The sequence below is a fragment of the Hemicordylus capensis genome, chromosome 2, assembly GCF_027244095.1.
Source record: "Hemicordylus capensis ecotype Gifberg chromosome 2, rHemCap1.1.pri, whole genome shotgun sequence".
In the NCBI taxonomy this organism is placed as follows: Eukaryota; Metazoa; Chordata; class Lepidosauria; order Squamata; family Cordylidae; genus Hemicordylus; species Hemicordylus capensis.
The window spans coordinates 162,130,280-162,341,061 of record NC_069658.1 but is presented as its reverse complement, the minus strand read 5'-3'; the positions used below and the strand labels follow the sequence as shown (position 1 = coordinate 162,341,061).

General features: G+C 45.1%; 4 protein-coding genes and 1 long non-coding RNA gene across 20 annotated transcripts; 3 read left to right on the top strand and 2 right to left on the bottom strand.

Annotated features, from left to right (window-relative positions):
* The first annotated feature begins 11,248 nt into the window (after positions 1–11,248).
* MAN1A2 (mannosidase alpha class 1A member 2) lies at positions 11,249–112,631 on the top strand. 3 transcript variants are annotated; one of them, XM_053290929.1, is made up of 13 exons: positions 11,249–12,311; positions 36,298–36,553; positions 41,620–41,716; positions 64,623–64,741; positions 69,321–69,401; positions 84,665–84,759; positions 85,249–85,372; positions 86,799–86,892; positions 90,624–90,739; positions 98,988–99,207; positions 100,835–101,007; positions 105,071–105,186; positions 106,044–112,631. In XM_053290929.1, exons 1-13 carry the CDS (start codon positions 12,001–12,003, stop codon positions 106,174–106,176), a joined length of 1,935 nt encoding a protein of 644 aa, XP_053146904.1. In that variant the 5' UTR covers positions 11,249–12,000; the 3' UTR covers positions 106,177–112,631. The 3 variants fall into 3 exon arrangements, with proteins under 3 accessions (XP_053146904.1, XP_053146906.1, XP_053146905.1); XM_053290931.1 differs by lacking the exon at positions 36,298–36,553 and having other exon boundaries at positions 12,198–12,311; XM_053290930.1 differs by lacking the exons at positions 11,249–12,311; positions 36,298–36,553 and adding an exon at positions 39,579–39,723.
* On the bottom strand, positions 52,322–54,376 carry LOC128342875 (signal peptide peptidase-like 2B). Its single transcript, XM_053290932.1, has one exon. The coding sequence runs from the start codon at positions 54,231–54,233 to the stop codon at positions 52,461–52,463; it is 1,773 nt and encodes a 590-aa protein (XP_053146907.1). The 5' UTR covers positions 54,234–54,376; the 3' UTR covers positions 52,322–52,460.
* Positions 112,632–113,999: 1,368 nt separating the features above from the next.
* On the top strand, positions 114,000–137,566 carry ZNF697 (zinc finger protein 697). 9 transcript variants are annotated; one of them, XR_008315219.1, is made up of 6 exons: positions 114,000–114,138; positions 116,188–116,255; positions 119,022–119,109; positions 126,558–126,657; positions 136,895–136,967; positions 137,357–137,566. XR_008315219.1 is itself a non-coding variant. In XM_053290939.1 (6 exons), exon 6 carries the CDS (start codon positions 133,841–133,843, stop codon positions 134,624–134,626), a length of 786 nt encoding a protein of 261 aa, XP_053146914.1. In that variant the 5' UTR covers positions 114,000–114,138; positions 116,188–116,255; positions 119,022–119,109; positions 126,558–126,657; positions 127,244–127,358; positions 133,779–133,840; the 3' UTR covers positions 134,627–135,363. The 9 variants fall into 9 exon arrangements, 7 of the variants coding, with proteins under 7 accessions (XP_053146914.1, XP_053146910.1, XP_053146908.1 ...); XM_053290939.1 differs by lacking the exons at positions 136,895–136,967; positions 137,357–137,566 and adding exons at positions 127,244–127,358; positions 133,779–135,363; XM_053290935.1 differs by lacking the exons at positions 136,895–136,967; positions 137,357–137,566 and adding exons at positions 121,379–121,477; positions 133,779–135,363.
* A 34,183-nt stretch (positions 137,567–171,749) lies between these two features.
* On the top strand, positions 171,750–174,187 carry LOC128342391 (uncharacterized). The gene is made up of 3 exons (XR_008314950.1): positions 171,750–172,090; positions 172,202–172,272; positions 174,118–174,187. It is a non-coding gene; the product is annotated as an uncharacterized LOC128342391 (long non-coding RNA).
* A 9,525-nt stretch (positions 174,188–183,712) lies between these two features.
* LOC128345684 (3 beta-hydroxysteroid dehydrogenase/Delta 5-->4-isomerase type 1-like) lies at positions 183,713–202,976 on the bottom strand. 6 transcript variants are annotated; one of them, XM_053298007.1, is made up of 4 exons: positions 202,938–202,976; positions 199,444–199,639; positions 188,176–188,340; positions 183,713–184,687 (listed from the first exon to the last, which is right to left on the bottom strand). In XM_053298007.1, the coding sequence occupies exons 2-4, from the start codon at positions 199,595–199,597 to the stop codon at positions 183,873–183,875; spliced, it is 1,134 nt and encodes a 377-aa protein (XP_053153982.1). In that variant the 5' UTR covers positions 199,598–199,639; positions 202,938–202,976; the 3' UTR covers positions 183,713–183,872. The 6 variants fall into 6 exon arrangements, with proteins under 6 accessions (XP_053153982.1, XP_053153980.1, XP_053153979.1 ...); XM_053298005.1 differs by lacking the exon at positions 202,938–202,976 and adding an exon at positions 199,899–200,030; XM_053298004.1 differs by lacking the exon at positions 202,938–202,976 and adding an exon at positions 199,899–200,004 and having other exon boundaries at positions 199,444–199,645.
* Positions 202,977–210,782: the final 7,806 nt, after the last annotated feature.

Below are 210,782 nucleotides of genomic sequence, written 5' to 3'. Positions count from 1 at the left end.
GGTTTGCTAATATGCACTGCTGGACTTGGAATGGGAGGGGGGCTTATGCTGCTTGAAAGACCATCACTGTGATTGCCTGAGTGTTTGGCTGCTACTCCATGCTCCATGTTTATATTTGTGAATATAACAGATATCACAAAAATGCCATAGGACTCCATGCCTTTGGAGCTGCCAAGAAGACTTGGGGTAGCAGACTTTGGTAGAGAATGCTGTCCTGAAGGCCCAGTTGAGGACCTTCTGCATAGCCTAAACAGGAGATGAGCCCCAAGACCCTGCCCCCCACTTACCCTACCTCGTTGCGGATGGAGTATTTGAAGGCAAGGCACTTTTTGCACCCACTACTAGCCATAACATCTGTGGTATGGGTTTGTTTTTGTTTTTTTTGGGGTTTAAAGTATATCTTTCCTTTTGCTAGATGAGATAAATCTCCGCCTCCAGAATATTATCAGTGTTCTCTAAACTATCCCCCCCCTCCAAATCTTTAATAGCACCTCTGTTGACTGGAATTGCAGTTACATGTCACTGCTTAGCAACAAGCCTTCCAGGGAAGGACTTTAATGTAAGTAATTCAAACATTTCTAATTCAAATGCAATTTAATGTAATTCAATGTAATTTATTGTAGGTAAATTAATTCAAACATTTCAATGAAGAAACGGGGTGCTGGATCTCAGGGTGGAGATTCTGAATCTCAGAAAATCCAATGTACTGGAAAGCATTATTGTGCAACCAGGGGGGAAAAGAATGTCCTAGCTTTCTACGCATGCGTACAGAAAGCACCTTAGGGATAATGACTGAGGGAAGGAAGGCCTGTAAAGGGAGGGAGCTTTCAAAATCTACCCCCATGTGGACAGAAAAAAGCAGGAAATAAAAGAACTGTAGCTGTAGATGCCCAAGAATGAATGACTGCAACTATCAGTTCTTGTCATAATTCACTGAAGGTCCTGCAAAACAAGTGTCACCCCTCCCCCCTTTCATGAGCATATTATGGAGTAAAACTGGTTCAGAATACCAAAGAAAGGGCTTTCCCCATGAAAACCTTCATTAATTTGTGGAACTCACTGCTACAAGGTGCGGCTTTCAGAGCTTGGAAGAAATGTATTATTTGTGAGCATAAAAATGTATTGAAATATATTAAAGATATATTAAGGGGTGTCCAATGCAGAAACAGGTGTGGGGGTGCTCTGGGCTCCTTGGAAGAAGAGCGGGATGTTGACATAACAATGAACAAATTCCCTTATAGATTAGAAGATCATGATATCATGGAAGAAGAAGGAAAGTGGAGCTGAAGGACAGAAGAGACGGAAGTTGGAGGTGGAGGAAGCCAAGAAGTCGAGCAAGTTCTTCATGCCCTTCTTTGCAAAGCCCGGAACAAGTAGTCTGACAACACATTCCATGGAGTCACTTGCACCTGCTACAATGTTTTTGGAATCCGAAGGTGGATCAAGTACAAATCCGCCACAAGCAGAGGAGGAGGAAGTCAAGTCAGATGAATTCGAGTGTGACAAGATTAGGCTGCCACAGAGAACGTGGACATGACAGGAAGGGAAGGTGGTAGTGATGTTGAGTTTATTGATGAGATTGAACCCGACAACACTAAACCTCTTGAACTGGATAGTGCCAAAGAACCTCAAACTGTTATGCCGGAAGTGACTGAACAGCGTAACATTGGACTTCTGAAGTTTGACAAGGATACTGAAAAAGCAATTCTTCCTGATGCATTGAGAACAGAAATACTAAAGCTGGGTTTGAAGTATTTCCAGAACAGTGAGGGGCCTTTCCTACCAACAAATAACTGCTCAATGAACAAAACTTGGTTCAGAAGATTGGGAAGTGGCCGTGGTGAGGAGGTGGCTGGCACGTGTCCGGTCTATCCCCCTACTAAAAAGTCTTCATTTTTTTTCTGTTGTCTTCTCTATTCCCGGTCAGACCATCAATCCTCATTGGAGCAGGAAAGTGGATTCAACCACTGGAAAGCTCCTGAAAGGATTAGTGTTCATGAAAATGCCAAGGAACATCAGGAGTGCTTCACACAGTTGAAAGAAATGTAGCTGGAAAGAGAGGAGTTGTTGACACGGCACTTTGGTCACAGATTGACAAGGAGAAGCAGAGGTGGCAGGATATCTTGACGAGAATCCTTCACTGCATCAAATACCTTGCAACTCACAACCTGGCTTTGCGAAGACACAGGGAGTCACTTCAGCTAGACAATGATGACTCCAATATAGGAAATTTCCTTGGCTTAGTGAAACTACTGGCTGTCTTTTACCCTGTCATGAAAGAACACCTCACTCATGTGGAAAGTCATCTTGGATCCACCTCTTATCTTTCACCGGGAGTCCAGAATGAATTCATCCACATGATGGCATCCACTGTTCGCCAGAATCTACTGAGAAGCATTCGTAAAGCCAAATACTATGGTCTCATGTTCGACTCGACTCCTGACCAGGCACACCATGAGTAGATGTCAGAAGTAGTGAGGTACATGGAAGTTGATTTTGAGAGGAAAACAGTCCATGTTAGAGAGTCCTTCCTTGGTTTTATAAGCCGGAAGGATGCTGAGAGCTTGGTTGAAGACATCTTGAAACAATTAGAGAAGGACGAAATGGAGCTACAAGATTGTCAGTCACAGTGCTATGACAACGCTGCTGTGATGGCTGGACACAGAAGTGGTGTTTGTCAAAGAATAAGTGAGAAAAACAACCTGACTCTGTTTGTGAATTGCGATAATCACTCACTCAATTTGGTGGGTGTACATGCAGCTAAACAGGATGCAATGATGGTAACATTTTTTGGAACCATTGAAGCTATTTACGTGTTTTTTTCTCTCTCAACACAGTGGTGGGAAAAACTAAAAAATGCTGTGCCTGTGGTTGTTAAGTCGGAGTCCAAAACCAGGTGGAGTTCAAGGACAGAAGAAGTGAAGCCCATCAACAAGTACCTTGAGGAGATACTTCAAGTTCTTCAGGACATGATAGACAATGAAGACAAGACCAGTGAAACAAGAAGTGATGGAAGGCAGCTGTACAACTGCATGTTGATTTACGATTTTCTGACTTTGCTAGGATTTTGGAACAAAGTACTCATTCTAATTGACCGTGTTCAAAAGAGGCTTCCACGATGCTGCCCTGGATTTGAAAGCCCTCCAAGATCATTTTGATGATGAAAGAGAAGTGTTGGTCAGTGAGCCACTTGAAGTAGGGCTTAGTCTCTGTCAAGAATGGAATGTTGAATTTGAAAGATGTCAGAGATGAAAGAAAAGAATGGCTGATGAGAAATCAAGAGACGCAGGGTTAACAGCTAAAAAGGAAATGGAAAGAGTCATGAAGGGAACACTCGACCTTCTTCACAGAGAAATGGACGAAAGGTTCACTCGTTTGCATGACACTGATGCCAAATTTGGGTTCCTTCTCGATATCGAGGGACTGTGTTATGGTGCCGACAGAAACTACCTAAAGAAGAACTGCAAAAATTTTGGCAAATTGTACAGCTCTGATGTTGATGATGGACAGCAGCTATGTGAAGAAATTTTGGATTGCAGACTGTTGCTATCAAGGTGGATCAACATGAAAATATCAAGAACTGAAGAGCTTCTCGAATTTATTGTTCAGTATGGAGATCAGAGCGTCTTCCCCAATCTTCACATTGCTATTCAGATAATGCTAACCATTGCAGTTTCCATTGCCAGCTGTGACAGATCATTCAGCAAGTTAAAACCAATACTTTCATATTTGAGAGCCTCCATGGGTCAAGGCAGACTCTGTGACCTTGCTCTACTGACGGAGTGAAGAAAATGGAGAAAACGGACTTTGATCACATCATAGACCAATTTGCATCAGTGAAAGCAAGGAAGGTGCAGCTGTAATTTTCATGTAGTGCCATAATTTGTAAATTAAAAGATTTGTTCATTAACGAGCTTGACTTGTATTTTTGAGCTGATATTATGGTAAAGTTATCTGAAAGATGGGTGTCAGATGTTTGGACAGTGGGGTGGGATTTGAGTGCTTGCCCTAGGTGCTATTTTCCCTAGATACGCTGCAAAGATAACCCTCATGCTGGCATGGTATGTTTTTAAAAATCAGTTATTTCTTAGCTCAGTGCAATGATTCTAAGATCATTTTTCATCCCACAGTACTTTGACATGGTCTGTGATGGGGGCTTCAATGGTGGTCTGCTTACTTGGATATGGCAGGGATGGACAGGAGTGGGAGAGCCTCTGGATGAGGCAAGAAGAGTGGGTTCCTGAAGCACTGGCACGGAGGCATCCCGAGGCAGGGCATGACTGGAAGGCCGAACAAGATCTTGCCAAGGCTGGGCAGCCTCTTGCAAGAGCACAGTGAGCTCTTTGAGGCTGCCAACACTTGCAGAGCCCCTTAGAGCATATTAGGGCAACACTGAGGAGAAGAAGGGTGTAGAGCAGGCCTGCTCAACTTAGGCCCTCCAGCTGTTTTTGAACTACAACTCCCATAATCCCCAGGCACAGTGGCCAATAGCCAGGGATTATGGGAGTTGTAGGCCAACATCTGCAGGTGGGCCGAAGTTGAGCAGCCCTGGTGTAGAGGAAATGCAGGAGCTCTTGGAGAGATGTCCAGTTAATGAGGAGAGATCTGGAGGAAGAGAATATGAATGTTTGATCTCAGTCTCCCCTGGGGCAGACCTTTCATGAGGGGTGTCCCAGGAGAAGCCCGCCAGGAGCCCCTCACCTGTCTGAGTGCCCACTGCTCCCACCCTCGCAGAGCCTCCACTGCAGTTGAATGCTGTGGAGGTGGCAAGCAAGAAGGAGGGTGGGTGGGCAGGCGAGCCATGGGAGCACACGCTTGCCCTCCTTGATGCCTCTGCCTTTACCCACCACTTTTGTGGTAAGTGAAGGTGGCAGTGAGGAGGGAGGGCGGGTAATGGGAAACACCCACCTGCTCTCCTCACTATTGCCTCCTCCTCCTCCATCCACTACTTTTGCAGAGAGCTGGCCTGGCCGTGATTGCAGCGGGTGGAGGAGGCAAGGAAGGTGGGCAAGTGGGCAAGTGTTCCTGTCAGCTACATGATCACCCTCCACCTTGCCGCCATTTTTATCCACACTGCTTTGCTTTAGATTGGGGGAAATTGTAATAAAATGTTGTCCTAATGGTATTTCTCTCCATAGCCTATTTCTAAGTTGTATAAAATCATGCTGATAAATATTGTTAAGGATTATCAAGAGAAGGAAGACTTTTTTTCTTTGTTAGTGTACCTGTAAGAGAGCAAAAGGGCTCCGGTATCAGATACAAACCACAACTCTCAAGATAAATTTGCATCTGTGTGTGTGTGTGTGTGTGTGTGTGTGTGTGTGTGTGTGTGTGTGTGAGAGAGAGAGAGAGAGAGAGAGAGAGAGAGAGAGAGAGAGAGAGAGAGTGTGTATATGTGATTTAAACAACATAATTTCTAAAGATAAGAAATCCAACAATTTTAGTTGCAGTCAGGAAAGTTGATCCAAGAGATGGGGAATCCTCCAAAATATAGTTTTGGGAGGCAGAGTCAGCTGCTGATGGAAGGGAATGGAGTGGGACTAGCTTAAATTCAGTTATGTTCAGTGGAGTTTAGTCATGAATGACTTAAACTGGATGTTGCTAACCTTTAAACAAAACAACTGCAAGTCCCTGTCAATCATCCCAATGCCTCTGCACTCATTCGCCAGAACAGCAGAAGGTGAGGTCAGGGTTCTGTCTTACTGAGTAATTGTCCAGAATATTGTGTGCACGTTGTCACTTATTTCTTCATAAATAAAGGAGTTAGAGACTTGACTTTTTTTTTAAAGAAAAGATGAAAGGTCAGGGAAAGTGCCTGAAGTATCTCTCATGAGAGATGCCATGGCTGCAACCTTGCACAACTCTGTCCTTGCAATACACAAGACATCAGCCAAGTGGTGGTTTGTTTGTTTGTTTGTTTGTTTGTTTAAGCTTTTGGATTCTTGTGTTAAGATAGTCCATTAACAGCTACTGGATTTCAAGTTTATCTTCCTACCCGGACCTCTAAGCACAGAAAATTAGCAAGGCAGGCCTCACCACTGTAGGATTTGCAACATTAGTTGTTGACCTGCAGAGGGCCACCCCTGCTAATTTTTTGTACTTCTGTTGTAGAGCCCCTACCAGGACTAAAGCCTCTGGTCACAGTGAGACTTAGGTCTGAATAAGCATACACAGGAGCGTGCTGTAGGCCAGTGGTAGCCGATCTTTTGGGCAAGTGTGATCAAGTATGACATGGTGCCATTCTATTGTGTAGGCTCACTACTGAGGTGATGTGAGGAGGTTGCTCCAGGCACTGATGACCCTCCAGTGACTCACTGTCTCTCTCATCCACCCTGCGCCCACTGCTCCTCAACGTTTCCTGGGCTGCACATATGTACGAAAGGGCCCAACAAGAACTTACCACTATATAACAGCCTAAGAACTTAAATTTTAAAAATATGCATGGCGCATTAAAAACTATCTAATTTATAAATGGTGGAAGTATGCAATAACTCCAAATACCATGAAGTAAAAGATAATATAATGTCTGTTCTTGAAATTATGTGTATTATATATTTTTTAGCATTTTGTGTATTTTGTTATGAGCCTGTGGAGAGAGGAAGAGTGGGCATTTCTGAATGAAGTTATCCAGAAGTTATAAATATGCATGTTTTACTCTTGTCTGTATTGTGGGATGGCATTGGTAGATTATGTTTAGGCAGTATTTATTTATTTATTTATTTATTTATCTAGCACATTTTAATACCACCCTAACCCAAGGTCTCAGGGAGGTTCACAATAAACAAATACTAAAAACAATTTAAAACAAATAATAAACAATCAAAAGTTTAAAAAGTTAAAAAGCTAAAAAGCTAAAAGGCTTGGGTAAAAAGATAAGTCTTTAGACCCTTTTTAAAAGCCACTAGAGATGGGGAGACTCTTATTCCCTCGGGAAGTGTGTTCCAAAGTCTCGGGGTGACAACAGAGAAGGCCCGTCCCCGGGTGGCCACCAAACGACATGAAGGTAGCCACAGATGAGCCTCCCCTGATGAACGTAGTGGACGATGGGGATCATGCAGAAGAAGACGCTCTCTTACGTACCGTGGGCCTAAGCTGTTTAGGGTTTTATAGGTTACTAGTTAATTTTGGCCCGTTGAACAACGGGCCCTAGTAACGACTCTCCTGTCCCCCCGCTGCCATTCCCCCTCCCTCCCTCATTAAGGGCCAAATCGGCCCAGCCACTTGCCTCCGCAGCTTCTGCCGCCGACCAACCGCCCGCCCACCCAGCTGCCGATACCTCCTTGCTCCCGGAACACGTCCTCCGCTTGATCCGCTGCTCGATTAACAGAAGGAGAGAGGTGCTCGCATGCAGAGCTCCACTCTCTTTAAAGTCTCTTCCCGAACTGGCGGTTTGCGCGGCAAGGACGCAAAGCGCCAGTTCGGGAAGAGACTTTAAAGAGAGTGGAGCTCTGCATGCGAGCACCTCTCTCCTTCTGTTAATCGAGCAGCGGATCAAGCGGAGGACGTGTTCCGGGAGCAAGGAGGTATCGGCAGCTGGGTGGGCGGGCGGTTGGTCGGCGGCGGAAGCTGCGGTGGCAAGTGGCTGGGCCGATTTGGCCCTTAATGGGGGGGGGTCAGCTGGGAGGGAGGGTCGGCGGCGTCGGCTGCGGGTGCCTTTTAAAAAATATTTAAGTGGCCTCCGCTCTGCCCCCGGCCTCAGTCTCTTTTGGCTGAGGCAGCGGCTCCGCCGCTGCCTCGCCCAGTTTACCCCGGCGCCGGTTTTCCGGCTTCTTCGGGGCGGCTGCTTCTGGCCGCCCAAGATGGCTGCCGGGTGCCGGCGAGCGTGTCTCCCTTGCCCTGTTCTGCGCCTGCGCTTCGCGCAGGCGCAGAACAGGCCAGGGAGGCACGAACACACGCCTTGGTGTCCGTCCACGGACGGACACCAAGGCTTTTATTAGAGAGGATAACCAGCACTTTGTATTTTGCCTGGAAACTTATCAGCAGCCAGTGCAACTCCTGTAATATAGGAGTAATATGGTCTCTTCGAGATGACCCGGAGACCAACCTGGCTGCCGCATTTTGTACTAATTGTAGTTTCCGGACTACGTACAAAGGCAGCCCCACATAGAGCGCATTGCAGTAATCAAGTCTGGAGGTTACCAGCAAATGTACTACTGTTTTGAGATCATGAACCTCAAGAAACGGACTCAGCTGGCGTATCAACCAAAGCTGATAGAAAGCGCTTCTGGCCACTTCCTCAACCTGGGGAACCAGGGAGAGGTGTGGATCCAGAAGCACTCCCAGACTGCGTACCTGTTCCTTCTGAGGAAGTGTGACCCCATCTAGAACAGGTAGATCAATATCGCTTCCTGAGTGACACAATAAGTACCTCCGTCTTGTCTGGATTCAGTCTCAGTTTGTTATCCCTCATCCATCCCATTACTGCTTCCAAGCAGGCATTCAGGGAGGATATGCCTTCTCCTGATGATGTTGACATGGAGAAACAGATTTGGGTGTCATCAGCATACTGATAACACCCAGCACCAAATCTCCGGATGATCTCTCCCAATGGTTTCATGTAGATATTAAAAAGCATTGGAGACAGTATGGAGCCCCGAGGGACCCCATATAAAAACTCAGATTTTGAAGAGCAACAGTCTCCAAGCGACATAATCTAGAATCTGCCAGAAAGGAAGCAGCGGAACCACTGCAAAGCAGTGCCTCCCACCCCCAACACTCTCAGACGTTCTAGAAGGATACTATGGTCGATAGTATCGAAAGCCGCCGAGAGATCCAAAAGGACCAACAGAGTCACACTTCCTCTGTCCATTCCCAATTGGAGATCATCCATCAGGCCGACCAAGGCAGTTTCCATCCCATAGCCCACCCGATAACCAGTTAGAAATGGGTCTAGATAGTCAGTTTCCTCCAAGACTGCCTGGAGCTGAGAGGCCACCACCCTCTCAATCACCTTGCCCAACCATGGGAGGTTGGAGACAGGCCTGTAGCTATTAAACTTCGAGGAGTCCAAGGCAGGCTTCTTAAGAATAGGTCTAATAATTGCCTCCTTTAAACAAGGAGGCATCCTGCCCTCCCTCAGAGAGGTATTTATAATTGCCACCAGGCTCTCCACAACAACCCCCTTGCCAGATAGTATAAGCCACATTGGGCATGGATCAAGCAGACAGGTGGTAGGACGCACGGTTCCGAGCAGCTTGTCCACATCCTCAGGAGTCACAAACTGAAATTGATCGAGTCTAACCACACAAGAGGAGTTGCTGGATACAGTAGCTGATCCTACTGATTTGAAAAGATCAGTAGCTGATCTTTTCATATATATTTATTCAGGTTATGTATTATCTTTTATAGAGCAAGTTTGAAATTTTTTAAATTGCAGAACAAACATCTGGCTCCACAGGGGAGCATAGATGCTACTTGGGGAACTGCAACAATGCCTTTATAATAATGCCATGGAAGAAAGCCCATTATACTGTTGTCCCTCGCCAACCGTTAGGGTTCCGTTCCTGGAAACCCTTGCAGTTGGCAAATTTGTGGTAGGAGAGACATTGAGAGTAATGAGAAACAGGGGGCTTGGGGAATTGTGATCAGGAAAACACCTTAAACTGAAGAAAAAATAGACCAAATCCCCCTGACCCTCGGAAATGACCCCCTGAAATGACCCCTCAAATCCCAAAAAATCACCCACCCACCCCCAACCCTGTGAATTAATCCCAACCCCCCCAAAATCACCCCTGACCCCCAGAATGACCCCTGGCCCCAAAAATCCCCCCCCAACTGCCCACATTTTTGAAAAAAGGCCCCAAATGGCGAATACTCAGGTCACAATTGGTGAAGATGGTGATAGTTTCCCATTCACGGAAACGCAAATCTGTGATTGGGACCGCAATAGGTGAGGGATGCCTGTAGGCTGAAACATGTTAGGCTATGGTAGAAAAGGAAGGACATTCCCTATCGATGGCCTGCAATTGTTGTCAACGCCCCATAAGATACAGAATTCACATCTTCATCTGATTTAAGGGCAACTGGATCCTCCTTTTATTCAGATTGGACTTCCAGATACTTAGAATGTTGACTTATGGAGGACTGATTTGCAAGTTGTACAGTATATTAATTTTGGGGTTATCAGCAGAAAGGCTGATTGCTAATTCTCACTTTACAAATTTGTTGCTCTACATTTGTATCCTATTGTTATGTGCTTTTGCACTTTTATATACATTGTCCACATTAATGTGTTAGAAGAGAGTGTTTATTAAATATTTATCTTTATATTACCTTTTTACTTCATGGAATTGGAGGTATTGCAAACTTCCACCATTTATAAATTAGATAGTTTTTAATGCTCCATGCATATTTTTTAAATTTAAGTTTGTAGGTTGTTATATGATGGTGGGTTCTTGTTGGATCCTTTCATACATCAGTGTTTCTGCACATATGTACCAGCCACCACCACACTTACTCTCCTTCCTACCTGCCACGTCACACATTCTGCTTGTTCAAAAGGCAGTGTTTGGGAAAGTGAGAGCATCCAGATGTGATCAGAAAGGCTTCTTGCCATCACCACTCTTTGCTTTTTGAACGGGCAGTGGGTGGGGCATGGCCAGGAGGGAGTATGGCAGTGGCAACACCATGAGTTAGGCAGTATTTGTGCTATTTTCAAAGGCTTGCAAGGGTTGGATAGGGGCCACTGGATCTGACTCTTGCAAACCTTTGGAGTGTGGGAGAGGATGAGGTTGCCAGCAGCCCCGCCTCCTCTTTCTGTGCCCTTGCAAAGGCAAGTGTCAGATCAGGAGGTTCTAATCCGACCTCTGCAAACCTTTGCAAGGTATGCGGTGGCGACGAAGGACTGCTGGTCTGAGCTTCAGGAGACCTGGTCGGTCGTTGTAGGAACAACGCGTTCTAGGTTTGCCAGTTTCAAGTTAGCTGTATTTCCTGTTGTCTACACATTAACTCAAAAACGCATTTTGAGTCTCGAGTCAGAAATTCTGTGTAGACAACAGAAAATACAGCTGTCTAGAAATTGGCAAACCTAGGCTCGTTACTTGAGAATTTCCTTTTTTAAAATAAAAGTCCCCCTCCCCGCTCCAACAAGATTTCCTTCCATCTCAGAGTCTCACCGTGTCGATCACATTCCAAACCTGATCATAGAGCTAAGGAAGGAGGAGGAGGCCTCTCCCTCCGCTTGGCTCTATGGCTGCTCCCTCCGAGCGAAGCGTCTCCTTCCGTTTCCCAGGCGTGCGCAGGCGCACGGGGGCGCAATTCGCTCTTCAGGATACTCGAGTCGGTTATCGCTTGGCCCGGTGTTTATTGGCAAGCGGCGGGGAGGAGGAGGAGGAGGGGGAGAGAGAAAGAGGGGGAAAGGCTGAGGGAGGAGCTGCCGCTGCCCGGTTGGGGGGAAGAAGCCGCCGCTGCCTGTGGAACCAGGTGCCTGCCCAGCCCCCGGGTACCGCCCGCCACAAGCCACCCGCCCTGCCAGCCGGATCATGGGGGCCGGCCGGTGACTGCGCTTCCCTGCCGCGCGGTAAAGATACTCTGAGGCAATCCCCGGGCCAGGCGTGTGGTGGCGGGGACGGGCTGAGTCGGGCTCCCTCCTCCTCCTCCTCCGCGTGAAGCAGAGCTTAAGCTGCCCGCCGCCTCCTCCGCCAGGCTCGGCCCCGCCAAAATCCCTTCCCGGCCAGGTGCGCCTCTCCTCCCCGCCCCCTCAGGAGCAGAAATCGCAGTGCTGCTGCTGCTGCTGCTGCTCCCCGCCCTGCTCCCCGGATGAGCGTGACCGGCCCGGATCCGCCACAGGCCGTCAGGGTTGGGGGTCTCCCACCCCGGAGGAAGCCGCTCTGATGACGGCTTTCCTGCGTGGAGCCAGGCGGCCCTCCTGAAGACACGTCAACAGCCGCAACTGCTCTCGGGCTTGATCAAGAAGGGACGGCGGCGGCGGCGGCGGCGGCTGCTTCTCTCCCCTCTTCCTCTCCCCTCCCCGCCACCCCACCTCTCTTCCCCGGCGGCAAGATGACCACCCCGGCTCTGCTGCCTCTTTCTGGGCGCCGGATCCCGCCTCGCAACTTGGGTCCTTCGTCCTCCTTCCCCCACCACAGAGCTACCTTGAGACTCTCTGAGAAATTCATCCTGCTGCTGATTCTCAGTGCCTTCATCACTTTATGTTTTGGGGCCTTCTTCTTCTTGCCGGACTCTTCAAAACACAAACGTTTCGACCTGGGCTTGGAGGATGTCTTGATTCCTCACGTGGACACTAGCAAAGGGGGGAAGAACGCGGGCAGCTACTTGATCCATGGACAAGGGCATGACCAGCACAGGCACAGGTAGGTTTGCCACCGAAAATCTGGACCATGTGCATGTGGAGTGTATTTCAGTTTTTGTGAAGGAAACTTGGCACTATACCTTACTGTGAAATGACTGCATTGTTGGCATTCAAGCCACATCTAGGGGTCTCCAGAGGGAGCTATGACTGATGTAGGGGTCTTCAGAGAGAGCTTAGAAATGTGGAGTTTCATTAGTGAACTATGAGTTGTCAAATGCCTGATGTGTTAATATGCCATCTTGCTTGCTTCTTCCTCTGCCATCCCCAACAATGAGCCAACTGAAGGTAAGCCTTCAGTTTGGGCTTCCAGAAACTAAGTGCATATTAGCCATGTACCATTCTGTGCTGTAGCACAAGGAATGCCCTAGGGGAAAGGCAAACCTTTTTGTTTCTGGGACATGTCTTTGATGAGTGGTGGGAACTTCATATAGTACCCAGTTCCTGGGCTGATCCAGGGATGCCATGACTGTGTTCACCCAGTGTCTTGAGGCTGTAAGGGTTTGGATGGGCAAAAACAAGTTCAGGCTTAATCCCTCCCAAACAGAGCTGCTCAGTTCTCAATCTGGCCAGGTTTTGGTTTCGAGCGTCTTCCTTGATGGGGTCGTGGCCAGGGGAGCCTTTGGCCAGCTTCGTCTGGTGCTCAAACTGAGGCCATACTTTGACCGGCAGGCCCTGGCAACCGTGACTCATGCCCTTGTTACCTCTCGGTTGGACTATTGCAATGCACTCTACCTGGGGCTGACTTTGAAGATGACTCGGAAGCTTCAGCCGGCCTAAAATGCTGTGGCCCAGCTGCTTATGGGCAGCGGAAAATATGACCATGTCTCACCTTTGTTGTGATCATTACCTTGGCTGCCAGTTCGCTTCCGGGTCCAATTCAAAGTGCTGGTGATCACCTATAAAACTCTTCAGGGTTTGGCACCTGTGTATCTTCAGGACTGCCTCTCCCGTCCAATTTTGACCCGCCCTTTGAGGTCGTCTTAGGTGGGCCTTCTCAGAGTTCTGGGCCCAGAGGAGGTATGTTGGGCCTGGGCTCGTGGGAGGGCCTTTTCTGTTGTAACCCCCTCCTGATGGAATACCCTGTCTCCTGAGATTTGTAATGTCACCTCCCTTCTGTCCTTCAAGAAGCTTTTGAAAACTTATCTATTTTGCCAGGCTTTTCATTTTTAATGTGTTTTTCCTCCTCCCCCCCTTGTTTTCACTGTTGTTTTAATGTATGTAAGCCGCCTTGAGTCTATGGAAGTCAGGTGATCAATAAATTTGCTAAAAAATAAATAAAATAAATATTGGTCCACTTCTTGCCCTTATTAGATATGTAGGTCCAGTGGGAACTGGAATGGACTGACATCCCCACCCACCCCCACCCCCGGCCTGGACTGTGTCTGATTCTCTACATCACCAAGTATCCTGGAGAAAAGAATGTAATAAGTACTCAAGACAGAAATGTGTCTCTTTGCTTGGGTTACTCTGTAAAGCTCCATACATGTTGATAGTACTATGTACATCTTATAATGCACTCTATAAGTATTCAAACTTAGCTATGAGCGAATTTGGGGCAGGATCCAGACTAAGCTAGTAATGGTTAACTTCTAATTTCTAATTGAAATTAATGGTGCTTAAGGTAGTCCTGTCTAACTTGTCTCACTTATTTAAATGGGGTTTGATCATGACTGACTTGCATCCTGCCCTTGGTGTACACTTCCTATGAAACACTGACTCCTAGCAAATGAAAATGAAAAGTTATATTTATTAAAAGGTTTTTTTTTAAACAACCCTATCCAATGGGTATGGAACAGGAAAAAAGAGGGGGAGGAACACAAGTACTGCAGTTCTTCTGTAGGAGCAAGGAGATTTTACATTATTAATTTAAATGTGTTGGGCATTGAACCAATCAATTGGTAAACATGTCAAACAATGGTCAAGTTGTAGTGATCAGACTCCCCTCCCCCCTAAAGAGTTAACAGGAAGTGAACCCTGTCTTGACTGACAGGCTGGTGAACTCCAGGGCTCAGCACACCAGGTGGGTGGGACCTAGAAAGCTGTTGCGAGGAAGAAGGAAGTTTCTTTGTTAGAAAAGAAGCTAGGCTGGAGGTGCTCAGTCAAGGACATGTGGCCATGGAGGCTGGCGGCAGGAGAAAGACTCTGCAGATCCTTTAAAGATAGGAGGGCAGGAAGCATGAATTCTCATCTGGAGTTTGGTGAGTTTAAGGAAAGGAAGCCTGGGCTTTGGCTTTGGAGAGATTAATTTAGGGAAAGGTTTATTTAGTTAGACTTTGCATTAGAAACTTATATTTCTTTGGTGTGTGTACTTTTGCATATTCTAGATACTGTTTTATTATAGTTTACCTGCAGTGTAATTGAAATAAGAAACACTAGCCTACGCCCATCCTACCTAGGGCTTTGCAAAAGACTCTATAAACATTTAAGCATGCATTAAGAGAACCTATTTTTGTAACCTACTAAGTCTTTTTAACTGCATTTGAAAGCTGAGAAAACCTCAGATGGAAGCAGTCAGTAGTAATTGAATAAAACTTCTTTTTAGTTATCTTCTTTATACAAGCCTCTTTGAGTTGGTTTTTAACACAGGAAAACGGGGGGACTGAAGGGGGAGCTCTCTGGTGCAAACACAAATGTTCAGCAGAGTTTTTCCTGGGATTTCACCCCAAGCACAGGGAGGTTCAAGCTCTGTTGATAAGAGGGTTGGTGGTGGCAGCATTTTGAACCAACTGATAATACATAAGAGTTTTCAGAGAAGCCTAGCCAGGCAACTCAAGCAGGGATGATTCAGCCTTCCTTTTCCCTCACGTGAGCTTGCTCTGAGACAAAGGCTTTAATCTGCTACACAACTATTTTAAAGTACAGTATTAGATTTATTAGAACAAGAACATACAGGTTTGATTCTTAAGTGAATTACAGTAACAGACTAGTTGTTTAGAAACAATGAAATTACAAATAATTATTCACTGTGATTTTTAAAGGGCCTAAAATTTCTAGTCATGGTAAAGATAAAGTGTGCCGTTGAGTTGGTGTTGATTCCTTGATTTAAAAAGTGCAGGTCTTGCCTGCAGGCTTATAGTTTAGTAGGCATGATACAGAAAGGAAAACACAGAAGTAGAAACAAACTGTACATTCTTATATTAAGTAAATTTTATAATGAGCAGGTGGAATGGCCGCTGACGAGGGGGGAGGACAGAGGAGCCAAACTGGAGTTGGTCCCAGCTGAGCCAGTGTTCATTGGGGATGTGTACGAACTGGTTCGTGCACTCCTGGGAGTTGGGGAGGCCTTTAAGGGGCAGGGAGGGTGCCCTTACCTGCCCCACCACTTTCCCCCTGCCGGCGCTCTCCCCAAAATCATTGCCACAGGGCTGCAGCGTACCTCCTTGCAGCCCCGGTCACCGTCAAACCAGAAGTAGCCATGTACAAACATGTCGGCCACTTCCGGTGTGATGGTGACTGGGGCTGTAGGGAGGTACGCTGCAGCCCCGCGGTAATGATTTTGAGGAGAGCACTGGTGGGGGAAAAGCAATGGGGAAGATAAGGGCACCCTTCCTGCCCCTTAAAGGCCCCCCCTGCTTCTGAACTGGCTCAAACGCTGGACCTCCAAACCGGTTCGGCACTCCAGAAAAGGAGCACTGAGCCTGATTGTGCACATCCCTAATGTTAGTGAGCTTTTCTGTTTTGCCTCTCCCTCTATTTCAGACAGGTGGAATAACTAGTGGTGTGCATGGAACCGGCACCTGCTGGTTCAAAGTGGGGGGATTCCTTTAAGGATGGGGGAGGGTGCTCGTGCCCCTCCCGCCGCATCTCCCCCGCTGGCGCTGCCTTTAAAAATGGTCTGGTGGGGCAGCAGCATACCTCCTTGCTGCCCCGGTGCCTCCTTGGACCAGAAGTTGCCGCTGTGCATGTACATGTCATGATATGTGCGTGCAAGTATGCATGACGTGTGCACATGCAGTGGCAACTTCCAGTCTAAGGAGGCACCGGGGCAGCACGGAGGTACGCTGCCGCCCCGCTGGACCGTTTTAAAAGGCAGCGCCAGCAGGGGGGATGCAACGGGAGGGGTAAGAGCACCCTTCCCCGTCCTTAAAGAGCCCCCCCCCATTTTCAAACCGGTTCTGTGTACATCCCTAGGAATAACACCAAACAATGATAGGTAATGTTAATGTGCACAATTCATTGAACACTTCTTTTAGCTGTCACTATTTTTAGTGGACCAGCCCCCTCACAGGAGCTTTACACAGCAGGTGGCTAGATTAGATCACATGGAGAGCACATGGAGAATCAGGACTGCCTGATTCCTGCAGCAAGCAAGGTGGAGTGATGGCCTGTTCTTAGTAGTGGCTTTTGCTACTGGTGACTTCATGTGCTCTTGCCATTGGTTGGTTGTTGTTTTTTTTGGAGATATCACAGCAAGGGACTAGTAGGAGAAGCTTTGCTATGCTGCTAGCCCCTCACTGCCCCTCACTGCTGCAGGACTAGGGAGCAGGCAACCCTCTCTCTTGCCCTCACTGACAAAACCATACACCATAAGGAAATAGAACAGATAAGTTGCCCTCAAACACAGTGGTATTCTTGTCAAATATTCAGTGAAGCCAATATTTGACTGCAGTCAAATAATAGGCAGTGAATTAATAGTATCTGACTGGTCAGTTGACTGGATGTCGGTGCTAGTTGGGTATATCATGTGCTACAATAAATGCCTCAACATAATTTTGAGACTTTGCTTCTTGCTCCTCTCTGTTTTTCCTAAGATATATGGAATACTGAAAGCAAAGACTCATAATGAAAATCAGTTTGCTACCGCACAGTAAGGAATTCAAGGTACCTAATATAATTTGAAAAATTACTAGCAAGGTCCTAATTTATTTCTTATAAATATTTTTACACACTTTTTCTTCATTCTAAATTTGAGCTGTCAAGTTGGTGTCGACTCCTGGCAATCACAGAGTCCTGTGGTTGTCTTTGGTAGAATACAGGAGGGGTTTACCATTGTCATCTCCCGCACAGTATGAGATGATGCTTTCAGGATCTTTCTATATTGCTGCTGCCCGATAGAGGTGTTTCCCATAGTTTGGGAAACATACCAGCGGGGATTTGAACCGGCAACCTCTTGCTCACTAGGCAAGTTATTTCCCTGTTGCGTCTAGCTTACAGCAAAAGAATGAAAGTTAATACATTAAATACATTAGTTATTGAAACAACAAATTATAACCATGTACCTAATTTTAAAAGACTGCAAAATCAGTACACAAAACCAGCAAAACATGGTGCCCTCCACCAGGTCTTCAAAGCCGTGAATGGATAGATGGGCCTTGTAGCAGGGTGAAAGATTATCTGTAGCTTGATATGAGAATATCTTTGAAAGTCATATTCACTCTGAGTAGGGATGTGCACAGAACTGGGTGGGGGAGACTCGAAGGCATGGAACCGGGCGGGGGAGGCTCAAAGGCGGGGGGGTGCACTTCCCCCTCCTGCCGCTCTTCCCCCGCTGGCGCTCCGTTTTTAGTTAGTCCATGAGGTGGCAGTGTACCTCCCTGCCACTTGTTTGCCCCCGTTTACTGGATATACCCAGAAGTATCTGCTGCGCCTGTGTGGGTGTGCACTCATGGGTGCGTCAGAAATTTCCAGGTATACCCAGTAAACAGGGCAGAAGGGAGGTATGCTGCCGCCCCATGGACTGACTAATAACAGAGTGCCAGCGGGGGAAGAGCGGTGGGAGAGGTAAGTGCACCCTCCCCCGCCCTTAAAGTAGCACCCCCTGCCTTCGAACCGGCGGAACCACTCGCTGTTCAAACTGGTTCAGAGGCCCATAAAAGGCCTCCAAACCAGTTCTGTGCACATCGCTAGCTCTGAGTAGCACCCAGATTAATTGTGCAGGCATGATAGTACTCATGGAAGCCATTTTCCTTGCTCTTCTCCTTCCTATAGCCTTTTGAGCCCCTTTCCCAAGCTATTTCCAAGAGTTGAGGGACCCTTGGCAATTATGTGAGATGTGGAGCAGGTGGCTACAGAAGGAGGAAGGAATTCTCAGGAAACGAAGTAGAGGCACCTTCTACAAGGTGTCTCCACTTGATTTTCAGAGGTCCCTCCCTTCCCTTGGGGCCACTTGTGCTGCATGCTGTACCATTGCTGAGGGTCCCTTGGCCCCGAGGAATGGCATTTTTATGGCTCAGGGTTGCAAGGAAGAGAAAATGTTGGGAAAAATAGCTTGTGTTTCTCTCTCTCTCTCTCTCTCTCTCTCTCAAAAATTACAATGATGTCCAAATAACTATTTCACTTGTTCCTTTCACGCTGTGCTTTCCCTGGTTGCATTTGCATGAATAAAGGTAAATCACATTACGAACTCCTATAATTAGTGACTGTTGTTGAGGAGTAAGTACCCAATTTCTATGCTGTTATGTGCTAGCATTCATGAATTGACAGAGACACATAGAATAATAGAATTTGAGTTGGGAAGGAACCTGGAATGGTCTATTCATACTCTTGCTTAGTACAGAAAACTGTTACAGCATCACTGATAGATGGCTATTCAGCCTCTGTTTGAAATCATCTAGCAAAGGAGAGCCCACCAATGCACAAGGCAGACGATTCCATTGTCAAACAGCTCTTACAGTTAGGAAATTATTCCTGATATCTAGCCTGAAATCTGCTTCTTTGTAGTTTCAACCCATTGGTTCTAGTCCTGTCCTTGGGTGGAACAAAGACAAGTCTGCTCCTTCTTCTGTGATAGTCCTTCAGATATTTGAAGATTGTTGTTATATTCCTCCCCCATCTTAATCTTGTCTTTTTCAGGCTAAATATACTCGACCCCTTTACCTGTTCTTCATAGGACTTGGTTTCCAGACCCGTCAGCATCTTTGTTACCTGCCTTTGAATGCATTCCAGCTTATCAAAGCCATTTTTAAAATACGTGGGGCCCTTCATTCATCCATTCAAAATGGGGCCCCCAGAATTAGACACAGTATTAGACTCTGAGCCTGTTTATCTCTCTATATAATTCTGGTAGATGGTCCATGCACGACGTGTTCCATTGCGAAGCAGAGAGAGTTCTAAAGCAAGTGGATTGGCTGAGCCTGCGGCTGGGTGGAGGCTGGCACAGCAAGCAGATTGGCTGTGCGAGCCTCCAAGGACGGTGGGGTGAGGAGGAGGTGGCGGTGGTGGGCCCTTGCAGTGGAGGTGACGGGTGGGTAAAAATGGCGGGGGGGGGGAGGGAGCCTGGTGGGGAGAGAAAGTGCCGCCGGGGGGCGGGGAGGGAAAGCTGCCAATGGCGAGAGGAGGATAGGGACCTCTGGAATGACGGGGAATGGACTGGGGCGGAAGGGAGTGGGGAAGTGGCGTGGAATGGACAGGGAATAGAGAGGGGTGGAAGTGGTGGGGAATGGACTGGTGCGGAAGGGAGGGGGGAAGCAGCAGGGAGAGACTAGTGGCACAGATGCTATGTGCCGGGTCTGCTAGTTTATTTTCATTTCTCTATGTAAACCGCTTTGGGAACTTTTGTTGAAAAGCAGTATATAAATATTCATTGCAGTAGTAGTAGTAGTATTCCGAGAGAATCGTACCCAATAATCCATATTCTCCAGCACAGAATATAGTAAAGTCAATACTTCTCATTATCTGGACACAATAATTCTGTTAAGGCACACATTCAAAGAGGCGTGCATACTTCTGGCTGTATCTTGGCTTGCTCTCTGGTTGAGAACATAATTGCATTCTTCAGTTTGTAGAAACTTGAACATTTTGTCTCATTAATAGTATTGGATTAGTATAATTCAGAGTTCAAATGTTTAACATGCATTCATTAGAAAATTGTATGATATAGTATACAGTATACTTCTGATCATACTAATGTTAGATGGTTCAATGGAAAGTTTATTAAAGTATCTAGTTATTGGGATTCCAAGATCTAGTCTGACTTGAACTGGGAGGAGGGAGGGAGGGAGAATACTTCAGAATATCTCCCTCAACTCCTTTTCCAGTCAATCTACTCTTTGTAACAGCTTATGGGTCATGTTTAGCCATTTGGTCTGAAACAATCAACTTCTTTTTGCATTGCTCTCATTTTCTAGAACATAGACTATTATTTACATACCACTTTTAAACAAAAAAAAAGTTATCAGTGTGGTTTATATAGAAGAATAAGATGATCTCCTTTCTCCAAACCATAAGGGAGACCCAGGATTAGCCACAGGAGGGGTGGTGTGGTTGATTAGGGTCAGTTGCTCTTCTCTTGCTAAATATAAGGAGAATCAGCATTTTGACTGGAGTCTCTTAGCTCAGTTAGCAGGGGACTAGTCTTGTTACATATTCCTTATCCTCTGGGAGTGAAATCTGGCTATGGCAACAATTCAAACCAGAATGTGTACTGATTAGAATAGTGTAATTTCAAAAGTTGGGCTGAAATGCACTGGTGAATCCCCAGTATGTTGGCAGTGGGTACCACGGATAGTGCAGCTCAAGGTGCTAAGGGCAACAAGTTTGATGTCATTGGATGTTACAACTAATTAAAAAGGTAAATGAACTATCAGTTAATTGTGATGATTTGTTTGTCAACTCAAAACTGAACTGATTTTGTCTTTTGTTTATATTTTAAATAAACAATATAAGTTCATTATATGAAGTAATGAGATTTTCATGTTCACAGCACATGTTTTGTGTCCTTTTCAATAGGATTGAGTAGTTCTAAAGCCTGTGGGATAAGCAGGAAGCTGAGATCCATCATGCCAAGTTTCTGATGAGTTTTAAATCCCCTTTAAATCAGGTTTATCAGGGGAATCTTTGTTCCCTGAACTGTCAGTGTCAATTTTCTAATCACAGATGTGGTTCTTTATTTTGTGATTGCCACTGAAGTGTCCTATTTGGGCCAAAAATATGTTGCTGTAGCACTGTGAAGTGTAGAGTTCATTATTGCTGCAGTTTCCTAAATTAGATTAAAAAAAACTCTGGTGCATGCAACCGTGTAGTACTTCTACATTTACTACACACTTGAGTAATTCAGAGCGGGTCCCAACTTCCCATTTGTGCCTGCTCTGTCTGTTGCAGTCACCTAGCCCTAATGCTTCCATGTGCCTCTGCACACCTCAGTGCTTTCCCTCTTTCCCTTTCAGCCTCCTGTGCCCAACTGGCTGCTTGCCCTGCATCTCCTCCCTTTGTTTTACTGATGCTCCTAGGATTGGTAGTCCCCTGGAGAACAAATAGTCCGATTGAGATGGCACTGAAAATATATGGCCAAACTGGGAATAGTTTCCCTCACTTATCCCTTCTCCCCTTGTGTATATATACTGGGTGTGGATTGTTATCCTCCTTGTTATGCCAAGATGGCTCAATTACAGAGTTGCCCATAAACCAGGGAGTCGCACATTTTGGATATCCTTGGTATTTTACCAAAATTTGCTTGTTGCTACTGAATCTGTTCCTCCCTGATTTTGAGAAGTGGGGTGGGCTCTTGTCTCTGACAACGGGCTAGAGGCATTTGAAGCAATCAGGTCTCCAGTTGGTGGCTCACCCCTGATCTGTCACTTATCTTCAAGCAGCAAGACTGCTTCCTGTTCCCAAGTGCCTTCCGAGCCCAGCCTGAAGTCAGAGATGAGTTCAACCCTCCCCCCACACCCCCACAACTCTCACTTTGGACTGGGGCAGACACTTGCCATTATAAAATATATGCTTGGTGATCACAAATACACTCTATTATCAAGTTGCTCTCCTTTTCTTGGCTTTGAGTCTCCATTTTGGACAAGTGAAACTGTTACATTTTCTTTGAATCTAGGAGCCAACCCAAAAATTTAGAAGCCAGAAAATGGAAACTTGACCAAGTTACTGAACTTAGTGATGGCATTGTTTGTGTGTGGGAAGGATAAAAGGGCTTCGTTTTATCTCCTTTAGAAGCAGCATACATAGAGAAACGAGACTGACTAGGACAAATACATATTTTATGAAATAACTTTTCTATTCGCCATGGTTGGATTTCTCGGCACCATGCCTCCCTGGTGCCTGAGATTTATCAAGCCCTGGCACAGGCAGAAGTTTTGAAGTTGCCAGCCTGGGAAAGCGCTTGGTACTCTTGCATTTCTAGTGAAGGCAATTGGTGGCCAGGCAAGTAAATGAGGTCCTAGGACAAAGGAGAGTCTGAATGGATAATCCAGATCTCACTCTAATGCAATCCGACACTGACTAAACTGGCACGCCCAGAGCCTCATCTCCTTTGTATCTCAACCAGATTGTACTTCCTCACCTACTCTGCTCTTATTTTAGAAAATACACACACATATTTTCTGCCTTTTGTGATCTGAGCACTTACCCCATACCTTTGTTTTGACCACTATAATTGCCCTGGACCCCAGAGTTTAGTGTGCTACTAGTTGTGAGCTTGCTAGCAGACACTCTGCCCTAGACTGCCCTAGGGATGTGCATGGAAATGGCAGGGGCTGTTTTGAAGGTGGGGAAGGGTGCACTTGCCCCTCCCTCCGCTTTCCCTCCACTGGCGCTGGGTTTGTAAAGACTCAGTTGGGGCGACAGCATAGCTTTCTGCCGCCCTGCTCTCTCCTTGGCCACTTCAGGGACGGGGCGGCAGGGAGGTATGCTGCCGCCCTGATGGAGTCTTTACAAACCCAGTGCCAGTGGGGGGGGGAGCGGAGGGAGGGGTAAGTGCACCCTCCCCTACCTTTAAAGTTGTCCCACCCCCGCCTTCGAGCTTCTGAACCACTCGGTGTTGGAACCTGTTTGGAGGCCCATAAAAGGGCCCCCGAACAGGTTTGTGCACATCCCTAACCTGCCCTGGAGCTCCTAGCTGAGTGTTTGCACCCCCCTCCGCACCCCCTGCACCCCAAACTGGTTCATGGCACACCCTGTGCCCAGCCAAGCACCCAGACACAATTGGAACTCTTGGATTAGATGCTAGCCTGCCAGTCTAGGAAGCTCCCCAACCAGTTCCCCAGTCCAGTGACAGACTTAAACGCCCAGAGACGTAAGTTTTGGGCAGTATAAAAATATGTTAAATAAATAAATAAACGTGGAAGCTGTATCTTCAGTCAAGAGCCATCCCTCCCCCTTTTAGATGTCATTGTTTTCAGCAGAACATGGTTCTTCTTTTCTTCCCTCCACCTCAACTTTCACTTTCGCTTTGCTCACAGTAGCCTGACTGATCATTCCCTGATCTCCCTCCCTTCACTGAAACTGTCTTCAGATCTATTTTTTCACCCCCACTCATGTAAAAATCTCATGTAAAAACAACGTGGTTGAAATTAAATCTCATCACAAACCTGCTATACCAACATGGTCTCCTAAAAATGAATTAATGACTCTCTCACACATTGAGTTACCTATCAAACATGAACATTCATTTCAGTTCCGTCTCATGAAAATACCTTTAGTCTGCCCATCAGTGTTCAGCAACTACCAGCTCTTGCTTTTGGAAATTTCTGGGCTTTCAGTATCTTTTTATAAGCAGACTAAAGTCACATTTGCAAAGACAAAGGCTGTATATTAGGGGGGTTGTTTTGTGGTGTGACTCAGCCAAGGCAGAGGAGTGAAGGCAGAGACACAATATAGGAACGGAGGTGGAGTAGAAAAGCAGTGGAAAGAAAAAAGGCAAGCATTATTTAGTACACAGCTTCCTATATTGCCTCACACTTTGCCACAGAAAAACAAGCCCAATTCACACTTGTGTGTAGGTGCACATGCAAACGCCTTAGATGGAATACTGGTGTCTAGTGTACCAAAGGTACAGCAACACACTTTATATCTGTGACATGTTTTTGAGGGGCTTTTACCCTTTAAAATGGATGCAGTTACAGTCATTCACACACAAGCATGTACGAATGCACAGACCATCTGTACAGTCGTACAACATAATTTATAAATAAGGACAGAACTGCTATTGCTTCTGAGCATAAGAAACAGCCTATCTGCAAATATTTTGAAGAAATAACATCCCTGGGTAAAAAGTAAGTAGTGCAGCAAGGAGAGGCAAGGCAACCTGACACAGGTAATGAGTAAAAGTATCAATTACATTAAGTACATATTATGAACTTTCCTAAATTAGTAAAATTCAAGTTATCTAAAAAATTACATGAAGTATATCCTCCTTTATTTTATAAATGCTCTATTGAATTGTAAATTCACCTGTTTTAGTGATCATATATTTGCACCACCAACAAATATATAAAGATTCATCAATGGGATTTATATCTGACTTAATTTAAGGTTTTCTTTTGGTGATTTAAATACATTTGCCCCACTTTAAATAAACTTTATTTTTGTTTTGAAAAGTGCTAACCTCTTGCCTAGGTTGGTGCTCTGCACTACTTTGTAGTGATGCTTCATTATTTGTATCTGATCCAAAAGTACACACACTGGCTCATTAACTAGCAATAAATTTGGGTTCAGCTAGATAGCTGCCTGCTTCCCCAGCTGGTCAGAGTTGGCTGCCTGGAGGTGGAGGCTCCAGCACCATAGAAACTGTAACTATGATTTGGAGTGATATATGAATTTGCCAAGCTAGAGTTGGAACAGTCCATGACTTAGGCCTTTGGTTTGGTGACTGATCACAAGCCACAGTTCAGCTTCCTTACCTATGGTTTGGTGTGAATTAAGCCTTAGTGCATATCTACCCCTTCATCAAAATGTATGAGCAGAGTTCTGCAATTTTGGCATGCACATTATCACCAAATTGTGGTTGCTTATGAAGGAAGCCCCCTCACCTCCTGTTGCTACTTGAGTAGAAGCATGAAGTGCTGAGATGTCCATTTGGCAGTTTCTTGGCCAACACTCTGAGCATCACAACTAAACAGCAGCCAGGCATACCCACTGTCTTCTGCTGCTGCTTTTGAGCAGGATGGAAGGCGTGAGGTGTGTGTGCTTGGCTCAGACACTCCAGGTGCCACAGCTGAGTATTGGTCAAGTGTGTCTGTCATGCCTTTTTTTCTAATCAAGAGCAGAATAGAAAGATGTGGGCAGTGTTTCCTCTAAGGCAGGGGTGGGGAACCTTGGCCCTCCAGCTGTTTTTGAATTACAACTCCCACCATCCCCAGCCACAATAATTGGAATTTATTCCATTCTATTCCTGGTGCCGAAGGAGAACTGCTCATGGAGGGCGGTCCTAGACCATAAGCGGCTAAACTGCTACATTAGGAAAAGACTGTCCAGGATGGAATCCCACCGCACCATCAAGGAAGTGATTTGCAACCGGGAGTTCCTAGCCTCCATAGACCTTTTGGAGCCGCATCTGCATGTCCTCATCCACCTGTCCCACCGCAGATACCTCCGTTTTCACATCCATGACTGGCATTATCAGTACAAGGTGATGCCGTTTGGCCTGTCCTCTGCTCCAAGGGTATTCACCAAGATCATGTTAACCCTAATGGCCCGGATGTGTGAGGAAGCACTCCACGTGCACCTATATTTGTACAATCTGCTCGTCTGCTCTTCATCTTCATACAAGTTCACCAGGACATACGACAAACCCTACATCTTCTGACGTTGCATGGATTCGTGGTCAACAGACAAAAGAGCCACTTGGTTCCCTCTCAATCTCTACAACACCTGGGAGCCCTCCTCGACATTGTCCAGGGCATGATCTTATTGACAACAGACCGCAGAAACAAGATCGTAGCACTGATTCACACTTCTGGCACAGATACTAGGATCCATGATATCCTGCCTGGTGTGCACCCCCTGGGCACATTGACACTCTCGCGCCCTCCAATGGCTATTTCTTCCCTTCCAGAACCTCATTGCGACCAGAACACACAGATCGATGGTACTCACCATGGAGGTTCTTCACTCCCTATGCTGGTGGGTGTCACCGGCTATCCTATGAGGTCTGCCCCTAGTCCCTCCAAACAGGATCATTGTCACCATGGATGCAAGCCTCACGGGATGGGGAGCACATTGCCTCCAACAACCTGCCCATGGTGTTTGGTCAAGCAGAGAGACCTCAATGAGCATCAACTTGCTTGAATTAAGAGCTATTCATCTCTCCCTCAGACACTTCCTTCACCTGATACAGAGCCAACATGTGCTAGTTTGCACAGACAATGTAGCCACAAAGGCATACATCGCGAATCAGGGCGGCACCAGATCCCATCCCATGATGGAGGAGCCCACTCGACTGTTAACCTGGGCGGAGAAGCATCTTGCCTCAATCACGAGTATCTCAGTGGGACAACCAGACTGACAGTGGACTGGCTCAGCTGTCGGAACATAGATCCGGCAGAATGGTCCCTCCACACCGAAGTCTTCCATCAGATCATGACGGCATTTGGTCCACCACTCGTAGACCTCTTTGCCTCCACAACCAGTCACCAACTCCCCAGGTTCTACACAAGGTTCCACTGAAGTTGATCATAGAAAAAGTGAACCTAATTCTCATCGCTCCTCACGGGCCAAGGAGACTGTAGTTTGTGGACCTAGTCTCACTATCCTCCAGGACACCATGGCCTCTTCCACGTCATCCAGATCTTCTGTCCCAGGGCCTTGTACTACACCTGGATCCAGACTGGCTCCAACTATGTGCCTGGAAATTCAGTCCGCTTACCTGAAAAGGGCTGGATACACAGTGGCTGTGCAGGATACCATACTAGCATCAAGGAGGCTCTCAACTACCATGATCTACCAAGCCACTTGGTCTGCTTTCTTCAGATGGGCGTGCAGGAAACACTTCTCCCCGCTCACCATGGGGATTCCCAAAGTTCTGACTTTCCTCCAGGAGGGCATAGGGATGGGACTCCGTCCCAACACACTTCGCAGACAGGTTTCAGCACTGGCGTTGGTCCTGGAACTGATGTCGCATGGATCCTCCATGCTACGCCCTCACCTCAGACGATTCCTGAAGGGGGCCACCAACCTCGCACCCCTGCCGATTCACAGGTTTCCATCCTGAGATCTCAGCAAGGTCCTAAATGCTCTCACGAGACAACCCTTCAAACCCCTCAGATCACCACCTCTGAACATCCTTTCCTACAAGGTGCTCTTGCTTGTGGCCATCACGTTGGCATGCAGGATATCTGAATTGGGAGCCCTATCAGCAAGCAAGGAGCTTTGCTCCTTCAACGATGAAGCAGTTATACTGCGCTTTGACCCTCCATTTATCCCAAAGATCAACACCATCTTTCACAGGTCCCAGGAGGTGGTTCTCCCTTCATTCTGCCCAAATCCTACACATCCTAAGGAGAAACTATGGCACACTCTGGATGTATGCAGGGCACTTTGAATTTACCTGAAGCTTACCAAACCTTATCGCAATTTGGACACCCTATTCATCTCCTTTCATCCTAACTCACTAGGTCACAAAGTTTCCAAGACTACCCTAGCTAAGTGGATCAAAGCAACTGTCTGCCTGGCATACAAGACACTGCACCTACCAGTTCCTGCGGGCATCACGGTGCACTCCACTTGCAGTGTCAGAACGTCAGCCACTTTCTCAGCTAACGCTCCACTTCAGGTCATCTGTAAAGCCGCTACCTGGTCCTCCATCTCTCCATTTATCAAATACTATAAGGTCTCATCCTTCCATTCTGATCAGGTGGCCATGGCTCACGCAGTCCTACAGCAGGTTGTCTAACTGTCCGCTCTTCCCTCCCTGTCTCTTTCTACTGCTTGGGCATGTCCCACTCTTCAGGATGAACTCAGACAAACTGCAGAAAAAGAAACAGTGGTCTTACCTGTGAAGGGTTCTTTTTCACAGTGTCTGAGTTCATCCGCCCCTCCCGCGGATGCTCCATACCTCCATGGGACTCGGGCGCAGTTGTGGGTGGCGGTGACTCCCGGGGTAACAGTAACCTCTCCCTCTAGCTCATGTTTTTCTCATTTTTCAGCTAGGCAGCTCTTCCTGTCTGCCTATCTCTAGTCTTTCTCTTTCTGTCCTCCTAGTACCTCTAACTTTTCCTTTGACGCTCCTGTGATTACCTGGCTCAACAGTCTGGAACTGGGGTTTTGGGTGCCTTCTACCTAACTACCAGATATAACCACAGTTTTTAAAATCTACTTCCTGTCTCCTGAGGCATGCTTTGGAACACAACCCACTCTTCAAGTTGAACTCAGATGCTGGGAAAAAGAACCCTTCACAGGTAAGACCAATGTTTCTTTTTAATGTCCATTCTGCAAATTTTAGATCGTGCACAGGATTAATCTGGAAGGCCCCACTCTGAATTCACGTGTGCGCACACTGCCTTGATACTGCCGCCCAGAACAAAACTCATTCTGTAGAGATGAAAACATTATTGGGAACACTGGATGTGGGGTTTGCTTATTTTGGTCCTGTGCAGCCAAAGCTTTCCAGGCAGTACAGTGGCTCACTCTTCCTCTCAACATAAGGGGCACAGATTGCCCACTGCTATTTCTCCAGAGATCGGAGGAAGTCTGGGGTTTGTCATGCTCAGCAGATGGTGGCGGCATAGTTGCCGTGCTGAGCTTAGTGAACAAAATTGTGAAAACCTCTGTGTGTGGGGGGTTGGGGACGACAACTGCCCATTAGTTGGTTTTCTTTTCTTTTTTACAGCAGAGAGTCAAGGGGAGCCAAGGCCAATTATGGCTCCCCATAGTGTGTTTCAGCTGAATGCAAGTGTTACATTATTAATGGGTATCCACTTCTCATGTACAAGAGAAGAGACCTTAAAGTGGCTTCTTGTCATCTGTATTTCACAGTACACTGTTGCAAGTTAGTAGTTTTGCTCCTGATCATCCTAGGTTAAAAAAAAAAAAGATTTGTGATGGTATGCATCAGCCAGCATGGTGTAGTGGTTAGAGTGTTGGACTAGGATCAGGGAGACCCGAGTTCAAATCCCCATTCAGCCATGATACTTGCTGAGTGACCCTGAGTCAGTCACTTCTCTCTCGGCCTAATCTACTTCACAGGGTTGTTGTGTGGATAAATATAACCATGAATACTACTCTGGGCTCCTTGGAGGAAGAGCGGGATACAAGTGTAATAAAATATATAAATGTTATGAGATAATCTGAGAACAGTTCAGGTTTTTCAGAGAAGGTTGCAAGACGTAAGAACAAGTTGAACAATGCATTATTGATAACAGACCACAGGGGTTGCAGCTTAGTTCTCATATGACTTCTAATCATGCTGTAATTTGCTGGTGGCAAGCCTTTCCGACTCTGACTGGGTTCAAGCATCATATTGAATCATGGTTTGTGCTAACCGTAGTTAAGAGACAGAGATGTTGGTTTCCTGCAAAATGTTGTATAGGAAAAATGCCTGGAAATTTTTCTGATGTAATTTTTTCTTCATTTGCATAAAAATTAAACTGTTTCTTCAGAAAATTTTCCTCTGCAGATTTTTCTGATGTCCTAAAGAGATAGTGATATTAGACTGTATGTCATTGTACAGCCCTCAAGGAATATTTTGCTGATGCATGATGGGCTTCAGAGGGGAGGGGACATTGGCACAAATTGCCTCTTCCTCCCACTCAAGCGACAGCACAGTGGTAGTCTGGAACTAGCATTGCTGCATATGCTCAGTGTTAATCTGAAATTAACCAGCCCATTCATTTTTAGAAATGGAAAGTTTTCCATGGGAAAATTAAGTATGAGGAAATGTTCCTCAGAAGAATTTCCACCTCACATGTCTTAAGAACCCATGCCATAATTTGTGCCTCCAGAAGCATAACAGGGAAACTGATTTAGAGCCTCTTTTCTGCTCTTCTTTTCTGCGCAGGACTTCTTAAGTTCACTTCCATCTCCATGGTGCAGCAGCCTCTTGAGTGACTCCTGTTTCTATAGTGCAGTTGTCCTCTTGAGGGCAAGAGCTCTGACTAGTTTATCAGTGGTCTGTGAATGCAAACATGGAGGCAAACTATGGGTTGCAAACAGCTTGCATTTGTGCTTTCAGATCCTGGTTTGTGAGCAGGCTTGGGCTAAGTTGTTAAAGCAAACTATGCTTTAGCTAAACCAACCATGGCTTCAAGTTACTTCTGAACCCAGCCCCTGTGTTGCAAGCATTTCAAAATACTATGTAGGCAGACCCTGCAGCTACTAGTGACAAGAACATGTTTTTAAAATGGTGCATGAAACCCACCTAGGTCAGGTCACAACATGTGTGGCACCCCACAATCGGAGTAGGTCATCTGACTGACCCTAATGGGTATTTCACAAGTTGTCCAACTGCAGTGTTGTCTAACAAGTGAAGAGTGTGAAAGCTCTTCCGTGATGAATGAAGAAAGAAATAATGTCTTGCAAGGTATTGTTTCTAGTATGTTTATTTCTAGCCTTTAGAAAATAGTCAGTTTATAGTCTCAAATGGTAATTTGATTGCCATGAAATAAGACCTTGTAGAAGGTTATATTTAATTTTGAGGTTTCAGAAACATATCCTCGGAATGCTTGTCATGTGGATCAAGTTGATTCCATCTAATTCCTGCTTGATACCAAAATGGGAGATTTTTATTATTTCAGGATGCTAAAGCATATATAAGATTCCTGTAAAAGCTTGTGCTGGAAAAGTAAGCAGACTTATTTAAGACTGAATGTAGGAGAGCTCATATTACTACTTGGATTATTATTATTATTTTTAAAATAATGCACTGTTTAACCGATTGGAGAGTCAAGCTTGTCTTTCATACACAACAGGGTTGTCTAAAGTATCCTTTTGCACTTTGACTGGCATGCTTGATAGTGAACCTATGTGGCAATATTTCTTTTGCTAAGGGGAGTTTAAATCTGGGATTGCCCTATGGGAATGAGGCAGCAAGTGTGTAGACTGGAATAATTGTTGGAGGACACTGCAATATGTAAAATTTACTGTGCTGTTTAAAGGAGTGTGCCACAAGCTGTTATGAAAGTATTGCACTATCAATGTAACACTAACTGTGGTTCAAGATGAGATTAATATACAAACTATATCCTGCTAAAGTAAAGTTGTGCTGTTGAGTTGGTGTCAACTCCTGTCGACCACAGAGCCATGTGGTTGTCATTGGTAGAATACAGGAGGGGTTTACGATTGCCATCTCCCACGTAGTTTGAGATTATGCCTTTCAGCATTTTCCTATATTGCTGTTGCCCAATATAGGTGTTTCCCATAGTCTGGGAAACATAGCAGCTGGGATTCGTACGAGCAACCTCTTGCTCCCTAGGCAAGTTACTTCCCTGCTGCGCCATTATCTTGCTAGGTCTGACTAAAAGTGTTCTGTGTGTGGAATGAGTTTTGTTTTGGGCAGCGGTGTGTGCATATGTGCATTCAGAGTGGGACCTTCTGTTTAAACTTGAGTGTGATATAAAAGTAACTGAATGGACGTCAAAATATGTGTGAGCACACGCATGCCTTAGAGGGAACACTGGTCGAGAGATGGAGCACAAAGCCTTCATTAAATCTTAACTCTGCATGTATATATGGAGTGGGTTTCTTGTCAATTGTAGCGCCTTCTCTTTCTGACATCTGAACTCAGAATTTGAGATTTTGTTGCTGCCTAATCATAGAAGCCTCTTGTATAAAGCAAAAGACCATTGTTATATTAAACCCTGTATTTCTACTTCTTCTGTCCTTGGAATAGGTAAGAAGGTAAAGTAGTTAGTATATATAAAGGTTTCAAACTAGCTAATTGTATTAATTTATCTTCAAAAATATGTTTTAATCTTATTTAAAATAGATGTTAGATGAAGAGCTTAAGTAGACCTGCATCTGAACGGAAAACTGGATTAAACTATCTTGTCCCTGGGCCATTGTTTGAAAATCTCTTGACTTTGAGAATTATGTTTATTTGCCATTATATTGTCTTGGTCTTGAAATTGTGTACAAGAGTAACTATAAAGGGCAATGTTCTATATCTTTTATTCTGGTGGCAGATTAGTCATCTTTTCTAGTGCTTTGAAATATGTGATTTTTCTGAACAGTGAGAATTCCAGTGCAGTTTTGGAGCTTGTGTTGTGCAAATACGTGTTGGCACATAGGAATAGTGGGCTTGATCCCAAAGTGCCCTTCCACTCCTGGACTTGGCCTTTACCAAAGTTGTCTTCACTGAGATCATCCGGAGAGTTTCATCTACAGTTGCCACCGGCTGGTCTGGTGACTACAAGGGGCAGGCCTTCTCTGTTGCTGTCCTGAGACTGGATGCACTCCCTGCTGAAATAAGAGCCTTTCTGACAATATTTTAAAAGTCTCTAAAGACATGTTTATTCACAAAAGCTTTTTAAATAGACTTGTGGTTCCAAATTGTGTTAAGGTTTTAATTTCTGTGTTATGTTGCTTTAAACCACCCAGAGATGGAAGTTTGGGGTGGTGTACAAATAATGAATGAAATAATGTGAACCAATGGGGATCCTAATTTTTTCATCTCTGTGCGGAATGAGTTTTGTTCTGTGTGCACACCTGCATTCAGAGTGGGACCTTCCTTATTCAAACTGAGCGGGATCTAAAATGAACTGACCGGACATCCAAAAACTTGTGAGTGCACGTACATCTTAAAGGGAACAGTGATGTGAACCACTTTGCTCTATGTCAAACTCATGACCCACTCATGACTTTGCCCTATGTTCTGTGGCCAGAATTGGAAACCACCCTTTGATGTGAGTTTTCAGTTATGGTTTGGAAGCAAACTGTGGTTTCTACAAACCATATTTCTCCCCACCACCTCCTGATTTGGCTGTAATGGAAAATGGCCATTTCTTTGAACCAAGAGAGGGAATTGGAGTGTTCAAGGGGAGGAAGGAGTGTATGAGGATGAAGCTCAGACCCCAATGCTTGGCCATTATATGTGAACCAAGCTGTAGTGGGGATGGAGGCAAGTAAACTGGACAAAAGGTGAGCATTTGTCATATGGCAACTTGCCGTGATAAGCTGGTTATCTGTATTGTCCTGATGGATGGTTAGGAGAATCTAACCATTCTCTGGATTTCCGATCAGGCGCAGAAGTGTGATTTTTTTTTTTAAATGTTTTACCCCTTAGCAGGACAGTATGGACAACCAGCTCATCAAATTGTTCTATCCACAAAATAGTAAGTTGCTACTTGGTAAGTGGTCACCCCGAATTATGATTGGATGTGTTTCTTTGTTGCAAATTGTTGAATGGATTGCCAGGCAGTGAGTCCATAAATAGTGTGTAAATTAGTGAGTAATTAAAAGTAATAACTGTGAATTGGTAAATTAAATTATTCTGTGTATCAGCTGGGCATTGTGACAGGGTAAGATCTTCTGTTTTGAAAACTAGAATATACATTGCCACAGGAATGCTACCAAAAATGGCATCCCTGTGGTGAGTTCTTCCTTCTCAGTATAACATGTAGAATGACTAACCACACAGATGGATGCCATCCTGTGGAGTCGCCCCATCTTCAGTCCATGTTTGAGGCATGATCCACTCAAGATGGAATCCTATGTTGACCATGAAATTGCAGGCCTGTCAAATAATGTCAAATACACTATAATTCCACACAGCATGTCCAAAATCCTTGTAGAAAAGCCAAACTCCTGCCTATCGGGTTTGGTTCTGAATCCAGCTCACTCTCCCATACAGTTAGCTAGCAAGGTTTTAGCTTTTTAGAAAAGCAATACACACAGCCTCAGCTGTGAAAGGAAGCACCAGCACCTCATCCCTCCAGTGGCTGTTGCTGGTGTCTATTTTATGTTTCTTTTTTAGATTGTGAGCCCTTTGAGGACAGGGAGCCATTTTATTTATTTATATCTATGTAAACGGCTTTGGGAACTTTTGTTGAAAATTGGTGTATAAATATTTGTTGTCTTTTGTATATAAGTATTCATCATAAATAAAGATACAGATTCAATATTGACACTAGTTGGGGCGGTATAAAAGTGTAATAAATAAATAAATAAATGGATCTCAAATCTCTCTCTTGTCCCATATCTCATACATATATCCTAATGGGGCATTCTTACTCATTGTGTATATTCAATTTTCTAAAGCTGTGGCTCAGAATAAAGACATCCTCTCCTCTTGTCATTTAGTCCCTTTTTTGCTTCTTAAATTTTTGTTAGATTTTACAATAACTTTAACATTCAATTACATTCATTTCCTAACTCTACACATAGATAAATATTGACTTCCAGCTCACCTATCTGCACAGTTCACAATAACTACACATATAAGCCATTGCTATAATAATTCAAAATATACAAACTGCATTCGATACTGCTCAATTTTCATTTAGTCCCTATTGACTCTCAATGTTTATACACCGTTGTACCGGGAGACTTCCATTAGAGTAATCACAGCTGTAAATTGTAAGCTAGAATTCCATTGAACATACTAATTCTAAAACGTCTTACCCTAAAGTTAAAAAGCACATATTTTACTTTCTAACCATTGTATGTTTGTCATTAGCATCTCAATAGGGATCAAATATATAATAAATATACAAATACATAATCTAGTTATCCACATTATATACCTCATAATACAATAATATAATAAAACAGTATTCAAAAATCTTTGTCTATAAATAGTAACAATGGCCAGAAAAAATAAATCAGCATCCGGTCCACCTCCACATTCGACGCAAAGGGGGTCAATGTTTTGAGTGTGGTTCTAGAACCACACTCAGAAAGAACTAGTGTGGTTCTGATGTGTGGATGCTTTTCTTATTACCCTAATTCAGAGGAGACCTGCTTCCCTGGATCTCCTTCTCTGGATTGGAAACTGTGGACCTGAGTGGAAGTGCATTCAGCTGTGGATGTCAGTCCACACTATATTACTTTCAGTGGGATGCATATCTGGTTTTGCATTTCCATCCATATTCTGGTGTAACTAGCAATGCTTCGCTCAGGGTCATCCTTGGGGCGGGGAGTGAATCAAGGCAGCCACCCCCAGCCCCACGCCTTCCTGTTCCCTGCATGTGCCATTGCCCAAGCAGTACCTCAGGCTGCAGCATGGGCCCATTAAAGGCAGCCATGCAACTGAGAGGCACTCATGTACCTTTGAAATGACAATGATCAGTGCCCCCCGCCCCCCATACACACACAAACATCACAGCTAGAGTGCATGCAGGTGGATCTGTCACCTATTTGTTCCCCTGCAAATCTAGCCTCTTTTGTGAGAAAAAGGCACATTTACCAATTTGGACACCAATCTAGACTCAACGTCCCCCCCCCCCCAGCAATAGGGCAACATAAGTATAACAACATTGAAGGGGTGAGAGAAACCAGCGGGGGCCTCCCCCTTTTCTCCAACTAGGACCAGTCCAATTGGACATATTTAGTTCAGAGTTCTTCAAGATCATCAATACAATTATTTGCGATTGGGGGAAGGCCAGACTTCACTAAGAAACCTCCTTCACTTTCCTTAACCACCCCCCCCCCCCCAACTAGAAGGTGCTAGGGATGGGAGCACGCACGCATGCACATATGCCCTGCACCCTTCTAACTATGGCCCTAGCTTCACTACATCCAACTGGAGCTGTATTGGGGCCTGAGAGTTTTACTGCTGGATATCTTAAAGATTATTGGTGTTTCCTCTTAATCATATCTTTGTTGTGAGAGTAACTTGCAACACCTAAATCAGAAGACTTAAGTATATCTAACATTCTTGAGATTGCATTAATAGCCTAGTTAATCTCTTTAAATCCTTTCCAAGATTGTCATTCTTTGGGCTGGTGGACACACACATGGTGTGTGAATGAACCATTGCAGATTAAATGCCACAGATAAATATTTTGTACAGCCTCATATTAACTGAAAAACAATGGTTTTAAAATGGAATTGGTTAACACGGTGAATGATTACGTGATCAAAAATAGTGAGATTTTGTGTGTCTGTGTGAAAAGGCTCCTTGAATAATTGAAATTTCTCTACTCCAAAGTCAACCACTTCTTACAATTTTTAATGGGAATTTACTTGAGCCTTCAAATACAAAGAGATGTATTGTTGGTAGATATTTAGCTGGTCATTTTCAGTTGCAATTGGAATAGTAAATATATTTCTGCATAAAAGCAGGTTAAGTTCAGCTCCTGCTAATAAAATCCCCTCTCCAATGTTTTCCAGAATCAGGGCTTTAATTTCCTTTGAGAAATTAGCATTCTTACTACTCTTTGTTTCTTTAGGGAAGAAGAGGAACGTTTGAGACATAAAATCCGTGCAGACCATGAAAAAGCTCTGGAGGAAGCAAAAGAGAAACTGCAGAAACCACGGGAAGAAATCAAAGCAGAAATTCAGACTGAGAAGAACAAAATTATTCAGGGCTTGAAGAACAAAAGCAGCAAGCCTCTACCACCAGTCCCTGTGCCAAATCTTGTTGGAATAAACAGTGGTGACCCCGTAGACCCAGATATCAGAGAAAAAAGAGACAAAATTAAAGAGGTAATGGGTTCATCTGATGGTTACCTAGCTGTGTTTCTTGCTCTTAGGATTATTTTTTTGTAAAACTCTGAGGCCATATGGTTAATGGCAGCTAAGACCATCACCTGCTGATTTCCTCCCTGCCTCTTGTTTTTGGAATCTTTGACCATTCCGTGGCTACAAAGCATATGAGCTTTCTGCTTCTGGGAGAAAAGTTCGGGCTCCTCCAATATTAACATTTTTGGGCTTACCAACATTTTTTGGATCCTTCCCAATACCCCCATATGCCACCCCCACCCCCAAACAGGAGCTTGCGGGGCCTTGGTGTCATCCACACACACTGTTAGCAGTCAGCAATATATTAATAGATTTACAGAGCTGTTGTGGTGTAGTTATTTGAGTGTTGGACTTGGACTGGGGAGACCAAATCCCCATTCAGCCATGGAGCTCACTGAATGATCTCGGGCTAACTGCAGTCCCTAAGTCTGACTTACCTTGGAATAAGGACCGAATAGCAATGTAATAAATACAATAGAGCTTTGTAGTTAGAAGAAAAGAGATTCTTCCACACTTATAACTTTGAATTGGCCAACTGTGGATCTACTGTCGATGAACACATCAGTTGATCATCTTGTAAAATAATAACCCACTAAACTGGTAATTCTGTGCTTGAGAGACCTTTCTTCAGATGTTGCATTACATTTTGTATTTTCGCCTCACCCATGTCCCAGAGAGGTGCTGGGGGTAGAGCTGAGATACAAACTAGAAATGTAGAATGAAGCCTTGAATGTCGCAACATCATCTATCTTAATCTTGAAAGCAAATATTGTGAACATTGCATTAAAATATACTTTGCACCCTAGGTGAAGAGTGCATTCTGCACCACCCACTGTGGTTAGTTCTTCAGTGTTGCCAGGTTGTGTTACTTATGCAGGATTGCACCTAATAGTGTAACAGGTCCTCCTGCTGTCCCCAGGCTTTCCCCAGTTTTCATGCTTATGAAAACGGCCCAGAACTACTTCTAAATAATTTGCTGCTTTGCTGCCAGTGCTCTACTGCTCTGTCCTGGGATGCAGCTGAACTCTCCCAATATGTACACTCAAACAGCAAGCTACCAAGCTTGGTACTCTTTCAGTTAGGCACTCCTGGCGACTGCCCAGCTTACCTGCCCCAAGCTTGATTCTGCTCCCCTTCAAAATGGTGTGAGGTTGAGCTGGTATTGAAAATTGAGTGCACTTCAATTTGAATTCTCATAATTCAACAGTTATTGTGTTACAAAACTGAATGCTGAATGGTCATCTTAAACCAAGGGCTCCATTTCACTTGGCCAGTTCTAATTGATTGTGATGGCGCTTGTAGAAAGAAAACCCTGAAAATTGAGATTTTCTGACTTGTTATCAGTTTCTGGCTTGCATCAAAGTAGCTAGTGCTACATGCAGACCATATGTTGCTCACCTCAGTTGCAGAGCACCAGCCTGATTTATATAATGTCTTATGCTTCAAAAGCTAGAGCTATATGGCAATCTGTTGTTCTGAAATAAAGGAAATATTTGTCATTGGGTGAAAACATAAATGAGAAGTTGTTACCCAACGCTGCCAGAACCAGAGAGGAATCTACAGAGATCTGTTTTGGCTAATTATGTTCAAAATACATCTCAAGGTTGGGATGTGCTCGAAATGCGACTTGACTTCCATGTGATTTGGCAACCGTGATGACCATGCAAATGGCTGCAGCACATACGAGGAGGCCACGTGTGTGCTGTTGCCACGCGGCGGCAGCTGGGGGAGAGTTCCGCTAGTGTGCACTGATAGCTGGGCAGAGCGTTGCGAGTATGACAGTGGTGGCAAGTGGAGGAGGACCATGGACGTGCTGTTCTCCATGTTAAAGTGGCTGTGGAAGCTTTAAAGGGAATGTGCCACGATTCAGAAGCCAAATTACACTTCAACGCTTCTCTATCTCAAGTACATGTAGAAAGAAATGTACTCTCTTAGATCTATCAATCAGGTATGTTTTTCTGAAGCGGTTTAATGCTGCAGGCTATCTCAGAATGTTGACTGAAGATATGCTAGCCTTGAAAGTGCTTTCACGCTTGAAAAATCAATATATCCTAGGGCTGGTTTTATAATGCAATGTAATCAGTAAATGAGATGATGGTAGGTGGATGGGTTTCTAAGTTGCATCTGTTTCTTTTACAGCAATCTGACATTTTTCTCCAATCTTTTGTGATGTTACACAATATGAAGTTGGCCTTGCGAGCTCCCTTAAGGAGTGAAACAGAGCTTTTTGTAACATATAGTGAAAATATTAAAATATGGTGTTAAAATTGTGTTCATGATGCCAGTTTTAGTTTAGATCCCCTCTTTGATGTTTCTTCTAGGGCCAGAGTCAGATGATTTGGCTAGGGTCAGAGGCCTTTCAGTTGCCTGAGACTTTATCAACGTGCTTTTAACTATTCTCTGTGTGTATTTGCTACCTCAACAGTCTAATTTGGGCATTCAGCTTTGAGCGGAGTGTGTGTGTGTATTACAATTTGTGCCAAAGTCAGATGGTAAATGAGAAGTTGAAACAGCTGTGGGTGGATGTTAATTTTCTTAAAACTTGAATTTATGTGAGTGTTTCCTTGGCAAAATTTTTCTAGAAAAATGTGCTATGCACAGCTTCCTAAATAGGTTGTGAGCTGATTTGGCATGTTGTTTGACCAAATTGTTTGTTTTATTTAGTAAAAATAAACAAAATACCATATTACTTTCCCACGCTGTATCTCAAAGTTTTTCAAACAGCCAAGTAGTTGAACTGAAAAACCTGATTAGGGAGGAAGAAAATAAATGAAGACACTAATGTGGTTTAAATGTTATACTGAAACAATGTTGAAGCATTTTGTGGACTTTTAAAAAAAAAAAATTGAATACCCAGTGTTCTCTCCCATGCTTCCTAGGGATGATCAATTGAGAAATATTAATTATAACTATGAATTTGCCAAGGTTGCCTAATATTGGATTGGCACCCATTCACTGTTACTAATGAATTTTATGAAACGATGACTGTCATCCCAACTAGCATTGCAATAGTGCAGCAGAGTGGGTTCTTCTTCTGAAGTCTGTGTGTCGCCAAAAAAACATCCCTGAGGATCAGAGGGAAGGAGAGAATGGCAGAAATCATCCCTTTGCCCGCTCAAGGGGAGCAGCACATTGTAAGTCTGGAACTTACGTTGCTGCATGCATGCAGTGCTAGCCTGAATATCAGCCAATGGGTTTTTTTAGAAGTGCAAAATTTTCCGCGGAAAAATTAAGCATGGGAAAATTCTCTGTGGAAAAATTTCAGCCCCACATTTGTGCTTATGAATTATATGAAGTCAGAAATTATAGCAGAATTCTTTCTGACAGCTATGAGAACATGAGCCAAAATGACAAGCAAACAAATAGGAACATAGGAAGCTGCCATGTACTGACTCAGACCATTGGTCTATCTAGCTCAGTATTGTCTTCACAGACTGGCAGCGGCTTCTCCAAGGTTGCAGGCAGGAATCTCTCTCAGCCCTATCTTGGAGAAGCCAGGGAGGGTACTTGAAACCTTCTGCTCTTCATCCCCTGAGGGGAATATCTTGCAGTGCTGACACTTCTAGTCTCCCATTCATTTGCAACCAGGGCAGACCCTGCTTAGCTATGGGGACAAGTCATGCTTGCTACCACAAGACCAGCTCTCCTCTCCATGTAATCAATCTGGGTATCTTGGTGTATATACAGTTTTTCTGTATCTTGTATGTTTAGTTGCATATAGTATTTTTATATGAGAGTTTTCATTTTCATTTTTCCTTCAATATCATATAATACAACATTATTCTGTTTGAGGTCTTTTGACTGGCTTAATAAACTGTTTTTGATTTGAAATTGAAGAAAATTAGGTATATATTTTTGAGGACTGATTATAAAAAATGAAGTATGTCCATATTTAGAACTGACTTTCAAAAATTATTTTCACAAATGTTCTCATTTCTGTAAACTGAATAACTACTTCTGCCTATGTGAATATATTCGATTATCACCCACTTAGATTAACTATGCCTTTTATATTTTACATGCCTTAAACATTAAGCGATGTTTTAAAAGGAGTACAGGTAGACCTCACTATATACGGACCTGATGTGTGTTTTCGTGTATCTGTGGTTGGGTAATTACCACTCAATCTCAGCATACACAGGAAAAAGACTGCAGAAAAGGGCTTAATTTATGTACCTGCAGGTCGGTGGTGGCTAGAAATGTTCTCCGAGGCAAGTTTGTGGAAGAGAGACATTGTATGGCTCATTTGTTTAAAAAAACAAAAAGCCTTGGGATTTTTCATGGAATTCCTGAGACTTCAGGGGGTGGGGGGTTCCTTGGACTCCTAAAGGCCTGCAGAGTACAGGAGGGCACTTTATTTGGCCCGCTTTTGGGACACTCTTAAAAAAACAAAATTCTGGGAAGCTAAGCTCCGTTATCTCATGGACTCAATGCCTTATTGTCTGTGGTTTCATTACCTGACGCAATATGGGGGAATGGAACCCCTGTGGATAATGAGCTACAGCTGTATAGTAATTTATTTTGCTAGCACAGTAAGTTTTTTGCAACATTCATTTATGTATTTTATTGGAAACGCTTGTTTAAAATACTCGTTCCAAGAGATTGGCCGACAACAAGACTAATGTGTATGCTGAATAACATTTTGCACACACAATGGAGGAATGGTGATTCTCATCGATCCTGCCTTCTGTAGCTCTCTCTATGCTTCTTAAAATATGTCTCTGATGGTCCCACAGCCCTTGAAGACATTTTTTGCAGGAGGGTTTTTTTCCCTGCAACCATATGCAAAGGGGAAGGGGATTGGTGAAACTGCCCCTCCACAGTTGCTTACTCATGTTATTTGGCACACACAATGTTAGTCTAGCCATCTATCAGTTGAAAGAAAGGTCGTACTACCAGTTAATAGAGAATCCATTATTATGTTAGGATGATGGCCAAAGTAAATCTTTTAACTAAAGATATTGATAGATGATTTGTAGCATTGCTAATCTTTAACTGATTCCAGTTTGTATTTGTTTTCCATTCCTTAGATGATGAAACATGCCTGGAATAACTACCGGCAGTATGGATGGGGACATAATGAACTGAAACCAATTGCTAGGAAAGGACATTCCACCAACATATTTGGTAGGATATTAATTCAAAAAACTCTTCTTGCAAAGTTCACATAAACATCTTTTGCTTATACCGTTGTTGTATAGGTATGATTTAAAGTGAATTAGAGTATTGGCTGAGTTAAGGAACTGTTAACTAACAGTTTAAAGGGAGGCAGTGTGTTGGGGTGGGTGTGCATATTGGTCTAAATTGCTGTTCTTCATAGTGGTCCCTGTACCTCATACAGATGAGCTCTGCACCTGCACTGAGGCCCGTTTAGGATCCTTCCAAGCTATTTTCTCATTTTGATGGGAACTCTTAGTGCTTGATCATGAGGCTTCCTTGGGAGATAGTCAAGAGGAGCTCGGCAGTATCCGGTTTGGCAAATGCTATCCTTTAAGATAGGAGGCTGTAAATGCTTCGGATAAATCAGAGTAGAAACAGGTAAAGAGCAGACAGAAGGATTTGCTTGTTGGTCAAAGAGATCAAATGGCCATAAGAAAGATGGCACACGCTAAGTAAGAGATTCAGCGTTTAGGCGGCTATATGCCAGTGCCAAAAACCTCCGAGCCGAGATGGGTGAGCTGGAGTGCTTGGTTGCTAATGAAAACATAGATATAATGGGTGTAACAGAAACATGGTGGAACAATGAGAACTAATGGGACACTGTTATTCCTGGATATAAACTCTATAGAAAGGACAGGGAGGGGCAAATTGGAGTTAGAGCAGCACAGTTTGTTAAAGAAGGGATAGAATCTAACAAGCTAGAAGACCTAGGAAGACCGGAGTCCTGCACAGAAACTCTGTGGGTGACAATACAAGCCCTGAAGAGAAATGTGGTACTAGGGACATGCTATTACACATCCTCCTGATCAAAACGCTGACAGTGACTGGAAGTTGCAGAAGGAAATCAGGGAGGCGTTAAAGAGAGACATAACTGTAATAACGGGTGACTTCAATTACCCTCACACAGACTGGGTAAATTCACATTCAAGTAATGACAGAGGCCAGATTTCTAGATATGTTGGACAACTGTGCCCTTAACGGTTGGTCATGGAACCATCCAGAGAGAAGGTGACCTTGGACTTAATCCTGAGTAGTGCCCAGGACCTGGTGCAAGATGGCAGTGTCATGGAGCCTTTAGGGAACAGTGACCTTAGTGTGATCAAATTCAGCATATATGTGAAGAAAGAATCTCCAAGGAAGTCTAGCACAGACACTTTGAACTTCAGAAGAGGAAAATTCTCTAAAATGAAGAGTTTGGTGAAAAGAAAACAGAAATGGAAAATCAAGAGAGTCACTTCACTCCAGAATGCTTGGAGTTTATTTAAAACCACAATAATAGAAGCCCAGTTAGAATGTATACCAAAAATGAGGAAAGGTATCACCAAATCTAGAAGGATACCAGCATGGCTAACATGTAAAGTCAAAGAAGCTACGAAGGGGAAGAAGACTTCCTTCAAAAATTGTAAGGTCTGTTCAAATGAAGAGAACAGAAAGCAACACAAACCAGGGATGTGCACGAATTAGGTTTGGAAGGTCGGGGTGTGTGTGTTACCTTTTTAAGGAGCAGGGAGGGTCACACCACCCCCGCCGCAGACTGCAGAGAAGCTAAACAAGTTCTTTGCATCTGTCTTCATGGCAGAGCGTATACCTGTGCCTGAACCGAGCTTCTCAGGGACAGATGCTAAAGATCTGAGTCAGATAGAGGTGACAAGATATGACGTTCTAAACGGTCTGGAAAAATTAAAAATTAACAAATCGCCAGGTAGGATGAGGTATAAACAGAGGGCAGGTATAAATTGATAGTTCCCTAAATGGAGGTAAGTAAGAAGTGGGGTCCCCTGGGGATCTGTACCAGGACCATTGCTTTTTAATTTATTCATAAATAATCTAGAAGTTGGGTTAAGCAGCTAGGTAGCCAAATTTGCAGATGGCACCAAACAATTTAAGATAGTGAAATCCAAAACAGATTGCAAGGTGCTCCAAAAGGGGGTTTCCAAACTAAGGGAGTGGGTAACAAAATGGCAGATGCAGTTCAGTGTTAGCAAGTGTAAAGTGATGCATATTGGGGCAAAAACCACAACTTCACATATACACTAATGGAGTCTGAGCTGTAGGTGTCTGATCAGGAAAGAGATTTTGGAGTTGTGGTGGACAGCTCGTTGAAAGTGTCTACTTATTGTGTGGCAGCTGTGAAAAAAGCCAGTTGCATGCTAGGGATCATTAGGAAGGGGATTGAAAATAAAACTGCTAATAAGGTTAGGTAAAGTGTGCTGTCAAGTTGATTTCGACTCCTGGTGCCCACAGAGCCCTGTGGTTGTCTTTGTTAGAATACAGGAGGGGTTTACCATTGCTTCCTCCCTCACAGTATGAGATGATGCCTTTCAGCATCTTCCTATATCACTGCTGCCCAGTATAGTAGCATATTGTAATACAAATCCATGGCGTGGCCACATTTGGAATACTGTGGACAGTTCTGGTCACCATACCTCAAAAAGGACATTATAGAACTGGAGAAGCTGCAGAAGAGATGATCAGGGGCCTAGAGCAGTGTTTCTCAATGTTTTTGGAGTCATGGACCGGTACATTATTCATGCACAGTTTCCTGGACCAGCAGTTAGTAAGGGGGTTGTCCCCTCACCCCCAACCCCGCCCCTAGGCACCCCCCCAAAAAAACAATTTTGGGCAGCTGGCACTGGAGAGCTTCTAGTGGCCTTTGCCAGCACAAAACGGGGTTTGGGGGTGTGTGTGTGTGTGACTTTTTTTAGTGATGCCTCACAGACCAGTGCCCAATGCCTTGCGGACTGGTGCCAGTCCACGGACCGGTGGTTGAGAAACACTGGCCTAGAGCACCTTCCTTACTAGGTAAGATTACAGCACCTGGGGCTTTTTAGTTTAGAAAAAAGACTGCTGAGGGATGACATGACAGAGGTCTGTAAAATTATGCATAGTGTGGAGAGAGTGGAGAGATTTTTTTTCTCCCTTTCACATATCACTAGAACCAAGGGTCATCTCATGAAGTTGATTGCCAAGAAATTTAGGACCGACAAAAGGAAGTACACAACACATAATTAATCTATTGAATTCTCTGCCACAAGATTTGGTGATAGCCACCAGCCTGGATAGCGTCTGAGGGCTATAGGTCATCTCCAGCCTAGGAGGCAAGATACCTCTAGTCTAAATACCATTTGCAGAGGAGCAACAGCAGGAGATTGGGCATGCCCTCAGCTCTTGCCTGTGAACTCCTCAGAGGCATCTGGTGGGCTGCTGTGTGAAACAGGATGCTGGACTAGATTGGCCTTGGGCCTGATCCAGCAGAGCTGTTGTTAGGTTATCTATTTTCATTTATTTTTTAATTTTTTTACATTTGTATTCCGCTCTTCATCCAAGAAGCCCAGAGCGGTGTACATAGTTGAGTTTCTCCTCACAACAACCTACTGTGAAGTAGGTTAGGCTGAGAGAGAAGTGACTGGCCCAGAGTCACCCAGCAAGTATCATAGCTGAATGGGGATTTTGAACTCAGGATTCCCTGGTCCTAGTCCAGCACTCTAACTACTACACCATGCTGGCTCATCTCTCTTCCTGCCCTTTACCTCAGTTCTTTCCCCCTTGCTTCACATTGTTGGCTGGACGTGGAACCTTCTGAGCTGTACCCACACTTGATTTGGTACTCTCTTTCTTTCTCCCTTCTTATGTATAGTAAAAATGACTGGTGTCAGTTCTGAAGCAAGTGTGTGTGGGGGTGGGGTGGGGTGGGGTGGGGTGGGGTGGGGTGGGGTGGGGGTTCTCCCTGATATCACACGGAGCCTCAGAAAAGTAGTGTGACATCTTACTGCTTTCTACACAGAGTGCAAGTTACAGGTATTGAGCTCTCACTGCCCTGCCCAGCCCTGAGTTGAGGGAGGAAGTTGAGGACTCCCCCCCCCCCGAAGTGCTTGGCACTCCCAAAGCTCACCATGAGAAGACGTTCACAGGCAATTCCTCGAGGGGGAGGGGCAGAGTTGGCAGCAAACACACTTTTTGTCAATTTCTTGCCAAATCTGATAGAACTCTTGTTATGTGTCACAGATGTGCACCTTTGTGGTCTCTGTGCAATCTTCTATGCAGCACTGTGTATGTGGACACTGCCTTCCAAAACTCTAGTTAGGAGAAGAGGCACTTGTGCTTTTCCTTTGGTAGGAGCGTTGTCTTTGTACTTCAGGCCTGAAGTGATTGCCTGCTTGCTATGGTCTCTGTTGAGCAGGAGGAGGAGGAGCTTTCTGTACCAACCCCAGTATCTTGGCTGGTGGTGGTTGTATTTGTTGTTCTCGGCTTTTCTTTGTTGCATAGGGCAGTACAGTACATCCTCCTTTCCCCTCTCCCCTGGGCACAGTAGGTAGTGACTGGGAGCTCCTGAGACTCTGGCAGGAGCTCCTGTTGGGATACTAGGTGCAGTCAGGAAAGAACATCATGAGAAGGGTCCCTGCCAGGTTTGTCTGAGCATTAAGATAACATGGAAACTTTCTATGAGACAAAATGGGCAGAAGCGCTTCCTCTCCTAGCTCTAGAAGATCCTGTCTTGTAATCAACATTTCTGCAGTCCCGTGTGTGACCTGAACAATAATTCCAGGAAAATAAAACCTTGTTTTATGCTGAATTCGGCTTTCTTGTAAGCATTCGAAAGTTGTCAGCACAGCTCTAACACTGCACATTGTTGGGCTGCTGTATCTGCCATTGAAATGGAGCTAGCCTCTGTGACAGACAAAAAGAAGCAAAAATTCTTTCTCCACCTGCTGGTAGTCGCACAAGAATTTCATTAAACCTTTCCAAAGACAAACACAAAATGCAATCTGTATTGAAAAGTTTCTATTCTGTAAACTAATTACAGTTGCTAGTCCTACAGCAATTTAGTTATAAGAAAAGCAGCCATCCGAAGTACTTACTGCGCTCTTCAGTCTTTGACCCAATTAAAGTAGTTTTGAATGTCTGTGTCACCAGGGTCATTCATTCACGCTGGTTACACATACATTAATCTACTTTATAAAATCCGTATTGACTCTAGCAAAACATATCTGGCATTTAACAAGTCTTTATTGCAGGTCTTGTTGATTTGATAAGTATATTGTCTCATTCCCCCCCCCCAAAACGCAGCCATTTTTATTCTCACTTTGACAAGGAGATAACGGATGATCATTATAATCAAAGTCCACTAGTTATTCCTTGTAATAATTGAAAGCCAGATCTCCTCAGTTGAGGCTCACTGTTCAGATTAGAAATTGGTTCCATTTTGTTTTACTTCTGACAAGCTATTTGTGGTACACTGCCATGATTTCAATTGCAGCTCTTAAATGTCTAGCTAGCTGAAAGTAAAACAGAAGAATGTAACATTTTTGACAATAGTTTGCAGACACAGGAGCTACTGATTTATGCTAAAAGCACAATATAGCTTGCATTCAAAGATGCTTTGTACCTTGTAAAGAAATATATCTAAGCTTTTAGAACAGTAACTGGACCATTTTGTATTGCTATTTCCACAGAGGTAATGAGGGAAGAAGTGTGAGTGAGTTTTGTTTTCTCTATCTCCACTTCCGGATCTTGGTAAAAGGGGAGGTGTGCTGCTATTTTTGTATCAGGGGAATGCGCAACCCTCTGAGAAGGGTGAGTGCACATTTCTCTCTTCTCCTGTAGGACCCATTAGCAAGGCTGAGGAAGCCAACTTGCTATTTCTGTGGAAATCTCAAAATGAATTAAAAGGTGTCTAAGACTTCCTAAGATTCTGAGGCTGGCACAAACACACTTATGAGTGGGAATTTCCATCACAACTGTTCTTCACATATGTGCCCATTTAAATTATTTTGTGGACATGCAAACATAAGTTAAATCTCCTTTTTGGAAACTAGATTCAAAGAACTTGCATGGGGTCCCTCTTTTGCTCACTTAGTAAAATTCATTATGTATTTCCTAAAGTTAGGAGGCTTCAGAGAGCTGTTTCAGTCAGTCAACTAATGGCAAGTTATTCAAAATGTGCTCATTGCTAGGTAATGTTCATTGTCAGAATGAGTGGGATGCAGCTGTGGAAGAGCCTTTGTAGTCCAGAAACTTCAGAGTCCAAAACGCGACAGCCCGATTGGTCTCTGGGATAGTCTGGAGAGACCATATTATGCCTGTGCTTTAAGAGCTGCACTGGCTGCCAGCATGTGTCCTGGCAAAATATAAAGTGCTGTTTAAAACCCTGAATGGCTTAGGCTTGGGTTACCCGAGAGCTCCTGCCTTTGCAAGATCCTCGCTGCTTATTAAGATAATTAGGAGAGGTCCATCTTTGGGTGTCGCCAGTTCATCTAGTGGCAACTTAGGATCAGGCCTTCTCAGTAGCTGCCCCTAGGTTGTGGAACATGCTCCCTGTGGGTATAAGAGCATTATCATCCCTGGAGGCCTTCAAGAGAGCCATGAAGACACACCTCTTCTGTCTGGCTTTTAATAATATTTAAGTGGGTTTAATGGTTTTAAATGAGTTTTATGTTAATATCTTAAATGGTTTTATTTTTTATTGTGATTGGCCTTGAGCTCGCTCTTGTACTCTGTGTGTGTGTGTATTTGTAAAGTGTGTGTGTATTTTAAAAGGGAGAGAGTAGGGTAAAGGGAACTCCTGTGTGCATGTTAAGAGCAGTAGAAGAGCCCTGCTGAATCATACCAGAGGTCCATCAAGTCGCACATTCTCTTTGATAACCAACCGGATACCTATGGGAAGTCCACAAGCAGGGGCATGAGGGCAACAGTGCCTTTTGCAACTAATGTTTAGAGGTATACTGTTTCTAAATATTGAAGTTTCACATAGCCTTCATGACTAATGGCCAGGATAGACTTCTCTTCCATGAATAAACTTCTATGCTAATGACCACTACGACATTCTGTGGAAGCAAATTCGGTAAATTAAGTGTGTGTTGTGTGAAGAAGTGCTTTCCCTTTCTGTTCTGAATTCCTGCCAGTTAATTTCAGTGGATGATCCCAAGTTCATTTTACTTATTTATGTACCATATTTATGTACCACCTGATATATACATATCTAGGCAGTGTACACAATCCAAATTGCAATATAAAAATAAAAACAAACAAAAAATTTCCACAGGATAAAAACAATTAAACAGTTTAAAATTAATTTTAATTGAAAGCCTGAGAAAACAGGTGTCTTAAATGTCTTCTTAAAAGCAATAGAGATGGAGAAGCTCTTATTTTGACTGGGAGTGCATTCCAAAGTCCTGGGGCAGCCACAGAGAAGGCCCGTTCCCGAGTTGCTTCCAGGAGAGCTGGTGGCAACTGTAACCGGACCTCCACAGGTGATCTTAATAGGCAGCAGGGTTCATGACAAAGAAGGTGGACTCTTAAATAGCCTGGACCTAAGCTGTTCAGGGCTTTATATGTAATAACGAGCATTTTGTATTTCACTCTGAAACATATCGGCAGCCAGTGCAATTTTTTCAGAATCGGTGTTATATTCTCTCTTTGTGTTGTCCCAGAGACCAATCCGGCTGCTACATTCTGTGCCAGCTGTAGTTTTTTTACTATGTAGAAAGGCAGCCCCATGCAGAGTGCATTACTGCAGTCAAGCCTGGAGGTAACGAGCATATGTACTACTGCTTCTAAGGTCATTTACCTCCAGAAATGGGCGTAGCTGATGTATCGGCCAAAGCAGATAAAAAGTGCTCCTGGCCACTGCCTCAGCCTGAGAAACCAGAGAGTTTTGGATCCAGGAGTACTCCCAAGCTATGTACCTGATCTTTCAGGGGGAGTGTAACCTCATCAAGAACAGGCAGATTTAAACCATATCTCGGGTTTTGATCCCTCACATCAGTACCTCAGTCTTATTTGGATTCAACTTCAGTTTATTATCCCTCATCCAGTCCATTACTGCCTCCAGGCAGGCACTTAGGGAAGTTATGTCATTTCCTGATGAAGTTGATTTGGGTGTCATCGGCATATTGATAACACCCTGCACCAAATCTCCAGATGATCTCTCCCAGTGATTTCATGTAGATGCTAAAGAGCATTTGGGACAGTATGGAACTTTGTGGAACCCCATACAGTAACTCTTGCTTTGCAGAGCAACAGTCTCCAAGTGGCACCATATGGAATCTACCAAAGAGGTGGGGAGACGGAATCACTGTGGAACAGTGCCACCAAATCCCACCTCCCTCAGGCAACACAGAAGGATACCATGGTTGATGGTATACAAAGCAGCTGAGAGATCCAAAAGAATCAGCATAGTCACACTCTGTCGATCGCCAATTGGAGATCATCAGGCTGACCAAGGCCATCTTGACCCTAAAGGCCACCTGAAACCCAGTTTGAAATGGGTCTAGATAATCTGTTTTCTCCAGGACTGTCTGGAGGAACAGTATTCTGTTCTAGTTCTAGTATTTATGAAATGCAGATAAAAATGTGTCCATTTTATCCACATTGTGATAATTTTATAAAAATATTGTCATGTCCCTTTATTCTCGTTTTTTTCTCTAAAGAGCACCACCAGCTTAGCCTTTCACTGTAAGAAATGGATTTCCACCCTCCTGATCATTTTAGTCGCCCTTTTCTGTACCTCTTCCAGCTCTACAATGCCTTTTGAGATGGGTCAACCAGACCAGTTTGTGATATGCTGCTGAGTTTGCATGTGGTGCTGCTGTGGATGCTCACAAGAGAGATCTGCATCTGCTCTGTGCCTCTCTTGGAGTTCTGTACCACATGTACTTGTCTTGCAGTCTGTGATAGCAATGGACTACATTCCAGGGTTGTTATAAGCTGTTCTGTCTTAGCCCCCCACCCCTTTGCGGGGCAACAGGGGAAAAGAATGGAAGACTCGTAATGCTTTTCAAACCATTGGACATAGAAACATAGGCAGTTGCCATATACTGAGTCAGACCCTTGGTCCATCTCGCTCAGTATTGTCTACACAGACTGGCAGCAGCTTCTCCAAGATTGCAGGCAGGAATCTTTCTCAGCCCTATCTTGGATATGCCAGAGAAGGAACTTGGAGCCTAGATGCTCTTCCCAGAGTGGCTCCATCCCCTGAGGGGAATATCTTACAGCGCTCACACTTCTAGTCTCCCTTTCGTATGTAACCAGGGCAGACCCTGCTTAGCTAAGGGGACAAGTCATGCTTGCTACCACAAGACCAGCTCTCTTCCTGCTAGGACAAGCTAGGAAGATAAAAACAGGAGCTATTAAAATGGTGCACATACATGATTGCTGTAAAAATTACTGAGATAATATCTGTGAAATGCTTTCCACGCTTTAAAATACAGTATAAGTGCTAAGGGTTATTGAGCTGCAGTGAAACTAACTTTTGCTGTCTCTGCCTCATCCTCCCCAAGGGCTCATGTGATTCAGTGAACTTCCTGTGAAGCAAAGGACATTGTAGGTCTGAAAAAGCTCACCCCTTTCTTTTCCCTTCCTCATCCATGTGCCCAACCATGATGACACATATGCACACCCCAATGTCCATCTGGCCCCACTCGTGTCCTCTGTGTATCAGTATCGTCGTCATCCCCCACCCCCGCCAACCCCGCAATACAGCCCTTTGCTAGTAATGCATTCTATTATCTCTAAACAGAATGAAAAACACAATGAAAGCGTATAGGGACAGCTGAGGGTCAATGTGTCCTGCCCTAAGCATTAGTGTTTTCCCAACTTCATAGGATTGTTCTGAGAGGCCAAGGGGAAGCATGAGTGTAAGGAGGCTATAAGCAAAAATATGTGATACTATAGAACATGTTTACTGCTACATACATTGATTGATTGTTTGATTGCATTTCTGTACTACAGAATTATAAACATCTCAGGGTGGTTTCTGACAAAATAAATTAGTAAGTAATAATTAAAACAATTATCTTTCATCTAACCCATTATTGCCTGTGTGATTGCTTGGCAATTTAATTTAGTTGGCATTCTTTTGGTAAATGAGTGGATTTGTAAGTGCCTTAACTCTCTCCTTTTTAAAAATTAAAGTTTCTTTTTAACATAGAATACAAAAAAACAGGCGTAGGGTGCAACTTTACCATAAATAGGTCTTAAATGCAGCTGACTTTGCCTGCCCCAACCAGTTTGTGATGTGTTTTTCAAGAACTCTGTAGGCATAGCTCCTTGCCAGTTCCCCACTACTGTTCTGCTTTAGCTCCAATATGACTCATTTGGAAATGAGTGATTGCAGAGAACTGGCTTTTGTCTGTATATTAAAGGCCCATTATTAAGGTGAGTGCAGGTGGCATGTGGAGGCAGGGTGGGGTTGAAGATGGTGCTGATAGGTTTAGGACCTTGATAGCATATACACTCTACCCTTTCATGGGATCACTTTTGGTGAGGGCTAAGCAACCTAATGTCAGGGTGGAGGGCACTATCTCCAACAGTATTTCCAAATTCTGCACTTTGTTCCCCTCGCCTCCCATAGGAATTAATAACGGGCATTCTCATATATGAGAGAAAGTAAACTACTCATGGGCAGCATTTACTGGATGTGAACATGCTTTCTGTCCCTGGTGACTCCAGCCCCCAAGACTCAAGCCTTTGGCTAATTCTGGGTTCTTGGTCACATTTGAATGACATGGGAAGGATGAGAATTATATAGATGGATGGATGATGAACAGTGCATTCTAAATTACTGAATTTCATAAGGGATACAATGTTGTTCTATTTCCCAAATGAGATTTAATGGTCTTGAATTTGATCAACTTGAAGTGAACTGTTTGTTGCATAGGTTGTTCCCATGGTATGCACGTGATAAGTTGTTTCCTCTTCTGTCCCAGAATGACTATTCTTCTAGGGTCTCTTCTTTTTTGGAGTCGTCGTGTTGACTGGCTAGTTCATCATGACTTGGCATGTAGTTAAACATCTCCTCAGTATGTGTCTCCAGGTCAGATAACTCTTCTGTGAATGTGCTGGAACTGTTAAGTTCTTCTTGGTGGAATGTGATGTTGCTTATTTGTTTTCCCCTGCTTTGTTGACAGTGTTCTCCCTCTTCATTTTTTAATGTCTCTGAGTGATTGGTGACTCTTTGTGAAGGAGGATGAGGCAGGTTATCAGCAGAATCCACACCTGCCCAAAAAATAATCACCTCCTTGCGAGCAACAGCAACAGCAAGACTAGTGATGAGTATACAGGGCACTAAGTACAGGAGAGTCGATTGACTTGTCTGCAATAATGTTGCTGCTACAAAAGTCATCAAAAGACCATAGCTGTAGGCCAGAGTGGAAGCTAGAAAATAAACCCCTGACGAGTTGACTTGAATGTCAAATCTGTGGCAGTAGGTTACCAGGAAACCAGGAAGTACAATATCTCCAAGACCTACAGCAGTAAAAGAACTGCCATCTGGAAATGATGTTGAAGGTAATATTGGTACCTCTAACAGAAAGGGGATTGCTTCAGAATCGGAGGACCTAAATGCTGTTATGTCCGTGATGCTCCTTCCAGTTTTGGTTAGAAAAGGGGTGGCGAACAGACAAAGTACATCATAAAACAGATGAGCCAGCAGAAACAAGCTACAGTTCTTTAAGGTAGGTATGTGAACTGTTCTCAGAATGTAAATGCCAATAGAAATTCCTAAGATGTCTTGCAAAACCCAGCCCCACTCCTCATTTCTGCAGACTACCCAGACTACATTGACAGACATGCATAATACTACCAGAAGCAATGTTCTGATCTCTAGATCTTTCTGAAAATATGGAAAATGGATTACATGTTTTCCAAATGGGAGCTTTCTCACAATCGGAATCAAACAACCATATAGGCTGAAAGACGCATATAGAAAGAAAACGCTAATCATTGCATGCACCAAGTAATCATAGAAGAAGTAGAGAGCAAGAAGTATGAACGTGGCCATTACTGTGGAAGTACATGTGAAGTAGATGTTTGTGTCCATTGTTATCTCACCAAAATCTTCTTCTGTTTGGCTTTCAATATATTGTTGCTTTTTCTTCTCTGTGCTTCCTGCCCAGCAACTTCCTATCATGACTATAGCCATTGACATCAGATAGATGATCCCAGTTTTGTATAGCAGGTCCCTGATCAAGTTTTTGAACAGTAAGTAGAGAATGTCTACATCACTGAGCAGAATCCCTGGCACAGTGATCTCTTCACAGTGACCCCAGTTGTATCCAGATCTCCAGCTTCTTGTGGGATATGGCGCATCTCCACCAAGAGTCAAGAGCCCATGGGTTCTGTTTGTTTGATGGAGTCTGGCACTCTCAAAGAGATTGCAGTTTCCCTCCCTCACAGACACAATTCTTGTGCTGAATCCACCACCATCAGTGTAATCCTCCCCGAAGAATGTAGGAAGGCAACACATGGCTGCGTAAGTGATGTTCTGTGCTGATGGTTCAGTATTGAGCCAGTGAATGTTGGTTTTGTTCCACTCCTGATGGGATTTCATCCATTGTGAAGGGAAGAGAAAGCAGTAATCTCCTCCTTTTTCTGGACTGATTTGGATGACTCCAGGGTTCTGAGCAAGTGCTTGTGGAATAAAGAGCAGGAGCAAGCTGGTTAGCAACCATACCAGCTTCCTTGGCATTCTATAGTTGTCCTTCATCTTGACCAGGGACTGTAATCATGTGCTGTCTCCTCCCCTTCTTTTACGAGCGATTCTGTCCCCCTTTTTCTTACAGGAACAAAGCTTAGGCCCACGGGGCCCAAACTCTGCTTGCTACATGGCAAACATTTCCTGATAGCCTTACCTGCTCTCCAGGGATATAACCCCCAACCTTGTTTGTTACATAATAAACCTGGCTTCCTAACCATGGAGACAAGCCCCACCCCTGCCTGCTACATTTATGAGCTTAATCTTCTCGCAGAGATAATTTGGCTCTTGCTTTTTACATAGCAAGTTACTTCTAGTACTCAGCAAGGCTTGAACATAGTGATCTCTAGCCTCTGCTTCTAGCATATGGAAGCAGAATTGCCAGTTGGCAATGGGATATTATCACTACAGTTGTGACTTAAGGTTTTGTTTAATCCACTTATATTTTGTCTAAAGCAGTTACGTGAACATCTTACCTCATAAAGTAGTTGTTCTTACCTATAGAGTGAGTGTGTGTGTGTGTGTGTGTGTGTGTGTGTGTGAAATCAATTACCTTCTGTTTTGATAAAATAAAAATAGGGTTTGCAGAATGAAGACTAGGGAGAGGTGACCAGGAAGAATGCAAAATGGGGAGGGATGTATGTTGTGGGAGCATAGTGGATAATAAAGTCATCAAGCTGTCAGATATTTCTTCCACATCATAAACACAAATGGACTTGCAATTAGTCTCATTTGCCTGTGATAAATAAGAACTGTTCCCAGGCAACCAGTCAAGTTTCCATTTTTCTATCAAGCCTTAAAAAGGTTCAGCTTCTTTAAAGTTAGATTGGAGACAGCCACACACATGGTGTTCAGAATTACAGCCTTGTGTTACATATGGCTAAGTCTTGTGAGTCTTTTCTGGAATGGTGAAATAAACTGACCAGAATACTGCCTTTGAAATATATAGCCATAATCTACATAGGACTACAGTTTTGGAGACTGCAAACCAAGCTAACTTCATCTGCTTTCATTTACCATTTAACCTTTTTCTCGTTGTCCCATCTCTACCTCCTGCCCCCCCACCCCCCCGCACATTTTTTTCTGTGCCTGGAACAGCTACTTTGCTGCTTCTCTCCTTCCCGTGTCCTCCCTGCCAGTAATATTGGATGGATTGTGTTTGCTGATTGTATAGAGGAAGTGGGTTTTGAAAGCTGAATTACAATCGTATTGTATCAGTGCTCTAATGGTAAAGTCATGAGGCAAACTATTAACCACTACTTCAGCATTGGTTACTTTAATTTAAATTTATATATTGCATGGTTCCCCCTGCCTTACCTGTTTTATTCTGAAAATAACCCTGGGAGAAGAAAAGAAAAGAACCCTGCAGTGTAGGTTGTACTGAGAGTGATTTGTCCAAGGCTACTCAGTTATAGCAGAATGGCTATTTCACAGAATTTTAGAGTAGAAGAAGGGCTTTGGAGCATTCAGAGAAGAGAGAAAAAGTTAACTCTTGTGTAACTGCTCAAAGAAAGTTGGGTTTATCAAAAACAGTAATTTGAAAAGTGTAATGAAATCTAATCAAGTACAAAATTATTAAAATATTCCTGACCATGAGCTTCTATCTTCTATATATTTAATTTTCTTAAACGTACCCGTTGCTAATCCCATGTGTGGCAGCTCTTGTGAGAGTTTGCAAGCAGCTGCCTGGATAGCAACAGGGACGGGATGGGGGAGAAAATAGTGGGGAGTAGGAGGCGGTGGTGGGCTGGCCCAGCCACTGGGAGGATGCAGCTGCTGCCTGGAGTGGGCAGGTGGGCGGAGCTGGCGGGTTGGCTTTCTAGCCAGCCCGCCATCCAGAAAGCGTGGGGGGGGGGGAGTGAAGGGGGGGGAGAAGAAGTGGGCTTGTGTGCTTTTGCAAGAGCAGTTAGCAGTCCACTTGGCATTTGTGCAAAGCTGTGCAATTGCGTTGTTTGTGCATTTGGACATGACATAGCTACTGTCTATTCTTGGCTTCCACCAATGCACAACATGTTGGCCAATGTTTCTTTTCTGTTTCTGTTTGTGCAATTACCATAACATGACATGAAGAAAAATGCTATGATAATATTGCAAATCTCTTCTGAACGTAGTGATATAAGTGGGAAACATATCTTAAAACAGAATAGTTATCACACTGCTGGTAAAGTGTAACAAGTTTAACAATTAGTTAATTGTATCCCATTGAGCAACAGTTCTAACTAATGTAACATTAAATGTAACTGATGTAACAGTTCCAAGGTCAAAAAGAATATTAAGGAAAAATAAACTCTCATCAGAGAATTTGTTAAATCTGGAACCAGTTTACATGTGTAATCAGAATAGGTTTTCCTCCAAACATAATGTGAAAGCTGTTTTATCACTTATAGTTCATGTGATGACCCACTCTAAACAGTCTCATTGAGGTGTCATTTGGGTGGCCCAGTTACATGAAGAAAAAAAGGTCACCTTTTGCATTTACTGGCTCTAGAGCTGAAATCTGGAGGCAAGGATTTTTTGTCCTGGGTACAGTCTTGCTAAAACTAGCTGCCATCACACTAACATTAATGACATATTCAGCAGACATTTCTTCAGTAATACTGGAGAAATAATTATCTTCATATTGAACAACAACAGTGTTTCTGACAGAGCAGTTCTGCACTTTATACACTTCTGGTATTGTGGAACAGGGTTACTCCGTTACTACTTAAAATGGGATAATTACACTTCTGAAGTGCTGTGGCTTTGGAAATAATGGCCATAAGTCCTGTGAAAGTGCATTCATGCACTTCTAAATAGTAGCGAGCGAGCCCTGTTCCATAACAACATTGCTTTAGACTCCTGCAGCGGTGCGGGTGGTTCAGAACCAGCTGTGCTGTGTTGCACAACATGCTAGTCAGTGTTCAGAATATTGCAGTTTAGTTATAAATATAGTTCATAGTTTGGGAGAAATATCATATTAGTTTCATTTCATCAGAAGAGAACTATAAATAGGAACATAGGAAGCTGCCATATACTGAGTCAGACCATAGGTCCATCTTGCTCAGTATTGTCTACACAGACTGGCAGCGGCTTCTCCAAGGTGGCAGGCAGGAATCTCTCTCAGGAGAAGCCAGGGAAGGAACTTGGAGCCTAGATGCTCTTCCCAGAGTGTCTCCATCCCCTAAGAGGAATATCTTACAGTGCTCACACTTCTAGTCTCCCTTTCGTATGCAACCAGGGTGGATCCTGCTTAGCTTAAGGGGACAAGTCATACATGCTACCACAAGACCAGGTCTCTTCCCAAAATAGTTCTTGTGATTGACATAGGCCCAGGCCCAAGCTTTGATTAGCTGCTGTCTGAAACTTTTGAGAGTTAATTTAGGCTCCCCCTGCCCCCAGCAAATTATCATTAACAAGCCGACTCCGCACAGAACATTGGTGCGATATTTGGGGCTGGCGTTTCCCGCCTAGGCTGGTCTTCTCCCCCACCCCCAGCCTGCGGTTTCTGGCCGGCTTTAAAGCCGGCCCAATCCCTCCTTGGCTGTCTCCTCTTCCTGGCGGCCCATATGTGAGGAGGCGGCTGGGCCATATATGCATTTAAACTTCCTGCTTTCTCACTGCATTTAAAAGGACCATATGCACAACATTTGAAATTGCTGCCATGTCCTGTGATTATTCACATGATCCATACAACTAACCATTTTAAAACTTTTAACAGACCTACTCTTATGCCTGTGGTAAATTATAGACAAATTCTAGTATTATTTTTTTTGCCCCTCTGAGCAATTTCTGACATACAGCCTGTTTAAAACCTCTAGAAAAAGGAGAGCGTACCACTGCATGAGGCCAACTGTTCCACTGTTGACTAGCTTTCAGAGTTAGGAAATTCTTTGTAATGTTAGTCCAAATCTGCTTCCTTGGGACTTGAACCCATATCTTGTTCCTAGTCCCTCATAGTAACTCCTATATCGCACTGCCTTTTAGTCACTCTTTTTGTTTAGTGAGGTGATATGCTGAATTTTCATAATTGGGAGAGTTGCCATTTCAGGGGGTATCAAAATGTTTGAAGACTCTGCCTTCCACACTCTTGCCCATTTTTTCATATCTGTTGCCATTGTTCTTCTGATATGTCATTGCATTGGGAAGAAGCGGCTCTTCCCCATTGCCAAGGCAACTGGGCTGACACACACACCCCCACTGGGCTACGCATCCAAATGTGCATCCCATTGAAAGTAATGTAGGGTGAAGGAATTTCATTACATTTATAGCCTGCTTTATTTTCATTATGGAACTTAAGCAGGTGTACATGGGTTTGTTGGCAGTCAACCATCCAAGCACTGGCCAGATCTGGACCTGCTTATGTGGCTGCATCATATGTCCTCAGACCATGTCTTGGGACTTGTGCATCCAAATGTGGATGTTTTTCTGCATTGCTTTCAGTACGATGTGCATCCCAGTATGCGAGAGCATTAGTCTTGTTGTCGCAGCAATGGAGATGTGTTCCCTCTTTGTTCCATACTGGCTCCCTTATGAACAATTTCAAACTCTTTCACAAATGGGTGAGAAAAACTGCTGAAAGGATCGGGTTTGTTTAGTAGGTGGGGGAAAATGTTTGTCAAATGCACTCCCACCTGCATTTAGGCTCAGTGCAGAGATTGAGGGTAAAAGTGGGGACAGGAGAGGGTCACAGTCTTCATCAATCAGTTTGTTTGTTTAGCCATAACAAAGATATTTGACAGAGTCACAATCCTGAGGAGTTTGAATTTAGAGGAGGATTATACTAAAATTAATTAGTCTCAGAAGTGAGCCACTCTTCCTAATCTAAGAGAAGTAATAAGAAATTTTCATAATCAAAACAAAAGCAAAATATGTAAACAGTGTTGCCATGAAGTACACTGGGTGACTCTGGGCAGTCATGTATCTCTCAGCCTATCTCTCAGCCTAACCTAGGTATAAGTATAAAAGTATAAACATAACCATGTACACCACTCTGGGCTCCCTGAAGGAAGAGTGGGATATAAATGTAAATAAATAAAAATTACCCTCCATATTTTTAATTTTACATCAACAGTAATAAATCTCTAGTGTTAATCTGTTTCATGTGCTATGTCTTTTTCTACTTCTATCTACTGTATGTTCTTAAAACATTTTAAAGTAATGTACCTTGTTTCTTTACAAATATTGAGTAGTGAATATTGTGGTTGTATAGTTCTGACAATTATTTACACTTGTAGGACATATGCAGAATGCATGGGGCACCACAATTTTTGGGTTGCAGTGGATTTTTTAGTACCATAGTAAGACTCTCATGGGTTGAAAAACAGTGTTTGTGGTTAAAGAAAAAAGTGGGTGTGACATTGCCTAAAGACTCAATTCTGAGAGTATTTGTCATGATTTTAATGAGGGCAGCAACTTCTCTTGAACATTGGTTAGATGAGGTGAATGAAAGGGTTGCTGTTGAAATTGGATTGGTCATAATTGCTTGGAATTGTTGAAAAATAAAACAATCTCATATAAAGCACAGTTAAAGATAAGTGACTAATACAGCAAAATTGCAAATGAAATTTGAAGAAAGCAACCCCCCCCCCGGTCCCATGTGGAGGGCATAGGCGTTTATGTGGATGTACTCTATTATACAAGGAATGAATGGTGAACAAATGTTCTAATTGTTGATAATAAAACATTTCTTGTATTACCAGAATGGCATAGTCAAATCCCATGTAACCTTGATAATGTTGAAATGCTGCAGTCTCATATATGGGGTTGGGGGAGACAAAGATGACTAGATGTAGGGAGTGACCATATGAGAGAATCATTCTTTTCATGCACCTCTCGTATAACTTAAATGTTATTGGAATGGCAACCATGCAGCTGAAATAATATTTCATTATATAACTGAAAACTAGTTATTTAAATATAAACATTCTGTGCGATGATACTGGTTTTATTGTATTTGCTGCTGTTTTAATGTTGGGATTTCAATGGTATGATTTGATTATAGTGGCTGACATAGACTAAGTTACTCAATAGTTAATCTAAACGACTACTTAATTCAATACGGCTATTTAGGAGTAATTTCGTCTGGGTTTCAGCTACTGTATGTATTTCTCTTCTTTTGTAAACTACTTGGTTTTCTATACTAAAAGTGGTGTAGGTCTGCTTAAAACAAACTGGAGGGAAATCTGACTTTAATTTTTAAAAAATATACAGGTGAAACTCGGAAAATTAGAATATCGTGCAAAAGTCCATTAATTTCAGTAATGCAAATTAAAAGGTGAAACTGATATATGAGACAGACGCATTACATGCAAAGCGAGATAAGTCAAGCCTTAATTTGTTATAATTGTCATGATCATGGTGTACAGCTCATGAAAACCCCGAATCCACAATCCCAGAAAATTAGAATATTACATGGAACCAAGAAGACAAGGATTGAAGAATAGAACAATATCGGACCTCTGAAAAGTATACAGTGTACTGTGCTTGATTGGCCAGCAAACTCGCCTGACCTGACCCCATAGAGAATCTATGGGGCATTGCCAAGAGAAGGATGAGAGACATGAGACCAAACAATGCAGAAGAGCTGAAGGCCGCTAATGAAGCATCCTGGTCTTCCATAATACCTCATCAGTGCCACAGGCTGATAGCATCCATGCCACGCCGCATTGAGGCAGTAATTGCTGCAAAAGGGGCCCAAACCAAGTACTGAATACATATGCATGCTTATACTTTTCAGAGGTCCGATATTGTTCTATTCTACAATCCTTGTCTTCTTGGTTACATGATTTTAGAAAATAAACTCAGAGCTGGCATGGTATAATGGTGTATTGTATTTACACCAAAGAAACCTGGATTCAAATTCTTGTCAACTGTGATGCTCACTGGGTGAACTTGACCAGTCATTATCTCTCAGCCTAATTTTCACAGGATCCTTGTGATGGCTGACCTTATAAACCCTATAAACAACACCCTGAGGTCTGTGGAAGGAAGGAAGGAAGGAAGGAAGGAAACAAACAAATGTGATATATATATATATTTAAAGGATTTCCCTAATATGCAGTAAATTGGGAGTAGGCCACATGTGGCACTCCAGCTGTTGTTGAACTCAGACTCTCATGATCCCCAGCCACAATTTATTATGACTGGGTATGATGGGAGTTGCCGTTCAACAACTGGATCTCCTCTGATCTTCATTTGATTTATTCTTTAAGAAATTGAAAGTTTGCAAAGCATAGTTCCAGCTTAATAATAATAATAATAATAACAACAACAACAACAACCTAACCCCCCATTCCCATTGCCTTAATGCCCCATTATCCTCTGTTCCTTAATCTGTGGTTGTAGTGGAGAATGGAGCCCCTGTGGATAATGGGGTTCACCTGTATTGGAATTTTAAAAAATATTTTTAATGGTGGCTGGAAATGACCTCGGAGGTCATTTCCGGCCACCTCAACATGGCGGATATGTGGAGATTAACCCTTCCCCCCGTGTATTCTGAGGCCAGGTGTCAATTACCTGACTGCGGATACACAAAATCACTGATGTTGGGTCCGCAAATAGCGAGGTTTGCCTGTAAAATTTAAAACAAAACTTTTTTAAAAGCCTGGGTGTACAAAAAGTGGCATCTAAAAAAATATAGTGATGGTGCCAGGCGAGCCTTATTGGGGAGGCTTTTCCTTAAAACAGGGTGCCATTGCCAAAAAGGCCCTCTCCCTAGTAGCCACCTGCCTCACCTCATTTGGCAAGGGCACTCGGAGCAGGGCCTCTGAGGAAGTTCTTAAGGTCCGGTTAGGGACATAAAGGGAAAAGCACTCTTTCAAGTAACTTGGTCCCAAATCATCCAAAGATTAAAATTAGCACTTTGAATTGAGCCTGAAATGGACTGGGAGCTAGTTCAGCTTACGAAGCACTGGAGTGATATGATCAAAACTTCCAGTCCCAGTTAATAATCTTACAGCCTTATTTTAGAACAACTGCAGTTTCCAAACCATTTTCAAAGACAGTCTGACATATAACAATTGCAGTAATTTAAACTAGAGGTTAGCAGAGCATGGGTCACTGTGGCTAAACTATCTCCATCTAGGTAAGGCTGCAGCTGACATATCAGCCAAACCTGATAAAAGGCAGTAAGCACCTCCAGACTGTGAACCTGGTTCTTTAGGAGAAGTACAGCTCCATCACTGTGTTCGCTCTAAGATGTGCATGCACACACAAGTGTTGTTTTTTTTTAATGTCCGCTCAGTTAATTTTAGATTCCACTCGGGTTGGATCAGTAAGGCTCCATTCTGAATGCACACACACTTCCTTGATACTGCCACCCAGAACAAAACTCATTCCACACACAGATGAAAAAAATTTAGAGGGAACAATCACTCTCACAGATGGGTGAACCAACAGCCAGCAGTACTTCCATCTTGTTTGGTTTGAGTCTCAAATTTGTTTGCCCTCATCCAGTTCACTACTGTACTGAAGCACTGATTCAGGACAGTCACTGCTCCACCTGCATCTGATTAAAAAGGGAGATACAGTTGGCTGTCATCCACATATTGATGATACCTCAAGCCAAATCTCTGGATGACCTCTCCTAGCAGTTTCATTTACTGTTAAACAGCATGGGGGAAAGAACGGAACCTTGTGGAACCCCAAAGCACAGCGGTAAAAACCAACAATCCCCCAGCACCACCTTTTGCAAATATCCATGTAGGAGCAGAACCACCACTGAGCGGTACCTCCCACACTCACCCTGGACAGGCTATCCTGTCCAGGGTGAGTGTATTGAAATTCACAGTATTGAAATTCAGAGGACCAAAGGAATCAACAGGGTTGCACTTTCTCTGTCTTTCTCTTGCCAAAGGTCATCCCACAGGGTGACGAAGGCAGTTTCCGTTCTAAAACCAGGCCTGAAGCTCAATTGCACTGGAGCTAGATAATCAGTTTCCTCCAAAAGTGTCTGGAGTTGGTCAACCACTCATGCTTGAGCACCTTGCTCAGGAAGGAGATATTGGCTACAGGCCTATAGTTTTTAAGATTGTTTGCGCCAAGACTAGGTTTCTTAGGAGTGGTCGAATAATAACTTCCTTCAACAAAGCTGGAACTACCCTTTTCTCATTGAGGCATTTTCAACCTGCTGGACCCAGCTGAAAATCTCCTCCCTGCTAGATTTAATAAACCATGAAGGTCAAGTTTGCATGTGGTCAGCTGCACTTGACTAAACACTTTGTCAGCATCTTCAGGTACCAATAGTTGAAACGCATCCAACAAAACTGGGCCAGAGAGTACTTTGGAAACCTCCACCAAAGATACTGCATTAATTGCAGAGTCTAAATAATAATGAATGTGAGTGACTTTATCCTTCAAATGGTTGTGCAAATGCGTCACAGCATGCTGCTGAGGGTTCTGCCATATCTTCCCCTTGGCCAGATTTCAAGAAGCCGCCCCTCACAGTCACTACTTGGAAAAGCTCCAGTGGACAACACTGAGAGGATGCAGTGGTGGAGGGGGCAAAGTGTTTCTTTTCCTTCATTGCTGTCACAGACTTGATAATGAGCTCTAACTTGTGTTTGATCACTCACCTGAGCTTTCCTGCACTTGTGTTCCAGCTATGTCTTCATTTGCTTCATTGCCCTCAGCTCAGGTATATACCAAGGTGCTGCATGTGCTCTTCTTTGCAGGAGAGGGCACTTGGGAGTGATCATGTTAACCACTTGAGTTATCTCTCCATTTCAGAGAGCAACTAGGGCTTTAACAGGATTGCCAGCCATACCAGCTGGAAAATCCCCAAGAGCCCTCAGGAATCCCTTGGAATCTATTAGCTTCTGGGGTCAAGCCATTTTAATAGGTCCCCCACTCTTGCAGGAGGGGTATAGCCACTGAAAATCTAAACTTCAAAAGGAAGTGATCGAACCATGACAAGGGCATAGCAATAGCACTTACATTTATATACCGCTCTATAGCCGGAGCTCTCTAAGCAGTTTACAATGATTTAGCATATTGCCCCCAACATTCTGGGTACTCATTTTACCGACCTCGGAAGGATGGAAGGCTGAGTCAACCTTGAGCCCCTGGTCAGGATCGAACTTGTAACCTTCTGGTTACAGGGCGGCAGTTTTACCACTGCACCACCAGGGGCTCATAGATGACAAATCCCCCACTTTCAGAACACATCCTCCTGCTCAGTTGAGAGAACCAAATCTAGAGGGCATCACAATTCATGTGTTGGACCAGTAATGTGTTGGGACAGCCCCATGGTGTCTCTGAGGTCCTGGCTACCCCAGATAAGGCAGTCTCGACATGATTGGAAGTCATCCACAACAATCATTCTGGGAGTCTTACATGTAAACCAATGATGACAACAGAAGTAAAGATGCTGAATATAAGTGAAACAGTTGCTTATATAGGAAATCTAATTTTTTTTGCTTATAGGTAATTCACAGCTGGGTGCTACTATAGTAGATGCATTGGATACCCTCTACATTATGGGCCTCCATGATGAATTCAAAGATGGGCAAGAATGGATTGACAATCACCTTGATTTCAGTGTGGTGAGTGTAACTTTTTAATATGTTACTCGTTGATTTCATGTAAGGAGACACTATAAGGACAAGTCTGGTTATTCTCCTTGCCTTAATGTTTGAGGTTCAGTTCTGATTCAGAACAGGAAGCCCATTTCATAGGTTGGTCATGCTTCAAGTGCTCTTAGAAATTTACTCTTAAAACTTTTCAATCTTCTTCTTTGTAATCTCAGTGCCATTCACACCAATAAGTTTCTTTTTTGAACGTGCAGAGGCTCTGGAAGCATACTAGAGCTGGGGAAGGTTCCCTCCTTTGTTTGGAAAGGCAGTCTCAAGTCTTAAACAGAAGGGGAAAGGCTTCTCTCTATATGGCTTCCTGCCTTTAATTGAGAACCAAGGAGTGTGGCAGAAGAGCAGTGAGAGCTGAACATAGGACTGAGCTCTCTAGGCATCCTCTGCTCAGCTTTTCTTTTTTGCTAGCTCTTCACAGAAGGTTCCAAGTTCCCTCCCCGCATCTCCAGGATAGGGCTGAGAGCAATTCCTGCCTGCAACCTTGGAGAAGCCGCTTCCAGTCTGTGTAGACAATACTGAACGAGATGGACCTATGGTCTGACTCGGTATATGGCAGCTTCCTATGTACCAGTGCCACTCCTACTCAGTTGAGATTCCCCCTGGCAGTGCAATTTATCACCAAGAGAACCTTTACAAGGAGTTTTGTTTACTTCCCACAGTTTCTAGTTTCATGTTTGTTTCCTGGTCTGGTACTCAAATTGCCACCAAGCTCTCCTGCCAACAAGTTTATTGGGACAAAGGGGTATGGCCAAAAGGGAAAAACAACAACATCTGGTGCTGTCCACAGGGGTAGATGAGTTGGCAGTGCTGGTCAGCAGTGCTGGAGAAGATGACTGTGTATGGTAGAAGTCTGAAGGATGCATACCTTGGTTGTGCCTATTGGCAGAGGCTGACCAAAAGCTGTCCAAGGCTGCCTGAGAAAATCACTTCTCTTCCCAGGTCCCATCTCCTAAAAGGAATATCTTACAGTGCTCACATATAGTCTCCCATTCAAATGCAACCAGGCTTAGTGAAGTAGAAAATTCATGCTTGCTACCACAAGACCAGCAATTTTCACCATCTCCTTCCATACTTGAATTGGAGCAGAAAAGAAAAGAAAAGAAAAAGCCAGATTATACAGTTGCTCAGAATAAAGTATGCATGTGGAATATAAATGCAAAACCATCAAATTAGCAAAATTACACTTATTTTCATAATTGAGCATAGACTGTGAGTTTTCTTAGTGCAGAATGGCTACTCTTGTAAAATCTCTGCTGTATACACAGCCAATGGACCTTGTAGCTGTGGATGTTTTATTGCACCATCACTAAAAATAGAATTTAAAGCACAGTTTTTTACAAGACTGAATTTTGTTATGTATGTTGATTTATTAAGCAGCTAGTATTGTATCACAACAGCCATAGTACGTCTTGCAGTCTGTGCACGATGAGCAGAATGAGAAGGTTCTGCCCTGTTTGTTTCCCTTGCAAAGATGCCTTGTTGGCACAAAATTGGCAGGCATGTTTGCAACCCTTAGGATTGGGCAAAAAGTTTCCCTATTTTCTATCATCGTCTCTTCACTGAAAAAATTCTCTTATAAGCATGGTATCTGGTAAAGTTTTAAAATAATTTGGAGAGAAAAATGTACACACCATTTGCATACTTTAGTGTTTGTTTGTTTTTTAATGATGTGATTCCCTATCAAACTTTAGGCAGTGTTATCTCTCCAGTTCAGAGGCACTTATATTGCAATTATTGACTCAATTTTCAAATATTGCTCACCACAGTTTAGAATTCAAACCATCGTTTGAGCTTACAACAGTACAGCAAACTACAATTTAGAGCGGCTTGTTCACATCCATTCTCCATCTGCTCAGTACTTCTGTTTCTGTGGTGAAGGGAGCTCCAGAGTCCCTTCACACAGAGCAAATGTGTGACATTGGCTGCATTCGCACATAACAGCAAGCTGTGGGTAGCCAAACCTGAGGTTAATTTTTGTAACCATGAATCGCATTGCAGCCATTCGTCCAACTGTAGCCCGGCAACCTCCAGTTTCAGGGCAGGAGAGCCACTCCCTCTTCCTGATCTACCAAGGCCGCACCCCAGCAGGCTCCATAGCACTCTCATCACCAGATTGTGGGCAAGGTGTCAGAATGTCTGCAGGGTGTCAGCCATTGGCCACAGTCTTCAAGGGAGTATGCGCTAAGTGTGATCGTGTCTTTTCAGAATGGACTGCTTGACCTTGTCAGGAAAAGGGCATTTAAGCATTTCCCCTGACAGCAATTGCACTGCCACCTCAAAACAGTCCCACACAAGACAGTCCCACACAAGCACAATTACTGGCGCAAGGCAGATGGAGAGGGGTACTATTTTTCTGTTACTCCTGGAAGGGATCGTGATGACTTCCTTGGAGGAAATATGCGTATATATGGGAGGGCAAAGGATCCTGGGATGTGGTCCACTCTGATAAAGGATGCTGTGATGGCAGACCCGGGCAAAGCAGTCCAGGAGCACCCAAGCACACACTTTCCCTTGTGATGGTTTGCCGGCCAGGGATTAGTCCTCTTATGAAATAGCCAATCCACTGGGAAGGACCAGAGGTTCAGTGAGCTTTGGACCTCCGTCGGACTATGCTGTCATGAAGTAGGCCATCCAAATCAAGGGCCCCCTGCTTGTGTGGGGCCCCCGTTCTCTTTGGTATACTTGTACACCATGACCCCATCCTCTCTAGGCAACCCTTTCATACTCGTAAGGAGTAGTGACCGCTCCGGGTGGTAACAGCTGGGCAGACTAGGGAAATACCGGGACTAGGGGTAGATCTTTACTCTCATTCAAATTTCCTGGGTTTGGACTGGCGTTGTGGCATATGCAGATCAGCCGCCATAGAAAATCATGGGGGAGGGGAGCCCCACTTATCAGTGATCCCAGGAAAGTAGGGTGTCCATTACTGGCAAAACCAAAGATGAATATGTGCCAGTGGACAACTGGACAGGCAGAGGGACTGCTTGGACTGCTTCTTTGTGGCAGTCACCAGGATACAGGGAAAGGTATTGCCGTGGTACCCATCCACGTGGCTTGCTTGTGTCGAGCAACCTGGCTAGGTGGCATCTGCCAGCCGGCCTGCATGCGAGTCTACATGGGCTTTCACTCTCATGACAGAGTGTTCCACTCTGGAGCAGCATACGTTATCATACAGGAAGAATCTCTCCTGTGGCTGGAGGTGATACTGCCCCTGCTGGACAGTTCTTCTCATGAGTAGAACTGAATTTATTTATTATTTATTTATCATTTTATTATTTATTTAGAATTTATTTATTATTTATTTATCATATTTCTATACCGCCCGATACATATATCTCTAGGCGGTGTACAAAATTTAAATGCCAAAGATGCATCCTTTTTCTAACTTCATTGTACAAAAAATAGAGTGGAGCCATTCAAGAATTCTTGGGTGGGGCTGCCTTTTAAACCCACCCATGGGTATCGCTGCTTCGCCATATGTTGTCTTTGTAGCAATCTAATTGGGGTGCCTGGTTTATGGTGCCATTGCAACTGCATGTGCTTATGAACATATTTCTTTTTGGATTCATTTTAGGAGACCAAAACACATTGTGCTTTTCTTGCTGTCGCATCCCGTTTCTCTTCTGATTGTCATAGTGGGTAGCCAGAGACACAGTGGAAAGCGGGCATCCCCCAATGTGACTTTTCACTTTGACAGGCTTCGAAGCTTGGGCTGGGACAACGCGGCATCTTTGTTGCCGAGCAATGGCTTGAGTAGAGCAGAGACAGGGCGGGGCAAGTTCCTGGAGAGGTGGCCAGTGAGAAGCATGGCAGGCATGGAGTAGGTGTGTTCCTGGGTGGGTCTGGACTGCCCTCTTTGTGCTTTTGGTTCTAGAAACAGCATGAAACCCTGGTTATGACATTATCTGTGTTTGGACATAAAGCTGCTGTTTTCAGACCTCAAGTTAGAGCACTGAAAAACTACAAACCAAAGGTTCAAACTGGAGTTTTGCAAGGGAAATTGCAGATTGCTTTTGTTGCAAAACCATGGTTTCATGCATTTGGACATACACAAATTCCAACCCCCGCCGCATTCAATTCCGGTTTAGCATTAGGTGTGAATGCGGCTTATGGTTGATAATTCAGAACTCACATAAAGCCATAGAGTTTACAAAATATATCAAACCATAGTTAAGACATTGTAGCTGAGGTAAAGGTTAGGCCTTATGATGAGGCATGCACTAGACTCTTTCTGAAGCATGTTTCTTTCCCTATAACATGATGCTTCCTGCTCCTTGTAACTCCATTGCTGTCTTGCTTTTAGAAAAGAATTCTGGGTGTCTGACCTCTAATTTTACCAATCAGATGCTTTTCATAAGGGGTATGCTCTTAATTTATCTATATGTGCAGTAGATATTATTGATTCCAAAATCTCTCCTGCCCATCAGTCTATTAGAGTGAAGGTGGCATTTATTATAAGCTTGTTGTTAAACGTAAGTCACTGTGCTAGCATTGCATTTAAGGAATCCATCTTTCTCTCTCCCCCTCACCCCTCAAGAATGCAGAGGTATCTGTCTTCGAAGTCAACATTCGCTTCATTGGTGGCCTGCTTGCAGCTTATTACCTTTCAGGACAGGAGGTAAATGAATTATTATATATTTGTGGAAATGTGTGTAATTCATCACAGAAAACGCTTAAAGGGATCAGAAGTCTTGTTTTTGTTTTTTTCCTATTTCATAGCCTGTTGTGGTAAGTTATCATGAACTGAAGGCTGTAAACAGGGCTATGTGTTTTTAGAGATTCTGTGCAAGTGCAGAGAAGCTGCAGAACTTGCTACTGACCACAGAATTCGGCATTCTAACAATCATGTTATTAAAAGGGGGCATTAGTGGAGAGTGGGGATGGAGTCTTTAGCGCCATTGCCTCTCTCCATGCAGACAAAGACAATCTATGCCAACTAGCTTCCTGTGTATTTTCTCTAGATCAGAGGGGTCAAACTACAGCCCTCCAGCTGTTGTTGGCCTACAGCTTCTATCATCTCTGGCTACTGATCACTGTGACTGGGGATAATGGGAGCTATTGGCCAATAACAGATGGAGGGCTGCAGTGTGATACTCCTGGTCTGGGTTTCAAAATTCACCTTTTCTTGACATAGCATTATGGCTACGTGAATGCAGTTTTCAGTGATAGGGAGGTGGGTTTTAACAAATAGTATACACATGGAATCACTGGCACAGTCAGATGTGTTCAGTTCAATTTTATTACAGTCATTGACCAGAAAAGAGAACATAAAAAATACAAATAACAATATCAATATAACAAATATAAATAAAATAAAGGAATAAGATTATAATTAACAATGGTAAAATATCCAACTAAGGAGTATTCATAACCTCCAAACGTATCCTACCCACAATGTAACAAAATTTGGCAACCTTCCACAATCTGGCTATGTTCTGTTCAGCTAAAAGATGAGATAAACATAAATTATCATCCAAATCTGGATATAAGGCAAGTTCAGGGCAAATAAGCTCAAATCTAGCATCATTATAAAGCTGGCAGTGTAAAATAACATGGGCCGTACTATGTGAATCTTACAAAGCACATTATAGTTCAAAGGCCACACTCCCACAGAGCACACTAAACCTTCATTATTGAAGCCTTCATGTGAAGAGATTGTAAAGTGACTACCTGGAGAATCTATAGCTTTCCTTGGGTGATGCATCTCAGGTTCATGTGATCACTGATGTTGTTGAATGTGTGTGTAATGCCTGCAGCAAGAAATTGTTCAGGGGGAAGTGCTGTCAGTACTGTCAGTCCTGTCAAGGATGAGTGTATGAAAATAAGTAGATGATTCTTGCATCTTGTTTGGGTTCAGAATGCAGGAATCTTTATCGGCTATCACTTCTTGTCTGTTTAGGGGAGAAAGTATACTAAGTAGGGATGTGCAAACTAGTTTGAATTCGAACTGGTCTGGTTCGATGGTTCAAATTTGAACCGAACCAGCTATCAGGTTCAAGCTGCATGTCCGAATTTGAACCAAACTGGGGGGGTGGGGTTCGATTCAAACTGGTTTGAACTGGTTCAAACCAATTTGAACCTCCAAAAGTGGGTGGGGTGGTAGCTGGCACCCATGGGTACCTACGACCCAACCCCCAAAGCAATCGGACACTCGTACGATTTTTTAAAATGAATTTCTTTATTTTTTTCTCATAGGGTATAATGGGACTTGAACCAGCCCATTATTCTATATTGTGGAGCACCCATGGGTGCCAACAACCACCAAAATCCTGAAGCAATCAGACACTCTTACAATTTTTATGAATATTTGAAATATTTTAATGATTTTTCTCATAGGGTATAATCAGACTCGAACCAGCCCATTATCCCCTATTGTGGAGCACCTAGGGGCACAAATGTGGGGTGGGTGGTAGGCACCCAGGGGTGGTAACCACCCCTCCCCCCCCAACATGAAGTGATACATTTGCTGAAACCTCCATTCTTCCCTATGGAGAAAAAAGATGCGTAAACTTCAAAAATCACTTAAAAATCAGCCCTTTGCCCAATTCCTTTCAAATAATTCTGGTATTTTTCCTTGCCCTCCTTGGGAACTACCACACTCCGCTCTAGGCTGCCCCTTTCCCCCCAACGTGAAACTATACATTTTCTGGAATCCTCACTATTCCCTATGAGGAATTCAAAAATACTGTAAAAATTCATCAATAATCGGTGGAGTGTCTGATTGCCTTGGGGTTTTGTGGGCGATAGGCATCCCTGGGTTTGAACTTCTGGAGGTTCGAACCAGTTCGAATTTAAACTGAACCAGAGGGTTGAGCAAAACCAAAACCGAACCTCCCCCTCCCGGTTTGAACCCCATTCGAATTTGAATCGAACCAGGCAAACTGGTTTTGTGCACATCCCTAATACTAAGGGGCTGGTTAGAGAAAAAGTTATATTTTCCTATATGACCAGGCACCACATCTAAGGGCACTGCAGGGCTGGTTCCTGCAGTCTCAGTGACTATGGCCTTACAGTGCTACAATAGCTATATGTCTTGCTATCTCTATCTTTTGGAAGAATCTCGGAGCATCTTCATTATGATAATGGAGATCTGTCAATATTAGGGTGTTTTATGTGGACATGCTTGAAGATGTCCTGCTGCATATTGCCCAAGAAAGAAACTGGCAGTTAACACCTTTTAACCAAATGATCTGTAATCCTTTTTGCTTATGACCATTGCCAAGCAACAACTCCCAGATGCCAATATTTCCACTGGAACATCCTGAGGTGTATCACAGCTTCATGGATGGATACTTCTTATCCATGTGGCAACAGTCTTTTTGTACACAGACTTGTTGACTAATCAGATGGCATATCAAAGTTCAGCCTAAAATCTGGTGGAAATTTAGTCACAGCAGAACACAGGAGTGCCTTCGTGCATCAGATGAGAGAAATGGTGCAAGTCAACAGTTCAGATCTTATTTATCTATAGATGGCCTGATATATAGATCTCTGGGCGGTGTACACAGTCCAAATTACAATATAAAATAAAAACAAACAAAACAGTTTCATAGATTAAAAACAATCCACAGAGTAAAACAATTTCACAGAATAAAACAGTTTGAAATACATTTTAATTAAAAGCCTGGGAAAACAGGTGTGTCTTAAGGGTCTTTTAAAAAGCTATCCGATATAGTGAGGCTCTTATTTTGAAAAGGAATGCATTTCAAAGCCCTGGGCAGCCACAGAGAAGGTCTGGCCCTGAGTCGCCACCAGATGATCCAGTGACAACCATAACTGGACCTCCCCAGGTGACCTTAATAAGCGGCTGGGTTCATAATAGAGAAGGTGGTCTCTGAAATGGTCATTACCTATAAAGCCCTGAACGGCTTAGGAACAGGCTAACACCTTGTATTTCATTCGGAAACATATTGACAGCCAGTGAAATTCTTTCAGAATCGGTGTTATATGGTCCCTTGGGTTGTCCCAGAGACCAACCTGGCTACTGCATTCTGTACCAGTTGTAGTTTCCAGTCTACGTACGAAGTAAGCCCCATGTAGAGTGCATTACAGTAGTCTAGCCTGGAGGTTACCTGCATATGTACTACTGTGATAAAAAGCGCTCCTGGCCACTGCCTCAACCTGAGAAACCAGAGAGAGTTCTAGATCCAGGAGCACTCCCAAGCCATGTACCTGATCTTTCAGGGGGAGTGTAGTCCCATTGAGAACAGGCATTTCTAAACCATCTGTTGGGTTTTGACACACACACACCCCCGCACACACAATCAGTAACTCCATCTTATTTGGATTCAACTGCAGTTGGTTATCCCTCATCCTCATCTTAATGATTCAGAGCTGTGCAAACCAAGGTAAAAGCAATGCGAATGTAATGTCATCACTGGTGACATTCACTTCAGTAGGAGTAAAACGTAGTCCAACTCTTTTGGTGGGACACATGATCTGTTCTTATCCCCCCAGCAAAAGCTGCTCTTCAGGAAATAGCTAGTGACCTGATAAATGCTCATTCATTCATTCGATTTCTATACCACTTTTCCAAAAATGGCTCAGGGCGGTTTAAACAGAGAAATAAAAAATAAATAAGATGGATCCCTGTCCCCAAAGGGCTCACAATCTAAAAGAAACATAAGATAGACACCAGCAGCAGTCACTGGAGGTACTGTGCTGGGGGTGGAAGTAGAAGAGCAAAAATATGCCAGGTTCAGTACTGAGAAACTTGAGAGCAAGCCACTAAGGGACAGTTTTCATGAAAATGAAGGAACTTTCAGTAATATGTTAAAGAAAAAGGAGATGAAAAGCAATGGAAAGGTGATCGTGGGGCACTTTTTGGTGTCATTGGTGTTATAGAGCTGGAACTTTTCAATGTATCTCTCCCACCCACCCACCCCCCGCCGCCCAGACTGTAGGCCATCCTCAAACAGTGGGTTGTGTTTCAGGCATGCTCTAAGCAGACAGGAAGTAGCTGAATTTTACTTGCTTCTGTGCCACAGGGTGCCAGTTGCCAGTTCCGTTCCTGTCTTGTTAGAAGCAGCAACTTCACACAGAGAGCTAAGCTTTTTTTTCAGACAAGAGGCCTATTTGTCTCACTTCTTCCTGGCTTTCCACTCCCCCTCTTCACCCTCCCAGATTGTGTGAGGGTGGGAAGGGAGCCGTGCTAATTTGGACCTCATCCAAATATTTACAGATTCCTTTTTCAGTTTCCATTTGGCTAATCGGACAAATTCCTAACAGTTTGTCCCCCGCCCCTCCTTGGGTTTTCCTTTCTCCCTTAATGAATCTATCCCATACCAAGGACATGCTCCAAGGTTCCCTCTCGGAGGGCAAGGGCAAATTGCTACAAGAACACCCTGTGGAGTTTCCAATCTGACCCCGGTCGGCCTCCCTCTTAGGCTCTCTTCCCGTCCCATCCATTGCGGCGGAGACACCGGCAACATAACTCGTGCCAGGCAAGAAAACCATAAAGAAAAAGAAACACTTAAAAGACCAAATGAAGCCGAAAAAAACTAAAAAGAAGCCTGCATCACCATCCTCTCTGATGCTTAGTAAGCAGCTCTTGGTACAGGCAAGAAGAAGCCGCCGCAGCACCTACCCCCTACTCCGGAGGAGTACAGGGAGACACTGTGGGAGAACACCAACTTTGGAGGTCTTCGCCAGTCTTGGGAAGCAATGTGGAGCCCTGTCCTCTGGCCACACCGGTTCCAGCCATTCCTCTGCCCATAGCCCCTGAAGCTTTGGCATAGCTGCTCCCTTCCATACCAACGGAGCAGCCAGACCGCCAAAAGGAGCCCGCTCCAGGGCTGAGTGAGCTGCCTTCGCATGAGTCAACCCTGCTGCTCTCCAATAAGCTCCCATTTCCTAATCTGGAGCCAGCCAACCCGGACCCCACTGCACCATGAGACTCTGGCACCGGAGCCCAACGATCAGGTACCAGCTCTTCCTTCTTTGCCCGCTGACCCCATTCCCACTCTGGGTGGGGGAGGACTTCGCAATCTGCCACCTAGCAACCCACCAGCCCCTCCTGTAGGGTCCAATCCTGTTATTCCTCTGGATGTGGCAGATTGGCTAAAAGAGTTTATCATCAAACAGTGCCATTCCTTTTTACCTCAGAACCCTCCTCCTAACCCATAATCATCCCAGCTTCCTCAACCTGCTCCTCCCAGAACCCCAGGAGAAATAGGAACCTGTCTTCCTCTTCCCCGACTCCAGCCCCTGTTGGGACACTATTCCACCATAGGAAAGTGGCAGGTTCATTCGCCAGCACAGTGAAAGAGACAACCTAAGCAAAAGAGACAGCCTAAGTGAAAGAGACAGCCTTCATGCTCTCCGTCTCCTAATTCTTGGCCTGTACCCCCTAAATAGCCCACTCAACCTCTTCCCACAGAGGCGCCCAGATCTCCACCACTGTGCCCAGAATTCCCATTCAACATTTACACCCTGTGGCGCCTGTGGCACCGGTGTCATTGTCCTCTTCCTCATCTGAACATGGGTGCAACCCAGACATTCCAGGGAAAGAGGATGACGATCTTTCCAAAGAGGAGGCTCCTGAACAGACCTCTATTCCGCCCCACCCCCACCCCCTGCCTGTTTCCCCTGGCAGATTTTGAGGTTTTTCTTGCCAAAGCCAAGCACACCATCAAAGATGTGGCTATGGTGGATACCACCTAGGGCCTCTCTTCCATAGATCAGGAGGTGTTCCCAGTTTCTTCCACTCCCAAACTGGGTCTCCCCTTTCTATTTTATGTTTAAGGATGTAATGGTGGCAGAGTGGAAGGCCCCTGTGTCCTCTAGGTCCATAGGGGCCTGTCCAAGAAAGATGTACACTTTCCCACAGGAAATTCAATCTCTACTTGCTTTTCCATCTGTGGATATCCCAGTAGCACAAGTGGTTTCAAACTCGGTGTTCAACACTGAGAGACAAGAGCAGCTCAGGACCATGGAAGATAAGAAATGACAGCCTCCTCAAGAAAGCTCATGAGGCATCTACTACCATTATTGAAACAGCCACCGCCAACTCTTATCTTTGCATGGGCCTCCACCCTGTGGGCGAAGGAACTTGTCCAGCTGGTACTGCCGGAGAACGTTAAGCTGCGACAAGGCATTAATAAGATGGCAAAGGAGGTAGCATTTATGGCCGACTCCAATCTGGACTGTATCCTGCAGGCGTCCATAGCAATGGTGTCTGGAGTGGCAGTCAGATGATGTCTGTGGTTGATACAAAATCCAGGCTTGCACTTGCATCCTCCCCATTCTCTGGAAAGAAGCTCTTCAGGGAGTCTCTAGAACCCATCCTTGTTGAGACACACGATAAAAAGAAGGCCCTTCCTTCCTCTTGTAGAGATATGAGGTGACCCTTTAGCTCTTCCTCCCGGTCCTTTCACTACCCAAGGCTGGCCTACGGGGCTCCCGCAAGCCAGTCCAGAGACTTCTGCAACTCCTCTTTCAAGCCACAGGGCAGACAGTGAAACAGGGCCCCCACCTGCCCTCAGAACAACAAGCTGTTCAGCCCTACCAATCAGCCCTCCAGGAAACAATGACTCGGCCCTGGTCAGGGGCAGATTCCTTCTATTAGCCCTGGCCTGGTACCATATCACCCAAGACCAATGGGTGTTGTGTACTGTTTCAGAAGGTTACCCCATTGATTTCTCCTCACCCACCCACCCCCGCTCACCACTGCATAGTCACTCCAAAATCTCAAAATCCTCAGAAACACCTCAGAATGTTCAGCTGATGACCATCCATCCGAGTATACCTTCTGGGCTGATTCCAGATTTCCCACAATTGATTACATAGCAAACTCTTCATATTTACTAGCATATCTGGAGCAATTTAAAATTGCTAGCTGTCCGGATAGTGACCATCTCCCTGGAGATCTACAGCTGAATTTCTTTGGAAACCTTTTACTTGCAGAACCAATCCACTTTTCAGATTAATTGTTAGAAGTGTGATCCTCTTGTGTAAGATGGTCTGAAAGGTCAGAGGAACAAATTGCTGTAATGCTGAATTCTGAAAATCTTGTCCTTCTCTGTTAGCTTAGCTAAGATGGACAATAGCATCTTAGATCACTAAGTAAAATTGTCCAGGCAGTGCATACAGTGTTAACTTTTACCAAATCTCTGAAGGACCATGGGGCTACCTATTGCTCCAAGAGCTGGTTTGATATAGATTGCATTAATGCTAAAAGAGTGCTTATTAGTGAATATCAAACATATAGGGATTATCCGTCACTTTCCTCCCCCCAGAGCATCATACAACAGAAAAAGCAATACAAAAATGGCTGTTGAAAACCAAAAAGAGAGGCGCCATGAGACTGTCTTGGCAACAACTGATAGTATCAAGATCCAAAAATCCATCCCTGTTGTGGTATATGGTTGCCTCTCATCCACTGCGTGGGTTATCCCACTCTGGTTGTATGATACCTGCACCTATATGGGAGGAGTATTACCATATGTTGTGCAAGAGAGATGAAGCAGCTGTCACAAGCCTAGATCTGGATGTGAGTCAGTTGCCAGAATGGCTGTTCATAACTTGTACTGAAATAGAATCCTTGGCAAGGCAGCTTAAATCTGGCAAAGCCCCTGGTAATGACTACATAACTGCAGATGTAATTAGAGATAATTTGGCATGGTGGGCCCCGGACCTGGCCTCTCTCTTTTCTTTTATTGACAGGACTGCATGTGTCCCTAAGGACTGGGGAGTGGCAATAATAATCACAATCTATAAAAAGGATGAACGGAAGCTACCCCAAAACTATCAACCTATTAGTCTTCTAAGTATAGTGAGCAAGATGTATGCTTGGCACCTATATGAGCGTTTACTGGATTGGATGGATTCTGAAAATATCCTAGCAGAGGAGCAAATTGGCTTCACGCAGGTCGCTCTGTTATGGACCCTGCTTGTAATACTGCAACATTTGGTAGAAAAATACTTTTGCAAATCTCACTCTGCTCTATATGCAGGATTTGTTGTTTTTAGATCTGCTTTCGATCTGATCCCCAGAGAGAAACCTTGATGTAAGTTATCAGCAGACTGCCATTTACTATTTTTATGTTTAAACTACAGTATATGAAAATTCTCATGTAAGGGTGTATTGAAGTGCTCAGGGATATCTCACCAAGGAAATACCAACATTCAGGGGAGTCAGACAGGGATGTATCCTGGCTCCACTGCTATTTAATTTCTATATTAAATCTCTTGTTCCCCATTTAGGCAGTCCAGACCATCATCCACCAAAATTAGCAGACAAACATCTTGCCATACTTTTATATGCAGACGATGCCATCATCCTCCTGCAAACTCCAATAGGCCTCAGAAGAGCTTTGTGCTCTCTTGCTACCTATTGTGTTGAACAATCTTTAGAAATAAATTATAATAAAACTAAGATTTTGGTGTTTGCAAAGAGACCAAAGATTCAGAACTGGTCACTAAATGGGCATAGGTTAGAACAAGTTAAGTATTTCAAATATCTTGGTGTAATTTTCCAGGCTTCAGGAAGAAGTGCACATAGAGAATATGTAAAGCAGAATGCACACAAGAGCGCACAAGCAGTTCAGTCCTTCCACCGCTCTAGGGACGCCCAATTTATCCCCATTATTCAAGTACCCCAGTGTGTGACTAGTGCTGTACTTCATTTGGAAGCAGGACTGCTTAAAGTAGAGGCCAGAGCATGGATTAATATCTTTGAATTCTGGCTGAAGCTGGGTTTCCACCCTGTAGGTTTAGCACCACTTGTGCTAATGGATACCTACCACTGCAGGTGGAAAAGACAGTTGGAGGAAAGGCTACATCATTATGGTTTCTCTCCTTCTTCATTGATAACTCTGGGGTATGAAAATGCCAGGGTCAACCTTAGGCAAAGTATATATGATACGGAGTGTCAAATTGACCAGGGCTCTATTCCTGTTGGTGTCCATTTGGGCAACCAAGCTGACGTTTAACCCTGCTAGATATCTAAATTTGAAAACTATATCAAAATATCGCAGAGCGTATGCCATGCCTTGCAAACAGCAGTCTTGAAAGGGAGATACCAAAAAATCCCCTACAAAGAACATACTTGTCCCTGAAACTTGGGAGAGATTGAAACAATAGCACATGTGCACTCTTATTGTCAATTTTACTAAGATATATGGCATAAATATATAATTGCTTTTATTAGCTGTCATCCAGGTTGTACAGATTCTTTTTATCTCGATTACTTTTTAACTGACCAGAATGATTCAAGATCTTATAATATGGCTAAATTATGTTTAATAGCCAATAAAATTCACCAGGACCTCATTAAGAATAATTTCTAGTTGATCTATGTGTTTAACTACTGTATCATAACCATTTTGTTTTATTTTGTTGGACTTCTGTTTGTAAACTGTACTGGTCTGTCACTATAATAAAGTATTGAATTGAACCTCGGAATGTTCAAGCAGTGCTTCACCTCCTCCAGATCCAGATGATAGAATTAGTTCCATCAATTGAAGCATGCTCAGGCTTCTCTTCTCTTCTCTTCTTAGTTCCCATGAAGGACGGGTCCAGGATCTAAAGCATCTGAACAAATCTGTTAAAAAGAGAAAGTTCAGGATGGAATCGCTCTGAATCATCAAGGCAGCTGTGTGATGCAATGACTACCTGGCATCGATAGATCTTTTAGAAGTTTACTTTCACATACCTATACACCCAAGCCACAGGAAATTCCTTCGCTTCTGTTATGATGGCCAGCACTATCAACAGTCTCCCGTTTGGTCTGTCTTCCGCCCCATGGGTCTTTACAAAGATCTTGATCACACAAGTCGCTCACCTCCGCCTCTCAGGCATCCACCTACATCCCTATCTAGACGATGCCCTCATCTGTTCTCCTTCCCTCCTGAAGGCCCAGCAGGACCTCAGGAGTACTGTCCAGTGCCTCAGTCAGCATGGCTTTTTAATCAACTAGGCAAAGAGTCAGCTGCAGCTGACTCAAACCATTCAACATCTTGATAACATCCTCAACACCACTCAGGCCTTGGTCTCTCTTACCTCCCAGAGGAGGGAGAAACTCTACTCTCTAATCCATCCACTCCTTCACTGCTCATCCGCAGACCTGATGTTCCGGTCTCAAGTACTCAGGTCCATGATTGCCTGCCTGGAATGCTTCCCTTGGGCAAGGTGGTACTCCCCTTCAGTGGTTCATTCTCCCCCTTCAAGACACGATTAGGGCCCACACACACAAGATCATGCACATTTCACATAGAGTCAAACGCTCCCTCAGGTGGTGGCTATCTGAGGCGGTTGCCAAGGATCTACCCCTCTCAGACCCACACAGGATCACCATCACAACGGATGCCAGCCTGACAGACTGGGGGGCACACTGCTACAACCAATTTGCTAAAGGCTGCTGGTCCGCCAGGGAAGCACCTCCCAACATAAACTGGTTGGAACTTCGAGTGGCCAGCCTAGCACTCATCCATTTCTTCCTCTCATAGCAGGTCAACATGTACTCATATGCATGAACAATGTCACCGCAAAATCACACATCATCCATCAAGGCAGCACCAGATCCAAAACACTCATGAACGAAACCTATCACCTTTTTCAATGGGTGGAGCTTCACATAGTCTCCATTATGGTGGAATATCTCCAACATTCAAGTAGACTGCCTCAGTTGCCAAGCAGTAGACCCAGCATCTCTCTATCCGGATGTCTTTTGCTATCTTACCTTGGTCCTGAGGAACCTTCAGGTGGACCTTTTCGCCTCTCCACTCAACCATCACCTACCTCGCTTCTTCTCCTGTTTCCAGACCAAGGGGGCAGAAGGAACATATGCATTCACAGAAACTTGGCCCCCTGGACTCCTTTACGCTCCCCCCCCACCGAACAGCTATCATCCTCAAGGTGATCAAGATGCTTTCAGATAGGGCAGAAATAATCCTTGTATCCCCTCACTAGCCACGGCGCCCGTGGTTCTCAGACCTAGCCTTCCTGACCATGTGCCCTCCTTTCTTCCTGCCCCTGCGCCTAGACCTTCTATCCCAGGGACCAATTCTTCATCCCTATCCCAACTGGCTTCAATTCTGTGCCTGCAGGTTGAGCATGAATTCCTAGCCTGCAAGGGGTACTCTAAAGAAGTCTAGAATACTATCCTGGTCTCGTGCTGACCCTCAAACAGAATCTACCAGGCTGCTTGGGCAACCTTCTCCCATTTGGTGCGGAGGAAATGCATCAACCCCCTCAAGGCAGGAGTACCAGGAGTCCTGACATTCCTCCAAGCAGGCATCACACTAAAACTGAGGCCCAACACTTTGAGGCGCCAAGCCTTGGGCTTTGCTTCTGTCCTCCACCTGTCATCACATGGATTGATGAACCTTCATCCACATATTTCCAGGTTCCTTCATGGGGCATCAAATATAGCACCACCGCTTATCCACTGCTTCCCTTCTTGGAACCTAAATAAGGTTCTTAACGCCCTGACCAGAGCACACCCTTCAAACCCCTTGCATTGATGCCACTAAAAATCCTGTCCTACAAGGTTCTATTTCTAGTGGCCATTACTTCTGCCCGCAGGCTCTTCGAACTCACAGCCCTCTCAGCCCCAAAGGCGCTCTGTACCTTCTTACCAGATGCTGTAGTCCTTAAGGTTGACCCCACTTTTCTACCCAAAGTCAGCTCCACCTTTCATAGAGCCCAGGATATCATCCTCCCGTCATTCTGCCCCTCCCCAACTCACCCTAGAGAAAAGACCTGGCACACCCTGGATGTCGGTAGGACCCCGTGGATCTACCTTCGCCGCACCAGGTACTCCACCAATCGGATTCTTTGATCGTCGCCTTCCACCTGGCCTCACAGGGACCCAATGCATTCAAATTGGTCCTGGCTTCTTGGCTCCATTGGTGCATTGCCCTCATGTATGACTCCTCTAGCCTCCTGGTACCAGGCAACATCATGGGACATTCTACTTGTGGTGCTTCCACCTCGGCCGCCTTCTCCACCCAAACCCCTCTTGTGGACATCTGCAGAACGGCCACATGTTCTTCCTCTACTCCCTTCATTAAACACTATAAAATCTCCTCCTTCCTAACCTCACAGGCCGCCTTTGGCTGCATGGTCGTCCAACAGGTGATCGGACCTTGGAGAAGCCGCTGCCAGTCTGTGAAGACAATACTGAGCTAGATAGACCAATGGTCTGACTCAGTATATGGCAGTTTCCTATGTTCCTGTGAGGACATCCGATCCCTCCCAACAGACTCAGCTGGGGCATGTCCCACTGTTTGAGGATGGCCTATAATCTCTGGAGGAAAGGAACATTGGTTCTTATTGTGAAGGATTCTTTTCCCCAGGGATCATAGGCCATCTGGCCCTCCCTCAGATGTACATAGTTCGTTATATTCACATAGGGGATGAGGGTCCAACGTTTTTGGGTGGCCAGGGCTCCCAGGGCATATAGTTCTTAGAGATCCCTACCTTTGATTTTCCCTGACAAGGTTTTACTGTTATACTCTATGGTGGTGTTTCTCACAACTTGGGCTTCTCAGCCACTGTGCCTCTCTAGGTCCTCTCATTGTCTACTTGTTCTCTTCACAAATGATGTCACAGAACTGGTGATTGGTGCCCTCTGGTGCTGGAAGCAAGCAAAATTCAGCTACTTTCTGTCTGCTTTGAGCATGCCTGAAACATAGCCCACTGTTTGAGGATAGCCTATGATCCCTGGGGAAAAGCACCCTTCACAGTAAGAACCAATATTCCTTTCTCATCCTTTGGATCTTTTGCTGTTGACTCACAACCCCAGAGAGATCCCTTCAAAAGACCTGCAAATTTATTTTAGCCATGTGGTTGCAGGAAAAAAGTAACACTAGCTCCAGTAATGCCATAAAATTTTGCCCCTATGCTTGATAGAATTCAACATATTCAGTGGGTGAGGGGTGGTGAAGCCAACTTTGAAGTGGCCATGTCTGTGCTTTCCATTTCTCTGAGAGAAGGCAATAGGTAATCAAAGGACTGATGTTATATGAGAAGAGTCTAAGGTAAACAGTTTATATTGGAGCGGATTACATCTGTAAGATAGGCCCATAGTTGTTGCTTCCAGGTACTTAATATGGCTTTATGAATCCCCAGAAACTTGTTTCGCTGATCTGGAACAATGGACATAAAAACACATTGTCAACTAATGTTTCAGTAAAAGCACGTGCTTACAAACTGTGTCTTAAAATGAAGTGGATTAAAGAAACTGCTAGTGGCAAACCATTGGAGATAACTGAGTTCTGTTTTAGAAATGCAACTGCAGGTGCTTGACTACCTTAGTCCTTGATTTGTGTCCTGACTTAATAATAACTATTTTATAAGAGGTTTCTATAGAGAATCCTCTGGCACAAGGCTGAGAATTATGCAAGTCTGTTTTCTATCTCTAGGGTCCCAGAGCTTGCCAAAAATCGTAATGAGCCTTTGTTCCCTCGAGTGGTCAATGGTCAAAATATTAGGTCCTGACTCAGTCTAAATATGATGATCAGGGTATTAACTAGAGCAGGGCTGCTCAACTTCAGCCTTCCTGCAGATGTTGGCTTATAATTCCCATAATCCCTGGGTATTGGCCACTGTGTCTGGGGATTATGGGAGTTGTAGTCCAAAAACAGCTGGGGGGGCTTAAGTTGAGCAGGCCTGAACTAGAGCCTGTGATTTGATTGATTGATTAAGTGCCATCAAGTCGGTGTCGACTCCTAGCAACAACATAGTTAGATTCTCTCCAGGATTATCTATCTTCAACTTGGCCTTTAAGGTTTCTCAGTAGTACATTCATTGCTGTCGTAATTGAGTCCATCCACCTTGCTGCTGGTCGTCCTCTTTTTCTCTTTCCTTCAACTTTCCCCAGCAATATGGATTACTCAAGAGAGCTGGGTTTTCGCATAATGTATTCGAAATATGATAGTTTGAGCCTGGTCATTTGTGCCTTGAATGAAAACTCTGGATTGATTTGTTTTATGATCCATTTGTTTGTTTGTTTTCCTGGCTGTCCATGGTATCCTCAAAAGTCTTCTCCAGCACCAAAGTTTAAAAGTGTCAATACTCTATCTTCTTCAAAGTCCAGATTTTGCATCCATAGAGCCTGTAGAAGTTGATCACATTTCACCAGTGCTAAAGAGATGCACTGGCTATGAGCTTCTGAAGGACTGTCTGTTCCCATGTGAACCTGTTCATGTGTTTGGATCTTAGTTCTGGGTGACCCCATGGCCTCACCTTCAGAGGTGATTAGCTAACCCCTGCTAACTTGGCAAAGAGGCACCTTATAACATGGTGATTCTCTTTATTTAGTAGGGAGAGAATAACTGGCCCTATCCACCCCAGCACAGTACCTCCAGTGACTGTTGCCAGTGTCTATCCACTGTTGCCAGAACCTGAGGGGTATACTCGTGTGAAATAGGGGCCGTAACCCAGAATTTGGCTTTTTAAAAGTTTCTTTTTAGATTATGAGCCCTTTGGGGACAGGGATCCATTTTATTTATTTATTATTTTTCTGTGTAAACTGACCTGAGCCATTTTTGGAAGGGTGGTATAGACATTGAATAAATAAATATAAAATAAAATACCGGTAACTGGAACTTTAGTTCGCTACCATTTGTGCTGGCACCGAATTATGGAACACTATAATAAACAGAATTATGTTACTGTTTTGTATGTGCCCACTAAACACTTTTGCCCAGGCCTTTGGCAACCTCCACCCCACCAGCTCCCTCCTCGGCATGGGCTACATGCCAATTTTTTAAAATTTAATTTTTGAAACTCTGTCTTCATGTCCTTTTACTGGCTGCTGTGCCTATCTGTTGCTTTTGTTGCAAGCCATCTTGGGTGCCAGTATTGGTGGAATGGTGATATAGAAATGTTTTAAAATAAATAGTGCTTGATGACTTATCCTTCTTTTTTCTTTTGCAGGTATTCAAGATAAAAGCTGTACAGTTGGCAGGGAAACTTCTTCCTGCCTTCAATACACCTACTGGGATTCCTTGGGCAATGGTGAATCTGAAAAGGTATGTGACTTGGGAGGAAGAGCATACTGGAAGCCAAGAGTAGTACAAACACATGTTTGACCTTGCCTAGTAGGTTTGGATGGCTCACGGTTTGCTAAAGGCGTCTCTGCAAGATCAGTTTAACAAGCTTATACATGATTTACTGACTCTTTTCAGTCTTTTATAAGCTGTGCTGCCACGCTAACACTGTTTTGCAGCATTCTTGTTTATGGTGTTAAACATTTACTGTTTGTTCTTCCTCTTTGCTTTGTCTTCTTTTATTATAATTCCTCCCCACCAAAAATCTCTGGGTTGCATGAAAGTGTTAATAACTCTTAGCCCCAATACTTTGTGGCCTTGTTTTGATATTTGTCTTTAACAAAAAAATGTCCTGCTTTACCCTCTTCTTGTATGATATTGAGTAAGATTGATAGCAGACATTTGGGAATGTTGACACTTCATTCCCACCTCCACCCTCTGACACTTTCTAATTTATTTATTTCTTTTCAGTGGTGTAGGTCGCAACTGGGGCTGGGCTTCTGCTGGCAGCAGTATACTGTCTGAGTTTGGTACACTTCACATGGAATTTGTACACCTGAGCTACCTAACTGGCAACCCTGAATATTACGACAAGGTTAGTTTTGTGCTCTTTCTCGTATAATTTCTCGTTTCTCTGTTGTATTGTTTTTATGCCTGTTTTTATATGTATTTATACTTTTAGCATGATGTTTTTATTGTATGTTTTTAACTTTTGTAAACCGCCTTGGGGCTATCTTTTAACGAAAGGCGGTATAAAAATGCAACAATCAATCAATCAATCAATCAATCAATAGTTTCAAGATTTTTATTGACACTGATTATAGGTAATATGGAAATAATACATCATGTAAAATATAGACTTCCCAGAGATGTGGGGTAGAAAAAAATCTGTTTTGCAATTTTTTTCATATTCTATTTTTCTGTAGAAATTTTTTCCATTTCAAACAGTTCATTGATTGGCATTTAGACTAGCACTGTGTGTGTGCAGCAGTACAAATTCCAGACTACCATTGTGCTGCTGTTTGAGCGGGGGAAGAGGCAATTTTTGTTGGTTTCCCCTTCTGAATCCTGTGCTCAGCAAAATGTGTCCCTGAGGGTTACCCAATCCTCAGGGACATATTTTGCTGATGCACAGAGGGAAGGGAAGATTGGGCAAAATGTGTACCTGTTCAAGAATCAGTCAGTGCAGTGGTAGTCTGGAACTTGCACTACTGAATGCATGCAATGCTGAATGTTGGTCATTGTTCCATAAACTTCAGTAACAGTGAATAGATGTGAGTGCAATATTAGGCAAGTTTGGCCATTTCAGAGTTGTAATTAATGTTTTTCAGGTGATTATCCCTAGGAAGTGTGTGAGAGAGTACATATATATTTTATTAGCCTACTTTCTTTAAGGCAAGTAAGCTTATGAGATCACCTCGCATATTCTCTGAGTGAGTGAGAGAGAGAGAGAGAGAGAGATTCTCTGATATGTCCAAAGAACATTTATTTTAAAAAGTATTTTAAATGAAGATGAGTTTATTACCTATAATTCAAATGACTCAAAAGAACTCCCAGCCCTTCAAAATATGTAAAGGCACCTATTTAAACTTTGATTAATGATGGGAGACCTGGGGTAGCATCCACAGCAGTGCTTGAACGAGAGCATGTGTTCAAACCATTTTTCTTGCTCCCCTATTCTTTCCTGCAATCCCCTTGAGACCCCTAATGGGCTGTTACTGAGGGTTAAGGAGCCTGCTGTGGCACAGGTGGCTGGATTGGGACAGGCCATTAGGTCAGAAAGTTCCTGCTTGATTCCCAAAGATTGCCCCCCTTATCCCTGCAGGTACCCACACGACACTGTATGTCATTGCCAAAGATCCCTTGACCCTCAGGAACAGCGTGGGGTGGGGGAGGGGAGGGGAGGGTTAAGGAGGGGGCAGAGAAAATTGTTTGCTTTTTGCAAATGTAGCTGTGGGTGTTACCTCAATATGCATTTTGTATTGAGAGACAAGTTGTGATGACTTTTTTCTTTCATTTAGGTCATGCATATTCGTAAACTACTTCTAAAAATGGAGCGCCCTAATGGGCTTTATCCAAACTACTTGAATCCAAGGACTGGCCGCTGGGGTCAGCGTGAGTATTTCTTTTATTTATTTACACACATACACACACACACATACAAATTTACTATTGTTTATATTAAGGTGCTTGGGCTTTATTCAAAGGCCCAGTTCAATAATGGCAGCCAAATCATGGCTTGGCCGTTCTGAATGTGCTTCATTCCCACATGTTCCTTCCTTCATTTGTGCCCTCCAGTTTTCTCCCTCAGTTCATGAATGGTAATAGTTATAGTTTGCCTTGATGCCTGAATCCTCCTTCCTTGCTTCCTGGTTCATATAACTATGGTTTGCTGTGGCATCCAAAGAGGGAGAACCATAGTTTGCCCTCAAACCAGATTTAAAAACCGTGTTAACTGGTTTCCAATTCTGCAAACTAAAAACTCCAAAATATAGTTTATAGTAGGGATGCACACAAATTGCAATTTGAACAATGTTTCACAGCACATCCTCTGCACCTTTAAAACTAAGGAGAGTAGATCCATACCTGCTCCTCTGCCACTTGCCACTACTTCCTGTTTCAGCTATCATCCCCCCAGCTGTCATCACATGCCAGCAGCACTTCCCCCAGAAGCCCTCACACGAAGTCATGGTTAGCAACCATGCTGACCCACGCACATGGCCACTGCACATATGCGGAGGCCACTTGTGTGGTGGCGGCGTCATGCGGGGGCAGCTGAGGGAGAGCGCCACTGGTGCACCAAGATACCTGGGAGGAGCACCACTGATTCGGGAAGTGGTGTGGGACCGCTGAGGAGCAGGTATGAACTTGCTCTGCTCCTTTTTAAAAATGTGGGGATGTGCTGCAAATCATTGTTTGGATAGTGATTCATGCATATCCCTTGTTTACGGAGAGAAATTTACATAACAGAGGCTATCGCTCTAGCATAGAGCAAGGCATACTGCATGTTTGAATACTTGTGAAGGATGAACAAAAGTATCACATGTTTGCAGAAAGCTTTGAGTTGGGAGAGGAGTGACTTCCAGTAGATACCGAGTTCGTGTATCTATGCTTTACTCCCTATCCTGCATATATTTGAGCTACCTAAGTTATTAAAATTGTCGGTTGCAGAAAAATTAGGCTCCTGCAACAAGTCCAGTCAACAGTTCTCAGTTCTTCAGTGGTCTCTCTAAAGTAGCCATAGAAAAGAGGGCAAGGAATTCAGAGCATCCATTGAAGAACCCAGATTAGCCATGATCCCACAGTAGATAGTGGATTGTGCCTCCTAGTTGTGTGGCCTTTTGGAGAATATATTTGCTGGTGAATGTAAAGTGCCCAAATGGGAGGAATTTATTCCTCTTCCTCCCCATACCATTGAATTGGTTTGTAACTTTGGTGTGGCTTTTGCCTTTGCTGTTAGTGTCGCCGTGATCAGATCCTCTAGGTGCATCCTAAAGTAATTGCGTCATTTAATGCACCTTGGTCTCATTTGTTTGTTCTTGGTGAGCAGCTTTGTCATGCAAAGCCTAGGAGATTGTGTGGCCTACACTAATGTGTTTACGCTTCTATATGATTTATGTAACAGAGAGGATGTTCAACTGCAACTATAATGTTCATGATCTGTGGATTGTTATTTTCTTTAAGACTGTCAATATTATGGCTTAGTTGAAAAGAAATGAAAGTTTAAATAGAAAGACTAAGGTTTAAAAGGTCAAATTGGTTGAAGAAATGAAAGTTTAAATAGAAAGACTAAGGTTTAAAAGGTCAAATTGGTTGAAAAAGTGATATATAAATATTCATAGTAGTAGTAATTGGTAGTAAAGGCAGGTTTCAAAAAGAACCAACTGCATGCCAAAAAATACCTCCCTACCACCACCTGCAAACCCTGAAATGTTCAGAAAAGATAGGGAGGCTGGTGTCACAATCAGTGAGACCTGCTTTTGCCAATACTGCAGGGTCACAGACGATTGCTGCAGGAGCCCTGGGTGGCCGTATCGGCCGCCCAAATGATTGCTGCCTCTGTGATGGAGCCACAGGGGGCTGAGGGGAGCAGGGGCCAATTGGCCCCTGCAAGTTCCAGCATGCCCTGCACGAGCACACAGGGCATGCTGGTGAGACCCCCGGAGCAAGGAGATAGCTTTTCACCTCTCCTCCGGGGGTCTCCTCATGAGTAGCCGCAGAGCCGCACCACAGCTACTCTTGATCAGAAAGCCCGGGTTTGCAGAGCACTCAGTCCGCAAACCCGGGCTTTAGGGAGGGCTACTTGAGCTGGTTACCCGCTTGTAAACCAGCGGGCTCGCCTGCGAGCCCGGTGGTTTACACGATCAATAAAAATCAGGCTAGGCTCTCCTAGACCAATTTTTGTTGATCGTGAGAATAGCCCCACAGTGTACTTAACTTTTCTAACAGGTAACTTGAGTAACGTGGCCATAGTCCTAGAGAGCTCTCAGTGTAGATATTGTGGCTGAGTAAGATAACATGTGAATTAGACCATTGGTTCTTTTTACCCAGTACTGTATACTTTGACTGGGTCTCCACGTTTTAAGGTACGTGTATCCCCCCCCCCCCCAGCATGACTATTCATGAACCTTTTAGCTGGATCTTTCCCTTTGAGTTTGACAGCCCTACAGACCTGGCCTTTATCAAAGCAAACTTTCAAACAACCACAGACTCTGCTTACAATGTCCGGATCCTTCCTTTCTTACTGACAAAGGGAGGGGCACTGTGGGCAGATTCATATGATCCATTGTAAGTAAGGAGGGGTGGGGAATGGGCAAATATTGGAACCAGCAGTGATGCTCCTGGCAGGCGTGTCATGTGAACTCGCCTGAGTCCAGTTCCTGAGATTCTCCCCTTAACATTCTTCCAGTTCTGTAACCAAGATTTGAAGTAAGGCAAAAAATTGCCGGAGAATGTCGGGCGAGGATTTGGGAACTAGACTTGGGTAGGTTCTCATGACATACTCGACGGGAGTCTGCACTATCTATTCTGACATTTTCCTCCTCTTCCTTTCTTGTGGAGAATCGTGTGAAGCCTTTCTGTATCAGTGTACTAATGGCAGACATTGTACCCTTTAATCTGTGAACATCATCTGTATTTCCCTACCTAAGAAAAGAAGATTATTGTGAAGATACTCATTTAATATTATGAAGCACTCAAATGTTGTGGTAAATTGATCCATACAACTACCTTAAATAAGTTGTTGCTTCAGATAAGCTAGCTTTGATCTCAGAAGGTGCAATGGGCATTGAGGAACACATTATGTAGAAAAGGAAATCATTTCTCATTTTAGTGGTATGAGGATTTAATCTAAACATTTAATTGCAGATATTTGGCAATGTATAATTACTGAATTGTGATAAAACATAAAAAAGGCTGATTCTGTGTGTGAGAGAAGTGTATTCATTTGCATCATTTATTCACATCTTTGATCCTGGGTCCTGAGATGAAGCATTTTTATTTGTGTTATTAAAAAACAGGGAAATGTTCATTTAATCACTGTGTTGCAAAAACCAAAGATTTGCCAAATTAATTATGGTAGAAGGGCCTAGCTATCTCTGTCATTAATGCAAAATGGGATGCAGTCAACATACCAAATAGGTAAACCACCATGCTAGTGGCAGCAGGTTCCAAGGAACTGATATCTCCTATTAAAATTATTCTTGAGTTGATTAAAATATGTTTTAAACATTCATTGTTTTATCCAGGCAAAAGGTTTTGCCTTGGTGGTGTTGCATTTACATCACCTAATTTTATTCTCTCTCTCTCTCTCTCTCTCTCTCTCTCTCTCTCTCTCTCTCTTACAGATCACACATCTATGGGCGGTTTGGGAGACAGTTTCTATGAGTACTTGCTGAAAGCCTGGCTGATGTCAGATAAGATGGATGTGGAGGCAAGGAAAATGTATGATGATGCTATAGAGGTGATTACAATGCACTGGGTTTTCCCCCTCCTACATGTGTGTATACTCTCTCTTGCGCACACACATACTGATTCTAATTATATATATATATATATTTATTACAAACAGAGAAAATATTCAAGAAATAAGATATTGGTAGACGACAACCCAACAAATATTGTAACAATTATATATTGTTACAACAATATAATTATTGTAACAGTAATTATAAATAGAAATATTCTCCACCTGACATATAATATACTGTACAAATTAATATAATTTCCCAAAATTTTGAGAAATTGTATGAATAATGATTTCTACCTCATCACAAAGCATATTAATCTAAAGCACTATATTGACTTGTGTCGACATTGCGCTACTCATAAAGTTTATAAATGGTAACTAAGCATCTTGAAAAGTCTTTGTTTTTATTCTTCCTTCAAATGAATATGATGTTCTTCATCATTTCTGTGTAGTCACATGTATGGAAATGTACCTGTACAGTACCCTTGCTTGGAATCATCTAGAGCTTTGACGGCAACATCACCCCCTTGGCATCCCTATAGCCTAGCTCTGTCTGTCTTCCTTCAACTGATGCAGAAGTATCTTCTCTTGATTGCTTGTCTTGAGAAATATCTTCTCTTGATTGGAGACCTTCTCTCCTCTCAAGTGAGCTTTACGACCTCTTCTTTTCTCTTTCCATCTTATTTAGTTTGTATATTCTGTTATGCATTTCATTTCATCATGTGATTGTTGAAACAAGGAGCTGTTTATTGATGATGATGATGATTGCAACTGTGTAAGTTAAATTATAGAATCACAGAATTTTGATTTGGAAGGACCTTGGAAGTCTTCTGGTCCAACCCACCCACCCCACTCTCAGTGCAGGAAATTGCTACAGCATTCCCTACAAATTCATCCAACCTCTGTTTGAAGCCTTTAGTGAAGGAGAGCCCACCACGGTATAAGGCAGACTGTTACAGTGTTGAATTGTTCTTACGGTTAGAAAATTCCTCTTAATGTCTAGCTTCCTAAATCTGCTTCCTTGTAATGTCAACCCGCTTGTAATGTGAGCCAGCATAGCGTAGTGGTTAGTGTTGGACTAGGACTGGGAAGACCTGGGTAATCCCTATTCAACCATGAAACTCATTGGGTGACTCTGGGCCAGTCATGTATCTCTCAGCCTAACCCACCTCACAGGGTTGTTGTGAGGATAAAAATAACCATGTACACTGCTCTGAGCTCTTTGGAGGAAGAACGGGATAAAAATGTAAAAATAATAATAAAATAAATAAATAAATAAATAAATGGTTTTCATCCTGCCCTCTGGAACAACAGAAGATAAGCCCATTCCTCCTCCTATGTGAGAGCTTGTCAGATATTTGAAGACATCTATTATATCATATTTGCCCTTAATCTTCTCTTTTTTAATGCTCGGCTCCTTCAATCATTTCTCATAGGACTTGGTTTCCAGACCCTTCCTCTGAACCCATCCAGTATATCGGTACCCTTTTCAAAATGTAGTACCCAGAGCTGGACATGATATTTCAAGTGATGTCTGGCCAGAGCAGAAGTAATATTTCTCATTATTAATATTTTTCTAATGTTTCTCACTACCATTCAGACATTATGTGGAGCATTGGTTTGTTTCATGCAACCTTTGATTTGGATAGTGATCCGTTGCATTCATAAAGAATGGGTTCTGTGCCTGCGCAGGGACCTCGCGGACCGATTGACTAGCTCCTCGCGACGCCCCCAACTGCCCTGCACGCGATTGTGCTTACGTTAAACTAGGCAGTTGGGGCGTGTCTTCCTCAGTTTCTTTTAGACCGCCATTGCGAAACCCTACTCCTGCATTACATCTGAATTCATGCTCAGAATAAACTAGTTTTTTTTAAATTCTTCCCTCCAAGGACTGCCACTCACAATGACGCTAGCCCAGAGCAGCTACAAAACACAGCCACTCTAGGCTGCAAGAGTCTTACTGGTGCCACTTGAAACCTCCCTTTAATCTGGTAGCAACATCTTACACCATCTTTCCACTCTTGGCCTAGAGACAGTCACTGACAGAATTCACCTTTCCTCTGAAATCAGTGTCTTAGCAAAGACAGTTAAGGACTATTCTACTCTCATGTTGCTCTCAGCTAGGGCTATCATATTTTCAACTTGAAAAATGACACCCTTCCCACCATCTTCTCAAACAAAATAAAATAAAAAGTACAGACACCTGGTCTATTAATTGAAATGAATGGGGCAGCAACAGTAGACGTGGCTGCTGATGTGACAGAAGCCAGGTACACCAATCAACTCTAGTAAGCTAGCAGTGATGGTAGCTCTCGCCACTGTAGCACTGCGTGATTAGTCCACCTATTGCTTGGGGCATGGAGGTGCCCTGCCCCCTCCACATCCAGTAGACACAGGCCCTCCTGTGTGCAGTGGGTAGACCTGGCCTCCCATGCCAGGATGCAAAGGTGGCCAAGTCTACCCCCTGACTCTTTTTTTTTGGGGGGGGGGGTGGCTAGTAGACCTGGCTGCTAGCACAAAGGGGGCCAGTTCTGCCAGGTGGCTCACATGTGGAGGTGGGCAAATACCGGACAGATTGCCTTTCCCCAAGGATATTCTTCCTTTTCATGGAAATAAGGGCATGACCCAGGGAGATGAGGGTGTATGTTAGCCCAGCTCTCATCCCCACCAGAGGTGGAGTCCAGCAACAGCCTGTTCTCATAGCAACAGGCTGGACATTTCCGGTTGTGCTAAAATCAATTTCCCAACACAAGAGATAGATAAATAATAGTAGTAGTGATCTCTCTCTCCATTTTGTAAATCTTTTCTCTCCACCCCCCTCACCCTCCAGCTAGCCCAGTGGAATGCTTTGCTGCTCCCCTTCTATAAGGGGAGATTCATGTGAAGCATTTTGCAAGGGAATACTCCATAGATTCTTCATACAGCTCTGCAGGATTGCTGATGACAAAGCCGAAGAGAACACAGAAAAACCATTAATGAATGAGCGGTCTTCATTCCATAGGCCACCATGTAGGCTCTGCTCCCTAAATTGTGACTCCCCTTTCCCCAAAAAACTCTAACACACAACATTAGTCCTTCCCTAAAATTCCCCCTCCCAGATAATGTTGCATCCACAGAAAAGCTTCTTCTGTTTTTCTTACCACCATGTCCCTCTCCCCAACTCTCTCTTCTTGGTGTGTCCTGTCAGTCCATCTCCCCATTGCTCAGGTATGCAATTACTGTCAGGTTGTCCTCCACATTCTAACAGCACTCCCTATTGCCTGTTACTCCTTCACCATTTAAGTCAAGATCACTGATTCACAGTTAATCCCATTCTTCCATTATATCCCCCCTGCTTCTGGCTTCTTTCTGTGTGTCTCAGCTTTTCCAGTAGACATTAGCATTACTTTCTGCTAGTGTAAGAGTAGGTAGGAAATAGTTAATGGTGCTTGGTGCAAGATTACAGCTGAGAGGATTAGTGCTTTATCAGCTCCTTTGCCTTCTGTAGGGAGCAGAGAGCATCTGGAGAATTCTGAAAGCAGGTGGAAAGAGCTGCGGGAACTTGTTCCAAGCGAGTCTGTCCCTTTTATTGGAGGCCAAGATGGGGCAGGCTATAAACAAACCATGTTTAAGAAGCAAGCCAAGACTGGTGATCATCTACATTGCTGTTCTCTAATTCATCTGGTCCTAGAGATTTAAACTCATTTGAGGTAGCTAGGTGTGCTTTTACCATCTCTTGCCTATCTTGGGGTGCAATTCCCTTCTTCCTTTGTTAGTGAAGATGTTACGCGATATGGTCACACTTCCCTTGTGGGAGAGGATAGATACAAAATTGGAATTAAGCAGCTCTGCCTTCTCTAGGTAACCTGTTACTATTTCATCATCTTCACCGAGCAACAGACTTATAGCTTGCTTCACCTTTCTCCTGTTTCATACATATCCTCAAACCCCATTTTGTTGTTTCTGACATCCATGGGAATCTTGAGCTCATTCTGAGCTGTAGCTTTCCTGACAGCATCCCATCAAGGCCACTCCTTGATTACAAGTCCCTCCTTCCATTTCCTATTTTTGTCTGTTTTGTTTTATCATCTGTTTAGAGAGCTCTCTGTGCATTCGCAACAGTTGCTTGGATGTCTCCCATGTTTCTTACTCAAGTGAATTGTTTGCAATTACACTTTCAGTATGTTGCTTTTCGGAATCTCTCTTCCCTCTTTGACTGAATTCCAAGATGATGTGGTCACTTTCCCCTCAGGATTCCCCCCACTTTCACTTTTCATCAGCCAGTTCTTTCTTATTGGTAAGAATTAAGTCCAGGACAGTTGCCAGCATTGTTCCTTTCCCCACTTTTTGAAAATGAAGTCAGCAATGGAGGGCAAGAAGGTTTTGGACCTCCACCCCCGACACTTCCCATTAACAATTTTATTCATTTTCCCCCATGTTATAGCAAAGTAATTGCAACAAAAAAGTGGGGACATGGTGGGGCAGGGGAGAAGAAACACACAGAAAAGTGGGAAAGGGAAGGTGAGGATGAAAAGATTAACACAATAATTGATTTGAAATAAACAGAAAATTATGCAAATACTTCTAAATAGTCCTTCCAAATCCTGGTACAGGAGGACCTCGTTATTCGCAGGGGTTCCGTTCTCAGTTAGTGCCGTGGATATTGAAACTGTGAATAATGAAGCATTGGGGCAATGAAAATCCTTTGGTTAGGTTCCTGGATACGTCAAAAATTGCTAAAAACAGCCCTAAAAATAGCAAAAAAGTGCCCTACCGTGCTACACGGGTCCCCCTTGTTCCAGCAATGCCCCCCAAAAGCACTGAAATGTGGTTTTTTAAAGTGAAAAATAACTATTTGGGGACTCTTTTTTGGTCAAAATGAGCCTTAACATGGCTCCTGATCTCTCCCAAACACAAAATCAAATAAATAAATAAATTATAACTTCTATAAATCAACAAATAAATCAAATCAACAAATAAATCAAATCAACAAATAAATAAATGGCAGCTAGAAATGACCTCTGCGGTCATTTCTGGCTGCCTCATATGCGGATTTAACCCTTTTTTTTGCTGGTTTTTCCTTGCGTATACTGAGGTCGGATGCCAATTACCCGACTGCAGATACTCTAATCTGCAGGTGCCAGACCCACGATCAACGCAGTTATCCTGTAAGGGAGTCCTCTTTAAGCATACAGTGGTAGGTTGTCAGTTCAAAAGGTGCCAGACTAGAGATGTCTTCTATCCATTGATAAACTGGGGTGGGGAGGGGTGCTGAAATGATATTTCTAACACTGTAAATTATGGTCAAATTGGGTGAATATTGGAGACAAGTGCATGGGAGAACCATGATCTGCTAGCCCATATGAGGTTCCAGACATGTGGGTAAATAACCAAGAAGGATTGTTCTGTCACATTTAAAATTGGAATTCAAAACTAGGTTGATGCGGTCAATCACATCTTGTCAAAAGGGAGCTATTACATTGCAACTCCACATCATATGAATTAGGGAGCCCTCAGCAACACCACAGCGCCAACATAAGGGAGAAGCAGTGATATGTTTATGGGATAAGAATTCAGGTGTCCAATAGGTATAGAATATCAATTTTTGCTGGATAAGCCCTTCCACTTTTAGCAAAGCTGGTACAGATGGCCTTTGTTATGCGCGGGTGTTTTGTTGTCACCTATAGTCGCAAATATGGAAACTGCAAATAACAAAACCTTACCCCTATGGGAATCTAGGGGTTAGGTTCCTAACAAAAAAAGGGGAGGGCCAAAAAAGCAAGGGGGCGGAAATAAGAGGAGAAAATCATAGTACCTTTTTATCCAGGTGTCCAGCTCTCCAGCAATGCCCCTCTAAACCCTGAAAATGGCCAAATTGGGTGAATATTCACACACACACAAAGTTTTTAAAGAGTCACAAAACGGCTCTCTGCTGTAAAATGGCGGCCAGAAATGACACCGGAAGTCATTTCTGGCCACTCAAACCTGCAGATAGGTAAATTTCATATATTTTTCTACTTGTGGAGAAAGAAACGGGGTATCTAAGACCCAGCCATGAAGACACAAAACTGCAATCCACAGATAGCGAGGGCCATTTGTGTTCTAGCAGGTGTCAGAATAGCAAATTTCTGAGCAACCCCTACCCCGTTCTTCTTCTGCCTTTGACACAGAAGTTGTCAAAATAAAGCCCTTCTGGTTTTATTCTGGGTTCTGCACTTTTGTCTTCCTCTTCCCTTCCAGGAATCAGTTTAAAATCCTCTTGACAAATTTACTGATGCTCTTCCTTAAGATATTCTTCCCATTCCTCATGAAGTGCAAACCATCTATAGTTAGGAGTCGTTCATGCTGGTAGTGAAGGCTGTGGTTCAAGTTCCTGAACCTTCTGGACACCATCTTCATAACCAGCTGTTTGCTTCCAGGACTGTAGTTTCATTTCCTGTGCCACGAGAAGGATCAATGAAAACACCACTGGTTCTCACAACTCTTTCACTTTCCTACTCATTGCCTCATTGTCCCTTGAAATACATTCTCGTGTGTATCATGTGCTTCCATATGTTCACTCCTTTAGTTGGGATTTCTTCATTCTTGCTAGAGACTTGCTCCTTCTGTTGTCCTTCTTGGAGAGCATCTCACATCCTTTCAAGAAATGTCTCCTTTTCCTTGATAAATTATGGTGTAGCAAATGCACACCTCAAGCCTTTTCACCTTCCCTTAGCAGCAGGGCTAGTAATTTGCACTTGTAGCAGGTGTAGTTCATATTTTCTCCAGACAGGAAAGCAAACATAACACATTTTCTGCAAGTCATCACAACACTCACTGTCCATGTTGCTTGAATCTGTCTACAGATTCTATTAAAACTTATTCTGTCTCAAGTACTGTAGTCTATTGATCGTTGGTTCTCTGTTCTTAGCTCTTCTGCTGATTATTATTTTTCTGTCTTTATGCTTTAATCTTGTTATACCTCCATATGTTTCCTTTCACTGGCCTCTATTGTTTTGTGTAAACTACTTCTTTTAACTTGAGTCTCTTCGTGATCTTGCTTCATAGCTATCTGCATTGTTTCCTTTCTTCCTTCCTTCCACCCTTCCTTCCCCTTCTTTTGATCAGACACCATTAATTAAACCTCCACTTCCTTGTGCCATTTATGATCACTTTTTTCTCTTGTGGCTCCTTGTGTGAGCTCTCTCTATTCACTGGGCCTCTTCTCTATCTCACTTTGAAAAAATTATAAAATATTTGTGTGTTCTCTCTTGCATTTCCCTCTTGATGTACTATTTAACTTATTGGTTTTCCTTTTCCTAAATTGCTTCTTGTACTCTCTAACCCTCTCTTTGTAGTTACCTTTTTGTTTCCAACTTCCCTCTCTGAAAAAACAAATAAATAAATCTCTCAGAAATGTGGAGCCAGGGAAGAAACAACCTAAGGAAAAAACAGGCTGAAGTCTTTTACTGGCCATTGGCTGAGCTGCTACAATGTCATCAAAGCCAGAGCTCTGATATCCAAGCCCCCCAAATGTGTCCCACCACCACCATCTGATCTGCTTGTAGTTCAGCAGATAGCACGGTTAGCACAAACTATTCTCTGAATAGAAAGTTTGTGTGCTGTTGTCAGAACAGGGTTCTAAGAGGCTAGGAAGCGAAGCAGCAGTACTGTTGAATTGCTGGGTTGAAGGGGAGAGAATGTCCTCCTCTAATAGATGATCCCTTCATCTCTTGAGAAGAAAATTGTATCGAGACACTATATTTGTCTGTCTGTCTATCTGTCTATCTATCTATCCATACATCTATCCATACACACACACACACACACATACACCCCTTTCCAAACAAACCCTGATCCACCAGTGTGATAGTACTCTCTCTCTGGGAAAGGGGAAAGAGAAATGATGTGTTTCTCTAACTGAGCAGCCCACCCTGTGGGGAAGAGGACTAGATGTTTGGCTTCTATGCTACTTCTATGAGTAGGAACTGCCCAACGTTTTTCTGTCACTCACTTTCAGGGGTGGGGGGTGGGGAACAGCTGCTTACTTTATATTCTATTTGGAGGAATTTATTGTCTTCATCTATCATGATTATCCACTTGAATTGTTTTGTAAATATGTGGTTCTTTGATGTTTTGCAGGAGAGAAAAATCTTGCTTGAAAAATATTTTATTTTTTGAAATGAATATATAATCAGTTAAAAAGATGCACACAAATCTGTAATTTATGGTATGATGTTTTGACTATAACAAGTAATTGAAACTTGTCTAATTCCTCCTGTAGGCCATTGAGAAGCATCTTATCAGAAAGTCCAATGGAGGCCTAACGTTTATTGGGGAGTGGAAGAATGGGCATCTTGAGAGAAAGATGGGGCATCTCACATGCTTTGCTGGGGGAATGTTTGCACTTGGAGCAGATGGTTCCCGGGATGAGAAGGCTGGACACTACCTGCAACTTGGAGCTGAGATTGCACATACATGTCATGAATCATACGACAGGACAAGTAAGCCTTCTTACCTGTCTTAAGGCTTCTTTTTCTGAAGAATCTTTGCCCTTACCAATGGTAATAGAGTTGATTTGGAGCAGTGGAATACACCAAGAAAGTGGATAAGATAGCTTTGTAAGAGATGTGTTTTGATCATATGAATCTAATATCCGCATTTGAACAGAGAACATGGTGTGTTTAATTTGAAACTGTTTTTGTCAAGAGAGTGGCTTATGGTAGCCATGAATTGTGGGGGAAATAGAAAATGAGGCTATTAAATCCCACAATCAAGTCCTGTAACATTAGAAACCAGAATAGCAAGGCATTCTTATTGTCAGCTTTGCAGATGATCAAATTACCTCGGCGAGGTTCTTGTCCCTAAATTTAGATGTGCTCTTACACTAGCACGGGTTGATGCACTCCCCATGGCAGTATTAGAAGGTTGATTTAAAGGCATACTGCTTTCCTTGAGGCTTTGTCCGTGTGGCTCCGGAGCTATAAAAACCACTTCTCACATTATATTATATTGTAATTTTTACAGAGATATACGTCAAAGATTAATTTCTCCTTTGTAACGCCAGTGTTGAGATCACCTTTGGAATGGCAAAGTTTTGTTATATTATTTGTAAAAAGTGTGTGGATGTGCTGTAAACATTTTATTTACTGGTCAACGACCGAAATAAACAACTTCTTCTCTCTTCTCTGTCAGCTTTAAAGCATTGTTTCTGGGTGAGAAACAGAAAATGCTAAGTTTTTAACATCCCAATTTCATCATCCTTAAAAGTTGAAACTACCTATGCTCAAATATTTGTGTGGAACCATCAGTGGCTTCATTCTGCCTCTCTGTCTTGATAGAGGTGACAAAATCTAGGTGACCCAAAGTTGTGTTTTGCATTGTTGTGACTAGGAAAAATTGAGCCTACCTGTCTACAAACCTCCAGCCTCAGGGTAGTCTTGTTGAAGTCCGAGATGATTTCAAAACTGTCTCCTGATCTACTTGAGAGACACCTGGCAGAACTTGATAAACATAAGATTGCATGGTTCATTTTCTGACAAATATAAAAGCATTTGAAGAAGTCCTTTAGGGCTTGCCTTTTACATTTGCTGGTAGGAAGAGAAAGGTAGCTAGCTGTTCTCAAACTGGTTATGACTATAGGCCACCTCCAGTCCTCTGTGCCCCCTCTGTCCTGGTTGCTTTGGCAGTAAGTGAAGCTGGATCCACTCAGCCCCTTTCCCATCTCTGGGATTGTGGGGAAAAGGAACTGCCATATATAAAACTTATTGTAAGATTATCATCTTAACCGGAGTAGCCTAGACAATTTGAACATTTTTCCCCTCTTCAGTATTAATCTTGCAAAGAGCCATAAGTGCTCTGCCTAAAAACTGAGAGACTGGATAAGGGGTATAAAGCTTCTTGGGCAGAGAGTTCTTCTCTGTGTTCTTGGCAATCTTGTTAAAATATATCATATATGTGGAATTGTCCTCCTACACCTGTGTGCATGTTCATATTGCTTCCAGTGGGTTTTGATCTCCATCAGGCAACAAAAAGTATTGGCTATAATATTTGTGAACGTTAAAAAGAAACAAACATAGATTGATCTTCTGTTGAATTATAACACTTTTCTTTTCTCTTTTCTCTCTGTAGCATTAAAGCTGGGCCCTGAAGCTTTCAAATTTGATGGTGGTGTGGAAGCAGTGGCAGTCCGGCAAAATGAAAAGTATTATATTTTAAGACCAGAGGTGATAGAGACTTACTGGTATATGTGGCGATTCACACATGATCCCAAATATAGGCAGTGGGGCTGGGAGGCAACACAGGTAACTATTGACTGCTTTTATGTGTAATTGTCAACATGTTTACCAGCCGACTGCCTTTCTGTTCACATGTGAAGTATGATGGATATTATGTTGCTGGATAATTCCCTGCTTCACAGGTGAAATACAAGAAAAGGTAAGAAAATCAACTATACACCAAACAAAATGGCAGGGGAGAGGGCACGCCCTCAACTCCTGTCTGTGGCTTCCAGTGGCATCTGGTGGGCCACTGTGCGAAACAGGATGCTGGACTAGATGGGCCTTGGGCCTGATCCAGCAGGGCTGTTCTTGCGTACTTATGGAATAAAACATCAGAGTTTCATATTTGCTTCCGCACATTCATGTCCAGTGGAGTTGTCTAGGGCTGTGACGGGGTTAGTACAGGAGAACCCCATAATATGTGGGGGTTCCATTTCATGGCAGGGCAAATAGCGGGGCATTAGGGCAGTGGGAATTTGGTGGGGGGTTAGGGTCCTGAGGCAGTGAAAAATGGGACAAAAAGGACTGAAAGTGGAAAATGGAGGGGGTGCCCTACCATGCTCTGTGTTTCCTCAGCTGTCTAGCAATGCCCCCCCCAGTCTAAAATTGTGGTTGTCGTCCCCCCGTGAAAAATTGTGGTTTAAAACTCCCCACACACACACACAAAAATGACCAGTAAAAAGGCTCTTGTCCTCAAAATGGCAGGTGGAAATGGCCCCTGGAGGTAGATAGATAGATAGATAAACTTTATTATGATTGTAGATCAGACTATACAACAAAAAAATTACATAAGACTAGAGCGTATAATACAAACAATGTAGCAAAACCTAGCCACCTTGAAAGTGATCTCTTTACAAAAGTTAGATAACTAAAACTCCAAACAAAATTCATCGGAGTGACCCAGAAACCTCCCCAAAAGGGGAGTAATTAGTTTTAAATGGGCATCACTATAAAATCTACAATATGAAATAACATGAGGGGTACTTTTTACAGCACCCATTCCACAGGGGCAAATCCTTAAATTAAACGGAATCCCTTTATATCTACCATCCCTAACAGCCGTTGGAAGGGCGTTTAGACAGGCTGTATCCACTTGTAATTCTGTATTGGCAATACGCTGCCTAATAACCTGCCAGGTCTGATCATTGTCCTAATCTAAGAATTTCCTCATGGGAGAACCCAAATTGAAGAAGTTTATTTTTAACCAAGGTCTTCCACTTATAATTAGTCATCAAACATTACCAAATAAGCCAGGCCTACATTGGCAAAAACCAGTTTTAACCAAAACTTTATAATACAGGTCCAGTAACCCGATTCAACCCTAGCGAGACCTACTTCTCATTTGGTAAGAGAGTTGGGCACACAGGGGGAACTTGAAGAATAGCTCTAATAAATTTAGACTGTACAGCTTCCAGCGGGCCAAAATTACTAGGAGGCCCCAATTGGGCACCATAAAAAAATACGGGATAGACTTTAGCCACAAATAACTTGATTGCCGCTGGGATAAATGAGGCCCCTCTCGTAAAATTGAATGATTTTATTTTATTTGTAGAAATTTGAGCATTTTGTATGGACAAATTTAAGTGGGCGTTTCGCGAGCCAGAAGCGCCGGAGGTCATTTCTGCCTGTCCCCAACCCATGGATACACAGGTCTTAACCCTTTAATTGCTGAATCTTGTCATATATACCAAGGTCAGGTGGCAATTACCTTACTACAGATATGTGAAACTGCGGGTGCTGGGTCCGCTATTAGCGAGGTTTGCCTGCACATGCCCCCCTCCCCCTTGAATTTGAACATGGAACCTTCTGTTACGCACTGTGATGTCTTCAATCCCCACCCCACCCCCGCAAATAAAATCTCTAGGTCGAACTGGATTCCACATTTATTGCAGAGTCTACTGTGGAGGTGTTCAGCAACTCCTCTTCTAAGATTAGATTGGATCACCTTCAGTGTTTGATTCCTGAAGATGTGGAGAAACTATTTCAGATTGTACACATTACAACTTGTTCTCTTGACCCTTGTCCAACTTGCCATTTTTCATCTGGTAATCATATTATCAGAGGGGTCTAGTAAATATTATAAATTCTTCTCTGATAGAGGGCAGGATGCCTCCTTGTCTTAAGGAAGATGCTATTAGACTTCTTTTTTTTTAATTTAAAGAAACCTGCATTGGATCCCTCAGAGTTAGCTCATTACAGACCCATTTCCAATCTTTCATGGTTGAGCAAGGTGATTGAGTGGATGGTGGCCTCTCAGCTCTAGGCAGTTTTGGATGATACAGGTTATCTAGACTCATTTCAAACCGGCTTTTGAGCAGGCTATGGGAATGAGACTGCCCTGGTTGACCTGATGGATGATCTTAAATTGGCTGTTGACAGAGGGTGTGTGACTCTGCCGATCCCTTTGGATCTTTCGGCAGCTTTCCGAATGCATTTAGGGAATTAGGCAGGCATTTAGGGAATGGCATAACTTCCCTAAATGCCTGCCTGGAGGTGGAAATAGGCTGGGTGAGGGATAAATCTAAATAAGATGGAGGAATTGACTGTGGGGGGTCGGGACCCAAGAGATGGTTTAGATCTGCCTGTTCTGGATGGGGTTACAGTCCCACTGAACGATCAGGTACGTCGCTTGGGAATGCTCCTGAATCCAAAACGTTCTCTGGTTTCTCAGGTTGAGGCAGTGGCCAGGAGTGCTTTTTATCAGTTTTGCCTGATACGTCAGCTATGCCTATTTCTGGAGGTGAATGACCTTAAAACAGTGGTGCATATGCTGGTGACCTCCAGGCTTGACTCTACGTGGGGCTTCCTTTGTACGTAGTCTGGAAACTATATTTGGTACAAAATGCAACAGCCAGACTGGTATCTGGGACAATTCAAAGGGACCATATAACATCAGCTTTAAATGTACTGCACTGGCTGTTGATACGTTTCCAAGCAAAATACAAAGTGCTGGTTATTACTTATAAAACCCTCAATGGCTTGGGTCCCGGGTACTTAAGACAGCACCTTCTCTGTGATGAACCCTTTCGCCTATTAAGATCATCTGGAGAGATCCAGTTATGGTTGCCACTGGCTTGTTTGGTGGCCACTTGGGCCCAGGCCTTCTCTGTGCTTGCCTTGGAATATTCTCCCTGTCAAAATAAGAGCATCTCCTTCTCTTTGCTTTTAGGAAGACCCTCAAGAAACACCGTTTTCTCAGTCTTTTAAATTAAAATAATTTTAAACTGTTTTTATCCTATGAGATTGTTTTAACTTTTTATTCCGTGAAATTGTTTTAATTTTTTTAACTCTTTTTTATATTTCACTCAGTTTTATACTTGTTAAATTGCATATACTGCCTAGAGATGCAAATATCAGGAGATAGATAGATATATGATAGAGAAATATTGGTAAGCCGAATTTTGCAAAGGCTTTATCCCTGCTAGAAAATTACATTAGGATTAAAACAAACAAAAAAAAACCTTTTAAAAAAGCTTTTCCTCAAGTAATAAATTGAGCTATATTGGAGTGAAAGCATTCTGTACACTCATACATTTGAAGATTGGCCATTTTGTCTTGTGCTTTTTTCAGTGAAGGCTAGCTGAAACATATGTTAAGAACTCAAACACAGTCAGGAGAATCATGTGGCTCTGGATTTTACCACTTCAGAATGGAATCATCTGTCTGACTGATGCCCCATGTAAGAAACTCCCCATACACAGAAGACTAGTATGTCAAGGAGAGCCTAGCATGTGCAGGAGAAACTGATATTTGGAAAGACTCGTAGCACGCCTCATACAACAAACACTTCTCAGTAGTAATTGTTACAAGGAACAATGCAGCTGACCATATATATTGTCTCTGATATCAGAATCCTTTGTACCTTAAAAAGCCCACACACAAAAGTCCTGCACAAACGTTTTTGTGATAGAGGTTTAGGATTTGTGCTCCATATTTCTACTTGTCTGCTTAATCTGTTCCTACAAATGATTTGGCAGAATTATTACTGTGATGCAACTGAATGTGTGCCAGCTGAACATAGCTGACCTAATTATGAAGAACTGACTGGTTCTTTAATATATTTATTGTGTATTTTCCTGTCATACAGGCCATTGAGAAGTACTGCAGAGTGAGTGGTGGATTTTCTGGGGTCAAGGATGTCTACTCCTCAGCTCCTACATACGATGATGTACAGCAAAGCTTCTTTCTTGCTGAAACACTTAAGTAAGCAGACTTTTCTTCTTGATATCTGTCTAAGCAACCTTAGCGCAATGATGATTATGGAAGGATGCCTAATAGCTATAAGATTGTTGCTTTTAACATTTTGAGCCAACAAATGAGCTATTGAGGCAGAAGGGTCAATTGCTCTAAAATAGACAGTATCTAGCAGAGAAACACTCACTGGTATGTTGGCTCTAAACACAGATAAACTGATGGAAAGGCAACCTCTTACAATGAGACCATCGGAATCTAATATATCCTAGGAATCCTAGAAAGATCATATATAAGTACTAGTAAGTGACTAGGACAAAGTTGCAAACCTTCAGGATGAGTGGTTTTGTGATCCTAAATTTCTGCATTGTGTGGTGAAGCTTTAAATTAAATTAAATTAAATTAATTAATCTTTTCATTTTGGTCTCTGAAATCCCCTGAAAGTGCAGTGTGAACCACTGATGGGCCCAGAGAACAAATTAAGAACCAGTGCTATAGAGTTGCTGTTAGGAACCATTATGCTATGTCTCCTTTCCACTCTTCGGCTGCTGACAAAATAGAAGTGTGACTATCATGTGTTCATTTGTGGGATATGGGAAGTGGTTATTTAATCAATTAATCAATTGGTCAACTAAGATTTCTTTAATCGGGCAATATCCATACTTTAAAACCTGTAGCTTATAAGTAATTGAAGTTATTCAATTGATGATGTGTTTTCTGTTTAGCAGAATATGGTGTTACATGTGGATATAAATATAGACTTAGAGTTTCTGCAAATACCTTGTTGTCCTTCATTTGTTTAGACCAGATAGGGCAAGCTTTTTGGTTTTTTGCAACAACACTCCTGCCCGTTTTCTTTCTCTTCTCAGGTATTTGTATCTACTGTTCTCCAATGATGATCTCCTACCTTTGGATCACTGGGTTTTTAACACAGAAGCTCACCCTCTGCCTATTTTACATCTAGCCAACACGACACTTTCAGGAAATCATGCATATCGATAGAAACTATTCCAGGACAAGAAGGAAAGACTTACTTTTAACTGTGTTTTGTTTACATGGACCACTTCAAACTTAAGGCTTGAGAGAAGACTGGCATTTGTGAATTAATCTAGACCTTTAAATTGAGAGAGAGAGAGAGAGAGAGGATCAAAACTGCACTCTTAAGCATGTAGATACATTAACTCTGAAAAATTCCATTTTATATATGACCAAAACAATCTACTGCAGTGTGTGCCAGAAAGAGACTTTGTATATTTGCAACTGAGAAAGTGGAGCATGGTGTTGAAGAATCTGAAGGCCAAGGGAACATGCTTCCTGTCCAAGTACAGGAGTGAGCTGCAACTGTTACTACTGATCTTTGTAGTGAGCCATCTCCTACTCAGATGATGTGGATTCCTGAGATTTTGTCATTAGCTTTTTCTTTCAGAGATGGCATGAGCAAAACAATGGCAGGCAACGAAAGTGCACACTAGCACACAGATTTGAAGCACCTCTATTCCTGTTCTGAATTTTCTACTCTTCATCAGTCTGTCTAGACTGGCAGCCATTCCCAGTGCCTCTCAGACCCTTGCCTCTTTTTTTTTTTTAAATTATTATTACTAATAATGATGATAATATTGATTAAACATCTGTCCTTGTAGTGTTGTTCAGCAGGAATTGGATATAGAAAATATCACACCCTCTTTTGAGCTGTCATCTTGGGATTTGGAAAGCTTCATTCACTGCAGAGTCGTTTCTCTTGCTACCATGACAAAATTGCCCAATGCTGTCTACCACTTGATCAAGATTCCCTTCAACTAAGCTGCAATAACTGAACTTGTCTATGAAGCCTGGAGTTTCACTAAGCTCTCACTCTGTTTTTTTATTTGTATACTATAAAGAACTGTTCTTTACCAATCCTAAGTCCTGTGAGTAAAACTGTTACCTGGATATAATGGTACTTGTGTTTGGATCTTGTGTAAAAGCTGATGTCTGATGAGGAATTGGTTAGTCTTCATTTACACAATAGAAATCCTACCACTTGACCTCCAAGTAACAGGAAAAATAACACCTTTAGGTGTCTGTGATAGTAAAGAACAGATAGAAGGAATTTGAAAGTGAATTTTCCGGTCAGCTTCTCTACACTTCAGTTAATGGGAACTTTTTGGCATAAGTTTTTCTTAGGTGGATGTTTAAAGGTTTTGTATGAATTATTCATGTATATTGGAATCTGATTTCCTGGTGAATATGAATTTACAAACATTTTTGTTGTTGATATGCATCCTTTTAAAGAATGCTTAAACCCAAAATAGTGGTTAAAAATCCTCTGTGTTGGCTAAGTAGCCCTTTGGGACCTTAGCATGCTTCAGGAATAGAAACGTTCTGAAACTCAGCAAACCATTTAACTAGGCAACTGCTGGGGGAAAAACTCCTAGGATCCAATTCTGGTGAGAAAAACAGTTAATATATTTTGCAGATTCAAATTGTCAGAGTGGAGATCACTGCAATATGCGCTATTTGCACTGGCAATACTCGCTGACATGAGAAAGAAAATTACTCAGAGGATACATTTCAATGGGATGACTTTGAGTAATTTTCCTCATTATGCCTGCCACTATCTGTATCTCTGAATATCAGCTTGGCCAGGATCATGCTGCATTGTAATGTGAAATCAAGTATCTTGTGCACATTTCTAGCCCATGTAGCCACAGAGATGAGCCTAAAAACATCTTGGGAGTTTTTATGGAATTTGAAATAGAGATTGTCTAAGTAGGATTCCAGGCATGATGAGCTGTGATTTAATCACTTAGCACATATGTCAGGACCCCTCCCCCAGCCTCCAGTTCATGTTTTACTATCCCTACAAATCTCTTTTCTGCACTTCCACACCCTAATGTTTTCCTCATAAGTTCCTTCCTTTTCTTGGTCCCTCAATTAATTCAAAATTAGAAATTATGCATGAAAAAGCAAGTGAGGAACTGAAATGAGTAACATTTACAATTTTGGATAATGGAGTTCAGTTACAGAATCTGGGATCTTTTAACAGAATTCTGGAGCCATTCTGTCTAGTACTGAGTTGAAAGTTGAAGATCTCTCTTCATAAGGTGCTGATACTGTTTTTATTGATCCTAAATAACTGATCTTAGGAGTGCTGATAGTGTTCTTACTGAAATCAGTGGCAAAACGTTGTGTGGTGCATAATGCAAGCCCAGAATGTATTTTTGTGTGTGTGTGTTGAAGAGTACCATACAAGGAGTGACTAAAATTATTCTTTGCCTAAAAAGAATAGAATTGGGTTTGAAATTAGGCTGAAAATGTTTTAGCCACCTCCTGTATATGGAAACAATGTATAGAATGTCTTGAATTCCTCTGCTTGAAAGTACCACATAACTGCTAATTATTTTTTTTGTCGTCTTGGATATTATTGTGTAGACCAATCTTTCTTTCATGTGCTAGTTTTCAGCAGAACTATACATTACAAACAATGCAACCTCATGATTTGGGATGCTAACACTCTCCATCTAAATATCTCCTGAATTTTGAGGTTTCAAATTACCTGATCTTGTTTGCAGAGCAGCAATTTGCCGTTTATTTCCAAACTTTGCTCAGACCTATGTACATGCAGTTTTCAGTTGCTTTCCCCTCTTACTAGTTACCAATGTGTTTCAGTGCATTTAATTAAAACATATGTAAAAACTAATTTTGATGTAATTCCATGGATATGCACATGTGCATTAATTAAATCTTTATGCAAAAAGGAATCCTGATGACATATGATTGCATTAAGTTTCCTTTTTGCATGGTGTGTTAATCACTGTGCTAATGTAATGGGAGTAAAAGGCATTAACTGATAACTGTGCCAAGCTGCAACTATGCCAATTCTGAAATGTAACTTTAGAAATTCTCCAAGTTTAAAACCAGCAGGCAGTATGGAATACAGGGCAGATCCAACTCGCGCAAAAATGTATCAAAATGGGGAATATTTGTGTATCTTTAGTTGTGCTGTGTATTTCCCTGTCCAGCAGCAGCCAATGACATGGAATGGGGACAAGGAAATGCAAAATCTTGAGACTGTAACGGTGTAAGTGCAGCTAAATATTATAGGAGAGAGGGTGCAGAGTGTCATTTTCATCAGCATCCCTTTGTCTACTGTAACATGTCTTTCCACCCTAAAATGCCTGTCTTCGAGTAAATGAAAATAATTTTTTTTCTTCAAAGTTAGAGTCTCAAACACCCATAGACAGGTGACTCTGTAATTCACATAATTACAAAAACAAAACTTTAAGTTCAATAGGCTTAATTACTACTATAACTAACAACCACTGTAGTAAATTGCAACTTGCTTGACTATTTACTGAAAACTAGAATCTAAATAAAATCGCTACAGTAATTCTTAGCATCATTAAAACTAATTAACTAATAAGGATTCAATTACTTAAGGCAACTACTTCTGTTCCCATTCTAAAGGAGTGGCTTAAAATTAGATTTTCCACTCTTGTTTTAATTACTAGTCAGTTGAACTTTGCCCATGGTTACTTTGCTCAGATGAGCTTTATTTTGCATCAGGAGAATGGGGGGCAGGGAAGCATTATATGTGTGTCCAATTTTTCACATATTGCTCTGAACAAAATAACCTTCACAGAATACTTGCCCAGTACTGCAAGGAAATCAAGGATGGAATTATGTAGAGCTAGAAACAGGAAGTCATGCCCAGTGATGCTTGCCTTCCCATCAGTGTGACTCGAGTTACAAAACTGCCATTTGCTTTCATTTCCTCTGAGTCTCAGGTGGTTAACTCGCTACCACAAAAAAGTGTTTAATTTTAGATTCTGAGCCATTTCATAGCAAGGAGATTGAAATGTTCACTAATCAGGTATAATCATGGAATTAGTTGCAAATATTTGCTTAATTAGTTCACCAGAGTACTTGTTGGCTTCACTACTTATAGCACCACCCCTGCACTACCTCTCAAACTATACAAGTTTGTATACAGAGACCAACTTTATTAAGTTGTGTGTGTTCTGTCATTAATAGGGCCGAATTACAGTGGCAAGTGTGAGCAATTGTTCCAAGACTATATCATAGCCATGAATTATGATGCTTGGATTCTGGCTTCAGAGAACTCATCACTTCTTGTTCCTTAGTATCATAGAATTTGAGTTCAAAGGCACCTTTGTGGTCTTCTAGCCCAATCCCTGCTTAGTGCAGGAAACTACTGCAGCATCCCTGACGGATGGCTATCCAGCCTCTGTTGAAATTAAACCTCCAGTGAAAGAGAGCCAACCACTGCATGAGGCAGACTGTTCCACTGTCAAACAGCTCTTACAATTAGGGCATTCTTCTGCTTTCTTGTAATTTCGGTTCTAGTCCTGACCTCAGGAGCAAGAAGTTTTAGGGGTAAATTTATATGCGATTACTCACATGATTATTACAGCTGTCACTTGATAATGTAAAGATGTGAAAGTACTACCATACATGCTGAGAGGCACACTATTATGACAGTTGTTCATCTACAGTCCAGTTGCAACAAGGGTAAATTAGATTTAGCTTGCTAAGGAAAAAAGCATATAGGTTTAAAGATTACATAAGAAGAAAAATGTTACAGTTGCTAGGATTCTTCAAAAAAATCTGCTGCTATTCTACATATAAATAAAATTGATACAGTTGGATTTTAAAAATTGGCATTTTGCATTTAGTTATTACAGTCCCTATATTTTAACAAAACTCACAATTCTGGTTCCTTCTGTATTTTTACAGCATACCTGCTTCCCATCCCCCAACAAAACCTTTACTATAGAATATCTTTAAGTATTGTTTGTGAAGGCTGGTTCACACATGCATGTATACCATTTGTTTTCTCTACATTTGATTACAGTACCCTCTTTGACCGACAGCTGAATGTTTGACCTGACTTCATTTTAGTTTCAGGTTATGTGAGGTGGGCTATCTGTATGGTATCTGTGATGACCCATTCAAACATCCAAGTCATTGTTTAATGTTGATGGTCTTGAACAAGGTCTTAGTGTCTCTTCTGTGGAGACAGACATGTAACCTTCTTCCTTGTGCTAGCCCAAGAACACAAAATAATTAAACATCACCACACAATGTTTCCTTAAAAATCTTTTTAAAAATTCATTTAATATTAAATACTAAAGCTTCTATTTCTGAAAGGCTGAAAATAGTACTCTGCATCAAAGTCACATTCTCTAATCCATGTGGGCTGTATAGAGACTGCAGATGTCATCTGAAAATGAAATCAAATAACTGGAACCCCAGAACATTTTGCAGAGAGGGGGGATTTCACTTTCGGTTGTCTAGTAAGCACTGGCAGCCTAGTTGTTTCTGCCATAATGGGGATGTGCTCCTAAGACTCCTTCATGTCTGAAAATGTTTAGCTGGTTGAAATAACTTTTTTTATTATTATTATTATTATTATTATTATTATTATTATTATTATTAATTCAATTTCTATACCGCCCTTCCAAAAATGGCTCAGGGCGGTTTACAAAGAGAAATAACAAACAAATAAGATGGCTCCCTGTCCCCAAAGGGCTCACATTCTAAAAAGAAACATAAGACACACACCAGCAACAGTCACTGGAAGTACTGTGCTGGGGGTGGATAGGGCCAGTTACTCTCCCCCTGCTAAAGAAAGAGAATCACCACGGTAAAAGGTGCCTCTTTGCCCAGTTAGGATAGGTTAGACCTATCCTCTGCTTATTTATATATTTAAAAGCCATAAATGTCATGGGCATAGTTCCTGTAAGAGAACAAGGGCCTAATGAGCGGGAACTGTGTTATCTTAGTGCTGTGTTTGGGCTACTAATTTATGATTTTCACTCACTCACTCACTCCTTGGATTGCTAGTGATCTATTTGTTAATGCCAAACTGCTTCTGCCTTTTCAAGACTAGCTAGCAAAACTGGCACTAGATGCCAGAGATCACTATTTAACACCACAGAAGCTTTGTTCTGGGTTCTTTAACATTCAGACACATGTTGGCATTAATCCTATTCTTTGATTTGTTCAGGACTTTTCACACTGTAAAAATGGGGAAATATAATGGAGAGCAGTTAAAAGGCTAGTCCCTCATGTTTCATGTTGGTGAATAATTTTAACTGGTGTTTTTGGACTGCCATGCCAGATTAAATGATGAGACCCAGCTCACTATTATGGCCGAGATGTCAAGCTGTAGTGGTACAGTTCTTGGCACCTACTGGCCTAGGGGAAACTGCTTGATTTAGTCAATCTGCCTTTAAACATTGTTGTTTGTGGTGGATGTTTGCCTGTCGTCATGCCTCTACTTCACTTTCCTAAAGTTTATAGATTATTTTTCTTCTGAAATATTAAAAGGGCAAGAGTCAGCCTTGCGAACTGGGATGCTTCTGGTTATCTCTGAGCTGGTATTCTGCATATGTAATTTTTAAAGGTTTAAAAAGAATATTGTATATAAAAATAAAGAATGTCTTTAAAAGAAAGTGTTTGCTGTCTGTCTGACTCTTGCATAGCAGCCGACAGATGCTGGGAACTAGAGAGACTGGCTTCATTCTCTGTTTGTGAAGTAACAGCACTATTACTGGATGCAAAGAAGTTCCCAAAGCTCCTTGTCTCCCCTTCACTTGCTCTTCGGTGGTGATCAAAACTAGTCACTGCCTCTGATTATTTGCTCATTTTTTACCAAAGAATAGCACCAACTTCAGGAAGACTAACTTTCATGTAAGTGTGTCCTGTTGATATGTCAGTATGTGTTATCGGGATGAAGAATTCTGTTGGGCCATGATCACATAGACTTACTCACAGCTTATGTTCAACACTTGCAGTGTATACAGTGTGCGTACAGATATGTAAACTGGCACAATTATTCACATTATGTTGATCACAGGTACATTTTCTATCTACCCAGGTCCACTTGGAACAGTAATTCACACAAAATGTGCCTCTGCTATATACTTGTACAACACAATGGATTGGTTTGCATGAGTACTGGCTGCAACTTGTGAGCAAGACAAGGTTGTGCAGAGAGCACGTCTGCCCTGACATCAATGCAGGATGACCCCACATACAGTGAGGGCATCTTTTATCTTGTTTACGTTTTGGAGCATGTGTAGAGGGGAGACTCAAATGAATGCCCCCCTCACACACTTAAAGCACATTGGGATGGCCTGCAGTGATGCTGGGGCTATAGTTCAGTTCAACAAACCCAGGTCAATCCCTTGACACACTTATGTTTAGGGGTCATTTTCTTGGTTACTGCATGCCCTGGCATTGGGTGGAGGGGTATTTTATTTGCTTAGAGAAGTAGCACTGCTAGGGAGGCATCTTAACGTTTTCAAGACTTACACCTTCAACTTGGATCTGAAATCTGATTTGTGGGGAAGGCTTGCCAGGCTCTCCTGCTTCGTTTCTCTCATGCAAGCCACAAGTGCACGCCTGAGTTTGAGAGTCTATTTTGCTTTCTGTACAGAATTCGAATAACCTCAGCATTAGTCCGAACTAGGCAAGTGTTATTCCAGAAAGGGAACTTCACAGGAACAGTCAATGGTATACATGAAGACAGCCGAGGCTGAACCGCAACACGTCCTGGGCCCTAGGCTGCACCACACAAGTCGCATATTATCCAGCACTTTCCCCTGACGCTACCGCAACGCCAGTGAGAGAGAGAGAGAGAGAGAGACCGCTTGTATTAAAATTAACAAAAAATATTTTGCGGAGAGCTGCTGGAAGTTGGCGAGCGGTGGGAGGAGGGAGGCTGAGCCAGCCGCCCTGCAGGAGAATAGCTCCTACCTCGGGTGACTGACCTCGAAGTCGGGGGGCGAGGCGAGGGAGGGAGGGAGGAATACGGCGGGTGGGGGGCGGGACGCGGAGAGGCGAGGGACGGCGCGGCCGCCGCCGCGGAGAAGGAGACGAGTCCGCCCGGCGGAGGGGGCCGCCTTTGTCTCTTCCCGAGGCCTGCGGTGGCGGGGCGGAGCCGAGGAGGAGAAAGAGGTAGGAGGGCAGCCCGGATTGCTCGCCCGCCCGCCTGCTCCCCGGGCCAGAGCGGAGGCCAGCGGGAGCCACCCCTGGACCAGCGCGGGCGCGATGGGGAGCCGAGAAGCTCCGCCTCGGGCCCTGGACACGGCGCTGCCCGACTGTCCTGGGGAGCTGAACCCAGAGAGTCCCGCAGCTTGCTCGGGCCCCGGCGGTGGCTGTGGAGGGCTGGAGGAGATGGACGGAGCCAGCGGCCGACTGTTCCTCCGGTCATGTGGGGGTGCTGCCGCCCGACTAGGATTAGGGGGGAGGGGGTCCCCTTCGCCGGGCCTCCTTTCCTCCCATTGAGCTGTAGACAGAAAACGGCTCGGAGTGGCGGCGGCGGCGGTCTGTCTTTCCCGTGGCGGGGCTGCCTCGCTGCATCCAAAGGCTGCGTCCAAGAAAGGCTCTTCGTTCCTCGGGGCCGGGAGTCACAATAACGTTTGCAAATGGGCACCTTCGCGCGGCTCCCCTGGAGAAAACCTTCCCGCCTCACTCCCGCCCGCCCAGTCCCAGCCAGGGATTGACTTGAAGTTCCAGCCAGGATTTTTAAGTCTTCTCTTCAGGAGGAGGAGGAGGAGGAGGAGGAGTGGTGTCGGCTTGAGGGGGCAGAACCAAGGGGGCCGCAGGGCAGGATTTGCTGCTTGGTTGCCGAGTGCTTTGCCGTGCTTCCCACCTGACCACATCATCACCCGTTTCCATCAGGCTGTTCCTCCTCGGGGGCTAGACGCTCCTTGACTCGTCAAAGAGCTCTTCTGGGTCCCAGCCTGGGCACCAGTAGGTGCTACCCTGATCAGCCGCCTACGTCTCAGGAGGAGCCTCTGCAGTGGCGGCACCAGAAAAGCAGAATGCGGGGTGGGGGACACAGAAAGGGCAAAGTGCACTGAGGAGTGGGCAAACTGTGTCCCACTTATTAGATTTCTAAAACAGAACTGGGTGGGCAAACTTCTTATTTAGGGATTGCTACCTCCCCCTCCCCGCCATTCCGAATTCCATGCAGCAATTTGGGGTCACTCATGTTGGCCAGAAGCTGCCCAGCTCTGGATAGTCTCAGATTACTCATCTTTTGTCCAATGAGTTGAAACATTTTAGCCCACCCAAAAGTACTGCTTTGTGGACTTCTTGTACATGGGCACTTCCTCCTCTAGGGGATACAGGGGAGAGGGATGATGATCTTGATGCTGAATTTTCTGAAATATTTGCAGCAGTGCATTGCATCCATGTGTTTATGCATTCAGCTGAGGTGTCGTCCCCGCCGTCCAGCAGATTAAATGAGAACAATTTCCAGACAAATAGGTGCACGGGATCTCTCTCTCTCTCGATCTCTCTCACTCACACACATACACATTTAAAGAGCTGCAATAGTGAAAGTGGAGGAGCAGAATAATGATCAGGAGAAGAAATTTCAGTGCCAATTAATTATGCAAAAACTTATACAGTTCTTCAAATGAGATTTTGCATTACAAAACCAGGAAGTTGGAGTACAAAGTCATAAATAGTAACACATATGGCATATCATTCTCCCAAAAATATCAACAGAGGATCACTAGAAAATAATAACAAAAATGCTTCTTATATATAGAATCACCCAATTAGTTCAATCATCTTTAACATTTTTCAGCTGCCCACAGCTATGTTAAGAAGTGAGGGTTTTGTTTTGTTTTCTCCCATTTGTCCAGTTCGTTACTGTGGATGAAGTGAGGATTCTCATCTGTTTTTCTGATTAGGAGTGGTGGAGCAGGAATTATACTAGATTCGTTAGGTTGGGAGTACAAGGATATAATTTTGGCTGTGTGATACTGAGTGTGAATAAAAGACCTTTATCCATGTGCTCTAGAGTTATAGGGATTTTTCAAAATGAGTTACAGTACCCCAGTTAATTATACACTGGCATTATAATTGGAAAACTGTAAGCCTGCATTGTGGAAGTGGGGGGAAATCTAGCTTTTAATTTGATAGAATGAAAAAAGTGGGCATCATCTGTGTATTTAATATGTTGAAGTTCACAGTTTTCTTACCATTCAACAGATGTAAATTTGAGCTGCATGCATTTGGGATACCTGAAGGAATGAACCACGTGGCCTGTAAGCAGAGATGTGAGTTTTCTGGAAAATTTATATTGAAAAAAATTCCCATGCAAATCCCCCCTCATTTGCATAAAAGCTGAATTATTTTTTCTAAAAAAATATAACTGTACAAATTTTTCTGGTGCCCTAAATAGATTGTGATCTGATTTGGCATGTTGTTTGAACTATTTACAACACTACTACTACTACTACTACTACAATATCGAAGGGTATTTATATACTGCTTTTCAACCAAAGTTCTTAAAACGGTTTACAAAGAAAAATACATACATAAGATGGTCCCCTGTCCCCAAAGGGCTCACAATCTAAAAAGGAAAAATAAGATAGATGCCAGCAACAGCCACTGAAGGGATGCTGTACTGGAGCTGTGCTGTGCTGGGTCTGGATAGATCTCCCCCTGCTAAATAGAAGAGAATCACCACTTTAAAAGATGTCTCTTTGCTCAGTTAGCACGGGTCTTAATTTATACAGTAAAACAAACAAACAAAAATCTATCACCATATTTATTTCCCCTCATTGTGTGTCTAAAGTTTTTCAAGTAGCCAAATAGAAATGTTAGAAATGGAACAATTTCCATGGAAAAACCAAGTATGGGGAAAATTTCCACCCAACATATCTGCCTGTTAGGGCTATGAACCACAGCAGCTAAATTCATACAATCTTTTCCCATCACAGAGTAATTTTTGCATCTACCTTGTGGAGGATATCCACATGAAACCTGAATGTGTTCCACACATTCCTTAAGGTTTGTTAAGGGCAAACCTTAACAATTGTGTCTGCCAGATGTGTGTGGAGTCCATGATCTGAACCATTTAGAAGATGTTTGTTGCTATTTCACAACAGTATGACTGAAACATTTGGCTTGCCTACACTGAAATTTGGAACTGCTTCTCATGTTGTATTTGAAGAATCAGAAGTGACTTGTTCTTTTGTCACTCATGTGAAATTCTTTTTCACACATCTCTAAGAGAGTTTATCTTAGTTTTCATAGAAGTTCACACATAATATTTGATTAGGCATAGGTACAACTCTTGAAATTGGGTATTTGACCTTTCAAGTGAAGTGTGATGGACAGTCAGGCAAAGGTGTTGCTTTGTGAGATATGGTGACAAAGCAATAAAATAATATTGAAGACAACCATCTTCAAATATCTGACAGGTAGTCACACAGAAGATGGAGTGAACTTGTTCTGTTGCTCCTGGGATTAGTATGAGAACCAAGTTGAAATTACAAGGAAGCATATTTACGCTAAACATTAGCGTACATTAGGAGGAATTTCCTAATGATAAGAGTTGTTCAACAGTGGAACAGTCTGTCTTGTGCCGTAGTGGGCTCTCCTTTGCTGGAGATTTTCAAACTGGTTGGGTAGCCATCATCAGGGATGTTGTAGACGATTCCTATTCTGAGCAGGGAGTTGGTCTTCAGGGCTCCTCCAACTTAGCATTTCTGTGTTTTTGCTGGAAGAGAAGATTACTGTCTAAGAAAATGAGGTTCACATATTGAGCCTTTTGCACTATCAGGCTAGTGCAGCTATTGTCTGGATTGTTAGTGATATTGTACTGTATTTACCAGAAGCCAAGACTAGTTTCCCCTCAAGTTCTTTGGTGTTAGAAATCAGGGGGTCATCTGGTTTCTTCTTCTTTTTAGGAAAATACAGGTATAATCTGTATTTAACCTCTGTTTTTAAGGGGGTTGTCTTAGATTCAGAGTTGCTTGTATTTCTCCCTGTTCTGCTACCTGCAGCATGCTGCTTGAACATGCATACAACCAAAATGGTATTTGGGTGGTGTTCAGAGAACCTGAACATCTGAAGCGGCCTATAGTGAGTCAAACAATTAGACCATAACATCTTATATGATCTCTAACTGGCAAGAGTTCAGCAGGACTAGGGAACGCCTAATTTACCTTTCAAGGTAATTGACCTTTCAAGGCAAAAAGGTACCTAATGGCGCAGTGGGGAAATGACTTCTCTAGCAAGCCAGAGGTTGCCGGTTCAAATCCCCGCTGGTATGTTTCCCAGACTACAGGAAAAACCTATATCAGGCAGCAGCAATATAGAAAGATTCTGAAATGCATCATCTCATACTGCGCGGTAGGAGGCAATGGTAAATCCCTCCTGTATTCTACCAAAGAACCACAGGGCTCTGTGGGCGCCTGGAGTCGATACTGACTCGACAGCACACTTTACCTTTTGTGGCAAAATACAAACTCAAGTAGAAATTTCAGCAACTGTGGTGGTGTTCAGGAGGCACATATATTAATGTGCCTCCCTTAATGTGACCAGGAATGTCAGTGGCAGCAGAGGTGCATGCTCCCTTCCAGCAACCTGTCCCCCCCATAGGTTGCTTCAGGGCCAGAGCTCAGCTGACTCTAGGATATGAACAACAGGAGCTTGGGGGTGGAATTTGGATGGAGGGCAGAGAGTGAAATGAGTCCCCTGCAGTTTCGTTTACCTTGGCCAGACTCCTCCTCACACCTTTGCTGGGCACTGGGAGGAAGTGTCCTCTAAGGGGCTCCTTCTCCCTTGTTACCCATTCTCTGTAAGGCACTTATAGTCCCCAACAAGAGGAGGCAAGGAGAGTGGTAGGACAAAGACAAATTGTAGCAGGAGTGGGGAGAGAGAGCAGGGAGGAAGAAGGAGCAAAGGTTGTGGGGGAGAGAGTCAGAAGATGAGAGAGAGAAAAGGGAAGGTGTTTCTTTCTGCCATTCATCCACTTGACCATACTTTTTTTGGAGACCATTGCTAGTAAATGATTGTTGTCCCTTTATATGCAGTGTGGCCTGATTTAAAAATCCTGAAATACGGAAGATGCACAGCAGAAAAACATCCTGACTAAAAGTCCTTATGGCCTGCAAGAACAAAGTAAGTGAATCTGTAATGTGACTATTAATTACATTTTTATCCTGCCCTTCCTCCAAGGAATACAGGGTGGCATCCTGTCATAAGAACACAAGAAGAGCCTTACTGGATCAGGCCCAAGGCCTATCTAGTTCAACATCCTGTTTCCCACAGTGTTTCTATCAGATGCCTTTGGAAAGCCCAGAGACGTAAGTTTTGGGCGGTATAAAAATATGTTAAATAAATAAATAAATCCCACAACCACAAGATGATGGCATGCCCCCCTCTTCTGCCATTCCTCCCCTGCCACTGGTATTTGAAGGCATCCTGTCTCTGAACCTGCATGTAGCCTATAAGCCTTCAAGACTAGTAGCCATTGATTGACTTGTCCTCCATGAATTAGCCTAACCTTTCCATTTTATCCTCACAAAAACCTAATGAGGTGGGTTATGCTGAGAGAACATGGCTGAGCTAAGGTCATGCAGTGAACCTTAAGGCTAAATGGGCTTTGAATGCAGAGGTGCCTTGTTGAAGTCCAACACTCACTTTTGACTGAGAGACTTACATTAGTTGAGGTGGAAGATCTGATGTTTTTACTTGAAAAGCTGCTCCAAGCATCTGCTCATTTTATTGGTGTTCCGGTGCTAGGGGAAGGGCGATTAACACTCCCCCTTGTTATTACTTCAATCTAAATCCCCAGTACCTCCACATCTGCTATTTGCCTAGGCTAGCTGGGGAAACCATACAAGTACTACTGCTGTGTTTTCCCTGGCAGGAGGAAAGAAATAAACCCCACACCCCGTGTTGTTCCCTTGATCAAGTTAGCAACCTTTTGGGGTTACTTTGAAGAATATACTGAGAGATCAGATCTTAGATCTTTCACTTAACATGTAATTAAATTACACATGTGACAAAATTTTTGGCAAGAGGGAGCTAGAGCACATCAGGTATGGGAGAGCCTATGGCTATGACGCATTGCAATTTGTCTTAAGCTGTGTACAAATGCACTTCTTTTGATCAGGGGGGCTGCTGGCTTTAAAAAAAAATAAGCGAAGAAACCATATTTAACTCTACATATGTATACAGTATACATTGCATATGCTCCAGGGCAAAGTCATTGGTGAGCTATAATTCAGATTTAAGGTGGAGAGATATGGGAACTAGAGGACAAGCGGAGTGGGGTTGGGGAAGACCAGTATGCATTATACTCTCTCATGATTTTGATCAATATCATGATTTGATGGGTTTGATTAGTCATTTTTGAACACGTAGGGGTCAGTAATGTAAGGGCTGCTGGTTCCCCTTACTAGCTGGAAGATTCAGCTTCCTTGCTCAGCCAACAGCCTAACATCTTTCACATATTATAAGGTCTGAGTGCTCACATTTCTCAGTTTCATTGTTATACATCATTTAGTGTGATATTCCAACTTGGGCTGATAACTATCGCACTTCAGCTATTGAATGCTAATGATGTGGGAGCAAGAAACACAAAACCGTTATTGGCTGTATTTGTAGATCAGAGTGAGGTGAAGAGTGAAATGGATCAGTTTACAACCTGCACAGAGAAGTTTTTGCCTTATACTTACTCATAGTAGTCATATAATAACAAATTGAGGAAGCCGATAAAAAATTATTTGGTTTCCTCTATATCAAAGAAACAAGGAAGAATCCTAGAAATGAAACTTCTCAATACTCACTTTCCCACTTACGTGGGAAAGCTGCAAACATATCCACAATATGGGGCTGGTTCTTGCACGGAATCTAATGTCAGTTCAACAAGAACCTGAGCTTCTCACTGTGCATGCTCTCCCGTAGCTTCGGGGAAGGACTATTTAGATGGGGAAATGGGATGAGAGGAAAGGGTTACACACACGACCGGGGTGGACTCAGCTTTTTGCTGCCCCTAGACAAAAAGACTTTTGCCGCTCTTTCCCCTTAAACAAAAACAGTTTGCCTTTTTGGGTAATAAGGGTGGGGGAGACTTTGTCCTCACCCCCTCCACCCTTGCTGCAGCCGCTGCTGCCTACAGAGAGGGGTGGCAGAATTTGAGGAGGGGCAAAATGTTCTGCTCCTCAAATTTTGCCACTGTAAGCAAATGCCTACTCTGCTTCTTCATTAATCCACCATTGCACACCACTGCTGCTACAATCCCAAGGGTTCAGAGTGGGAATCAACATTTAAGAAGCGTGCACATGTGCAGTGCACACACTAATGAAAGAAGGAACATTCTGCTGCCCTCCTGTGGCCATCTCTTCTGTGCTTGTTGCTTTGCATGTTTTTCTTTACTGTCTAGAAGAAGACTAAAACATTGCTGATTAGTTTGCTGTTAGCAAAACCTTAAGGAATGATAAATGCAGACACTGCAGGACTTGGAGTTTTTTGTTACTGCTTGGTAAGCTGGGCCCATCCAAACACTAGTTTATGCAAGCTATCATTTAGTATGTCTGTTATCAACAAATAATGACTGGATTGTACTGTCCAATACATACACAAAGCTCTCTTGGAAACTGGGACTTTGCAAAGAGATTTGCAGAAGCATTAGAACAAACGGAACCTAATGTGTACAAAAAATAGGGCAAAGATTTTGCCTCTGCATAAACAGTGTTGATATGTATAAAGGTGACAGTGACACTGGAATCCTGTGTTTTACAGCGCAATCCTGTGCATATCTCTTGTCTACTCAGAAGTAAGTTCCAGATAAGTGTGCTAAGGATTGCAGCTTTAAAACATATTGGAAAGTTTTTAAAAGATGGAAAAGAAAGAGGGATGGCAAATCCTCCTTTCAATCCTTTCAGTGAGAGACTACAGATGAAACTCGGAAAATTAGAATATCGTGCAAAAGTCCATTAATTTCACTAATGCAAATTAAAAGGTGAAACTGATATATGAGACAGACACATTACATGCAAAGCGAGATAAGTCAAGCCTTAATTTGTTATAATTGTGATGATCATGGCGTACAGCTCATGGAAAACCCCAAATCCACAATCCCAGAAAATTAGAATATTACATGGAACCAAGAAGACAAGGATTGTAGAATAGAACAATATCGGACCTCTGAAAAGTATACAGTGTACTGTGCTTGATTGGCCAGCAAACTCGCCTGACCTGACCCCATAGAGAATCTATGGGGCATTGCCAAGAGAAGGATGAGAGACATGAGACCAAACAATGCAGAAGAGCTGAAGGCCGCTAATGAAGCATCCTGGTCTTCCATAATACCTCATCAGTGCCACAGGCTGATAGCATCCATGCCACGCCGCATTGAGGCAGTAATTGCTGCAAAAGGGGCCCAAACCAAGTACTGAATACATATGCATGCTTATACTTTTCAGAGGTCCGATATTGTTCTATTCTACAATCCTTGTTTTCTTGGTTCCATGTAATATTCTAATTTTCTGGGATTGTGGATTTGGGGTTTTCATGAGCTGTACGCCATGATCATCACAATTATAACAAATTAAGGCTTGACTTATCTCGCTTTGCTTGTAATGCGTCTGTCTCATATATCAGTTTCACCTTTTAATTTGCATTACTGAAATTAATGGACTTTTGCACGATATTCTAATTTTCGAAGTTTCACCTGTATATTGGAGCTAAATCATTTTCTAATCTAGAAAACATGGTTCTTGCTAATCCTATGATTAAATAAAATGTTTTTCAAATGACCATATGGAAATGTTTTGAATTAGTGTTTATCTGTTGTTGGGTTTTTTTTTTTAAATAAAAATGGCAGCAATGAACAGTATAACTCTGAATCTGCTCTCTCTCTCTCTCTCTCTCTCTCTCTCTCTCTCTCTCTCTCTCTCTCTCTCTCAATTACACAATAACACCCTTTGGGTCAATATATAGCCCTGATCCACAAGCAGAGTGCAGACTAAAAGACTTCAGGTTATGGTGGGAAAAACTGACTCAGAGGAAGCAAATAAGGCAGAAAGATACAACAAAAAAAGAATCTTGAGTTAAAAATACAAGTTAATTGCTCATTACCGCATTCTTTATTCATAAACTTAGAAAAAACAGAAGCCAAATTTGTTGAATGACTCCATCACACCTCTCTAAAGAGTCCTTAATCTTGCCTCTCTGCTAATGCAAGAGTTTAAAGTTACCCAAGTTCCAGCTCCCATTATTGGAATCGTATTCTAATAATAACAACAATAATTTTTAGTATTGCTGCAATAGTCATCTTGCAATAGGGGCAGCCTTTCACAGCTAGTTTGCCCAATATAGGGTCACTTGGCAAAGTTCCCTAAGACTGCGATCTTAAATTTTACTGTGAATTTCACTCCCAAACTATTTTTATCTTGGGGATCATAACAGTGGGAAGCATAGTGTACAAACAAATTTCAGAGTTGTTGCCCTAACCTTAAATGATAGGTACTTGTTTTATTGGGGGGGGGGATGAAAATGGAGCTGGCAACATCAGAAGGTGGGTTTTAAGAAAAGAGAAATTGGAAATTTTAATATCAAATCTCCCATAAACAAACAAGCAGACACTAATAATATAATTCAATCATCCACAAACTTTCAGTTTAAGATGAGGGTTAAGAAGCTTTCAGTTTTCAGTTGTGCTCTAAAAAGCATGGGAATTGTAAGTTAGGGTGCCCATATAAACTGCACATAAACTGTGAAGACTTTGTACAGTTTCATTTGCTGCTTTAGAAATGGAGTTCCATGCACCCACACCTTTACATATGAGTAGACCTCACCCTTACGTGCAAGTGCAACCCATGCCATTACTTGTGTGTAGACCCACAATCTTGCATCCTTGGTTATGAGTATATCTCATCCTTACTCATGAAGACTGTCCACTTTTGGTCATGAGTAGACCATCCCTGCTGAACTAAGGCTCCATACTGTCTCCAGTGCTCTTTAACAGTGCTCTTCCACTCGGAGAGATCATCAGGAGGTTTGGTGCCGGGTGTTATCAATATGTTGATGACACCCAGACTTACTTTTCCATGTCAATCTCATCAGGAAATGGTATATCTTCCCTAAATGCCTGCTTGGATGTGGTAATGGGCTGGATGAGGGATAACAAACTGAAGCTGAATCCAAATAAGATGGAAGTACTGATGGTGTGGGGTCGGGACCCAAGAGATGGGTTAAATCTGCCTGTTCTGGTTGGGGTTACACTCCCCCTGAAAGATCAGATATGTAGCCTGGGAGTGCTCCTGGACCGTGGTTTGTCAGGTTGAGGCGGTGGCCAGGGGCGCTTTTGATCATCTTTGGCTGATTCGTCAGCTATGTCCATTTCTAGAGGTGAATGACCTTAAAACTGTGGTACATATGCTGGTAACTTCCAAACTTGACTACTGTAATGCGCTCTATGTGGGGCTGCCTTTGTACGTAGTCCGGAAACTACAATTGGTACAGAATGTGGCAGCCAGATTGGTATTTGGAACAACAAGAAGGGATCATATAACACCAGTTTTTAAAGAACTGCACTGGTTGCCGATATGTTTCCGGGTGAAATAGAAAGTGCTGGTTATTACCTATAAAGTCCTTAATGGCTTGGGACCAGGCTATTTAAGAGAGCACCTCCTCTGTCTTGCACCCGCCTGCCTCTTACGATCTTCTGGAGCGATCCGGTTGCGGTTGCCACCAGCTCATCTGGTGGTGACTCAGGACCAGGCTTTCTCTGTGGCTGCCCCAGGGCTTTGGAATACGCTCCCTGCTGAAATAAGAGCATCTCCTCTGTTTATTTTCAGGAAGACCTTCAAGACTTTCCTGTTTTCGCAAGCTTTTAATTAGAATTTTAATAATTTTAATAATTTGTTATATATTGTTTTTTATCATGTTTTATGTATTTTAACCTGTGATTTTAATGTTGGGATTTGTACACCGCCTAGAGATTTACATATCAGGTGGTATAAAAATATGATAAACAAACAGACAAATAAATAAATAAATAATCAAGCCACCCAACCATTTGAGCCATTTTTTAAAGCAAACTGTAATTGGAAAGTGTGGGAGGTGGAGGAGATTATTGTAATAGATTCCTAACAGTTTGTTGCCATAGAATCTAGTAGCAGATAGCATCCGTGCTCTGCTTAGCTATCTTTTAAAAACAAAACAAACAAACCTGTTTTTATTTTTAAAATAGACTTCACAGGCAAAGGGGAGGAGTTTGGAAGCAACGTGTTCAATATCTTGAGTCTTTTCCTAATTTTTGCATGAATCCAGAAGAACCACTGTGTGTGTGTGTGTGTGTGTGTGTGTGTGTGTGTGTGTGTGTGTGTAAAATAGATAAATGAGGTATGCTCTCTGAAGATATGATGCCTAAGGAAAATGTGAATTGCAACAGGAAAAATGAAGATTCAGCACATTTCTGAACTGATTTTTATAAACCTGATCTGGCATTCTCTTCCCCATCACCACCCAAGAACCTCATAGCAGACTATTTCCTTCCCTTTCCACAAATGAAGTCAGATTTCTCCCAGAAGTGGAGGAACAGATTAAAGTGGAGCAGGTGAAAGCACCTGTTTTACAGCTCAGCAGTCACATCTCTCTACTGGGAGAAGTCTTGTTCAATTTAGACATAAATTGACTTGATTCTCCCTATCCTGCCCTTGTTTCATTGACATAAAAGGAAATTAACAATTCCTATATGCACTAATTAACTCTTCTAAAGTAGTTAACTGCATCATAATTTGGAGACTCAGCTATTGCTCCCTCTTTTGTACTATATGATATGAGTGACTTTAATATACAATACTTCTGGGAAACCTGACACTGCCTCTCCAGACACTTACCCCATTACCAGCCTTCACTCTGGGCAGTTGCATCTCAGTGCTGCCAATTTCTTGTATCTCTGTCAGTCAGTCTTCAGTTCACAATTTTGGAAAATAGCCATTAAAGCTGCCTGTTAGCAACTAAGTTGTTGCCTGAAAAGTACACATTCTTGAGGAGGGCTTCTGTCAGAACTGCAGTTGCCAGCATCAGCAATATAGGAGAGGGTGTCATTTAAAGGAGACTAAACAGCAGCTTAGGGACACAGAGAGGATCCTTTGACTCTTGATTCTTTAGAAACAAAAGTTTTTTCATGTTGGCCTTATTGGCTGTCTGCTGCTTCCACGGTGTGTCTCAGGGCTAGCTCGATAACAAGAAGGAGCTGACCAGTACAGAAGAAAGAAGTAGCATTGGGACAGCTGAGCCAAGCAAGAGATCTCCTAGGCCATCCCTCAGAAGGCAGGTTCCTCCATTTATTTCAAACTGAATAGAGTGTGCAGCATGGCAGAGAAAATACAGTTTATGGATTTTTTGAACAAAGAGTAAAGTCAGGAGGTAATGCAGTACAGAAGGTGGATTTTGATCTGGTAGATGACTGCAGTTATATCTCATTCTAATATAGTTGCAGCAATGCTGGAATAGCAACATGGTTTGTGTGTGCAGTTTATTGTTGATTATTTTACTTAGAATAGGTTTCACAAATGGTTGTAGTATTGATCCCCTCTGCCTCCCATGAGCAGGATTCCTGAGCCTGACATCTCTGGATGGAACCAGAAGAGGAACTGTGTGCCTCTGTGCTCCAAGACTCGACTGAAGGAGAAGTCCCCTCTGACTTTATAGGTGAGAGAGAAATTTGACCCGTTCAAAAAGAGGATGATTTTATTTACAGACTTGTGGTTTTGCTTTATCTCTGGTGGGGCTAGAGCCACTGATTCTTGTAAAGCCTCTGCTGGTTTTCAAAACTAATGGCAAGTGTAAAGTCTTTTCTGTAAGAATTCCACTCCCACCCCCTTACGCATCCTTATCTTAGATTATTGCCTGTGTAGTTGTAGTTCCCTTTTGACACAGTCCTGACCTAGAGGTCTGCAAATGCCAGTCGCCCTGTTTCCCCCCCTCCCCAACACCTGCAGCCCACCCAGCAGGTGATTGGGCTTCCTTTCCCTCCTAAATCGGGAGGAAAGTATGGGGGAGGCTTCTGCACACCCAGTCCCTGGCTTGGACAGAGGGTCAGGTGGATGGCAGAGTGCAGGGAATTTGACCTGTCCCCTGAGCAATCTGCATGGTGCTCCTTGGTTGCAAAACACCTCAAGTCTAAAGCAGGTTCAAGTGGTTTATTTATCTGAGAAGTGCTGTATAACAGAGGGTGGTTCAGGTTTTCCATTTTCCAGTTTTCTGCAAATAAATGAATTTGTCTTCTCACACCAAGATACTGTGCTTCTAGAAACACTCTGCAATCCTGTATAAGCCAGCTCCTTTTAAATGGGTGCTACTTCAGGTAACACAGGGACATTTCACAAAGAAACCAGGAAATACTATATATGGTAAGGTAAAATTATGTCTAGTCCAGATGCAAGGTCAACTGTTTTGGTTATATGCCACTTTTTTGGGCAGCTACTCACAGCTCCAGTTCTGAGAAATCTCAGGAATACTACTGATGTTGGTGAAGATAATGTTTTTAGAGATTGAAATCTGGTATAGTAACTTTAAGTCTCTAAAAATATTACTTTCACCAACATCTGTAATTTGGTGGGCATTTTCCTAAGAAATGTGTTTTGGGGCTGCTTCTGAAGCCATTCTGATGACATGGAATGTTCATGAGCATTATAATTGCTCAGGATGAATTAGGGTTTAATTGATATATATTTCATTCCCTGTGAGGAAAATGAAATATTGGTTTTGCGGGGAAAATGTTACAGGACTTCGAGACAGGAGAAGCTGTGCATATAGGAAGAAAGTTGCAATCTAGAAAACTGGAAAGGGGGCTGAAGAGGTAGGGAATTGGAAGAAAGAGGACTTCAGAGGCAGGATGCCTGAAAGAAGTTTAGAGAGTAGGCACCAAGACAAGAAACAAGAATCTGAAGGAAGGAGACGTTCAGACTTGAAGGGAAGAAAGCAAATGGTGAATTAGGAAAAGGAGCAACCAATGAGAAAAGTATACTGGGGGAAACTCTCACACAGCCTCCAGACATGATGTTGTCTAGACAGGAGCCCTGGACAATGATGAGGATGAGAACTAAGAGTTAGGATGACTGAAGAAAATGAGATGGTGAGCTGCAAACTGTGGACTAGAGGGAGCAATGACAATAAGCCGAAGAAAGGTCATTCTTACCAGAAAGAGGGGTTAGGAAAATATATGCATGAGCCTTAGGGACAGAAGAGGCTGAAGGGGGGAAGGGAATGGGCAGACTGACATTTTAAGAGCTGAAATGGGAGGTGGAACTTCATTGATATTGAACTGAACCAAACTCTGTGAGTGTGCATGTGTGCATACATGCCTGTATTTGTGTGCGTGTGTTTTGCATCATCTATACACACTCCTATTGTCAGAGCGGCTGGGCTGTGGGCAGCAGTCACTAGGGGGTTCAAGTCCAAAGGCAGGCTGGGAGAGCCAGAGACTCACCGGGAATCAAGAGGGATAGATGAGGGCCAAAGCGGAGGAATCTCCATGCTGAGGGCCAAAGTGGAGGAATCACCAGTAGCCATTACCTCCATTTCCCCCCTCCCCACAACCTCAGCCCTCTCCTCTCCAGCCCATACACGATGAGGCTAAGGAAGGTAACTGGAGTGGAGATTGGAGTCGTAAGTACTGCCTGCATACACTCGAGTTGCACACAGCATCGAAATACCACAAGGTAATCGGCCGCACATAGAGCTCACTAGTTTCCTTTCCTCTCACAGATATGTACACACAGATATGTGCCCCCTTTCCAAGCCTTATGGATGTTCCTTCACTTCCATAGATGTGTGTGTGCACATACAGACTATACATTTCTCTTTTCCCATACACTTCCTTACACTTAATTGTTTTCCTCACATATACATCTTCGAAGCTCCATAGCAAGGCTGCTCACTTTGGTCTACTCACAAAACATTGTACAGATTATTGTACAATTGTCACCATTCTCGTGCCCCCACCCCCAGAACAATCTCCCCACCGCCAACTCACTTTTCTCCATTATGTGGCAAGCACCCACCTGAAATCTCAGCTTAGGGGAAAGCAGCTGGGGGGAGTGGAGTTGCAAAGAGGAAAAACAGAAATGGTAGATGGGTTGAACACTCCTCTGTTCCCCTACTTCTCTGCAGCAAGTTCCCCCTTCCCCTTTGCAGCAGTTTGGTGGAGATCCAAATTCTCAGATGCGGATCTCAGCTAAATGTCTGACATGGCCAATGTGGTTTATATCATCTAATACGGAGGCTGTTAAAGACGATCTAGCTGACATCATAAATGCCTGGGGGGGGGCAAGATGACTCCATGTTTGAAGGAGGCAATTGTGAGACCTTTACTTAAGAACCTGCCCTAGAGCTCTTGGTGATGGATAATTATAGGCTGGACTCCAACCTCCCTTGATTGGGCAAGGTGAGCAAGAGGGTGGTGGCTGATCAACTCTAGATAGTTTTGGAAGATACTGCTTATCCAGACCCATTTCAGACTGGCTTTAGAGCAGGCTATGGGATGGTCGGCCTGATGGATGATCTCTACCATGGAATCGACAGAAGGAGTGTGCCCGTTGGTTATTTTGGATCTTTCTGTAGCTTTCGATATCATCAACCATGGTACCCTCCTGGGTCATTTGGGAGATTTGGAAATAGGTGGTACTGCCTTGCCCTTGTTCCATTCCTATTTCTCAGGTAGATTCCAGATGGTGATACTCAGGGTCAATTGCTCTGTGGAATCAGAGCTATTGTATGGTGACCCTCAGGGCTCCAGTCTATCTCCACTGCTCTTTAACATTTATATGAAACTGCTGGGTGAGATCATCAGGAGATTTTATAACAGGGTGTTATCAATATGCTGATGACACAAATATATTTCTCCATGACAACATCATCAGGAAATGGCATAGCCCCGCTTAATGCCTGCCTACAGGCTGTAATGGGCTGGATGAGGGATAAATAGAAGCTGAATTCGAACAAGATGGAGATACTCATGGTAAGGGATCATAATTCGAGGAATATGATAGAACTTCCTGTTCTGGATGGGGTTTCACTCCCCACAAAGGAACAGGTATGTAACTTCTGGACCCAGGCCTCACCCTGGTTTCTCAGGTTGAGGCTAAGACCAGGAGCACTTTCTATTGACTTCAGTTAATGCGACAGCTGTGTCTGTTCCTTGTAGATAATGGTCTCAAAACTGTGGTGCACTCTGTGGTAAGCTCTGACTACTTCAATGTGCGGTACATGGGGCTGCCTTTGTATGTAGTTCAGAAACTTCATATAATTCAAAATGTGGCAGCCAGATTGGTCTCCAGGGTTTCTCAGAAAGACCATATTATTTTAAAACAATTGCAGTGGCTGCCGATTGGCTTCTGGGCAAAATTCAAGATGTTGGTAAATATCTTCAAAGCCCTAATTGGTTTAGAACTGGACTACCTGGAGAGCACCTCCTTCAGCATGATCCCCACCACAAATAAAGGTCATTGAGAGAGATGAGATCCATCTCTTTTATCTGGCAGCAATCCGGGATCAGACCTTCTCTGTAGTTGCTCCTGGGCTGTGGAGTGCGTTCCTTATAGGTATTTGAGGATTAACCTCATTACTAACCTTTAAAAGAGCCCTAAAGACACATTTCTTTTAGCCTGGCTTTTAGTGGCACTTAAATGGTTTTGAATTGTTTTAATTTTAATTGTTTTTAATGGCTTATTTACCTTGTTTTTATTAATGTGAACTGCCTAGAGCCTCTGGGTTAGACAATATAGAAAGTAAGTTGATTGATTGATTGATTGATTGATTGATTGATTAAAATGTCTGGTTTGGCCCCTTGTCTCATTTTCTGCCCTCTGAATGCTCACTATCCATGAAGTCAATCTCCCCACAAGACTTGGGGTGGGAAAACTTTTAACACTTTCTTCCTCTAGAACAGGGGTGAGCAGGACCTTAGGTTTAAGTAATCTACTTTGGTTTTTATTAGAACCCAGGGGTCCAACAATCAACACCAGACTAAAAAACTAAAGGTGGCTTGGAGTGCAGCCAGACAGAAAAACTGTGGCTGGGATGGCTCCATATATGCATCGACAACTGAGTTATAGACCAGGGTTTCTAACATCACCCCCCCCCCCGCGCCCCCCGCAGCAAGAGAACAGAATATCACAAATCTGGTCAAAAGTAACCTAATACGCATAGAGGCTGTTCTCACACACACTCTAACACAGGTTAGGGAAGCCTGGCCTGGCCTGGGTGAGGCTGCCCGTGAGAACTGCTGGGATTGGGCCTGATTCCAGGGGGGCAGCGCCACCTAGCCCAGCTTTTAAACCCGGCTCTTAGCCGGGTTTAAGGGCTCAAGGGCTTCAAGATTGTGTGTTCAATGCCTGGTTCTGTGAAACGACCTCATATTTTACTTATCACAAAGGCTGAGTAATAAATGAGTAAGACCAGCCAGTGAATCCATGTTAGAGAATCCTTCTTCCCTCCTGATTTCCAATTCATGAGGAAAAGCAAAGCAAGATGTTTTAGCATTCTAGTATAAAGTCCCTTTTTGCCGCTTGGGAATACAGAGACTGAAAGATATACAACTTAACGCTTTAATCGGGAAAATGTGCAGAAGATTGCAGCCTGTGTATGACGACATTCCTAGCCAGCTGCTTCAGTAAGAAAACCAGACTATTAGCCTGAACCTATGCATCTTTACTCAGAAGTGGACTTCACTGATTCCACTAACTCCAAGTAACTGCATACAATTGCACTTGGGAAGGACAAATTTACTCCTGAACTGCAACTTAGGATAACTGGTATGTTTCTCTGTCAGCATTTGAACTGGTTTTTCCCCAGTGAAAAGGTAATGAAGAGGAATTTTTAGCTATTTGGTCAAATTTTAATGAATTTTGAAAACAAAAGATATATATCCTTAGAAGAAGGTGTTTTCTTTTCTTTACTTCCTTTTCTTTTTTCCTAGGTAGATTGTATTTTATGTTAAATTTATGCTTAAGGGATATTTTCTTCTTTTTCTTTTCTTTTTCAGTTGTACTCACATATGTAATTGCTATTCTTGATTATGTTATATGCACTGTTGTAATCTTATTGAAATAAAAAGGGTGGGTGTGTGAGCGGGCAAAGTTACAGAAATAAAACCATAACTCTTAGTGTGAAGTTCACTATCAACAACTATATACTGCTATCAGTACCATACATCACAGGAATATTATTAGGAGTGGGAGGCAAATCTTTATTCTTTTGCCTTTGGCCAGTTAAAAACATTCACACCTTTATCTCTTGTAGTTATCTGTGTTCATGTTTCCTTGGTATAACCAATTAACTTTGCCCCATGTGGTATGCCTAAGCTGTATTTTTTGAAGCTGAGGTTTTAAGCTACTGAAATGTTAGGCATTTGAGGACTGAATCCGACAAATATTTATATACCACTTTCAACCAAAGTCCCCAAGCGGTTTACACACAGAAATTAATTAATTAATTAATTAGATGGCTACCTGTCCCCAAAGGACTCACAGTCTAAAAAAAAGAAATGTAAGACAGCCACCAGCAACAGCCACTGGAGGGATGCTGTGCTGGGGTTGGATAGGGCCAGTTGCTCTCCCCCTGCTAAATAAAGAGAATCACCACTTTAAAAATGTGCCTCTTTGCTCAGCAGGGGTTAAATTGAAAGAAAATTTCATATGAGGCCCTGAATTATTGGTGTGGGGGGGGGAGCAGCTCGTCCTAATGAGCCAGGGGGGCATCAAACAAGGTGCAGGTGCCTCTGGTTCTTGGTAGCCCTGGTTGGTTGCACTTCTCTCTCCCATCCTGCTCTTCCCCAGCATTAACTAGAGCCACACTGCTTGCAGGCTGGCCATTTGCCAGGTAGAGCTGGTCAGTGACTAAGCAGCCCCCACAGCTTCACCTGATGAATGGCCAGCCTGCAGGCAGTGTGGCTCTTGTTAATGCAAAATGGGGGAGAGAGGCACAACCAAGGCTCTTGGGAAGCAGAGGCACCTGCACTCCATTCTGCCTCCTGTCCCTCTGCTCTTTAGGATGAACCACTACCGGGGGGGGGCACTGCCCCATTGCCAGTTGTAAGAGTCACTGCACCCCTGAGGCTGCAGTTGCTGAGTCCTGCAAACTGCTGAGTCCAGAGACTACCCGCTATAAGGGAAACAACCTCATTCGTAGATATAGATATGAATATGAGAGATACTGAAAGTGGTGCCACCATGCCCCCACTCAGCTACTCAGCTTTGGCTGAGGGAAAAGGATGGTGGATTACTGAAGTTCTACCCATCCCTGGAGGCAGTTTTAAATCTGGAAGACAGATTTCATGGGCTGAGTGTAAAGGGCTGAAACAAGTGTCCTTGAATTACTTTCTTTGGAGTAATTGAACACAGTTCAACTGGGTGAAGGAAACACCAACACCATTCAGTGAGTCTCAGTATGTCTTGAGCTGAAGTTGCTCTTCAACTGGGGAAAATTATGACGACTGAAATTGTCTCTCCGTATGCTCGAAAAGAAGCTGCACGCTTCCCTGTTCTGCAGGTAAGTCTCTCAGCTTACCAATTCAGCCACCTGTGCCCAGTTTGCAGCTGTAGCTACAGCTTTTTGATCCCTGATAAAGTGTTAAAGCTTAGTTGAGAGACAATTCCCTTAATCTTTTCTATCATTGCTCCTGCATATTAATTGTGTACTTGTGTGTACTTGAAATTTAAATAGTTTCAACACCAGGGGAACTATTGATAAGAAACAGAATCCACCTTTCAGACACATAATGTGATTCATAATATTTGTCTAAACATTTATATCTAGTGCTTCTCTTCTAGGAAACTATGAGATCCCAAGTGAGTACGAGGAGGTGGTTCCTCAAAGAGAGAGTCCAGAGATCATGCAGCCTGATGAGATTGTATCAGGGCAGGCTGAAGGAAACACTTCTCAGAGTCTCAGCGAGAGAGAAACCCTTGAGGATCAGCAAGTGCAAGGCAATCACCTTGATAAGCAGCAAAATGAACGCACTGATCCAGAAGGAGACACAGGGATCCTGCAAAACATCACCCTTACACCTGAGATGCCTTTGGGAGTGGGAACTTTTAGTTACAATGGATGTGGGGAGAGCATTCAACAGAATTCAAGCCTTAACGCCAAACCTGAAATTTCTCCAGTGGGAGAGAAGCCTCATAAATGTACTGAATGTAGCAAGAGATTTAATTGGCGCTCAGACCTTATTAAACATCAAAGAATTCACACAGGAGAGAAGCCCTACATATGTAGTGAATGTGGGGAAAATTTCACTGTGAGCTCTCACCTTTTCACACATAAGAGAATCCATACAGGAGAAAAGCCTTTCCTTTGTACTGAATGTGGGAAGTGCTTCAGTCGGAACTCGCACCTTGTTAATCACCAAAGAACCCACACGGGAGAGAAGCCTTTTGAATGTTGTGCATGTGGGAAAAGTTTTAGCGATTTCTCAACACTTACTCAGCATCAAAGAACCCACACAGGTGAAAAGCCCTATGTATGTGTCGAATGTGGGAAAGGCTTTATACAGAGTTCGCATCTCATAAGGCATCGGAAAACCCACATGGGAGAGAAACCCTATAAGTGTGCTGAGTGTGGAAAAGGCTTCCGATACAAGACCCACCTTGTACAACACCACAGACTTCACATAGGGTAGGAAGAGGTTCAGCACTACTTCCTTCACTTTAAATGCTGATGAATAATTAAATTATTATGGGACAGTGAAATAAAGGAAAGTTCCGAGTATTCTTCACTGATGGCACCCTTATTCTTTACATACCAAGCATGTTTGCAGGATGTACATTAGTGTTTCCTACAAATATTTAATATATGAATGACATACATTTATGTACACATGTCTGGGGATCCAAATCCAATTAATTCTCAGAAGCAGGTGTATGTGTTTACACACAGGTATGTTGCCCACACATACATGTTTGCAGGAAACGTGTGCATGGTAGAATGATGAAAAAACATTGGATGTTGCAGGTCAGATAATACGGAGGTGTGTAGTTTGTGAACAGAGGCAGGGTAGACATGCAGACTGGGTACTTGGATTCTATAAGTACAAAGGCTCATTGCCTGAAATACAGTGAGAGAGAAGCTTGCAAAAAAAAATTGTCACATGCTTGTTCAGACAGCAGAAATGATGCTGTGTTGTGTAGCTAATTTCAAATGCTGTTTTTAGGAACACCGCACTTTTTCCTCTGAAGTTGGAAAAGTTCCCCTTATCCTTTCACACAGTATCTTTGTTGATTGTACTATATTTTTAATGTATCGTAGATGCTATTTTAGGAACTCAGCCAAACCTGAAGGGGGAAATATATCAGTTTTGGGGAATGTTATTGTTATATTAACTGTCCTTCATTTGAATAAAAATCTCATTTAAAAAAATTGTCCTCCAGTTTTTAATCCCTGCAATTGGTTTTTTGGTTGAAATTCTGTATTTCTTTATCTGAAAAAATTGTAGGCACTGTCAGCAGACAAGAAGAATCTTGTATCCTAATATATTCTAGGTGAAGAGGCAAAGGGAGCAGGCCTGTGAGCTGGCACCACTTAGGGGCCAGCAGATACAAGTGGTAGAGCATTTCCTAGACCTTCCTTTTCATGTGATCCCTCCACATAGGAAAATAGTATATTGTGAAGAAGGATGGGCAGAACTCTTTTTGCCACACTGTTTAGAGGTTCAGGAAGATGTTGGGTTTTTTCCTCTTTTGGGGTGACAGAACATTCAGGCAAGTGACAGTGGTTTTCACAGAGCATAATGCCCCAGGATGCAGATAGAGCTGATACATTACTTGATGAAAATCTTCGCCACAATTATACAATTGGCACACATCAGTCCTCAAACTCATTTTTGAACAAAAAGCACATTGCAACATAAACCCCATATGTCCTATTGAAACATGTAAGTACACTTAGGAGTCTGATAGTCCAGAAGTAGCTTTATACCGAGCAAGGTGAAGACTGCTACGATGTAAACTATTCCATTTAAATTCTGGGGCTGGACAAACTGGCCAGTGACGGTAGTTATACTATCATTCAACTAATTTTAAAAAGCAAAACAACCCACCCCCCCGACACTATGGGAGTATGTTGGGCTTCTCCCCCTGCTCCCTCAAAAGGTTTTTGACACAATAGTCAATGGTGGCTCTCACTTCCCTTTAGCCCAGTCATTTTACAGTTGAAAAAATTCTCAAAGTTTTGAAAATGATACTTAAGACAGTGTTGTAAGTAACATACTAAAAATTCTGAACGTTTCAAGTTGAGCTCTGGCTGCCATATTGGGAAAATAGCAGCCAAAAATATTTTTTGGCATATGTCTTGCAAACCCTTACTCTGACAGGAAAATATTGGATATGACATTTGTAGAGCATCAGCATCTCTATAAAAATGTAGAATTCAGTGTAAAATTCAATCATTGAATGTAGAATTCAATGTAAAATTCAATGCATGTAGAATGAATAAATGAATGAATGTAGAATGAATTATTCAATGAATGTAGAATTTTACATTTGAGTGTAAAGTTCAATGAATGTAGAATTCAGTGTAAAATGCAATCAATGGTTTTGCAGGGCTTTCATAGCAACTCCGCCATCCCTAGTTTTTAGGTTCCAGGTTCAGAAAAAGACCTCCTAGTGGTCTCTGGTCACACGGGGGCTGCCGGGCAGCATACTTGCTGGAGAGATGCTGTTTCCACTGGGGCGCACCGAATGCCCCTGGGGACAGCAGCAGGGGCAGGAGGAACAGAAGAGACCTGGGTCCCCCCAGTGTATCTTCCAGCTGCCCAGTGCCCAGAAGAGCCACACTACACCTTTGGGAATCCTCAACTTTGTATCCAACTGGATCATCTTCAGTTCTTAGCTGCTTTGGATATGGTGTCACATTGACATGAAAACAACCATTTCCATCTCTATTTCTGCAGATGGCCACATGGAAGGTTTTCTTTCGCAAGGAAGAGGAGTTGGCTCATCATGACATCCAGGACACTGTCAAAGGTAATGCCTATTTCCAGGGAATTGGGGAGGTCAAAACTGTCTCCTTGAAATCCCAGAATGGGCCTGAGCAACAAAGGTCATCATTTGTCCAAGGAGCCCCAGTTTTGCTCTGACCTCTCTGTGGTAGGCCTACCGAGTGGGCATGTCTCAAACTCCCAACCCCTCTCACAGGGGTAAAAATGGTTCTTGCAGGCAAAGACCTTGCAGCAAAACTGTGAGGTCTGGAAGCCATGCTTGCCTTCCACTTTGGGAACCCCAAGGTAAAAAGTGACCCATTAGGCCCTCCTCCATTTGTTCAACATGTATAAGTCCCTCCTTACCTAATTCAATTAACATCAGAATATTACATCTCTTCTAATCTCTTCTCTTCTCTCCTCTCTTCTCTACAGATGGCCTTGTCTTCGAGGACTTCCATGAAAAGGAGGAGTTTGTCTGATCGCCCATTTGCTTCCTTTTCTTTTTAATGCTCCTAAAGCTAGGAGAATAGCTGCCTGGAAGTATTATATGTTTTTAAGAATCATACATATCATACATATTACATGACTGATTTTAACAATGACTTTGAAATAGTTCTGTATTGTATTTTGTATTTCCTTCACCCCTCCCCCCCTTTTTGATCTGTTATGATTTAATTTTTTGTTTATTTTATCTTAATAAGTACAGTTTATTGTTCTTATTCTTATTTGAATTCTTATTCATACTATTAGTGAAACTGGTATATATCTTTAATTTCTGCCCAGACATTTATGAAGCGACATAACAGCTGGGGGAAGCACCGTGCCTTGTAGAGGTGCACCAGGCAGAAATTCATCTGGGGCATCTCTAGGAAGTTGATTGGGGAAGCTGCAATTCTGGAATGTCTGCCTAGACACATCCCTCCCCAGCCCAATGTCCAGCTGAGAGATCAAGGCAAAGTGTAGCTGCATGGAGCCTCTTTTCGAAAGCCACCATACGCTCCCAGACTGTACAAAGTCTTGACAGCTTCTATGGTGCGGAATTTAACATGGCCACCTTCGCTTGGAATTTCCGTACTTTTTAGAGTAGAACTGGAAATGGAAAGCATCTCAACTCTCATCTGAAAGAAGAGATTTTTTGGATGACTGAAGAACATTGAATCCCTATTGAGTTGCTGTATCTAAACCTTTTCTGATCAGATCAGCTTAAAGTTAAAAGACGAGGCCACCTGAAAAGATGACACTACTTCCAAATGACAGTCAGGAGAGCGCTGAGGACTAATGCAGAGAACGAAGAAGGACCTAGTTTGGGGCCTTCTTATGTGGACCAGTTCATGCTTTCTCCTATTCCAGCTGGACTACTACAAACATGATTAATTTCCCCAAAGGGAAGAACTTTCACAGCTCTTCCTTTTTAATGAAACTCTTACCTTCAGCATCATTTATCTCAACTAGAAATTAAAATATCTTACTCCTTGAAGCATATCACACCATCTAAAGATGGCAGAAGTAAGATTAAAGCAGCAATCCTAAACATAGCTGCTTGGAAGTAAATCCCTTTGAAATCAATAGGGCTTACGTTGAGTAAGCATACTTCAGATCAGGGCTGTAAGATCTGAAACATTCCAATTCACAGACTAGCCCAGTGGAGCAGAACTTCTCAATGATTCTATTGACAGGCTTTTGATCTTGCTTGATTTTGGGCTGTGTTGCATGGAATCCGATCTAATCGTTTGGAAGTCTTCTATATTGCATAAGTCTATATACACTGACGTTATGAAGAGGTTTGGAGAGAAGAGCTTACAGAGGAGCTCTGTACTGACAGCAGTGCTGGATGATAGTCTTGACATAGCATCTTTTATTGTACACACCATTTTCTTGGTGGGATTAATCTGCACATAACTGGGTGAGTCCTGATAGCTGCTGTTTTACCAGTGGGCAGGCAGGATCACAGTGTGACTTGCTCAAGACCACCCGTGAGTTTATGGCTGAGCACAGATGTCAGCCGGGGTCCAGATCAAGACTGCTGCCCCACCCCACCCCACCCCCATTACATTTATACCCCACTCTTCCTCCCTGAGGGTAGAGTTCTCCATGTTATCCTTGCAACATCCTTCTGAGGTAGGCTAAGCGGAGAATAGTGACTGGCCCACGGCCACCCAGTGTGTTTCATGGCTGAAAGAGAATCTGAACCCAGGAGAGGTGGCTCAGTCATGCATTATGAGAGGCTGTCTCCACAGGAGCACCAATGGCCATAGGGATGGATTTGGGGTTTGCTCCTGCTCTCAGTGTACAATCCTGCTGGAGGCTCAGCACTTGATTAGACAAGAGGACATATGTCATTTTAGCTGTGTGGCTTGGTGATGCTAGCACCAAGCCCTCTTTATTTCATGCCGAGACATTGAACAGCTGGCACCAGACCTTTATGACCAATTCAGGTTTTCTGTTAGGCGACTCCAGAACAGCATTCCTTCCGTGACTGGCACTAGCTTCTCCCTTGTGCTTCTTTTTAGATTGCAAGCTCTTTGGGGGACAGGGGGCCACTTCCTTCACCTTTTTGTATGTAAACCACTTTGAGAACAGTTGCGTTGAAACATGAGATATAAATAAGATAAATATTTGTTTGCTTCTGTATTCCATTTCTCAACATCCTTCCTTCACAGAGGGGGGAAGTGCCAGTTGGATTTCCAAGGAGACCCTGACCTGGATGAAGCCAGCTCAGTTTTGAAAAATATCATGGCTTGAGTTGCCCTCTGAACAACTTAAGTTGCCCCCCGTAATGTCATGGGCATGCTACGATCTCTAAACTGCACAGGCGTGCATCTCAGTTGCTTCAAGACACTCAGTTGCTTCAAGAGACCATCCCTCCCCCCTCGCAGCCACCCCTCAGCCACCATTAGAGTCTTTGGTTTGGTTTTTTAATGGAGCTTTGGTGGGGTGGGCCCCCCAAAGGAAGTTTTGGGGAGCTTCGCGTGGGGGTGGGGGCTCGTGGCTGGGCGGTCCGGATGCCCAAATTACCTTGGTGTGCCCCTAGAAGGATCTGCTCTGCTGCTAACACCAGACATGGATCTCCTGACCAATGACCTGTTTAACCACTGCCACCAAGTAGACTTGTGCGTTCTAGACTGAATCTACCGCATTGGCCTTCCAACTAGGGGTGTGCATTTTGGAATTTTCTTGTTTCAATTTGTATCTGAATCGAAATATCCCCGTTTTGTTTTGTACCCAAATTTTCTGAATCCAAATCAGCCCTGTTTTGTTTTGTAGCCAAATTTTCCAAATCTGAATCGATTTGGATTTTTAAAAAGGGTCCCAGGGCAAAAAGAGTGGCTGTTGGTGGTAGTGTCCAATGGGTGGAAGCTACCACCCAATTTTCAAAGGAATTAGGCAAAGGGCTGATTTTTTTGTGTGAATTTTTTTTAAAGTTTACACATCTTTAAGAATTTTCCCATAGGGAATAATGGGGATTCCAGCAAATGTATCACTTCAAATCAAGGGGAAAGAGATGGCCCAGAGCAGAGTGTGGTGGGTAGTAGTGCTCAATGGGGTCAGGGAAACTTCCAGACTTATTTCAAAGAAATTGGGCAAGTGGCTGATCTTTTGTGATTTGTTAAAGTTTATGTGACTTTAAGATTTCTCCCATAGGGAATAATGGAGGTTTCAGCAGCCTCATAATTCCACTTGGGGGGCACTGGGGTTGCCCAGAGCGAGGGGTTGTGTACTGCACATAGGGTGCCAACCACCCCCATACCCACAAGCCTGTGGGATACTGGGTTTTGCTGTTTCTGAGGTGTTCATTGTAGATTCTCTGGTAGCATATGAGATTTTCAGTGAAAAACAAGAATCCACTCTCATATGCTACCAGAGAATCTACACTCAGAACACCACAGAAAGAGCAGAACCCAGCACCCCATGGGGTAGCAACCATTCCCCTGGCCAATGTGGGGTCAGTAAAGAGTGGGAAGAAGCAAAAGAGCCAATGGGGAACAGGGAGGGAATTGTCAGCAGGTCAGCCCATGATTTAGGTCACTGATCAGAAGGTTGGAAGGGTGGGAAATTCAAAGAGATGTCAAACACAAAATGGAGACCGTCTCAGAGATCACCACAAAATGGAGGTCCGAAACAACAAAATGTTTTGTAGCTGAAAGAGGGATGTTTTATTTTGTATACAAAACTTTTGGATCTGGAAAATGGGTGTTTTGTATTGTCTACAAAACACCCGAAACAGGCTGTTTTGGGTACAAAACGTTTTGTATTTGAAACGTTTCACACATCCCTACTTCCAACCTTCCATTGCAAAAGCAAACTTCTTTCAAGGTAGTAAAGCCTATAGGTGTGGGGTGGAGTCCACAGAAGCTATCATTTCCTTTCGCTATCACAAGAAATCTGACTTTGTGATTAGTTCACTTCAAGGTTGTTTCACACGTTCAGTACAAACAACAACAACAACAGCAACCAAAAGAGCAAAAGGAACAGACAAAATGTGGTCAAAAACGCATCCAAGATAGATACGTAGATCTCCGTCTTAGCATGTGGTTATGCAATGTCTTGGTTTGATGTCAGGTCACAATATAGCTATGCATCTTATTGATCTTATTAGCAAAGCGCCAAAAGGAAGCTACCCACACCAGTTACAGAGTAGAGTGCAGAGTTGAGTTGTTGCCATTATGTGAAGAACATGCATGGAGATTGTTGTACAATCTAAACGAAAAAGATGTATTGGTGAAGTACATTTAGAGAAGAAAAACCTAGTCCTATCTATCAGCTACATAATGAAAAGGAAGGGGGAGAGAGATGTTTCCATCTACTCTCTAAGAGGAAAGGAAGAGGACTGACTCTTGACTGGAAAAACCTGAGGAGTCGAGGCAGGGACCATAGAGTAGAGGCAAGCAGGGACAGGTAAGGAGACCCTCAATAACTACCTCTACATCCAATACCACAAGTGGTCATTAGGAGAGCTGGTGCAAAAGCTCGATGCACTGGAACTCCATCTCCAACTCTAAGAATAGTAGCTTCTTTACAGTAAGTGCAATTTCTGACCTAATTCCAAAGGAGCATGGAAGTCTCTTGTGCAGAGTTCTCTCTCTCTCTCTCTCTCTCTCTCTCTCTCTCTCTCTCTCTCTCTCTCTCTCTCTCTCTCTCCATCATAGTTTCATGGTCATCATCAAAACTTCCATATGATCTAGAAAGCTGGGCTTTGGAACATGTTCATGACCATCTAACTAGCCTGGGACATGTTTACCCTGTAGCAGAGGCTTGTACAGAGCAAGCCAGGCTGCACATGGGATATCTCAAGCTGTTTGATGTGGCTTGTCATGCACAGAAATCACGCTTGATGTGGAAGAGGGGAGTGGACTTCAATGTTCTAATCAAAGAGCTGCATCTGAGCTGGCACAATACAAGTGCCAGTTGCTATTCTCTTAGAATGAGCCAGCCCTATTGGTGTACTTAAGCTTTGCCCATATATGGCAAAGCTTTTCTGCAAGCAAATCAGAGTGTGAAAAGTCAGACCAGATATTGGTGGTCACCAGGGAGCTGTTGCTGAAAACGGCCTCCAAGGATCTGATCTTCATCTTGTTGCTAACACTTAGAAGCATTGTGTACATGTGACAATTGAACTGGGATTCTCCATGTCTCCTTCGAATGGGCTTGTGGAGATTTACAATGTGGTTGCTGCATTGTAATTTCACCGAGTACACATGCGCAAACCCAGTGAAGGTCATTCACTTCAAGGAGGCTGTTGTTGGGCTTTGTGATTATTTAGCAAAGCACCAAGGAAGCTACCAGACATTGGAGAAGATCCTTTATCTTCTGCTTCTGGTGGAGAAGGAATGCCCCTTCTGGTTGTGGTACAGATTCTTCGGGTTCACGGTCTGGCTCTTGCATCGTGAGACATCTTGCCTCTTTCACCTGGATCTCTGGCACAAGTTCTGGCACATCATCCCTAGTTGGCCCTTGCCTCTCATCAAAAGACACCACATTGCAGATCCTGACCTCTCCATTTGTAGGATCAAGGGTTCTCTATCCCTTTTGGCCATGCGGATATCTAACCAAGACTCCCAGTTCACAGTTGCGATTGAGTTTGGTTCTCCTGGCCTTTGGGACGTATGCATAAGCTTTCTATCCAAACATTTTGACATGCTTTAGAGAGGGTTTGTGCCCAAGCCATCGTTCAGATGGTGTCTTGTCTATTGCTTTGGCTGGCAATCTGAGTGGCAAGGACTTAGGAACACATGGGAAGCTGCCATCTCCTGAGTCAGACCATAGGTCCATCTAGCTCAGTATTGTCTGCACAGACTGGCAGCGGCTTCTCCAAGGTTGGGAGAAGGTTGGGGTCCACCCTGGTTGCATATGAATGGGAGGCTAACACTGTAAGACATTCCCCCTAGGGGATGGAACCACTCTGGGAAGAGCAGAAGGTTCCAAGTCCCCTCCCTGGCTTCTCCAAGATAGGACTGAGAGAGATTGCTGCCTGCAACCTTGGAGAAGTCGCTGCCAGTCTGTGTAGACAATACTGAGCTAGATGGGCCAATGGTCTGACTCAGGAGATGGCAGCTTCCTATGTTTCTATGACATCAGAATGTATTAGCTCCAAAGGACACTGTGACTCTGTCTGTGCAGAAAAGCTGGCTCTCACCCCTTGATTAAGTAAGCAACACTGACCCCTTGTGGCAGCTTCTCTGCATGACTCCACTTTAAAGGCCTTCACAGCAGCTGAGCGAATATTTTAATTTTTATATTTTTTTTGTTGCACAACCTGCTTCTGTTGTATCGCGCATCAGGTAACTCCCACTGTCTCCCAGTCCCTCTGTGACTGTGTCGTGATACATTCATTGCACGGCAACTTCTGACTGAGATCTTGCAGCAACAGCATTTGTGCCAACAACAACAAGCCTTAAGCAAGGAGGCATTGTAAAGTCACCGGCGCCACAGCACATCCACTGTTTTTCTGGCCCTCTAGTATACCTGCCCCCTGAGACAACTACACCCCTTCTTCACATTTTAAAAATTTTTTAAAAGTTTTTAAAAGCAATGGTTGGGAGGACAGCAGGAAAAGGGAGGGCGCAAGTAAGCGGGAGGCTTGTCTTCCCTACAGCTGGTCGTGGCAGGGGGCGGCAAGAGTGGCCTACTCCCCAAGTCACCCCCGGCCCTACTTCGGCGCGCAGGCTTGACTTCTTCTCGGGTCAGCCTGGCCCTATGCCAGGGCCTGCGGCCAGGCAGAATTTAGGGGGGTGGCCTCCCAGATTGCCAGGGAAGAAGATCTTCCTGTGGCAGCTGAGGAGGTGGTGCTGGTGGAGGAGGTTGGCAGTCCAGCCAGATCCACCTTGCGGACCCCCCAAACGGTCACTATGGGGGTTGGGGGGGCTCAATCTGGCATCTGAGGGGGCTCAGGAGGAGAGAAGATCTTCTCCTGCCCCTGGGCCTTCCCATGCCAGTGCTGAGGGCATTGGTGGTGGTATGCCCGAGAAGGAACCAGCAAAAGTTCCACCAACAAAGCGACCTCGTGTCGCTGGGGAGTCTGGCAGTGTGGTCTGGGATCACTTTGAGCTTAGCCCTGGTGATCCCACCCATGCTGTGTGCACCCACTGCAAGGCACTGGTCAGCAGAGGCAGGGACCCTATGCACTTCACAACCTCGGGGCTGTGGTCGCACATGCGTCGGCGGCACCCAGGTGTGGAGACCTCTGCTGGCACTGGCAGTAGGCCCAGTGCCTCACCTGGTAGCAGAAGCAGTAGTAGTGACAGCAGCAGCAAGTGGCCAGCGGCTCCTGCCCACAGGCAGGAAAAGCTGACCGATCATCAGTGGGTGCAATCTCTTGGAAAGCGGTCTGATCGTCCAAAGCCTTATCTCGTGACTCGGGCCATTGGTGAGATGATCGCTCTTGATGACCAGCAGTTCTCCATTGTCGACAGTGTCGGCTTCCGGCGTCTGCTCCAGCTGCTTTCTCCGGAGTACAAGATCCCCTCAAGGACCACTTTCAGCAGGAGGGTGGTCCCCTCCCTGTACCGTGCGTGCAGGGGGGGCGTGTTGGCCAAGCTGCGTGCAGCTGGGCCAAACACCAGTGTGCATTTCACTGCGGATATCTGGACTAGCCGCAGTGGGCTGCACACTGCCTTCATGTCCCTGACAGCCCATTGGTGGGGGCATGGGGGTGAGGGGACATCTGGCGCTGCTGGTGCTGTATCCAGTTCCTCCCATGCATGCACGCCTTCTTGGGCAGTGTTGCATGTGGTGGCGATGGACACAGACCACACTTCAGATGAGTTGTCTGCCGTCATGGAGCGGCAGGTGGGGGCGTGGCTGGCCGGGGAGCCTACCCTCCGCCGAGGCTTCATGGTGACAGACAAGGCAGCCAACATCACCAAGGCTGCTAGGCAGGTTTACGGTGTGAACATCGCTTGCGCTGCGCACACCTTGAACCTCGTAGTGAAGGGTGCGCTTGGCCTCAAGGAGGCGCCAAAGAAGGCCAAGGAGCACCAGCGTGTTCGGGGCTCTTCTAGTAGTTTAGGTCAGGATCCTGCTGCTCCCGTGGCCGCCCTGGTGGAGCGTTGCCGCCAGGTAGCGGGCCACTTCCACCGGAGTGAAAAGGCAAGGCGCCAGCTCAAGGCCAGACAGATCAAGCTGGGCCTGCCTGAACACCAAATCCCCCAGGATGTTCCTACCCGGTGGAACTCCACTTTTCTCTTGCTCCGGCGCATGCATGAGCAAGAGGGAGCACTCAACAGCCTGGGGACGCGTGGTTGCTTGGATCTGTGCAAGTCTCTCTATGATGACTGGCTGGTGATCCACAAGCTGGTCTTAGTACTAGAGCCGTTCTATTCTGCTACGAACGACTTGTGTACTCAGACCGCCACGCTGAGCCTGGCTTTGCCCACTGCTATTCTCCTGGAGAAGGCAATGAGCGATCTCCAGACCACTCTGACCACTGGGGTTGCGATTGCCCTGGCAGGTCGGTTGAGGACTGGGGTAGTTGAGCGGCTCAAGACACCATGGGCCGCATCTGCATGGCATGTCCTGGCATGCATTTGTGACCCAAGGATGAAGGGCAGCGCTGTGCCTCCTGGCGAGCTGCCCAGGTGGAGGGGCCTCCTGGTCGAACACGTGAAGCGTGAAGAGGAAAGTAGGCTAGGGATAGGTGATGCAGCAGACGACCAGGAGGAGGGGTCTTGGTCGCAGGCTGGCACTGCGCATCCCACCCCCAGCAGCAGCAGCAGCAGCACTGCCACCACCCCCACTTCTTCCCATTCCAGCGGCGTGGTTTCTCCGGCAGTGGGACCAGCAGAGCAGCCAGTGCGACCTCGAACCACCACCCGGTGGCTCAGGGGCTATGCCAGTCTCATGCCGGGGAGACGGGAGGAGCCTGTCCCTCGCCCCAGCCGTGCTGAGCAGACTGTTCTGCAGTACCTGGAGGAGGCGACGGAAGACGAGGAGAGTGAGCCATTCCCCTTTTGGGCAACGCGTCGCAAAGTCTGGCCGGACTTGGCGACCATTGCTGTCCGGTTTCTCTCTTGCCCGCCAACCAGCGTCTCGAGCGAGAGGTTGTTCTCCATGGCCTGGGACGTGGTGACTCCTCTGCGCTCACGCCTGGATGCTGAGTTGGTCGAGCAGCTCGTCTTCTTGAAGGCCAACCTCCCCCTGCTGGGCTACCCCGAACTGGCCGTGGAGGGTGAGTGACTCGTGTCACCCCCCCTATGCTGCGCCTCCCACGCCACGGCAGTTCATCCCGGCCAGAAGATGTGTCACAGTCCATCCCTCTGAGACCACCCTGCCACTAAATCATGCCCATAGTGCTGCTGGCACATCCAGACACGCATGCATACACAGGCACCGCTGCACTGTCAGCCTGGGATGGTGGACTGCCAGGTGAGTGCTCCCCGCATGAGGGAGGGGTTACCACAGATGTGGCAGAGAGAGACTACAACTCCCATTTCCCACTGTCTCGATGGCTGGCCACCATCAAGACTAGGGACAATGGGAGCTGTAGTTGCTGTCTCTGCAGAAGAAATCTGTGGTGGGCCCCCATTCATTCATTCATTCATTCATCAAGCATCATACTACTCTCAACTCTAAATGACGCCACACTCTCACTTTCTCTCACTCTCTCCTTTATTACTATGTCGAGTATGGGAATGAATCAATCTAGCACTCTGCTGCACCCAAGAAAACCCTCAGAAATTCACAAAAAATCAGCCCTCTGTCCCATCCCCCTGAAATTGGGGTGGCAGCCTACACCCATTAGGCACTACCACCCCACCCCACTCTTTTGGGGCAGATCCACTTTCTGCCCCCCATCTGCCCCAAAGACACAAAAACTTCAGAAATTCACAAAAAATCAACCCTCTGTCTCATCCCCCTGAAATTGGGGTGGCAGCCTACTGCACCCATTAGGCACTACCACCCCACCCCACTCTGCTGCCCCATATCCCACTACAAGTCCAGCAACAGTGCCCTGCCCTGAACCTCACCTCATCCAAACTTTTTTGGCCCACTACAGTCAACAGACAGGCACAGCCAGGAGGGAACACGCATAGCATGTGGAGGACGCACGCAAGACAACAACACTCCGCAAGTGGAGCAGCAAGGCTTGGCATGTTGCCCCCTCCTAGCCCACACAGCTTTGAAGAGTAATGCATGGATGATGATGGCAGATAAGAAGAGAATGGCAGCACGCACGTGCCTCTGGACATTTCTTTTCCGCAACCTGTCTGACTCTGTGGCATGTGATCGCCGCATCTATGTATGGGCAAGCAATCTTCAAATAAAATGCTATCAATCAATTCTCAAACATGACCCGATCTTCATTTGGAAACATAATATATCTCCCCACACACGCACAGGCACAGTGAATTGCACCTGTCCTGTCCTTTCCCGGGCCCCACGCGACCACACCACACCACATCACACAACAACACCACACACCACGAAGAGGTCTCTGCAACAAAGCAAGCTAGAATTTGCAGGCTTTTTCGGATGCATCCCAATGCATACCGCAGATACTGGGCAGAAAGACTGTGTGCAATCACATGATACAACATTACCACTAGTTTAGAGTCTAGACTAGTAATATGCCTTTATTCCCCTGTGTGTGTGCACTGTGCGGGTGTGCTCACTGACTCTGCAAGAGGGTTAGGGCTGAAAGGGTTGTGTCGCCTCAGGTTGCAATGTGTGCTCTCTCTGTCTGCGTGAGACAGACATTTGTGTGAGGGCTGCACCAGCATCAAGCTCATCATTGGCGACACAGCTTTTGGGGGGGAGGGGAGGGGGGTGCATGTGTGTGTGTGTGCCGCTTCAGGCACAGCAGTAGTACTACTCCCATTGTGGCCAGAAAAAGTAGGCAGCAGCAGAGCAGACCATCTCACTCAGCGGCAGCAGCGACAACCTATAGCTCAGTAGACCAAGGCAAACCACATATTTGGATTTGAACAGAGGACAGCATGAAGATTAAGAAAGAACATCACCTGACCAGCAAGCCAAAATCAGAAATAAGCACATCACATTGAGAAACGCAGCAGACAAACGTTTTTTAGATTTCAGCTTCAATGCAATTGTTCATGGGAGGAAGCAATGATGACAGTTTTAGCAGGCAAGCAAAAGCTAGCAATTAGTAGGGATGTGCGGTTCGGTTCGGATCCGGACCGGTTCGTCCGAACCGGTCCGGATCCGGCGGCTCGATCCCGGACCGAATCGGGCCCTCCCGGGGACCGAGCCGGACCGAATTCGAGCCGGTTCGGTACCGAACCGGCTCGGGTTTCCCGAACCGGTTCGGGAATGAAATTGAGTCTCACTCAGTGTCTCTTTAAAGTGTGTCCTCCATTTTGTGTCTCCTTCCCGAAACTTTTGCTCCTCCTTGCATCCATTTTGTGATGCTATTTCCAGGCATTGTATTGGCTGCGCTATTGATCCTTGATTGGCCAGAATGAGTCCTTTGGTCTGGTAGGCTGCTTGGCTGTTGCACTGTTGAGAGCTGGCACCCTGTTGGCCGTGGGGGGAGTGCAAAGGTGGGGGCTCCCAAAGGAGGGAATTTCAAACCTATATAAACCCAAGCCGCTTCTCTGGAAACTTCTCTTGGCTGCAGTTGTGGGATCATCTCTGAGACCTGCTTGCCCTTTGCTGGCTGCTCTGGTGTCTCTGTGAGTCCTGACTGTGTCCTGTGTCTCTCTGTGTGTGCTCTGTCTAATCCTTTGTCCACCTGCCCTTTGTGACTCTCTGTGTGTCTCCTCTCTCTGTCTGTCTCTTGTCTGTATACTGTGTGTTACTTCACTTTACTTTCTTCTTAATTTCCCCCAATTTTCCCTGTTCCTTGTCTGTCTGCTTTTCTCCCCCCCCCTCCCCCCCTTTCCCTTCTCATCCTTTGGGCCTACCCTCACCCTCCCCAACTCCCACCCACTGCATCCTCATTGATTTAAATCTTCTTCCATTAATTATTGCTCTTTGTCCTGCCTTGTTGTTGTCCAACTTTTTGATTTTCACATTGCATTCCATTGGTTTCAGTTATATATTGCTTGCTGGTTTTGCTTAAATTGTACCATTTTGTTTGTTTCTGCTGACTGCTGCTGCCCTGCGAGTTGGTTCCCTGAATCCCTCCCCCCCACCCCCAGAGGATTCTGTTGTTGTTTCTTGTTGTCCCATATAATCAGTTTTGGTTCCCTGCTCCAAACTTGCCCCTCCAAGTCCAACCACACCCCACCCCAACCCCACCCCATCCAGCCTTCTCCCAAGTTTGCTGCTGCCAAACCGAGTCCAGTTTTCTTTGCTTGGTTCCACTTATTCATTTGCTATTATTAATTTGCAGCAATTGTGGTTTCATTGTCTCTGTTCACTTAGTGGCCCCCCTCAGAGTCTGTGTTTGGTTCCCCCTCCCCACACCCCCACCCCCAAGTTTTTTCTGCTGGTTATAGTCTTTCTTTTAATTTTTTTTTTAAACTTCTGGCTTGTGTTCTCTTGATATATATTGCTTTATATATTTTGCTACCCTCCTCCTCCTCCTCCCCCCCCTGCCTGCCCCCCCCCCACCCTCCCTCCTCCCAGACCCTACCCTAGCCCAGGCCCAGCTCCTCCCCCAACCACCCCATCCAGCCTAATCGCTGCTGCTGCCCGAGTTGTTCCAGTTTCTCCTTTGCTGTTTGTTGTTGCCCCCTCCCCTTCCCCCCAACACCCCTCTGCCACACACTAGCCCCCAACCACACACACCCTCTCTGCTCCCCCCACCCCACCTCTTTTTCTCCTTGCCCCTGACTCTCTCCACTCACCCCAGGCCCCCTGCCACACACTAGCCCCCAACCACACACACCCTCTCTGCTCCCCCCACCCCACCTCTTTTCCTCCTTGCCCCTGACTCTCTCCACTTACCCCAGGCCCCCTGCCACACACTAGCCCCAACCACACACACCCTCTCTGCTCCCCCCACCCCACCTCTTTTCCTCCTTGCCCCCGACTCTCTCCACTTACCCCAGGCCCCCTGCCACACACTAGCCCCCAACCACACACAGCCTCTCTGCTCCCCCCACCCCACCTCTTTTCCTCCTTGCCCCCGACTCTCTCCACTTACCCCAGGCCCCCTGCCACACACTAGCCCCAACCACACACACCCTCTCTGCTCCCCCCACCCCACCTCTTTTTCTCCTTGCCCCCGACTCTCTCCACTTACCCCAGGCCCCCTGCCACACACTAGCCCCCAACCACACACACCCTCTCTGCTCCCCCCACCCCACCTCTTTTTCTCCTTGCCCCTGACTCTCTCCACTTACCCCAGGCCCCCTGCCACACACTAGCCCCCAACCACACACACCCTCTCTGCTCCCCCCACCCCACCTCTTTTCCTCCTTGCCCCCGACTCTCTCCACTTACCCCAGGCCCCCTGCCACACACTAGCCCCCAACCACACACACCCTCTCTGCTCCCCCCACCTCTTTGGACCGCTGCTACTGCTGTGTCCTCCCCCCACACCTGAATCCCCCCTCCCTGCTGCGCTGCGCTTCTCCTCTCTCCTCTTTCTCTCTATCATCTCTCTTTCTCCTCTCTCTCTCTTTCTTTTCTCTCTCTCTCCTCTCTTTCTCTTTGTCCCTGCCCCCCCTCTCTTTTCTCTCTCTCTTAGTCTTTTCTCTCTCTGCTCCCCTTCACTTTCCACCTCCTCTCCCACAGCTGCAGCCGCACACAGTAGCCTACCCACCTGGCGGCTGCCATCGGTTTTTTTTTTCTTTTTATAGTTTTTGGTTGATTTTGTCTCTGCTTGGGGGTGAGTTGAGCGACACAAATAGTGTTGTCTCCTCACTTCTGCCCCTCCATCGTTGTTGAACTACCCCGGTTGCCTGTGTGCCTCGTGCGGCCGCCCTGCTGTGTCTCAGCCCAGGGTGGCTGGCTGGCGGCGGCGAATCCGTGACCAGCAGTGAGTGGCAGGAGAAGGACCGGAAGAAGAGGGGTTAGTGCGTGTGCGATTGTGCACCTTTTGTTGCCCCTTTCTCTCCCTAGCTGGCGGTTTTAAATAGGGACACCCCTATTCTGAAATGCATTTGGGTGTGGGGAGGAGGGAGGGAACCTTGGAGAGGAGATGTACTGTTGTAAAACTTGTGTCTTCATGCCCATGCCCAGTAAAGAAATTGCTGCTGTGTGTTGCGTTGCATTGCATGCGTCTTGCAGGTGGTTTTTGAACAGGTGCCTTCCAGAGTGCTTCCTTGCCTCTGGGGCAGTCTGAGTGGGGTCCAGGGTTCTGATGCGATGCTGCCACTACATGCTGGGCCCATGCCATGCCAGAGTGCTTCCTTGCCTCTGGGGCAGTCTGAGTGGGGTCCTGGCTGGGCTCTGATGCTGCCACTACATGCTGGGCCCATGCCATGCCAGAGTGCTTCCTTGCCTCTGGGGCAGTCTGAGTGGGGTCCTGGCTGGGCTCTGATGCTGCCACTACATGCTGGGCCAATACACACGTATGATGATGATCATGATGTTCAATCCATGAGGCTGCCATCAAGTGTTTGCTGCTGCTTGCTTGCCATGGCATTGGGCAGGCAGAGTCACAGAGTGGGTGGGTTCAACCTCTGTGTTGGTGTGACTGGGTTCTGGTTTTGGTTGTGTGCAATTTAGAGTCACTAAATAGGCTGCATTGAGTTTGATGCTCCCCCCACAGGAGCATTACTTGAGAACCACCCCCCAGAACCCACACTTTGTGTTCCAGTTCACTAAATAAGGGTTTCCTCCTTTGATCTGCAGGTTCCCAAGCGTTGACTGCATCCCTCCCCCACCCCCGGTAGGTGCTGTGCCCTCCCCCCATCCACTCTCCCCCCCAAAAAAAGCTAAAAACTTGCCACCCACACCACAACTACTCCACCCAACTGCCCGTGCCACCCTCCCACACCGGGGTTCCACCCTTTAACCCCCTATTTTTCTAAAAAAAACCCCTCCCAGACCCATCTCCCCAATTGGCTTGGTGGTTGACTCCCAAATTCAAAAAGGACACCCTCCCCCTCACTTCGATTGGCTTCCCCCCCCATATCAAAAAGTCTTCCTTTCCCCCCAATTGGCTTCCTTTTTTGAAAACAAACTTCCCCCCCGCCGCCTCCAAATCAGCTGCCTTTTTTTTTGCCCCTAAGCCCCTCCAAATTATTTTTTTGACCCTGTCTGGCCTTCCTCCTAAAGTCTCCCTCCTTCTGACCTAGCAGCATGTCTGAGCGCCGTGTGGCGGGCAGGGCTCGCTCAAGGCTGGCAGGCAGAGGTGGGAGAGGCCAGGTGCGGGGTGCGCCTGCGGCACGGGGAGGGAGAGGACGCGGGGAGCCTGAGGACACCCCAGTTCTCCCCATTGGAGAATTCTTTGCTCCGGCCCCATCTTTGGTGCGCAGGATTCAGTTCCCCACGCCTGCTGCCGCCAATCGCGGCAGAGGCAGAGGCACTGTTAGGGCTGTGGCGGGTCCCTCCTCGCCGGCGGCACCAGGTGCTGCTGAGCTACCGCCAGTTGTTGAGGTGGAGGAGACTGTGGAGTTGGAAGAGCAGGTAGAGGGCGGTGAGGACCGTGCGGCTGGCAGCGATGCAGCCAGGTTCTCCCTCCCTCTGGGGCCCCTTCCCCCTATCCTTTCGCCGCTCAGTGGGGCCCCCCCTCGTGAAGCCCGACACTCTGGTGGGGAGCGGTCTGGCGAGGTGGTGGAGGAGAGGCCTGCCTCTCCGATGCCAGTTGAGCCGGGCCCTTCCTCCGCTGTGGAGGGCGGAAGGGGCGGGTTGGGTGGCAGCAGTGGGCAGGCAGCGGCGGCCGCCCCCCCCCCCCAGGACTGCAGCCACCCTGCGAGAAACGGCCTAGGACGGCGCCCAGGGCGCAGGAGGCCAAGGGCAGTGGTGCATGGGTGCATTTTGAGGTCCCTCAAGATGCCCCATTCCACGCCCGCTGTGTCCACTGCAGGATGCTTGTCAGCCGTGGAAGGGACCCTGCGCACCTGGGTACGACGCCTATGTGGAGACACCTAGAGCGTCACCACCCAGGTCTCAGGGGACAGGCTGGCAGCGCTAGTGCGCCTTGTGCATCTGCCACTAGGGCGGGCAGCGGCAGTGTGCCAGCCAGCAGGCAGGCTACACTGCCCGTCCAGCGGTGGACACAGTCCTCGGGCAGCCAGCGTATTGTTCGCGTGGACCATCATCACCTCACCCGCCTCATAGGGGAGATGATTTCCACCGATGACCAGCCGTTTCAGGTGGTCGAGAACAACGGCTTCCGCCGTATTCTCCAATACCTGGCTCCCGAATACGTCATCCCCTCAAGGACGACGTTCAGCCGGAACGTGGTCCCCTCCCTGTACCGCCGGTGCAGGGAGCTCGTGTCGGCCGAGCTGCGTGCAGCTCCGGCCGGGACAAGCGTGCATTTCACGACTGACCTCTGGACCAGTGTCAGTGGGATGCACGCTTCTATCCTGGCCCTCACTGCCCACTGGTGGGGACCGGAGAGTGAGGGGACCTCCGCGGGCGATGCTTCCGGGTCCGGCGCGGCTCCCGATGCACTACGGCACAGGTGGGCCGTCCTGCACGTGGAGACGATGGACACGAGGCACACCGCGGAGGAGGTGGCGGCCGTACTCGACCGCCAGATAGAGGAGTGGATTGGCGGGTGTCCACACCTCTCCCGCGGCTTCATTGTCACCGACAATGGAGCCAACGTTACCGCCGCTGTCGAGACAGTCATGGACTGTGTGAACATACGGTGTATGGCACACACGCTCCATCTGACCATCAGGGATGCCCTTGGCCTTAAGGAGCTGAGGGCGTCCCAGGAGAAGGGGGCCCGCCCCATCGCAGGTGCTGTTGCTGCCACGGCTACGCTTGTGGATAAGTCCCGCAAGCTGGCCGCCCACTTCCACCGCAGCGAGAAGTCCAGGAGACTGCTTCGCCAGAAGCAGGATGACCTTGGCCTTCCTCGCCATCTCATCCCTACGGATGTGGAGACGCGGTGGAACTCCACCTTCCTCCTGTTCCAGCGCCTGTTGGAGCAGGAGAGAGCCCTTGTCGCCCTGGCGAGGGACGAGTCCTTGGATGTCTGCGACTTCTCGAACGCAGAGTGGAAGCAGATGTCCGAGGCGGTGTCGGCACTCGAGCCCTTCCAGCTTGCCACGAAGGGCTTGTGTGGCGACACCACTCCCTTGAGCCAGGCGCTGCCCACAGCTGTTGGTCTCGAGAAGCTGATGGGTGGACTCCATATCTCTCTGACCACGCCAGAGGGTCGTGCTCTGGCTGGGAGGCTGAGGTCTGGGGTTGACAAGCGGCTCGTTGATGTGCTGGGAGACAGGGAGGAGTATGTCCTCGCTTGTCTCTGTCACCCAGCCCTCAAGGGTAATGCCGTGAGTGCCGACGACTTGCCCAGGTGGAAGGGCATCCTGGTCGAGAAGGTTAGGGAGGAGGAGGCCGCTAGGGCCCGCAGAGACCAGGGTGTTGGTAGTGGTGCGGGGGCAGCCCTCGCGGCCCAACCCGCACCCAGCAGCAGCATGGGCGGCCAGCCGGCGTCAGCTTCCCCTTCCCCTCCCTCTTCCCAGTCCAGCAGCGCGGCATCCCAGGCGGCGCCATCGCAGCAGCCATTTGCTACCGACTCGAGATCCGCCCAGTGGTTTCAGCGGTTCTGCTATGGCGCCATGCCTGGTATGTGGGAGGCTCGACCTGCCAGGCCCCCCTCCAGTGCTGAGCAATGCGTTGCGCAGTACTTGGAGGAGCCTGTGGAGGGAGACGGCGTGGACTGCGCACAGTTCTGGGCGAGCCGCCGCCAAGTCTGGCCGGACCTGGCGGTGGTGGCTGTGCGCCTCCTCTCCTGCCCCCCAACCAGTGTCCAGAGCGAGCGGGTGTTTTCACGTGCCGGGGACGTGGTGACACCCTCTCGCTCCCGCTTGGACCCTGGTCTGGTGGAGCAGCTGGTCTTCCTTAAGGTGAACCTCCCCCTGTTGGGCTACCCCAAGCTGCAGTTTGAGACGGGCGAGTGATTACCGTGGGTTGCCCCATGGTTGGTCACCTGCCTGGCTCGAACTCTGTGCTTATCCCTACCCTCCCCCCTTCCACCTCTAGCTGAGCTGACGTGACAGATGCTGAGCCGTGCCAGCCAGTCGCAGCGTGTAGTGTGCCCACACAGAGATGCAGTTGTAGTAGTAGTTGTAGTGCTGCGACTGGCCAGATGTTTACAATGCCCACGCCCACCTAAAAAGAAACCCAATGCTGACCAGCACAGGCCCTTTATCTATCCACCTGTCAGCATTTGGGGACCTGGCGTGGGCACGGCACACCCCCCCAAAGTAGCACAGCCCACGGAGTACTAGACTTAGCGGCAGCGGCGGGTATACGTTCAAAAATGCAGTGTAGATATGTAAATACTGTATGTAAATAAACATGTAAATAATTTTTTCTTTAAAAACCCCATGTCAAAATCAAGCCTCAAAATTATGCAAAAGAAAGAAAAAAAGGTGACAAAGGGAGAACAAAATGATGAATGCCAAATGAATTGATTTTATTGAAAATGTCACCAGAAATCATGTGTGGGGGGCTTGGTTTACATGGAGAAGATGATTGGGTGATTTTTTGAAATGAAACGAATGAATTATTATCATCTTATGTTCATCTTGATTGTGGTCACTGTTGATGTTGGCTGATGGCAAAAAACCCAAAACCATCAGAATAGCAATGAACTGGCTGCCAACACAACATATTGATTGATAACTGTGCAGGGGGGGAATTGGGTCTGTGTGTGTGTGTGTGGTGCAGGCTCAGTCTGTCTCTTCCTGTTGTGTGTCTGTCTGTCTGTCTGTCTGTGTGAATGGATGCCTAGCACTGTCTCTGTGTGTGGATGCTTTCTGTGTGTAGTGTGGTGTGTGTCTGTCTACATGTTTTTTTTCCTCCCCCCCATGCCTCCCTCCATCCTTCCCCTCTCATCCTCTCCCCTTCCTCTTCACCACCTTCCATCCTCCCTCCCTTCCAGCCCACCACCGCCTCACCTCCCCCCAACCCCGGTCTGGCAGATGATGAGAGTCTGGTCTCTCCCACCGAAGCACACACGTGAGCACGTGTGTGCACAAATATGTGGCTGACCAACTCTGAGCCGGACCCTCCCCCCTTCAATCCCCTCTACATCCCTCTCCCCCTCCCCTTTCCTCCCCCCTGCCTCCCAGCCTCCCTCCCTGCCTCCCTCCCCCCTCCTAGCTAGCAGCGCACACATACACACACAAAACACCTGTGGTGGCAAACACCACCAGCACACATGCACTCACACTGGTGCCACCACCTCTGCCTTGGGCCTCTGTGTCCTTGAGCAGATATGTGGTGGTGGACCAGAGAAGCATTTCTTTCCAGCAAGGCAAAAGGCATGCACTCACTGCACACACACACACACACACACACACGAAGAGGTGAAGACGAGAAGAGGCAACTTCTAGAACCAGCAGCAGCAGGTGAGTGTCGTGTAATTGTGTTGCTTCCCAAGGCCACTGCCCATGCTCAATGCTCAGTCTGCTGAAACTAAAGAACTAGCTACAATCACCCTTCCTCACATGCAGCTCAGCTCAGCTCAGCTCAGCTGCACAGCACACTGACTAACTAGACACTACAGCTGGTGGTAGAAAAAACAGAAGTCTAGATTCTAGAAGATGTCCTGGTGGATTTTAAACTTTCAAATCTGTGCTAGGATTGCCTCGCCCGCCTCCTCCTCCTCCTCCTCCTCCTCCTCCTGCCTGTAATTGTGCCCTCTCCCCTTGCAGTTGCGCCGTCGTGATGGGTTGGTGATGTGCGTGCGCCGTCTACTTGTTAGCTCTCTCCTCCTCATGTTGGCTGGGCTTGCCAGGCACTGGCTGGCAGCAGCTGTTGGCTGTGTGCTAGGCTCAGGCTGTGGCGCGCGTGACTGGACTGGGAATGTTATTGTAGCGGCAACACTGGTTGTGGTGGTAGCAGTAGTAGCTGTTGTTGTTGCTGGGCTGGTGGCTGCTGGCCTGTGCTGACTCTGCGCACTTGGTCTGGTCTGGTCTGGTCATTGGGATGCAGATGTAGGGTGTGTGTGCATCATCCATGGGGAGCATCAGAGCAGAGCAGAGCAGGTTGGCTGGCTTCTGTCTGTCGGGCCTAGTCAGTGGCAGGCACTGAGTGAGGCGGTGGTTCCTTTGGGCATCACGTCACCCATCATGCAGAGCGGCAGGTCTGCTGCTCTGCTGCTCCGCCTCCTGCTTCTTCTCTGTGTGTGCTGCTCTTGTGCTTAGTGTGCTGCTCCGCTGCTGCTGCTGTGCTGGCAGGCAGCACAGCAGTGGCCTTTTTGTTAGATCAGAGAGTGGGTGTTGTCTCTCTGAGTGTCCTCCTCTTACTTGCTTGGATAGGAGTGGTGGTAGTAGGTAGGCATTAAGATGGACTGACTAGGTGTTACGTGTTAGGGCGCCCAGAGAGAGGGGCCAAAAAGATGGGGTGGCAATTGTTGGGTTGCTCCTAGTATTATTGGTGAATTTCTGAAGAAAAATTTTTTTTCCATTGGCTAGAATGGGGGTTCGGGGCTGCCCCAGACCCGCCTCTGTGGGGTGGCAGCACCGCCAAAGTGGGTCCGGGGCCATGGCAAAAATGCCCTCAGTCCCTCCCAGCAATCCCCGTAGAGATAGGAGTGATGGTTCTGTTGTTTTTCTGAGGTGTTCTGAGTGAGTGTGGATTCTGTGATAGCAAATGAGAGTGGATTCATGGTGTCTCATTGGAAATCTCATAAGCTATCATAGAATCTACACTCAGAATACCTCAGAAAAACAACAGAACCATCACTCCTATCTCTACGGGGATTGCTGGGAGGGACTGAGGGCATTTTTGCCATGGCCCCGGACCCACTTTGGGGGTGCTGCCACCCCCCCGGAGGTGGGTCTGGGGCAGCCCCGAACCCCCATTCTAGCCAATGGGAAAAAAAATTTTCTTCAGAAATTCACCAATAATACTAGGAGCCACCAATTGCCTTGGGATTTTTGGGGTGGAGGACACCCATGGGTGGCTACCACCCACCCCAGCTTTTTTGCCCCTAAGGGCTCCACATTGTGAGTTATGGGCAAAAATTTATTTTTTGAAAAAAATTTGTAAAAAATCAGAGGAAGGTCCAATCGACTTGAAATTTGGGTGGCAGGTAGAACACAATGTCCCCTTCAAAACCAGCCACTTTTTGTGATCCGAACCGGTTCGGTTCGGATCCGAACCGGTTCGAAACCGAACCGGACCGGGGGGGTGGTCTGGCAAAACCAAAACCGAACCACCCCGGTCCGGTCCGGACCCGGTTCGGACCCGAACCGAACCGGGAGAACCGGTTTTATGCACATCCCTAGCAATTAGCAGCAAGCCCTCTCAGTGACAGTGTGTGTGCCCCCCTCGCCAGGAGGCACAGGCCCATTGCACAGAGGCACTACTCTGCCCCAGGGATGTCCCTTCCAATCCTGACTGTGTTCCCCACACACAGGCACACGCAGCAGCCTGTCTCTGAGGTTGCCCTACGGCCCAGCCTTCAGCACTGGGCAAGTGGGTGCTCCCAGCATCGGAGGGGGGGGCACCACAGATTTCTTCTGCAGAGACAGTGACTACAGCTCCCATTGTCCCTAGTCTTGATGGTGGCCAGCCATCGAGACAGTGGGAAATGGGAGTTGTAGTCTCTCTCTGCCACATCTGTGGTAACCCCTCCCTCATGCTGGGAGCACTCACCTGGCAGTCCACCATCCCAGGCTGACAGTGCAGCGGTGCCTGTGTATGCATGCGTGTCTGGATGTGCCAGCAGCACTAAGGGCATGTTTTAGTGGCAGGGTGGTCTTAGAGGGATGGACTGTGACACATCTTCTGGCCGGGATGAACTGCCGTGGCATGGGAGGCACTGCATGGGAGGGGGTGACGCGAGTCACTCGCCCTCCACGGCCAGTTCGGGGTAGCCCAGCAGGGGGAGGTTGGCCTTCAAGAAGACGAGCTGCTCGACCAACTCAGCATCCAGGCGTGAGCGCAGAGGAGTCACCACGTCCCAGGCCATGGAGAACAACCTCTCGCTCGAGACGCTGGTTGGCGGGCAAGAGAGAAACCGGACAGCAACGGCCGCTAAGTCCGGCCAGACTTTGCGACGCGTTGCCCAAAAGGGGAACGGCTCACTCTCCTCGTTTTCCGTCGCCTCCTCCAGGTACTGCAGAACAGTCTGCTCAGCACGGCTGGGGCGAGGGACAGGCTCCTCCCGTCTCCCCGGCATGAGACTGGCATAGCCCCTGAGCCACCGGGTGGTGGTTCGAGGTCGCACTGGCTGCTCTGCTGGTCCCACTGCCGGAGAAACCACGCCGCTGGAATGGGAAGAAGTGGGGGTGGTGGCAGTGCTGCTGCTGCTGCTGCTGGGGGTGGGATGCGCAGTGCCAGCCTGCGACCAAGACCCCTCCTCCTGGTCGTCTGCTGCATCACCTATCCCTAGCCTACTTTCCTCTTCACGCTTCACGTGTTCGACCAGGAGGCCCCTCCACCTGGGCAGCTCGCCAGGAGGCACAGCGCTGCCCTTCATCCTTGGGTCACAAATGCATGCCAGGACATGCCATGCAGATGCGGCCCATGGTGTCTTGAGCCGCTCAACTACCCCAGTCCTCAACCGACCTGCCAGGGCAATCGCAACCCCAGTGGTCAGAGTGGTCTGGAGATCGCTCATTGCCTTCTCCAGGAGAATAGCAGTGGGCAAAGCCAGGCTCAGCGTGGCGGTCTGAGTACACAAGTCGTTCGTAGCAGAATAGAATGGCTCTAGTACTAAGACCAGCTTGTGGATCACCAGCCAGTCATCATAGAGAGACTTGCACAGATCCAAGCAACCACGCGTCCCCAGGCTGTTGAGTGCTCCCTCTTGCTCATGCATGCACCGGAGCAAGAGAAAAGTGGAGTTCCACCGGGTAGGAACATCCTGGGGGATTTGGTGTTCAGGCAGGCCCAGCTTGATCTGTCTGGCCTTGAGCTGGCGCCTTGCCTTTTCACTCCGGTGGAAGTGGCCCGCTACCTGGCGGCAACGCTCCACCAGGGCGGCCACGGGAGCAGCAGGATCCTGACCTAAACTACTAGAAGAGCCCCGAACACGCTGGTGCTCCTTGGCCTTCTTTGGCGCCTCCTTGAGGCCAAGCGCACCCTTCACTACGAGGTTCAAGGTGTGCGCAGCGCAAGCGATGTTCACACCGTAAACCTGCCTAGCAGCCTTGGTGATGTTGGCTGCCTTGTCTGTCACCATGAAGCCTCGGCGGAGGGTAGGCTCCCCGGCCAGCCACGCCCCCACCTGCCGCTCCATGACGGCAGACAACTCATCTGAAGTGTGGTCTGTGTCCATCGCCACCACATGCAACACTGCCCAAGAAGGCGTGCATGCATGGGAGGAACTGGATACAGCACCAGCAGCGCCAGATGTCCCCTCACCCCCATGCCCCCACCAATGGGCTGTCAGGGACATGAAGGCAGTGTGCAGCCCACTGCGGCTAGTCCAGATATCCGCAGTGAAATGCACACTGGTGTTTGGCCCAGCTGCACGCAGCTTGGCCAACACGCCCCCCCTGCACGCACGGTACAGGGAGGGGACCACCCTCCTGCTGAAAGTGGTCCTTGAGGGGATCTTGTACTCCGGAGAAAGCAGCTGGAGCAGACGCCGGAAGCCGACACTGTCGACAATGGAGAACGGCTGGTCATCAAGAGCGATCATCTCACCAATGGCCCGAGTCACGAGATAAGGCTTTGGACGATCAGACTGCTTTCCAAGAGATTGCACCCACTGATGATCGGTCAGCTTTTCCTGCCTGTGGGCAGGAGCCGCTGGCCACTTGCTGCTGCTGTCACTACTACTGCTTCTGCTACCAGGTGAGGCACTGGGCCTACTGCCAGTGCCAGCAGAGGTCTCCACACCTGGGTGCCGCCGACGCATGTGCGACCACAGCCCCGAGGTTGTGAAGTGCATAGGGTCCCTGCCTCTGCTGACCAGTGCCTTGCAGTGGGTGCACACAGCATGGGTGGGATCACCAGGGCTAAGCTCAAAGTGATCCCAGACCACACTGCCAGACTCCCCAGCGACACGAGGTCGCTTTGTTGGTGGAACTTTTGCTGGTTCCTTCTCGGGCATACCACCACCAATGCCCTCAGCGCTGGCATGGGAAGGCCCAGGGGCAGGAGAAGACCTTCCCTCCTCCTGAGCCCCCTCAGATGCCAGATTGAGCCCCCCCAACCCCCATAGTGACCGTTTGGGGGGTCCGCAAGGTGGATCTGGCTGGACTGCCAACCTCCTCCACCAGCACCACCTCCTCAGCTGCCACAGGAAGATCTTCTTCCCTGGCAATCTGGGAGGCCACCCCCCTAAATTCTGCCTGGCCGCAGGCCCTGGCATAGGGCCAGGCTGACCCGAGAAGAAGTCAAGCCTGCGCACCGGAGTAGGGCCGGGGGTGACTTGGGGAGTAGGCCCCTCTTTCCGCCCCCTGCCACGACCAGCTGTAGGGAAGACAAGCCTCCCGCTTACTTGTGCCCTCCCTTTTCCTGCTGTCCTCCCAACCATTGCTTTTTAAAACTTTTTTAAAATTTTTAAAATGTGAAGAAGGGGTGTAGTTGTCTCAGGGGGCAGGTATACTAGAGGGCCAGAAAAACAGTGGATGTGCTGTGGCGCCGGTGACTTTACAATGCCTCCTTGCTTAAGGCTTGTTGTTGTTGGCACAAATGCTGTTGCTGCAAGATCTCAGTCAGAAGTTGCCGTGCAATGAATGTATCACGACACAGTCACAGAGGGACTGGGAGACAGTGGGAGTTACCTGATGCGCAATACAACAGAAGCAGGCTGTGCAACAAAAAAATGTAAAAATTAAAAATTAAGATACTAGCTCAGCTGCTGTGCAGTGCACAGGTGCAGGAGGAGTGATTTAAGGCTGGAGCCTTGCGCACACAGTGTGCAGTGCACTTAGTCAGTAGAAGTGAAAGTAAGTTTAGTTATATTATCTTTCTCTGACTGTGGTCACTTTGAATGGAATGGACTGGAGAAGTTGTTGCAAGTAACTTGTGTTGTTGTTACTAATGTATCGAACGCACTCCACCCACAGGGGAAGTTACTCTCTCTGTGGTCTGAAAGTAACACACAGTTACAAAAATGTTTCAAAAAATTATCTCTGTGTCAATTTCACAGGCAAACAAGATGCAAAAGTAACTTTGGGCAGACTAGGCCCTTAAAAAATATTTCTGCAAAAAACACGAAAGCAGCAACAGAAATATAAAGTTGCAGCACTACTAGGCCAGGCCACTCTTACAGTCTACTGCTACTCTACAGTTGAACCTCCTAATAGCTAGCTACCGGGGAAGGCTACACACACAAACCCTATTTATTTAAAACCCTATTTATTTAAAACCCTATTTATTTAAAACCCAATCTTACAACTATCACAAAACTTATAGAGAAAAGTTAAAACCCCCAAAAAACCTTAAAACAGGGAAAAAATAATAAACCCCAAACACACAGTTAAAGGAACGGAAGACTACAGATTAGAACGCCGTGTGTGACGTGCGTGTGTCTGTGTGTGTCTGTTGTGTGGTGTGTGCGTGTGTAAAATATAAATGGCTGGGCCAATCTCACTCAGGTGTAGGCTTCTCCAACGCAGGGTCTCTGTCATCCACCTCTGAGGGTCTGGTCTGGTGGTCACACAGGCGGGCCTGGAGTGCAGGCAGGCAGGCAGGCAGGCAGGCAGGGACAGGCAGCCGTGACGCTCCGCAGGAAAAATTTGCCGAAGAAGTTTTTTGGCAAAAAATAGGGTAGGGGGATTCAAAAGGAGAGAAAAAACCCCCTCCTTTTCCACCAAGGGCTGCAGGCTGGCGATGCTTGCAGCCAGGCAGATGTTTAAAAAAAATTCTAAAATCTATTCCTCTCTCTTCCCAAAAAAGGATTAAAAAATGAGAAGAGGTTTGCTCTGCAAGGAAGAGGTTTCCTTTACTTAAAAAAAATCTCCCCCTCTTCAAGCCCCAACAAGGATTAAAAAATGAGCAGTGGTTTGCCTCTGCAAGGCAGAGGTTTCTTTAAAAAAAATTTCCCCCTCTTCTCTCTTTATTTAAAAAATTGCTGAGATAAAGCAGAAAACCAACCAACAAGGCAGAGCACTGGCGTAAATGCAGAAAAACAGCACCCACAAAAATCCAAAATCAAAATGGAGGCAAGGCTTACTAAGCAAGGCAGCAGAGCTCTCTCTTATGTCTCTTCTCCCACGCAAGGCAGCAGAAAGGAAGAAAATGGCTACTGGTGGCCCCTTAAATACCCTCCTGCAAAGCCCTCCAAAAATCACCCCCACCCTTGACCCTACCTCCACCTCTACCTGGCCAATGGGAGGGTGTGATTTACTATCAAAACCTTATTTGGTAATTTTCCTCTGCAGGTAGGAACTTCTATTTTCAATGGAGGTGAATGGGAAAAATTTTTTGCATTGAAGTCAATGGAGAAAAAAGGCGGGAAATTCAAAGAGCTGTCAGAATGAAAATGGAGGGGGAAGTAGAAGGCAATTCTGCAGCCACAAAATGGAGGCTGCTTTCATGCCCACGGAGGTCCGAATCACCTGAATTTTTCCCGCCGAAATTGGGGTGATTCGGATCGGGCACAGAAATTTTCGGGGGTCCTCAGGGGTGATTCGGCTCGGAGGCCGAATCACCCGAAATTCATTGTTTCGGGCACAGAACGATCTGTGCCCGAAACGAAATGCACATCCCTAGAGAGAGATGTTTCCATCTACTCTCTCAGAGGCAAGGAGGGGGACTGACTCTTGACTGGGAATAGCTGAGGAGTCGAGGTAGGGGCCATAGAGTAGAGGCAAGCAGGGACAGGTAAGGAGACCCTCACTAACTACGTCTATGCCCAATACCCCAAGTGGTCATTAGGAGAGCTGGTGCAAAAGGTCGATGCACTGGAACTCCATCTCCAACTCGAAGAGAAGTAGCTTCTTTACAGTAAGTGCAATTTCTGACCTAATTCCAAAAGAGCATGGGAGTCTCTTGTGCAGAGTTGAATCTCTCTCTCTCTCTCTTTCTCTCTCTCTCTCTCTCTCCATCATAGTTTCCCCCGTAGCAGAGGCCTGTACAGAGCAAGCCAGGCTGCACATGGGATATCTCAAGCTGTTTGATGTGGCTTGTCATGCACAGAAATCACGCTTGATGTGGAGGAGGGGAGTGGACTTCAATGTTCTAATCAAAGAGCTGCATCTGAGCTGGCACAATACAAGTGCCAGTTGCTATTCTCTTAGAATGAGCCAGCCCTATTGGTATCCCAGGTATATTTTGGTGTACTTAAGCTTTGCCCATATATGGCAAAGCTTTTCTGCAAGCAAATCAGAGTGTGAAAAGTCAGACCAGATATTGGTGGTCACCAGGGAGCTGTTGCTGAAAACAGCCTCCAAGGATCTGATCTCCATCTTGTTGCTAACACTTAGAAGTATTGTGTACATGTGACAATTGAACTGGGATTCTCCATGTCTCCTTCGAATGGGCTTGTGGAGATTTACAATGTGGTTGCTGCATTGTAATTTCACCGAGTACACATGCGCAAACCCAGTGAAGGTCATTCACTTCAAGGAGGCTGTTGCTGGGCTTTGTGATTATTTAGCAAAGCACCAAGGAAGCTACCAGGCATTGGAGAAGATCCTTTATCTTCTGCTTCTGGTGGAGAAGGAATGCCCCTTTTGGTTGTGGTACAGATTCTTCGGGTTCACGGTCTGGCTCTTGCATCGTGAGACATCTTGCCTCTTTCACCTGGATCTCTGGCACAAGTTCTGGCACATCATCCCTAGTTGGCCCTTGTCTCTCATCAAAAGACACCACATTGCAGATCCTGACCTCTCCATTTGTAGGATCAAGGGTTCTCTATCCCTTTTGGCCATGCGGATATCTAACCAAGACTCCCAGTTCACAGTTGCGATTGAGTTTGGTTCTCCTGGCCTTTGGGACGTATGCATAAGCTTTCTATCCAAACATTTTGACATGCTTTAGAGAGGGTTTGTGCCCAAGCCATCGTTCAGATGGTGTCTCGTCTATTGCTTTGGCTGGCAATCTGAGTGGCAAGGACTTAGGAACACATGGGAAGCTGCCATCTCCTGAGTCAGACCATAGGTCTATCTAGCTCAGTATTGTCTGCACAGACTGGCAGCGGCTTCTCCAAGGTTGGGAGAAGGTTGGGGTCCACCCTGGTTGCATATGAATGGGAGGCTAACACTGTAAGAGATTCCCCCTAGGGGATGGAACCGCTCTGGGAAGAGCAGAAGGTTCCAAGTCCCCTCCCTGGCTTCTCGAAGATAGGACTGAGAGAGATTGCTGCCTGCAACCTTGGAGAAGTCGCTGCCAGTCTGTGTAGACAATACAGAGCTAGATGGACCAATGTTCTGACTCAGGAGATGGCAGCTTCCTATGTTTCTATGACATCAGAATGTATTAGCTCCAAAGGACATTGTGACTCTGTCTGTGCAGAAAAGCTGGCTCTCACCCCTTGATTAAGTAAGCAACACTGACCCCTTGTGGCAGCTTCTCTGCATGACTCCACTTTAAAGTCCTTCCTAATGCCATTTCCCCCAAGCTCATTTATCACATGGATTTGCCTATGTGCTAGTCTTTTCGGCCATATGGTCGAACAGTTCTTGTGTTTGCATGAGGCTGCAAGCCTGGCCTGTTCAGTTACACAGTCCAGTTGAAAAAGCACATCTTTATGCATATAGGCTATATATATTATGCATCAGGAAATCATCCTTCTTAGCTGATGTAGCAAACGTTGTCCTGCAAAGTCACTTTGCAACTTTGATTGACTCCATCTCCCACAGAGGTCAAGTTACTCTCCATATCAGGGACTAAGAGGGCATCTTGGATCAAAATCTTTTCCATTTCCCCATCCAATTGCTTACTAGACAGTTCAGCAGTTCCTCTCCTGGATGAATAACTATTTTTCCCATCAGCAAACCAAACAGCAACTTTGTCATTTTTGTCTAAATCTATCAACAGTTGAGGGGAATTCAGGATGTTTGGGGTAGCGCCTGAATCAATAACAAAACAATTCCTCTCATTCCTGGTTGCTACAATGAAAGACTTCTCTCTCTCTCTCTCTCTCTCTCTCTCTCTCTCTCTCTCTCTCTCTCTCTCTCTCTCTCTCTCTCTCTCTCTCTGTTTCCCGTTCTTTCAATCCAACCTGCTGTTTGCTTCTCTGTCTGTGAGAAACGGGTATCCTCCTTTCTATTGTGTAGACAGACTGTCAGTCATCTCTGGAGCTATGCTGACCAGAAACAGACTTCCCCAAGTCTTCAAACGTCATCAGGCAATGGCTGTGCTGTTAACCATTATATCAGTTGTCAGCTCTACAGCCCTATGAAAGCAATGTAGCTGCAGCTTATAGCAGCGAGCAATGTTGGTATCCAAGCAGTTGTGGAAAGCTAAACAACACTTGAGATTGACCCTGATGGTTGCCCACTCGCCCTTTTTAGGACAGGGAACTCCCTCTACTCCTGGCAGGCAAGTGACAGCATCGCCACACTCTGGAAAGAGCAGAGAGCAGTGGCCAGAGGGCAGAGCCAGCAAAGTGATGTGTGTCCCCTCAGGTGAGAATCAGTGTCAGGATTGCGCTGAAGGAATGAGTCCCCGTGTTATGCTGAAACAAGAGCACATCCCAGCAACCAAGGTGGCTCTCGGGATGAATGGCAGTTGGCGGAGGTGTAGGGGTCTGCTCTGAGAGGCCTGTGGTGGTTGTTTTGCTTTCAACATGGTGGGGAAAAGAGTCCTCTGATTTCTCAGATCAACAGACATATGAACAGGAAGGGTGAGGTTTGGAAGAACTTCTACTACTACTACTACTACTACTATTGATATACCGCTTTTCGACACAAGTTTCCAAAGCAGTTTAAGTGGAGTAAGAATAAAGGAATAAAGATGGCTCCCTGCCCCCAAAGGCTCACAATCTACCGAGAAACCTAAGATTGACACCAGCAACCGCCACTGGAGGGTGACTGGGCAGGGGGTGGGTAGGGCCAACTGCTCCCCCGTGTGGCCTCTGTTCCATAAAGAGAATCAGCCCTTTGAAAAGGTGCCTCTTTGCCCGCTTGGCAGGGGATGCCTCCAAGTCCTGAAGCAACCACTAGAGGCAAGAGGACCAATGGCCATTGCTGAGGCTCATGACGCATCCTCTTTTATGACACCTCCGGGGCTCAGCTGCTCTTTGTGGGTGAGTTAGGCGAGGAGGGAGGAGGCGAGGTGGAGAGGAGTTGGAGAGATAGCGAGGAAAGAGTGTATTAGAGAGTCCGTTTCTGTTTCTGTTTCTGTTTATCCATCTATTTATTCATCTATTTGTTTATTTATCCATTTATTTATTTATCTATTTATCCATTTATTTATCCATTCAGTATTACAATTAGTGTTTGTTATTTTGTTGCTTGTTGTTTGTTTGGGGTGGTTTTGGGAGGGATCTAGGGGGGAGGGAGGGACAGTTAGCTTTTAGTAAGAGGAGGGATAGTTAGTCAGGGGGGAATAGTTAGACAGGGAGGGAAATGGGGGAGAAGACGAGGAAAAGCTTCTTTGCACGGTTAGTAGGATTCCATAACAGCTTTGCCTTGCTCCCTCTGTTCCCGGACAGGTCTGACTAGAGACCCATTCTCACCTTCTCCCTGCTCTCTTCTAGGTTGCGAAGAGTCTGCAGATGCTGCAGAAAGTTCTTTAAGACCTCCCCCAGCAGTAACTCCGAAAAGGGCAAGCCCCCCAGAGGGAGGTTCTGGCCACGAAGCAAGCGGGTTGAGCCGACTCCAGCGCCGCCACCAACTCCCTCAGGGGGCACCCCGGCAGTCTTGGGAGTCACCATCGGTGAGGAGGTGCCCCAGGCTCCTGGCGAATGGTTGGGACTGGGGCTGACTCTTTGGGGAGTGTGGGACAGCTGGTGCTTGGGAGCCCGGGAGCCAGCCTGAATGCCAACAAAGGGAATTCACCTCGCTTAATTCCTCATGGGAATTCTAGTCCTGAATCCCCCCTCCCTTCCCATTCTTCTTCCCTTCCAGGTTTGACAACTATCCAGGAGGAAGTGGACAGAGCTGAGGTAGGGAACCATTGAGGAGAGCGCCTTCCTCCACAGAGCTCAGGACATTCCTGTGAGAGGCATTTCTTCCATCCAGGATCTGGGAGCACCCACTCTCTGCTCGGATCCTTTTCCCAGTTCTGCACTCTCCCTGAGAAGCAACAGCTGCAGAATATTCCATGGAGCGGGTGGTGTCCCCAGAAAGGACTTGAGAGCAGCCCACCAAGTAAGGGTGCCCGCTCCATTTCCAGGAAGGCACGGAGAGTCCTTCCATCACTAACAGTTCAGTGCTTCTAATTTTCAGGTCATCTTCAGCTGGACCCAGTTCCTGTCCGCAGTAATAGAAGACGTCAAAGACATCAGGTCGCAGGGTGGTCAGCTTCTGACCTATGATAAGGATGAGGCTGTGGAAGCCGTACTGGTGAGTGAGATGTGGCAGAGAATGGAAGGGAATGCCCAAGCGAGGGCTCAGTCCAAAGTGTGTGTTTGGGGATGGAGCTATAGCAAGGAAGTCCGTGGGTAGTGACCACCTCTCTTCTGCTCTTTGATCTCTGCCAGGAAATTATGGAGGATGTCAAAAAGCATCCGGACCCTGGGTTCCTGCTGCGGTTAAGCCTGGACGCCGTCACGGAACTCACGTATGCTTATAGCCCACGGGGATTAAATAGGAGGGGGTTGTGTCAGGAAAGGGCAGTGGCAAACCAGGCCAGATCTGTAACTGGATCTCCCCTTTCCCAAAAGATGGCCACTAATGTGAAGGTTTTTCTTTTAGAAAGAAATCTTCTTAAGTACTACGGCCTTTTGCGAACCAGGGCCTCCCCAGACGGGGACTGGTCATTTTTGGAAAAAAGAAGGGAAACCATCACAGACCTGTCGGTGTTTTTGACGCTTGCTGGGTTGCCATGTTCCTCTTCTCTAGAGGAGCTTCCATTGGCTGGATCACCAGCCCTCCTCACACTATGAAATCTCATCTTTCTCCCTCCAGCAAAATGAAGCCGCCTATGCCCTTCAATCTCAAGGCAGCAGTCCTCAACGTGGCGGTGTCCGGGCTGAACCAAGTGGACCCAGGGACCCAGGTAAATTCTTCTTGGGCTTTTTTCTCTTGCGAAGAAAACGTGATACCAGTGTCAGTACCAGTGAATTTTCAATGTTGTGTTCTCAAGACCGGTTGTGTCTCCTACTCATGACTGATCTTCTCTTTCCCCCCTCGAAGGAGAACATGGCATCCTTTAAGAAGATGCTCAGGGGGCTGCTGGAGGAGGCCCCCTCTGTCTACAGCACCATTGGCATCTTGAAGGTAAGCGCAATGAAAGCCCTATTGGGACGTTAGGTAGTAGATGCGTGCAGGTGTCTGAACGCTGGTACGTGCATGACTGTAGTTGCATTTCTTTTCAAAGTGAACCTGGGCACGGGCCCCTCACAGGCCTGGTACAGAGAGGGAGTGTCAAGCAGTGCCTCTATTCAACAGCATGTATGAATTGCAGTCCCTGTGTCCAGATCTGCCCCTGTGCACTCTCCACTCGTGGTCCGAGTGTGCAACGTAAGGTGTGAATGGGGCTTCTGTCTTCATCCTCTCCGACATCCAAACGTGGTCTGACAGAAAGAAGCAGCAGACCCCATCCTCTTGGTGTATTCAAGATACATCTAGGTCACTTCCTTATTAGAAGCCAACTGGCTGAGAAGACAGAGAAAACCATCACTCCCATAAGCAACTTTCAGAAATATTGATCAACTTTAGAATTGACTTCTAGAATTCTGAATGACAATTCAGAAATATGTCAACTTTATTGGGGGGGGGGATGTTTATATGGAATTAGATCCTCCTTAGACTCCTTTGGGACGCAACCAAGGGATGTTCCTGTAGTGGAACAAATTCCTACTGGGCTTAGCTCTCAGTAGCATGGCAAGGGATGATTTAGGCCAGTGCGATGACTCTGAGCTGCTGTTTCAACCCACAGGAGCTGCACAGGTATATTGAATCAGAGGAGCCCCGGCTGCAGGCTCTGGGCCGAGAAGCCTACGTCTACGTCCTGCAGCATGTGGCCAGACTGCCCAATGTGGAAGTAAGTACCCTGCTGTGGACATGGCTTGGCTCTGCTTCAGCATCCTCTGGGACCCCTTGTCAGCTTCCAGGTTCAGAAGAAGACCTCCCATTGGTCCCTGGTCACACGGGGGCTGCCTGGCAGCACACTTGCTGGAGAGGGGCTGTTTCCACTGCGGCTCACCCAGGAAGAGGAGGAACAGGACAGAGCTGTCACCCGCCCCCGCCCCATGTCTCTTCTGGCTGCCCAGTGCCCAGAAGAGCCACACTCCATCTTTGGGGATCCTCAACTTTGTTCCCAACTGGGTCATTTTCAATTCTTCACTGCTTTGGATATGGTGTCCCACTGACATGAAAAAAACATGTCCGTCTTTATTTCTACAGCTGACCACGCACAAGGCTCTCTTGCGCATTGAAGATGACTTGACTCATCATTTGATTCAAAGCACCATCAAAGGTAATGCCAATTTCCAGGGAAGTGGGGAGGGCAGAACTGTCTCCTTGGAATCCCAGAATGGGCCTGGGCGACAAAGGTCATCATTCGTCCAAGGAGCCCCAGTTTTGCTCTGACCTCTCTGTGGCAGGCCTCCCGAGTGGGCATGTTTCAAACTCCCAACCCCTCTCACATGGGCAAACACAGTTCTTCTTCGGAAAGTCCTTGCAGCTAAAGTGCGAGGTCTGGAAGCCATGCTTGTCTTCCGCTTTGGCAATCCCAGTGCAAAAAGTGACCCATTAGAACCTCCTCATTTATTCAACATGGACCTGTCCCTCCTTAACTCTTCTCTTAGCCAATTGAAAGAAGAAAACCCAATCTTTTCTCTTCTCTTCCCTTCAGATGATCTTGTCCTGGAGGACTTCAATGAGGAGGAGGAGTCTGGTAATTGTATGAGTATCAGAATGGAGCGGGTGGGAGTGGTTGAATAGCCATTTGAGCCGGAGACTCAATCTTTGGTCTTTTTGTTTGGTTTTCTAGGCTGAGAGAGAACAACTACTCCAACAATAATAGAACTTGGTTACCCAGTGGCAGTAGATTCAGGACAGACTGCTTTGCACAATGCATCTTTATGTTGCGGGATTCCCTTCGAGATGTCGGGAGTGCCACCGGCTTCGCTTAAGAATTACGCCAATTAATGGAAGATAGGTCTGTCGATAGACAGGTGAGCTCTGGGGAGCCCGGTGAAGGATTGCAGGTATCCCTCTGAGGGCTGAATGCTGAGGAAAAACAGAAGAAAGAACAGGGAAAGGCGGAGAGGACTTGCCCCAGCTTGTGGCCCATTTTATCCTCCGATGCAAATCTCTGGAAAAAAGATACTTTCCCCCTGCTTAGTTGCCTATGTGCCGTGAGCGTCTGGAGTTGCTTCTTGTGAATGGGTTGGTTGGTGGGTTGGGTATTTTTCGATCTCCCCTTTATGATACTAGTTGGAAAGAAAGTCACTTCTGCTGTATTAGATTGACTGGCCTGGATCATGTGACGTTCTTTCTTTCTTTCTTTCTTTCTTTCTTTCTTTCTTTCTTTCTTTCTTTCTTTCTTTCTTTCTTTCATGACAGGCTAGAACTACTGATGGATGGGCTAACAGTCCAAATTCCAAAACAGCCATCCCAGTTCCTAGAGGAAAGGTCTCTTTCTCTCTTTCTCATTTTATTGAATGTAAGTACAAATAGCTGGCTCTTCCTTTCAGGTTTGAGGTCATTCAGTCATAAATCTTTCCCAGTGCAAACTCTTTTGAGGGTTACAATTTTATGTTTTGTTTCCCCCCAGTGTTACAGTAGTGTTGCTTGTCAAAGTGAAAGTGGCTCTCATATGGAAACCCTGACACCTTCCGTGCACACGTAAGAACAGGATCACTGGTTCATGTTCCCATATGGAATTGTACACAAACATTGAATGCAGCTCTAAACCACCCAGGATCCACCAAGCCAAGTGTCATCATATACGTTGGCCCACCCGGCCTCAATGAACCTCCTGTCTTGGCTGCTGTCTTTGACTCAGCAGATCCCCATTTCTGTCATCCTGATTCCATCCCTTCGGTCTTGTGTTCCAGACAGCAATCGTGTGTAGGATCTGTAAAGCTTTTGCTCAAATTCCAAGCACAGTGGTCTCACCCTACAGACACACCCTTCAGGTTACTCCTGAAATGGGAAACATGTTCTTTGGCTCTAATTTCATTTTCTGACATTAGAAACCGGATAGATCCAATTTGGAATTATTTATTTTATATAATTTATTCGATTTCTATACCGCCCTTCCAAAAATGGCTCAGGGAGGTTTAAACAGAGAAATAATACATCAATAAGATGGATCCCTGTCCCCAAAGGGCTCGCAATCTAAGAAGAAACATAAGACAGACACCAGCAACTGTCACTGGAGATACTGTGCTGGGGGTGGATAGGGCCAGTTACTCTCCCCCGCTAAATAAAGAGAATCACCAAGTTAAAGGTACCTCTTTGCCAAGTTAGCAGGAGAAGCTATATTACTTCTAATGTGAAAAAGGTACATGATACAGAAACCCAATATTGATGTAAAGCAAAGAATTCATGGGATGGCAAAATGGGTTTTTATTATGAACATTTTGCCTTTCCATGATCAAAATGATGTGGTCGCTAAGAGTTGACACCGACTTGACAGCACTCCATCCATCAATCACATGCGTGCCACAAAGAAGCAGTTCTTTTCTGCCCGCATTGCTTCTGCAAGCTCACGTTCAGCAGAGTTGTCTCGAGTTGTGAAAGGGTTAGTACATGACCCTCCTCCCTTGAATGTGTATTTGGATCCATCAGTTACCCACTTTGACATTTTAAACGAGATGTTTGCAGATAAAAACTCTCTTCATCCAATGGAACTAGACTCTACAGGTAGTGCAGAGCCTACTGTGGAGGTGTCCGGCAGCTCCTCTTGCACAGTGAAATTGGATCATTTTCCATTTGTGAGCACGGAGGATGTGGACAAGCTGCTTGGGAGACTTCACTTGATTACCTGTTTTCTTGATCCTTGCCCAACATGGCTTATACCATCTAGCAAGGAGGTGATCGGATTAGGTCTTGGAAGCATCATTAATGCTTCTCTGAGGAAGGGCAGGATGCCTCCTTGCCTCAGGAAGGCCATGATTAGACCACTGTTGAAGAAACCTGCATTGGATCCCATTCTAGGCCTGTCTCCAACCTCCCATGGTAGGGCAAGGGGATTGAGAGGGTAGTGCCATCTCAGCTCCAGGAGCCTTGGAAGAAGGAGTTGATCTGGGCCCATTTAAAAAGGGCTTCAGGGTGGTCTATGGGGTTGAGAAGGACTTGGTTGGCCTGTTGGGTGATCTCCAATTGGGAATTGACAGGGGGAGTGTGAGCTGTGGATCCTTGTGGATCTCTCAGCCGATCCTTTTGATATCAGTGAATCATGGCACCTCCTGGAGCGCCTGAAGGGGTAGGGAGAGGGGTAGGGAGTGAGAGGCACCACTTTGCGGTGGCTCCACTCCTACTTCTCATATAGTCCCAGATGCTGTTGCTTGGAGATTGTTGCTCTTCCAAAGGAGAGCTATTGTATGGGGTTGCACAGGGCTCCATTCTATCTCCAATGCTTTTTAATATCTACATGGAACGGTGCGGGAAATCGTCCGGGAGTTGGAGCAGGGTGTTATCCATATACTGACACCCAAACCTCTTTCTCCATCTCATCTTCATTAGGAAATGGCCTAACTTCCCAAAAGACTTACCTGGAGTCCGTGATGAGCCGGATGAGGGAGAACAAACTGAGGCTGAATCCAAGGAAGACAAAGGTACTCATGGTGGGAAGTTGGGACATAGGAAGTGGCTTAGATCTGTCTGTTTTGGATGGAGTTACACTCTCCCAGAAAGAGCCCGTATGTAGTCTGGGAGTACTTCTGGACCCAAGCCTCTCCCTGGTCTCTCAGGTTGAGGCAGTGGCCAGGAGGGCTTTCTATCAGCTTAGGCTGATACGCCAGCTACGTCCATTCCTGGAGATAGACCAGCTGGAAACAGTGGCGCATATGCTAGTGACATCCTGCACTAGTGCCATGCACTGTACATTGGGCAGTTTCTGTCTGTAGTATGCCGAATGTATGTAGAATACAGCAGCCAGGCTGGTTTCTGGGGCTTGGGCCTAAGATATTAAAGGTAATGCTACCTTCTTCATGAACCCTGCTGCTGCCTATTCAGATCATCTGGGGAGGTTTGGTTGCAGTTGCCACTGGTTCAGCTGGTGCTGACCCAAAACTGAGCCTTTTCTAGGGTTCCCCAGGACTTTGGAATGTGTATCCTAACTAAATCAAGTGTTTCTATATTTCTTTCTATTCTCAGCATTTTTCACCAACTACGAATGAAAAGATTCCTCAGCCAATGCACACACTACACTGTGCTGCCAATAGAGTGTGGCCCGTGAAGCTCGTCACTCCCACCCTGATATCTCTATTGCCTAAAGTCCACAAAAAAGTCTCAGTCATCAGCTCTGATTCCAAAAAAGCTGACTTGGGTATCTACAAACCTTAAATCTGCACAGTGACTTCCGGGCCAAGACAGGGATCATTACCTTCCCAACATAGACTCGAGAGACCGCTCCACTCCCAACAAGGGAGACCCCAGAGAAGTCACACCAAGATCACCCTCCGATCCTGAAGGTGACATCAACAAAGCACATATGGAGGATGATACCATCAACACTAGCTGGTCTTCTCAAGACCGGCCGCCTCCGGACTGAAAAGAGTCTCCTGCACGATGCCAATGATCTAGAAGAGGCCCTACGTGATACCAACACTCTCCGGGCCACAGGGAATCCCCTCACCATCTGTACTCTCCAAAACACTATCCCATAGGATTCGGCATATTGCTACTGAGAACCTTGACACTGAGACTACTCTCCATCTGATCATGCCTGATCGTTCCACTAACTTCTTCGACAACAGATCTGGCATTGGTGATAGAGGACGCTATCTTCACCCTTGCTCTTGGGCTCCACATCGAAACCCTCTTCCCTCTCGCCAGCACCGCTGCAGCGACCGCTGAGCAGGGTCCAGGAAGTCCATCACCAGCATGGCCATGAAGCGGCCCTTATCCAGCCCTTCTTTCCCCCATCAGGAAGTCATGGCCAGAAGAGGTTTTCCCTTTGGAGATGCTTTCTTCATTTTGCCCAACAGACCCAATAAAGGATGTATTAATTGCGGGATTTTGTTTTCAGTATCATACAAAAATTGGTGTCTTTCACATTTTCACACCAAGCAAGGACAATACACGATTTTCATGTTTTATTTTTCTTTCATGTGTACTGTTTATTGTAAACCTCCCAGAGACATACGTTTCGGGTGGTACAGAAATACTTTCAATAAAATCAATCCATCGATACTGGAACTCTGATCCTGGAATCTTATTTTCTCTCTCTCGGAGTAGTTCTTCAAACTGGCCATCATGCAAGCACATCGCTTGGAGCATGTGCAGGCAAGGCGTCAGCCCGGGCACTGCTGCCTCCGCTCCTTCCATAAAGAGCAACTTTCAACACATTTAACGGGTGGGGAGCGGGCCGTGCCCTTCCTCCCAGCCGCCCTGATTGATTGGGAAAGGAAGGATTGAGACTCATCAGCACAGGAAGTGCGGAAGAGTCAGATCAGGGGTCATAGAGTAGAGGCAGGTAGAATAGTGGAGGGAGACCCCCACTCACGACCTCTACTCCCAATGCAGATACAGGATCCATGGATAACTGGGTTTGAATTCAACCTGAGGACAACTTCAGCCATGCCCTTTTAATTCCACAATGCTCCCATGATATCTGTAAAGAAGATCCAAAGCAGGCCCAGGGAATGAATGAAGGGGTTTCCTTTCATATCACCATCTCTGGGAGGGCTATAAAGGGTTCTGCTTTACAGGCAAGCCCTGTTCTCCATGGATCCTCCTCCTTCATGGCCAGGAGGCATGTTGTTGCTGGCCCTAAGAGACTCAAAAATCTCCTGAGCATCCTGGAAAGGGTGCCAGACAAGGAGATATCAGGGAGGGTCTTAACTCTCTGTAAAACAGACCAGGGGGCAATACATGTTGGATGGTTTCAATCTCCCTCTAACCACAAGGGCAGATTCTATCTTCCCTAGGTATACTCTTTATTCTCTAAGCCTGCACAGCCGACGGGAGCAGGTCATACCTTGCTCTAAAGGAAGCTCTCAGATAGCATGGGTTCTCTAGACCGAATGGAGAATTGCACAGAAAAAGCAAGAGTGTGTTGCTGTGTTGAAGAATCGGTGGCTTTGGAGATTACAAACTTGGTCCGGGGGTGACCAGCTCCTGCCACATTCATCCTGAACTCTAACTTCAGCGAGGTGCGGTGAAGCATTGGCTGCTAGGTGCCATCCACCAGAGTGAGAAGCACAGAGACATGCATAGACCAGCATGCCTACCAGGGGGAGGAGAAAGGTGTGTGGGTCTGCTGGCCCTCTCCTCCGCTCTGCTCTTTGGCAGCACAAGCTTGCACATGGGCTTCTTGCATATTACTGCGGATGGCACTTGCACAAAACCATTCATGGTCTTCTCTTTCATCTCCCTGACGCACCTCAAGGCTGTCAGACAGATCAAGGAGAGGGACAGTACACACTTCTTTGCTTGTAACAATAGTTTCTAACTGAAGTTGAGGGTTCCAGTATAAAATGCTCTCTTCTAATGTGTTCCTTGGGATTCTCGCTACTGAGTTCTGCATGGTGTCAAGACATGCTGCTCTCTGCTGGATTGACACCTCTTCCTGATCCGTCTGTTGTTTCTCATGTGGTAACAAATGTGGTCACATCTTCAAGAGAAGTGTAGTTTTGTTTTCCACAGCAGAGCTGATAATAGCAACTTCCTTACAGTACGTTCAATTTCAAAAGGAGCACGGAAGTCTCCTGAGCAGAGACAAATGAAGAGCTTTATCTCTCCCTCCCTCCCTCCCTCCCTCCCTTCCTTTCATAATGTCAAATACATCTCATGGACAGCATCAAAACTTCGATATGGCCTAGAAAGCTGGGCTTTGGAATATGTTGAAGACAATCTAACTAGCGAAAAAACCAACAGTAGGATGTTGGTGCACTTGTTCCCAGGGTCGGTGCCAGACTCTTTTGCGCCCTAGGCAAACACATTGACACTCGACACTCCGCAACCCCCTGAGGTCTGGGGTCTGCACTCTGCTGCCTAGTTGGCCTAACGGTAGCACCGGCCCTGCTTGTTCCTCACAAGGGGGACACAGAACTGTAAGGCACTTGCAACTTGACCTGGAACTTGCTGAAGGTGCCTCCAATTAGAACACTCTTTGAAAGTGAAGATCCTTTTGACATGTAATCCTGAACCTGAGACAAGGAAACTCTCCAACAGAGGCCAGGCTGCTTGCTTCTCGCCAGTGATGATGAGAACTTGCTGCATCTCTCTGTGTGAACTAGCCAAAGGTATGAGCAGGGACTGACTGATGTTGAATACAAGTTGTGGAGGAGGTGCCGACTGCTTTGGCTGCTAGCCCAACCAGAGTGGTCTTGCTTGGAGATCGGTCTCACCATGCCCCCAATCCCCCTTAGCAATGCCAGTCTCCAGTTGTGATGGTTTAGTTCCCGAAGGAACCAGCAGCCTCACCAGCCACGGGCCGGTGAGCATGGTGGCAGCCTGGTGTGGGATCACTTCAAGTTGTGCCTTAGTGACCATAGACATGCTGTCTGCACCTACTGGGTAGCAGGTACTGGGTAGTACTGGGTAGTAGGTACTGTCTGCACCTAAATGGGTCAGCAGGGGAAAGGACCCCAAGCGTCTTGGGACGATGGTGGTGGTGCTGCACCTGCGACCCCTTTCACCTGGGGGTCCATTCTCCTGCTGGCAGCAATGGGTCTGGCGTGCCCTCGGCTAGCAGCAGCAGCTGCTGCTGTTCCCAAGCCTCCAGGATTCGAAGGGCACTTGCAATAGGGGGCTCCCACCACACAGGCCCTGCTAGGGCCCATAGCTAGCCTCAATGTACAGCCTGGGACACACCCTGGCTACGGGCCCCTGCTGCTCCCATGGCGCTCTTGCGGAGAAGCGCCACAAGATAGCCGGCCATTTCCACCGGGGTGAAAAGGCTCAGTGCATGCTGAAGGAGAGGCAGCTTGAGCTGGACCTACCTGAACACCTGATCCCTCAGGAGGTTCCTACCCAGTGGAACTCTGACCTTCTTCTGCGGGATGGTTTGGTTGGGGGTTTTTCTGCTCCATGCTGTGCCTCAGGAGAGGCAAGGAGGTTTGATTCTGTAATGTCCTTTTCTCTGCACTGAGTGTAATGCTGTTCTCTTGTCAGTATAACAACCTGGTTTTGCTGGATCTCAGATTGACAAAAGCAGTACTCGGCTTCCTTCCTTCCTTCCTTCCTTCCTTCCTTCCTTCCTAGAGCTCTGGTTTGGTAGTCTGTGTGTGAGATGGTGTTGTGGAGAGAAAGGGACAGTGGCAGCTCAGCTCTATGTGTCTGTGTGTAATATTTCTTGGTGATTGCCGTGACGAGCTCTCTATCTAGGGTTCCCTTTGAGGACTATCAGGAAGCTACAGTGGGTCCGGAATGCAGCGGCTCACCTTCCCATGGGTGCCAGAAAATATGATGGGGTAACACCTCCCCTGCAGTCATTGCACTGGTTGCCTATTGGCTTCCGAGTTCAATTTAAGGTCCTGGTTCTGACCTTTAAAGCCTTGCAGGGCTTGGCGCCTGTCTACCTACGGACCCGCCTCTCCCTTTCCAGTTACATCCCTTCCGGTTAGATAATCTCAGATGGCCCTTTCGTCGGTCCCTGATTTCCGAGAGGTTCGGGGCTCTAGGAGCTCGGAAAGGGCCTTTTCGGTTGCTGCCCCACTTCTTTGGAACACTCTTCCCCTTCAGATCCGTCTAGCCTCTTCCTTACTGATCTTCAAATCTCTATTGAAGACTTTTCTTTTTCACCAGACTTTTGCCCTGTACTTTAAATATTTGTTTTTTGTTAGTTACTTGAGTTTTTAATTTAGAACGTGATTTTTAATGTTGCCTTGTTTGCATGTTTTTGTGCACTGTCCGGAGTCTTCGGAGTGGGCGGTAGATTAAATGTTTCAAATAAATAAAAAAATAACTGGCTTCTGGGGGCACCAGAGCGGGTTGAGCATGATGGGTGCTACCCACCACACAACCCACAGAGCAATTGGGAAATCAGGATATTTTTAATGATTTCTTTTTAATTGTGTCAGGGTCATTTCAGTCCATTGCCCTACTGAGCAAGATAAAATTACATTTGGTAAGAGCTAGTCTCTCAGTTGGTTTTCTGGGAGGACTAGTCTTCCCATTGGTCAGCCTTTTCCTTCCCACTGTCAGCAAGGTGCCATTCACATTTCCAAGTCTTCTTTGTGGTTTTATTGCTGTGTTAAAGTCCTGTAACACCAGACCCCACCAACAGGCACAGTTACCATCCACATCCCTAGTCAGCTGGTGTGACTCTACAGACCAAGACATGGGTGACAGAGCATTCCTTCCTCCCCAAAGTTTTGAGTTTTGCCCAGAAGCCAGGCTAGGTTTTGCCATTTGCTAGCAAGCCGGCTGTCTTACCGATGGATTATTGACTTGTGCTGTAACCAATCAATGGTAGCCAGCCTTCATTCCAAAAGATGGTGTCCCACCCCTCTCTGTTTCTTTTTCCATTCCAAGTCTGAGGACAGCAAAGCAAAAGAAAGAAAGAAAGAAAGAGTGGAGGTCATGAACTATTGATTAGAGAGCCTTCCTCCACCGAGCCCAGGACATTCCCCAACACTTGCTGGGTTGTCATGATGCTCTGCTCTAGATGAGCTTCTGTGGACTGGATATTCTTATTGAGCTTTTTTTCTCCTGCGCCACAAACTCCTGTTGCTTCCACTCCCGGGCTATTTTTCCATTTTAGACCACTTCAGAATCTTTTCTATGTAAGGATGCCACAGTTTTGCTTTGTCATGATATGTTCTATGAAGAAGGGAGAATTCAGTGTCAACTGAAAATCTCCCGGTTGGCCCCAACTGGAACCAGAAGTGAAGCCCTGTAGTGGTAACCAGTTCAGAAGATGTCGTTCCATCATTGCATCATTGGTTTCATTCAAAAAGACTGGCATGATGCTTTCTTCTCAAGTCAATTCCCATAGTTGTCTTTTTCTAGCGTTACATGGCAAGTTAAACAGTTTGGATATTATTCTGTAGGAAATGTAACTAAACTGGTTCAAGGTGTTTGAACTGCTTACCAAAACACTTCGGAAAGTGAATATTTGAGCCCACACTGAACGGGAGAGTTCCAAAAGAATGACCAAGTTGGAAATGGTGTGACTCCCTGCACAGGTGGTTTCTTACTTTTCTGAGATTTAATGTTTAAGCTCTTCTACCAGGTTAATTGTGAGCGTCCTTTCCCACTTCCATATGTCCTGGTGGTTTCTTGGCCCAACTGGAATCAAACACAATACCATGATAAGCATGAGTTCTTTTTCAATGTTGCATTCTCAAGACCGGTTGTCACTCATACACTCATGTCTGATCTTTTCTTCCCCCTCTAGAACGAGAACATTGAGGCGTTCCAGAGGATGATCAAGGCTTTGCTGGAGGAGGCCCCCTCTATCTGGAACTTAATCAACATCTTGAAGGTAAGTACAATGAAAGCCCTATTCAGACAGTCGGTAGTACATGTGTGCAGGTGTCTGAACATTGGTACGTGATTTTGTGTGCATGACTGTAGTTGTTTCATTTTAAAAGTGAACCTGGGCACGGGCCACTCACAGGCCTGGTCCAGCTAGGAAGTGTCATGCAGCGCCTGAAAACAGGACTGCCTTTTGGTTACATGGTTTCCATTCACCCCTGAGTACGTTCATAGTTCTTCTCTGCAACTTTGCCAGCTCTAACATAATCTGGCTGAGCTGGGCTGACCAGAACCGCACCCCATATGTCAAAGGTCTCTGCCCCAAAGCATTGGGGCAGCTGTCTCAACCCAGTTCCTCAGCCAGAAGGAGGATGGTGCACCACCTTGAAGCCTATTGGGCTACCTGTATTGCTGCCCTCCTTCTGTTCTGCAATCCTTCATTGCCCCATTGGCCCCCTCTCCTGCCAATGTCTGCTTAAGGGTCCCTTTCTCACTTTCTCCCTGCTCTCTTCTTGGCTGCGAAGAGTCTGCCATTGCTGCAGGCGGCTGTTTAAGACCTCCCCCACCAGTGACTCCACCAAGGGCAAGCCCCCCAGAGGGAGGTTCTTTAAACGGAAACCCCGCCTTGAGCCTACTCCAGCACCACCTCCAACTCCCACAGGGGTCTCCCCGGCAGTATCCGGTAGGGATGTGTGAACCGGTTCAAATCCGAACTGGCCTGGTTCAGCGGTTCTATTTTTAACCAGACCGGGCTGTTTCGAATCCAAACAGGTTCGGATCTTTTTGAACCGGTTCAGATGTGCCATAGGGCTCTATTGGCTCTGTATGTATTGAAAAGTGTGTCCTCCATTTTGTGGCTCCTTCTTGCAACTTTAGCTCCTGGCATCCATTTTGTGTGGCTATTTTTCAGGCATTGCATTGGCTGTGCTATTGATCCTTTGATTGGCCAGAATGAGTCTTGCGCTTTGGTAGGCTGTTAGCTGTTGCACTGTTGAGAGCTGGCACCCTGTTGACCGGGGCGGGGGGAGTGCAAATATGGGGGCTCCCAAAGGAGGGAGTTTCAAACCTATATAAACCAAGCCTCTTGCCTAGAAAATTCTCTTTGGCTGCAGTTGTGGGATAATCATCTGAGACCCTTGCTTGTTCCTTTGCTGCTGGTGTCTGTGAGCCCTCCCTGACTGTGTCCTAGTGTCTGTGTGTCTGTGTCTCTGTGTGTGACAACCTTCTTTTGTCCAACTCTGCGCCTGTTTCTGTCTGTCTGTCTAAAGTTACCTGCTTTTCTTTTTTCTCAACTTTTCCCAAATTTTCCTATTGCTTTTCTTCTGTTTTCCTCCTTTCCTCACCCTCCATTTTATCTCTCATTCCTCCTCTATTATTTGGCTTCCCCTTCCCCACCCCCATCCATCTGCTTTGCTTTCATTTAATGCTGTTGTTATTTGTGCCTTGCCTGGTTTTTGTTCCACCTTTTGTTTTTCATTCAATTGGATTATTTATTGCTTCTCCTGTGTTTATTTATATATTTGCTGCTTTGGTTAGTTTAATTGTTAATTAATTGGTTCTTTGGTGGTTGTGTGTGGTCTCTTTTTTGGTTCCCTCCCCCCCCCCCCCGAGATTTTCTGCCCTTTGCTGCTGCTCTCATTGGTTTTAATTGGGTTTCTTCTGTTGATTCATTGCATTATTATCTGATCTGATTGTGTTGTGTTCCCTTCTGTGTGTTCCCCTGCAAGGGGCCTTAGAGAAAAGCAGGTGTGTTGTGGAATCATGACCTAATGTGACGATCCTCCACTGAAATGAACAGGAGCTCAGTGAGAACCGGGGAGAGCAGATAGTTCGAAGTCTGCCGCCTAACCCGGCACCCTCAGAAAATCAGAGACCACTTTTGCAAATGGAGGTTGCAGCTGCCATTTTTGTAAGGCCTCTTTGTCTTCCAACCTGATGATGCCTATTGGCCCTTCTGTGTTGTGCAATTGTTTCTTGCGTGCCTTTGTGTGTACAGTCTTGCATTAGCCTTGCTAGGTTGGGGATGATCTGCTCCTAGAAGTCTCAAGTAAAGTTAGAGATTAATGAACAACAAACTTATCTACAGTATGAAAATAGGGCTGTCTTTTGGTGGGTGGGGGGATCACTTTGCCTGTTAGATTGTGGCAGATCACTTGCCCATCACATACAAGTTACTTTATCAGTGAGAGTTGCTGTGAGGAAGTGAGCCCCTCTGTGAATATTATAATGAGTAGGCTTCAAAAACCCAAAGTGGCTACATTGGTGAGCTCCTCTGTTGATTTCTGGAGACAAATCTCCACAAATATGGTGACACATCACTACTTAATGTATGGTGACACATCACAGACTAGAAGTGTGAGCACTGCAAGATCTTCCCCTCCAGGGATGAAGCCGCTCTGGGAAGAGCAGAAGGTTTCAAGTTCCCTCCCTGGCTTCTCCAAGTTAGGGCTGAGAGAGATTCCTGCCTGCAACCTTGGAGAAGCTGCTGCCAGTCTGTGAAGGCAATACTGAGTGAGCTAGATAGACCAATGGTCTGACTCAGTATATGGCAGCTTCCTATGTTGCTATGTACTGGCCTTTTTGGCTACCCAGAAACAAGAGTTTTGACTAAAAGAAGCAGATGGCAAAGTCAGGGGAAATGAGTTGGGAGTCACTGGCTTATGTGATCATTAATGTAAAAGCTTATCCAAAGCAAAACAAAAAGCATTTCTTTTTTATTCAGGTATTTCAGAACAAAGATTTCCACAAAGATTTCCGCTTTGGGTCTCCTGTTGGCCCCCTGCTGCTCCCATCCAGCTTTTCTTAGCCCCTAAGGCCGATCCATTCTGGCACAGAGGCCAGTGACCTCTGCTTTAGAGAGTCTTGTTTTTCAGGTAGGCTGCCCTCAGTGGTGCTACCTCGGCAATCCACTGGCTGGTCTGCTGCTTGGCTTCTTCCCACGTGTAGCGAGGCCTGTAGCCAAAATCCCTGCGTGCCTTCTTGTAAGAAAAGGTAAACGGAGTATTAAGCAAAGTCAGAAGCTGACGATTGATGACAGGGATGTACCTGACAAAGGGCCAGAGCAGGAAGCTCACAATCTCCAGCAACAGGGCATAACAGTAAAACATCATTAGAGGCATTGGTAGCTTGGGTTCGATGCCAAACCCCAGCTCTTTAGCCAACTCGTAATTGAAGTCTGCATAGCTGACATGGGGAGTATCATCTGAGATATAATAGAATTGTCCTCTGATCCGCTCGACCTTTTCTGGATCCCTCATGGCTTTAGCCAACTGGATATGAGCCCAAGCAATATTCCCCACATAGACTGGATTTACAAAAGCCTCCTTCCTGGAGTTCCTCAGAAAGACATTATTGTTTAAGATGCACTCATCAAGATGTTGCAGAAGGAAAGTACTTCCTTCTCCAAAAATATACATGGACCTCAGAGCACATGTCACTAGGCTGGTGCCGTTCTTCAGTTGCAGGCCATCCAAGTCCAGCACATATTTCTCTGCTGCTCTCTTCGTTTCAGCATAAAGGAATCCTGTGGTGCTCTGGTACACTGTGTCTTCATCGCCATCATAGATGGGGTCACCTCTGCAGTTTGGACCAGCCACTTCAAGGCTGCTGGTATAGATAAAGTGTGGGACGTCGTAGAAAATGCAGGTCTCCAGCAGCAGCTGCGTACCTGAAAGGCAGAGTGGGGGGGGGGGCTTGGCCATCAATTGTGCAACTGCGTTTATGCCATTCTTGGGTTTAGCACAACAGTGCTTTTCCAAATAATTTTTATTTAAAGGTTTGTTTGTTTTGTTAACAAGTATGCAAACAACAGATAAAATATTAACACATCAACAATACAGCAAACTTACAAGCATCCTACATGAGAGGTGTATTTTGAGCGTTGAGAAATTGAAACTTGTTTTTAAAAATTGAAAAGAAAATGGGTGGGGGTGAAAGGGAAGAGTTGTAAGATCAGTTTTTAATTTTTCTATGATTACTGCAAAAGCTCCTTATGAAAGTTAGGAGGAAGTGAAGCCACTGTTAACATAGTGAAGGAAAGGGAGCCACATGTGAATAAAGTCGCTTTCTTTGATTAATCCCAATGCTTGTCTCTGATAAGTTACTTTTTCTGCCAAGGCTATATATGCCATATCCTGGAGAACCAGCCATCAATGCCTAAACCACAAGACAGTTTCCAGTGTTTGGCTATTTGCATCACAGTAGTGCTTTTGCATGGCTGCGTGAACATTATGTTGCAAGGCACATGTAACGTTATGTAGCATGTCAGCTGATGGGCCTGAGATGAGGCATGAGGTATCCATTGAGACGATACATTACAGGGAGACACTTCCCCAAGAGCTTTTATTTTTTATCAAGTTATGCAGAACATGGTGGCAGAATACGCCATGTAAAAAATCTCCCTGCATATACTAAACAAACAGGGAGAGGTCTAAGTGAAACCACCTTTCCTGATATGCTAGTTCCCCCCCCCCCCGCTTTTTAATATGGGAATATTCAAATATGCAGTACTCCACCTGCAGTTTGAAAAGAATTCTACAGTGTTTAGTTCAATCCTATCTTTTTGTGTAACTTGGGTCTGATTTATGCAGGATGTGGACCATGGGGAGAGTTGTTAACTTGTATGTTTCATATGCATCATCACATTTAAATATTTTTTTCATGTGTACTAGTCTTTTACTGCAAACTGAAGCAGGATTCTGTCATCTCAGAATTCAACCACTTCGTTTCCACCCAATTCTGCAGCATATGTAAGTTTTGACAGGTAAAGATGACAATCACTGCTGGCATCAGGGGCTGGCATTGTTCAACAGCTGCTGAAGGCTTAGGGGCCGAGGGCTTTGAGGGACCCAAGGCTGACCCCCAAGCCCACCTCCATGCCCATAGCCTTCATGTGGTGGCAGCAGCAGCAGAACAATTCTCTTGGGGCTAACCCAGGTAGAAGGTGGCCTACAGAGGGCAGTTTGCTGATGGAGGGCATGATGGAGGCAATCATGAGACCTCTTCTGAAGGAGCCTGCACTGGATCCATCTGTTAAGCCACTACAAGCCTGACTCCAGCTTTCCATTAGGGGTGTGCATGGAACCGTTTTTGGTGGTTTGGTTCAAATTAGAATTTGAAGCCGTTCGAGGGGCTGTGCTTGTAAAGAATCCAATGAGGATTCCCCTTTACAAGCAAAGGGGGGAATCCTGCCTTTTTCTAAGGGCAGCTGGTGGGGGCAGGTGGCTGAGAGAGGAGGCAGGCGGCACCTTACAGATGGCAGCAGTGGCTCCTCTAAACCCCAGTGCTCTCCCCAGTAGCACGGCCCAAGCGGCAGTGGTGCAGTTCTGGTCTCTGTGCAATCACAGAGGCCATTTGCATGACCTCCATGGGGGCCATTTGCGTAATGACACAAACTTGCAAATGGCCTCCACAAATGTGCGCAGGTCACACAAATGGCCTCCACACATCCATGGAGGCCAGCACTGTGCCACCGCTGTGCGGGCCGCACTGTTGGGGGGAGTGCCAGGGTTTAGAGGAGCTACTGCTGCCAATAAGGTGCCCTCTCGCCCCCTATACACCAGATATAACTGTAGTCGAGAAGAAAGAAAAACAAGTCAAAATAATCAACATAGCAATACCAGGGGATAGCAGAATAGAAGAAAAAGAAATAGAAAAAATCACCAAATACAAAGATCTACAAATTGAAATTGAAAGGCTGTGGCAGAAAAAGACCCAAATCATCCCAGTGGTCATTGGCGCCCTGGGTGCAGTTCCAAAAGACCTTGAAGAGCACCTCAACACCATAGGGGCCACAGAAATCACCATCAGCCAATTACAAAAAGCAGCTTTACTGGGAACAGCCTATATTCTGCGACGATATCTATAACAATTGACAATAAAATTCAGCCATCCCAGGTCCTTGGGAAGGACTCGATGTCTGGATAAAACAATCCAGTCAATAACACCTGTCTGACTGTGTAAACAAGAAATAATAATAATAAATAATGTGGTCAGAGCTTGCACACAGTGGTGGCAGCTTCGACTGCTGGTCTCTCCTCATCACTTCTCCTGCACCAGCACCTTGCGTGCACACTCTCTCCCCACTCCAGCAAGAAACTTGTCACAAAATGGAGCTGACAAAGCATACAAGTGGGTGGCTGGAGGGGACAGAAAGAGGGGGCATGAGGAAGCAAGCGTTTTCGGATACTGGTGCCGCAGCTGCAAGGAGGAGAAGCCAGTGAGTGAAAGAAGCTGCTGCTGCCACATTGGCACTGCCACTTCAGACAGGCTTTGTCCATGATGCCTTGCTAGCCAACCAAGAGCATGCCCCAGAAAGAAGTTGAGGCCCATGAAGGGAAAGAGCGGGGAATCAGGGCCAGTGAGGGAAATAGGGCCAGTGAGGGCTGGGGTCGACACAAAAAGTGAAGACATAGGGTAGCGGAGGTGGGGGTGGTAGCAGGCAGGGGGGTGTAGGGATGTGCACGGAAGGCAGGGGGGACAACTTTAAGGGTGGTGGAGGATGCACTTACTCCTCCCTCTGCCTTCCCCCCTCCCAGTGCTGGGTTTGTAAAGACTCCGTCGGGCGGCAGGAGGTGCGCGCGAGTGAGCATGACATGCACCCATGCCCAGCGAGCGCATGCACACCCGGCACTTCCAGCCAAGGAAGGAATGAAGTGGCAGGGAGGTTTGCTGCTGCCCTGACGGAGTCTTTACAAACCCAGTGGGGAAAAGCGGAGGGAGGGGTTAGTGCACCCTCCCCTGCCCTTAAAGTTGTCCCCTGTAAAAGGGGCCTCCAAATAGGTTCGTGTACATCCTGGGGCGGGGGGGAGGGGACAGGCCAGAGGGCAGGGTGCCCTCACTTGCTGCCTTGAGGCCATTACCACCTCACCTAGCCTCAGAAGCCCCTGAGAAGAATTTCTTCTTCTCCATTGCTATGCCATATATTCTAGGACTGAGCCCCAGCTCAAATTAAGTTTTGTTTCCTTCTCATCCAGTGTTTGGGGCATCTATGCTACTTCTGAGGAAAAAATTCCTCCCTCCAAAATCTGATGAGGGTTGGTGTGTGTGGCTTGGGGAGTACCCTTATTTGCAACTAGAGGTAATTAAAAACCTTTCCCAGAACTCCCTTCACAAATGTGCCACACCTGAACTTGTCTCAAAAGGATTCGGTTTTACCTCTGACATTGACATCCCAGAGTGTCTGCTGCTCTACCAGTCCCAAGGGGTCAATGATGCAAGCCGTGTGGATGACAAGCGAGACACCCTTGACAGCTGTGTGAAGAAATTTCCCATCCCGGATATCCCCTTGCATCACTGTCAAGAGAGTTTTATTCTTTCGTTCTGGAAGAAATGGAATCAGAGAAACAGCGGTGACGAACAGCCATTTGCCCTCATTCGCTCAGCAGAGCACCCAAAGTGAAGACGACTACTCTGCCAGGGTTCAAGGGAAAACTTCGGTGTTCAAGACAACCTCTTTTGTGGAGCAGCCTGTTCAGTCCCAGTTCAACCCAACAAGTGGGTTGGTAGGTGGTTCAGACACATTATAGACAGAATAATCTCCTTTGTTTTAAAAGCTGTAAAAAAATTAACTGAAATTAATGTTATACTAGCCAACCCCACACAGAGCCTCTGTGTGATCTTGGGGGCTGGTAACCTCTTCCCCCCAACTTCTGTCCCAGTCTCAAGCAGGCGACCAATTCTCCTGGGTGCGCCTCAGCCAATCAGGTGCCTCCGCAGCCCAGCCAATCAGCTGGGCACCGGGATGCACATTCTAAGGCTCACCCAGGAGTATTAAATATATAGATATATGTCTTCTTCCACGGAGAGCCGGAACCAGCACATAACACCCTCAGGCAAATTCTGTGGCACTACTGTTGCTTGCATTAATATTGCCCCCCTCCACTTGCAAGTTAAGCTGTGCTGGGGACCAGGGCACTGCAGGGAAATCAAAATAGTACCTCCTGCCACAGCGGCCCGAAAAGAAGCACCATCACTGCCCACCAGTGCCAAATAGGCGCGGTGCCTGTGCCTATGATGATCAACACAATTGGAGGCACTATTTTGACTTCCCCACAAAACCTTGCCCTGGTGTAGCATTGTTTTGGCATCTGGGACATTGTGGGGGGATTAAAATGGCACCTTCAGCTGTGCCTGTGCTGAAAGGAGTGCTGCTACTATTCTTGCCACTGCTGCAGCTGCACAATGCAGCTGCCGCTGCCATCTGCCACCTAGTAAACCTGCCAGGTTCTACCCGTATGGGGGACCATGAGTTTGGAAGGAGTCCCAGGCAGGCACATTGCTCAAGCACTCTCAGCAGTGTACCCTGTAAGAGGGAATACCAGGTGTTGTTGACTACAGCTCCCAGAATCCCTAGCTGCAGTGGGCTTTGGCTGAGGATGCTGGGAGTTGTAGTCTACAACCTCTGAGATTTTCTGTTAGAAGGAACACTGACTCTCAGACATGGCTCTGGCGCTGCCTACACTCACACTGCTGCAGCGTAACACTGACAGTCCTGTTGAAGGGAGTTAGATCTAATCAACTGATTCACCTCTAGACCTTTATCAATATAATTGAGCTCTATACAACATAGGCAAAGGAAATAGCTTCTGCATCATAACACTGCAAATCTAATAACTGAGGAAGCAAGTAGTCTGCAGTTCTTCTATTTTGGGAGGAAATTCTCCTCAGCTAGTAGTCAGCTATCCCAAGAGTCCTGAGATAAGTAACCAAGTGGGCTTTGGCTGAGGATAATGGGAATTTTAGTTCAGCAACATCTGGAGGGCCGCAGTTTGGGGATGCCTGTGTTAGAGGGAACACTAACACGTTTAGAACTGTAAAGACCAAACACTCAAAACTCCCTCATATTGAGCTCCTTTTCTTCTCCCACTCAGTCTCACAGCCTGCCTGCCTTTTAAAATATAATTTCCCCGACCTCCAGCAACTTATCTCTATATTTTCTTTTTAAAAGCTCCACTATGTTAGCAAAAAAAGAACATAACTTATCCTACTTACAAATGGTAGTAAGAAGGGTGCCAGGGAACCACAAAGAGGCGGGTCTCATGATCCGTGAGACCCGGGTTTTCCAAAACTGCGGGGAGAGCGGGCTAAGCCCGCTCTCCACGCAGACAATCAGGCAGGGAGCCCTGGGCGGCCGGATCGGCCGCCCACATGATTGCCGGCTCCGTGACGGAGCCGGTGGGGGCTTGGTGGAGTGGAGGCCAATCAGCCGCTGCAAGCTCCAGCATGACCTGCGTGAGTGCGCAGGGCATGCTGGCGAGACCCCCGGAGCCGGGAGGTGGCTTTTCGCCTCCCCTCTGGGGGTTCTCCTCGTGAGTAGCTGCGGTGCAGAGCCGTGTCACAGCTACTCATGATCCAATAGCCCTCGCACTCGGAGCACTCGCTCCGCAAACCCGGGCTAAGGGACGGGCTACTTGAGCTGGTTAGCTGCTCAAGAACCACCAGGCTTGTAGCTGAGCCCAGGGCCAGATTAACCTAGTGTGGGGCCTGTAGAATATGTTATGAAGGGGCCCCAAATTGAAAAAAAATGCACATAAATATTAAAACATAAATTATTTACTTGCATAGTAAAGTAATTCAATTTTTTCATTTGCCTAGTGCCCCCCCACCAACCACCCCATGCCTCCACTCAGCTGAGCCAGCCAGTCAACAAACTTTGCAAAACACACACACACACACACACACACACACACACACACACTTTTGTGACTCCTGACCGTGGGTTCTCCTTTGGAGTTATTTTCACAAAGAGAAAGGGGGTGGGGAACAAAACTCTGAATGTTTAAATTAAAAGGTTCTCAGGAATTCTGTACTTTGAGAAATCTGAACCTATTAGCAATTTTGGCACACAACAGTGGATGTTTGATTCCAATGTGTGCAGAACATGTTGGATCACAGTAGTCATCACATTAAAAGGGCCATTTGACAATATTAAGAATATATGTTTAACCTCTTGTGCAATCCTGACAGGAAAGCAGATGTATATTTAGAATAGTTGATGCATTGCAAATGAATGTGATTATGATGAGGTGCATTAGCAACTTCCATGAAAACGGAAGTATCCAAAAGACAATCTTTTGGCAGGAGGCATAGCCTCTTTCAATCTAAATTACACTAACATGCTTAATATTAAAAGGAGGAAATGCACAAATCATTCAGTGCAACCCTAAGCATGTTTACTCAGAAGTAAGTCCCACTGAACTCAATGAGCCTTACTCTCTAGTAAGTGTGTTAGATTTGCAGCCTCCGTTTATCTTTGGACAATTTCAACGGGCATCCCAATGTAAAGCTAATGAAGTTGGCAACGCAGCAGTAGTTATTTCAGTTCTAGAGGAGAGGAAAGGAGCTCACCTTAAATTTGGCAGTTCCTTGAAAAGCAATGATCACAAATTCCCTCCCAACAGCACTAGATACTGAAGGATGATATACGTGACCTCACCCAACAAGACCATAATATAATCTCCCTTTAAGCTCCCCTCAATTGATCCACTAAACTTTGAGACTCCTCTTGCCGTGCATCTGAGTTACTTCTGGCTTTCTTTTTCCTCTTAAAGGTACACATTCCAATTGTTTATCTTTACCCTCTCCCAGTCAGTCAGAAAACGCTGGCAACAATCAACTAGCATCTTCTTTAGCTTCCTTTCTTCTGCCCGGCATTAATAGTTAGTTGTTCTTTAATCTAAACTGCTTTTATTTCTTTTACTCTCTTTGTGTATGTTTTTAAAAACTTTTACAGTTTAAACAAATGACCAACTCCCTGGCGATTAAGTTATCTTTGAGACCCCTTTGCAAGCTATCTGTTACTATTGTTGTTCTTACTACTCCCTCCCGTGCTGCTTAACATAATAGATAACCCAATCAACACCATGGTGCCAGGAAGACCTTTCTTAAACGCCCGCAAGCGATGCCAGAGATGAAAGTGGGCAGCAGCAGGCAAAGAGGAGAGTCAGCAGAGAGCATCAAATAGAGAGCAAAAGAAGGGGCAGACGTTCAAGCCAGGCGTGCGGGGCACTAGAAAACGTGGGGCCCGTAGCAAATGCTACATTTGCTGCTATGTTAATCCGGCCCTGGCTGAGCCCGGTGGTTCTTACGATTAGCAAAAATCAGACTACGCTCTCCTAGCCTGATTTTTGCTAATCATGTGAATAGCCCCAAAGAGGTCATTCACACAATCAAAAACTGTGTTGTACCCGGTTTTGGGAGCTCTGTGTGCTCCCAGTTTTTGGTTGTGTGGAAGCAAGGTAGGAAGAAAACCTGGGTAGAAGCAATTGTGTGGAAGCAAGGTAAGAGGAAAACCAGGGTAGCTTTTCCTCCTACCTTGTTTCCACCTAATCACTTCTACCCAGGTTTTCCTCTTACCTTGCTTCCACACAACCAAAAACTGGCAGCACACACAATTTCCAAACCTGGGTAGAACTCAGTTGTTGGTTGTGTGAATGACCTCAAGAAGTTCCCAGCCTCCATTCAGGAACCATCTGTACAGAGATCTTGCTGCTGGACAACAGCCTGTGGATGGGTGTCAATACCTGAGCGCCAGGAGAACTGCCATTCCAAGGTGTGGCCTACCTGTTTTCTCTTGCTCCTGCTCTTTCTCTTCAGACAGCTCACTGAGAAATACAGTTTCTCCAAATGGAGCCAGAGCAGCAGCAGGAGCAGGAAGGAGCATTCCCCCCTCATAAGAATCTCCCGGGTGTCTGATTTTTAAACTGGGTTACCACTTTTTATGTCTGGAGGGCCAGTTTCAAGGCAACCAAAAGATTTTAGGTTCAGGTTCAGTCCTGATTTCACATAGAAAAACCCTCTGAATAGATTTTTGGGTCCAGGCTTGGTTCAATTCCCTGATTGTGAATTCACTTTAGAAGTGTGCTGTGCCTTTTAACAGACACATCTCAACTGGGGATCTAATTGCCCATGGTTGCAGTAAGCAAATTAACTCTTTCAATATGTTGTTTATACTAACTAGCAGTGGGGATAACTGCTATGTTATGATCCTGTTGATTAAAAGGAAGTCTGGAGACATATATTTGGCATTGGGATTTCTGGAAGACCAAAGCCTTGGCTTTGAATTTCAAATATACACATTTTAATGTTTTAACTTTCAGCACAAAGGTAAGTTACTCATGCAGAGAAGGCATGCCTAATATAGCTCTTTGGATTCCACTTAACCACTGTGCTGCTAGGTATGAACTGTCAGGTGACTGCAGAGAGCCAATGAATAAATCAAAATGCAGTGTTTCTGTGATTGTTCTATTGAGTCCTGAAAAAACAACTGTATACAGCAGTCATGGGATAAGGGGACAAGTACATGTATGGATTGCTAAATGGTTAAAAGATAAGAAACAGAGGGTAGGTATAAATGGAGAGTTCTCACAATGGAGGGAAGTAAGAAGTGGGGTCCCCCAGGGATCTGGGATCGGTGCTTTTTAATTTATTCATAAATGATTTAGAAGCAGGGGTAAGCAGCGAGGTGGCCAGATTTGCAGATGATACCAAACTCTTTCAGGTAGTGAAGTCCAAAACGGATTGTGAGGAGCTCCAAAAGGATCTCTCCAAACTGGGTGAGTGGGCAATAAAGTGGCAAATGTGGTTCAGTGTTGGCAAGTGTAAAGTGATGCACAGTGGGACGAAAAACCCCAACTTCAAGTATACGCTGATGGGATCTGAGCTGTCGGTGACTGACCAGGAGAGGGATCTAGGGGTCATGGTGGACAGCTCGTTGAAAGTGTTGACTCAATGTGTGGCAGAGGTGAAAAAAGCCAATTCCATACTAGGGATCATTAGGAAGGGGATTGAAAATAAAACTGCTAATATTATAATGCCCTTATACAAAACTATGGTGTGGCCACACCTGGAGTACTGCGTACAATTCTGATCACCACATCTAAAAAAGGACATTGTAGAAATGGGAAAGGTGTAGAAGAGGGCAACCAAGATGATCAGGGGCCTAGAGCACCTTTCTTATGAGGCAAGGCTACAACACCTGGGGCTTTTTAGTTTAGAAAAAAAGATGACTGCAGGGAGACATGATAGAGGTCTATAAAATCATGCATGGTATGGAGAAAGTGGATAGAGAGAAATTCTTCTCCCTCTCACATAACACTAGAACCAAGGGTCATCCTATGAAATTGATTGCCAGGAAACCTAGGACCAACAAACGGAAGTACTTTTTCACACCCCGCATAATCAACATGTGGAATTCTCTGCCCCAAGATGTGGTGACAGCCAGCAACCTGGATGGCTTTAAGAGGGGTTTGGATAACATTATGGAGGAGAGGTCTATCATCGGTTACTAGTCGGAGGGCTATAGGCCACCTCCAGCCTCAAAGGCAGGATGCCTCTGAGTACCAGTTGTAGGGGAGTAACAGCAGGAGATAGGGCATGCCTTCAGCTCCTGCCTATGGCTTCCAGTGGCATCTGGTGGGCCACTGTGTGAAACAGGATGCTGGACTAGATGGGTCTTTGGCCTGATCCAGCAGGGCTTTTCTTATGTTCTTATAACTGAAAAGCAATACATGATATAATTAGAATGTGGAATGCCCAGTTGCTATTAGAGTCTGGTCAGCTGAACGCAAAGCACTGGAGTGAGGAAATCAGAATCACGTTGGTCCCACATTCACAGCAGTCAGGGGAAATCTGTCTACATATCTGAAAAGTTAATATTTACAGTTTAAGGAGAATAGTATGCTGAAAAATTAGGAATATGATACACTAGCACCATCTGCCGGACATTGGAGGAAGCAGCAAGGTAAAGTGGGCAACAGTGTGAATGAGCTTCTCAAAATGAAGATAAAAGTAACCCCATTCAGATGTTATGTTGTACATGTGTACAGATGTTAGTGCATATGTACAGGTTCTGTGTGAATGAATGTACATGTGTTCATTTTAAAAGTGAACCTAGATAGAGTCCCCCTCAAATGCAAGGTAGAGACAGGAAGAGTATGATTGTATGCAAGTTCAACTTAATGTGTTAATAGAACTAGAGATACTTCTGCTTTTAAACCTGTCTCTTGATGATGGGATAATATAATGTCTTGTTTGTCCCTTAAGTTCAAGCTGCTGCTAAGAATTTTGGATACAGCTTAACTGTATTCTCTTCCTCCATGGAAGGACCATGTATAGCACCAAAACCTCCCTCCTATTCCCAGGGATAGGAGTGGTAAGATGCTTACACCCTGGACTCTTTTTCTTAGTAGCCCATGTTACCTGTGTGGTTCCAATTTCCTCCGAATCTTCTACTGTAATGATCAGAGAATCATGGAGAAATAACTAATCCAATCCTTTCAGTTACCTTAAAGTAAAGTAAGGTTGTGCTGTCGAGTTGGTGTCGACTCCTGGTGACAGAGGTAATTTTGGAGCCTGGATCTAAAGGCCTTTGGAGCCCCCGCCCCCCACTGGAAGTTAAGCATCATTTTTTAACACGTAGGTTCTTGAGGGCACAAACCACACTACCTAGGACAGACTAAAGAGGATTGGGGGCCCCCCAGGGGGTGTGGAGGCCCTGGACATTGGCCCCGAAATCCAGCAGTAAGAGCACCTCTGCCTGGCGACCAGGGCCAGATTAACATAGTAGCAAATGTAGCATTTGCTACGGGCCCCGTGTTTTCTAGGGCCCCGCACACCTGGCTTGAACGTCTGCCCCTTCTTTCTGCTCTCTATTTGGTGCTCTCTGCTGACTCTCCTCATTGCCTGCTGCTGCCCATTCTCTCGCCTCGCTTGAGGGCATTTAAGCAAGGTCTTCCTGGCACCATGGTGTTGATTGGGTTATCTATTAGTAAGAACAACAATAGGAACAGATAGCTTGCGAAGGGGTCGCAAAGATAACTTAATCGCCAGGGCGTTGGTCCTTATTTGTTTAAACTGTAAAAGTTTTTAAAAACATACACAGAAAGAGTAAAAGGGCGGAAGAAAGGAAGCTAAAGAAGATGCTAGTTGAATGTTGCCAGTGTTTTCCGACTGACTGGGAGAGGGTAAAGATAAACAATGAGAATGTGTACCTTTAAGAGGAAAAAGAAAGCCAGAAGTAACTCAGATGCACGGCAAGAGGAGTCTCAAAGTTTAGTGGATCAATTGAGGGGAGCTTAAAGGGAGATTATATTATGGTCTTGTTGGGTGAGGTCACGTATATCATCCTTTAGTATCCAGTGCTGTTGGGAGGGTATTTGTTTTCATTGCTTTTCAAGGAACTGCCAAATTTAAAGTGAGCTCCTTTCCTCTCCTCTAGACCTGAAATAACTACTGCTGCGTTGCCAACTTCATTAGCTTTACATTGGGATGCCCATTTAAATTGTCCAAAGATAAACGGAGGCTGCAAACCCAAACACACTTACTAGAGAGTAAGGCTCATTGAGTTCAGTGGGACTTACTTCTGAGTAAACATGCTTAGGGTTGCACTGAATGATTTGTGCATTTCCTCCTTTTAATATTAAGCATGTTAGTGTAATTTAGATTGAAAGAGGCTATGCCTCCTGCCAAAAGATTGTCTTTTGGATACTTCCGTTTTCATGGAAGTTGCTAATGCACCTCATCATAATCACATTCATTTGCAATGCATCAACTATTTTAAATATACATCTGCTTTCCTGTCAGGCTTGCACAAGAGCTTAAACATATATTCTTAATATTGTCAAATGGCCCTTTTAATGTGATAGCTGCTGGGATCCAATATGTTCTGCACACATTGGAATCAAACATCCACTGTTGTGTGCCAAAATTGCTAATAGGTTCAGATTTCTCAAAGTACAGAATTCCTGAGAACTTTTTAATTTAAACATTCAGAGTTTTGTTCCCCACCACCTTTCTCTTTGTGAAAATAACTCCAAAGGAGAACCCACGGTCAGGAGTCACAAAAGTGTGTGTGGGGTGAGTGTGTTTGTGTGTTTTGCAAAGTTTGTTGACTCGCTGGCTCAGCTGAGTGGAGGCATGGGGTGGTTGGGGGGGGGCACTAGGCAAATGAAAAATTGAATTATTTTACTATGCAAGTAAATAATTTATGTTTTAATATTTATGTGCATTTTTTTAAATTGGGGGCCCCTTCATAACATATGCTACAGGCCCCACACTAGCTTAATCCGGCCCTGCTGGCGACCACAGAGCCCAGTGGTTTTCTTTGGTAGAATACAGGAGGGGTTTACCATTGCCACCTCCCACGCAGTATGAGATGATGCCTTTCAGCATATATCGCTGCTTGATATAGGTGTTTCCCATAGTCTAGGAAACATACCAGCAGGAATTCGAACCAGCTACCACTTGCTCCCTCGCAAGTTACTCCCCTGCTGCGCCATTAGGTGGCTTCAGTTACCTTACTCAGCACAAAATCCCCAAATCTCTTTATGACTGGACATGACCACTATATATCCATACGGTCACCCCTAGGATTTATCACAACTCTCTAGCAATTTGAAGATGCCAATGCATATGCCCTCCCACCATCTCCACTGAGTCAGGTGTCACTGTGACCTTATAATATGGGTAAATTGTCATTCCCCTTCCCCATATATGTGGGGACTAGTATTGATCCCCACACATATGCATTCTAACAAACAGCGTAACACACATTAATTATATAATGTGCAGAGCAGTTGTAAGCAAGTTTCCTGTCTCGCAACTGTCCATAAAGACACAGCTGGAATTATAATGACACACACACATATAAAAGGGGACTGTGTTTTCCTGTGCAGATACATCAGTGTTTTAGCATGGAGTGATCACTGAACTCATCCGAGCCCAGCTTCTCTGCCTTGGTTCATACACAGGAAGCACAATGCAGCATGACATAAAGTGTGAGGCTTCTGTGCACCTTCCATACCTCCTCCAGGCTTCTCCTCCTGTTTGAGCCCGGCAACTTTCACATCTTGACAGAGCAGAAGGAACGTTCTGGATGGGAATATGGAAGGTGCCCAGGGGCCTCCTGCAATGAGCCAGATTCATCCTACAGTGGCATACCAAAAAAGGAAGAGAGAAACGGAGCTCTGCTGAGCCCTGTGGAGATTGTTCCAAGTGCAGGGAAAGATGATATAATTTGATATACACATGTCAAATTCATGTTACTTTTAAGTCCTTGTAAAACTACCATTAATCTCACCTACTGTTAAACTACATGTAACCCCTGCTAACTTGGCAAAGAGGCACCTTTTAAAGTGGTGATTCTCTTTATTGAGCAGGGGGAGAGTAACTGGCCCTGTCCAGCCCCAGCACAGCACCTCCAGTGAGTGTTGCTAGTGTCTATCATCTTGTGTCTCTTTTTAGATTGTGAGCCCTTTGGGGACAGGGATCCATCTGATTTATTTATTATTTCTCTGTGTAAACCACCCTGAGCTATTTTTGGAAGGGTGGTATAGAAATCAAATAAATAATAATAAATGTATATTTGTCATTAATCAGACATTATGGAATGACTCTATTTGATATTTTATTTTTGAAAGACATTTGCATAAATCTAAAATGTATTTGACATGCTTCGAAGCAAAATAATTTTTATTTCATATTTTATATTATGAAATGGCACATTATGAATTTTTCAACATCTGATTTACTCAAGAACATTTATTTTAGCTCAGCTCTGGTGACAACACTTATCTGCTGGCTGGTCCAGAAACACCCTGACATGGTAAGCCAGTGCCTCGGTACCTCTTCAGATTGAATGTGGAGACTCACAAAATGGAATGGTGCTCAATGCAAAAACCAAACAAAAGCCACACACACACACACACACATACACACACCCCGACATACTGCACAAAAGTATGTCAGCCTAGTAACATTGCATTTCTGCAATTTGTTTGCAATAGAGAAAGTCCATTATCTCCAAAGGTATGTACCCTTATCTAACACAGCTTGCATGAACAGAACGTTACTAAGCTGATATACTCCTTTTACAGTATGTCAACCACTGATGATTATTAATATTTATATACTACTTTTCAACAACAACAACAAAAAAGTTCTCAAAGCAGTTTACATAGAAAAATAAATGGCTCCAAAGGACTCACAATCTAAAATGAAATGTAAGGTAGATGCCAGCAACAGCCCTAAAGGGATGCTGTGCTGGGGGTGGATAAGGACAGTTGCTCTCCCCTGCTAAAAAGAAAATAATCACCACTTTTAAAAATGGCTCTTTTCTCACTTAGCAGGGGAGATCCCACCACACAGAAACATAGAGGAGGATTCTTGGCTAGCCCTTTCCCCAGCCCAGCGCGCTCATTTTCTGTGTGCAGGGCATTTTTCTGTGTGGTGGAGCCTTCCATCATGCAAAGTCTGACCCACAGTCTGAAGCGGTAGGGCTCAGTCAAAGTTCTCTCACTTCAGTGAGAACTAAGCCATTGCCCTGGGGTTGATGAGAAACCCTTACAAGTCCAGCCTGAAGCCTTCTTTTCTAGTGTCCAGATCTCCCTCTTTCTTCAGAGAACAAACCATGGCATGTTCACTTACTTGCAAAATTCTGGAGCAACTCAGAACTGATTGTTTTGTCCAGGACTCGGACCTCGGCCAGGCCCTCTTCTTCTTCCAGCAACTGGCAAACAATCCTTCGACCAAGGAACCCACCAGCTCCTGTTACCAGACACTTCAGTCCTGCCAGAGACATAGCTGTGCAGTTGTGCTCAGGAGCAGCTTGCACGGGCAGCCCCTGTTTCTTACAGCAAGGGAGAGAGAGAGGGGGGGGGGGCAACCATGTGTTAGGGATGCTCAGAGTCTCAGTCTCAGCAGCCACAGCTTTGCAACTGTGCAAATCCTTCAGAATCAAGGTTGCCCAGCTCCCCCCCACCACTCCCATGCACAGTAGGTAACAAACTTTAAACTAGAATTTGAACAAAGAATAACCCAAACCTATAAATGTTAATGGTAGATTAAATGGGATGTGAATGATGCAATTCACAAAATCATACCATTTAATTTAAGTCCTTGGTCTAAATTCCTCAGATAGAGACAGCAGCTGAGGGCTGTTGCTATTTATTGCCTTCCATTGGGTCCTCCTACCATATTCTCTCCCTTCCTTTCCCTTGAATTAATCAGACCACTTACAAAGCCCCACACATTCCCACAAAATTCAGAGAATTTCTCCTCTGCTCCACCCCTTTGGAGAACATCCTTGAAATGACGGATTCTGTTAGCCTATAATTGGCTCTGTCTCGGAGCAGGAGGTCGAAGCAACCCATCCTGCAGATAGAAACCTCAAATATTTATTTTTGAAACATATGCAAAACCCACCAACCCAGTTTGTTCCTTTAATAAGTTACTCGGTGGCTAGTTTAACCCATTTTAAGCCATGAGAAAAGAGTAAATTCTGAATAGAGATGCTTCAGGTTCTTCCAGAAGGGGCTTTTGCAGCCTGTGGAGCAGATAATTGCTTTCATTTTTTGCTACAGTGGATAAGTAACATTTTACTTGTTTTTAAACTAAAGTCAATACAGTGGCGGCACCAGAAGAAGAAAAGATCAGGTGCAGGAGAGTTGCAGAAGGGGCAAAGTGCAATTCTGGATGGGTGAGCTGGGTCCCATATCAGAATTCTTAAACAGAGATGATAGCATATTTCATATTAACACTCACATCTTGAACACCATTTATCTGAAATGAAGCCTATTGATTTTGATGAAGTCAATAGAAAAATGAATTATATATTCCATTACACACACACGCACACACAAACAAACAAACACACACACAGTTGGTTTACAGGATAATTATGGGTGTGGCAGCTCCAACTGAGCTCCAAAAAATGAGGAAATCCAATGACCTATGATGTTCACACCACGAGGGCATGAGACCTGATGAGTCCAAGACCTGATGAGTCCAAGCTTTTATACTGGCCTACAAACTCAAAACCACAGAAACACAATTTACACACAGGGCTTCTACCCCAAATCTCATGCAGGAGAGAGTGTGTGTTTTCACACACCAGCCAAACCTACCCAGAGGTCCCGTCGAGATCCTTGGACCCACTCCACACACAAATCGGACTGTGTCTTGCAAATTCTAGCTGATCTCGAGGTATTTCTGGGTTTTCAAAATGCTGATTTTAAGCTACTTTTTCTGAAAATGGCAGAGTAAATAGGGAGAGGCACTGACGTAGAATCATTAGCATGATAAGAAGGATACTCTCTTTATAAATATAGATGTAGCTCTTCAGTACTCCCCCCCCCCGCTCCACCATTGGCTAGAAGGAAAACATGTGAACTTGCATCAAAACAAAACCCAAGAGCAGAGGGGAGGGGCTGATTCCCTCAATGCTGCGAATGTAATTCGAAGTGGCTTCACTCAACATTTACCCCGCAGCATGAAGTCATGTGCAAATAACTCCCTGGATATAAATCGGGCTACACTCTAACGTGCAATGAAAAACCTGAATCACGTGTGACGTATTCCCTGATAGCTTGCAGGGACCTCAGGGTAAAGCTGGCCGATATGTGAACACACACAATCCATTCCACAGGAGATGTGAACTAAGAGCCCTTTGTCAAAAAGATCATTTGTGAGTGCGTGAAAGCAAACCAGATCCAAAGAAGGAGTCTCATAAACGTTTGTCTTCCACAGGACAATAATGGAGTCAAGCCTAGGCTGGTTTGCAGTTTCAGCCCTCTGGATCCAAGTGGCTGGAGAGTGCTGGCCCTGCAGCTGATTGCTAGCAGAAAGCTGCCACCATCCCCTCTTTTTCCCAAATCTCCTAGACTCTGGTCTCCTCTCAGATCTCCCTATCCTGACACCCTACAAACTCCTGTCTAGCTTATATTTTCTCTCTCAAAGTCTTCCCTCAGAATTTCTGTCCTACACAGAGAAACTCATGGATAGTAGCTGAAGCACTGCTTACTTCTCCCACGCCCAGAATTCTATAGCAACACAATTTGTCTAGGTCCTCCATGCCCCAATGCACTACTTACATAGGTTGGTGGCAACAGCAAAAGCTAAGGATTAGTGTTACAGCAATGTTTAAGAAGAATTTGGTAACATGACGTTACCTAGACAAATTGTGTTGCCATGATTATGGGTTTGTATGCCAGTATCTCTCTCTCTCACACAGTCTTTGACCAGAATAAAGTATATTACAGCAGAATTAAAACGGCATTAAGAGAGGCTATGCCCGAAACTGTGAGTATAAAGGCTTAAAGCTTTACACTGTTACAGTATACAGCTACTGTTAGATTATGGTGAGCTATCTTAAACTGTGGTTAAAATGGGCACAATATCTCCTGGACATCAGGTCTCATGTCCTCCTGGCATGAACATCATGGGCCATTGGATTTCCTCATTATTTGGAGCTGCCACATCCCTAACTATCTCTGAACATTGAAGCTCCCCCCCCCTTTAATTAAGTTTCCTTGCCTTTTAAAACAGAGAGTGCCATATGTGTCACATTCTCTGTATAAGTGTGTTCAGAACAAAGAAACTAAAAAGTATTTTTTTAAGCATTGCCAGCCATAATAAAGAGGCAGACATCAGTGCTTGAGTTTAAAACAAAAACTATATAACAAAACCCATGTACAAAGACGAAGGCAATAATGACAGAGGCCTAACACAGGTAGTGACCAGATTAAACATATAATAACAAATATCACAGGCACCCATATAAAGACTATCAATGAGTACAAATATAAGGGCTAAACAAGCCCCACACAGTGAAGAATCTAAATAAAACAAGAGTCACTCAAAAGCTGGTCATGAACGATGATCTGGATGGTGCTGCTGTGCCAGAAGACAGTCATCAAACATGCAAAGTGTTGCATTCTGTATGAAAACCTTTGCCTAAAAGGCTAGGCACAGAAATCTTGAAAATGGAGCTGGAATCTTGACAGACTTCCTAGGTAGTGGTCTGTTTTGTGAAAATCTTCATCAGAAGTATAGCAATCTGTGCATTAATGATCATGATAATGAAAGCCCAGGAATACAACATTCAGAGTAAGAACATGTGTAATAAATACAAACACACCAACCTTAAATCTAGGAAAGCCTCGTCACTATAGGCAGCAACTCACCACCGTGCCTGCTCAGACATGCTATGTTCCTTAGTGAATAATGCTTGAGCTTGGAGTTAAATACTCTCCCCAACTATCAATCAATTATACATGTGATATACTGTGCTTGAGCCTAGATCTGTGTTCAAGCACACGTGTCTTAACAGGTCTCATAGTGCTCCCAACATACCACAGGTTACATGGACACACTATGACATAAACAGTCCCTTTTGTCTTACAGTTAGCAAAAAAATCTATAGACCAGATGAGATGGTCCAGCTGTTTCTTCTTAGAGCAGACACCATTAGATGAAGTGAGTTATTGCAGGATGCCCCGAAGAAACAGCTGGACCATCTCATCTGGTCTATAGATTACACTCCCCTATCTTATCAGATCAAAAAGATCATCTATAGACATTGGCACCTTTTCTCTGATATCCCTGGTTGAAAAAAAAACAAAACCCCTATGGTGGCCTTTAGAAAAACCAGGAGTCTAAGGAATTTTTTGACTCATTCAGACTTTACAGTGAGACCATCAGTGAGTAGGGCTGCACAAGGTTTCCACCCCTGTGGGAGTTGTGCAGCTTGTCCCTTCAGTCTTCCCACTACTGGGTATTGGGACCCGGGTCTGAAGAAACATGTTAGCTTAAAAAAAAATTTTTTTTGCTAACTGCAAGACAGAAGGGACTGTTTATGTCATAGTGTGTCCATGTAACCTGTGGTTTATTGGGAGCACTATGAGACCTGTTAAGACACGTGTACTTGAACACAGATCTAGGCTCAAGCACAGTATATTAGATGCCCCACTAGTGCCACATTTCATTGAGAAATCTCACTCACTGGACGATTGCAAGTTTTTTGTGCTGTTTAAATTTATTCCAAGGTCCTTTGACAAACAAGATAAGCAGAGGATCCTTCTTCAAAAAGAATCATTTTTTATTCACAAGTTTAATACATGTATACCCCAGGGGTTAAATGTTAATTATGACTTCTCCTGTTTCCTCTCAATAATCTAAATTATATAGAAAAGGATAGTAAGACCAGCACAGCTGGTTTAGCTTTCTCACTCATTGTATAATTGATTGATAGTTGGGGAGAGTATTTAACTACAAGCTCAAGCATTATTCACTAAGGAACATAGCATGTCTGAGCAGGCACAGTGATGAGTTGCTGCCTATAGTGATGAGGCTTTCCTGGATTTAAGGTTGGTGTGTTTGTATTTATTACACATGTTCTTACTCTGAATGTTGTATTCCTGGGCTTTCATTATCATAATCATTAATGCACAGATTGCTATACTTCTGATGAAGATTTTCACAAAACAGACCACTACCTAGGAAGTCTGTCAAGATTCCAGCTCCATTTTCAAGATTTCTGTGCCTAGCCTTTTAGGCAAAGGTTTTCGTGCAGAGTGCAGCACTTTGCATGTTTGATGACTGTCTTCTGGCACAGCAGCACCATCCAGATCATTGTTTGTGACCAGCTTTTGAGTGACTCTTGTTTTATTTAGATTCTTCACTGTGTGGGGCTTGTTTAGCCCTTATATTTGTACTCATTGATAGTCTTTATATGGGTGCCTGTGATATTTGTTATTATATGTTTAATCTGGTCACTACCTGTGTTAGGCCTCTGTCATTATTGCCTTTGTCTTTATTGCCTTTGTCTTTGTACATGGGTTTTGTTATATAGTTTTTGTTTGTTACCCGTGTTCCCCTTGTTTTTTCCTGAGTTTAAAACAAGCCATAACTTCATTTTTTTAAAAAATGGGAAATATAGCAGGCATTGTGTGAACACTGTAATTTTTATAGTAATTTGAAACATTACTTGTATAAATTTGGGGTAACCTGGTACCAGGGCCGTCCCTAGGGGTGTGTGGGGCTGGGGGTGAATCAGCATGTGTGGGGCCTCGCTGCCTTGGCCACTCCCCTCCCCCCCAAAGGAGCAGAGTTCCCTTTAATTTTTTTTCATCAGTGAGCAGAACGAGTTTTGTTCTGGGCAGCAGTATCAAAGCAGTGTATGCACATGTGCATTATTATGTGCCAGTGCCACTATAGATGCAACACACACAAATATAAATATAAATAATAATATAATAGTATATAAATGATGATGATGTTACACAACAAGCACTTAATGGCAGAATATTAAAACCAAACATAGCAATTAAAATATTAACCAAAGTAAAGTGTGCTGTCAAGTCGCTGTTGACTCCTGGTGCCCACAGAGCCATGTGGTTTTCTTTAGTAAAATATAAGAGGGGTTTACCATGGTCTCCTCCCGTGCAATATGAGATGATGCCTTTCAGCATCTTCCTATAACGCTGCTGCCCAATGTAGTACCAGTACCAGTGGGGATTCTAACTGGCAACCTTCTGCTTGTTAGTCAAGCATTTTCCCAAACTAGCAGAAAGCAACGCCAAACTGTCCACAATATACTAATGTGTATATTGTTTTGTGTGCTATGTCAGATGAAGCATTAAAACTTCTTGTAACTTGTTCTAGAAACAAGGATTGCATATAATATTAAAAAATAAAACTAATTATTTTTAATTTTTAAATAATGAAACAAAGTATTGGGGGGGAGGTGTCCTCCTGTCCTGAGCATCACAGAATGAGGAGGTGGTACAGTAGGAAAACACCAGAACTCTGGGGAGCTTATATAATAAGAATTGCTTTTTAAAAATATTTTTTTAATTAAGTATTGCATGCTGGTATGACACCATGGAAATAATACACAATCTGGGACCTACATGCCAAATCTGAAATGAAAGGGAATTTTGCTTTTTTTAAAAAGATGACAGAATATATATATATATATATATATATATATATATATATATATATATTTGAAAGTTGACTAAGCAATTAACAAAATTAAATAAACTGGAAAAGCAAACAGTGGTAAAAATGCTTTAATTATTTTTCTTCTTCTCTCTTTTTGAAGGAAAGGTAAATTAGTTCTTCTTTTTAGAAGACATATGCTCTAAATTAAATTCAACACATAAGGAAAATACCCCCACTCTAGCTTCCCTGTGGAATCCCCTTCCCAGAATTCTGTGTGGCAGTGAGCCATTTCCATTTACAGTTTTCCTACTGCAAAGTAAAGTAAAGTGTGCCGTCGAGTCGGTGTCGACTCCTGGCGACCACAGAGCCCTGTGGTTGTCTTTGGTAGAATACAGGAGGAGTTTACCATTGCCATCTCTCACACAGTAGGAGATGATGCCTTTCAGCATCTTCCTATATCGCTGCTGCCCAACATAGGTGTTTCCCATAGTCTGGGAAACATACCAGTGGGAATTCAAACCAGCAACCTCTGGTTTGATAATCAAGTCATTTCCCCTACTGTACCACATCCTCATTCTTCAAGGAGTAAAACCACAACCTAGGAAGAAAATGGAAAGAAACAAAGGCACGCCTTCTTTACCACAGCCTTTTGGGGTTCTTTGAGAAGGTTTGAAAAGGTCAAGTCAGTCAGAAAGATTCAGCAGCAATGAATGAATTGCTCTATGCAGCTCTGTCCTCCTTTCTCCCTGGCCCGCACTGCCCCACTGTTTTCTGTAACTTACTGCCTCTCAGTAGTCTCAGGGCCGGATTAAGATAGTGTGGGGCCTGTAGCATATGTTATGAAGGGGGCCCCAAATTAAAAAAAGGCACATAAATACTGAAACATAAATTATTTACTTGCATAGTAAAGTAATTCAATTTTTTCATTTGCCTAGTGCCCCCCCACCACCACCCCATGCCTCCACTCAGCTGAGCCAGCCAGTCAACAAACTTTGCAAAACACACACACACACACACACACCCCACACACACTTTTGTGACTCCTGGCCGTGGGTTCTCCTTTGGAGTTATTTTCACAAAGAGAAAGGTGGTGGGGAACAAAACTCTGAATGTTTAAATTAGAAGGTTCTCAGGAATTCTGTACTTTGAGAAATCTGAACCTATTAGCAATTGTGGCACACAACAGTGGATGTTTGATTCCAATGTGTGCAGATCATATTGGATCCCAGCAGCCATCACATTAAAAGGGCCATTTGACAATATTAAGAATATATGTTTAAGCTCTTGTGCAAGCCTGACAGGAAAGCAGATGTATATTTAGAATAGTTGATGCATTGCAAATGAATGTGATTATGATGAGGTGCATTAGCAACTTCCATGAAAACGGAAGTATCCAAAAGACAATCTTTTGGCAGGAGGCATAGCCTCTTTCAATCTAAATTACACTAACATGCTTAATATTAAAAGGAGGAAATGCACAAATCATTCAGTGCAACCCTAAGCATGTTTACTCAGAAGTAAGTCCCACTGAACTCAATGAGCCTTACTCTCTAGTAAGTGTGTTTAGGTTTGCAGCCTCCGTTTATCTTTGGACAGTTTCAATGGGCATCCCAATGTAAAGCTAATGAAGTTGGCAACGCAGCAGTAGTTATTTCAGGTCTAGAGGAGAGGAAAGGAGCTCACCTTAAATTTGGCAGTTCCTTGAAAAGCAATGATCACAAATTCCCTCCCAACAGCACTGGATACTAAAGGATGATATAAGTGACCTTACCCAACAAGACCGTGATATAAGCTCCCCTCAATTGATCCACCAAACTTTGAGACTCCTCTTGCCGCGCATCTGAGTTACTTCTGGCTTTCTTTTTCCTCTTAAAGGTACACGTTCTCATTGTTTATCTTTACCCTCTCCCAGTCAGTCGGAAAACGCTGGCAACATTCAACTAGCATCTTCTTTAGCTTCCTTTCTTCCGCCCTTTTACTCTTTCTGTATATGTTTTTAAAAACTTTTACAGTTTAAACAAATAAGGACCAACGCCCTGGCGATTAAGTTATCTTTGAGACCCCTTTGCAAGCGATCTGTTCCTATTGTTGTTCTTACTAATAGATAACCCAATCAACACCATGGTGCCAGGAAGACCTTGCTTAAATGCCCTCAAGCGAGGCGAGAGAATGGGCAGCAGCAGGCAATGAGGAGAGTCAGCAGAGAGCACCAAATAGAGAGCAAAAGAAGGGGCAGACGTGCAAGCCAGGCGTGCGGGGCCCTAGAAAACGTGGGGCCCGTAGCAAATGCTACATTTGCTACTATGTTAATCTGACCCTGCCCCACTCCCTCTCACAATGGGCTGGAGAACTGAAGGAACTGCTAATTAGATAAATGCAGGTTACAGCAAGAAGGGGACTACAGAGGGTCACCAGGAGAAACAGTGCAGGGAGGCTGGCAGCAGCCTGTGTGCAGTCACCACTGTGGCCCCCTGGCCCCACCCCCTATATCTGATGTCAGACACAGGGGCCTGGCTAGTCACACCCTGCTTCTGATGTCAAACTTGGGGGGTGAGGTCTTCCGAATGGGGCCATGCGGCCCCATGTCCCCTGTCTTAAATGCAGGGAGAGCCATTCTGGCTGTGCTACCAATGCAGTGCAGGCTGATCTCTCTCTCTCTCCTAAATGGGGCCCCGTGGCCCCATTTGGGAAGGAGATTGCTTAGCCCCGCTGTGTTGGCAGCCAGACCAGGAGTGGCTCTCTCTCTGCCTTTAAGGCAGGGAGAGTCACTCCGGCTGTGCTGCCAATGCAGCACGGGCCAATTTCAGCTCCAAACAGGGCTGTGCAGCCCCGTTGGGGACTGAAATAACGCCCCCCGCGTCTGACATCAGACACAGGGTGTGTGTCTGGGGCTGAACTCGCGGCCCCTGATTGGTGTGGCGGCCTGGGTTCTTTGAACCTGTTCACCCAATGGTGGCTCCGCCCCTGACCAGGAGGATTACCAATCAGTTGAAATCAGGCACATTAGCAGCAGTCTTTGTCTCTGTGTTTGTGCAAAAGTGGGGTGTAAAGGCACTGTCTAGAACTGTAGTCAGCTTGGCTCTTCCTTGGCCAGAGCGGGAGAATCCACTCTCCTGCTCTAGCAGGAGCCTCTTGTAAATGGCGATGGGCAGGCATGCGCCTTGATGCCATTATCCAGGGGCAGGCATGCCTTGCCCCATTTTCAGTAGGATTCTTGCAGCGGTGGCGAGCAGTGTTCTGCTGGCTTAAAAAAAAACCAACCACTGCTCCATGGCTCCTTCCGTGCAAAATCGTCAATGCAAAAGGCAGAAGTTCCACAGAGTCATAGAGTCCCCTGCCTCTCCTCTATATTTGTGCACAGCACGCACGCACACTCATCCCCCTTTCAAATGGATGCAAGCAGCTCTGTTTGTGCTTTAGCAACAGAGATCTGGAAATGACAGAGCACATTTTTAGACCAGAAGAAAGGAACAAACAAAAGGAGAAAGGATAATTGCATCCAGGCTATTAAAAACAGAGAGACAGAAACACATGTGCAGAAGGAAATGGAAACTGCAGTGCCCAGAATGAGGACAGTAAGCTAGCCAAGAGGCTCTCATAAGGGATACCCACACAGTTTCACCACTGCCTGGCCAAAGATAAAACAGACCACTCATTCTCTGGATTGCTCTTTAAAACAAGAAAGGATGCAGGAGGGAGGGAGGGAGGGAGGGAGGGGCTAGAAGCTGGTAGCGGTGGTGGGATAAAGTAGCAGTGGATGGGTGGGAGTTGGGGAGAGTCACGACTTCGTAACCAGCAGCGGTGAAGCTGGCTGGGAAAGGTGGTTGGGGGGCAGGGAGTCACACAACTTTGCAGCCGGTGGCGGGGAAGCCCTTGCTTGCTGCTTGCGCTGCGCTGCACTGCCACCACAGGGCCCCTCCAAATGCAGGGACCAGGCACCAGTCGCCTCGCCCTATGGATGGGCCTGCCTGGTACCCCCTGAATCTGGATTGCAAGGCTTGGTTAAGCAGTCCTCAGGAGAAAGACAGTCACAGATTTCATGGTCCAGATAAAGATATGTTTTATTGATGATAATAAAGAGGCATGCCATTTAAGAACACATGTGAGTATTCTCACATTACATAGAACACACTAGATGGTAATGGTGTCTAGGCACTAAAACTTAACATTTTTGAATAACTAGAGTGGATTCTTTAATATGTATGTAATTAGCTAGGTAATGAATAACTAAACAGTTAACTAAGCATTCAGCTAACAAACTAGGTTGGTTGATTGACTGATTGATTGCCATCAAGTCAGTATGGACTCTTAGCGACCACATAGATAGAATCTCTCCAGGATGATCTGTCTTCAACTTGGCCTTTAAGATCTTTCAGTGGTGCAGTCATTGCTGTTGTAATCGAGTCCATCCACCTTGCTGCTGGTCATCCTCTTCTTCTCTTGCCTTCAACTTTTCCCAGCATTATGGGCTTCTCAAGGGAGTTGGGTCTCACATAATGTGTCCAAAGTATGGTAGTGTGAGTCTGGTCATTTGTGCCTCGAGTGAAAATTCTGAATTGATTGGTTCTATGATCCATTTGTTTGTTTTTCCTGGCTGTCCATGGTATCCTCAAAAGTCTTCTCCAGCACCAAAGTTCAAAAGCGTCAGTACTTTTGACCCTACTTTCCAGTAGGCTTATGAAATCACCCAGCATTCTGTCTCTGTGTGTGTCCGTCTCTTTGTCCCCCGCCATCAACTTCACAATGCCTGGGCCAATATGAACCAAATCAGGTACAGTTGTAGGGACACATAGGAACACTTCAACGGCATAGTTTGTTTGTTTGAAATATTTATACCCCACTCCTCCAGGGCTTGGGGCAGCTCACAACAATAAAATAGAAAATAGTTTGTGATGATGTCATCCACCCTGATACAAGATGGCAGATGTGTGAACCTTTGAGGCTCAAGTGGACTAACTTGTGAACCACCTAACCGATTTGAACCAAATTTGCTACAGCTGTAGGGACACATAGGGATGCCCAAATGTTGTGGTGTGTGATGA

What these genes read in the sequence shown, in the direction of transcription:
- ZNF697 (XM_053290933.1), top strand. Translation starts at nt 126,582, where the DNA reads ATGGAACCAGAAGAGGAACTGTGTGCCTCTGTGCTCCAAGACTCGACT. An exon ending in AGTCCCCTCTGACTTTATAG is followed by an intron (nt 126,658 to 133,778) that starts GTGAGAGAGAAA and finishes CTTCTCTTCTAG; the next exon opens with GAAACTATGAGATCCCAAGT.
- LOC128345684 (XM_053298003.1), bottom strand. Translation starts at nt 199,786, where the DNA reads ATGGGAGTGGTGGGGGGGAGCTGGGCAACCTTGATTCTGAAGGATTTG. An exon ending in GTTGCTCCAGAATTTTGCAA is followed by an intron (nt 188,341 to 199,443) that starts GTAAGTGAACAT and finishes CATTTCTTCCAG; the next exon opens with AACGAAAGAATAAAACTCTC. An exon ending in CTGGGATGTCAATGTCAGAG is followed by an intron (nt 184,688 to 188,175) that starts GTAAAACCGAAT and finishes TCTGCCTTTCAG; the next exon opens with GTACGCAGCTGCTGCTGGAG.
- MAN1A2 (XM_053290929.1), top strand. Translation starts at nt 12,001, where the DNA reads ATGACCACCCCGGCTCTGCTGCCTCTTTCTGGGCGCCGGATCCCGCCT. An exon ending in TGAATCATACGACAGGACAA is followed by an intron (nt 99,208 to 100,834) that starts GTAAGCCTTCTT and finishes TTCTCTCTGTAG; the next exon opens with CATTAAAGCTGGGCCCTGAA. An exon ending in TTTCTTGCTGAAACACTTAA is followed by an intron (nt 105,187 to 106,043) that starts GTAAGCAGACTT and finishes TTCTCTTCTCAG; the next exon opens with GTATTTGTATCTACTGTTCT.
- LOC128342875 (XM_053290932.1), bottom strand. Translation starts at nt 54,233, where the DNA reads ATGAAGGACAACTATAGAATGCCAAGGAAGCTGGTATGGTTGCTAACC.